At 46.9% G+C, this 273,700-nt stretch overlaps 19 protein-coding genes, 1 long non-coding RNA gene and 1 other non-coding gene across 41 annotated transcripts in view; 10 read left to right on the forward strand and 11 right to left on the reverse strand.

The window, feature by feature from the left end:
• Positions 1-2,166, forward strand: part of TOR4A (torsin family 4 member A) — a 7,503-nt gene extending 5,337 nt beyond the window's left edge. For both annotated transcript variants that reach the window (XM_087914678.1, XM_087914677.1), the window contains one exon: positions 340-2,166. In XM_087914678.1, the coding sequence (XP_087770804.1) occupies positions 369-1,589 (1,221 nt within the window). In that variant the 5' untranslated portion in view covers positions 340-368 and the 3' untranslated portion in view covers positions 1,590-2,166. The remainder of the gene's footprint in view (positions 1-339) is intronic.
• A 10,181-nt stretch (positions 2,167-12,347) lies between these two features.
• LOC113443947 (discoidin domain-containing receptor 2-like) lies at positions 12,348-42,285 on the forward strand. 2 transcript variants are annotated; one of them, XM_087914667.1, is made up of 23 exons: positions 12,514-12,762; positions 16,769-16,913; positions 18,704-18,806; positions 19,615-19,843; positions 20,664-20,811; positions 21,141-21,246; positions 22,144-22,330; positions 22,507-22,753; positions 23,740-23,844; positions 23,975-24,135; positions 24,247-24,442; positions 25,875-26,119; positions 26,296-26,417; positions 26,874-27,071; positions 27,374-27,608; positions 29,295-29,444; positions 37,914-37,996; positions 38,856-38,964; positions 39,080-39,205; positions 39,351-39,455; positions 40,306-40,365; positions 41,086-41,209; positions 41,404-42,285. In XM_087914667.1, the coding sequence occupies exons 2-23, from the start codon at positions 16,847-16,849 to the stop codon at positions 41,499-41,501; spliced, it is 3,204 nt and encodes a 1,067-aa protein (XP_087770793.1). In that variant the 5' UTR covers positions 12,514-12,762; positions 16,769-16,846; the 3' UTR covers positions 41,502-42,285. The 2 variants fall into 2 exon arrangements, with proteins under 2 accessions (XP_026568257.1, XP_087770793.1); XM_026712472.2 differs by lacking the exons at positions 37,914-37,996; positions 38,856-38,964; positions 39,080-39,205; ... (2 more) ...; positions 41,086-41,209; positions 41,404-42,285 and adding an exon at positions 30,228-31,568 and having other exon boundaries at positions 12,348-12,762.
• Positions 42,286-42,457: 172 nt separating this feature from the next.
• On the reverse strand, positions 42,458-56,094 carry ENTPD8 (ectonucleoside triphosphate diphosphohydrolase 8). Of its 5 annotated transcripts, none has more exons than XM_087914672.1 (11): positions 55,940-56,094; positions 55,658-55,707; positions 48,646-48,773; positions 47,917-47,980; positions 47,136-47,286; positions 46,760-46,919; positions 45,652-45,882; positions 45,046-45,312; positions 44,694-44,804; positions 43,814-43,951; positions 42,458-42,940 (listed from the first exon to the last, which is right to left on the reverse strand). In XM_087914672.1, the coding sequence occupies exons 1-11, from the start codon at positions 55,984-55,986 to the stop codon at positions 42,758-42,760; spliced, it is 1,530 nt and encodes a 509-aa protein (XP_087770798.1). In that variant the 5' UTR covers positions 55,987-56,094; the 3' UTR covers positions 42,458-42,757. The 5 variants fall into 5 exon arrangements, with proteins under 5 accessions (XP_087770798.1, XP_087770797.1, XP_087770800.1 ...); XM_087914671.1 differs by having other exon boundaries at positions 47,917-48,034; positions 55,940-56,093; XM_087914674.1 differs by having other exon boundaries at positions 47,917-48,012; positions 55,897-56,056.
• A 3,281-nt stretch (positions 56,095-59,375) lies between these two features.
• On the forward strand, positions 59,376-67,920 carry LOC148124540 (uncharacterized). Its single transcript, XR_015739774.1, has 3 exons — positions 59,376-59,782; positions 59,879-60,026; positions 67,818-67,920. It is a non-coding gene; the product is annotated as an uncharacterized LOC148124540 (long non-coding RNA).
• On the reverse strand, positions 67,782-93,740 carry NSMF (NMDA receptor synaptonuclear signaling and neuronal migration factor). 2 transcript variants are annotated; one of them, XM_087914675.1, is made up of 15 exons: positions 93,454-93,740; positions 85,760-85,821; positions 84,512-85,090; positions 81,386-81,461; positions 78,382-78,450; positions 74,793-74,845; positions 74,034-74,123; positions 73,449-73,570; positions 73,220-73,303; positions 72,296-72,329; positions 70,981-71,051; positions 70,158-70,237; positions 69,966-70,068; positions 69,168-69,243; positions 67,782-68,331 (listed from the first exon to the last, which is right to left on the reverse strand). In XM_087914675.1, the coding sequence occupies exons 1-15, from the start codon at positions 93,522-93,524 to the stop codon at positions 68,234-68,236; spliced, it is 1,668 nt and encodes a 555-aa protein (XP_087770801.1). In that variant the 5' UTR covers positions 93,525-93,740; the 3' UTR covers positions 67,782-68,233. The 2 variants fall into 2 exon arrangements, with proteins under 2 accessions (XP_087770801.1, XP_087770802.1); XM_087914676.1 differs by lacking the exon at positions 78,382-78,450.
• A 6,441-nt stretch (positions 93,741-100,181) lies between these two features.
• PNPLA7 (patatin like domain 7, lysophospholipase) lies at positions 100,182-148,505 on the reverse strand. 5 transcript variants are annotated; one of them, XM_087914662.1, is made up of 35 exons: positions 148,358-148,505; positions 145,048-145,122; positions 144,445-144,532; positions 143,855-143,937; positions 141,560-141,648; positions 140,655-140,795; positions 140,338-140,497; positions 139,474-139,554; positions 136,447-136,575; positions 135,847-135,927; positions 134,933-135,077; positions 134,373-134,456; positions 133,764-133,849; positions 131,821-131,979; positions 131,121-131,198; positions 130,746-130,951; positions 129,309-129,440; positions 128,675-128,798; positions 124,699-124,812; positions 122,817-122,877; positions 122,038-122,187; positions 119,224-119,287; positions 118,304-118,472; positions 117,521-117,703; positions 117,312-117,430; positions 113,966-114,122; positions 111,435-111,551; positions 110,403-110,472; positions 107,841-107,957; positions 105,207-105,355; positions 104,810-104,962; positions 103,701-103,811; positions 102,970-103,054; positions 102,170-102,273; positions 100,182-101,093 (listed from the first exon to the last, which is right to left on the reverse strand). In XM_087914662.1, the coding sequence occupies exons 1-35, from the start codon at positions 148,391-148,393 to the stop codon at positions 101,025-101,027; spliced, it is 3,969 nt and encodes a 1,322-aa protein (XP_087770788.1). In that variant the 5' UTR covers positions 148,394-148,505; the 3' UTR covers positions 100,182-101,024. The 5 variants fall into 5 exon arrangements, with proteins under 5 accessions (XP_087770788.1, XP_087770789.1, XP_087770791.1 ...); XM_087914663.1 differs by having other exon boundaries at positions 100,182-101,090; positions 148,358-148,495; XM_087914665.1 differs by lacking the exon at positions 134,373-134,456 and having other exon boundaries at positions 100,182-101,090; positions 148,358-148,495.
• Positions 148,506-150,016: 1,511 nt separating this feature from the next.
• On the forward strand, positions 150,017-150,881 carry MRPL41 (mitochondrial ribosomal protein L41). Its single transcript, XM_026712570.2, has one exon. The coding sequence runs from the start codon at positions 150,096-150,098 to the stop codon at positions 150,501-150,503; it is 408 nt and encodes a 135-aa protein (XP_026568355.1). The 5' UTR covers positions 150,017-150,095; the 3' UTR covers positions 150,504-150,881.
• Positions 150,882-151,565: 684 nt separating this feature from the next.
• DPH7 (diphthamide biosynthesis 7) lies at positions 151,566-159,533 on the reverse strand. Of its 2 annotated transcripts, none has more exons than XM_087914449.1 (10): positions 159,346-159,533; positions 158,335-158,497; positions 157,525-157,664; positions 156,954-157,041; positions 156,350-156,441; positions 155,021-155,187; positions 154,730-154,802; positions 154,109-154,174; positions 153,615-153,787; positions 151,566-153,143 (listed from the first exon to the last, which is right to left on the reverse strand). In XM_087914449.1, exons 2-10 carry the CDS (start codon positions 158,473-158,475, stop codon positions 152,707-152,709), a joined length of 1,377 nt encoding a protein of 458 aa, XP_087770575.1. In that variant the 5' UTR covers positions 158,476-158,497; positions 159,346-159,533; the 3' UTR covers positions 151,566-152,706. The 2 variants fall into 2 exon arrangements, with proteins under 2 accessions (XP_087770575.1, XP_087770576.1); XM_087914450.1 differs by having other exon boundaries at positions 158,335-158,492; positions 159,346-159,488.
• Positions 159,534-160,833: 1,300 nt separating this feature from the next.
• ZMYND19 (zinc finger MYND-type containing 19) lies at positions 160,834-166,908 on the reverse strand. The gene is made up of 6 exons (XM_026712515.2): positions 166,650-166,908; positions 164,860-164,919; positions 164,040-164,146; positions 163,729-163,869; positions 162,258-162,438; positions 160,834-161,700 (listed from the first exon to the last, which is right to left on the reverse strand). The coding sequence occupies exons 1-6, from the start codon at positions 166,698-166,700 to the stop codon at positions 161,557-161,559; spliced, it is 684 nt and encodes a 227-aa protein (XP_026568300.1). The 5' UTR covers positions 166,701-166,908; the 3' UTR covers positions 160,834-161,556.
• Positions 166,909-168,038: 1,130 nt separating this feature from the next.
• On the forward strand, positions 168,039-173,251 carry STPG3 (sperm-tail PG-rich repeat containing 3). Its single transcript, XM_087914458.1, has 8 exons — positions 168,039-168,161; positions 168,423-168,559; positions 169,520-169,587; positions 169,785-169,922; positions 171,132-171,220; positions 171,369-171,480; positions 171,823-171,948; positions 172,583-173,251. Exons 2-8 carry the CDS (start codon positions 168,465-168,467, stop codon positions 172,714-172,716), a joined length of 762 nt encoding a protein of 253 aa, XP_087770584.1. The 5' UTR covers positions 168,039-168,161; positions 168,423-168,464; the 3' UTR covers positions 172,717-173,251.
• Positions 173,252-173,667: 416 nt separating this feature from the next.
• RPL12 (ribosomal protein L12) lies at positions 173,668-178,555 on the reverse strand. The gene is made up of 7 exons (XM_026712223.2): positions 178,425-178,555; positions 177,735-177,808; positions 177,257-177,355; positions 176,120-176,201; positions 175,119-175,205; positions 174,249-174,361; positions 173,668-173,857 (listed from the first exon to the last, which is right to left on the reverse strand). Exons 1-7 carry the CDS (start codon positions 178,459-178,461, stop codon positions 173,852-173,854), a joined length of 498 nt encoding a protein of 165 aa, XP_026568008.1. The 5' UTR covers positions 178,462-178,555; the 3' UTR covers positions 173,668-173,851.
• On the reverse strand, positions 175,327-175,458 carry LOC113444062 (small nucleolar RNA SNORA65). Its single transcript, XR_003375182.1, has one exon. It is a non-coding gene; the product is annotated as a small nucleolar RNA SNORA65 (small nucleolar RNA).
• Positions 178,556-178,683: 128 nt separating the features above from the next.
• LRSAM1 (leucine rich repeat and sterile alpha motif containing 1) lies at positions 178,684-200,293 on the forward strand. Of its 4 annotated transcripts, none has more exons than XM_087914455.1 (26): positions 178,684-178,919; positions 179,143-179,330; positions 180,204-180,343; positions 180,887-180,943; positions 181,302-181,346; positions 181,458-181,535; positions 182,488-182,556; positions 182,744-182,828; positions 183,900-184,021; positions 184,488-184,578; positions 185,025-185,155; positions 185,783-185,812; positions 186,503-186,625; positions 186,804-186,943; positions 187,983-188,027; positions 188,358-188,428; positions 189,340-189,439; positions 190,184-190,271; positions 192,156-192,230; positions 193,150-193,230; positions 195,125-195,220; positions 195,974-196,072; positions 196,261-196,392; positions 196,992-197,073; positions 197,561-197,694; positions 197,886-200,293. In XM_087914455.1, the coding sequence occupies exons 3-26, from the start codon at positions 180,254-180,256 to the stop codon at positions 198,009-198,011; spliced, it is 2,190 nt and encodes a 729-aa protein (XP_087770581.1). In that variant the 5' UTR covers positions 178,684-178,919; positions 179,143-179,330; positions 180,204-180,253; the 3' UTR covers positions 198,012-200,293. The 4 variants fall into 4 exon arrangements, with proteins under 4 accessions (XP_087770581.1, XP_026567999.2, XP_087770582.1 ...); XM_087914456.1 differs by having other exon boundaries at positions 178,694-178,919; positions 180,119-180,343; XM_026712214.2 differs by lacking the exon at positions 179,143-179,330 and having other exon boundaries at positions 178,690-178,919.
• A 1,361-nt stretch (positions 200,294-201,654) lies between these two features.
• On the forward strand, positions 201,655-204,066 carry LOC148124541 (uncharacterized). The gene has a single exon (XM_087914459.1). The coding sequence runs from the start codon at positions 202,033-202,035 to the stop codon at positions 202,645-202,647; it is 615 nt and encodes a 204-aa protein (XP_087770585.1). The 5' UTR covers positions 201,655-202,032; the 3' UTR covers positions 202,648-204,066.
• Positions 204,067-204,251: 185 nt separating this feature from the next.
• FKBP15 (FKBP prolyl isomerase family member 15) lies at positions 204,252-231,278 on the reverse strand. 3 transcript variants are annotated; one of them, XM_087914454.1, is made up of 29 exons: positions 231,168-231,278; positions 225,275-225,385; positions 223,988-224,072; positions 223,675-223,744; positions 222,799-222,873; positions 222,457-222,555; positions 221,704-221,853; positions 221,549-221,617; positions 220,384-220,527; positions 219,709-219,851; positions 219,331-219,379; positions 218,093-218,212; positions 217,907-218,000; positions 217,269-217,372; positions 216,737-216,830; positions 216,174-216,280; positions 215,529-215,636; positions 214,708-214,802; positions 214,043-214,145; positions 212,354-212,525; positions 211,947-212,083; positions 210,978-211,133; positions 210,323-210,475; positions 209,257-209,349; positions 208,398-208,508; positions 207,717-207,824; positions 206,461-207,029; positions 206,008-206,104; positions 204,252-205,747 (listed from the first exon to the last, which is right to left on the reverse strand). In XM_087914454.1, the coding sequence occupies exons 1-29, from the start codon at positions 231,217-231,219 to the stop codon at positions 205,670-205,672; spliced, it is 3,546 nt and encodes a 1,181-aa protein (XP_087770580.1). In that variant the 5' UTR covers positions 231,220-231,278; the 3' UTR covers positions 204,252-205,669. The 3 variants fall into 3 exon arrangements, with proteins under 3 accessions (XP_087770580.1, XP_087770579.1, XP_087770578.1); XM_087914453.1 differs by having other exon boundaries at positions 204,926-205,747; positions 216,174-216,283; XM_087914452.1 differs by having other exon boundaries at positions 204,926-205,747; positions 216,174-216,286.
• A 57-nt stretch (positions 231,279-231,335) lies between these two features.
• SLC31A1 (solute carrier family 31 member 1) lies at positions 231,336-247,224 on the forward strand. 3 transcript variants are annotated; one of them, XM_087914460.1, is made up of 6 exons: positions 231,336-231,650; positions 234,474-234,636; positions 242,239-242,412; positions 243,533-243,605; positions 244,071-244,239; positions 244,946-247,224. In XM_087914460.1, exons 3-6 carry the CDS (start codon positions 242,275-242,277, stop codon positions 245,145-245,147), a joined length of 582 nt encoding a protein of 193 aa, XP_087770586.1. In that variant the 5' UTR covers positions 231,336-231,650; positions 234,474-234,636; positions 242,239-242,274; the 3' UTR covers positions 245,148-247,224. The 3 variants fall into 3 exon arrangements, with proteins under 3 accessions (XP_087770586.1, XP_087770588.1, XP_087770587.1); XM_087914462.1 differs by having other exon boundaries at positions 231,520-231,650; positions 242,239-242,408; positions 243,532-243,605; XM_087914461.1 differs by having other exon boundaries at positions 231,623-231,806.
• Positions 246,319-249,722, reverse strand: CDC26 (cell division cycle 26). Its single transcript, XM_026712224.2, has 2 exons — positions 249,530-249,722; positions 246,319-248,409 (listed from the first exon to the last, which is right to left on the reverse strand). Exons 1-2 carry the CDS (start codon positions 249,608-249,610, stop codon positions 248,233-248,235), a joined length of 258 nt encoding a protein of 85 aa, XP_026568009.1. The 5' UTR covers positions 249,611-249,722; the 3' UTR covers positions 246,319-248,232.
• Positions 249,723-249,749: 27 nt separating this feature from the next.
• On the forward strand, positions 249,750-257,868 carry PRPF4 (pre-mRNA splicing tri-snRNP complex factor PRPF4). The gene is made up of 14 exons (XM_026712215.2): positions 249,750-249,925; positions 250,762-250,939; positions 251,226-251,412; positions 251,491-251,578; positions 251,902-251,981; positions 252,172-252,265; positions 252,790-252,884; positions 253,660-253,718; positions 253,863-253,986; positions 254,161-254,250; positions 255,004-255,126; positions 255,606-255,713; positions 256,543-256,661; positions 257,218-257,868. The coding sequence occupies exons 1-14, from the start codon at positions 249,902-249,904 to the stop codon at positions 257,409-257,411; spliced, it is 1,563 nt and encodes a 520-aa protein (XP_026568000.1). The 5' UTR covers positions 249,750-249,901; the 3' UTR covers positions 257,412-257,868.
• Positions 257,869-258,885: 1,017 nt separating this feature from the next.
• On the reverse strand, positions 258,886-259,707 carry RNF183 (ring finger protein 183). Its single transcript, XM_026712217.2, has one exon. It carries the CDS (start codon positions 259,582-259,584, stop codon positions 258,997-258,999), a length of 588 nt encoding a protein of 195 aa, XP_026568002.1. The 5' UTR covers positions 259,585-259,707; the 3' UTR covers positions 258,886-258,996.
• Positions 259,708-262,245: 2,538 nt separating this feature from the next.
• Positions 262,246-267,129, reverse strand: LOC113444045 (uncharacterized). The gene is made up of 3 exons (XM_087914464.1): positions 267,046-267,129; positions 264,676-264,744; positions 262,246-264,001 (listed from the first exon to the last, which is right to left on the reverse strand). Exons 2-3 carry the CDS (start codon positions 264,695-264,697, stop codon positions 263,112-263,114), a joined length of 912 nt encoding a protein of 303 aa, XP_087770590.1. The 5' UTR covers positions 264,698-264,744; positions 267,046-267,129; the 3' UTR covers positions 262,246-263,111.
• The window catches only part of SLC2A6 (solute carrier family 2 member 6), a 13,023-nt gene continuing 6,395 nt past the window's right edge, over positions 267,073-273,700 (forward strand). The window contains exons 1-3 of one of the 2 annotated variants that reach the window (XM_087914463.1): positions 267,073-267,227; positions 272,346-272,508; positions 273,454-273,660. In XM_087914463.1, the coding sequence (XP_087770589.1) occupies positions 267,205-267,227; positions 272,346-272,508; positions 273,454-273,660 (393 nt within the window). In that variant the 5' untranslated portion in view covers positions 267,073-267,204. Of the gene's footprint in view, positions 267,228-270,636; positions 270,864-272,345; positions 272,509-273,453; positions 273,661-273,700 lie in introns of those variants that run through there. The other variant, XM_026712607.2, reaches the window with a different exon arrangement.

Below are 273,700 nucleotides of genomic sequence, written 5' to 3' on the forward strand. Positions count from 1 at the left end.
ACTGCCATCTGTCAGAAATGGGGTAGGGTCTCCTTCTTGGGTTGGACTAGATGACCTACAAGGTCCCTTCCAACTCTGATTGTTATCTGTTATCTGTTGCTGAAGTCGTATTTTCTACCGTCGAGTTTGGAGCGGTTCACCTTGAGTTTGCATCAGTTGTTTGACCCTGTATTATTGCAGTTGAGGCTGAAGAAGTCGTTGACGGGCAAGGCGTCATAGCGGGCAATTTTGTGAACTGTTCTTAGGTTAACTTTACTTCATTCTATTTTGTCTTGTTTAAAGTCAAATAGACATTTTATTTTATTTTCCTTATATGTCCTTTGCTCTCTCTCTCTCCAGAAACGTCTCACCAGCAGGAAGAGGTCAAGATGGAAAGCCGAAAGAGTCCCGTCAAAAACCCGCAGAAACTTTCTTGGCTTTCTTCTCCGGTACGAGCTGTGGTTCGTCTTCGGAGGACAGCCCACGCCTTTAAAAAAGGCTATTTGCCCGGGGACAAACTTCTCCAGAGACAGATCTCCTTGGGGAAAGGCAAATTAACAAGCCTCTCCAACCAAGCCTCTTTGAACAGTTCCCAGTATTTCACGTTTGATCCCGCTGACCCGCTCCTGGTGACCAAACCCAAACGGCGTAAGAAGAAATCGAGGAACCCCCGGGTGCTGTATCCCGAAAGCTCCAAGAAATACCTGCCCGCCGAACACGGGAGCAAAGCCAAGAGGTTCCTCCTCTTGTTTGTGGCCATCATTTGCTTCCAGATCCTCAACGCCATTGAGAACCTGGATGATAACCTCCTGAAGTACGACCTGGATGGCTTGGAGAAGACCATGGCTCGGGAGGTTTTCGGGCAGCCCTTGGTCATTGAAAGGGTCATGGGGTTGTTGAAGGATTACCTGGCCACCCACGTCCATAACAAACCTTTGGTTGTCTCTTTCAACGGTCCGAGCGGTGTTGGGAAGAGCCACCTTGGTTGGCTTCTGGCGAAGCACTTCCGCTCGGTGGTGGGAGCCCATTCAGTGCTCCATTATTTCACGGCGCACCACTGCCCCGTCAAAACCTCCATCCACACCTGCCAGTCGGAGTTATCGGACACCATCAGAGACATGGTGGCTCAAGCCGAAGTGGAAGAGTTCATCCCCATGTTTATTCTGGATGAGGTGGAATTCATGCCCCAAACTCTGTTGGAGACCTTGGGCAGGTTCTTTCAGAAGAACCAAACCAACGAATACCTCAATGCCGTCTACATTCTCATCAGCAACCTGGGAGGAGAGGAAATCACCCACCATTTCCTCCAGAACGTGTCCAACGACTCGTCGCGGCCTCAGAAGGACCTGGAAGAGCTTCAGTCCGCTCTTCGGCCCATCCTGAGCCACGTCCACCCTTTCTGGGCAGGGGTGGAGATTGTCCCCTTCGGGTTGTTGGAGAAAGACCACATCTTGAACTGCTTCTACGAGGAGATGATGAGCGAAGGGATTTACCCAAACGCCAGCCACATCCAACGCTTGGCTGGCCAGCTCAGCTATTACAAAAAGGCAGGGAAGGAATTTGGAAGAACTGGCTGCAAACCGGTAGTAGCCAAAGTCAATCTCCTCTAAGGACGGGGGCAGGCAGTCCTTGACTTACGACTTAGTGGCCATTTGAGGTTAGAACGGCGCTGAAAAAAGCGACTTGTGACCCTCTGGGTCACATGACTGTGGTGGTGTCTCTGCGGTCACGTGATCAAAATTCAGACTCATATTTTGTGATGGGCGCGGCGTCCCCGGGGTTGCGTCATCCCCTTTGTCAACCTTCTGACAAGACAACTGTTTTCTTAAAGAGTTTGATATCTAGTTGGGGATAATTGGACATTGGGACCAAGTTGGAGGCATTAAAGGGACCTTTTCTACTTTTGTGTCAACGCCCCGGGTCCCCACAGGTATCAAGGAACACCCCACGTGAGGTTTTTGTGCTGTGCTCACCACCCTCCGTAGTGTCTTTCTATCCGCGGCTGTCAAGCCAGCATAGCGCACCGTCATGCAATATGTGAGGACGCTTTCTGCTGTGGATGTGGGCGTGGTTAAATCGGGATGGGTGGGGCTTCGAGAGTGAGGGAAATAAATCCTCAATCAAACCCTGTCGTTTGTACAAGCCACATTGCCGAGAGCCACAATAAACAGAATGTGATACACGTCAGAGGTTGTCTATTCTTTCTGGAATAGACGCCTCTCCAGGTGTGACCAGTGAACATGGTGGCCATCCTTCCCTGGCACATTCTCCTGCCCTTTCTTTGGCCTTTGGGGGTTTGTTTACCAACTGGGAGACTCCAGTTTGGTATTCCAGCAGAGAAGAGCAACCAGGGTGATCAGGGGACTGGAGGCTAAAACATACGAAGAACGGTTGCAGGAATTTGGGGTCTGTGTAGTTTAATGAAAAGAAGGACCAGGGGGGGACATGATAGCAGCCTTCCAGTATCTGAGGGGCTGCCCCAAAGAAGAGGGAGTCAAGCTCTTCTCCAAAGCACCTTCAGGAGGCAGGACAAGAAGCCACGGGTGGAAACTAACCAAGGAGTAGAAGCAACTTAGAAATCAGGAGAAATGTCCTGAGAGGGAGAAGGATTAATCAGGGGAATGTCTTGCCTTCAGAAGTTGTGGCTGCTCCGTCACTGGAGTCTTTTAAGAAGGGACTGGGCATCCGTTTGTCTGAAATGGGGTAGAATTTCCTGCTTGAGAAGGGTTGGACTAGAAGACCTCCAAGGTCCCTTCCAATTCTGTTATTCTGTTATTTTCTGTTACCTGGGATGAGGTGAGTGAAAAGCTAAGACTCATAGCACCTGTTGGTATTAATCACCCCTGGGAAATCACCCATCTTTTCCCTTGGGAAAAAAAAACTGGCATTCAAAGAAAGGAAAATGAGATTCAGGTGGAGAAGGCAACCAAACCCCGCTAAATTAAATGTCTCCTTTGAAAGTTGAGTTGATGTGAGGAGGCGGGGATCCTAAGGAAGCCCTCCGGCTTCTAGAAGTCATCCCTAGCGCTCCTCTCCCTCTTACCCTCCCGGCCAAGCTTTGCGTTGTCAGCAGGAACATCTGGCTCCTGTTCCAGGCCTGTGTCTCTCTGGAAAGAGAGTGGTTGGGCTTTGCATATGCAAAGAAAGAAGGAAAGAAAGACAGAAGGAAGGAAAGGAAAGTGGAAGGAAGGAAGAAAAGGAAGGAAGGAAGGAAGGAAGGAAGGAAGGAAGGAAGGAAGGAAGGAAGGAAGAAAGAAAGAAAGAAAGAAAGAAAGAAAGAAAGAAAGAAAGAAAGAAAGAAAGGGAGGGGGAGGAGGAAAAGGATGGAAGAAAGGAAGAAAAAGAAAGAAAGAAGGAAGGAAGAGAAAGAAAGAAAGAGAAAGAAAAGAAAGAAAGAAAGAAAGAAAGAAAGAAAGAAAGAAAGAAAGAGAGAGGGAGGAGGGGGAGGAAAAATGGAAGAAAGAAAGAAGGAAAGAAAGAAAGAAGGAAGGAAAGAAAAGTGGAAGGAAGGAAGGAAGAAACAAAAAGAAAGAAAGAAAGAAAGAAAGAAAGAAAGAAAGAAAGAAAGAAAGGAAGAAAGAAAGGAAGGAAGGAAGGAAGGAAGGAAGGAAGGAAGGAAGGAAGGAGGGGAGGGAGGAAGGAAGGAAAGGGAAGGAAGGAAAAATGGAAGAAAGAAAGAAAAAGAAAGGGAAGGAGGGAAAGAGGGATGGAAGAGAGGAAGGAAGGAAAGAAAGAAAGAAAAAGAAATCTTTATCAGGGACATCTTAAAGGCTTCTACAGAGATTGTCCAAGAGGGGGAAAAGTTATGTTGGGTTTCCCAACACCCCCCCAGAATACACCTCTTTCTTTAAACCCAGGCAGTCCAATCCTGCACTCGGGAGGAAAGAAGAAAAAAAAAAATAACCATCTTTTCCCAGATTCCATCTTCATCCCTTCCAAGTCCGTGATAAACTACAGAGCAGTGCAGAATTACATCACCCCCTAGTTCCTCCACCCTAATGAATAATTTCAGGAATGTTTAAAAATTTCCTTTCCCCACTGAGAGTCTCACTGACCCCAAAGTAGCCATTCCCTATAACTCTGAATATTGCATTTGATTTGATTTCTTTTTTATTTTTCCCTCCTTTGGCGAAAACATTCACGCCTTCCTTACGGGCCGTTCTTGGGGGATAAACAACAGTTTGAGAGTGGGTGGATGATTTTAATTGGAAAAACAGAACTGGGGGGGGGTGGGGAAAGGTTTGTCAGGTGCCTTCAAGGCTGTCTGTGATTATGATGATTATTTTCCAATTGCAAAGGACTTCAAAAATTCAAAAAAGATGTGGAGACTCTAGAAAAAGAGTCCGGAGAAGAGCAACAAAGATGATTAAAAGTCCGAAAGCTAAACTCTTATGAGGAACGATTGAAGAACTGGGTATGTCTACTCTAATGAAGAGAAGGACTAGGGTTGACTTTTGGTAGCAGTCTTCCAATATTTGAGGGCTGGCACAGAAAAGGGTGGGTTAATTTACTCTCCAATTTACACGCCAGTAGTTTTTAAGGAGTAGTTTTCAAGAAGAGACTAGACAGCCATTTCTACAGAATGGTATACTGTAGGCTCTCCTGTGGGTCAGGGGGTTGGGCTAGAAGATCTCCAAGACCCCTTCCAGCCCAAGTCATTAGCCTTTCTTCCAAACCATCATCGTTCTTCTCCGTATCTTGGGGACCTCCTAGCTTTGGAGAAAGTCGTCACATCGGACGTCGCCACCACGATGCGTATGACGCTGCCTGCTCCTTCCCTTTGGTAGAGCCCACCTCAATTTGCTTCCTTGCTTCTCCCAAACGTTCATCTGAAGAGAAGAAAGGCTGATGTTATGATGGGTGTAGACAGGTGAGCGATGTATGCAGTCACCTGTGAGTCAGAACGCCTCCCTCCTCAACCAACATTAATGGGCACAAAAGGTATTTATAGCTTGCAAAGTGAAATAAATTGATCGCCACACCTTCCAAGAAGGATGAAACCGTGGCCAGCAGCTCTGTCTTCATAACTCTACCTTCCCCGTCGCAAAAAAACCACAGAAAGGGGTGAGATTTGCTGCCTGTCAAGATCAGCTCCTGGGTTTCTTCTGGGACAAACGTCTCCTCCTATCGAAGATGTCCAGCTTGGTACAAACTGCACCTGTTTTTGGAGGCTCGTCAGCAAGGCGTCCCTTGAGGAAGTCTTCTGCACCCACCTCCGAAAGGTATTCGACATACCCAACGTGGAAAGGCAGGAAGCCAAGCCGGATCCTGTATCCCCCACTGGTGAGGAAGTGTCAACAGCGGAAGAAATCTGATGCCACCAAGAAATGGCTTTTCTTCTTGACAGGAGTGGTTCTTCTGCAGATCTTGATGGAGGAACCTGAAGAAGGCCTGGAAGGCTGTGGAGAGGACCGGTGGCTTGCTGAATCACCCTGTTTCAAGAGCTTCAGGCCTTCCCACAATTCCTCAAGTGACGAAGAAGCACCGGTTGAAGAAACTCCACGTTGGCCTTCGGAGAAGACCCGTTTTTGCAAGATACCACCAACAGAATTTCTCCAACCATGACAAAAAGGTCCAAAGACAATCCATCACCCATCAAAATGCTTTGGCGCTGGTCAAGAAAGAGGAGAAGGTTGCTCAAAGACCTGGGAGAAATATTTGGTAAAGTTTCAAGACGAAAAGGAATCGTTTTTCTGTCTGAAACAGAGGTGGTCTCCAAGATCTAAAGGAGCACATCCAACAGATACTAAGTCACAGAGTCCTGTATTATCCTGCCATTTTGAGATCTGGATCTTAATGGTTCTGCTTGGTGCTGCTGACTTGTTTCTACCCTGTGGTACCCCAGTAGTGGACGACATCTCTTTCCCAGGTTCCTGAAATTGTGTTTCTATGTTTCATGTTGTCCTTTTGGCCATGTTTGAGACGTTACTGCTGGCGCTCGTCAGTCTTTGGATCCATCATCAGCATCTTGGGGAATTGAATGTCTGAACTGGGTTGGGTTTCAGGGAGCATCCACAGGCCTGGCTCTGAACCAGGACTTAGCTGTGCCTGCTAAGAATGAAAAGCATTTGGTTATAAATCAGCTTTCTTTCTTTCTTCCTTCCTTCCTTCCTTCCTTCCTTCCTTCCTTCCTTCCTTCCTTCCTTTCTTTCTTTCTTCCTTCCTTCCTTCCTTCCTTCCTTCCTTCCTTCCTTCCTTCCTTCCTTTCTTTCTTTCCCCCTCTCTCTTTCTCCCTCTCCCTCTCCTTTCCCATTTACTCTTAGAATGTCTGTCTGTCTGTCTTTATCTATTTTTCTTTCTTTATCTCTCCCTCCCTCCCTCTCCCTCTTTTCCATTCACTCTCAGTGTCTTTCCTTCCTTCCTTCCTTCCTTCCTTCCTTCCTTCCTTCTTCCTTCCTTCCTTCCTTCCTTCCTTTCTTTCTTCCCCCTTTCTTCCTCTCCCTCTCCTTTCCCATTCACTCTCAGAATCTTTCTTTGTCCCGCTCCCTCCCTCCCTCCCTCCCTCTTCTCTCTCTCTCTCTCTCTCCTTTCTTGCTTTCTTTTCTGTAGCTTGAGCAACCCATATCATTATGTTTGGCTTTCAAAACAGGGCACGATAAATCCCAGCAAAGTTCAGCCAAGTTCTGTTCCAGATTTGTATTTGTCAATATTGACCCTGGGTGGCTTTGGAAGATTTCAGACTGGCATTTTCCCAGCCCTCTTTGAAAATGGCAAGAATCTGCCTCCCCGTTTTGCCTGCTAGCAGATGTTCCGGTCGTTAGGCCGGAGCCCGTGAAAAACAGAGCTTGCCTTTTAGTGCTCCCGGCTAATTAAGCCAGTGGAAGATTTGTAGAGAATCCGAAGAATGTAGCAAGGGAATTTGAAGGATAAAACTTTGGACAGAACCTGTCATTCATCCTTTGTTCTGATGCGGGTAACATCGGAGTATTTTGTTAATGGGTTGGGGCTCGGTGTGCGATCCAAGCGATGTCCTCGCTGAACCAATCCATCAGAACGGACTTGGAAGGGACCTTGGAGGTCTTCTAGTCCAACCCCTGCTCAAGCAGGAGACACTCCACCATTCTCTTCCCAGCCTCTTCTTAAAAACCTCCAGTGATGGATGCATCCACATCTTCTGAAGGCAAGCTGTTTCATTGGTTGATTGTTCTCCCTCTTTACGAAGTTTCTGCTTAATTTCAGATTCTCACCGTGATTCGTTTCCATTCATGGTTTCCATTCAGGACTGAAAATTAATGGGATGGCTAGAGACCATCCCAAGACCACATGCGCCTGTCCCCCAGAGTATCACGCATGGATCTAGTTCTTATGTCCTGCACCTTTGAAGCAGTTGACATCTATGGGTCCTTCAATCTCTCTTCTGTAGCAGGATGTCTGGAGTATGGAGGGACATGAAAACAGTGGGCCTTTAGTTCAGCCTCCCTTGGTTAATTTTCTTTCAAGCGTTTTGATTTTTCAACCGTTGCTTCTTGCAGTCTCCTAATCACCAGGGGGATTTTTCAACGTTTCTGCTTTCTTAGAAGAAAACGGACAAGATACCCAACTATTGACCCAAGCAAATAAATACTTTCTTTTTTTCTATATTACTTGCTTCCTGAGTTACTGAATGTCTCTCTTGAGCTTATTTTCCTTCCCTTTCAGTGGTTTTTCTTTTTTTTTTAAAAGCCATATTCTAATTTATTGGGAGAGTAATCCTCCAGTTTCCCAGCCGGCGAGGTCAAAATTTGAAATGAAGTCTAAGGGTGGCCAAGATTGAGTTGTGGGCTGAATTAATGCCAAGCTTGTGGGTTGCTGACCTCTTGATCTCCATTGCTGTCTTGGCTCATTTTCGACCCTTTCCATTTTGGCCGGCATCTGATGCTGGTTACTAAAATAACCACCTCCTCCATGGGTTGGACTGACCCCAAAAGCCAGTCCACGAAACAAAACCAATAAGCAAAGGCAAGGTTGACGCGACCACATTGTTATACTTATACACGACTTCTACCCTAACCCTAGAGAATACAGTAACTATTTTTTTGGCTATCGTATTAACTGGGATAAACTTTGACATGGTGGAAAAGATGGTGGCAAGGGAACAACCCAACGGAAGTGATCTGAAGGACCATTTTTTCCTACTTGACCCACCAGAGCAGTGAATGTTAAGGGACTTCTCTCCGAAGAAGGTCCATCTAGTGAGACCAAGAAGAAGGATCTTCTCCATGGTGGTTCCCACCCTGTGGAAGATCATCTTTGAAGAGATAAGAATGGCCCCAACTTTGATTGTCTTTTTTTTAAAAAAAAAAACCTAAAAACGTGGTTTTTCCAATGGACTTGGGGACCCCAGAGCAATGCATGGGGTCCATCAAATGGTTGATTCGATTGTTATCAGCAAAGGGGTGGGGTGTTTATTGAGATATATATATATTATATTGGCATTTTAGCACTTTAATCTGCCCCAGAGTGAGTTGGATGGCCATATCAATTTTCTAAAGGGATAAAAGTGCAATGTGGACAAGCACATTGGGACGAAACGTTGCAAGTACACACTCTATTTTCATCCGGGCCGTGCTAAAATGAGCACGAGTGTGTTGCCTCGTAACACCCGGGGCACATGGCTCAACTTCTCACAAACTTGCAGCCCTGCCAGGGGTGAAAATTAGGCGAGATCTTTGCACGCAAGCCTTCTTCTTCGTTCCCAGGTGTTCCCTCTAAATAGCTAGAGCTATTTCTGCCTCCCACTTCACCGCATAATAATCCTAATTGGAGGCCCGCCGATAAAATTCTCCCCCTTAATGCCCACAGAACAAACACTGCGAGCTCCATAACTCCTAGACGGTCTGCCTCACACTCGTAAGGGCACGGGAGATAAGAGATTTGCATGGGAGAGAAGTACAGTCTGTGGGTTTGGCCCGTTCAACACAGGGTATTTTTTCTTTCTTTCTTAGCTTGTCTGTGGTTTCTAAGGTCAAGGACTAGTTCGAGGGACACCATAAACGCCAGAGTCAGCAAAATCCTCCCCTTCTGCTACCCCTCCTAAGAATGTTCTTGGTTAATGGAGTAAGAGTTGTGCCCTTAGCTGAAGATCTCTGCTGTTGGCCTCCTTGCCTTGTTTCTTGAAGTTTTTTAGGAGAACTGGCATCTTCAGCTTAGCTGCTAGCCAGATTGTAGATTAGAAAGAAAGAAAGAAAAACAGGAGGAGGAGTAAGAGAAGGTCAGTGGAATGCAATCAAATTGTCATCTCCAAGGCTTTGGAGAGTGTGAAGATAACCCTCTGGATGCAGACGGTTCATCTTTGTTTTCCCTTGCTTGTTCAAAGGAAGGGAATTTAAAAACAAAACAAAACCACTCTACAATCCCATCCAGCTTTGAAGGAATAAATAAGAGTTTTGCGAAGGGAAAGCAAAATTTTTATCAGCGACTTCGTTCCCACTCATGGTGTCCTTTCGTTGACCCACTCATAACTCATTCCCTGAAGATCTCATGGCTGGGATTCTTCTTGTATTTCTTCCGTTCGGCGAACAATCGTTGCAGGGTGGATGAGCCTTGGGGGTCCTCCAGGCACAGGGGAGGAGATTCCCCCCCCCCTCCTCAATCTCCCTGAATGTGGAAGATAGGCATTGTGGTCTGAAAGAATCACTCAAACCCCATGAGAGTTTGGGGATGGGATCGTTGGCTAACAAAGGAAATGAGTGGTAGGTGGTCCACAGAGAAATCTCCCCCCCCCCAAAGCAATTAATCCAGGCTGGGCGGGAACACAAGGCTACGCTGCCCACACGGCCCGCGGGAACACAAGGCTTGCGTCGCTTGCATTGCAAACAACATGAGGTAGTGAGGGGAGGGGGGAAAGGGTGGAGGGGGGGAACTTGCCCCACACACCCCACACACCTGGCCTAGCCACTGGGCTGCTTCTGTCTGCTTCTTTCTTCTTCTGCTTTTGGCTGCACACAAGGAAAGCAGCAAAAGTCTTTCTTTCTCTCCCCTCAAACTCCGCCAGAAATGAGTCTTTGAGACCCTGCAAGGCCTCATGCTCCAAGAGGCTGTGCCAGAGAAGACTCATTTCTGGCAGAGTTTGGGGGAGAGAAAGAAAGACTTCTGCTGCTTCTGCTGCTTTCCTTGCATGAAGCCAAAAGTCTCTCTCTCTCTCTCTCTTTCTCTCTCTCCCCCCGCCCCCGAGAACGGAGCTGGAGATGGTATCCTGCAATCCCAAATAAAGAATGATCGATCGGTAGGAAATCGGGGTGGGGAATTTTCCTGCAGACATTTGGGGGGATTTTCCCAGGATCTCTGACCCGCGGGATTTAAAATAATGAGTGGTGGTCCCTGAGGTCCAAATGGTTGGCGACCCCTGGACTACAGGACCTCCAAACTCCCTTCCAACTCTTGTTGTTCTGATTTTTCTGATGCCATTAGCAGCGGCTTCCCCTAATTTCGCTCCCTAAAACACCGTGGGAAACCCAGAAGGAACACACTCAGCAAATGACTCAGAATCAGTTCACTAGTTCTCACTGATGTGTGGGCAGCCAACCAAGCCAGCCAAGCCAACATATTTTGCTCATGTCATTATTTCAGCCCTGGGGGGGTTGGTTGTGGGGGGGAGGAGAAATTGCTTTTGAAATAAAATAGCACACGTGCTAAACTTTTGGGGAGGGTTAAAAATAACGCTGGGTGGGTGGGATTCCATGACACATGTTGTGCATTGACCATACACGATTGATTGATCGATTGACTGTGTGACGGTGATCCATGGGAATGCCGCGACAGTCGTAAGTGTGAAAAACGGTCCTGCAAGTAAGTCATTTTTTTCCCCAGCCCCGTTTAACTTTGAACAGTTACTAAATGAAACGTTTAGAGCGCTGCCTCTCTGATTCTCTTCTGCAGAGACGCAACAATTCCTTCCGTTCAAAGCAACCTTGTCCCTCTGTTTTGTTTTGTCTGGTCTGTTCAACTGTTCAAAAGAACCATACCCTTAATTTGTATTATAGTTCATAAATAATTGCTGGTTTAATCTGTACTGAGATGCATTTTCATGTTCCTTTTGAACAGTTTATAGCCTCTAGTTGTGTGTTCTGGTCACAGTTTCTATCCCATCTAGTACCAGTTGTAGCTACAATGCCCTCCTTGCCCTCATACGTTAGAATCTGAAGCTCTTGATGTAAGTTGCTCGTACTATGAACGTTGGCATACATCATTTGAGTATTGAGTATAGGGTCTTCTTCTTGAGCAAGGGTTGGACTAGAAGACCTCCAAGGTCCCTTCCAACTCAGTTATTAGGGGGTCCTTGGTGCTCTCTGAGCTGGGTTGTTTTCTTGCAGACGTTTCATGACCCAACTAGGTGATATCATCAGTGCTAGTGCATCATTAGCTATTACTGATCCTTGGTGGGATGGAAACGGGCTACTCAATTGACTACTAAGCAGTCATTGACTACTTCAGCTTCAACCACAACAACACACGACCACACAATAGATACAAAGTCAAAGTAAACCGCTCCAAACTCGATTGCAGGAAATACAACTTCAGCAACAGAGAGGTCAAAGCCCGGAACTCACTTCCTGACTCCGTTGTTACATCTTCAAACCCCCAAAACCTTAGACCGTCTACTACAGACCTCGCCCCGTACCTAACAGGTTTTTAAGGGGTGTGTCTAAGAGCACCAACGTGTCTACTGTCCCGCTCTTTCCTTTTTATTCTCGTCCATTTCATGTATTCATAACCATGTTTATACGTGTATGTATGTTATCTAATACATGCTCGACAAAGAAAGAGAAAGGAAGAAAGGAAGAAAAAGAAAGAAAGAAAAAGAAGAAAGAAGGAAGAAGAGGAAGAAAAAAGAAAGAAAGAAAGAAAGAAAGAAAGAAAGAAAGAAAGAAAGAAAGAAAGAAAGAAAGAAAGAAAGAAAGAAAGAAAGCTGATTTATAACCAAATGCTTTTCATTCTTAGCAGGCACAGCTAAGTCCTGGTTCAGAGCCAGGCCTGTGGATGCTCTCCCCAAAGATGGATGCACCTTTTGCACCTTTTGATGGGTCACCTCGCCTGCCCCAGAGGGGCGGTTGCCCCGCACGTCCCTGCCCCAAACTTCTAGGAACCGCTCTGCCTTCTAGCAGGAGGCGAAAAGTTCAGTCTCCTTGCAAGAGAGCTGCACTCGCTGTGTGGCGCCTGTGGTGCCGCTTCCCATTTCTGTAGGGTCAGCAGGCTGGGAAGTGGGCGGGGGGGAAGGGTGCAAAGGGGGGTGGGATTGCATCTCTCTCTCCCCGCCCCCGCCCCCACGGGCCTGGCTGGGCCGGCCGGCCTCTCCTCTCGGCTCCCCTTGTTTTCTTGGCATTGTGGATGTGCATGCAAAGTTTGGAGACCGTCCAGGCAAGTGGGCTGAACAAGAGTGGAAACAGCTTGAAGGAGGAGGGGATGAGAGAGAGAGGGAGAGAGGGAGAGAGAGGAAGGCAGCCTCTGGCTTTGCACACCAACACACACACACACACACACACACACACACACACTCATGCACATCTGCTCTTTCCCGTAGCCTCCGTCAAGGGTTGCCATAGAAACCGGAGTGACATAGAAGAAGGAGAAAAAGAAGGAGAAAGAGTCTCCGGGGCCCAAGGCGGAGGGACAGAGCAGCCAGGAGGAAGAACTTTCAGCCCCGCTGGCGGAGTTGCTCAGGCCCGGAGGACGGGATGGTGGGAAGGGGAGCCCGGCTGGATCCGTGGCGCTCAAGCGCCTAGGCTCCCTCTCTCCCTCTCTCTCTCTCTCTCCACCCCCCCGCACCATGGCGGGGGTGGCAGGACGGCTAAGGCAGCCCGGGAGGTAAGGCCTGTTGTGCGGGGTGTGTGAGTTTGCCTCCTCTTTCTTTCTTTCTTTCTTTCTTTCTTTCTTTTTCTTTCTTTCTTTCTTTCTTTTTTCTTTCTTTCTTTCTTTCTTTCCTTCCTTTCTTTCTTTTCTTTCTTTCTTTCTTTCTTTCTTTCTTTCTTTCTTTCTTTCTTTCTTTCTTTCTTTCTTTCCTTCCTTTCTTTCTTTCTTTCTTTCTTTCTTTCTTTCTTTCTTTCTTTCTTTCTTTCTTTCTCTTTCCTTTCTTTTCTTTCCTTTCTTTCTTTCTTTCTTTCTTTCTTTCTTTCTTTCTTTCCTTTCTTTCTTCCTTCCTTCCTTCCCTTCCTTTCTATTCCTTTCCTTTCTTCCTTTCTTTTTCTGCCATTCTTCCTTCCTACCTTTTTTCTTTTCTTTCCTTTCCTTTTTTCTCTTTTCTTTCCTTTCTTCCCTCCTTCCCTCCCTCTTTCTCTGTCTTATTTTCCTTCTCTTCCTCCTCCCTCCCTCCCTCCGTCTCTTCTCTTCTCTCTCCCCTCCCCTCTTTCTCTTCACTCTCCAACTCCCTAGCAGACTTTTCCCTTGGCTTTGTCGAATTCAACAACTCACTCCTCTTCCGGGGACTTGAGGCCTGCCCACCCCCTCCCTCCCCTCCAAAGGGAAGGGAAGGCAAAGCTAGAAAAGGGGGGGGGGATGGTGGCAACCATGTTTTTGACATCTTTGCCATGAGGCATCCTAGGGGAAGGCAGAGGGCACGGCCCAGGGAAGCCGGAAGGGTACACAGTCGCCTCTCTTTTGTTTTCTGGCTTAGAGGAAGGAAGAGCGGCTGTCTTCCTCTTGGCCCCGTTCTCTCCTGGAAGAGGAACAGAGTATCTGGCGTTTTGTTTTGTTTTAAGTTTGAAAGACCAAACAGTGCCCTTCCTTTGGCAGTAGGCAGAAATGCCTGACAATTCATAGAAAGATGGAAAGATGAAGAGAGAGAGAGACAGAGAGAGGGAGAGACAGAGATAGAGAGACAGAGAGAGACAGAGAAAGACAGAGGTGCAGAATGCATAGAAATGATACATGGATGGATAGATAGATAGTTTGTTGTTGTTAGTTGCAAAGTCATGAAGTCCAACCCATCAGGACCCCACGGACAACATTCCTCCAGGCTTTCCTGTCCTCTACCATCTTCTGGAGTCCATTGAAGCTCACGCCGACTGCATCAGTGACTCCATCCAGCCACCTCCTTCTCTGCCATCTCCTCCTCCTCCTCCTCCTCCTCCTCCTCCTCCTCCTCCTCCTCCTTCTTCTTCTTCCCTCCATCATTCGCAGCATTAGGCTCTTCTCCAGCGAGTCCTTCCTTCTCATGTGTTGGCCAAAGTCTTTGAGTTTCCTCTTCAGGACCTGGCCTTCTAAAGAGCACCCAGGGTGGATCTCCTCTAGGACCGACCGGTTGGATGGCCTTGCAGTCCAAGGACTCTTCTCCAGCTCCAGAGTTCAAAGGCCTCCATCCTTTGGCGCTCAGCCTTCCTTATGGTCCCACTTTCCCAGCCACGCATTGCCACTGGGAAAACCACAGCCTTGACTATATGCCCTTTTGTTGGCAGGGGGACGTCTCTGCTTTTTAGTATCCTGTCTACATTTGCCATAGCTTTCCTCCTCAGGCAGATCGATAGATATAGGCAGACAGACAGATTCTCACATATATGAGAGAATGAGGCCAGAGTACAATACCTCATGAAATTGAAAAAAGGCTGAAAAACCGACAAGAAAGAGAAAGAAACGCACCAACTTTCCCCAATTACATGATTCCTCCACCTTCGCACCGCCACATAAATCGGGCTACAGCTCCCTTGTTGCCTTCTAGCTGAGGGCAATCACAACTGCACACCTCTGTCTGGGATCCTGGGTCATGAGAGCCCGCGGAGGCTGTGTCGCATTTGACTGAGACCTGCAGGTTGCGTGATGACATCGCACCATTCAAGGAAGGCTCACCAGGGTTGGGACATTGATGCCTTGGTTCGTGAGGCCCAGATAAAGCGATCGTCATCATCATTATCACACACAAACAAAACCCATTTTGCTTCCTTGACCCAGTAAGGGGTCACCCAAGGTCAAAGGATGAGAAGCTTTCATGATTTTAGGCACAGAAGGGGAACATATATGTCCCCCTATATATATAGAGAGAGAGTGCAGCCATAGAAGAACAACCAAGGTGATGAGGAGACTGGAAGCTAAACAACGGTGGCAGGAACTGGATAGGCCCAGTTTAATTAAAAGAAGGACTTGCGTTGTGGGGACACGATAGCAGTCTTCCAATTATCTATGGGACTTCCCCAAAGGAGAGGGAGTCAAACTATTTTCCCTGAGGGCAGGACAAGAAGCAATGGGTGAAAACTAAGGACGGAGAGAAGCAACCCAGAACTAAGGATAAACTCCTTGACAGTGAGAACAATTCATCAGTGGAACGACTGGCCTCCAGGAGCTGTGGATACTCCAACACTGGAGGATTTTAAGAAGAGATTGGACCGCCATTTGTCCAGAATGGTTGGACTAGAAGACCTTCAGGGCCCCTTCCAACTCGGCTGAGCCAGTGGAAGGTTCCTCCAGGGGAGAAGCGGATCTTTTAGAAGAGAAAGAAGCCAGGCCAATCCACGTCAAACCAAACCTCCAAACCCTTTCCTCAAAGTTTGGGGGAGAGAAGCCCAGATGGGTGATGGATCTCGTTAGCCCACCAAGGCCTGAAAGAGGGAAGCAGAAGGCAGGCAGATGGTGGGACTTTGCTTCCTTCCAAAGAGACTCCTCGGAGCAGGACTTGAGCTGGTTGTGGGGAGGGGGGGGACGGGGGAGGCAGGAAGGCGCAGAGATGCAAGCGAGACGGGGCGCGTGTGCAAAGCAGGCGAGGGAACATTGTGGCCCGCGAGGCAGATCAGAGCTGGAGACCTGTGCCAGGGAAGAGAGAGAGGGGGGAACCTCGAAAGCAGAGGGACAGGAGAAGGTGAGGTGAACAGGTGGGCCTCTCTCTCCCCTCGCAAAGGAAGAGGGTTGCGGATTTTCTCCAGCTCAGAGCACATTTGTGTGTGTGGGTATGTGTGTGTGACCTTGGCCAAACCCTCCTAGCTTTGCCTTTCTTGCTATCATCGCCCGTTCTTCTGTAATATAGTTTGTAAAATATACAGTTCTCGCAGCTGTTAGCAATTAGCAGCAGAAAACCGCCCCTGGGCCCCCAGCGGCAAAGGAGAAATTTTAACGCTTTTCTGCTTGGCTATCAGAAAAGCCAGAGAGGACATTGGACTCTTCTCGTTTGCACCTTGCAAGCTCGGTTGGGACGGAAGTTTGGAGCAAAGGCCTTGCGCGCCCAGAGGACAACCTAAGAGCCAAGGAATGCCATTGTGTTTAGAAGCGGCACCAAGACACGGAAAGTTAATTTCCTTCAGGATATGATTTGCAGGAGGGGCCGAGTGGGTGTCTTTCTTTACAGCTTTCCTTCTTCCTTCTCGGTGATCAAAGAATGCCGTTGGGCAGTTTATCTAAAGTTTATTGAAGCGTGCGGAAAGATCACGTGTTTCTGTGTAAAAGAAAGCAGTTAAGGTGGATCGTCATTCGTGCTCCTTCAAAAGGCAACTGGACTTCCTTCGATTTTTTTCCTTGAAGATGTTTCTCTTCTCCTCCAAGAAGCTTTTTCGGTTCTGATTCAAGAGCTGTACTGACTCTACGGAAGAAGAACAATTGGTAGTTCAGATTCATACAGAGGGCCTAGGCTTACAATCAATCTTTATACCCATTTGAACTGCCTATGAGTCCATTTGCACCCTCAAGAGGCCTAAGTCCAGCCCACCGTGAATTCCTTATCTACCGCCCACTTGCTTTAACAGTTAGTAGTTGAGATTCATGCAGAGAGCCTAAGCTTACAATAAATCTTTATACCCTTTTGAACTGCCTGGATCTCCTGGTTCTCCTGGCGCTTGATGGCTGATCTAGAACCTGACCATCTAGTTCTAATGAAGTTTCTTCTCTCTTCCCTCAGAGTCATGAATGGCAGTGACTGAGGACCCGTCAAACTGACCAACGGAGGGTACTCGTTCCAAGGTTACCTTCACTAAGGATGTTCTGCTTAGCTCTTCTGCTCTTGGCTGGATTTTCAACCTGTTCAGGATCTGAAGTCAATCCAGGTATGAACCACGTAACTAAACGGGAATTGTCCCTTGCTTCCCCAGCCTTAAATATTTCCCGTTCCGTTTCCATCCAGTCCAGTGACACTTTTAGTAAAGGTAATAGTTCCGTTCACACATCCATGCTAGTTGTTTCTGGCTCTAGGGGGTGGCGCTCACCTCCATTACAGTGCTGTCTGAAGACGTCTCCGTGGTCATGTGGCCGGCATGACTAAATGCCTTCGAAGACGCACAAAATGCTGTTCCCTTCCCACCAAAGAGGTCCCTATTTTTCTACTCGCATTTTTTTATGTGCTTTCGAACCGCTAGGTTGGCAGAAAGTGGCACAAGGAACGGGGAGCTCGCTCCATGACGCGGCGCTAGGGATTCGAACCGCCGAACTGCCGACCTTTTCTGATCGACAAGCTCAGCGTCTTAGCCCCTAAGCCACCACGTCCCTCAGTCACACTTTTAGGTCTCCACAAAAATGGGCATATCTTTTATGGGCCGTTATTTCAAGATGTCATTTCTGCAAACTGGATGATGCAAGGCTAAGGCGCTCATCCCATTAAATTTAGGAAATGTAGAAGAGACAGTAGAATTCCGGGATTAATACCCAGCCAATCGTCATGTGTGTTTATTGAATCTGATTTCTTGTCTCCAGATGGGAATAGATAAATATTTTTTTTCCTTCCTTCTGGTCAGGGAATGTAAATAGAGAAAAAGAATAACAACAGCCATACTTCGTTGCCCATTAAAAGCCAAGATAGAAAATAGCTCCTAAAGAATTCTTCAATTCTTAAAGAATCCAAATAGGTTAATTTCAAGAGATGTTATTTCTTAGTAGGTAATCTAGGAGAGTCAGTTAATTTCATGAGATGTTATTTCTTAGTTAATTCAAGAAGTAATTAATTTCAAGAGAGGTTATTTCTTAGTAGGTAATGCAGGAGAGTCAGTTTCACCAAAGCTTATCCGGTCCGTTTCAAACACCAAGAGAAAGCTTCTAGATTTATCTTCCTCTGCTTTTTCTAGATAATGCATATTATCCCCAAATAGCCTCCTGCTTCTTGGCAAGACAGGATTACATATTGATATATTGTACTTGGCCAAAACCCCAATCCTGGAATGTCCTGAAATGACATTAAAAGGATGTGTGAGAACTTGTGTTATCTGAGGCAGTCCTCGTGCGATAAGACGGGATTAGCATACGTCCTGACGGAATATCCAACTACGTTGTTAGTTTGATCCCGTAAGGAAATATCTTTTCAAAACACTGTAGTCCTTCAGTACATTTTTATTTACAAAAAAAAAAAAAGTTTTGTTAGTATTAGCGTTGGATAACACATTTGAACAACCTAACTCCCACATTAATATAGGTAAGTCCTTGACTTACAACAGTTCATTTAGTGACCGTTCCCCCCCCCCGCAATGACCTATGACCGTTTTTCATACTTACGACCATTGCAGTCATGGGATCAGGGGCGGTGTCAAGATTGGAATTAGCCTGGAATCCTCAATGTTGCCACAAATGGTTTCAATCTGACCTCTCCTGAATTCAGTTAACTCTTATATAGCGCCAATTTAGTCCTGACCGTGAGTTGACTAGACTTAGATATCAGCTTAACTGGAATTTAATCTGTGGACCTGATTCTCTGTGCCTGAAACTCCAGCCTCTCAAACAAGCTTAAAAAAAAATAAGCAGTGAGCCTCAAGCGTGAAGTATCTTTCGTGGGGCTTTGATGAAGGGGGTCTCTGCTTTTTGTTTTTCACTGCAAACCTTGTGCCCTTCCCCGCCCCCTCCCCTTTCTCAGCAATATGCCGGTATCCTTTGGGGATGTATGAAGGGACCATCCGAGACGAGGACATTACTGCTTCCAGCCAGTGGTATGATTCAACTGGACCACAGTATGCCCGGTGAGTGGAATTTATTCCAAAGTTGGCCGCACGAATCAGATGAGCCAAAAAAAAGGATGGAAATATAGGAGAGAATAGGGCAGGGATGGATGTTGCGGTTCGCCGGCAGCCTGTGCAGCTGGCAGCGGAATCGGACAGTGGGGAAGAACGGGGACCAGTCTGGGAATCTGGGGAGGACTCAAACGGGGGTCCTGCGTCCAATGCAGAGATGGGGCCAGGACCATCTGGAAATGGGGTGCTGACTCCGGAGCCTCCAAAATTTGACAGCAGCGATGAACAAGGGGAGCCTGTTCCCAGTGCTCATGTGCGCAGAGCTGCCAGAAGGCAAGAGCAGCTGAAACAAGCGACTCGGGAGTAAGGCTGGGAGGTGTTGCCCCTCCCCTAAAGGTAAAAAAGAAATGCAAAGGTAGAGAAACCTTTGCAGGAAGCAACGTTGTTGGCTCTGTTCGCATTAAACCATGAAGCTCTTTGTGGACTTCGTACTTCGGTTGGTTTTTGACAGTTAATTTGGCACTTTAGTTGTTGGCAGCAATTCAAAAGAGAGAAAGGTGAGTGCTTATCTTGAGGGACTGTTTGAAACTCATTACCGGCTGGGAATGAACATAATTCCCGGTGTTGAAATAAAACAAGAGTTGTTTGAACTAAGGATGTGATTAATTATGGTCTCAGGAAGCCTCGGCCAGAACAATGGATGGGCGGGGCCAGCTGATCGTTGGAACTACCGGTCCATTAGAACCGGTCCAACCCGGCAGCATCCCACCGCCGCTACTGTTCCACCTCCATCTCTTTCTGCCCCGCGCATGTTCAGGTTGCTGAGAGAAGAAGGCGATGGAGCATGGTGTCCAGCTGGACTCCTGCAACCGGAAGACGTGCAGTTTCTTCAGATCGACCTCCACAAACTCTACTTCATCACCCTGGTGGGGACACAAGGGCGCCACGCCCGGGCCACCGGGAAGGAGTTCGCCCGGGCCTATCGGATCAATTACAGTCGTAACGGCGAGCGGTGGATCTCTTGGAAAGATCGTCAGAACAGGCAGGTAAGTGAGCTACGGAGCAGCTGCGAAGAGAAATTGAGCCCTGAAGATACGTTTTACTGAAAGCTGTTAGACCTCATTTAAAAAATAAAAAAAGAGGGCGTGTGTGGAATAAATCTTAATTTATTACTCATCCAGATGAGTTCCATGCTTGCTTAGCTCCTGCCTACAAATTCTTTTCTGCTTTCCTTTTATGTTATTCTCTACAGTTTGTAAAGGTGCAGACCTAGTAGTTGTTATGAATGTCTGTTGCATAAGGGATAGGAAAACAGAAGCAAGGATAAGTTAATTCATTTGAGGGAAGGAATGAGTAAAAAAAATGTCCTGCCATTGCTCTGAGCAACAGTGTGGTTTGTTTAATTTTCAAAGAATGTTCTAAGTGTTTCTAAGCCTATTTTCTGGGATAGTGAAGTGGCCGTTTCAAGGGGATTAATGGACAAACCAATATTGCAAGAATTCAACCGTGTCAGCTTGTAAAACCAGGGTTTTACGGCTTAGTTCATTGCGTAATTGGCATCAGGAACTGACAAAATCATGGGAGGGTCATAGGAAGGTCATCGATCTTCTAAGGTAGACTCCAAAAGAATCTCTTGCATCTTAAAATGTGCTTAAGGACCTCCCTCCCCAAATCATTCATGATCAAGTTCTCAGGTGGCTCAATCCATGCTTGAGGTCTTCACAGTAGCCTTCTCCAACCTTCCCAGATGTTTCCAGCTAGGCTGCCCCAACCAGGTAGACTCAAAGCTACCCATATGGGCTTCTCCTTCTCAAGACTCACAATTCTCCAAGTCCAGTGCCACTAAGATGGCCAAATCCCTTCCAGGTGATCCAAGGCAACACAGACACCTATGAGGTTGTGTTGAAAGACCTCCGCCCACCTGTCATCGCTCGCTACATCCGTGTGATTCCAGTGACCGAGCAGCCCATGACTGTCTGCATGAGAGTAGAACTCTATGGTTGTGTCTGGTCTGGTAAGGACTTATACGTTGGTGGAGATTCTCAATTACCCAGGTCCTGGTTGTCCCAAAAGTGCTTTCCCCAAAAGGCCAGTAAATAGTAGGGTGCCATTTCTCGATGGAAGTTAACAGACTTCAGCGGATTCTGTAAATCTGCTGCTCTGTAACTATTGTTTCCTCAACGGAGGTCTAGACTGACAAACTGTCAAGCTCCATTGAAGTTTGAAAGTCTCAGATGAGATTTGGGGGGACAGAATGGGAGGAAAGGAAAGAGGATTTCTGTGAAAACACGTAGGTGATAGGATTGTGTCTTTCTTCTGATGCTCAACCGCCTCCTTTCCTAGATGGCCTGGAGTCCTACAGCATGCCCGAAGGAGAAACCATGGTGGCCCCTGGCAATCCTATCGTTTACCTAAATGACTCAATCTACGACGGTCACCAGGAACGGAAGTAAGAGGGAGCCGAGTGCAACATCTTCCTTGCCTCACCATTTATTACTCCCATGAAGGGTTGCAAGACAGTTCTCCAGTGTCCATTTCCAACAGCTATCTTGGTTTGTTTGTAGGGAAAACAAACCAATCTCTCGCGACAGATGCTTTTGTGAACCCACGAAACTGCCGCTTTAAGGGACGCTAATGTCCTTTTCCATCCACTTAGTTTTAAGTAAGATCATGAAGCCACCTTACAGGACGACCTCAAGGCCCATTCTTAACAACGGAGGAGAATATTTGTCGCTCGGGGTCGAATTATGGAGTCCCTTGGTGTTCTCTGAGCTTGGTGGTTCTCACTGTCAGTTCATTTCTCCTTAGTTCTTGATTGGATCTCTCCATGATGGGTTCCCATCCATGGCTTCTTGTCCTGCCTTCAGGTGCTTTGAAGAATAAGTTGACTGCACTCCTCTTGGTGGCAGTCCTAGATCCGAATGGGGACGAAAAGGGAATGGGACTACATTTTACAAGTAGATTAGTATGGGTTATCCATTTCTGAGTTCATGGCGGTGGCCTAGAGGTGGAGCTCTCACCTCACAATCAGGAGACTGTGAGTTTGATCCTAGGTAAAGGCAGATATTTCTCTCTCTGGGCACGACAAGAATATATCTGCTGAAAAATAAAAGTCCGCATTGGTGACGGGAAGAGCATCCGGCCAGTAAACACTCCGCTCCATTCAGCTGCCCAGACTGAAGGGATTATGGGGTCATTAAAAGAAGATGCTAGTCCATTTCTGAGCTCATAGCTACCTTTTAGGGTAGGACTATCACGAGAAGGGTATGGAGAAAACCATAAAGTCCCCACCTAGCATATCTATTCACCTAGATAGTCTTCTGACTGAGATATCCTCTGGTGGCAGGCTCCTCCATGGTGGGCTGGGCCAGCTTACGGACGGCGTTCTGGGACTGGATGATTTCACCAAGAGCCACCAATACCGTGTGTGGCCTGGCTATGATTACATCGGCTGGAGGAACGACAGCTTCCGGAACGGTGCTGTGGAGATGGAATTCCAGTTTGATCACCAGAGGAACTTCACCTCCATGAAGGTAGAATCTTCTCCACCGGTGAACCTTTTGCAAAGCCAGGTTGAGTAAACGGCCTGCCCAGGTTAACCCTCAGCCTGTCGATATTACAGAAGGACGTTACCACTTCCTGCAACGGAAAGCCAACCTGGTTATCTGACGGCTGCCATTTTTCTTTCCCCGCCGCTGCACAATTGCAGGTTCACTGCAACAACATGTTTTCCAAAGGGGTGAAGATCTTCGAGAGGGTGGAATGCCTCTTCAAACCACAGTTGATCGCCGACTGGGACCAGCAACCGGTGGGCTTGGACACCGTTTTGGATGACAAGAATCCCAGCGCACGGTTCGTGACCGTCCCCTTCAACCACCATATTGGCAAAGCCATTCTTTGCCGTTTCTACTTCGCCGATACCTGGATGATGATCAGTGAGGTCTCTTTTCAGTCAGGTGAGCACCCAATTGGTCAACCAATATCCTTGATTTGCAGGGTGGCACAATGACTCAGCGGTTAAGACGCTGGGGTTGTCGCTGGAAAGCCGGCTGGCAGCCCAGGTTTGAGACCCAAGTACCATACGATGGATTGAGTTCCTGTTCCTTGCTCCAGCTCCTGCCAGCCTAGCAGTTCGAAAGCATGCAAATGCAAATAGATAAATAGGTACCACTTTGGCGGGAAGGGAACAGCACTCTGTGAGAAGTTCCTTCTATTTTCACCCGTGACGGCCTCCTGCAACCCTCTGCTTGTGAAAACGGAACTTGAGGAGGAGGTGCGTGTCCCTCCTGAGCTCCATGTTCGCAGGCAGAGGCACCGCAGGCTGGTCCTTTGCTGTTTCCAGGGTGGGCCCACAGGCCAGATCGAAGCACCCCGTGAGTTTGACACCCCTGCTCTCGTCTTTCAAGAGTTAGTTTTAGATCCCCTCGCTTCATAATTTTCCATTTTTCTCTTGGTGAAAACCATGCATGTGAGACAATGTGTCCCTGTGTCTACACGCCACATTATTTTTTTTCAATGCACCCAGTTCCTCCAAAGTGTTATCTGCCTACTTTTGCATGTTATGGAAAATAAATTTCTATAATTTGTTTTATCCACCTTCAGGTTGACTGTCAGTTGTCCCAATTTGCTAATAATTGGATTATTTATTATTTATTTTATGTTCCTTCCTGGAGCTCATAACCTCCATGCATCCAGTTCTCCCAAGCCTTCCCCTCCACAGAGTGATTTTTTTTAAAAAAAATTGACTGGTATATATATATATTTGTTGAGCTATCTAGAACTTTCTCAAGCTGTGGAGAAAGAGAAGTTCCCAGTGTGGTTCCCTATTGTTTACAAGATCTCTCAAATGATTTCTGTAGGCTCCCTGGCGAAATACACAGATTCCTCAAGCTAGAACTGTTATATTGAGATAATGCCTGTTCCCCCTCTTTCAATTCTTTAGTCAACATGGACACTCCTAATCCAATCCTGATTACTTCCACATGGAGTCCCACCACAGGGTTATATACCTCATCAGAGGGACCAAATACTACCCAGGGGACTTTGGGTAAGAAGCCAGAGAGGCCAATGATCTCCTCTGAGGAGAGGGAGTGGTGGATGGGGAAACCTCCAGAGCTATTTTCCACCCTTGTGTTCCAGATTGATTTGGACTGATCAATTGTGAACGTTCTTTGCAGGGAACACCGTCCTAGCTTCCGTCAGTCCCAGGGTCGAGCAGAAAGCAGAGGCCTCCAACTCTTCTCGTCTGATCAGCTGTCTTGTGGCCATCATTCTTCTCCTTTTGGTGGTTATCATCGCCATCCTGTGGAGACAGTACGCTCAGAAGCATCTGGAGACGGTACCATGCACCCTTCGTTGAGCTACCTAGAACTTTCTCAAGCGGCGGAGAAAGAACAGTTCCCGGTGTGGTTCTCTGTTGTTTACAAGATCTCTCAAATGATTTCCGTAGGCTCCCCGGCGAATCCTGGAAGAAGATGCCACGGTGCGTCTCTCCTTCTACAGCTCCAGAATCGTCAATAGTCAGACTCAGATCCACCAGACCAATCCCACCTATGAGAGAGTCTTCCCTTTGGATCTGGAATACCACCAGCCTCTCACTCTCCTCCAGAAATTGCCAGAGTTATCTCAGAGCGCCGAAGACTCGGGTAGGGAAGCTTCTACCCTGTGGTTGTCTTCACACAACACATCCCACTTGAGTTGAGGTTTACGTGAAGAGTGTCTCCATGGCTTGGTGATGATTGTGGGTTCCAGAGCGTGGTTCTACTTGCTTGGGCCCTCGGCATCCATCACAAGAGTGAACTAAGAGTGGATGGGATGAGGAAAATACTCACTCCCTGCAAGATCTTGTTCTAATTGAAAGCTGCGCCATGGAGAATGGTTTTTCCTACAAGCTTTTCCTTGAGTAATTTGCACAGGGTGAGGCCACAGTCACCACTAATGAATAGGTCCAGAGAGGGTAATGGATGGGATCCCTCTTCCCCACACTTCCTTCTCCTCCTTTTTTTTCTCTTCTTTTCCAGTCACTGCTGTTTTTCTTTTCCAATTCTCTCCTTTCTTTTTTCTGCTTTCGAAGCCGCATGGTTTCCCTTTGCTTAGTTGGTTACCTGATCAATTTGCAACCTGGGTGATCAGATGAGGTTGTTCTCTGGGTGGGTTTTGCAGTGGAGTGAATCTAGATACATCCTTTTTTTTTTTTTTTTCTTTTGTTTCCTCAAAGATTAGTCCCACCAGACAGAACAGGGGTCCCCAAACTTGGCAACTTTAAGACTTGTGGACTTCAACTCCCAGCATAGCTGGCTGGAGAATTCTGCGAGTTGAAGTCCACGAGTCTTAAAGTTGCCAAGTTTAGAGACCTCTGAAATAGACCAAACCACAAAATCAATCCCTCAGGAAGACTGGAATTACTTTTATTGGCATGGGCTGTAATAAAGAGAATCTTGCAATTCCTATAAAACAACTATTAGCCAGTTTTCCTAGGTAATGGAGTTTGCAAATCTCTGGCGGTCATCATCTTCCTTGATAGATTAGAAGCTTTCATTCCCAGGAAGTTGTGGTTTTTTGGTTTTGCTGAAATCTGCCTGCTACAAAACTGAAATCAACCAACCAACCGGCTGACTCGTGCCATTTGTCGACAATGGTATAGGGTCTCCTGATTGGGCAAGAGTTGGACTAGATGTTCTCCAGGGTACCTCCCAACCTATTATTCTATGTTCTATGCCGGTTTATTCCCTACTAAAGGAAAGGGAATGGCTTTATCAACTCCAAACATTTATCTATTGTTGATAAAAGCCTGAGCTACTCTGAATGGCCAGGAAGGATCAACAGGAAACAGATCTGCAGTCAAAACTTCTAAATAAGATCGTTTTATAGCAGACTCGGAAAGTTTCATCTTTCAAACGTCCAGAAAGTTTTGAGATTTTTGAGAAAACGACAACATCAGATTAGAAGTGCCTTCAGAATCTTTTTTTCTAAACTCTCTTTGCTTTGCCCAACAGTAGAGGATGAACATCCCAAATGCAGCGTATGGGATTCTGAGCTTGATGCTGGTCCAAACCCATGTCTCCCTTGGTCTTTCAGCCTGCAGTGGTGATTATGCAGAACCCGACCTCACCAAGTGCACCCCTCACCAGGGATTCCAGAATAACGTTCCTCATTATGCCGAGACGGACATAGTCAACTTGCAAGGGGTGACAGGAAACAATACATACGCCGTGCCAGCCATCACCGTTGATTCGTTGACCAAGAAGGACATCTCCATTGCCGAATTTCCCCGGCACCAGCTGCAGCTCAAGGAGAAGTTGGGAGAAGGACAATTTGGGGAGGTGAGTACATCAAGAAGGACACAGTAGGGAAATCATATTTCCCAGTCAGAGATCGGTAGCCTAAGGAGATGTAGACCCTTCATTGGTTGCCCACTATTGGGTTAGGTTGAACTCTGCAGATATTTTGTAGCTGAGCCTAATTGTTGCTTTCATGGGTTGGTCCTTCACGTGGACAGGTCCACCTTTGTGAAGCTGTTGGTCTTCTGGAATTCTTGGGCCGCGCTTCTCCAGAAAGTTCCAGCCGGGCAATTTTGGTGGCTGTGAAGATGTTGAGAGCTGATGTCACCAAGACAGCCAGGTGAGTTTCGGTGACATCATCAGTAAAGGTGAACCTGCTTACTCTATCAAAAGTTCTCAAAGATCTGAGGAGGTGTCATTTTAGTCTTTTGAGCATTGTTGTCTATCATCCTAGGACGTGTAAGGATGGTCCTAAGTCTTAAGAAGGAAGGTTCTGGTTTAATCCTAAAATAAACTTCCTCTGCAGTTGGACAAAGAAACCAACAATCAACAGGAGTGACAGCTCCTCTTCACTGGAGCCCTGTTTGTGATTGCATTAATTGTGATAGTTTGATTAGACTAATTAATTACCTGCATGAAACAGGAGGGCTGAAGTCCCATAACATGTGGCATCAATCTTTGACCGTTGATCGGAAATATGCTTCTTTCCCCATAAAGTTGGAAGCAATAATGATGTCTATTAGCTTTTCTCCACAGAACGTTTGGCCACCTACCCTTCTTCTTCTACCCTTCCTAGGAACGATTTCCTAAAAGAGATCAAGATCATGTCCCGGTTGAATGACCCAAACATCATCCGTCTGTTGGGTGTGTGCGTGAAGGACGATCCTCTCTGCATGATCACCGAATACATGGAAAACGGGGACCTTCACCAGTTCCTCCTGCAAAGGCAGAGTAGAAGCACCTTCACACGTTCCAGCAACGTTCCTTGTGTCAGGTAATGGAGGGGAAAGGAAGGAGTTGGCTAGAATTGAAAACCATAAGGGTGGAATAAATAAGTAAATGCATGAATAGGCATTAAAAGGCGTGCTGTCTATTGTACCCTTCTGAAAGATCGATTGGGCTTCACAGCAAATTGCAGTTGACTTGTAGACTTCCTTTATTCACTGCCACCAAAATTTCCAAGGCCCATTAAGGACTTCAGAGTTGGTTTCTATTGGAAGAATCTATAGCATTGATGACAGTGAGAGCTTTGAGATTCCTTGCTTGATTCTTGGCGTTGGACTCTTCTCTCCTCAGCAATCTCCACCTCTTGCTCATGGCAACTCAGATTGCTTCTGGCATGAAATACTTGGCGTCCCTCAACTTTGTCCACCGGGATTTGGCCACACGCAATTGCTTGGTTGGAAATAACTACACCATCAAGATTGCCGATTTTGGCATGAGCAGGAATCTGTACAGTGGTGATTATTACCGGATACAGGGCAGGGCTGTGTTACCAATCCGTTGGATGGCCTGGGAGAGTATTCTGTTGGTAAGAAGATGGAATAGTAGACCAACTAAAATTGTGTTCTTCTCCTTCTCCTTTCTTTTCCTTCTTCATCAGTCACTGTCATCTCATCTCAATCTCCTTCTCTACCTTCTTCTTCCCCTTCTCCTTCTTCTCCTTCTCCTCATCCTTCTCTTTCTCAGTTTTCTTCTCAATCATCTCCATCAATCATCATCATTCTGATTCTATCGCCTTCTCTTTCTTCTTCCCATCCTCCTTCTCCTCCTTCTCATTTTTCTTCTCAAATCATCCATCAATCCTCCTTCTTCTGTCTCTAGCTCCTCTCCTCCTTCCCCTCCTCCTTCTTCCCCTACTCATCTTTCTCATTCTTTTCCTTCTCTTTCTTGCTTTTTCTTCTCCATCAAACATCATCATCCTGTCTCCATCACTTTCTCCTCCTTTCTCCTTCTCCTCTTTTCTTTTCCTCTTCCATCATCATCACCACCAACAACCATCTCCTCCTTCTTCCTTTTTCCTTCATCATTGTCATCTCTTCTACTCTCTTTTCTTTGTTTAGAAAATTGGCAGCAATACTTTACTTTGAAAATTCTAATATCCAAAGAAGTCGGTATTAAGAAGTTCTAATTCACCTCCTAGATGATCCAGAAACAAAGATCGAGAGGGAACTAATAGTCCTACCTGCTTAAAAATGTTTCAGGGTTTTAGTGAGTGCTCTCCAGAATCTGGGAAATGTAACTGCCCCAAAATATCCTCAAGAGATTAGTAACCCACCTTCCTTGAGTGATAATTTCCAGGATTTTTCAACAAAGGGAGAATTACTGATCAATCTGAACGTGCATTAAATGGGCCGATTAATACCCAACTGATGCAAAATCAACAGGCAGAAGAACAAACATTATTTCCTTTCTTGTCACTGTGATGGGATCTCCAGGGCAAACAGTCTTTTCTGCATGTATGAACACCACTTCTTAGAATTCCTAGCAAGAATCACGTTGAATTAGATACCTGAAGTCCGTGTTCTGATCTAGACCCCTTTTATTGAGGTTAAAGTGAATTCCGCTCCAGCAAAGTCCCGGCAAACGGACTTTCATGAGATTTCACAACTACAGACCTTTATCAGGCTTGGAGAGCTGCCAGGCTGATATCTTCTAAATGCCACTCTGTAGCAGACAATATTTGGCAAGGAGCCATGAACAGATCTTCACCCTAATTAAATGAACTAATTGTCTCCTGCAAACCCCACTCCCCTTTTGTTCCTCTTTATTCCCTCTGGGAGGGGCCATTCACCATCCACCTGAGCCTTTACTCCCAAGTTGACCCTTGTTCTTTAACTGTTCCCTTCATCTGGCAGCTCTGTGCATGCTCACACTGGGAACAGGCTCCAGCAGTTCTTCTTCCCCACTGATCTCTGACTCCGATGGCAGCTGATAACTGTCGGACGGCCCTGGCCCCATCTCTGCCTCCGATGCAGGGCCCTCGCCAGAGCCTCCCCCAGACTCCAGGACTGGCCCAGGTTCCTCCCCAACCTCCTCACTGTCTGAATCTTCCGCCAGTTCTGCTGGTGGGCCACAATAATCCATCTCACTGGAGAACATTCAGGGTGGTGAAGATTAGTAGAGGATTTAGCAGCTCCTCAAACAGGAACGGACATGATCCTGAACTGGGAGAGACCTTCAGTCACCTGCAGCTGTATTTTCTTTCTTTCTTTAGGGCAAGTTCACCACCGCCAGTGACGTGTGGGCCTTTGGCGTGACGTTATGGGAGATGTACACCTTATGCAAAGAGCAGCCGTACAGTTGGCTTTCTGATGAACAGGTCATTGAGAACACGGGGGAATTCTTCCGAGATCAAGGCCGACAGGTAAGATACCTCAAATCAATGAATTATGTTGGCTCCTCTTCCTGGTTTGTGAAAAGGACAAAGAGTTAACTGTTGCATTCTCTCACCTCCTAACCAGACCTATGCCCTATGTCCTCACGGCAATTTCCAAGCTTTTTTGTGTGTGTGAGCCCTGGTGGTGCAGTGGTTAGAATGCCGTATCGCAGGCAAACTCTGACCACAGCCTGGAGTTCAATTCTGACCCGTTCAAGGTTGACTCAGCCTTCCAAGCTTCCAAGTTTGGTAAAATGAGTCTGTAAACTGCACAGAATGCTGTAAAACACTATGGAATAGTATATAGGTCCAAGGGCTATTGCTATTTTTGCTATTATTGCTATTTGCTATTTCCGTTAATGCATGCACTGTATATCCCTTGTCCCATGGGATTGTTGAAGATTTGTTGAGAGATTTTTGGGGTGGGGGTGGGGGAAACTTGATCATTGGCATTAGATTCTGAAGTTTTTGAGGTCTGTTAAAATGGTTAAGAATGGCCTTTCATGAAAGAAATTAAAAGTTGGCAGTGAGAATAATTAATTGGTAGAATGACTTCTCTCTGTGGGCGTGCCATCCTTGGAAGTTTTCAAGAATAGACTGGATGGTTATATGTCCAGAATGTTATAGGCTCTCCTGCTGAAACAAGTGGTTAGACAAGAAGACCTCCGAGGTATCTTTCAACCTTATATTTCTATGTTCGGTGAAAAATAATTGGGCATCAAATGACTCCCAGATCCCACGGTGACATCCTTGTGCTCTTCCGCTCCACAGGCCTACTTGTCCCAGCCACATCTGTGTTCAAACCCTGTGTTTTCCTTGATGATGAAATGCTGGAGCCGAGATATCAAAGATCGCCCCACCTTTGAAGCAATCCACCTGTTTCTCATCGAACAAATGGATGGAAGTATTGGACCTATATGAGAACATGAAACTGTTGAAAGACCACGGTCATTGGGCCAAAGGTGCTCAGGTGTCTGTCTGACTCCCTCTTTCCTGTGGACAAGACCAGGTGAAGTCAGGTGCACCACCAAAGTAACCGTTGAAGGTGTTATTCCCGAGATCTCTTCAAGAGGTGGCAATGATGGGGCCTCTTTATCGTGTGGCTGGTGGCCATCATGAGAAGAAGCAGGACCCAAAGTTGAGGGGACTCCATCGCCTCGGTGAGAGGAATCCATGTTCTGTATTGTCCTCTCCGTGGAGGCATCTTGATAGCTGCTGCTTTTCTCAGCCACCATTCAGAGTTCCAGAGGGCTGAGAAACTAACATCTCATGGAATATTTTTGTCTTCTTTCCTTGAAATTTGGAGAGGATCTTTTGTCTTTTCATTTTGTCCCTCCTTCCTAGCTCTCAGCAGAATTCACTGTCTCCAAAATGAAAGATAATGTTCCACCTTTTTGGAAGATCGGCTTCTTGGGATATCTGTCCACCTTTCCTGAAGACCACGTTTGGTGCATCCTGTGGGACCTCCAGCTCCTCCTTTTCTGTCGTACCTGTCCTTTCTATCTTTCAATCAAACTTGGGGAGCTGATGGACACTTGTGACTGCCGATTCTCCAAAAGGAGAGACACGTCAAGTTTCCCACACTGGATTTAACTACCTTGATGAAGAGCAAAACAAAAACGAATGTCAAGGTTGATAGGAAGGCCTTCTAGATATCAACAAATGGGAAGGATTTACTTTGGGGGAATGGCATTATCGTAGGAAGGATTAAACGACACTGTGACTGATATCAAGATGAAATGGATCTTTGGCAGCCCAAAAGGACTGATTTTCAAATCGTGCTGTATTTAAAGTTGTCAAGATGCCAAAGAAGTCATAGCCCACCTTAGAACATCTCAATTTCATTTTTCATCCAGCCTTTCTTTCCTTCTTTATTTTAAACCCCTTAAACACCTGCTGCTTTAATTTCTAGGTTTTAAAAAAGTTTGAAAATTAGCCAACTGGGTTTCTAGCCCATGAGGATTTAAGCCCTAAAATTTGGAGTTTTGTGGGTAGGATCTTGAGAAAGACTAGGAGAAGACAGATTTGGCTGAAGAAAAAGACAACTCCTCATGCCCTGATTGTTTCCTTCTGCATCTCCCCTGAAAGGGTCCAAATTTGTAAAACAGAAAATCACAATTGGCCCAATTTGGGAGTGGCGTCCATCATGCAAACTGACCACTTTTTAACCAACCTGTGATTTCAAATGAATGTGCAGCAAGTTTGATCATTGTTACAACCCGATTTGTTTTTTTTTTTAAATATGGTGCTTAAGGTTATTGTTAATTGCACAAAATAATATGTGAGGAATCAGATGCAAAGCAGTTTGGTAAATATCTCCATTTTTCCCATGCCAGGAAAACTCTTGGCTGGAGACAGATCAAAAGTTATTTTTGAAAAGGCAACTGGACTGATATTGGAAGAGGAGGAGGAAGAAGAAGAAGAAGGAAGAGGTCTTTGCTGGAGACCTTTTGTAAACATTCTCTTCCAGAATTACAATTTTCAGTTCAGGGAAGGAAAATGATGCTTTGAACAGTTTAACCGTCAACGCTTTTTCATCCTGGCTGACCTGGAAAAAGGTAAACATGGTTGGGAAACCACCTGGTGTACTTGGAATGAAACAAACTACCTGGATATGAAACAAATAGCAAACTTGACTTAAAATATTTACTGAAGTGCCAAGCCTTATTCAAATAGTTAGGTGGTTCCACTTCTCTCTCTCTCTCTCTCTCTCTCTTTTTTTTTTTCTTAAATTAATATCAAGGAAATGCAAATCAGTTTGAGGGCCTTGATACCGGAGAAGACGACTTTAATCTTCTCTCTCCCGTAGCTCCAGCAGCCTCTTCTTGCACCCCATTTTTTCCCAAATGGTAGGTCTGGCCTGCAGGTATCGTGGACTGGCACCTGTCAGTGAAGAAGCCACACAGCAACTTCCTCCTTGCGCCATAGAAGGAAGGAACATCTCCATGGCATCCACTGTGTCGACCAAGAAGAACGTCTGGTCTTGCTGTATTTTGCTAGGGATTGAAAGAAATGGAGCTCAGAAACAGTGGCCTTTATACAGAGACCACCACTTCTTCTTTGTGAGGGTGGGTGTTGGTGACAACACCAACTCATATGATATATTCAGGGAGCCGGGAATTTGGAGATAACTGGAATTCAGAGCAGTGGGGGGGATTCAAGATTTTTTTTTACTACCAGTTTGGTGGATGTGGATTGGTGGGCGTGGCAGGGAAGGATACTGTAAAATCTCCATTCCCTCCCCATCCTGCTAACCTGCTTCCCAGCTCCGTTCTCCTGTGCAGGGCAACCAAAGAAGACCCAGCTGATCAGCTGGGGCTCGGGCGGAGAAGAGATGAGGTTGGCGGGGCCAGTCAGGGGTGGGATTGGCCAGTTCTCCTAATAACTACTCAAAATGTCTGCTACCGGGTTTCCAGAACGGGTCAGAACCGGCTGAAGACCACCTCTGATTCAGAGACTCCAGAAAGGGATGCCCAAGCTAGTTGAGAATTTCAGATGGGCTCACTAGAGGCCGATCCTTGATACCTTCAAGCTACCTATGGAAACGGGGTCACCAGAGCACAATTGTAGGGTCCTCCTACCAAGCTCTGCCTGAATGAACCCTTCAAACCATCTGTCCAAACTCATGCACTGGCCATCAAGAGTTGGTTCCAGCAAGAAGGGAGGGCTTCCTTCCCCATATATACATACATACATACACACACATACACACACACACAAAAAGATACAGGATCAAACCAGCCTTTAAAAAAATTGGCCACTTCTAAAACCTTTGTGGTGCATCTCTTCACAACAACCAATCAATCAAAATGTCTAAAAAATAATAATAATTAAAAGCAATAATGATGCCCCCATTTCTCCTTTGGCTATTTCCTCTTCCTTTTGAGAGCGGGAGATTGTCTTTCCATGTTACTTGAAGTTTGAAACTGTGGATAGATGCACAGCATATAGGATTTCCTGAAAAAAAAATATATTAGTAAAGGGGTTCCCACTCCGCCCTTCCTTTCCTATTCTAGTTTTGCTAACCCTCCTTTTTTTAAAAATCTATTTTGGCTCTTTAGCCTTGTATATTTTGTATTTAGAAATGGCATTCAGATGTGTACATAGTATAATATATGAATTTAACCAGGAATTCCTCTGTAACCACACTGTTGCTTTATTCTGATGACCATTTTTATACGTTGACAAATGACCAATAAAGTCGGTTGGGTTTTCTCACCCCTGCCTCTTCCTTCTATCTTTTTTCTGTTTTTGCGCACAATTCCTTTAGTTACCTCAGCGTTGGAGTCAATGCTCACCAATATATCCATTTTTTTTCATCAGTGTGTGTGTATAAATGTTCACTAGAATGATTGGGAGGGGCATGGCCTGGTGAATTGCACTGACTTTCCAATAGATTTGCAAATTGTAATGTGTGAACCGGTTAAATTAACGGATTTGACATGCGTCCACACCTGCACAGACCCCCCCTCTCCCTGCAAACACAGGAGAGCACGAATTCAAGTCCCGCTTTAGCTTTGAAACCCAGCTGGGTGACTTTGGACCTGTCCCGCTCTCTTTGGCCCACCGCACAGGGTGGTTGTTGTGGAGAAAGAGGCTGAGGAAAGCATGTTGGATAGGTTCCCTGCTTTGAGTTATTTGTAAAAAATAATAATAATAATAAAGGTGAGATAGAAATAAAAATAACGACAGTAGCTGAGGGTGGGGCTTATTGAACTTAATGAAGTTTATTTGGGAGTTTAACTCCGCGCACCCAAGTTTACCCAAACTGGCTGCAAAACCTCATGATGGTCACTAGATGGTGACAGAGGTTTCTGTCTCTCTCTGATGCCACCTAGTGCCTATCGGGATAATAGGAGTCCATGATAGATTATCTTATCAAGATATTTATTTTTATTTGTTTGTTTGTCAAACATGGACAAGATAGCAGGTGTAAGTATGAACATAAACATGAACGAAGGAACTAGATACAACTAAATGGGAACAGCAAGACAGGGCACGCTGGTGCGCTTATGCACGCCCCTCTTAGGAATGGGGTGAGGTCCACGGTAGACAGTTTAAGGTTGAAGCTATGAGGGTTTAAGGATGTAACAATGGAGTCAGGTAGGGCGTTCCAGGCGTTGACCACTCTGTTGCTCTCGTTGTATTTCCTGCCATCGAGTTTGAAGCTTGTTTGTATCAGTTGTTTGCCCGTGTATTATTGTGGTTGAAGCCGAAGAAGTCGTTGACCGGTAAGACATTGCAGCAGACCATTTTTTATATTATGCTTAGATTAGACGCATAAGGTGGCGCATAATAATAATATGATTATTGTCTTGGAGGACTCTCCTTCCTCCACCAACTGCACTTCTTTCCGTGAACAAAAAAGATACTCAACTTCCTGGTTTACGTCATTCTAAAAGCCAAACCCAGCAGAACAAAGAGTGGATATCAACTCTCCCAACAGGCATTGTTTGTCAGATCATCAGCTCTTAGAAACCAGGACAGATGGCTTATCAACAGCTACTAAGAGACTGGAACAGAGGTATACTAGCCCTTGAGAAGGGCAATCTTGACGCTGCCTTGGACATCTTTCGTAGCATCAAGAATCCTCCTTCCAAAATAGATTTCAACATTGGCTGTCTGTATCTCCAGCAAGGAAATCTGGATCATGCTCTGGAGGTAAGAGAAGCAACCTTCTCAACCAATCACACTATTAAAAAAGAGGTGGAGACTCTAGAAAAAGTGCAGAGAAGAACAACCAGGATGATGAGGGGACGGGAGGCTAAAACATACAATGAACAGTTGCAGGAACTGGGCCAGGCTAGTCTAGGGAAGAGAAGGATCAGGGGAGACAGGAGAGCAGCCTTCCAATATTTGAGGGGCTGCCCCAGAGAGGAGGAGGGGGCCAAACTATTTTCCAAAGCACCCGAAGGCCAGACAAGGAATAATGGATGGAAAATGATTCAAGGAGAAATTCAACCTGGAAATAAGGAGAAACTTTCTGAGAGTGAGAACAATCAACCCATGGAACAGAAGTTGCCTTCAGAAGTTGTGGGAGCTTCATCACTTGAGACTTTCAAGAAATGACTGGACTGCCATCTATCAGAAATGGTGTAGGGTCTCCCGCTTGGGTGTGGGGTTGGACTAGATGACCTACAAGGTCCCTTTCTTTTTCTTTGAAGACGTTTCGCTTCTCATCCATGAAGCTTCTTCAGGGACAACCTTGTCTTGGGTGACTGAGAATTTCCATAGACATCTGTGGATTTCAGCTTAACTTAAATCTACCTAGGAAACCATCATGGTTTATGCACTGCCAAGTTTTGTGAGCCAGCCATTTGTGGTCTGTTCAACAGACCACAGCTCATTTCTCTTGAAGCACAAATCCAGAAGAAATGCTGGATCTGCAAAGCAGATATATATATCTGCACAACTTTTAAAGCACAACTATAATGACGTGGGAAAATACCTGAACAAAGCTGAATACCATACATGTAAGTACCCGCGAACACTTAAGAAAACAAATATAGATATATATTTGTTTTCTTACGTTTTCGCGGGTACTTACATGTATGGTATTCAGCTTTGTTTGGGTATTTTCCCACGTCATTATAGTTGTGCTTTGAAAGTTACTGTAAAAGTCTGACTCAAAGACGGACACAATACAGAAGCCTGATGATGGCAGATGAGATTCTGCCGAAATGTTGCTACAACTTTAAAAACACTTGCAAATCCAATAGATCTTTGGATGAAATCACAAGTGAGAGAAGAAAGAATTCGCATTGCAGTCCTTCAAATCAAGCTCTCCATATCAAGGAAACATCATCATTGGCCAACTCTCCTTTTAAAATATAATTTTAAAAGCATAGACAAAAGGGACACAAAAAGTCCCTTTTTCTTATGACAAAGTTAATCGACTTTGCACTTATAATGTTTGCAAAAAAAGGAGAAAGTTTCATCCCAAATATCTAAGTGCTGGCAACTATCTGAGGCTAAAGCCTAAATAAACTCTGATTTATAAAATGCAGTGGTTACTCCCACACAGTCTATTCCAAATTACCTAATTTTATTCAGGCATGCATTCCCAAAGGAACCCCAAAAGTGAACATTTAGATATTCCATTATTGCTCTGGCAGCGATTTCGTGAATAAAGTCCAAACAACTTCGTTCAAAGCCACAATGTCATTTGCTTGGCTTGAGCTGTTTTGCTTCGTGACCTCTTGGATGATGATGGCTTGTGGTGATGGGTCATCCAGTTAATTGTGGCTTGCTCAACAGTTGGATTTTGCAAGGCTTCAGTTACGATTTACAAGCCAGGAAGACAAGCTGTGTCGCTTACAATTTAAGCACCACACACACACACACACACACACATATATTCTGACAGTTAGAACAACTAATCAGTGGAACAATTTGCCTCCAGAAGTTGTAAATGCTCCAACGCTGGGAGTTTTTAAAGAAGAGATTGGATAATCGTTTGTCTGAAATGCTATAGGGTTTCCTGTCTAAGTAGCGGGTTGGACTAGAAGACCTCCAAGGTCCCTTCCAACTCTGTTATTCTATTCTATTCTATTCTAGTCTATTCTAGTCTAGTCTATTCTCCCCCGCTTGCCTTCTGGGATTGTTTAAAAACTCCTTTATCCTTTAATTGCTGAATTGTTGGTGGAGATATTTTCAAAAACCTGTTTTTTTAAATGTTCGCTTCGGCTAATAAAGACATTTCTTTCATATCAATTTTAGGTCGCCTCTCCCCAAGCAATTTCAAAACTTAATTTTATTTCTGAATTCCCCGGTGCAGTGTAAAATAGCTGTGTGTGTGTGTGTGTCAACGACTTTGTACCACCGATTCCTAAAGAAAACAGGATCTCTGTTTATTTCAAATATAAACCCAGCGGAGGAATGCAGAAAAGAGAGACAGCGTGGAAATTAAACCCTCCCCCTGCTGAGCCAGTGTCCCTTCTCCCAAAAAGGCACTTTGTCCATGCTCAGGAATGCCCCCCTTTCCAGCAGAGAGTTTCTCAAACAAGCTCCACCGAAAAGACTTCTTGCAAAGACCAGCATCCCTCGGTGCTCGTGGGCCTCCCCACTCGTAGGAAAGATTTGGCGCCGTGCTGTGTGCTTCTTTTGAAAGAGTTGAGGGAGTCCTTCCCAGAAATGCAATCTAAACAGTCCGCCTCCAGTTAAACCCCAAGCCATCTTCCCTCTCCATTTCAGACATCTCAGCAGCCTCTGATTCATGGCTTCCCAATGCAACCAACGTCAGGCTCACCGAAGTGGCCGGCTCACTTTAAAAAAAAAATAAAATAGAATTATAAGGTTGGATTAGAAGGCTGGCAGTCTCCTAGTCCAACTTCTGCTCAAGGAAGAAGATCCTATTATACCATCTTGGTCAAGGGTTGTCCAATCTATCCTCCAGGGGAAGAGGAAAAATTTCTTGGCCTTCATCCTGTTGACTAGCTATTCTATTTTTACTTTTAGGCTTTTAATCAAGCACTTTCCAAAGACAATTGCTTAGCCGTGGGCTTCTTCCAAAGAAGTTATGTTCATTTTCAGCTGGGCAGGTAAGGAATTGTCGCCTCCCGTGTTGCATTCACGTAACAATACCCCAATCAAGGAACTGCCAAAGAAACTAATGATAAAGAAGAACTCCCAAGACCCCTGACAGGGCACGCCGCTAGAATATAAACAGAGAACAAAGCCCATTCCCTACTAGCACTGATGATGTTACCCAGATGGGTCATGAAAGGTCTGCAAGGAAACAACCAAGCTCAGAGAGCAACAAGCCAACCCTAAGCTACAAATATTCTCCTTTATTGGTATAAAAATACAAATTATCCACTCTAACTAAAAAAATGGGGACGGGGGAGTAGGATGAACAGGGGGGGAGATGGGATCTGTAGTTGTTCTATTCTATTCTATTCTGTTCCATTTCCTATTCTATTCTATTCTATTCTATTCTATTCTATTCTATTCTATTCTATTCTATTCTATTCTATTCTATTCCAATTTCTTTTCTATTCCAGTTTATCTCCTCTTCTACTTTACTCTACTTTTCTATATTCTCTTCTCTTCTACTGTACCCTACTCTACCCTACCCTAATTTATTCATTCTAGTTCTAATCAATCCAGCTCTGTTAATCTGTTAATTCTATTTCTAATTCTAATGCATATGATTCCCACCCGGAGTCGCCTTATCGGGGAGAGGCCCAGCATATCAATTTAATTCATAAATAAGCCCCATTGCTTCTGTCTTCTAAAGGTTTGGTTGGAAGCTGCTGTTGGATTAAAAGCTTCCTTGTGACATTTGATAACAGCAAAGTCTACGGATACTCCACTCTCCATAAATAATAATTGCAACTTTTTCCTTATCTTCATTTCCTTCCCCCCAACCACCCTTTCTCTCCTCTCTTCTGACCCCAGGCACGAGGAAGCTTTGAACGATGGGAAGCTAGCTATGGCCTTTCTCCGGAACAATTTCTGCATCAATTACAAACAGCTCGGTTTGGCCTTTGTCCTTTGCGCCTCAGAGGTGAGGGATGAGAAACCAAATGGAGTGACCTTGGAGTAAAACGGGGGCTGTATCCTAATGAAAAAAAAAACCAAAACAAAACAGAGTTTGTGACTTAATTTCTGTATGGCCACAGGTGCTGCACAATATGGCGGCCACCCACTGCCAGCTTGGACGTTGGCACGAAGCGCGAGAAACTCTCGAAGAAGCAGCCAGACAAACGCCCCAAAGACAAATGGTGGTTGCTTTGAAACAAATAGAGGTAAGTCGTCTCATTTAAATGGGGGAGTGGGGTTGATTTCAACCAGACAAATTCCTCCCCCAAAAACTGAGATTTCATTCCATCTTAAACGTAACTCTGTTCTTCTCCCATTTTGAGCTGAGATTTTGCCTCTGTCTCATGTCAGGAGCATCTCTTTCTGGAACCCCAGACCGTCCCACCGGGGACATTTTTTAGGCCTCCCTTGCAAGCTGAAGAGTTGAAAGAGAAGGACTATCTCGGTCAATCCAAGGTGATTATAAAAGTTGAGTTTATTTCACTTGTCTTAGAGCTAACCCTTCCAAACCACGTCCAGATGTTCTATCTATCTCAGCATCCGATTAGAGCAACCTTGGGCACTTGCAGATGGGTGAGCTTCACCTCCTACCATTCCCCAGTCAGCCATGGGAGTTGACGTCAACACATCTTCCACAATCTTCCACCATCATGGCTTACTGGGAAATTCTAGAAGTTCACACATCTTCAACCACCTTCACTCATCTTCAACCATCATGGCTCACGGGGAAATCCTGAGAATTGAAGTCCACACATCTTCAACTAGCCAGGTTTGAGAAACACTGGACCAAACTAGAACCAAGTTTGGGTCCAGAAGCTAAGTATCTTTTCTTTTATGTATACTGATACTGAGAGTATTTGCACCAAGACAAATTCCTTGTGCATCCAGCGACACTTGGCCAATAAAGAATTCTGTTCTATTCGACTAGATGAGAAGCCACCAAGAAATCTTAAGGTTTGGTGGGAGTTGAAAACATTTGGTCCTGCCAAGCTAGATTTTTTTTTAAAAAAGAAATATTCCCACATCCCAATCCAGATGTCCACAGTGGATGCAAAGAGTGGTTATCTTAATGTGAGAATTAAGCAATGAAAATCAGGACGGAGAAGATGTCCCTTTTCCTGTTGGTTCTTGAGATCTTGGGTGTGGCCAAGAGAGCTTTGAAGAAGTCTTTTGGTGCTCCCCAGGCTCAAGAAATGAGCCAGAACCCAAGGAGAAGCAAACCCCTTGGGAGGAGAGATCCTAAACAGTCACCCTATTTGACCTTTTAGCTATTTGCATTCATCTCTGAATTTCTTTGCTTGCACAGGTCATTTCTTCCGCTCTTGAAGAGGACTTGAACATCAACACTTCCCAACTGAACCTTCAGGTGTGTAGGACAACATGGGGAAGAATGAGGTTGGGTGGTTCATCAAGCAACAGGTGGCCAACTTTTAAGTTCTGCCAAGGCTCCTTTGCTCCTGAGACCAGCAGACGGAGAAGAGCTGAAACATCTCAAGATCTTCTGCCCAGACAGGGTTGCCATTCTTCCTGCAAATTAGCATTTTGCTGTACAGATTGCTAATCCTTTTTGAGCTGAGCTTTTATTTATTGGTACCTTTCTGTTCTTTTGACAATGGCTGCATACAATGGTAATCTGGCTGCTTCGTTTAACTTGTTTTTCCCCCGTCATGCTGGTTTTCTACATGTAGGGAGTTCTATAAAAACTGTGCCAACTCAAAAAGCTCAAACGGCCCAAAAGGAGCTGCTGATCCAGTTCTACAGAGGAATTACGGAGTCTGTCATCTGCACCTCTATCACTGTCTGGTTTGGTTCTTCAACCCAACAAGACAGACACAGACTCCAGAGGGTAATTAGGACTGCAGAAGAAATAACTGCTACCAACCTGCCTTCCACGGAGGACCTGTATTCTACAGGAGTCAAAAAGAGGGCTCTGAAAATATCCACAGACCCTTCACAGCATTCATCTATTGCTCAAGTTTTTCTCCCTGCTAGGCTAGCTTTCTACATGCAGGGAGCTCTTTAAAGAAAAGAAGTAAGATAGCATTCACCGATCTCTTCCTTTTACCATTCCACTCGCACGTTCAAGGGTGAAGAGAAAGAAGTGGATAGACCCATACTCTACCGCATGGTAGGGCAATATTCTTACACCTCTGATGCACCAGAAGACCTGAATTTTAAAGAGGGGGAAGTCCTTGAGATCCTGTCTGAAGGTAGGAAATGGGACGTGAATCCCATCAGGGTGTTCAGCTTCCTCTTTCCCTAGCTTGGGAATTCAGGTGGTCCTTGACTGACAGCCCTTTGTTTTAGAATGGCATTGAAAGAAAAGGGAGTTGAGGGGTGCGGTGGCCTAGAGGTGGCGCTCTCGCCTCACAATCCTCACCGGGAATCTGCTGTGTTTCCACAGTGAACGAGGAATGGCTGGAAGGCCGATGCAACGGAAAGACGGGTATTTTCCCTAAACGCTTCGCGGAGCCTGAATGTCCTGTGGCCACCCGACTTTAGAGGAGGAAGAAAAAGAGTCTCATTTGCTGACAGCCCCCCCCCGCCAGCCTCAGTTTCCCTGCTGTTGAGAAGATATGACGTTGTGGGGTCCTGGGTGCTCTCTGAGCTTGCTTGTTTCATGACCCAACTAGGTAACATCAGCAGTGCCGGAGGTGGACAGTGGGTTTTCTGTCATGCCCCTGTCAGAGTCTGAATCTGAGGAGGAAGACAAACAGCTGACACAGGGAGTGGGAGTGTGGCTCCGTTGGCTGTGGAGGAAACTTGGGGAAGGGCAAAGTCCAGCTGGGCAGAGCAGGGGAGAAGTAGAACAAGGGGGAGGGAATTCAGAGGAAGACCCAGGTCCACCCCCTCTTCATCCGAGGGCACGCAAGGAGGAACAGAATAGGGAGCAACATGGGATGTGTGGCTTACGAGGGAGGAAAGGGCCCTGATTCCCTTTATTAGCTGCAGCTGGGAACACAGCATATAAAAGAGGAAGCTGCGCACTGCAAGTTGTTGGGAGCAAATCGTGAATTATCTGGTACCATTGTGGCTTATCTGTGTTCCTGGCGTCTTCCCAACTGTGTTCGCTTTCAAGTCTGAAATTCCTTCTCCTGAACCTGTCAAGTTAGTTACTTCAACTTGGTTTGTTTTGGATTTTCAGTTACAGTTTGTATGTATTTTGTTTGGGACTGAATTTTCTACAGTGAAAAAAAAGGCTGTTCCTGGAAGAGTTTTTCTCCAGCCAGAAGGTAACCTTGACGTTGGGGGCAAAGTTGGAGGTATTAAAGGGACTCTTATTGATCATCTGACTATGTTGCCTTTGCGCCACGCCCCTTTGGGTCATCGCGTTTTCTGTCTTTTTGGTGCGCACAAACTGCCCTTCGTCATGGGTACCTCTTGACTTACGAGCACATTTGAGATCCTACTTTCCCTCGCTAAGCAAAGCGGTTGTGAAGAGATTCACACACACCACCCCCAGCCTTGCCAATCTGGTGGCTGACAGGTTTAATAAATAAGAAACGCAAAGGTGGAAGGACCTCTGGACCAACAGCCAACGTCCCAAGGCTGAAAGGCGGACGGGGTCAGGGGTTGAGCTGGGGCCCTCCATGAGAGGAGAACATCTCCTGCCTCGTGCCAAAAGGGGCAGAGACCAATGAGGTAGGACGTGTGCATGGCCTTGGACCTCTTTTCCTTGGCTGGAGAAGACTCGGGACCTCTCCAAGGAGCAAAGGGACGGTGGGTGGAGGTGACAAAAAGCCCTCTTGGAGTGTGTCTCACAGCAGAGCGTGCAAAACGAGGGCGAGGAGGCAGAGGGCCAGGGTGGCCACCAGGAAGAAGACGCTAGCGATCCAGAAGGCTTCCTCGTGGCCCTTGAGCAGTTGAGGGGCCTCCGCCGGGATCATGTTGGTGAGGTTTAGCATGTAGCCCAGGGTCCAACCGATGTCAGAATCGGCAGCCTGTGGGGAAAGAGAGACATTTTGAGAATAGGTGAGAGAAATAGAAATCACAGAATAACAGAGTTGGAAGGGGACTTTGGAGGTCTTCTAGTCCAACCCCCTGCCCCGGCAGGAAACCTTACGCCATTCTGGACAAATGGCTGTCTAGTTTCTTCTGCAAAACCTCCAATGTTGGAGCATTCACAACTTCTTGGAGGAAAGTGGTTCCACTGATTAATTGTTCTCACTGTCAGGAAATGTCTTAGTTCTAGGTTGGATCTCTCCTTGATGAGTTTCCATCCGTTGCTTCTTGTCTTGCCTTCAGGTGCTGGAGAATAGCTTGACTCCCTCTAATTTGGGGCAGCCCCTGAGATATAGGAACCCTGCGATCCTGTCTCCCCTAGTCCTTCTTTTCACCAGACTAGACCTACCCAGTTCCAGCAACCATTCTTCGTACGTTTCATCCTCCAGTCCCCTAATCATCTTGGTTGCTCTTCTCTGCACTCTTTCTAGAGCAGAGGGCTCTAAACTTGGCAACTCCAAGACTTATGGACCTTTGCTCTAGAGTCTCAACCTCTTTTTTACATCATGGCTGAGGAGAAGTCCTCCCCTCCTCCCCTTGGGCATCTTGTTCCCTTCCTCGCCGTCTTCGTCAATTTTAATTGTTCCTATTTCATGTCTTCACGTTTCTTAGGGGTTTTTAAGATGGAAAGCCACCTGGAGTGACTTCCAGGTGAGGCGGGCACCGTATATTTCGATACATGAATAGGTGGGTTTTACCAATGGGCGAAATGGATCCCGGGGTCAAGACCAGACCAGAGACTTTGCCTAGTGAATGCAATGAACGAAAATGAATTCATGTGGGTCAATGCCCCACCCCCGAGACCATCTCACCTGCATTTGGAAGGCGATGTTCTGCCAGGTGTCGTTTCGGAAGCCGTAACCATCCAATAAAAGGGTCAAGATGTAGTTGGCACTGGCACAGTAATTCTTCAGGTGGAAGGGTTTTTCTTGAGGGTAACTGGTGTTCAGCTGGGAGAAGCAGAGAGCAGCACAAAGGGAATCTCAGTGGGTATTGTCAGCCTCACAAGTCCGAACAATCCAAGGAAGGAAGGAAGGAAGGAAGGAAGGAAGGAAGGAAGGAAGGAAGGAAGGAAGGAAGGAAGGAAGGAAGGAAGGAAGGAAGGAAGGAAGGAAGGAAGGAAGGAAGGAAGGAGAATTGAGGTGGAAAGGACCTTGAGAAGGAAGGAAGGAAAGAAGAAAGGGAGGGAATACATATATATATATATATATTCACACATACATGCACACATATTAGAGAGAGGGGAGGAGAGGGAGAGATGGGCAGACAGACAAGTTGAGTGGGTAAATGGATAAATTGAGTAGATAGATAGACAGATGACAAACAGACAAAGTGGATGGATGAATGGATGGATTTGAGAAGACAGAAAGATATCTATCTAAGATAGATAGGACAGATGATAGATAAATGGTAAATACAGAGAGAGATTAGATAGATAGATAGATAGATAGATAGATAGATAGATAGATAGATAGATATAGAAAAAGAGAGATGAATGGATGGAAGGACAGAGAGATGATAGATAAATGATAAATATACAGAGAGATGATAGAGAAAGATTCATAGAAGATAGATAGATAGATAGAAAAAGAGAGAGTAGTGAATAGATAGATAGATAGATAGATAGATAGATAGATAGATAGATAGATAGATAGATAGATAGGAAGGATAGATAGATAATAAAATATTTACATCTTCCCATGTTCTGGCACAGAAAACCTGGATGGCTCTCTCTACAGTGGCCAGTGGACTAGTGACAGTCAGGTTCAGAAATCGGAAAGTGTAGTAATACGCTGAAAAGGCCTGGAAGATTTTAAAACAACATGTAAACATCCCAATGGGAATTTCTCACCATGTCTGCAACAGGGTGGAGATCGTAAAATGAGGCAAAACTCCACCAATGCCTCGCTTACCCACCTCCATTTTGCCCTCCCTTGCAGTCGTGAAGTCGAGGGCTATCCCTAATCACGGGGATAAATGCCCCCTAAAACTGAATTCCCCCCCCCCCCAGGAATTCAGAATGCGTTAGCAAAAACCGTCCTACCAGAAACTTCCCGTTGACTCTGGGCTGGTAGATTCCTTCAAAGCCGCAGGATGAGGGATCTCGGCAGCCGGAGAAGTTGAAGATGGCTTTGAATTTCTCCCGGCAAAGGCTAAAATTCCCTTTGCCCACCAGAGTGACGTTGGACGGAGAGGTGGTGGCGGGCAGAGGCTTGACGCACGGGTTGCCAGAGAGGGAGGCCGCCTGTACCTCCTCTTTGTAGCCTTTCGGGTAGCAGGGGTGAGCCACCTCAACGCTGGGGCTTCCACTCTAAAAGCAACATTCATAAATGGTCGGGCACGGAAGACGAGATCCATAACAGTAGAAGGTCCCACTAAACCTTGCGAGCAAGGAGGAGACAGCAAGGAGCCTGGGCGTGGCTTAGCTCGACTGTCATGTACTAAAACTGTTTGGTGCTGTTGTGAAACTGAAACTCCTCAGCTTGTGTTTTGCCCATGGAACTTACTTCCTAGGGCAGCAAAATGTGGAAATAATGGAGAGACTAGGGCAGGGACCAACTAATCGCCAGAACTACCGGTTTGTCCAAACCGGTCTGAACCGTCAGAATCCCACCCCTGCTTCCAAGCCACCCTCGGGGGGATTACTTACAAGAATCAACCGGATCACCCGTTGGAAAGCTTGGTTTTGGCCGTAGCAGAGGTAGCTGTGGCTATAGATGTTGTAGTCAAAGCCGTAGAGGCGAAACTGGACGGCTTCGGAGGGATCCGCGATCAGACCAGCGGGGATGAAACTGATCTGGGTGGAGGCTCCGCCGAGGTCCAGAGCTCCCAGGATATTGGCTGAGGGAGGACGGATCCAGCCTCGCTCTTTGGCAGAGTACTGCAGGGAGAAGATTAGAATGGGATAATAGAGTTGGGAGGGACCTTGTAGGTCATCTAGTCCAACCCTCCCCCTCTTAGGAGACCCTGAGCCATTTCTGACAGATGGCAGCCCAGTCTTGAAAGCTGCCAGGGTTGAAGCTCCCACAACTTCTGAATAACAGAATAATAAGAGAAGAACAGAGTTGGAAGGGACCTTATAGGTCATTTAGTCCAACCCCACACCCAAGCTGGAGACCCTACATCATTTCTGACAGATGGCAGTCCAGTCTCTTCTTGGAAGCCTCCAGGGATGAAGCTCCCTCAACATCTAAACATCTAGCTGTTCCATGGCTTGATTGTTCTCGCTGACAGAAAATTCCTCCTTATTTCTAGGTTGAATCTCTCCTTGATCGGTTTCCATCCATTGTTCCTTGTCTGGCCTTCAGGCCTGAGATTAGGGTGAGGTTCATGGTGGAAGTCAAGGTTTAAGAATCAAGTCAACGTAGGCGGTGTCTCAATTGTCTTGGTGCGGGACAGGGACAATCTCACCTCTCTTCAGCTGGGCCAGGAAGCTATGAAGAGGAGATAGCTAACCAATTGCTGCCTCTTTAAGATAACCAGGGTGAAGAGCAATTTCAAGATCTAAAGCCCATCTCATCCCAAAGACTCCCAGAGCTGGAAGGAACCTTGGAGGTCTTCTAGTCTAACCCCTCTGCCCAAAACAGGAGACTGGACAAACGGTTGTCCACTCTTTTCTTAGAAACCCCTAACTTCTGGAGGCAAGTTGTTCCACTGGCTTATTGTTCTGACCATCGCGAAATTTCTCCTTAGTTCTAGGTTGCTTCTCTCCTTGGGTATTTTGACTTTGGCTTCAATGACCCGGAATCCAGCCCTACCTGGGTGAAAGAATTCAGCAGGTAGTTGATGGTGATCCAGCCAAAGGCCCCTTCTTCCTTCCCGCTGATAATTCGAGCGCCTTGGAAACTCACGGGGTATTTCCGGATCGTTTGGGAGACGGCCTCCAAGATCTGCGTGGCTGCCATCTCGTTCTGCATCCTGTCGAATCATTCACACAGAAAAGGCGTGAGTTTTTGCCTTCATGAGGGCTAGAAACGACTTGCTTCCAGCCATCATTGGGACCAGGAAGTCATTAGGGTGCAAACCCAGCCAGTTCTGCTCGCCTGAATAAACCACGATTAAACAAAGCTGACCATGTTTGTGTCCTTCATTTATTTTTTATTTATAATTAACATTTATTGGTTGCCTGTGTACCTGAGCAGCCTCATGCCTGCCGTGGCTCCCAAATAGACTGGAGATTCTTGCTGTCTGTGTGGGGGGATAACTCCCATGGCTGCGTTCAGACAATCCTGCAGAGAAGCCCCAGCCTTTGAAGGGTTCTTGGCATAGCTGGAAATTCCTGGCCCTGCAATGATGAAAAACAAGGTGAGAAAAATTCAGTTTCTGGTGTTCCAGACCTTGAGCAGTTCTCATCCAACTGTCAGGAAATTTCTCCCTAGTTCTAGGTTGCTTCTCTTAGTTTCCGTCCATTGTTTCTTGTCTTAACTTTGGTCCTTTAAAGGTAGCACAGTGCCCTGGGAGCAAGGCCGTCTTAGGGACATTATGGGAGTGAAATCAGTAGCTCCAGCCTGCTTGGTCTCTAAAGTGGCTTGCTTTTTTTGCAGACATTTCATTAGCAAACTAGGTAATTTCATCCATGCCAGAAGGGAGGAGGAGGAGGAGGAGGAGGAGGATTGTAGAGTCCTTGGTGCTCTCTGAGCTTGGTTGTTTTCTTGCAGACGTTTCATTACCCAGCTAGGTAATATCATCAGTGCTCGATAGGAGGAGGAGGAAGTAATCATCCTTGGTGCTCTCTAAGTTTGCTTGGTTATTTTGCAGACATTTCATTACCCAACTAGGTAACATCATCAGTGCTACTCTGATGATACTGCCTAGTTTGGTAATGTATATGCTTTGCTATTGAATACTCTGTCTCGCCATCCACAGACACCATCATATGTCTCAGAATAATAATAATAATAATAAACCAACTGACCTTTGACATGGCAGGAGAACATCTGGCTAACCATGCCCGTATTGTTTTCCTTCTCCTCTGGCCACTGGTACACAAAGAGGGACGTGTGAGACGAACCTGCATCAAACACCAAGCCATACTGGAAAAGATTCATTCAGAAATAAAATAGCCAGATATGAGAACGTCCTGTCATGTTCTCTGCAAATAACAGCCAAAGCTAAGGTTTTTTCTGAACTTGGAAATTTGCTCTAGCTATTATTACAGAGGTCTAGGTTGTAGTTGTACAATATACTTTAGAACAGAAAAATGAAGGTATAACGTGGTTATGGAAAAGCCATTTCTGGCGTTCAGTGAATTAATTCATTAGTGGATTTAAACGAAAAGGAACTAACTTTTGTTCAGTTCCACATTGCAGTGAAAAAGGAGAGATTACATCCCGCAGGAAGCTTTTTTTTTTAAAAAAAAAAAATGCAATTCAAACTTATAGCCTGAATGTGCTTCATTGGAGTATCTGATTTATGGCACACTCAGGACGGAGCAGGGAAACAGGGTCACAGGGGACTGTAAATTATGTATGCCAGAGTTCGCTTCCTCCAGGTTAATGCTGGACATGTTGCTCCTAATAAATTTTTGGTTTCTTTTAAAGCTTGACTGGAGTCTCATGATTAAATTAGGGCAATTGCCGGAATCCTGACACCCTGATTTGCCACTTTCACCACATTGTCCCCATATTGCTTTGCACACGCTCACCTTGTCCTTAGAAGGTTGTGTAGTGTTGTGGATTCTCACCAAGCTAAGGATCAGGGCAGTGAGAGAAAAAATGCCCAAAAGAATCAGACTTCCACGGAGAGACCTGCTGTTCCACTTGGAGCCCATTTCTGAGAAGACAAAAAGCGGCAAGGTGTTGGGAGTTCCCAATTCAAACAGTCATGAAGATCATCATCTAGTCAGGTTCCTTCTGATCTTGGAAATTAGGTGGGTGATGGGTGTTGAGGTAATTCCCCGTTAGGAGAATGAGTGCACACAGGGAGACGTAGTGAGAGTAATCTTGAATAGCACACACACAGCACACAGTTACACTGTATAGTAAAATGTAGGTTTTACTTCCAGTAAACGGTTAAGCAAAGTCCAACAAACAGTCCAAGTCATACACGGTTATAGCAGTCAGTTTTCAGTCCAGGGATAATCCAAATAACAAAGTCCAGTATCATACACAGTTCAGTAACAGACTTACAGCAATCCAAGAAGAACGACAATCAGCAACAGTCAATAGGAAAAAAAAAACGCAAACCAACCAACATCAAACATCAGAACATCTAACAACAACAGAACAAACAACCCAGGTTTCTGGCTCCGTGTTATGGCCGTTTGAGGAACCACACCCAATTACAATTTCAGCATTCTCTTAAAGAGATAGTATTAAATGTCCATCCTGATTTATATATTTCCAACCCAACTGTTAGGTGACTTACATTCCTAACAATGGGTCACGTTGGTGATGGTATGGATCCTGGAGAACATCTTCCAGAAATCCAGATATAATCATCATCTTCCTCCTCCTCTTCCTCCTCCCTCCTCCTCTTTCTGAGATCTCCTGCCTGGCATTTGGACATCCTACTTCATGGGCCACAGGTCTGTGTTGCCAGGTTCTCCGACTCAAATCCAGGAAGGGAGAAGGAAGGAGGGACGTTCCCTTCCCGGTCTCGGTTTTGGATTTGATGGCAATTGCATTTCAAATCAATTGAGGTGGCCGTGGCTTCCTTCTAACCACATATTTCTTTTTGTCGTAGGCACGCCAACTAGAAACACAGTTTTGACCACCTGCGAGGCTGCAAGCAGCATCTTTGTAGGTCATCAACTTGCAGGGGGGACGACCTGCAAAGCTCCTTCCTTTCTTCCCAGCTTCCGAGAACAATGCAAGACTTTCAGAGAGCCGGGATGCCTGGAGAGCTTAGCTCAAGGAAGGATTAACCTCTTGCTCTCAGCACCTGCGTTCATTTCCTGGGGTGGAAAAATCCGATTTGGGCTGCAAATTTGCAGCACGGAGAACACTGCACAATTAGGCTGAGTGTAGTGATCGTTGCTTCAAGGAAATGTATGTGTGGGTTTTTTTTTTAACGTCTATGATCTGCTTTTGAGGTTTGGGGCTCAGGCGAAACTCATCTGATAAAGCCTGTGAATTAGAACAAGTTCCGGTCTGGTTGCAAAACAGTTTGTAAAAATAAATAAATAGATTCTTCTGGAGAGAACTGCATCCCCTCCCACTTGTGTTGAGTCCCATTCTGTGTGATTTTAAAGCTAAGGTGTCATCTTTAACTGAGAAAGTTCTATGTATTCTTCTGTATAAGGGAAGAAGGAGGAGGAGGAGGAGGAGGAAGAGGGGGAAGAAGGGGGATGAAGAGGAAGAAAAAGAAGAAGACAAAGAAAAAAGAAGAAAGGTTATGGATACTTAGATGTTGGGCTGACTAGCAACCAAGATATAATCTATTTCATTTGCATCAAGTTGGACGGAAAGAAAAAAGTCAGAGAAAGTCACCAAGGACATTAGCTTCCCCTTTTGATCTCGTCTGTTGTTTAGACAGCGTGCGTCTATCTCTATATATAGAAACAGGGATAATCCAATGAGTTGATTGAATTGGTGGCCTTCAGCCAAGGAACCAACCTTGTACCAACAGAGTTTCCACATTCCAAAGAGCTGTAAAAAGATGGGCAAGGGGGCACCCAAGCCCGCTGACGACAGCCACACCTACCCCGCACAAACTGCGGCGATGAGTCACGATCGTGGGGCCAACAAGCAAGGTCACTCCGGAATATGCCGCCTCCAAGGCCCGGGGCTAACCTTTAAATCATGCAAGGTGCATGGATGCAAAAACCCCATACTTGGCCTTGAAATCACTTTTCCCCCCCTTTCCCAAATCTGACTTGGAGGGCGGAAGGTGGGGAGTTTACCTCCATGGATGTGCTGTTAACCCTCTTGTCTAAGTTGTGGAGCCCCTGTGACAATTGTGTGAGAATGTGTGCGCCTTTGAGTCAACGTGGACTCCAGGTGACTGCCTCATCTAATCCCTGAAGTTTTCTTGACAATATAATTTGGGCCTGTTTTGCTCTTTTTTCACAGAATTACACAGTTGGAAAGGATCTCAGAGGTCTTCTTGTCTAACTCCCAGCCCAAGATCCTTTAGCATTCTGGACAAATGGTTGTCCAAGCTCTTCTTAAAATCCTCCAGTGATGGATCCACCCACAACTTCTAGAGGGAAGCTGTTCCACTGGTTGATTGTTCTCACTGTCAGGAAATCTATCCTTAGTTCTAGGTTGCTTCTCTCCTTGACAAGTTTCCATCTGTTACTTTTCGTCCTGCCCTCTGGTGCTTTGGAGAATAGCTTGACTGCCTTCTTCTTCATGGCAGCCCCTCAAATATTGGAAGACTAATCCCTACTCTTTTAAGGCTGAGACAGAGAGGGACTGGCCCAAAGGCTTTGTGTCCAAGGTCGGACCAGGACTCATAATCTCTTCGTTCCTAAACTGGGGCTTTTCACTGCTACGTCAAATTGTGTCTCTGGGACTGTTTTACAACATATAAGAACAGGGAGATAGTTTCTATTTTCATTTTTCTTTTTCTTTTTGACTCCTGACCACCACTGAAAAGATTGGACACAAGTTTGTGCAGAATGGGACAGGCTTTCCTGCTTGAGTGGGGCAGGTTGGACTAGAAGACCTCCCAGAACCCTTCCAGCTGTAGAATTCATTGTTCTAAACACCTTGGGGAAGTCAACATTTGCAGCGGGTCAGAATCTCAGGGCAGCAAACCAGAAAAACCACCCCTTTTAAATACCTTAAGCGCCACTTGAGGTCTGCAGTTTTTTTTTTTCCAAACCCATCAAGAGATGATTATCAGTGTAGCTTTCAAAAGCTTAGACTCCACTCTCTTTTGTTTCACCTGGAACAAAGGGATCTTTAAAAAAAAAAAATCCAGGAAACAAATTGGTACAATAGCCCACACAAAGAGACCGAGAAATTTTGTGGGCAGCTTAAGCCCAGAGCCTAAAATTACTTAATGACACCCTTGGAAAGCATATTTTTAATTCTGCCCTCTCACTTGAGAAGCTAAATTAACCTTATACACCACTCCTTCTTTGAAAGTGGTTTCTAAAGGCCGGAAGTATTGAGGGGAGGAATACTATTATTAAGAAACAAGGCTTTTTATGTAGCAGGTTGATTTGGACGGGCTTGAAAGGATGCCTGTATCTTGATTTCAAAATTCCTTGCACAACAAAAGGAATGTTGTACCAAAGAAAAGGAAGACATGCCGACAACATGTTGGGATACCAACATTTTATTTTTCGGATTGCCATCTCTCTTGATGGGTAAAGATTTCAGCATCCAACTTTCCGCAGACATAATAATTCAATCGTAACATTTCCTGGGTTGCAAGATCACCGCAGATGGGGACTGCCGCCAAGAAATCAAAAGACGTTTGCTCCTGGGGAGGAAAGCTGTGTGGCAAATCTAGACAACATACCAAAAAGCAGAGACATCCCGCTGCCAACAAAAGGGCATATAGTCAAGGCTGTGGTTTTCCCAGTGGCAATGCGTGGCTGGGAAAGTTGGACCCTAAGGAAGGCTGAGCGCCAAAGAATGGAGGCCTTTGAACTCTGCGGCCGGAGGAGAAGGCTCCTGCGAGGCCCTTGGACAGCAAGGCCATCCAACCGGTCGGTCCTAGAGGAGATCCACCCTGGCTGCTCTTTAGAAGGCCAGATCCTGAAGAGGAAACTCAAAGACTTTGGCCACCTCATGAGAAGGAAGAAAGGACTTGCTGGAGAAGAGCGGACTGATGGAATGTCCAACATTTCCATCGCTAAGTGGGACAAAATGAGTTTTGCCCCCATTTCCCCCTGCTTTCTTGTCCCAGCTAAGTGAATCCCTGAATTTGTTAAGCTAATAATGTGGTTGTTAAACGATTCTGGCTTCCCTCTTGACATTTGGCTTGTCGGAAGGTTCGCAAAAGGGGATCGTGGTGACTCACAGCAACCGTCATAAATATGAGTCAGTTGTCAAGCACTCAAATGTTGATCACGCGATCATGAGGATTCTGCAATGGTCGTAAAATGTGAAAATAAGTACACTTTTCCCCAGTGCCGTCATAACTTTGAACAGTCACTAAATGAATGCTGTAAACTGAGGGCTGCCATCTGAGGTTGGTTGCGTTGGACAATGGTCAAGAACTAATGATGTTTCAACAGCTACTTGCCTTCCGGCTTTGTGTGCAAAATAGTTAATGTTTCAACTTGAATATATATATATATATATTTATTCAAAGTTTTATATCCTGTGCACAGAAATAGTTTTCAGCATTTTAATCCTTATTTCCTGCACTTTTAACAAGCTTCCCACAGCTTGCACCGGTGACGTAAAACAGGCACTTGATTTTTAAATCCCCTTATCTGCTCGGCACTCATTATTTTTTTTAATTGGCTCGTGTTTCTTTTCTCACCATTTAATAATTAACCTCTCACCCAAAGTGAGTCCTTTCTTCATTCCTAAATGGTATGAGATAGTTGAAGAAAAGTTTTTTAAAAAAAAGATCTTGGAGATGAACTTAGCTGAGGGACGGGCAGGATCTTCACCATTTCAAGACTCACCGCTGGTGACTTTCTACCGCTGTACCAGAGAGAGTATCTTAACTTACTGGCCCTGTGTAAGGTTTGCCACTTGCAGAGGGGCAGATAGGAAAGCACTCCAGAGGGTTAACGTCGTTGTTTAGAGGATCGTGAGCTGCCCTCTCCCCTTTTTGGAAGAGCTTTATAGCTCCTGTTGCCTTAAGAAAGGTCAAAACATCCTCAAAGATCCATCTCATCCTGGGAACCCCTGTTTTTGAACTATTACCATCAGGCAGCCGGTACAGAATAATAAAAGCAAGGACAAATAGGCTGAAAAACAGCTTCTATCCCAGGGCAGTAACTCTATTGAATTCCACTATATAGTGCAATATTAATGCAATATTCGGGGTTTTCAATTCAATTGCATAAAATGTGAAGGATGTGTGTTTGTGTTTTATTTTTATAGTTATAATGCACACTGAAGATGGCATTAAATTTCATTGTACGAGGTGCAATGACAATAAACTAAACTAAACTAAACCATAAGATGATCAGAATTGCTAACAGATCAAAGGAATCCAGTAATAGGGCCGGAAGGGGGAAAAAAGCATAAGAGATCGATACCTTTTATATAATCTACTTTTGCTTTCAAGTTAAGGCTGTTTGTTTAAACCGAATGGGAAAATCTGAGGGTGAACAGAACTTTGTCACCAACGTTAGTTAATTTTTAATATGTCATTTTTGAAGGCAACTTCAAGCAGGCCAGAGCAATAAAGATTCCGTCTTCAATTTAATCCATAATATCTCCACCAAAACAAAGACTGTGTCAACTGACAACCCAAGAGAAGTTGGAAGGGACCTTGGGCATCTTCTAGTCCAACCCCTGGTTAAGCAGAAGACCCTATAGTACCACTGCAGATAAATGAATGTCCATGGTCTTTTTAAAAGCCTCCAGTGTTGGAGCATTCACAATTTCTGGAGGCAAGTGGTTCCACTGGTTAATTGTTCTTATTGTCAGGAAATTTCTCCTTAATTCTAGGTTGCTTCTCTCCTTGGTTAATTTCCATCCATTGCTTCTTGTCCTTCCCTCTGGGGCTTTGGAGAATAGCTTGATACCCTCATCTTTGTAGGAGCCTCCTAGATATTGGAAGACAGCTATCATGTCTCGCCTAGTCCTTCTTTTCACTAGACTAGACATCCCCAGTTCCTGCAACCGTTCTTCATATGTTTTAGCCTCAAGTCCCCTGATTACATTTGTTGCTCTTCTCTGTACTTTTTTTAGAGTCTCAACATCTTTTTTTTTAATAATATAGCGACCAAAACTGAATATAACATTCCAAGTGTGGTCCAACCAGATCTAGCAGATTGGGCTGCAGATCCCATCACCCTAAGGCGATCCAGAAGATTCCCTGGTCTATAGGATCGCCTCCCTTCACAGACCAGAAAGGGCCCAACCCTGTTAGATTGTGATAAACCCCTCGCCACGTTCCATGCCTTGGGGTGCCGAAGGTGTTAATGGCCATAGTTGGCCAAGTATCTTGGCTCTCTCTATTTAAGGTGGACGTTTTTTATGGGTTTTTAATAATTGTTTTAAAATGCTTTCGGTGTCTTAATTGTAATATTTATTTTGAATTGTAAGCCATGTGGAGTCCTTGAATGAGACAGGCGGAAGTAAAAAAAATCGAATAGATAAATAAATAAATAAAGGAAGAGTTGTCATCTCCCTGTGGTCCTTATCACTCAAATACATCATGCGGCGTTCTAACTTTCTATTCACAAGCCTAAGGCGGAGGTTTGGGGGAAGAGGTACTTCTGTAAAATATAAAATGTTGCAAATAGTAGAGGAGGAGGAGGAGGAGGAGGAGGAGGAGGAAGAAGAAGAAGAAGAAGAAGAAGAAGAAGAAGAAGAAGAAGAAGAAGAAGAAGAAGAAGAAGAAGAAGAAGAAGAAGAAGAAGAAGAAGAAGAAGAAGAAGAAGAAGAAGAAGAAGAAGAAGAACTAGGAAGAGGAAGGAGGAGGAGGAGGACGACAACAACATGTACCTAAAGAGTACTAGAATATCTAAAAGAAAGGAAAAACCAGAAGAAACAGAAGAAGAAAGACAAGCTCCAGGTGTACCCCATTTTTCCCCCAAAAGAAGGAGAAGAAGACTTGTCCTCACTTACCTCCAGGAGGCAGAAGGTAGGTCTTCTCAGGAACCGGGGCAGGATAGCACCTGGAAGAAGGGAGCAGCGAGATTACACTCTGGCTGATTCTGTGCAAAGCTTGCTTGTGGACGGAGATTAAGGCGGCTGGGTCAACCCCTCGTGTTCCCCCTCCCTCCCTCCCTTCCTAGCCTCAGAGCTTAGGCAACACCCCTCCCCATACACACACACACACACACACACACACTCCACACACGCACCTACACAACACTGGAGCACATCCTGCTCACGGGTTTTGTTTACCAGTTGGCAAGGGCTGTCGCGTTCCCTTTTTTTCCAGCAAAGCGCATCGGATTGCAACAGTTTCTCCACCGAAATGCTTGCTTGCCGAGTTCTCCAGCAGTCCAGGTGGACGTGCACCTGTCATAGCAGGAGGGGGGAGATTTGAGAGAGTGGAAACAGCCCAGTCCTGCCATTTGAGGCCCCCCCAGAGCCATGGCTTCCTGGCTGAACATAGGTTGTGGACCAAAAAAAAGAAAAGAAAAAGAAAGTTAAAAATTCATCTTCGATCTGGCTTGGGGGAAAATGAGAAATCCACTACAAAGCTCTGGAGAGTTTGTTGGTCTGTAAACAACAGCAGGCTCTGGAGATTTCAGCCTGCGTCAACTTTATTTCAAGTTCAGGAGCATGGTGGAAAAGGTGTCTTTTTTTAAAAAAAAATCCAACTTGGGAGCTGATGCCTAGAGAAGGCATTGGGAAGCTGCTACTTCAGATGAGAGAAAGATAGGTGGTTAGGTAGACAGACCGACAGGATAATAGAATAGATAGTAGGTAGATTGATGAGAGAGAGGGTGGATATGATAGAATGGATGGATAAATCAATAATAGATGGATAGGTAGGTAGGTAGGTAGAGGATGTTTGATAGTAGATAGGTAGGTAGATAGGTAGAGAGAGAGAGATAGGTATAGATAGATAGATAGATAGATAGATAGATAGATAGATAGATAGATAGATAGACAGATAGATAGATAGATGATAGATAGATAGATAGATACAGATAAGGTAATGATAGCTAGGTAGGTGGATGGATGGATAGAGATAGATATAGATAATTAAACAGATAAGAATAGAATAGAGTTGGAAGGGACCTTGGAGGATGGATGGATGGATAGATAGAGAGAGAGAGAAAGACAGACGGATGGTCAGTTTATAGATGATAAAATAGATAACCTTAATTCCTTAACAGGTTAACAGACTTTGAAGTGACTCTGTAGGTCATCTAGTCCAACCTCCCACCCAAGCAGGAGACCCTATACCAATTCTATACACCATACAGTAGATAGGTAGGTAGGTTGATGATAAATTGATGACAGATGAGAGAGACAGAAGGTTAGAGATTCCTCTAGTTTAAGAGTCCTGAGTTGGGGGTTTTCTTCCACCCCATTTCAATTACGTGACCAACATTTCGGATCCTTAGCAGAACGGGAACTCATTGCAATGTTCAAAACCAACCCACAAAGGCAGTCAAGCACATATACGCAGCCATATAGAAGCCGGAGTGGGGGAAGAATACACTCTCTCTGTCTTCGACATTGGGTCATTTTCTGTTTCCGCCATGCAGGAGGCACAGCATGAGCTAAAGAGCAGGGCACACTTTACAGTAAAGCGAACTCCTGTGCTCAGAAGCGGCGCTTCCCGTATGACATGTTTCAAAACAGTCCAGATGAAATGCAGACCTGCGTGATCGAAGGTTTCCCTCCTTTCTAGGATGTGTGCCATTTGGATTTTTTTATTTTTCTTAGTATACTATACCTAAGAGACCTTGTGGACAGGGGGTTGGACTAGAAGACCTCTAAGGTCCCTTTCCTGGGATTCTATGACAGAGAGAATAACCTTTCAGTCCAAAACGACCTTCCCCAAAAACTCCTTTTCTTTACAACTTTTTTCCTTCCGGCCCTGGTTCCAGAACACCCCTGACTTAATTCTTCAGATTCAAGAAGAAATCCATGCTTGTTCCACCTTTTGCCTAAAATTCACAGAAGCTGAACTTTGCCCTGAGGGGGAGAACCATTCAGGGCAGGCATAAAAATGTCAAATCTCAAGCGTGCCTTATCTTTGATTTCTTATACGGCCAGCAGTTGCTCCAACCTTAAAATTAGGAACTGGGTTATACCAATCTTTCTTGGAGCTTGGAAGGATGAATCTCACTTGAGCAAGTTACCTGAATTATCCAGGTGGGAAGGGTAAGGCTAAGTCAAATCCATTTTACTAGTGACTTAATCCAGTTCTTGGAGATGCCTTTTTGGATCTGCTTATAATAAAACTAGCTCGATACCCATGCTTCGCTACGAAACAATGTGGTCGGGTTTAGTTTTTGGGCAGGAAAATAATTGCGGGGGGGAATTCTGCCTCTGCCTATCAGCATCCATCGGTATTCATCTGACTAGCGTCCTGTCAGTGTGTGTGAGAGAGTTGAGGGCTGTTTGGAAAGTGAAAGAGCAGTTGCTGTGTGAGCAAGGAGACAGCAAGGAGCCTGGGCATGGCTTAGCTCAACTGTTCTGTACTAAAGCTGCTGGGTGCTGTGAAACTAAAACTGAAACTCAGGTTCTCTCTCTCCTAGGTCAGTTTCGATTCATTGCTTCTTGTCCTGCCTCTCAGGGGCTTTGGAGAATAGCTTGACCCCCCCCTCCTCCTCCTCCTCTCTGTGGCAGCCCCTGAGATATTGGAAGACTGCTATCAAGTTCACCCCAGTTCTTCTCTTCCTTAGGCTAGACATAAGGGGTCCCTTCAATCGTTCAACCTATGGTTTAGCCTTCCGGCCCTTTTATCGTCTTTGTTGGTGACTTCCGATCTTATGGAGATGTGAGTTTAATCCTTTAATAACACCCAAGGGATCTTCAAAGGGTGCTTGCTGAGGACCTGTTTTACAGGACATTGTTGAATTTGGCCAAGGAAAGAGAATAAACCAGGAAAGTTAATGAACTTTCGACTGTGCTTGATTACACAAAGCCCTACTTGCAGATGGAGGATCCACGCCTGTTAAGAAGGTGCTGCATCTGTTGTAAGCGTGGGGTCCTTGGTGGCCTCAGAGCTTGGTGGTTTTCCTACAGACGTTTCTTCACCCAGCTAGGTAACATCATCTGTGCTAGAAGGGGCAGGACTTTCTGGAGAGGAGGAGGAAGAGGAGGAAGAGGATATGGGGTCCTTAATGCTCTCTGTGTTTGGTGGTTTTCTTGCAGACATTTCATTATCCAACGAGGTAACATCACCAGTGCTAGTGAGCGTGGGATTTGCTTGCTGCTTATAAAAGCGGAGATTTGCACCTGGCAAACCATCAGGCAGAAAACAACACCCTAACCAAAGAACTACAAAGGAAGAAGAAGAAGAAGAAAAAGAAACCCACTCCAATCACCCAAACAGGAAGCAAACCCACACACCTGCTAAGACTGATGATGTTACGTAGCTGGGGAATGAAACATCTGCGGGGAAGATTGCATGCAAGCAAAACGACATTTGGTTGGGTGGTTTGCGTGGGTGGGTGGAAATAATTCCTAAATGCCGTTTTTTAATTTCTTGCCTAGATGGCCACGGACTCTTATAAGCCTCCATCATCGCGCTGATTCCCATGGCCACCCCGAGCCAGGAATGTTGGCTTGAGGAGCTGGAAGCTTTCAAAAAGAGGTTGGACTGCCATCTGTCAGAAACGGTGTCAGTAGGGCCTCCTGCTTGGGCCAGGGTGGGGTTGGACTAAATGACCTACAAGGTCCCTTCCAACTCTGATGAATCTACAACCTGTAACTCTGCAACCGGGTGGACAGACACACAGACGCACCAAGGCATTTTCTCCCGAAAGGCAAAACTTCGTCAGACAGAGTGCTTTTCATGCCACGTCATCCTGCCAACGGCGCTTGTGGGATTCTTTTTAAAACTTGGCACCTGGGGACTCCTGTCGCTTCAGTGAATTCACATAAAAGGTGTCAAGAATCGCCCGATAAGAGGGCGGGGAAGAAAAAACGGCTTCTGTCTGACTCTTCCTGATAAGGCGATAAGAGGGTGGAGATGGAATAAAAAGAAAGAAAGTTATGCCTGATTCTTCCCGATAGCCAAAAGGAGGTGGAGAACGAAACCACTGCTGCCTTTTCCTGGTACTCTTCTGTCCGCTTGGTGCATTTTTATTATTTTATTTTTATTTTTGCAAGCTTCCTCGTTGTCGTTTCAGAAAGCATGTTTGACTCTTGCAGGAAATGGATCCTTATTTCCAACCTCTTTGACTGAACAATGCTTCATGGAGTGACCGTTCAAAATTGACGATGGCTTTCACACTTAATGACCGTTGCAACATGCACACACGGTTGGTTACGTGACCAAAACTCAGAGGCTTGGCAACAGGTTCGTATTTACGACGGTTGCAAGGGTGGCGCAATTCGTAGCTCAGGGCTGAACTGTGGCGTCCTTGGTGCTCTCTGAGCTTGGTGGTTTTCTCACAGATGTTTCATGACCCAACTAGGAACATCATCAATGGTAGAAGGGAGTGCGGTTTGCTCCCTGTTTATATACAGTACATGCAAACCCCACTTGCTTTTAGCACTGATGATGTTACCTAGTTGGGTCATGAAATGTCTCCAAGAAAACTACCAAGATCAGAGAGCATCAAGGGCCCCACAGTCTTTTTCCTCCACCTCCTCCTCCTCCTCCTCTGCCTCCTCCTCCTCCTCCTTTTTTTTTACAACTCCCCTCCCTTCTTGCACTGATGATGTTACCTAGTTGGGTCATGAAATGTCTCCAAGAAAACTACTAAGATCAGAGAGCACCAAGGGCCCCACAGTCTTTTTCTTCCTCCTCCTCCTCCTCCTCCTCCTCCTCCTCCTCCTCCTCCTCCTCCTCCTCCTCCTCCTCTTCCTCCTCCTCCTCCTCCTCTCCATAAATCTTTCTATCATATAATCAGGGGAGACAAACATTTCTCTACAAATGCGGGCCAACCTAGAGATAACAAGGAAATAGAAGATGCTACTTTACTCCAAATTGTCAAAAGGAAAAGTTCTTTATGGTTCTCCTTCCTATGGAAAAGGGACGACTGATGGATGCAAAATGCAGCATTTCTCCCTATTTGATGAGACATCTCCAGAGATTCTCCATCCTCCACCCGGCCACGGCTGTCCCAAAAATGCTTTTCCAAAAGGCAACTGGACTTTATCTGTTTGTTTGTTTTTCCCCTTGAAAACGTTTCGCTTCTCATCCAAGAAATTCAGTTCTTCAGTTCTTGGATGAGAAGCAAAAAGTTTTCAAAGAAAAACAACAACAACCACCCCAAAAATGTCCAGTTGCCTTTTGGAAAAATCAGATTTGGGACATTTGGTGAGATGTTCTGGCTGCCCCACCTGCCCATACTTAACAATCCCTGAGAAAAACAACACATGTAAAATTTCCAGGGGAAAAAAAAAAAAAAACAGGATAGGAGACAAGGAAGGAATTCAGAGAGAAGAGAAAAACACCATGTGGTAAAGTTTCCAGGAAATATATATATATATATATATCAGGATCAGAGACAAGGAAAGAGTTCGGAGAGAGAGAAAGAACAAGGCTATCATCATCGTCAAGGTTTATTTTTTATTAAACCACGTCTTAAAAGCTAGAAACTTCCACTTGGGCTCCAGGAAACCCCCTCAGAGAAGCAAGCCAGCTTGAACAGGCCCCAAAACGTTCGCCTGGCCGTGAACCGAGAGAGAGAGAGAGAGTCACTCTTCGTTAAGGACACTAAAGGAAGAAGGTTGAGCAAGATTAAGAACCAGGATGCTGGATCTTACCAAGGATTGAGACGTCGAGGGCTCCTTAAATAAGACCTACGCGAAGTCATGAAACGCCAGGCACGGGGCCAGCGCCCCTTGGTGCTGTTCAGCCAAATATTCCTTCAGCTCGTAGACTTCCTAACGTATCCAAGGTCAGTGGCCACGCTTTGAAGAAGGGGATTGAGGGCGGGGAAGATCACACGCCAGGCTAGGCTTGTACCAGAGAAGAGGTGAGAGCTGCCTCTCCGGTGGGCAGCCGGTCTCTTCAGAAGCCGAAATGGCAACCCACGGCATTGGTTCCTTTGCATGTCCATCTTTGCTGGGACACCTTTCCCACCGCAGGTGACTTCAGAACATGCCAGGTGTGGTATCCGAGACCCCTATCCATGCTGTTCCAAAACCTTCTCAAAACTGGCCTGGTTGAATACGAGAAAGTCTTTTTTCTTTTTTTTTTTCTTTTGTTAAATCTGTACAGTCTTTTATTTCCCAATTAAAATTACAGCTTAGTTGACTTCTCTCCTTCTTCCCGAAGGCAAAGAACGCGCGGCTCTTTCCCTACTCTGCACCTTTGCATCCTCACAACAACCCTGTGAGGTAGGTAGGTAGGCTGAGGGAGGGGTGACTGACCCCCGTGGTCACCCCGTGATTTTCATGGCTGTGTGAGGATTCAAACCTGGAGTTTTCTGTGAATAAGCAGCACGCCGTTTCCTCTAGAAGAGGGACAATGCTCCTCTCGGAGTATCATTAACCCAATCCTGGCTATGACATGCTTGTTTTCCACACCAATGTCTTCCTTGAACCCATGTCCTTCATCACAATTCAACCCTGATCATACAGAGTTAAATCCAGCTTTTCCATTATCCAGACACTGGAGATATCACAAAGCCATTCAGTTGACTTTGTGGTTCTTGTGGGAAAATATAGAGAGACATCAGCTTTCTCCACCTGGCACCATCTTGGTGGATGATGACTACAAACCCCAGATTCATTCCTTTGGGCTGGGAATCATAGGTGTTTAGTCCTAACACCTCTAGGTAGACTGGGAAAATGTTACATTACTTCAACGGCATACGCTTACTCCATTATCCATATGGATAAAAGGTTAAGGTTCACAACCATCTATTTTCAACCTTCTACCATTTCATTTAAAGAGTAAAACAGATTAGGAGACCAAAATTTAATTCTGCTTCTGCCCTAACTTCAAATTTCTGCCCAAACTGCACATTACAATGATACCCAGTCTATATTGTAGTCCGCATCTCAGAAAGGGTTGCCTCAGAATCAAAACGGTAAGGCACCAAACCCTTGTTGCCAAATGAACTTGCCCCAAATGCCTGTGGAGAAATAGAACACTGACCTCATAGTTCCCCAACGTTTATTGCTATAGACTAGGATTCGTCAGCTCCTGTGATGCCTTCATACAAGACTGCAATACCAGCAGTCCACCACGAGAAGTTTTGGTGTAGGTAGGACATCTGATCTCTTCCTATCCTCCATTATGGTTTGCACCTAATGTAGTGACCCCAACACAACGTTAGAAGGTTCAACACTCAACGTAGAGCAAGCGTACGAATGGGTGGGATTTAGCAAGGAGTCTCTCTTAACACTAAGAGACAGGTGGTGCCTGTAATTCCAGGTGGCACCATACATTTGGTGCGTTAATTTATCCCACAATTGTACGTTACGTAGTGCAAGGAAGAACCGCAGTCCTGAAGTGTCAAGGTTGGCTTTGGAATTCCTGGTCTCTAGTAACGCGGCAATCAACTTTGCCTTGCAGGAGATGATCAAGCAGAACTAAAGAGATGGAGTCAAATGAATCATCAGTTTAGACTTATTATGTTGCCACAAAGCGGTCCAGCTCCTTGTGGATTCCATTGACCCTCACCTAGCACCAATTTAGTGCTGAATTTCAGTTGACTAGATTCGTGTCCGGCCCCAAGAATCAGAATCCTGTGTTAGGATGCAGCATAGAAGATTTATTCAAGTCAGTACACAAGAATATAGCCAGGTAAAGTTCAACGCTAAATTGGTGCCTGATAAGGGTCAACAGAATTCAAGAGGGGTTGGATGGTTTGTTGCAACGTTAATGATTCTAAGCTGATGACATGTTTAACTCTGCCCTCCTAGCTCTGCCTCCCCTTCTCTGACAGCCCAGGATTTAGAGAGCTAATGAGATTCTGCGCCAGGAAAGTCCAGTTGTCTAACTGAGCTGAAGAAGCTTTTTACTAGAAGATCTTTGCTCAGGACCAGAAGTGGAGAGCAATGGCTTCATTCCCACCTCAGTTGGTGGATTGCTTCTAAGGCAACTATGTCAGATAAAACCCGACCTCCCCAAGCGGTGGAAGAGGCTGGGACCAAGTCGTTGAAGTTCTCCCTGGAGATCAGAAGAGCCGTCTGACCTTTGCTCATGGAGATGGTGAACTCCAAGGGTCGAAAGCACACAGGACTTCGGTGGCCGCACCAAGTTCACGCAATGGCTTTAGCAGAGCAACCAGGTTTGCAGGGGATCTGGGACCTGCTGGGAAGAGGGTGTCCTCAATTCCTAACCTTGGAATTTCCTGGGAAATCTCTCGTCCAAGTAGGACCTTTTTTGAGATCAAAAAAGGTTGCCTAGGTGCTACCACTTGGAAGCCGGCCTCGGCGTGAAGAGAAGCCAAAGACATCCCTGCTCAGGAGTGCCTTCTGCGCTGTCAGACCCTGGACAGGATAGTGATGATGTCACCACACACCTGGAGATAAAGCATGCCCTTAAACAACCCTACCTAGAAGAAGACATGTTTGAAAGCAACCCTGCCCATTTTCGTAGCTTTCTCTAGCTGAAAGTAAGAGGATTTAAGCAAAGACCTGATTATCCAAAAAAGGGGTTCTAATCCACACTTGATAGAATTTTGCTTCTATTTCACACCACTAAAATCCTATTCTGAATATACGAAGCAAATTGGTTCCCCTTTATCAAGAAGGAAACCTCACACACCCACACCGTTGCTTTCTATAAAAGCCCTTAGATTTCACCATCAGGCCACGCCTGAATTTTTTAAAAAAATTATATATATATTAATGATCAATTCGAATATACCAGAAAGGTTTTACGCATCAGGCAGAGGGGAAAAGACTTAAAAAGAGAATCCGTTCTGTGGTAGGTATTCCTCAGCCCACACAAGGCTTAATGGCCTTGGAACCAAGGAAATAAAAATATATATTCTGCCCAGATACAATTTATCTTCCTATTTCAAGCAAAGGTTTTACTCAGCAAACTAACACGAAACAAGGAAGGCATGGCACATCTTTTTCTATTGACTTATTACTTTCACATCCGGGTTGTTAGCCCATGTTGGACAGGAGGGATCAAAGAAGGATGCCACACCCTTGGCATAAATCCGCTACGCTCTCAAATTTTTCCTCGGCGTCACCAAACCCCGCCAGGATCGCAAGCCGATCTTGAAATCCCTTCCGCCAAGATAGACTCGGCTTAATCAATCAGAATTAGAGCTGGAAGGGACCACCAAAGTCTTCTAGCCCAACCCCCTCCCCTGCTTAAGCAGGAAACCTGCCTAAACCATTTCAGACAGGCATTTCAGTCTCTTCCTTAAAAGGCTCTATGACGGAGCGCCCACAACTTCTAGTGGCAAGCTGTTCCACTGGTTAATTGTCCTCACTGTTTAGGAAGCTTCCCCTTCATGCCAGATCGCTTCTCTCTTTGGTCCTTCTCTTCTCCTCCAAAGCACCAGAGGGCAGGATAAGAAGCAAATGAGTTACAAGGAGAGAGAGAGAGAGAGAAAAATAAGGAGAAATTTTCTGATCGTGAGAATAATTAATCAAGGGAATAGCTTGCTCCATTGTTGGGAGGTCTGCAAAAATAGACTGGAAAGCCATTGGACTGAGATGGGTTCAAATCAATCTTGAGCAAAGGGGTTAGACTAGAAGACCTCCAAGGTCCCGTATAGCCTTAGGAGTCTATGTCCTTTTAAGCAATGTAGACCACGCTCTTCTCTTTCGGACGAGGACAAAAAGAAAAACTGAAATAAGCTTTTGCGGGTAGACGTGCACACCGGTGTAAATCATTAGGTTACATCAATCCTTAAATTACTTGTTCCTGCCAAACTTCCACCAAAGGTGTCAAGGCAGAGACAGCAAAGACAGCAAAGGAGAATCTAGGGAGAGAAACTCTCTCCCTCGATCTGTTTCTGTTCCTCCTGGGAAGACGGAGGAACATAAAAATAAATATCCAAGGAGGTTTCACCCCAAAGACGAGACTCAAGAGGCTCTGAATTAGTTTTGGCTTCAAACGTTAAGGAGAAGTTTGCTAGCAGCAGTTCCTGAGTGGGGATAAAAGGGGAAGATCAGACAGCCTTTTTTTTCCCGTTTCCCAAGGCTGATGATTTAAAGGTGGGAAAAAAGGCAATTCTGCTTTATTTCCTTTTTTTTCCTGGTTTAGGTTCCTAGGAGAATCGATGATGGGTAGGATTGTCCAAAAAAGGCTGCAAAAAGGCCCCGTAAATAATCGATTTTAAAATTTGGGGAGGGGGGAAGATATTGATGGAAGGTTCCTGGGGTGATGGGATATCAATAGGCTCAGTAGGGGTGGGGGAAGAGATTGATAGACTTGTCGGAGGTGTAGGAAGTCCTCGACTTACTTGAGTGACTATCCAGTTACACCAGCACGGGAAAAAATATTGCCATATTGCCCACAGGAGCAGGTGCGTACATACTGGGTTTCCTCTAAAAACATAAAACCCAACCAGAAAATAAACCCTAGCATGATTTTTCAGGATGCTCATAATATAAGCCCTACCCTAAAAATAAGCCCCAGTTAAGATTGTCAGTCAAACGGATGCATTTAATGCCATATTTCCCCAAAAATAAGACCTAACTGGAAAATAAGCCCTAATGTGTATTTTGGAGCAAAAAATTAATATAAGACCTGGTCTTACGCTTGGGGAAACACGGTCTATAGGGAGCATGTGTGTACATTAACAAATGCATGCAAAACTAAACAAAATATAAATAAATAAAAATAAATTAGGACGCGATTCTTCACGGATCAATTGCCACGGTGGTTTTGCACCGCAGAGGGGAAAAAGTGTGATAGGCACACAAAGAGAGAGGCACACCTGTGGACAGAACAAAGCACAACCCTTAACAAGAAAAAGGTCAAGAAGTCACATCTTTCAACGCATTTTTCCCCCTCTCCTGATTTCAAAGTTAACAAAACCAGCCCGGTCACAGAAAGCTAGGGATAATTGCTAAATTGTCCAAGAGAGAATAGTTGGTTGTTAAAAGGAATCTCACGCCCACAAAACCGGTAGCACAATATTTTGAATTCTACCCTTGCCCCCCATTCCTGCTCTGTCCTATGTAACAAAGCCAAATTGTTCCTTTCTTAGGAATTCCCAACCACATTTCTTCCCGAAGTGAAATCTGCATTGTTTAAATATACGGTCACCCACACAGAACAAAGAAAACTAGGATGAAGTTTTGGCCCGGGAATTTTTTTTTCCCCCTCTGGGACAAAGCAGAAAGAGAGAGTGGAATAGATCCCTGGGCCTTGAAAGATTCAATGCTACAGAAAACCGAGTTTGTCTTCCAACTCCACCCGCTGAAATCAAAATGCTACAGTAGATATTCTCACCAGCTCATCAAGACAGCCCACTGGTCCAAAAACTAACCACCTGCCCAAAATATGAACTGCAGTGAGTGGATCTTTTAAACATGGCTATTGATTTCTAATCTGCAAACTATTTATATTTATATCTATTTATATATTTATCTATCTATCTATATATAAACTGGCTGAGATTTCCCCCCCTCAGCCCTATTAGCAGATAACAGCTGGCAAAACTCCATTTTTGCCAAACTATATTAAGGATGCTGCTCCTTAAATTGAAAAAAATAAAAATAAAAAATAACATTGAGGTCTGTCCTGAAGGTACTTTCTACAGTTGAAGTGTCCCTCCAAGAGTTTTGCTGGAATCCAAGTTAAGGATTTTGCAGATTTGCAGCTAGATGCAGAAAGAACCTGGACAGTGGTTATCTCTAGCTACCGATATATATATATATATATATATATATATATATATATATATATATATATATATATATATATATATATATATATATATAATATATATATATATATATATATATCTATAATTTTGTTAAATATATTCTCAAGCAGACTCAAAAAAAATATCTCATCTACCAGATATTCGGTGTGCGTAGTACTGCAACAGTTGATTAAATATTTCCTCTGTTTGTAAGAAAAAAGAAAGAAAGAAAATTGCACTTCTGTAGATGTGTATGGATGTATGTGTGTGTGTGTGTGTGTATGTGTGTGTGTGTGAGACAGAGAGTTCACATGTGTTCTTAAAATGGATGAGATTTTTTTTTTTTTAAGATCCGGCTTTCTTCAAACTCATCGAAGGGTTTGATGGATCATCTCCAGGCGCTCAGGAGAGAACCGAGAAGGTCCTGGCCCTCCATGACAGCGAAGTAGAGTTAAACAAGATGATTGGTTGAGTCTCTGTAGGAAACCTGAGCTTCAAATGTCTTGTGAGAAGAACCTGTCATGGCGTTGGGCGTCTTGCAATCTAAAACCACCCTCGGTCCCTGAAGATCTGCCACCTTGGCCCCATCCGTGGTGCTCCATCCATCGTGTGCCTCAAGATGCCGGCGGACCTCTTGAAGGCCCTAATGGCCTCTCACGGCGCCTCTCTGGGCCTCCTGGCAACCGTGAAAAAGATCTCCCGCTCTGCGACGCCCGCCTGCTCGGGATACCCGTGGAAATTCCTCCTGGCCCCGTCCTGGCGGCGCTCATAAAATGTCATCGTAATCGAGCAGCTTGGAATGCTGGCGGGTTTTCCAGACTCGGTAGAGACGGAAGTCAAAATAAGTCTCAATCATTTCCTTTCCTGCAAGGGCAAAGTAGGGGAAGTCAAGTCAGATGCCTGGAATCTAGACTTAGAACTTCGTTAGAAGAAGACACCAACATTGTCTTCCTGGGATGGGCCACCTGAAGATCCCTGAATGTCTGTCTGTCATCTACCCATCCATCCATCTATCATCTCTCTCTATCATCCATCAATCATCTCATCTTTCCATCCATCCATCATCTATCTCTATCATCTATCAATCATCTATCAATCTATCTATCTATTTATCCATCCATCAGCCATCATTTCTCTATCTCTATTAGCTATCAATCATCTATCCATCCATCATCTATCATCTCTCAACCATCTATCATCTATCTATCCATCCATCATTTCTCTATCTCTATTATCTATCAATCATCTGTTTATCTATCTATCCATCCATCCATCATCTCTCTATCTCTATCATCATTTATCTACTGATCACCCATCTATTATCTATCTATCTATCTATCTATCTATCTATCTATCTATCTATCTATCAGGATCATTTGATCCTTGGCAACCAGCTTGTGTTGATGATGGTGGCAGCATCACAGGCTCAACCAGCTTCCAACAAGCAAAGTCAATGATTCGCTTAATGACCATGTGTTTCACTTCACAATGGCCACGGTTCACTTAATGATGGTGGCAAAAAATTCAAAAGGGCTGTAAATCGGGCATGATTACCTTAGCAACCCTCTTGCTTGGCAATAAAAATTCTGATTTCAATAGGGCTTATACACGGAGGGCTACCTGTGCTAATTCTACCTGTGCCAATCAAATGTGGTGTATTTTCACAGACCTGGGAAAGGTGGACCAGGCTTCACATTTACCTTGAGCTGAAAGTTCAAGAGGAGATTCAAAGGTCACGGAACAAGGGCTCATAAGATTCTTCAGGTTTTGGAATAGCTGGAAAGCAAAGAAGTCCAAGGTGATTTGAAATGCCTCCTTAGATGTGGGACAAATCATTGGTTCCCTTTTCCACGACTACGGGGTTTGGCAGTTCATTCCAACATAATCACTGGGGCAACTAAACCATAAACCCTGAAACCTCTGGAGATGAACCTAAGTCACTTAGCTTTCGTTAAACAAGACATACCCAATTCCTGCAACAGCTCTTCATACATTTTAGCCTCCAGGGGACTAAAACCTATGAAGAACAGTTGCAGGAACTGGGTATGTCTCATTTAATGAAGAAAAAAAGGGACCAGAGATGACTGAATAGCACTGTTGCAATATTTGAGGGGCTGCCATGAAGAAGGTGTGGGGCTGGATCAACCTGTTCTTCAAAACAACCAAAGGCAGGAGATGGAAGAAGAGACAGATGGAAACCAATCATGGAGAGAATCATCCTAGAATTAAGGAGAAATTTTCTGATAGTTAGAATGATTAATCAGTTGCCTCCAGAAGTTGTGGATGCTCCAAGGTTTTTAAGAAGAGATTGGATAACCAGTTGTCCAGCATTGTATAGGGTTTCCTGTCTGAGCAGGGGGTTGGACTAGAAGACCTCCAAGGTCCCTTCCAACTCCGTTTCTCTGTTAACATAGCCATAAAAGAGGTTTTCAGAAAGAGCGGTCATCCAGGAGTCGAGGTGTTCTTTCACTCGCTCACCAACTACTCACAGGACTCACCTTCTCACCGTTGTGGTTCCCTAAGACGTAACATCCCATGATGTGGATGACATTTGGAACCGGGTTCAGCTTGCTCATCAGATGGCTCAACCGCTTCCAGAAGCTGCAGAACGAGACGGAAGAACGTTTGAGAGAGGGAGGCATTTCCCAAAGACCTCCAGCTGCAAATTCCTCGCGAGGTTCTGGACTCACTAGATCATGTCTTCCTCCTTCTCCACTTTGGCAAAGGTGGCGACCTTATTCTTCAAGAGGTATAAGTGGCCCGGACCTCCCTGCAAGAAGAGAAGAAAAGAAGAGAGGAGGTTCTTCCAGAATCGGCCTGGAGAACCTCAACCACCTTCTCAAATTTCTGTGTCCCAAGGTCATGGGATCACAGCCTTCCGACAAGCAAAAACAATGAGGAAGCCAGACTCACTTAACAACTGGGTGACTGACCTATCGACTGCAGTGATTCCCTTAACCAATGTGGCCAGGAGGCGCATAAAACAGGACAAAGATCACTTCGCAAATGTCTCACTTAACAAGGATGTTGGGCTCGATTGCAGACATAAGCTGAGGGCCACCTGTGACGTATTAATCGGTATTGAACTAGAGGAGATAATATGTGTCTCACCAAAAAGAGGGAGGGGGAGAAACACCCTACCGAACCGGCAAATCCCAACTCTGGCTGGCCCTGCCCACCCCACCCCGCCTCTCCCAAGAGTCCCCACACGGCCCATTTTGGATCCCAGGTACACGCAGGGCCCGCGGGGTGGTCCTAAGGGCCTCCAGAGCCCAGGGAGGCTGTTTTCGCTCGGAGAAAGCCTCCGGAGTCTGGGAAGGGCGAAAATGTTCATCGTCCCCTCTGCTGTGGTGCAGGAGGCCAACTAGGCCACGCCCACCCTGGCCGTGCCTACCCAGAAATGAGGCAGAGAAACGGGTGGCTAAATTTTTTTTGAAGCCAACCCCTGCCTGGAAGGTGGCGATGGACTCTCGGGGAGGGCCGGCAGGGTTCAAGGCACGCTCATTCACTCACCTGGCAAAAAATCATCATTTTCCAAATTTTGCAGCCCTTCCGATAGATGTTCAGTTTTTTTTCGATTTCCTCTGTGGACAAAGGAAGGAAGGGTCAGATGAAAGGTTGACATGAGGAGGAGATGATGGCTTTGGGGGCAAAGGTGCACCATGAGGGATAGAAGCAGTCCTCGTTTTACAACAGTTCGGTTATGACTGTTTGAAGGTAGAACAGCCTTGAAAAAAGGGGACTGGTGGCCCTTTTTTCACACTTGCGACAATCCCACGGTCTCATGATCCAAACTCAGACCCTTGGCAACTGACCCATATGTATGAGGATTGTCCCAGAAATGTCAGGCTCAATCGGGAGGGTAAGGCGAGGAACAGCTGTATTTGTTAAGTCTGGAAGGTCAGGAGAAAGGAGGAGGAGAAGATGGTCTCCAATTCTGGCCAGACCCACCGTGAGGATGAGTAGATTTGTTATCGTTATTTTGACACCCAGGAGCAGGGAAAAGGCCCTGTGGGGGCCTTTCTCTCTCAAGCAACGTTTCCCAACCTTGGCAACTTTGGAGATGTCCAGACTTCAACTCCCAGAATTCCCCCAGTCAGCTGTGCTCCATCCATCAAGACCACGAGTTATGGGAGAAGTTGGGAAGTCGAGGTATCCTGTCTACCTATTTTCTCCAACAGGCATCTCCTGGCTACTGAAGGTTTGCCTCCTCCTGGGATACTAAAGGATTGCTCACTTTGGGAGAGGTTGAAGGAAACCCTTTGAGGGAGGAAAAATGAAGGTGGGACAGGGATTCCCTCAACTTTAAGAATGAAAGAAGTATACGGCACCTCTTTATCTGTTGAAGTGGCTATTAAGACTTCCTACATCCTAAAGGATCTACTAGGATCACCCTTTTCATATATCCAGATTTCCCACCCTATAACACAGACCAGCTGGATCTTTGGCCAAGCTTAACAGTGGTGAGGTTCAAATTTTTTTTACTATTGGTTCTGTGGGCGTGGCTTGGTGGGCCTGGCAGGGGGAAGGATACTGCAAAAATCCCATTCCCTCCCGCCCCACTAACCTGCTTTCCAGCTCCGTTCTCCTGTGCAGGGCAACCAAAGAAGACCCAGTCCATCAGCTGGGACTCAATGGGAGGCAGAGAAGAGATGGGGTTGGCGGGGCCAGTCAGAGGTGGGATTGGCCGGTTCTCCGAACTACTCAAAATTTCTGCTACCGGTTCCGTAGAACCGGTGCAAACCGGCTGAATCCCACCTCTGCCAAGCTACCAGACACACATATAACACAACTTTCAAACCATAACTTTGTTTGATTTGTGACGTACCCAGAATGTCATCAAAGGTGGCGTGTTCATGATCCTGAAAACAAACAAAGAGGCAAAGGATCAAGGGAGGCAGCCACGGCAGGTCCAGGAAGGACCAGCAGAGAGGAGAGAATGGGGCGGAGAGAAGGGTAGTGGGATTCAAGTGAAGATCTATAGTTAAGAGGGGAGAGAGAAGATCTGGAAAGGTAGGGAGGCAGAAATGACAGGAAAGAGGTAGAAGGAAAATAGGAAGAAGACCTAAGAGGTCTAAGAGAGCGGTACAGGTAGCTGAGTACGAAGTTGGATGAAGATAGAGGATACGTGGATTGAGCGAAAAAGATTTGTAGATTGACGGACAGATAGAGACAGAGGGATAAGATTAGACAGATGATAGATAGATAGATAGATAGATAGATAGATAGATAGATAGATAGATAGATAGATAGATAGATGGATGGATGGATGGATGGATGGATGGATGGATGGATGGATGGATGGATGGATAGATAGATAGATAGATAGATAGATAGATAGATAGATAGATAGATAGATAGATAGATAGATAGATAGATAGGCAGGCAGGAAGGCAGGTAGGTAGATAAATAGGTAGATAGGTAGATAGACGGATGGACAAATAATGATAGATAGATGATAGATGAAAGAGATAGATAGATAGATAGATAGATAGATAGATAGATAGATAGATAGATAGGAGATAGGGGATGAAAGGAAGAGTGGATAACAGAGAAGGGAGAGGGAGGGAGAGATGGACAGAAATGGGAAATGGAAGGCTGGAGAGATGGAGAGAATGAGAGATGAGGGAGGGGGATGTGTGGATGGACAGATGGAGGGGGATAGATGGATGGGTGGATAAGGAGGAAGAGGAGGAGGAGGAGAGACACAGGCAGGCAGGACATTCCCCCGCAGCTCCAGTCCAAGACTTACGTAGAGAATGGGGATGATCGATGGGTCATCGCGACGGATAATCGTTGGAACATACTCCGCTTTGGGCACTTTGGAGGAAATGAGCTAGAAGGAGAGAGGATTGTAAGTGGCAGGAGTTTTCCTTCCAACTATGAAAGTTGGGAGCAGGATGAGCAAGAGGCAGGCAGGACCGGTTTTCCCCATCCCGGAGGGCCCCTCGAATTGCTTGAAGACCTCGAGGACGGCCTACCATGATTTTGGGGGGAACGAAGTCCTCCCCACTGCAGGCAGCCGCTTCCAGTTCTTTCTCCATCTCCCAGTTCAAGTCAAACCCTTTGTCAATGGCACAGCAGGAATCCTGAAATTCATGGCCTGTGAGTGAGAGAAGAGTTAGGGTTTTGAGGTCCACCTCTGTCGATGCAAAAAACTCCCATGTGCTTCCAAGGATGATGATGATGGAGCCTACGTGGACCATGGCCTCCTTTCAGGACAGGTCCAAGATGAAGTATAAGGAGATCCTGCCATCACAAGTCCACAAAAACCCTGCATTCAGTCTGTCCCCCGTGACTCTTGAGTAGCTCCAGGCTAGGAACAAGAGTGGAGTGGAAGGAACTGAAACACTCCAGCTATTGTTCAACTACGACTACACACCGTTGTAGGTTGCAAGAGTCAGTTGGGAGTCTTCCAAGGTCTGCATGATTCATCTATGAGGTCAAGACCTTTGCTGTCTCTGCCCTCACTGCTCAAACTTGCTCAGATTGGCATTCTGACGTTCTCTCCCTCACCCCTCAACCTACTTCCCATGGAATTGGGTGTTCAAGGAAAAGGAACGTACTTTCTCGGGAGTCACTGAGGTTTTCAGGCTTAACGGGAGTTGGATCGCTCCAGGACCGGCTGAAACTTCTCTCACGCCTCTCGGCAAAAGCTGGAAGGAAAAGAGAAGGAGGAGAAGGAGGAGGAGGAAGAGAAGAAGAAGAGGAGGAGGAGGAAAGAAGGAGAAGAAGATAGACAATGAGGAAAGAGAAGAAGGAAAAGGAGAAGATAGACAATGAGGAGGAAGAGACAGACAATGAGGAAAAGAGAAGGAAAAGGAGAAGGAGGAAGAGGAGGAGGAGGAGGAAGAGAAGAAGAAGAGGAGGAGGAGGAAAGAAGGAGAAGAAGATAGACAATGAGGAAAGAGAAGAAGGAAAAGGAGAAGATAGACAATGAGGAGGAAGAGATAGACAATGAGGAAAAGAGAAGGAAAAGGAGGAAGAGGAGGAGGAGGAGAAGGAAAGTAATTATGACAAAATATTGCTAAAAATCACACCCATCCTTGGCTCACCACCTTTTGCTATAAGCGCCGTGGGTGCCACAAAAACATTTCCTGTTCCCCGCTTTCCCTCCACAAAAAAATTTCCTTTCTCCAACCCAGGATCATTCCTAACGTTTTGCACAAACATGTCCTATCCTTGGGGGGGGGCTTTAGGATAGCTTGTCTGAGACCCCTGGGGGTCAGAAGGTCCAACCCTGGTCGAGGAAGGAGAGATCTTGGGAACTGGGAGAAGGCGGCACGACGTAGTCACTCCCGATCCCACTCCATCTGCTCACTTACTTTGCGCCTTCATGCGGCGGCTCCCAACCATACGGAGGTGTTTCCGGAAGTTTCTGAAAGAAGGGGGGAAAAAAAAAACACATGGAAGGCCATCAGCCTTGAGGGCAAAGAGGAAGAAAGCCGTTTCTCCAGGGTGATCTCTGGCAAACCACCCGGAGTAAATTATGACGGTATCTTTCACCGTAGTTCACAGTTTAAGGTCGTTTTTCATTACGTCAAGGCATTTCTAAAGTCTTCCGTGGAGTTAGAATGGGAAAGATGAAATAGGCCGCCACTTAAACGAGACCGTTGGCTGCTGATATAAATGCTTGGATGAGTTCTCTTTTTGTATTTTTTTTCTCCTCACAAAGAAGCCTCTATTTGAGGGTTTTTGTTTTTTTTATCCTGCTTTGGGCATCACCATCCTTACACGCTGAACGTGGAGCCAGAGAAAAGGCAGGCGGATGAGCATTTCTGATTAAAATGACATCTGGACAACCAAATGAGCGCGAAGTAAATCAATGTCACCAAGTGTGCTTGCTGAGATAGGAGGTACTCTGAAATTTTGCAATGCCATCCCCTAAAATGGTTAAAAGAATGGGGGTTACACCCACACACCCTTGCGCAAAATGTATTATTTGATTTGATTTAGGATGGGGTAAAAATGAACAAAACATTCGCTATTTCCGTCTCTCTCTCCTCTGTCTCTGTCTCATCTATCTATCTATCTATCTATCTATCTATCTATCTATCTATCTATCTATCTATCCATCCATCCATCCATCCATCTCTCCATCTATCTCTAACTCTCCATCTATCCTTCCATCTATTTATCTTTATCATCTCTCTCTCTCCATCTCTCTATCTCTCTATCTATCTATCTATCTATCTATCTATCTATCTATCTATCTATCTATCTATCTATCTATCTGTCCATCCATCTACCTTCACACTACCTTTGCAAACACAGGCAATGCATTTAGTTAATAAATCCATTTAAGCAAGTTGGAGTAATATCCATATTCTTGGATCTGTAATCCTGAACTTCGGACTAACTATTCCCCAGGATCCTGGACCACTACTTTTCAAACTTGCATCCTTTTATTGATTCCAGTAATCAAGGAGGGAAGCAACCTAAAACTTAGGAGAAACTTCCTAACAGTGAGAACAATTAACCAGTGGAACAGCTTGCCACTAGAAGTTGTGGAGGTTTTTAAGAAGACACTGGACAGCCATTTGTCTGAAGCAGTGTAGGGTCTCTTGCTTAAGGAGTAGGCTGGACTAGAAGACCTCCAAAGTCCCTTCCAACTCTGTTATCCTTTTATCCCAATTAATCTGAATTAGGAATCACTCAATCAATTGCTAATCTTGGATCAGGAGCAACCATGAACAGCTCTGGAATGGCAATTCTCTGCATCCATCCTACCAAGATTAGAGCAGTCCAGTTTTCCTGTCTCCTTCATCTTCTTTTGCAAAGAACAGATTCGTTTTGAAATCTCTTTCCACGAACGTCACAAATATTCTGACATTTAGGGATACTCTGGAGTGTTTCAGGAGTGATTCTGGTGCTTTACTGCCTTGCGTCCCTTATAAAGAATCATTTTGCCTTTTCCTCAAATGTGAAAGAGTCTCTAAAGGCATGATTTATTTCTATTTGTTGTGGTTTTTAACATGACTCAAAAGGACAAGTTGAAGCCTGAAAAAAAAAATATATATTAAGGGCCACCGGGTTTGCTTCCCATCAGATTAATCCACTTTCACGGAGGGGCTCGGTTTGCATCGGAATCCTGCCTTCCTGAGGACTAGCAACGTGAGTGGCTTTGAGCACGGCTTCAAGAAGAAAAGCAAAACGGTGTTACAAGCTGCCCTGGCAGCCTCAAGCAAACAGCCTTGTCGTCTATCGAAGCCCAAGCCCTTATATTTCCTTTTATAAGGAAATAATCTCTCACCACCTATAAATTTTACCCCAAATAATCTCCCACCCACCCAATTCCATAAATTAGTGAGATGCTCAGGGTTGCAAAAGCCTCTTTAGAGAAAAGGAGAAGGCAGAAGGTTTGGGTTAGCTTTTCCCCCCTCCAGCGGTCGTTCTTCTCAAACATGCGAGTTGGATTCAGAGCCAGGAAAATAAGCAGAGGCGCGAGAGGCAAGAGGAGGAATTCAGGTAGTCCTGGACTTACGACCTGCAAGGGAGCCCCACATTCCTGCCGCTAAGCAAAACGCTTGCTTAAGTGAGGTTTTTGCCCTGGTTTGCGACCCTTCTTTTGCCACCGTGGTTGGTAAGTGATTCACACGCAGGGATGGGATTCTGCCGGTTCGAACCGGTTTGGGAGAACCGGTAGTTCCGGGGATCGTTTGGCCCCGCCCACCTACTCCTCCCTGTATTTTATTTCCTTGTTTGTGAGCGCAGCGCAGCTGTTTCAGAGCTAAAAGTGAAAGAGCTAAAAATGGTCATTTTTCAAATGCTGTGTCAACTAAAAAAGATACTCCTTTGGTCTTTTTAGCTGCCAGGAAAAGGGGTAAAACAGTGCATTCCTTAAGTGCCTAGATAATCACCCTGGCAGCCCAAAGTTGTCGGAGTGCAAGGATATTACTGGAGAGCATGATTGATGACTCTTGGCTATGGATGTGTCCCGTTGGAGAATACACATCCGGGGGTGGGGCCTAGACCAGGGTCAAGGGGGAAATGAATGATGTATTTTAGCATCGGCTGCCTCCAGATAACGCCAACATGGCCACGCCTAATAAATCAATGTTCTTTTCTCTGAGATGCGGCTAGTGATTTGAACGGGGGTGGATTTGTTGGAGTCCTGACACGCTGCACCCACCGAACCAGTTGTTACACCGGCTGAATCCCACCACTGCTCACCAGGGTTCTTAAAGGGAATCCAGCTTTCCCTCTTTCTGACCCTTCTCGTCAGAAGGTCACAAAAGGGGACTACGTGTGACTCCGGGATGCTGAGACTGTCGTAAGTATGAATCAGCTGCCAAGTTTGATCACAGGACTGTGGGGGAGGGGAGGGCACAGCAACGGTCGTAAGTGTGAAAAGCTGCCCTAAGTCGCTCTTTTTTTCGGTGCCGTTGTTGAAACTTTGACCGGTCACTCAATGAACACGTTGTAAGTCGAGGACTATCTGTATAAGGTAGCACCGCAGTGCAGATTCTTGCCAAGGGAGGAAGCAGAGACGGCCCAACTGTTTCAAGCCCCCAGAGGTCCCGCGTTCCAACCCTAAGCTGCAAATATTCTCCTTTTATCGGAACAGATGAATGTTCTTCACTGCCCCTTTTGCACTTTTGCACGTGGGTTTTGTGACGAGGTCTTAACGCGCCCCTTTTTTAAAAAAAATTGCCCTGAGTTTGATTTTTTTGGGGAAAAAAAACACTTCCCCTTACGAAGAAAACAAACCATTCTCTGCGAAGCAGCCCAGCAAAGAGGGACGTGGGAAATCTTGAAAGCATTTTGTTCCTTTCATCCAGGAAAAAGTAAAAACAAAAAAAAACAAAAGAAAGGAATCGCAGCACCCGTGACAGCTGGCGCATACAACCAGGCAAAAATTTGAACCCGTGCAAGGGAGAGAGAGAGAGAGAGAGAAACAATCCGCCTCCGTACCTCTGAATCAAAGTGGCCGAATCGTTCTCCCGTTTGCGACGTTTCCTCTCGGCGTAGCCCCTGAACGCCCTGGGGAACCAGGTTTAAGGCGTTAAAAAGCGAGCCAACAGCAGCTTCCAATGGGAGTGATGGGACATGGAACGGACAGGGGGAGGACAAGGGTGGGGAGGGAGGGGTGAGGAGATGGACACTTGTACCGAATCTCGGAATCGGGGAGGAGGAGACGCAAAGGACCCAAAACGGAGAGCCACGTCACAAGATGGCAAAGGGGACCACAACATGTGGAGTCAATCCTACACTGGAGCAACACTTTTGGAAGTGGAATGTCCTGGCCTCCTCCTCCTCCTCCTCCTCCTCCTCCTCCTCCTCCTCCTCCTCCTCCTCCTCCTTAGGGCTGGGAACTGGCCCAAGGCCTCCCGGAAGGCTTCGTGTCTAAGGTAGGACTAGAATTCAGCGTCTCCAACCTCTATAATCCCGTGGCTTTAACCACTGCACCACAATTGACCTGCCGGGTCCTTCTTCCTAGGACTGAGAGAGAGAGAAAGAGGGACTGGCCCAAAAGTCACGGGGATGATTTTGTGGCTAAGGCATAACTAGAACTCACGACCTCCAGCTTCGACCTCCGTTCCTTTGGGAACCAGCCCAAGGAGAGGACTTCCAAAAGGCAGACTTATAAAACTTGCTACTCCCCCACCAGCTGAAATGGCTTTTCAAAAGGCTTGAAGAAATGGAAGGAAGACCCAACTTTCAGGAATTTCTGACTAGGGAGGCAAGAGATTATTTTCAGGATCAGAGATCTCCCAAGTTTCTCAGGAGATCATCCTGGAGAATAACAGAAAAGGGGCCAAGCTTTCCAACAGGAATTGAATCTTGGATTTAATATCCAAAGGGATTTTATTTTTTGATACGATTCAGAGAGACTTTCTATCCTTCGTGGGATTTAAATGGAGAACGATAGAAGTGAGGTCCTTGATGCTCTCTGAGCTTGGTTGTTCTCTTGCGGACATCTCACGACCCAACTAGGGAACATCATCAGTGCTAGTTGGTGTAACTTGCTCCCTGTTTATATGCAGTAGCTCTGAGCTGGGTTATCTGCTTGCCGATGTTTTATGACCCATCAGGACAATAATCATCACTGTCTGTCAGGATGCTGCAAGGCCCCAAACTATGAATAAAATACAGCACGTATTCTAAGGTCCCCAAGCAGATGCCAAATTCTGTTTTTTCGCTTTCAGGGTGAGAGGGTTATTCCCTCAATTATTCCAAACTCCACTGTTTCAGGACACCAGAATTCAAACGCGTTCCACATTTCCACAAAGACAAAATACTTTCCCTCTGACTGCACGGTTTTCTTTCAGCCACTCTGATGTTTACATCTGCATTTTGCACATCCGTACTAGTCATTTCTGGCTCTAGGGGGAGCTGCTCATCTCCGTTTCAAAGCCAAAGAGCCAGCGCTCTCCAAAGACGTCTCCGTGGTTAAGTGGCCGGCAGGACTAAACACCTTCGAAGGAAGGCGCACGGAGGAACGCTGTTCCCTTCCCACCAAAGGGGTCCCTGTTTTTCTACTTGCATTTTTAACGTGTTTTCGAACCGCTAGATTGGCAGAAACTGCCGGGACAAGGAACGGGAGCTCACTCCGTGATGCGGCGCTAGGGATTCGAATCGCTGAACTGCTGACCTTTCTGAACGACAAGCTCAGCATCTTAGCCACTGAGCCACCGCGCTCCCTTTTATCTGCATCTTACAACTCCTCAAAGGATCTCCTCGTATGAAAATACATCACGGATGGACAAAAGACCACATGAGACAGCGGGGAAGGATTAGACACAACGATCAATGCAAAGGCTTCACTGAGGGTGCTTTTTTAAAAAAAAAAACGCTTTGAATTCCAGTCGCCCAACTTGGCCAGAAAACAAAACAAAAAATGGAAGTTGCGAAGCAGCAGACAGGAGAAATGAAGTTGTGGATCACAACATCTTCACCTTTCCGAACAAAAATGGTTGCAGGAGAAAGGCTCAACTCTAGGTCTTTTTTTTTTTTGGAGGGGTTTATCGACACCGGCACAACATACCAGAAGAAATGTAGAAGTTTTGACCCAAGGATGCCCATACAAGCAAGTGATAAAAGAATACACAAGATTTATGGAGGCGTGGAGGCAATTATACTTACGAAATGCTGGCAGCCCCCCAAAAGAATCCAGAAGCAGAAAAAGAAGAACAGCGAGAAGAAATGTTAGTGGCAAATCCCCCTTTTCATCGTTAATCATCCTTCATTGTGCAAATGGTTCACAAATGCACACATTTCTCAGCATATGACCGCAATGGAGCCCAAACCTTTCTGCTGCTAAGTGAAGACAATTGCTAAGGGAGTTTTACCCCATTTTACTGCCTTTATTGACACTGTTGTTAAGTGAATCCAAGCCATTTTTAAGACAGCAACATGACGGTTCGGTGAATTTGGCTTTCTCGTGGGTTTGGCTCATCCCAAGGTCACAAAAGGCGATTGCAGGCACCCCGGACGATGCGATCATCATAACTACGAGCCAGTGACCAAGCGGCCAAATTCTGATCGGGTGACCATGGGGAGGTTTGTGCCAAGATGAGCAGCAAAAACAAATCGAATGAACCAAATTGAAAGTGCAACGCGGTTGCCAAGTGTCCAGATTGTGGTGATGTGATTGTGGGGGTTTTGCGACGATCACGACTTTAACGAGATCATAGGTCACTTTTTCAGAGGATGCACTGCTTTCAAATTGCCCTTAAAGAAGCGATCATAAACAGAGGACCTTCTGTTCTATCGCATGAATTTAGCATTAAATAAAGAAAAGGGCAGAGGAGTTGCTGGCGGAGGGATTGGAAAGAGCGTGCCAATTTTTATTTATTCTTTGCTCCTCCAACGCTGGGTTGAAATCCTGATTCACACACGGCTTCCACTCCCAATGCTTGCTGTCCCCCCATCCTCCCCCTGTATGGTCACCCCAGTTTTCTTTGTCTGAACTTACGCTTGCATAGTGGTAGTCGCCGTTTGGAAAGTGAAAAGATTCTCTTTGGGTAGCCAGGTCCTGATAGGAACCTCATCTGAAATAAAAGAGGAAGAGGAGAAACGGTTGGTGATGATGGCTAAGCACAACGATCTGTAAAGAAGCAGAACGACTGGGGTGAAAGAAAGCATCAAGATAGCACCAAGAGGGGTTGGGGCTTTGGGAGTCATCCCAAAACATCTGGAGCACCACTTGAATCTCATTGGCATTGACAGACTGGCCGTCAAGTCAATTGCAGAAGGCAGCTTGACTTGAAACAGCTTACATCCTGCAATGGGATCTTAACGCCCACAAACAAGAACATCTCCCTATGTCAGGCTCTGGGGAAGAGCTCAAAAGGTGGACACAGATGTCCAATCCAGTCTGGCTTACTGTGTGACAAACTATCATAATAATAATAATACACAGTGGCATTGACAAAATCCTGATCGGTCAATTGCAGAAGGCAGCTTGACCTAGAATAGCTTATATCCTGCAACCGGAGCTTGAACGCCGTCAAACATCCACCTCTGCCTATCCCAGGTTCTTGGGAAGGGCTCGAGAGGTGGACAAAAATGTCCAATCCAGTCTAAACATCTGGCTGACTGTGCAATGAACCATGATAATAATACTTGGATGCCGTGGCATTGACAAAATCCCCATCAGTCAATTGCAAAAAGGCAGCTTGGCCTGGAACAGCTTACATCCTGCAACCAGACCTTTGAACACCATCATACCTCCACATCTGCCTATGTCAGGTCCTGGGGAAGTAGGTGCCGAATCTAGTTTAAACATCTGGCTGACTCTACAATGAACCACCACCACCATCATAATACTTGAACAGCATTGTCGTTGAAAAATCCCCATTGGTCAATTGCAGAAGGCAGCTTGACTTTGAATGGCTGACCTCCTGCTACGATATCTTGACGACCATCAAACAACGGCATCTACCTGTCCCAGATCTTAGGGGAAGGCCTCAATAGGTTGACAAAAATACCAAGTCGAGTCTAAACATCTGGCTGGCTGTGTGACGAACCATCATAGCAACTCAGTGATGCAACCATGAGAGAAAAGGGGAGGTGACCCACAAACATAGAACTTATTGCACGGGATAAAAATGACTCCAAAACATAAAACACTCAGTCTGTTTATTTCCTTTGCAATAATAACTCCAATCCGAGAGAGGTTTCTTGATCTTATCTTGAATTTCATATTGCAAAAGGTTCGGAGGGCCTCTCACCTTCAAATTATGCAGGGAAGGAAAGCAAAGAAGACAGTTCATTCATTGACCGACCAGCCCTCGAGCTATATTGGCCTGACTTGCAACCTTGCCAAGATAACCTTATCTAGCTCCGTGTCTCTCAAGCTTTATGGATTTATTTATCATGTTTAGAAACCTACAAGACGGGTGACGGGCTTCAACTCCCAGAATTCCCCAGCCACGTGTCTTAAAAACTGCCAAGTTTGAGAAATGCCGAGCTAACCTATAAAGGATTGGGGGATGGGGAGAAATAACTACAAATTAGAATTGTTAACAAAAAGAAATTAATCATCGCATTGCTAAAAAGGTTTAAGGGGATGGAAATGGCAGTACAGCCTATGCAATATTTGAATCTATCTATATAAAAGCGAAATACCACTCACTCATCATCACAAAATCTCCAGAACCATAAATTTTACAAACTTGAAATTTGGCACCTATGTTCCTCTTGGCTTCTAGGGGCTCACTAAGAAAGGATTTTTCGAAATGATCATCAGAGCATTAGTATTTCCTATATTATTATTATTATTAACACGCTCTGATGCTAAGGAGTTCGACTCCCCCTCCCCACTTGGAAAATAATCTCTTCCAAATGCAAAACACAAGCAGAGGAGAGGAGTTTCTATTTTAATTTCACAGCACCAAGCAGCTTTAGTCCAGAACAGTTGAGCTAAGCCACGCCCAGGCTCCTTGCTGTCTCCTTCTACCTCGCACAGCAAATACTGCTGCTGTTTCCAAACAGCCCTCAACTCTCTCACACCCTGACAGGATGCTAGCCAGATGAATACCGATGGGTGCTGGTAGACAGAGGCAGAATTCCCACCCCCCTTATTTTCCTCCCCAAAAACTAAGCCGGACCACATAGTTTTGTAGCGAAGCACGGGTATCCAGCTAGTAACATCATAAAAACCAGAATTGCCAACGTTTAGCTAGGAGATGACCCCAAATCTAAAAATCATAGTTTGCCATTTGATTGGGATTAGGCATAGGTAGAGAAAAATACCATTTTTCTGACCCTATTTTTAACCTTGGTGTAAAAGCGACAATAACATCTGGAATAAACAAAACAGAAACTACCAAAGGATTTACTTCCAGCCAAGAGAAACTACCCTATATGGAACTCACTGCAGGTAGACCTCGATTTGCAACAGTTCATTTAGTGACCAAAGTTGCAATGGCACTGAAAAAAAAAACGACTTGTGAACGTTTTTAACACTTAAGGACCATTGCAGCTTCTCCCACGGGTCACACAATCAAAATTTTGACGTTTGGCCATGGACACGTGTTTATGATGGTTCCAGTGTCCCCAGGATCACATGGTCACTTTTTGGGACCTTCTGATAAGTAAAGTCAATATAGATTCACTGAATGACTGGGTTACTGATATATCAACTCGCAATGATCCCCTTAACCCAAGGGTCAGCAACCTGTGGCTCTATAGCTGCATGCGGCTCTTTCAATCCCTCTGCTGTGGCTCCCTGTCACCAGGAGGCGCCACAATTGATAGGGCTTTCGGTTGGGACAGGTAGAGGAGAAAGGACAGCGCTCTAGGAGGAGACTCTGTGCTGGGAGAACCGGACTTCCAGTTGGCTCCAGAATTGAGTGGTGGGCATCTGGTTAGGACCTTTGTGGCTCTTTGAGTGTTTAAGGTTGCCAACCCCTGCGTTACTCGCAATGGCACGCAGGGGCATGGAATGAGCCCAAACTCACTTACGAAGCGAGTCTCGCTTAGCAACGTTAAATGCTGGGCTCACCACCTGCGGTTGTAAAGTCCAGGACTACCTGTGCCACACCTTTGCAGCAAGAGGCGTCCAAGATTAAGCCAACGTAACTGGATTGCACCTTACCGGAAACACGGTCGATGCTATACATTCGTTCCAGCTTCTTCCGGCGCCAACCGGTCTCACCAGCCTCGTTCTGATGGTGTTGTTGGTGTTGTGGGTGTTGTTGCTGATGATGATGGTGATGGTGGTGGTGATGGTGTTGGTGGTGTTGGTGGTGATGTTCTTCATCAAACGGATGCTGAGACGACACCGCGAGCTGGGCGCAACTGGGAGACTCTTTCGAGCCTTGCTGGTGACTTGGCCAACTGTCCTTGCATTGCCGGTTGATGTTGTGAGAACTCCCGGCATTGTGGAGAGGCTGACCTAAGGACCGTTCCCCGTCCATCTCTTCTTCTTCCGTCCCTTTCAGGACTACCAGCTCCATGCTCTCGCTCTGGTGCTGCGAGAGCATGGGCCTCTCGCTGGAGATGGTATAGACTCGGGGTTTGGGGCCCTCGCCAGCCAGCTTCTCCCCAGCTTCCTCGGGGAAGGTGGGCTGGAACTTCCTGTCAGAAATGACAGACAGACGTCGCTTGTTCTGAACACCCACGTGGATCTCTGGGGAGTCTTCTTGACCGACGTATGACTCTGCCAACAGGTGATCTGAAAGCAGGAGGAGAAACACAAGATGTGAAGGACTTTCTCCCTATCTGGGTGAGGAACATCCTTGGTTGACCCAACCCAACTTGGGTTGAGTCTTCTTGGCGACCTATGACTTTGCTAACAAACAATCTAAAAGCAGGATGAGAAACACAAGATTTCTCCCTATCCGGGTGCTGCAACCGTCACAAATGTGAGTCAGTTGACAAACCAAGTGACCACGGGAATGCCACGATGGTCCTAAGCGTGAAAAAAATTGGTCCTAAGTTGCTTTTCGCAGTGCCGTTGTTACTTCGAACGGTCAGTAAATGAACTTGTAAGTCGAGGACTACCTGTGTGGAGCCATATCCTTGATTAGCTGTAGTTTTAAGGCTGGCCCTGAATTTATTTTGCTTCATTCTTGCTTCCGTTAGCTAACGAAGCCCCAACTGAGAAATCCCGCAGGCGTCGGTATTAATTTAAATCGTTTGGCTCCAATTTCAGAGCCGTTTCTAACGTTCCTTCAAGGCTTCAACGTGGCTCTTTTTCGCCCTTGGTACGTGTTGCCTTTAGAAAGAGGCTTGTGGGAGGGATGCAATTTAAAATGAGGGCGAATTAAAATTAATCTCCAGGTGCAAGCGAAGGCGTGGCATAAAATCAATGCCGTACGAATCTTGGGGGACGTATCCCTACCTGCACCATTCTTGCCTTCTGGATGGTTTTGAGACAGATAATCGCCAAAAGCCCTCGCCGCTCTTCGGTCGAATCCAGCAGGGGGGAAAATGCAAACAGCAAAAGACCCAAAGGGAAAAGAGAAGCAGAGGAAAAAAAAAATTAATAATCTTGGCAGCAAAATTCATGACACTGCTACCTGCCAATCCCGTTGCCTTCCCCTCCACCCCCAAAATGGAAATTTTAATAACAGACATTGCAAAGAGATGCAAAGTGGCCAAATAAAATAAAAATTGCTTGCATTTTTCCTCCCCCTCCTTATAACATTCTCTCTCCCTCTGTCTCTCCGGTACGTTGCTAATGCTGCCGTTGGCCTTACACCAGCAGAAAAATTGACAAGTGATATATCCTGCTGAGAAATTAAAGATATTTTCCTGTAGGGAAGGAATGGGGGGGAAGAGAGAAGTAATTCTAATTGGAAAAACCAAGGAGGACCACAGGTTTCTTCCCAGCCGTCTGTTCCCACACTTGGGCGTATCTTTTGATAAAAGTTCGTGCCATCAAATTAGGCTCAGCTTTTAGGGACCACGTAGATGGACCTTGTCTAGGAATGGATTCATAGGTAAGAATGAAATGGTGTGGGATCTGATAGACCCTCCTTTTGATCCTTAGCAGAGGGAAGGGAAGGGAAGGGAAGGAAGAGGAAGAAAAGTAAAAGGAAAGAGGAAAAAAGAAAGGGAAGGGAAGGAAAAGAAAGGAAAGGAAAGGATGAAAGAGGAAGGGAAGGAGGAGGGGAGAAGAAAGGGAGAAGAAGGGGAGAGGAGGGAAGGGAGAGAGGGGAAGGAAGGAAGGGAAGAGAAGAAGGAAGAAGGAAGAAGAAGAAGCAAGGGAAGGAAAAAGGGAAGGGAAGAAGGAAGGAAGGAAGGAAGGAAGGAAGGAAGATAGATTACTAAGACACATGTGAGCACTGTGGACATTGGTATCAAGAAGTTGAAGCCCAACTACTATCATCCTTGGCCCCAAACATGGCATGGATGCTGGAAGTGGTTATCTACAGTTATGTTGACCAATTTTCCAACTTGCCACTCGTTGACACCAAGGACAATGTGATAAGCAGGAACTACACAAGAAGGATTTTTACAGCATCCTTGCTGATCCTGAAAACTTGGTTTTCGGTTCAGTTCCAAGCAGCATTTAACTTCTTCCATAGTCCTGACTGATGTGGTTTAGATTCTGGTCCCTGAGTGGGCAAGATAACCCAACTGGACCGATCCGAGCCATTTTTCCCCCCCACTCTAGCAAAATCAGAGACACAGATATACACCTCATTCAACCATATGATCCTGAACCCCAGGAGGGTCTCCGCCTTTTGGATCACAGGGCAGCCCCTTCAAAAGTCCACCGAGCCCAAATCCACCAACTCTCTGTCCCTTTGGGAGAAGAAACAAACCTCCTGTCTCTAAACTCTTGTTGCAAGTTTGGTTGTTTACAAAGAGACGAAACGAGGAGAAGAAGAAGAAGAATTCACAGAAGGTAATTAGCCGTCAAGGGAAGTAATTGTTCAGGGGCACTGGGAATCAAATTAAGAGCTTGAGGAACCCCAAGAGATGCCAAATTGAGCTGCTGGGAATCTCCTACTCTAGGGTCTACATAGAGATGGTTGGATCTCAGTCTACATAGAGATGGTTGGATCTCAGTCTACATAGAGATGGTTGGATCTCGGTCTACATAGAGATGGTTGGATCTCGGTCTACATAGAAATGGTTGGATCTCAGTCTACATGGAGATGGTTGGATCTCCAGTTCTGCTTTTTAATCCTAAAGAAAGAGAATAACAGACTAAAAGACCTTGGAGGGACCTTGGAGGTCTTCTTGTCCAACCCCACTGCTCAAGCAGGGAAACCCTACACCAATTCAAGCAAATGGTTGTCCAGTGTCTTCTTAAAAATCACCAGTGACGGAGCACCCATAATTTTTGGAGGCAAAAGTTCCACCGATTAATTATTCTCACAGACAGGAAATTTCTCAAGTCCTTCTTTTCTCTAGGCAGGCGAAACTCAAATCTTGCAGCCATTCTTCATATGTTTTAGTCTCCAGGCCTTTGAATCATCTTCGTTGCTCTATCTCTTGTCGAAAGTCTCAACATCTTTTTTGCGATGTGGTGACCCAAAACTGGATGCAGTATTCCTGGGGTTACCTCATTCGGGGTTTATAAAGCACTATCATCATCATCATCAACAAAGAGAAAGAACTGGAGAAGATCACAAGATACGAAGACAGGAGATTTGCTCGAAAAGGATGACATGAATTTGTAATTAAAGTAATAATGATTTGATAATAATATAACATGCATAGTTGACCTATACAATATGAATTTTAATTTAAATCTAGAAGGGAAAGACTGTTGATTTGGGGCACAAAAGATAGGCACCAACCGACAGACTGTACAATGGGAGGATGGTTTTATTTGATATTTTATGTTTTTATCTCCCGATATTTGTTGTCAAAAATAAATAAAAAATTTAAAAAAGAGAAAGAATGTGGAGATTCTGTTCCTGACTGTGGTCGTAAGTGGAGGATTACATGCGTTCCCAAGTGAATGGTGGTAGAGACAAGGAAACCTAAAATCCAGCTAGAAAGAAGGAAGGGGGTTAAGCACAGGCCGTCCTCGGTTTACAACAGTTCATTTAGTGACCCGTTCACAGTTACAATGTCACAGAAATAAGTGACTTATGACTATTTGTTCCCCACTTATGACTGTTGCAGCCTCCCGCTGGTCACCTGATCCAAATTCGGATGCTTGGCAACTGTCTCATATTTATGTCGGTGGCAGCGTCCTGGGATCACCCTTTGGCGACCTTTCATCCAGCGAAGTCAAAGGGGAAGGCCAGATTTGCTTAATGACCACATGACTGGCTTTAACAGCTGCACAACTCATTTAACCACGGTGGCCGGAAAGGTCATTGAAACGGGGGCCAAATTCACCATCATGGTCCATCACTCTGCATATGCTGCCTGCATATGTAGCTTGCACGAAAGAATTTGCCATTGGAGAACTGGGAAGTTTGACTATAGAATGACAAAGTTGGAAGGGGCCTCGGAGGTCTTCTAGTCCAACCCTCGGCTTAAGCAGGAGACTTGATACCATTCCAGACAGGTGGCTGTCCAGTCTCTTCTTGAAAGCCTCCAGTGACAGAACAGCCGCAACTTCTTCTTTTTTTAAAAAAAATAAACTTTATTAAAGATTAAAAAAGAAAAATATATACAATGTTTAGTACAAGACATTTCGTTACAAGCAAAATCGATGTGTAAAACACAATATAAATATACATAAAACATGTAAGTTTTATAGGCGGTGAGTCGCAACTTCTGCAGGGAAACCTTTGCACTGATTAATTGTCTTCGGTGTCAGGAAATTCCTTCTTAGTTCTAGGTTGTTTCTCTCCTTGATGAGTTTCCACCCGTTGCTTCTTGTCCTGCCTCTCAGGGGCTTTGGAGAAGAGCTTGACCCCTCCTCTTCTTTGGGGAAGCCCCCCAAATATTGGAACATTGCTATCATGTCACCCCTAGTCCTTCTTTTCAACTAGACGTATCCAATTCCTCACTCCCGGTCCTTTTTTTTTTATTAAACTAGCCAAACCCAATTCCTGCAATATGTTTTATCCTCCAATCCTTTAATCCTTTTTTTTTTTTCCCTTCGTTGCTCTTCTCTGCACTCTTTCTGGAGTCTCAACAATTTTCACATTTTCAAAGGTGTTTTTTTCTTCCTTCTTTTTTTTAATGCACTGAATGCAAACGGAAGGAAGAAGAAGAATCTATTTTGAGACTGATAGAAAACAGCCACGCACACTTTTCTAGATCCTGGGGTTTTGTAACCAGGAGCAGATCCCAAGAGAGGCTATTTCCCAGCAAACTTTTATTGTTAGTGGCAGGACTAGAATTTTCTTTTCGGCCGATCAGGTTTCTGAATTTCTTTCTACCGGTAAGAGATCTCAAAGTGGCCCCCAGTTCTAGCAGCTCCATGTTTTTGACCTTGATCAGAGCTGGAAGACCGAGAGAAGGACAATCCCTCTGCAAAAAGTATCTGCAGGAACAAAACAGAGGGAGTTGGATCTTAAAACCTATCCGGTCATGGGGTAGTGGTGGAAAGGGCCAAATACTGTAAAAATCAGGAAAGCGAAGAGATTTTTAAGGCACAGAATGTAGCTTGGATGACCTTGGGCCGGCATTTCCTTCCCAGTCCGGCCAACGGGGTTTTCTTTTGTCGCGGGGAGGGCGGGAAGGAGGAAAAAAAAAACCAAAGCAAAAAGGAGGCAGGAATATTTGGTGCACCATCTGGAGTTGTCCGAAATAAAGACAGGATGGAAGTCAAACCGGATCAATAACTTTCTTTCGATGGGCAGTTGTGGGACAAAACGACGGGGAGGGGAAACATTGAAATCATTATTTCCACGGTTTTGTTCTTGCAATTAGAAAGAGCATCTCTGTTTTTCGGCAGGCGCCTCGTTGGCTGTCAGCCCTGAACGAGCCATCAACACTTCAATGGCATCAAGACTTACGGGCCCAGCTGCAGCCAGAGAGAAGGATCCTTATTATGAAGGCGAAAAAAAAGAGAGTTTTGTTCTCCAAATTATAGGAAATTAAGGGTGATTTCAGGCTCAGCCTCCTTCTTATCCTGGAAAATCGGTGGATCGGGGAAAAGGGAAGCTTTCTGGATTTTATCTCCTGCCGATGTTCTTTTTCTAACCGCTTCTGAAATTGAAGACAAGCGTCTGGAGAGAGGAATCACAGAAGAACACGGGTGGTGGGAGAGACAGGAAGATGCCTGTCCCAGGATCATATTTCAGGGTCCAATCTGGGCCAGTCACAGAGACCGGAGGTTTTGTCTTCCAAGCTCTCAGGCTCGTTCTGGTCTAGAGTTCGTCTTCAGAGGACTTCTCTCTGTCTGTCTTTCTATTATCCATCTATCTTGACATCTACCTGGATTTCAGTCCTGACTGGCTCAAGGTTGACTCAGCCTTCCGTTCTTTTAAGGTCACTAAAATGAGGACCCAGATTGTTGAAGGCAAGATGATGACTCTGTCAACCACTTAGAGAAGGCTATAAAGCCCCGTGAAGCGGTATGTGAGTCTAAGGGCTGTTTCTGTCCCATCCATCTATCCATCCATATCTATCTACCTACCTACCTGTCTATCTCATCTACCTACTACCCACATATCTCTGTCTGTCTGTCTATCCATCCATCCATCCTTCAAGATCCCTTCTAACTCTTCCTTTCTTCTTTCTTTCTTTCTTTCTTTCTGTCTATCTATCTATCTATCTATCTATCTATCTATCTATCTATCTATCTATCTATCTATCTATCTAATGAAGGTAAATATACACACCTAGACACTGGGATTTGAACATAGAGCTTTTTAATGTCCGAACACTTGCTAAAGGAATGGTTTCAAATTGAGGACTCCCTGAGGTTCTTTATATTGTTTCTGAGAAAAACAAAGAGCTCTACCACACACACACGCACACGCACATAAACACACACCCGCTGTCACATCCACTTCTGAGAATTCAACAAGCGTCACCCACACTGTTTGAAAATCCACCTTCTGGACAATGAGGACTAGTCACTTGGTGCATGCTGAAACCCTGTTTCTTAAGAGCATCAGATACCAAATTCTGTGCTTGAGAAATTGACGCTCTCAATTCCGTTTGCGAAGGATTGAAAAGTAGGAATCGGACTCAAACCACAGCTAAACACCGGCAGGTGCTCCTTAAATTCCTGAAGCTATCCAAAGATTGCAAGTTAATTCTATAGGGGATTAAACTCAAGGCCTCCAGGACAGAAAACATTTTCTCTGCCAATGAGCTACCCAAGTTTTCTCCACGGTCACACGAAAGAAAAGGCAAGGCAATTTGCACGCTCACCGAGCATGAAAGCTGCTGGAAAGAACACCCAGGGGAATAACTTTCCAATTTTCCCACGCTTGGCAGTATTCAGCTGCTCCAATAATTCACTCCTCAACCTCTTCTTGGACGCTGCCCCATCTGGCCTGGCCAGCTAAGCAGGATCCTCCCTGGCTAATAAGCGATCCATTCTCGCTGAGGACCAGAGGATTTGGGGCCTCGGCACCATTAAAGCCAGGAAGGTGACACGGACCGAAGTCCGCATAGCACAAGGCAGGTTTAAGGGCAACACGAACGCCATGCTTGGACAGAGCCGTCAGAACTGCGCAGGCAGGCAGTGCTGCAGCTCCGTGCTGCATCCACCAAGTTGGAAGTTCGCAAGGTGTAAACTGGGGGCTCCGTGGAGCTTTGCCACAAATGTTCCAAACAGGGCCAGGCAGCTTGCCAAGTGCTTCGCCCCTCACGTCAGCTGCTATTTCGACCCAATGCAAAGCGACAGCTGGGCTGAAACTATAGAGCAGCGGCAGTTTCTGGCTGGCAGGTATAGAAAAGTTTGGGTTTTTTTTTTTTTTTAAAGTCTATCTTTCTTCCTTAAGATGTCTCTTAAGATATCATGCTCATGCGACTGACATGTGCACTAGTAATCAAATTCCTTCCTTCCTTTCCCTTCCTCCTTTCCTTCCTCTTTCCTTCCCTCCTTCTCTTCTCTTCTTCCTCTCCCCTCCTCCCTCCCCTCCCTCCCCTTTCCTTCCTTTCCTCTTTCTTTCTTCCTTTCTTTTCATTCCCCTTTCATCTGTCCTTCCTTTCCCTTCCCTTTCATCTTTTCCCTTTCCTTCCCCTTTCATCTGTCTTTCCTTTCTTTTCCTTCCTTTCCTTTCCTCTTTCTTCCTTTCCTTCCCCTTTCATCTTTCCTTTCCCCTTTCATCTATCTTTCCTTTCTTTTCCTTCCCTTCCTTTCCTTTCTCTCTCTCTCCCTCTCCCTCTCTCCAATCGCGGCTGGATCCTGAATCCAGGACTTCGCATTCAACGGCACAGAGTTTTAGCAGCCTGGGAAGACTCCAGGATTGGGCAGAAACCCGCAAACCTCGGCAGAAACTCACAACAGAAGGGCATCCGCCTTCCTAAAACTGAGCCCGGGGTGCAGCTCGGCCCGGGGCTTGTTAGAAGGAGCGGCGGGTCCCCCTCTGGCAGAGGTCGGGCAGGGGGATAGAACCGCCCGGGTTAGTGTGTGAGCGCTACAACGGGTTGGCGGCGCCGGCACAAATCCGCACGCAGCGCTTGAGCGTTTTAACTTGAGCCGGAGATGCTGCTTTTCGGCTGAGGTTGGGTTGCTTCCACGGGAGAAGAACCGCCTCCGACGGCCGCCTCTCCCCCTTCCTCTCCCCAGCTGCGGATTGCCAGCTCGACCCGAACGCAAAAGCACAAAGCGCTGCACGTCGCGCCTTCGCACGTCCTCTCCTCCTACCCCCGTAGCAACCGCCGCCGCGGTCCCTTTGCTCGCTCCTCCTGCCCGGCTTCTCCTTTGCAGGCTGCCGACCCCCCCGCCGCCTCTTCCCCCTCTTCCGAAGCCCCCGCCCCAATTTCCCGGCTCCGGCTTTCGCGTGTGCTCCCCCTTCGCCCTTCCCACAGCTGCTGCGCCCCCGCCGGCTTTTTACGCGCAGCCTTTTTTACGCGCGGCTTGTCTTGGCGACCCCTACCCGCCTTCCTTGGCTTGGGGAGGGGGGGCACACACACGCCCACGCGCTCCCCGCACCCCGAGCTCTCCCCCATCCCCACCCCCGCTTCCCTGGCGGGGCAGAGCCCGTCGTTCACCTGACTTTGGCCGCCACCGATGCCACGGCCTCGTTGCGGAACGAGCGGCGCTTGGAGACGGCGGTGCCCATGGTCTCCCTGGCTCATCGCCGCCACGCCGCTCAGCCGCCACCGCCCATGCTGGTGGGTTGCAGTCGCTTCTGCCGCTGCCGCTGCTGCCAACGCCGGCCGAGCCCGATGCCCAGCTTCGGGTCCTCCCCCTCCCCTCCTGCCGGGCGGATCTGCCGAGGAAGGAGGTGGAGCTGCCCCCACCGGCCGCCCCTCGGCGCGCACGGCGGCTGCTCATTGACTGCGGCTCCTCCGCCACCGGCGAGAAGCTGGGGAGGGGAGGGGGGGAGAGGCGGAGCTCAGGAAGGGCGGGCGCCGGCATGCCTATATTTGGGGAAGACCGGCCCCCCCCTCCAGTCCCGGGCGGGCAGGACAGGAGCGCAGCTCGGATGGAGCAAGCCGGCGGAGCGATGCTTCCCTTTCTCCGTGCGCGCCCGGCGACCTTGGAGGGAGCAAGCCGGCGAGCGATCCGTTGCAAAGTTGCCTGGCGCCGTTAAGGGTGGGCGAGGGAGACCCCCCCGCCCCCCCCACTTCTCCCAAATCCCGGACAGCGCAGCTTGGCCAGCAGTCGGACAGCGGCCGAGCAAGGGGTTGAAAGGTTGGAGGGAGCCCTCCGTGCTGGATGGGAGGAGAAGGGCCACCTAAAGAAAGTGGCCACCGGCCACCGGCTTCTCTCCGTCTCCCGCTCAGTCGGACTGGCCCTCTCTGGCCTTGGAAGGGTGTTTTTAGAATGGGGACAAGTCGGTCTCAAAGGCGGGACAGCTCAAAGTCTCCAATTTTGGGGGCTCCTTTAATAGGGAGGCTGGAGAACGGATTGTCCCCCACTCTCTGGGACATTCTGTCCTTCGGTGCCTGTAATTCAGCCCCTGTCCTGAATTGGGAATTCATATTGTGGTTCTAACACTATCACAAGGTTGCTATGTATCGCTACCCACGCACAACTTTGAGCAAAAAATGCTGGACCGCTCAGCCCACAACCAACTAGGAAAAGGATAACACTTGTTCGTTGTGAAGTCCCGAAGTCTGACCCATCGCGACCCCTTGGACAATGTTCCTCCAGGCCTTCCTGTCCTCCACCATCTTCTGGAGTCCACTGAAGCTCACGCCAACTGCTTCAGGGACTCCATCCAGCGCCCTCCTTCTCTGCCGTCCCCTTCTTCTTCTTCTGCCCTCAACCGTTCCCAGCATTTAGCTCTTCTCCAGTAAGTCCTTCCTTCCTTCTCATGAGGTGGCCAAAGTCTTTGAGTTTCCTCTTCAGGATCTGGCCTTCTAAAGAGCAGCCAGGGTGGATCTCCTCTAGGACCGACCGGTTGGATGGCCTTGCTGTCCAAGGGACTTGCAGGAGGGATAACACTACCCTTTATCAAAATGATCTCAGAGAAACGACTAACAGATTGTATACAGCCATACAGTAGTATACAAACCGACTACAGCTCTTCCCAAAACACTTTTAGTAAACCAAAATACCCTGTAGCCCAAGTAGGAAAAAACAACAACAACAGGAGACAACATACAATGTAAGGATTGTCACAGCCAATGTGTAGATAGGAGATTAGCTGAGGCCATCCATGATTACCAACTTAGCGGTCAGAAGACATAACAAGAAGTCCTTAATTTCACACCATGGGGACAGACTCAACCACAGTTGTCAACTGGGAATCTATGAGCATCCGATATCAAAGCCAAATCCAGAAACCGTAGAGAGTTTCTGGAAGCTTGGCATTTGGACAAAGCAGCCATCAACGGACACATAGAGATAAAGCACCTTTCCACACCGTTCGAAAGAGATAATTTTTTTAAAAAAACAAGAAGAAGCTAAGACAGGGACAAAATAGAATCCAAACATATTCTCTCCAAGCAGCCAACAACCGGATAAGCAAGGATTAATTCCAGACAAAAAGATCAAGCAGAAAACAATGCATGAAGGAACGACTGAGAAAACCACCAGCAGCAGCCTGAATGATCCATGGATTAAGAAGCCAGGATATATTCTAAGCATTAGTTTATTTTATTTATATTTTATTCCAAAGCAGAAGGAAGGAAGCTGTGTAGTCCCTTCTTTGTGCTTTTTTCCCCAAGGAGCCTGTGAGAAGCATTCATTGGGGAAAATTGCACCGAGGGGAAAAGGTGGGAGGAGAGGATTATTGGAATAATTATAATTGCTGGAGCAGGAAGATATTGCCAAGACAGAGGGGGGGCAGGGCAGGATCCAGAATCCTGTCTTTGGTGCGTGGACTCACAAACAGCAAGCAAGGGCAATTAACTTTTTTTATTTTTTTTAAAAAAAATCTAGATAGACCCTTTTTAAGAAACAGGCACTTGAGGGAAACTTGGAAGTTTTCAGCCCTCAGCTTAAGGAAGACCTTGTCACGCCCGTTTTACAGAATTGGAAACTGAGGCCGTGGGGTCCAGACAGGGCAAAAGAGGGCTTGAATCCAGATAGACGGATAGATACTCACTGCTGGTTTGTATTCGAAAGCTTGCTCCTTCTCTAGCCGTCTTTAAACATCTCTTCGATGCGTCACCAAATTCCCTATAAGAAACAGTTTTGTGTTACATTTTGTTCTCGTTGAGCTATTGCTGAAGGCAAAAAATATTATCAGTCTGATGGGTTCTTGATCAGACAGCAGACTCTATTACTGGGTTTTTCTCCTCCCGCCTCCCAGGTACAAGAATCTTGCCATCCATTTTCCGAGTCCACATTTCCAATATAATATTTCATTTCCAATATTTTGCCCTGGGTTCTCTTTTTTCTGCTTCTATGGAGTCTGCTGTCTAGGGGAGGATGGCCAAAATAATCGTTATACTGTGTGTCTTTGAATCAGCACCAACTCCTGAGATGGCCTCGATTTTCAGAAGCGGTTTGACATTATTATCTGCTTCCTGGGGCTGAGAGAGAGAAAGAGAGAGAGAGAGAGAGAGAGAGAGAGAGAGAGAGATTGGCCCAAGGTCACCTTGTTGGCTTCATGTCAAAGGCAGAACTAGACCTTACCATCTCCAAGTGTTTGGCTCAACATCACCCAGCCAGCTTTCATGTCAAAAGCAGGCCTAGAACTCACGGTCTCCTGGGGATTGGCTTAAAGTCAGTCAACCATTTTTCATGTCAAAGGCAGGACTAGAACTCACAGTTTCCGGGTGATTGGCCCAAAGTCACCCAGCCAACTTTCATGTCTAAGGTGGGACTAGAATTCAGCCTCCTGGTTTCGAGCCCGATGCCTTAACTGTCACCCCAACTGGCTCTTCCCAGCTCTCCACTAAGAATTATAATTAGAAGAACTTTATTGTGATTGTACAAGTACAACGAAACTGTGGATGCACCCCCAGCAACTGTTTGCAATACAATAAAACCCAAGCACTCAAAAATGAAGATAAGAAAAATAGACTGCCCACGTCTCCATTTGCAATTCGAGAGTACAATATCTATGAAAAGACCTATGGACCAACATTTATTGCAACAATCCAGGAAGAGAAGAGGAGGGGTGCGTGAGATGAGAGAGAAAGTACTTTTTACCCAACTACAAACCAGGAAACGCAGCAAAACCGAGTTCCTGGGAAGATGGATGAGGCGGTTGGAGCTATTTTATAACTCTCTGGCCTTAAAGGAGAAACTACGCTGCGCCGATGCGTTTGCTTCTTCAGTTAAGTGAAGCCTCCAGGTTCAGGAGCAGTCTACCTCTGCCTTCCAAAGCAACAGATCTGTGGGGGTGGGGGAGAGAGGTGGGGTGGGGGGGGTGGCCCAGCAGGAAACCTTTCCACAAAACATTGGGTCGTCTGCTGTTAGCGCACAGGATGCTAGCTTAAAACCATCCCCTAATTTAGCCTTCCTATTTTTAGCAGTTCTCCCTTGCGTTTCATTTACCAAAATTCGGAGGCGAGTCCAGATGTGTTGAGTAGCCAAAATAGCACAAAATGCCCCCCAAGAGAGTGCGGGGGAAAAAAAAGAGAGATTGACTTGGCGTTGTTTGTCAAAACCTGTTATCCTTCGGCGGGGCTAAAAATAGAGCGGCCAAAATGGAACGGTTTTCGTGGGCTCGAAATGCCGACGGTTTAATAGTGGGAGAAAGAAAAAGAAATTGAGCAGGAAGAGGATTTGAAAAGAGCATCAGGGAAAAAAAAAATAGCCTGAATTGAACAAGTAGCTTGCAAACAGCTTGGTGTGCTGCGCTTTCCTCTTGGGTTTTTTTTTTGCCATTATCGGCAAGGATTTCATTCGATCTAAGAACTCAAGACGCAGCTTTTTGCTGGGATCTTAACGGTTGATTCCTGTACTTAATCATGTTCCTTTGCCGGTTCCTTCTAGCTGATCCAGGAGCATCCTAATTCTCTTGGTTGTTTATGAAAAAAACAACCCATCAAAGGCAGCAGCGGAAAACAGTTGCAGTGGTTATTTAAGGACTAAAGGTTATTTAAATGGTTGTTTAAGGACTAAAGGTTCCCGGGGCCTTGGTGTTCTCCGAGAGCTTCTTCGTTGTTTTGGTTGAGTGCACTTCATTGCCGTTGTAACTTTGAACGGTCGGTAAATGAAAAAGTTGAGGGCTAGGAGGATGAAAAAAAAAAACTAAAAGCATTTCACGTATTATGGTTCCTGTGGACTAGAAACACAGCCCAAGATTTTAACCTTGGTTTCTCGGTCTGATCCACAACCTTTTGGCCTTAAAAAGACTCCATTGCTCAGAAGTCGTGGGTGCTTCATTCCCTGAAAGCTTTCCGGTAGAAGACACCGGTACTGCCATCTGTCAGAAATGGTGTAGGGTCTCCTACTTGGGTGGAGAGGGGTTGGACTAGATGACCTACAAGGTCCCTTCCAACTCTGATTATCTGTACATTTCTGCAGAACGACCAACGCGTCCTCAGTTTGAATGGCGGTTAGAAAAGGGGTTTGGGGGGTTTTTTTTGCTGTATTTTCCACATATATATATATATATTCCCAGCCTTCTTTGCACATGGGGCTATTCTCAAGTCTCAAACTGATCCATCTGTTTCTCGGAGGAAGAAGAAGAAAAAATAGTAATAATAATGTCACATTTGAATTGCATCTCTAGGAACGGGTTGCCTACATAAGTGCTGGGCGATTGGGGTTTTTTTTTTATTCCCGACACTCTCGCTTGTGCAAACATCCACCACATGGTGTTTTCCAGCCTGTGGATGACGTCAAAAAAGGCAGAAAATGGAGAATGTGTTCGTGGCCATCAACGGGCGGTCAAGAAGGCCGGAAGAGATGGACCCCTCCTTCCAGTTCACCACAGAGAACTCCATCCCACTTTCAACGAAGAAGCTGTAGAGCTTTCCCCACCCCCCAGGAGGCAACTGGACTTTCTGCATTTTTCTTTCGAAGACGTTTCGCTTCTCATCCGAGGAGCTTCTTCAGCTCTGACTGTGGATGGTGGGGAAGGGAAGGATTGATACTCCTTGCAGACGGCTGGTCATTTGCACCCTTTTAGAGGGTCACTGAGATTACTTGGACCCCCGAGGATACAGATAAACCTCCAAGTGGCCTCAACGGCCCTCTAAAAGGATGCAAATGACCAGCCGTCTGCAAGGAGTATCAATCCTTCCCTTCCCCGCCATCCACAGTCAGAGCTGAAGAAGCTCCTTGGTTGAGAAGCAAAACATCTTCAAAGAAGAAAAGCCAGAAAGTCCAGGGGAAAAAAAAGCATTTTGGGGACAACCATGACCTCCACTTAAAAGTGACCGTTCAAAAGAAAAGATGATCAAGCAACATATAGATCTGGAAGCAGAAATATTTTTGTTGGGTATATTGCCGGAGGGCTATGATCAAGGGACTATAGGTTTAGTTTGGCATGTATTGTATTTGCACAGTATTGGAAAAATGAGAACACCCCATCAGAGGAGGAGGATGTAATTCGGAAAATATTGGACGGAAAATATTGAAAGATGGACAGACTGACGTTAAAAATAAAAGATGAAGACGACACAAGAATACCACTTAACATGGAACAGATTTTATGAGTGGCTAGAGATAAGAGGTAGAAATTAGATGAAGATTATTGCTATTCATGAATTAAATATAAAGATGGTTTATAATTATAAATATGCCAGTGTAACCAACAGAATGACAAGTAAGCTAAGATAAAAAAAAATATAGTTAAAACTATTGTTACACTATTGTTATTGCTTATTAGGATATATGTTAATATCCCTGTCTGTTCTTCCTTTTGCCTTTCTGTAAATGATAAGCCCTGACAATACACTGTATTCAAAATGTTTATGAATTTAAAATATATATATATATATATATACAAAAAAAGTTACAGTGGCACTGGGAAAAAAGCGACTTAGGAGCGGGCTCACACGATCAAAATTCAGAACGCTTGGCAACTGGCATGTACTTGTGATGGTTGCAATGTCCCAGAGTTCACCAGATCCCCTTCTGCGACTGTCTGCCCCCCAAAAATCAACGCGGCGGAGGGAGGGAAACTCACAGTGAGTCCCTTCATGATGATGGTGAGGCAAAAACAGGCAAAACACACACACTTAAGAACCGTCTCGCTTAGCAACAGCAATTTTGGGCTGGATTGCAGCCGTAAGCCGAGGACATCCTGTATCACCATTAGGACCACCCACCATCCCAAAATACCATCCCTTCGTCTGGATTTATTTGCAAAACGCAAATCAAATGCCCCCAAACTGGTGCCTTTGAGCCACGGTGCACACCAGGATGTGGTTTCCAGCTTTTTATTATTTTTATTATTCTCTTTTAAGAACCCCTGAGGAGAGAAAGGGCAAAAAAAAAAGAGAGATTTGGCAGTATAACAACCCAGGAACGGCAAGCGTGGGCTGAAAGGGACGCCGGTATAAATAAGTTGGAGGATTTTTCCGCCAAAGTTTTTAGCAAGGTTAAAAAAAAAAACCACCCCAGCTTCTTGCAGGAACCTGAGAAAACTCGTTCTGCCGCCGCAGAAGCAGCGTTGCTTGAACGGATGTTGGTGTGAAAGTCACTGCAGTTGTCATCACGACTCTTGTTTCCTTTCCACCCGCCACCCCCCCACCAGGCAGATGGCTTCCATCTCAGACATTCGGCCCCGAGCAAAACACGTCCCCTACGCTAGATGCCAATTCCTGGGGTGGGTGGGGGACTTTCGGTTCCCCTTGGAGACAGAGCACCAAACTCGCTGAGATCCAGTGCGCTGAAGGCGGCCAGGAGTCCGCCCTCCGCTCCGCTATTTGTCCTTTCACCCCGGATTTGGGCAATGGGGCTCCTTTCCCTTCTTCCTGCCCTCTCGGTTTGTCCAAACAGCCCCAAAGTTTCTGCAGGTGCCGAGAGTTTGCAAAGAGGCGGATGGCACGCGCCCCCCCACCTCCCCGCTCCCCGTTTGTCCATCAGCGGATGCCAATCACTTTTTTGGGGGGGGTGTTGGGGACACCTTGGTTTTTTAGACCGAGAAATGGAGTAGGGAAGGGAGAGGCGCCCACGGCTTCTCCACACGAAGGAAGTTGGCAATGAGGGGGAGGAGGAGGAGAAAGCCAGGTGAGCCAAGGTGGGTTTTTTAGAGTCGGTCTTGTTATGCTGCGAGTTGGCTGTCTTCGGAGTCGCCGCGGATAGGTTTTCGCTGGCGGATTTCTGGATCCTGCTGGAGATAAAAAGAGGAAAAAAAATTGATTTGATTTGGCTCGAGATGGAGACGTACTGAGATGTCACGGTTTGGTCTCTCTGACCCTTTCAAATCTGGTGGTTGACTAAGGCCATGTTGATTGATTGATTTGTATCCGGCCTTTATTATTTTTATTATTTATTATTTATTTTATTATTTGTTTTATTATTTATTTTATTGTTTTATTATTTATTTTATTACTTATTTTATTGTTTATTTATTTTATTATTTATTTTATTATTATGTGTTTTGTTATTTATTTTTATCATTTTTTATTATTTATTTTTAACCTTTTTTTGTTATTTTTATTTTGAGTTATTACTCAAGGCAGTGGGCCAACACACCTTCCTCCGACTGTTTTTTTCCCACAACAACAACCCCATGAGGTGGGTTGGGCTAAGAGAGGGAGACTGGCCCAAAGTCAACAAGTTGGCTTTTGTGCCTAAGGCGGGACTCGAACTTCCGATCTCTTGGCGATTGGCTCAAAGTCATCAGCCAACTTTTGTGACTAAGGCGGGACTAGAACTCACCACCTCCTGGGGATTGGGTCAAAGCCACTCAATTGACTTTCTTGGCTAAGGCGGGACTCGAACTCATAATCTCCTGCTTTCTAGCCTGGTGCTTTAACCACTAGGCCAAACTAAAATCAGCTCCGGCCATGTGATGTGTCGATTTACAATCATACCAAATGAAACTTTGATTTGGGGTTTTACTGATTGATTTGTTGTTAAAAAAGTAAAAGTAAAAAGTTGAAGTTGGATGTTACTGCCATACTAAGAGGAGTCCAGAAGTCAATGCCGTTTTTTTTCTTTTTTCCCTTCTTTTCTACACTTCTCCCTTCCCCTATTTTTCCTACCATTTGTTTTTGGACTTTTGTATTTTATATTATAAACTAATAAAAACTGTAAACAAGAAAAAAAGAAAGGACTAGGGCTGTTTGGCCTGCAAAAATCAAACCCTTCTTAAATCAAACCCGATAACTTCCACAGCTGGGGGGGGGGAGAGAGAAGGGGGGGCTGACAGGGGGACCCCGAAAGTTACAGGGTTATTCTTACAGAGTCAAAATATTCTTCCGTTTGGCTGCTCAGGAAATTGACGTAGTCATCTTTCTGGATGTCGAAAATCTCCTCTTCGTATTCGGTCTGGTAGTCGGATTCGTCTGAACATGAGAGAAGTCGGAGAGGGTTTGTTTTAAGCCAGGGTCACGGTGGGAAGAAGAATGCTAAGCCGATGTCAGGGTTCCGGAAATTGCCCTAATTAAATCATGGGCCTCGAGACAAACTTCCAAAGATTTATTAGGAGCAACACACCAGCATTAACCTAAATGTAGCCAACTCTGGCATACGTAATTTACAGTCACCTGTGACCCTGTTTGCTCCCTGGGTGTGTCATAAATCAGATTCTCCAATGAAGCACCTTCACAGGTTGAGTGTCATCTATCATGTTCTCCAATGAAGGAGTTTCCTGGGCAGAAGATCCGGTAGCCTAGCTACAATCGTTGTAAGATAAGCGTAGAATATACTTCTGTTTTTAAACTGCTGTACTGCTCCTTCAGATTTCCTCCCCCTTACTTATGGCAACTCGAAAACAGGCATAGGAGTGCTTTACGAGTTGACAGCTGATATCCTCACACTGGAGTGCCTGTAGCAACTCAACAGTCCACTGCTTCTTCTAGCAAACGAAATAGGTACAACTATGCAAAATAAGAACACCTGGACCAGCTATGGTGCTGCCTAGTTTGGGTAGTGAAATGTCTGCAAGAAAACCGGAGCACCCCAAGGACCCCTCAATTCCATCCCCAAGCTACAAATATTCTCCTTTATTGATAATGGCTTGTCTCACTCCCTTGGCTCACCATCCACTATCATGGCCTTCACCGGTTCTATTCGGGAGACGATTTCAGCCAAATCCGTGAAAGAGGTTGTCGGGCATGTCATGTACTGAAAGGGGAGGAAAAGAAAGAAAGAAAGAGAGAGAGAATGAGCACTGCTGGGTATCTCAGTCATGGTCAGGCTCAAGAACCAACAAAGACATGTGGAGTTACCCCTGAGTAGTAGCTTTGCTGTCATTCGCCCACAGACAGAATCTTGCCAGACTAAAGCAATAAACTATGGATATCCTCTGCGAATGGTTACTAGGGAGGGACCGACTTCTAGTACTGATGATGTTACCTAGTTGGGTAATGAAATGTCTGCAAGAAAACTACAAAGCTCAGAGAGCACCAAGGACCCTACAGTCCTCCTCCTCCTCCTCCTTCCCCTTCTCCTCCTGCCCTCAAGCCGCACTCCCTTCTAGCCCTGATGACGTTACCTAGTTGGGTCATGAAACGTCTGCAAGAAAACCACCCAGCTCAGAGAGCACCAAGGACCCCCCACACTTCAACCCTGAGCTCCGAATAGTCTCTTCTATTAGTGCCCCTGCCAAAATCTCAAAAAAGGGACTAAGCAGACCATGGGTGAAAACAGGTCCTGAAGACAGGCCCTGAAGACAGGCGGTGCCCCAGCCTATCTCCTCCTCTCAAAGGGGGGGGTGGTGGTGGCTGTTGGCTGAGCTGGCTTCTCCCCACTCCCACGAGGGGACACTCACACATGATGGCTTAGACTGGCAACGCTCCTGCCGGTCCTTCAGCATTTTCTCGAGGACTCCGCTCCTGCACCAAACATTGAAAACCGTCTTCCCGTGCTGGTAGCCGACTTCCTGAAGGGGGAGGAAAGGAAAATGCCTGGGGGAGAGAAAACGTGGGAGTGGCCTGCTGCTGGGGGGTGGGGTGGGGTGGGGGTTGGAAATCCACTGCTGAAAGCCATAGAAATGGGAGGTGGGGGTGAGCCAGGCCGACCAACTGAAAGTGTTCAAAAATAGAGGGGACAATCATTGGACGGGGGATGGTATAAGATCTCCTGGCTTAAGAAGCGGGCAGGATTAGAACCCCTCCCTTCAACCTATGAGTCTCTCTTCTCTCTGCCATCCATCTGTTCATCACTACTCAAAATGAGAGAGACAGAACAGAGAGAATGACCCATCTATCCATCCATCCATCCATCTATCTATCTATCTATCTATCTATCTATCTATCTATCTATCTATCTATCTATCTATCGCTACTCAAAATGAGAGAGAAAAAGATTTATCTATCTACCTATCTCTATCCATGGCTATCCATGTCTGTCTGTCTGTCTATCTATCTATCTGTCTATCTATCTATCTGTCTATCTATCATCTATCTATCTATCTATCTCCATCCATCCATCCATCCATCCATTGCTACTCAAAATGAGAGAAAAGAGAAAGATCTACCTATCTCTATCCATCTCTATCCATGTCTGCCTGCCTGCCTGCCTATCTATCGCTACTCAAAATGAGAGAGAAAAAACAGAAAGATCTAGCTTGCTATCTACCCATGTCTATCAATGGGTACCCATCCATCCATCCATCCATCCATCCATCCATCCATCCATCCATCCCAAACTGGATCCTTGATTCCCAGCAACCCCCGTCAAAGGACTCCATTACCCCAACCTACACCCAAATAATCCCCTTTAGGGTAATCGGTCGCTTCCAGCGCTTGTCTTGTGTCGAAACAGCAGCAGTTTTGAACCCGGGGCTGCTCCTTTTGAATACCGCCTCCCTTCCCAGCCGCATATCTCCCCTTCCGCGACTTCCTTCCTTCTGCTGCCCCTCCCTGCCCTACAACGCACGCAGATTTCATCGAATTTCCCAAATTCCAGCGTCCCGTAGTGATCGATGGGTGGCCGGATATATTCGCAATAGTCGCTGTTCTTGACCATCTCCAACTGCCGGACGCAACAGACATAGGCCAGCCGAGTCTGGATCTCGGCCATGTTCAGCACCTGTCCAAAAGAGAGAGAGAGAGAGAGAGAGAGAGAGAGAGACGGATGGATGGACAGAGGCAGACGGAGAGAGAGAGAGAGAGACAGAGAAAAAGAGAGAGAGAGAGAAGAGAGAGAAAGGGACAGACAGAGAGAGATGGACAGAAAGAGAGAGAGAGAGAGAAGTCAAACCTGCCTTCGCGCAGCCTCCCTTCAAAAACCACAGCGGCTAGTCCTCGACTTACAACCAGTTTAACCACCTCACCTTCACTTTCTCCACTAATGGGTTCCACCGTTTCCACAGCAACCACCAGCCGGAAAGTGCGTCTCCGTAATTGGTGAGGTCCGTCTCGTCTCTGCTGCCCACGTCGATGGCGATGACGACCTTGGCTCCCATGGATCGGGCAACGTCCGCTGTCAGGAGAAAGCAGGAGAACGGAGTTGGAAGGGGAACCCAGAGGTCTTCTAGTCCAACACACACACACACACACACACACACACACACACGGACAGCCAGGTCACCCTACACCAGACAGGTGGCTGCCCAGTCTCTTCTTGAAAGCCTCCAGTGATGGAGCATCCATACCCTCTGCAGGCAAGTCATTCCACTGACTCATTGGCCTATCTTGTCAGGAAATTTCTTATTTCTAGGTTGGATCTCTCTTGAATAAATTTCCTATTCGCCTTGACAGGTTTTTATTTTTGTTTTTGGTACATTTTGGAGCATCCCTTCGTTTTCAAAAATAACAGAATTACAAGAGTTGGAAGGGACCTTGGGTTAAGAAATAATTACTTAAAATTGACAAATGTCATAGTTGGATAATATTCTTAGGATGAATTGGAGCAATAGGAATGATGCTTAGAATTAATTAACTAGAATTAAGACAATAATGTTTAGATTGAATGAGAAAGACCTAGAGGAAGATAGAGACGAGGAATTAGGCATTTTTTGCTGATGTAGGTTTAAAACAATATAAAAGAGGATTGCTTAAAATTGACAAAGGTCGTAGAGATGGATAATATTCTTGGGTTGAATTGGAACAATAGGAACGATACCCAAAACCAACTCTCTTCACACACAATAGAGATGTATATTTAAGAGGGGGAGGAAGAGTATTTAAAAAATGTATTTAATGAAAGGAAAAAAAAAAAAAAACAGCACGATTCAGGTGATCGATGAGGCCTCCGTGTTCCTGCTGTTCTCCATTGAAAACCCAGCCCTGAATAGGATGTCTCTTGAAGGAAGAAAAGGCTTTTGTAGGGAAGGAGTGACTCAACGTTCTCCCCTCAGGGAGGCCAGGGCGACGGAGAAGACAAGGGAAGCGAGAAAAGGATGAGAGGCCACCACAAAGTGCCATTTTAGTTTCCCGCCTGGTTGACGGAAGCGAGAGATTTTTGCAGCTCGGCCTCTTTTTTTTTTTGGTCAAAGCCGCTCTTCCACACGACGCCTGTCTCAAAGCAGCACAATTGAACTCGGTGCTGGGCGCCCCGACCGAGACTTTTTGTCGCCGTCGTCGGTTCCTCTTTCAATAACACACAGTGGACATCACGACCCAAAACTGACAAAAGGCCCAGTTCGAAGCCGTTTCCAACCGCGCGAAGGAGGACGGGACGTCCTTGGAGGAAGGACGCTCAATCTTGGCCTGGTCTATTTGGCAGTGAGAAGCGAGCAAGGAAAGCGGCCTTCAAAAAACGCAGCAGAAAGTTGGGACGGAACATAAAAGGGAGCTGGAAGGCACCCTGGAGGTCTGCTAGACCAACCCCCAACCCCCTGCTCTGGCAGGAGACCCTATCCTGTTCCAGACAAATGGCTGCCTCACCTAGGAAGGAGGATCCATAACTTCTGGAGACAAGCGGTTCCACTGATCAATAGTTCCGGGGAATTTCTAGGCTGCATCTCCCCCTGATGGGTTTCTACCTGTTAACTTCTCGTCCTGCTTTCAGGTGCTTTGGAGAAGAGCTTGACTCCCTCTTCTCTGGGACAGCTCCTCAAAGATTGGAAGACTGCTGTCATGTCACCCCGCAAGTCCTTCTCTCCGTTAGACTAGACCAGGAGTCGGCAGCCTTCAACACTCAAAGAGCCATTTGGACCCGTTTCCCACAGGGGAAAAAAAACACTGGGAGCCAAAACACCTTGGTGGGCGTGGCCAACTCAACATCATTCCCACCCAGTCACATGACCCCCCTGCCACACCTACCCAGGTTTTGTGACTCCCAGTGTTTTCTGTGGAAAATGGGTCTCTGTCTCTCTCTCTTTCGCTCTCCCTCCCTCGCATTTCTTTCTCTTTCTTTCCTTCCTTCCTTCCTTCCTTCCTTCCTTCCTTCCTTCCTTCCTTCCTTCCTTCCTTCCTTCCTTCCTTTCTTTCTGTGTGCACAAGCAGGGATATCCTCCCCAAGGGGCGGAGAGCAGGGCACGCGGCCAGGTCAGCAAGGAGCTGCAGGAGAGGGGTCAAAGAGTCGCATGTGGCTCTGGAGCTGCAGGTTGCCGACACCTGGACTAGAGATACTACCTAGTTCCTTCAACCATTCATTGTATGTTTGAGCCATTCAGCCTTCTAATCATCTCTGTGGCTCTTCTCTGCACTCTTTCCAGAGTCTCGACAACTTCTGTTGGTGGTGACCAAAACTAGGCATGGTATTCCAAGCGTGGCCTCATCCAACCCGCAAAAAGCAGTACAAATCCTTCACGGGATGTCGACGTTATCCCTGCGGTTGATGCAACCTAGAACTGCAGTGGCCTTTTTTGGGCAGCTGCTTAAGATCTTAAAGCGGTTGTCCACTACGCCTCCACCTATTCCGCGCAATTGGGTTCTTCCTGGACGAGAAAGGCCACCAATGCTGCGGACATTCATGGCCGGACAAGAATCTCATGCCAAAGGAACAGGAATCTCGGGAGTACCTGGGAGGTTATTGATGTAGCCACCATCCATTAGCAGATGTCCGTCTTTTGGATCGCAGAGAGGGGGCAAGTAACCGGAGAGAGACATGCTGGCCCTGATGTATCGCCACAGACAACCTTTGGGGGGGGGGGAGGGAAGAAGAATAGATCTGGAATAACAAATCTGTTGTAACTTCCCAGCTACTCTCATTCCCAACGTGGTGTCAGGGTTCCAATGGGTGCCCTAATTAATTCATGAGCCTCGAGCCAAGTTTCAAAATAAATCCAATTATTTATTAGGAGCAACATGTCTGCCCGTTTCCCAAGTGCAGTCAGCTCTGGCCCACGTAATTTACCTATGGCCCCGTTGCCCCTCCTCCTCCCACTTTCTCAGGCAGGGCTCTCCAGCTTGGTCTAGTAACCTGGGATACAATCTGGAGAAAGGCATGTGTGGAATGGGCTTCTGGTCATAGCAACCGAGCTTCTCCATCAGTTCTCCCTCCCCCACCCCCTTCCTGCCTATGGCAACTCAAAAGCAGGCCAGGAACGCTTTACGAGTTGACACATGGACCTCGTTTGGCCCAACCCCTCCACCTGTCATAATTCTTATGGGTTATTCATGGTACTTACAACCACAACTGAGCCTACAGTTCATGTTGCTAAGGGAGACATTCACTAAGTGAGTTTCCCCCCTCCCGTTTTACGAGTCTCCCTGCCATGGTTGTTAAGTGGATCACTGCAGTTCTGAAATCAGTGACTGATCAGTGGGTAAATGAATCTGGCTTTCCCTTGGACTCTGCTGGTCAGAAGATCGCAAAAGGGGAATCGCGTGACCTCGCGGACGCCACAACCGCCACAAACATGAGTCACTTACTGTCTGAATTGTGGTCACGTGACAATGGGGATGCTGCAATGGTTGTTAAGTGGGAAGAACGGTCCAGGAAACTGTTGTAAGTCAAGGACCCCCTGTATTTCACTGCAAATGATCTCACCGGGTTGGCCAACAATGACCTTGGCCAACTTTTGACAAGGGCAAAACAAATCAGTACCTTGGGTTGAGCTTCTCCACACACCCCGAGCCCCCTGCCCAGAATGAGATCCCTCTCAGATTCCTGGTCTGTCTCCCCGCAACCTACCTTGGGAGGGTAGGGGGAGACTAGGAATCCGAGAGGGATCTCATTCTGGGCAGGGGGATTCTGCCAGAACCCAACTCGGTCTTCTTGCCAAACTTTTTCGTGGCACGGGAGAGAGTCTTGCCGCTGTCTTAAATTGGTGCCATTCGTTCTCGTCGGCCCTGTAATGGGGGAGATTTATCACTATTACAAGCCCGATTGTTTTTAATCAGCAGAAAAGGGTTGGATCTGCTCCCTGGGGCTTGGAAGCTGGGAGAAGAAAAAACGCAAGGCCTCGCCTTCCCTAAGTCACGGCAGGGTTGGAGTTCGCGTTGTTTCCGGGGTTCGGGGTTTTGCGTTTCTTTTGGAGCCCCGAGAAAGGAAGCAAACTGATCCTCAGAAGGGCGAAGAATCCACCCGTGGAGATGGGAAAGGCGTGATTGGCATGATTTCTCAAGGGGATCGTGTTGCAAACCGGGGAGGATTCGAAACGAAGGCTGCCCAGCCAATACGCTGTCAAGTCAGGGCTTTCTTGGCTGACGGTAACTAAAGTCACCGAAAAAGCCCTTGAATTAGCTAATTACAATTCAGGGCCATTTAGCACTTGGAGGGCAGCATCAGGCCTTGGCGGGGGCAGAAGGGGGCTTAGCGCAGTTTATTCCCTTCTCTTCAGCTCGGTTCCTTCCAAGAGTCACTTAGAGAAAATAAGAAAGAGAAGTTTATACTTATTTTTAGAACCTGTGATGTCAGGGGAGGAAACGTGTGTTATTATTATTATTATTATTATTTTAATCTACAGCTAGTCCTTTGGCTTACAACGGTTCATTTAGTGACCAGTGAAAGTTACGGCGGCCCTGGGGAAAAAAAAAAGGAATATGGCTGTTTTTCCACAAGGATGATGTTTGCAGCGTCCATCCCCCCCCGCCCAATCGCGTGATCCAAATTCAGATGCTTAGCAGAGGGTTCGTATTTACGACGGTCGCAATGTCCTGGGGTGTCAACTCATAAAATATTTCTCTGGGTTTTTTTAGAGCTGCCAATAGAAAGGGAGGAGACAGCAGCTTACAAACCGAAACTGCATTCCATAAATGTTTTCAAAGATAGTAACTAGGTGACCGAAGTTTCTGCCGGGCAAAATTCTACCTGGAGAATACGATTGATGACTCTGGGCTATGGAGGTGTCTCATTGGAGAATATGAATTACGATACACCCAGGGGGTGGGGGGAAGACCGGGGTTAAAGGTGACAATGAATGATGTGTCTCAGAATCAGCTACACCCAGGCAGAGCCGGACATGTTAACTCCCAATAAACCCCTTTTAAGTTTTGGAAGTTTTGGCCCGAGACTCAGGATGTACTTGGGGGCGACTGCCGGAATCCTGACAATGTGATTCCCCTTTGGCGACCCAGGGTCTGTATAAAGGGCCTGCCAGCCCCCCTTGCCCCGGTTGCCCCCTCCCGCCAAGGCCTACCATCCGTGTGGACCCTCATAGCCGAGGCACTGATGTCGGTGGTGATGATGAAGAAAGGAATCCAGAGATCCTGCCACACAGAAAGAGCTCGTTAGAGAGAAAGGGATCAACGAGAACCAACTGGTGACCCAGTTCCCTGCACAGATGTAGACCCTGGATTAACACCGTCCTTTAGCAAGGGGTCCGTTTACTCATCTCGCTCCGTTGCGTCGAAGGGAGGAGAAACGGAAAGAAGGCAGGTGCTGCCCCAGTGCTGTCGCGCCACTAAAGAGACCGACTGTCGCATTTCTCGTCTCTTCTACATCATTGAATTACAAGCCTAACTTGCAATCCCCTCATTCACGGGATTTTTACACACTTTTTTTTTTTCCCCATCGCTCTCTGGGGCCGCACAGTTGCTAAACATAATCACTGGGTTCTCCTCCCCCTTGTTAACACCTCCACTTGACAAGGTTGTTGGGGAGGATAATGGAGGATCAAATTCCATGTTTGTCCCACGGGACTCTTGGCCTGACCAAGGGCTAAATTTGTTGCACCACCGCTGACCCAAAAGAAAACTGATAACTTTGAAGGTGGATGCATTTTTTAAAAAGAAAGGGCTCTGGGAGTAACAGCCAGATGTTGCCCATTGCATCTGGAAGGTGGCAAAAAAAACCCTGAGCTTAAATGATAACACACCAGCCACCTTAAAGCTTTTCCCTTTGCCCATTACACAACTGTCAGAAACTCTGCGCTCTTCCTGTGTTGTGATGCATGCAAGCCAGGGGCACAATGCCACCGGTTCGTACCGGTTTGAACGAACTGGTAGTTCCAACGATCACTTGGCCCTGCCCTATCCTGTCCTCCATTTCCTGCGTTGTAGCTCATCTCACCTGTGCGGCACTGCTGATTTCCCTCGCGGTCCTACTTACCGTTGCTGACTCGGAAGGTAAAACCACCGAGCTTCTAAATGCTCCGTCGTCCGCGCAAGCGCCGAAGCAGTTGTTAAACCGGCAGCATCCCGCCACTGGGCGCAAAAGTCAGCACACCTACCTCGATCTGCTTATCTCTGAAGATGTCGCAGATGCCGTTGTTAAACGAGGCCCCGGAGAACATGGACGTGATGGGGTAGGTCAAGTCAAGAACCGTTTTGAACACCGAATTCATATTCTGCAAAAGGAGCAAGGTGGATGATCCAGAGGCATCGGGGGAGGGGGGGGGAAGAGAGGGGGAAAGGGAAAACGGGACGGGATGTTGAAGCTTTCGTCAAAACTAGATTAATCAACTGAAGACGGAACGATTATAGTAAAAAAAATTAAAAATGATAACCAAAAATTCAGACGCTTGGCAACTCCTGGTGTGTGTGTGTGTGTGTTTGTGTGTGTGTGTGTGTGTGACACATTATCCCCTTTTGCAACCCCTTCTGACAAGCCAGATCCACAAACACGACATTGGCAGGGATCCCCTTAACCACCGGCGCAAGGAACGTTGTCAAACTCACTTCACAGCTTCCTCGCTTAGCAGCAGGAAATTTGGGGTATCGCCGTAAGTCGAGGACTGCCTGTACATCACGTTATAGGATACGGGGATGCATTATACAAAGGCAATCAAGAAGATTAAAAACAGTGATACAAACTAAGGGCGACACAAGAAGAAGAAGAAGAAGAAGAAAAAAGAACGGGCCCAAACAAAACAGTAAAATGCTTTTCACGGTATTTCGATTTCTGGACTATACTCTTAAAAGCTTTCTTTCCTGCGACCTGGTTGCCATTGATTTATGGCCTCCTGCCAAAGAAAGGAGGAGGTCTGCCTGTCTGTGTGTGTGTGTGTCTGTGTATGTCTGTGTGTCTGTGTGTGTGTGTGTGTGTGTGTATACACACGTATGCATGTTCTAAAAATACCAAAACCTTGTTTCTGGGGCCCCCAGAGCCATCTCTGGCCTTCTTTTAGCAAGAGATGACAGGTGGAAACGACACTTTGGCAGGGCTGGTAGAGACGAGGAAGAGGAAGAGGTAGAGGTGATGCAACGTCCAGAATCCCTCTTCTCCTCTCCTCCCCTGCCTCCTTTTTTTCTTCCTCCTCTCCTCGTCTTCCTCCTCCTCTTCTCTTTTCTCCTTTCCCCTCTTCCCCTTCTTTTCCCTTTCTTTTTTCTCTTTCCTCCTTTCCTCTTTTCCCCTTCTCCTTTTTTCCTCCTCCTCTCCTTCTCTTCTCTTTTTTTCTTCCTCTCCTTTCTCTTTTCACTTTTCACCTTTCCCCTCTTCCCCTTCTCCTTTTTTCCTCCTCCTCTCCTTCTCTTCTCTTCTTTTTTTCTTCCTCTCCTTTCTCTTTTCACTTTTCACCTTTCCCCTCTTCCCCTTCTCCTTTTTTCCTCCTCCTCTCCTTCACTTTTCTCCTTTCCTCTCTTCCCCTGTCTCCTTTTTTCCCTTCCTCCTCTCTTCCTCCTCCACCTCTCCTCTGCTTTTCACTACCTTCTCCTCGCTCCTCGTCTCTTCCCCTTGGGCACCTTTCTCTTCTCTTCCTCCTTTTGTCTCCCCAATAAACTTGGGGACTGGCTGTCTTTGGAACCAGGGATCTGTCACGTCCCTTGTGTGCTCAACAAACATTTCTGCCACCCCGAGGATGTTTGGCACTCAGCAACACACCTGTTTCCTGCTTTGGCTGGCCGCCCCCCGAGCTGAATTATTGTGGGTCACGAGAGGAGAGGAGAGGAGAAGAGGGACAGGCTCCAGCCTCGCATTGAGGGCCTTGGCCTCTCCCTTCCCCCCAATCATAAAAATAAAAAAAAGGGGAAGAAAGGTTATCCTCAACTTACAGCCGTTCTTTGACCGTCATCGCAGTGTCCCAGGGGGTGTGTGTGTGTGTCATTGTGATCATCTTTGGTGACTTTCCAACAAGAAAACTCAACGGGGGAAGCCTGACTTGCTTAACAACCACGTTGTACTGATTTAACAACGGCAGGAATCCCCTTAAACATTAACATTGGGTGGGGGGCAAAACTCACTTAACAACGGTCTCACTTAGTAATGTGAATTTGGGGCTCCGCTGTGGCCCTTAACAGCAAACACAACAAAATCACCCAACGCCAGCCGTTACCTCAGTTCCTTCTATAGAAGGGCAGCATGTGGAAGGAGAGAAAGAGAAAGAGAAAACGGAGAGGAAAACAAGTCAGAGGAGAGAAGGAGGCGCTATAGGTGGAGCAAAGGTCCTGGGTGGCTCCAGCAACAGACGTGAAACCAGGAAACGGGGAGTTCTAGCTTTGCTTTCGGCATGAAAGCCGCCTGGGTGACTTTCAGCCAATCACCAGGAGACGGCGAGTTCTAGTCCCACCTTAGACAGGAAAACCAGTTGGGTGACTTTGGGCCAGTCCCTCCCTCTCATCCCAGTCTACCTCATAGGATCGTTGCTGTGGGGAAAATAGGAAGAGGGAGGGGTTATTATGTATGTTTACCCCCTCTGAACTTGCTTGCTTTCTTGCAGACCTTTCATGACCCAACTAGGTAACGTCATCAGTGCTAGAAGGCAGCGGGGTTTTGCTCTTATTTTGACACCTGACTGGCTTGACCGGGCAATGAGATGTCTCTTACCATGGCCCACTGCCGAGCTTTGATCCGCATCTGGGTATAGCTCCGCTCTTCCGCGTACAGGGCACCCATGAAGGAACCGATGGACGTGCCACCAATCATGTCAATAGGAATCCCAGCCTCGTTCAGCGCTCTGATCACCCCGACTTGGGAGCAGCCTCTGGACAGGCAGGAGCGGCAGAGTTGGGGAAAAGAAAGCGGGGTGGTGTTGTGGGTTTTTTTTTAAAAAAAAATCAAATTTCAAACATTTAATTTCTTGCAGAGTACATTTTAAGAGAGACGCCCGGTTGCTAGCAGAGGAAAGCAACGACAGTCAAAAGAAGCTGGGAAAAGTTTCTGGGATCGGTTTCAGCTGGCAGAAAATTGGCCTTTCCAATTCCAAGCTCTGAACTCCTGAATAGATGGGACACCAGCAAGCCGTCCCTAGCTTGGAGAGAAGGAAGGAAGGAAGGAAGGAAGGAAGGAAGGAAGGAAGGAAGGAAGGAAGGAAGGAAGGAAGGAAGGAAGGAAGGAAGGAAGGAAGGAAAAGAGAGAAGGAAAAAAGATGAGAAAGGGAAGGAAGGAGGGAGTGGAAGGAGATAGAAAAAGGAAGGATCAAGAGAGAAAAACATGGAAGAGAAACAATCTGAAGACGGACAGAAGGAAGGAAGGAAGGAAGGAAGGAAGGAAGGAAGGAAGGAAGGAAGGAGAGGAAAAAAGATGAGAAAGAGAGAAGGAGGGAGGGAGAGAGGGAGGGAGAAGTAAGAGGAATGAGGGAGAGAGAGAGAGAGAGGAAGGAAGGCTTTTGCTATCCTCCTGGCTCTCATATTGTCAAAAGCGAACGAAACAAAACCAAAAAAGATCATTTGTGTACCAGGAAATCGAAAGTCTGCGCCTGGGTGAACAGATGAGGAAAGACACTTCACAACCTGAGCTACCTAGCAAACTCTCCTGCCTGGGAAGCACAAAGGAGGGTTAAAATCGCATCAGAATTCCCAAAATGCAGGAAGAATTTTCTCTCTTTGCTTCGTAGGAATGAAACAAAGAAAGGCAGGGGGGTTTTTTGGTTTTTTTTTGGAAGCTGCAAAGCAGTTAAGCCCAGATTTAATTGCCTTAGAACTGGAGGAGGTGCCTTTGCTAAAATCCGGCTTCTCTTGAGATTCGGGCGTGACCGGAAGGACACGGTCAGCAGAAAAATGGGATTATCTATCGCTCCAGCCAAATCAAGAGGGATGGTGGTGGAGAAAAATGACTTTATTCGGAACCGGGAATTCAGATCCATTTCAGGCGCTTGGCAGCCAGGCTTAATTTGCCACAGGTTCCCCTGCTCCTCCGAACACGGTTGGCCAAGATGTTTTTGGTGGTCTCGGCAATTTCTGGCAAAGTCACCCGCTGGGCAGGATGCATTCAGACTCATGGATGGCGCGATTGGCAGCTGCCATCCAAACGGGTTGCAAGGTCAGGTCCTTGACTTAATGACCGTCGTGACTTCGCAGGGGTCAGGAGGCGGCACTGCAAGGCTGATTCCGCTGACTGCCAGGGGTTCGATCCTGACTGGATCACGGTTAACTCAGCCTTCCGCCCTTAAAAGGTGGGTAAAATGAGGACCCAGATTGTTGTGGGGGGGCAAGAGGCTGACTCTGCCAAACGCTTAGAGAGGGCTGTGAAGCGGTATATAAGTCCAAGGGCTATGCACGTTGCTTGGAAGCAGGCAAGCAACCGAAGGAAGGGCTTTGCAGAACAAAAACCTAACTTAACCTCTGATGGGATTTGTGTTTCTTAAGACCTTCAGCTAGGTCTGTGTGTGGGGGGGTGTTCACCCCCCTCTCTCGCCCCCCCCCCTTCTCCCCACCAATGCCTGCTCCTCCACTGGGATCAAGCGAAGGTTAACAAAAGGAAGAGAGGCACAAAACCGCTCTCAACGCTGGAACAACGTGTGGGCGATTTTACTTATGGCAGTTCTCCCAAAATACGAGAACAATCAAAACGAGGGAATTTGCAGCCAGGAACTAATTACCCCCGTGAAAGTACAGGAGACAAGAAAATTCCAAGGTTCATTTGGTGGTACGCAGCAGGCATCAAACCCGCCCCGCCCCGCCCTGACACGGGAGGGGCGAGCGAACGAGACAAAAGGAGGGTGACATTTCCAAGAGCTGGTTGCAAAGCCCCAAACTCTTAAATGATCTCCAACCTGAATAGTTTCACTTGAGGATGCGAGAGGCAGGAAGGGACGGGAAGTTGCCTTTCGGGGCTGCGGGGTTATACTGAACTGGGGAAACCGGAGAAAGCGGGCAGGTAGGGAAAGGAAAATACACGGATCCTGAAGTCCACCTTGGTGGGATCTTGGCTGAAGGGTGAAAATAAAAAATAAAGCTGCTTTGAAAGAATCTGTTCTCGGAGGTCTGGTGCAAGAAATGCCAGCTTAGGTTTGTGCAACGGGCTGAATTCTAACCCCATGGACAAAACGCAAAGGCATCGCGAGTGGTGCACAGAGGGGGGGTATGCCAACTGTTTTTAAGTGGGTTGCACAGGGATAGCCATAAGGCCCCCTAATGTAACACACACACACACACACACACACACACACACACACACACGCACGCACACCCTGCTTGGTTCAGGAATTCAGTGAAAGCAGACCTGGCTCTCCCCTAAAGAAGACAGGACTTTCCTTCTGGAGTCAACCTTTTTGACCTCTCAGGAAGATTTTCCTAACAACCACTCTCTGCTTTCCAAATCCATGTTTGTAGTTGGGGGTGGGGGGACTTAGATGAAAAGTGGGAGGTGCAACCATTTGAAAAAATGGGGAGAAGAGGAGGGGGGATAGGATAGATAGATAGATAGATAGATAGATAGATAGATAGATAGATAGATAGAAGATAGATTTATAGATATAAAATATAGTCAATAGATGATATAGACACTAGATAGATAGATAACATAAATATATGATAAAGTAAATAGATAGTAGATTTATAGATTATAAAATTTAGTTGATAGATGATAAAGTAGATGGATGATAGATAGATAGATAGATAGGAAGAAAGATAAGGAAGGAAGACAAGGGGAAAGAGAAAGAGGAGAAGGAAAGGGTGAAAGAGAAGGAGAAGAAGGTAGACAAAGATAAAGAGAAGGAGAAAGAGAAGGAGATCAAGAGAGGGAGAAGATAAAGGAAGAAAAGAAAGAGAAGGACAAGATAGTCAAGGAGGAGAAGATGGAGAAGGGGAAGAAGGGGAAAGAGGCGAAGAAGGAGAGGAGAAAGAGTAGGAGATGATAGATAAGAAGAGCAAGAAAGAGAAGACAGTCAAGGAGCAGGAGAAGAAGATAACAGAGAAGGAGAAGGCCTTTCAAAGCACCCAGACACTCTTACCGTGCGCCCCCTCCTCCAAGGACCAAAGCCACGGCATTCCCAGTCAAGACGCGGGCTAGCCGGGAAAAGTCGGAGTGCCTGTCGGCTGGTTTCTGGAAGACGCGTTCATACATTTCTTTCTGCGGGCGAGAAGCCAGGGATCAGTACAAACCAGGCTTTCAGGCTTGGCTCCCAACCGCCAGACCCATCACGGGAAGAAGCCTCTTTACCAGCTTGGGCAGGCTCCTCCGGGAGAAGACTCGGCGGGGGCATCGGAGGTGAAGGTGGGCCGAGCACCAGCTCCGCATGTTGAGCCACTCCACAGTCCTGCAAGGAAGAGGCCCGTCTTCGCGGTGCAACAAGATCAGTTGCTTCTGAGCTCGGACCGCCGTGTTCTCCAGCATCCGTTCCAACTGGTAGAGAAAGATTATTTTGGGGTGGGGTGTGTGTGTGTGTGTGTGTGTCAATTAATCATTATGGGTGAACTTGGGGTGGGGTCGGGAGAGAGAGGGGCTCTTTTCCCAAAGGGCAAAGAGGTCATGGACCTTAAAATGTTCGTGTCGGGATTCCAGCAATCGCCCTAATTAAATCATGATTCTCGAGCCAAACTTCAACAGGATTTATTGGGAATTAAACGGTCTGGCACTTCCTGGGTGTAGCCGACTCTGAGACACATTATTCATTGTCACCCTTGACCCTGGTTTCCCTCCCCCCCACCCCCTGGGTGTCTCGTAATTCATATTCTCCAATGGGACACGTCCATAGCCAAGAGTCATCAATCATGTTCTCCAGTTAGAATTTGGCATGACAGAAACTTCAGTCGCATAGTTACTATCTTTCAGAAACTATTTATGGGATGCGCTTTGGATTTCCAAGCAGCCGCGCTGCTCTTTCAAACCCCTTTCCCCGCTTCCCTTTCTGTTGGCAACTCTAAAACGGCCATAGAAATATTTTAGGAGTTGACATCATCCTTTTTTTCAGGGGGTGGGGGAACTCGTTCCGGCACTTCTCACCTCTCCAACAGTTGGCTCCTGCTCCCCCAGGCCCACGATCAGGATGCAGTCGGCCTGCCGGATACAACGCTGAGTCCAGGGCGTCAGGCTGCTGTCTGACTGATAGAGCACAATGCGATGGACATCTTCCTGCTGGCCCAGCCAGCTGGACAACCGATACTCGTGGATGCTAAGGGAGGAGAAGGGCAGAGGAGGGAGGGAGAAGGCTGTGAATTTCTTTGAAGCTGGCCACGCTGTACCGGTTACAACCTGCTGGGCAGGTGAGAAGCCCAGAAGAATCTTCCTAGCGTCCTCGGCTTCGGCAATTTAAGGGACTGGCGTGGGGTTAGAGTTTAAGGATGGCCACTCAGCTCTCCCTTCCGTGTCTGCCAAGCTTCTACCTGGTGAGGCCGGAGGAGGAGGAAGAGGAGGAGGAGGAGGAGGAGATGTGGGAGTCAGAGTCACCATGAGGACAACCTGAGATTTCAGAGCGGGAAGAGGGAGTGGAGCTGGCAGAGAGACAGACAGAGGTGGAGCCTGGGCCATCTGTCAACCCTCAAACGGAGAGTCAACAGCCCCCACGGCTGGAGGTGGCCGATGAGGAAGAAGAGGAACAGCCGGGTCCAGTGCCTGCGTGGATGCACAGAAGGCAGAGGAGAGGAGAGCAGTGGAAATCTATGGGCCGGTCCTTGAAACGGAAGAGCCACTGCTGCCAACAAAGCTCTTTATGACTTGCAACTGTCATAAATGTGAGTTGGTGTCCGAACGTAAATTTACGGGACCGCAGGGAGGTTGCAACGGTCCTTCAGTGTGAAAAACGGTCCTGGCTCTCTTTTTTCCGGTGCCGCCGTGACTTCGGTCGCTAAGTGAACTGTTGACAGCTGAGGACAAACGTTGGTACGGCTGGCTGGCATGGTTCAGGGGGCGGTGGCAGCCCTTACCTGTCCAGCGCTGCGGAGCCGAGCTGTTGCTTGATGTTGTCGCTGGTCAGCAATAGGGTGGGGCCTGGGAGGAAGAGAATAAAGCCCCTTACAAAGCGGGTCCCCAGTTGCCCCCTTAAAGGTTTTTAATCCAGCGGTCGTCAATTTGATTTTTCCGTTACTGTTTTTCTCCTTCTCGGTCTTTTTTCTCTCTCTTTCCCTCTCTGTGTTTTTCTCTCTCTCCTAATCCTTCTTTCTCACTCTTTTTTCTCTCTCTTTCCCTCTTCTACTTCCTCTCTCTTCTCTCTCTCCCTCCCAGTCTTTCTGTCTCACAATCTTTCTCCGTCTCTCTCTGTTGTGGTGACGGCTAGCAGGGTTTCTCAAAGAAAAACAGGTTGCAGGAGGGAGAAAAGGAACACACAATTATCGCTCAAAGCTGCAAAATAATCCCTTTCCATTTCTCCTCAGCGGGAGTTTCAGCGAGCTTCTCTTATTCCGTCACGATCTGAAATTCTGTCTTTGTTCTGTTTATATTCCGATTTCTCTTCTCCCCCTCCTTAACATCTGTTTCTTCCCTCTTTTCTTCCTACGCAAATCGTGCCCTTCTGGCTAGACTAAATCAGAGCAGGCCAAAGAATTTTTGAGATCGCTCGAGAGAGAGAAGCCAAACAGATCATAGTTTGGCCAAGTTTTAAAATGGGAGCAGATACAGAATCGGAGAGTGTGCTGGGTTTTGTTTTGGTTTTTTTCATTGTTGGGGCTTTTTATCTGCAAGGATAAAAAAAATATCCTTTTTCACGAACTTACCTATTCTCACAATCTGGAATCCACCCTGTGAAATGAAGATACAGATACTCCTTGACTTACCACTGGAATTGGGAGCCGAATTTCCAGGGCTAAACCACGGTGGCTGTGAGGTGAATCATGCATGATTCTACGACCTGTCCAGTTGTTAAGTGAGTTGCTTCAGTTGCTAAGTGAATCATGCTATCATTAAACAAACCCACTTTCCCCCCTTAACCTGGCTTGTCGGATGTTCGTTGCAAAGGCCTTAAAGGGTGATCACGTGACTCCCGGGATGGGGCAACAGCCGTAAATAGTTTGATCTTATTTTGATTTGTTAAAAATGACTTTTGCCAACCAAGCATCTCGCCACGAGGCTGGCAGGTTGCCAAGGGCCCCAAATTGCAACCACACGATGGTGGGGAATGCTATGATGGCCGTCCAGGCGAGGTCACTTTTTCAGGGGCTTTGTAGGTTCGAAGAGTCGCTGATTGAATAGTTGTAAGTCAAGGACTACCTGTACTCAAGCCTTATTCAAATGTAGGGCTCGATTCATTAATTTTGTATAAATTCACCAGTTGCGGCTCAGCATTGTTGGAAGAGAGAGAGAGAGAGAGAGAAAGAAGGAAGGAAGGAAGGAAGGAAGGAAGGAAGGAAGGAAGGAAGGAAGGAAGGAAGGAAGGAAGGAAGGAAAGAAAGAAAGAAAGAAAGAAAGAAAGAAAGAAAGAAAGAAAGAGAGAGAAAAGAGAGAGAAAGAGAGAAAAGAGAAGAAACAAAGAGAGAAGAGAGAGAGACAGTAAAACAAAGACAGAGAGAGACAAAGAAAGCAGGAAAGAGAGAAGGAGAAAGAAGAGAAACAGAGGAGAGAAAGAGAGAAAGAAAGAAAGAAAGAAAGAAAGAAAGAAAGAAAGAAAGAAAAGAGCGTGAGAGAGAATGACAGTAAAACAAAGACACAGAGAGACAAAGAAAGAGTGAGAAATTGAGAAGGAGAAAGAAAAGAAGGAAAAGAGAAAAAGAAAGAGAGAGAGAAAGGGAGAGAGAGAGAAATCCTGATTTGTTTGCTGTCACCCTGCCCAACCACCTCGGTCTAAAACGCTTCACCCGCAAAACCATTTCCTGCCATGCCCACTTTGAGAGCCACGACCTGCTCCAGTGAGATGATTTATGACGCCCAAACTGGCAGTCATAGAAAGTTTGGAGAAAGTTTGATGGCACCCCCGGCTTTTAATTTCATTACCTTAATTGTTTAAATGCCTTTGTGGCAGGCAGGACAAGAGACCCGTGTGTGTGTGTGTGTGTGTGTGTGTGTGTGTGTGTGTGATAAACTCTGCCCCGTTATGCAGATTTATGTAGGTCATTTATTTAGATCCGTTAGCTGGCTTTGGCTGGCCCTCGGCCGTTTCCCTCTCCGCAGTGCCGCTGCTTTAGCGGGTTGCCACGGCCAAGAGCCATGGCCACGCCGATAGATTCCCCCCCACACTGCCAGCCCCCAGCTGGTTTTTGCAACCTTTTTTGTCTGACAGCCTTTTTAAAAAAATTTTTTAAGAAGACAGAAAATAAAAAGCCACCGCACAGCCGGCTACCTGTCGTCTCCCCTCCCCTCTCTCACTCCCCTCCCCTCCATCCACATTTCTGGGTGAGTCATCATGCCAGCCCTTAAGGGAAAGTTGCGTGTGCGGCTCGCATCACACACCTGCCCGTCCCTTGGCCGGCGCCTGGTTCTAGCTCCGTCTCAGGCCACGAAGAAGAGAATAACGGCGGCGTGGGAAAGGGACCTTGGAGGCCTTCTATCCGGTCCCATCCCCTTCTCAGGCAGGAAACCCTGCAACCGTTTCCCACAAAAGCGCTGCCCAATCCCTTGTTTCACTAAACCGACGAAACAACTTGTCTCTAAAAGTTCTGGATGCTCCAACACAGGAGGGTTTCCAGCACCCACAATTTCTAGAGGCAAGTTGTTCCGCTGGTCCCAAATTTGAGGGGCTTCTCCTGGACGTCCGGGTCCCTTTCCATCATCTCAGGTTGAGGAGCCACCAGAGCCCCGGGAGGTCTTACCGATGGCGCAGAGGGCATGTTTGAGTTCCAGGGTGAAGGTCGAGAGAGGCACGTCTTCCGAGACAGGCATGATGGCCACCGTGGCGAGATTGCTGGCTGGGTTGCCGGCGTCCCACTTGCTGCTGGCGGTGTGTAGGCCCAACTGGTGCCCTGGCGGAAAAGGAAAGCCGTCGGAGAAGACCGTAGGCTGCTGCTTGCCCCGCGTCCTAATCTGAGGGCAAGGGAAGAAGCGGGCAGAACCTCATCGCAAAACTAGCGCTAGCGTGAAACTCGAGAAGATGGGCCCAAGAAGTGGGAAATGAGGAGATTCGGGCAGTTTAGACGAGCGTCCAAGATTGACTGCAAGCTTGAGGTCTCTACAAGAATCTGACCAACTAACGGACAAGGGAAGCGAGCGGGAGATAAGGAAGGCCTTCAAGGAGGGCTGGACTTCGATCACTTGTGGGCACGCAGGGATTCATGACTGATGACGCATTTCACCCCTCCCTCCGGCTCACCTCCTACAGGGTTAACAATAGGACCTGTTGTTAACACGGCATATATATATTTTTTTTAGCATTTTAATGATACGTGGGTTGACGAGGCAGGACAAGGAGGAAAGAGATTTCCCTCAAAAAGCTTTTCGATATTCCTGAATTTACAATCTGAAATGGCAGTTTAGCCAAAAAAAAAAAACGAGGGAGTCCGTGCGCAAACCCTTCCCCCCCCCGCCCCCGCCATTCCCACACCCGCTACACCCCAAGGAGCAAGCGAAAGAGCCGAAGCATTCGGTGTCCTACCCCCTTGCTGTAGATTCCCAAGGATCTTCTCACCCAGTAAATGGATAAGTCGCGTCACGACCTGTAAGGATGCGGGTGGAGGAAAAATAAATAAAAACAGAGAAGCAAATCACGACCACGGATCGCAGCCTTGAGAGCACCGGAAGAAACTTCCCGTTGGAGGGCTGCCAAAATGGAGAGGACCTCTTATGGAAAAAATATCCCATCACTTTTAAAGGTAGAGGTAAAGGTTCCCCGTGTTTTTTGGGGGGAAATTGGACATTTTACTGTATTCTTAAACTAAGAAACAAAAGTTAGCTTTTTTTAGAAGCCTGGGAAAAAAAGTCAGAAGTCATTCTTGGTACATATTTGCGCTTTCAACGGAGGAGAATATTTGTGGCTTAGGGAAGAAATGAAGGGACCAGGCTTGGCTGCTTTCTTGCAGAGACGTTTCACCACCCAGCTGGTAACACCATCAGTGCTAGGAAGGGGTGGGGGGGGTTGCTCTGTCTCCCCTCTAGCACTAACGATGCTACCTAGTTTGGGTCACGCAACCAAACTCAAGAGACCGCCAAGGACCTCCCGTGTTCGTTTTTTTTTGCTTTCTTTATATTGTTTTCACACTTCTACCCCTGTTCTCTTTCTTCCTCTTCATCGCTCCTTCGGGGTTGTGAGCTGATGCGGGTTTCTTTGGAAAATGCAATAAATATTATCGCAAAGAAGGAATGCCCGGTGTCTTGAAGTCAGATGTTCGTCAGGACTCTGGCGTGAACTTCTGAAAGTCCAGGAAGATCAGGGAAGGAGGAGTGGGGTGGGAGAGAGAGAGAGAGAGAAAGACGGGGGGGTGCTTTGCAGCCTGTCTTCACGTGACCGTGATGGGCTTGAAAACAAACGTGGAGCCCCGGCACAGCAAGCTGCCTTCTGCCACTGGGTGAGTCACTCTGCAGCTGCTATGGCAACCTAGCAGGAACATCAATTTTGGGTTGGAACAATGCGTCTGGCACGCATTCTCCTTTGGAGTTTAAACGCTGCTCCGCTTAAGGAAAAGAGGCATAGTGTCTCACCCTCTCTTCTTCCATGGAAAGAGAGCGGTGGAGGGGGGACGGACGAAAACTTCCATTTCTCGACGCCTAAGATGTCAGTAAACTCGTGTTTTCTTTTTAAAGGAAAGGAGGAAGGGGGAAAAGTTAAAAAAAAAAAAAAAAGCTGCAACCAGACAACCACGCTTTCTCTCCAGCAATTTGGCACTTCTTTCAAATCTTGGCAGCCCACCGGGGAAAGGGAAAGGAGTCCCGGCCGCTCGGTGGCATCAGGAGCGATCCGTCTTCGCCGTGCAGAGGACAAATGTGCTTTGTAGTCTAACGGGAGGAAAGGAATTGTGCCCGACATCTGCTTGTGCTGTGGCGGAGTGGTGCCATGTGCCTAGAGGTGGAGCTCTCGCCTCCTAATCGGGAGGCTGTGAGTTCGATCCTAGGTGGAGGCAGATCTTTCTCTCTCTCTCTGGGCACGAGGAGAATTTCTCTGCTGGATAGAACTCTGCACCGGTGACAAGGAAGGGCATCCGGCCAGTAAACACTCAGCTCCATTCAGTGGCCCAGATTCCACCCCGCAAGGGATTATGGAGTCGTTAAATAACAGATAAATAAATAACAGATAATCAGAGTTGGAAGGGACCTATAGTAGTAGTAAGTACAGGTAGTATAATCTCCGCTGGGCTCTTTTGACTGGTGCTGCAATGTGAGCAACCCCAGGTCAGGTCCTCTTTTAAGGGAACACCCAGAAACTTAAAACTGGCCACTTGCTCCACTCGGTCTCCGTAGATAACGAAGGGCTGGGTTTTTTTGTGGGGTTTTTTGGTAATTCTTCATCTGAGTTGAGAGGACAGGCAGGTTTTCCTTCCTACCTGGGGGAACTTGCGTTTGATGGAGATCAGCGCTCCCTCTGGAAGTTTGGCCAGCTCCGAATCCCGAACGGCGTGTACGGTAGTCGCCCTGGGTTGGTGAGTTAGTGCTTCAACCTGGCAGGAAGAGACAAAAAAAAAATATTTGTTATTCAAATTGTGTCAGAAACCACTGGCTCGTTGCCGAGAAGGCCCTGGTTATCGTTCACAAACCACGCTAGAATCTGGATATTCTTCTTCTTCTTCTTCTTTCACAATAGATTTTTAAAGAAGAGACTTGTCTCAAATGGGACAGGGTCTCTTTCTTGAGCAAAGGGTTGGTCTGGAAGACCTCTGAGGCCCCGTTCCAGTTCTATTCGGATCTGATCAAACTTCTTCAGCCTGCAGGGGAGCCTGACAGTTTCCGGCAAGGGCAGAACAAAAAGAGAAGGGAACATTTGTAGCTCCGGGTTGAATTGTGAGGTCCCTGAGCTCTTTAGCAAGCACAGAAGGAGCCCCGCTCCCCAAATGCGGGAAAGCACAATGGCAGCTGAGCCGCGATTTGTCACCTTCTGCCCGGTGGGGGAGGCTGACATTTCTTGGGCTTTGAACTCTGGCTTCCTGCTGCTTTTGCAGCCGCAATAAACCCCAGCTGAGCGGGAGAAGAAAGATCCAAGTCAGACGAGGCTTAGCAACCAATGGACTCATAGACAGGCTCACAGGGCTGGAAGGGACCCTGGAGGTCTTCTAGTCCAACCCCCTGCTCAGCCTGGAAGCCCTACACCACTTGAGACAAATGGCTGTCCAATCTTTTCTTAAAAACCTCCAGTGTTGGAGCATTCGCATCTTCTGGTGGCAAGTTGTTCCACTGACGAATTGTTCCCAGGGTCAGGAATTTTCTCCTTCGTCCTAAGTGGCTTCTCTCCTTGATTAGTTTCCATCTGTTGCTTCTTGTCCTTCCCTCGAGTTCTTTGGAGAATAGGCTGACCCCCTCTTCTTTGGGACAGCCCCTCCAATATTAGAAGACTATCACGTCACCCCCAATTTTTCTTTTCATTAAACGAGACCTACTCCGTTCCTGCAACCGCTCTTTGTATATTTTAGCTTTTGGTTCCCTCACCAGGTTTGATTACTCTTCTCTAGAGTCTCAACAACTTTTTTAATATCGTGATGACCAAAACTGGAGGTTATTCTTGTTTGGCAAGTGAAGGAGAACGGCACCTGTTATTTTAGCTGATTGCTTTTCGCACTGAAGGCACAATGGGGCCCCACAACGGTAGCCAAACAGGTATCGCTATCCAAACTCTCTGGAAACGGGAGGGGACGCACGCTTTAGAAAGGAGAACAGCCAAGGAGGACGAAACCCTAGAGATCCTGCAAAAACAGAACGTCTCCTTCGAAAAAAACCCACTTAGGGCCACTCCCGCCTGCCAAGGATCTTGGTCCCGCTGAAGGAAAGCCAACGTTTAGTGCTGCACCGCTGAGGCCGCCAAGACACTTCGCGTTTGAGCAAAGAATCGGAGTGCTCTCTCTCTCTCTCTCTCTCTTGATGAGTAGACAAAAAGTCTGTTCACCATGCCAGAAAGAGGAGACGGACGGCACTGAAATGTGTCTCCGAAAGAGCCTGTCGTCTCTGGGATGCTGCAAAGGGGAAGGAGAACCTCAGTGTGCATCTAGAGAGGATGAACTTCTCCGTAGGGCTCAAAGTCTGGCTTTGCCTACTTCTGTCTTTTTTTTGTTTTTTTCCCCATAAGGAATAAAGTAGTGAGTCGTAAGGCAGCGGACACTAGTTCTAGCTTGACATAAAATCTCGGGAGTACCAAATTCAAAGCAGCCACGGGCCAAGGTACCACGACAGACTGGGATGGTATAAGGTCTACTGCCTTGAACAGGGGTTGGACTAGAAGACCTCCACACCTTGCCAGCCCGAGGCTTCGCCGTCCTATGAAATCTCCCTCCGTTTTGGAAGAAACTGTTCGGGATTCAAAGCCCGGTTCCACAGCAGAAGAAAATATCCGAAAAGAGCCCCGAGAGAGAGAGAGGGGGGGGGGAGGGAGATTTCTCCAGGAAGATCGATCCCATCAAAGCCTTCCTCCGTTAAAGAGGAAGCTAATTGGCCCTCCTCTGTTCAAGGCAAGGGATCTTCTTCGGATTTCAACGCAGCGTTTAATCAACCGCTCCGTGGGAAATTGCTCCTCGCCTCTCAGACAAAATTACGGATTAATCGAGCCATTATTATTTTTTTTCCCTCCCATGTCAAGATAACAATCCTTGTTCGCTCCCAAGAAGGAGGGCGCTTAAACCCCTTACACACCCTTGCAGGCATTGGTGCTTTTTGCAAAAGGCTGGGAAATCCATGGAAGGAAAGGCAGGTTGATTAAGCAAGGCAGGAGCACATTTTAATTAGTCGAGATCGATTGTTATTGACGGCCGGATTTTTTGCGGCGGAAGGTTTGGGCACTTATTCAAGATTAGATTCTCTGGAGTCTTTATGGTGCAACAGGCTGCTTATGGACATCAATGACCATCAATCTGTCCAAAGGCCTTTAGAATAGCGGAGGCTCTGTGCGTTTCAATAAAAACCATAAAAATAAGCTTCGTTGAGGGGCCGGGGCTCAAAGTCAGTACCTAGGGCTTTACTTTAACCTTGATTTTTTTTTTTTTTTTTAGCTGATGCCGTTTTGAAAGCCAAGGGTTATAAAAAGCCGCCGTGGAGCCCAATGTCACTGGCTGCTTCACGATGTCGGCTTATCGGTCCTTTAATCAATCATAATTTGCAACCATAAGAGAGCCACTTTGGTCTAGTGGTTAGGCACCAAGCAGGAGACCATGAGTTCAAGTCCTGAGTTAGCCATGAAGCCCAGCTGGGTGATTTGGGGCCAATCACAAGGAGACTGGGAGTTAGTGGTAAAAACTGGCTGGGTGACTTTCTGCTGATCCCCAGGTTATGGGGAGTTCTAGTCCTGCCTTAGGCATGAAAGCTGGCTGGGTGACCTTGGGCCAGTCCCTGTTTCTCAGCCCAGCCCACCTCACAGAGGTGTATTTTTTTTGGGGGGGTTGGGGAAACAGGAGGAGGAAGGGGTGCTAGATAATGTTCTCCATTATCTAACTAATCTATCTAAATAATTCTCCATGGAATTATTTGAGCATTAACAACTGAGCCAGAGGACAAAACCCGTTCCACCAATTTCTCACTGAGCGATGTAAACTCGGGGCGTACGTCGAGGCCCCCCCCTCTGCATCTGCAAAGGCCTCTCGACACTCGACTTCACGAGCTTGAGCCCCCATCTTGTCTCTCTGCCGGAGGAAAGCCAGGAATCCTTTCGGATCCCAGCCCACGGAGACCGAAGCGGCTTTGCTCCTTAGTCCTTCCCGCTAATATTGATGAGCAGAATTAACTGGAGAGTTTAGAAGGGGCTGTTTTACCCCAGTCTCCTGGAGTGCATAATGGGACTTGATGCCTCACCAGCTGGCTTGGAGCGGCTCTTGCTAATTTAATTTCTAGATTCGCGGTGATCTATCACCGGGGCGGCCTGGCGCTACAGAAATCGCTTCGGGGGTGCTGCAGAGTTCGCTTCAAGAGGAGCTGTGTCCGTGACTCCCATCCTGGGAATCGTCTTTCACAGGCCACGTTATTAGCCCTTGGCTTGCAACTGTTCCGTTTAGGGACTGAAGTTAAGGCGGCCCTGGGAAAAAAATATAGGGAATCGCGACCGGTTTTTTTCCGCACTCAGTTACAGAATGGTTGTGAAATCTCATGAAAGATGTCCAGGACTTTGCTGGAGAGGAATTCCCTAAATAAAAGGGGTTTTATTGGGATGATCCTGGGAAGCCTCGGTCAGAACAGCACCTCAAGAGATACAGGTAATCCTCAACTTACGACCACCATTGAGCCCCAAATGTAGGCGGTCAAGCGAGGAATTTGTCAAACGAGTTTCGTCCCAGTTTACAACTTTCCCCGCCGGGTTTGCAAAAACAAGCCTCCTCCTCCTCTCCTTACCACGCCAATCAGGTCCCCCCGGCCATATTCGCCTGTCAGGTGTTTCTTCCCGTCGTCCTGCCTGATGACCGAGCGGAGACGTCCATTCAGGACAATGTAGGTGCAGTCCGAATGATCCCCCTGCCTAGGAAGGAGAACGGGGTTAGAGGAAAGCAAGGTGGGTTGTGAGAAGGAAAGGATTGGCCACGGAGAAAGGAAGGTGTAGCTGCCAGGTCAGGAGGCTTCACCAAGTCCCAAGAAAGAAGGGAAGTGTGTGGGAAAAGTGCCCAAGAAAGTGAACCACAAAAGTGCGAAAATGTCCAGTTATGTGTGGGAAAGCAACCCTCTGAATTTTATTTGCTCTGTGTGCACTGGTCGTTACAACCATTGGTTTAGTGACTTTTCTAAGTCACTGAAAAAAAAATATATAGCAATAGCCCTTAAGACTTATATCCCGCTTCACGCTGCTCTACAGCCTTCTCTAAGCGGTTTATAGACTCAGCAAATTTGGCCCCGACAATCCAAGTCCCCCTTTCAGCGACCTCAATAGGCAGCGCCTCATTATGGCTTGTTCATTTGCCGGCCCCTATTGCGGTCGTTAATTCGAGGCCTATCCTTTCTCCTTTGGCCCTGGGTCCGATTCCCGAGCTCCTACCTGTAAACGGCGCGCCCAGCTTCTACCTCCATCCAGTCCAGGGCGAAGTCGATTTGCCTCACGAAGGACGACATGCGCTTCACCACCATGTGAGCCACTCCCAGGACCACTGTGGGCTGCTCACGCATGATCCTGGAAAGAGACACACACACGTAAGGGAAGGTTCACTATGGGGGTGGGGGGGGGTGAACCCCCCCCCCCAAAAGGGCTGGTTGGGTGCTAAGCGGTTAAAAATATGCTTCCCCGCAAGGCCTCCCACGCCCCTATGATATTGGTAGTCCTCGGCTTACAGCTATGGGTTTAGTTACCATTCAAAGCAACAGTGGCACTAAAAAAAGGACCCTTACAATCCTTCCTTGCACTTATGACCAACACAGCATCCCTGCAGATATGTGATCAAAATTCGGACACTTATTTAGCAACTGGCATGTATGTAATGTGTGTGTCTCTGTGTCTGTCTTTCTGTCTATCCTCCATCCATGTATCTATCTATATCTTGTATCTATCATTTACTATCTCTTATTCTCATTCTCTTTCTCATCTATCATCTCAATGGCATATATCTATGATCTGTCTGTCTATCTGTCTGCCTGTCGAAAGTTGGTGTTTTTATTTCTCTTTCTTGTGGGTTTTCAGCCTTTTTTCAATTTCATGGAGTATTGTACTTTGGTTTCATTCTCTCATATACGTGAGAATCTGTGACAATTGAGCCAGGACTAACTACCATCATTGTCTCCTGCGCAGGCTGGTATGTGCCAACCAAACCAGCTGTGCAGGGATGCCCCAGCCTTTGCCAACGGCCTGCCTCTACCGCCGCAGGATTAAGTATGGAACAGCTGCCAGATAATTACACCCTTTGACTTGACACCCAGCTGTGATGCGTTAAATACAGGGTCCCTGCCTTCTAGCTAAGGGCAGGGTAGGAGGGCTCTTGGATCCAGCTTTAATTAAACTATCATTGGGATGCGTGGAGAAGAAAGGAAGGCAGGGCAAAGAAGTCAACTCAGGACTTTGCTTGCTCCTTACTTAACAGGAGAGAGAGAGAGAGAGAGAGAGAGAGAGAGAGAGAGAGAGAGAGAGAGAGAGAGATGAGGGATGGATGGATAGATGGACAGGTAGGTAGGTAGATAGGTAGGCCGATAGGCAGGCAGGCAGGCAGATTCTCACATATATGAGAGAATGAAACCAAAGTACAATACTCCATAAAATTGAAAAAAGGCTGAAAACTCACAAGAAAGAGCTTTGCTGGCTGAGGAACTCTGGGAGTTGAAGTCAACAAGTTGCCAAGGTTGGAGATCTTTGGACTAGAAGATGATCTACAAGGTCCCTTCCAACTTTGTTAATCTAATCTAATCTAATCTAATCTAATCTAATCTAACCTAATCTAACCTAATCTAAAGAGGATGGCCTGTAGAAGGAAGAAGGAAAGGGACTCACTCATAAAACTGGGACTTGGAGATCGCCAAGAAGGTGCAATCGCGATTGGCCTTAATGGTGAAGATCAGCGGTTCTCCCGTGAGGACGGCGAGCTGCCCCACCAGCTCTCCTGGGTGGGTGACAAAGAGGCAGGTCTCTTCCTCCGAATCGATCTTCCGCTGGTAGACATGCAGGACCCCCGAGATCACGAACCGGATGCTGACATCCTACGAGAGAGCAAGTCGAACACGGCCGTCGTACGCAAGGAAGGCCGAACCTTCCCGTTTGGCGGCGTGGAAGGATGTGAACATTTCCCAGTTCCGTGTGTCAAAACAAGCTTAAGTTGTATAAGCTCTCATTAGTGCTCCCACCTCACCTGTGTGTTCGGCTGCTCACCTGGTCACCTTGCCGTGACACCATCGTCCCTGCGGTGACCTGATGGAGGGTCACTTTCCCATTTAAGAGAGAGAGATCCTAAGCGAGCGGACAAGAAAAAAAAGATAGAATAAGAAAAATGCTTCCCTCCTATGTTAGCGCTGCAAATGAAAATAGATTTCACGAACGTCCATGCAGAAGTCCCAAAGTTCTCTCTAACTGCCAACGTGCGTGCCAATGTGGAGTGAGATCACTTGCACAGAGGTGACCACTACTTGCTACTTGGAAAGTAGGAGAAACTGAAGAAGTCACTTTAAAAAAAAAAATGAAATTCTACAGCCGAAGGAAAGTGCTGATTAAAAGCAAAAGCCTTTAAAAAGTTGGCCAGTAAGATTTTCCCACCCTACTTAGATGTTCTACTTTGTACATTAAAACTCCTAAAAAAAAAAAAACAGTTGAAATGGGGAAGAAAATTTTTCTACAGCCATTTTTCTACTTCCCCTTGAAGTTCCCTCGTTGACCCTTCTGTTTCAGAGCTAAAGGGGCAAGAGGATGTGTAGCCCAGGGAAAGGGAGATTGCTTTAAAACTTTTTTTTAAAAAAAATGACTTTTAAAGCAGGCAAGGTTTCTTAAGCTAGAAAGTGGGCCATTTGCACTGCCGATGGTGCTCCCAAAGGCGGGATTCCCACCCAAATCCCCCCATTCTGCTAAGACCGCTCACATCCAGCTTCATCAAGGTCAGCAGATCTTTCTTGGCTGCTTCTAAGATGGTGTTGACCTGCTTGGTGGCACCGAATTCCTGGACAGGCGCGTCGTCCTGTGTGTAATGGAAGATGGCCGAGGGCATCTCGGTCACCGTCACGGTTTTCTTCGAGGTGGGCTAGGGGGAGCGGGGGAGTAGAAAAGACAAGGGGTCACTTTTCACACTGTGGATTAAGAACGTAAGTGCAAATCATCAGCTTACATTGAGGTATCTTTATTCCCTGACAAGTCTTTCGGCTTGTTAGAACAGAATAGGATGGAATAGAATTAGAATTAGAATAGAATCATGAAATAAAGAATAGAATAGAATACAGTAGAGTAGAGTAGAATAGGAACAGGAATAGGAAAGAAATTGAAATAGAATAGAATAGAATAGAATAGAATAGAATTGAAGAATAGAAGAAATTGGAATGGAATGGAATAGAATAGAATAGAATAGAATCAGGAAAGAATAGAATAGAATAGAATAGAATAGAATAGAATAGAATAGAATAGAATAGAATAGAATAGAATAGAATAGAATAGAATAGAATAGAATCAGGAAAGAATAGAATAGAATGGAATAGAATAGAATAGAATAGAATAGAACAGAACAGAACAGAACAGAACAGAACAGAACAGAATAGAATAATTCTGTACACTGCGCCACTCGACTTCAGTCACTAAACGAATGGTTGTGATTCAGGACTAGCCGTATCTTCTCTCTAGGCATCTAACCAGCACAAAATCTCCTCCTTTCTACTCTGAGTCCAGCCAGCAACTAGGTCGGCCACCAAGAAAATGTTCAACCCTTCTTTGCCTTCGGCCTCAGCCAAGAGAGAAGGAAATGAAACTTGCTTTAAGCGTCAGTAAACCAGGGGTGGAAGCAAGCCAATTAAATATGTTAGAGTCGAGACAGTCAACAGCCCTGCAGGGAGACAGATATTCCTATCGGTGAGGCCAAACATCGCCGAGGTCACACGGTTTTAGTTTTTTCCCACCACTGGCGTCAGCATCACACAGCACACAGCAAAAATGGATTTTTCAAACAAGAAAAAAAAAATGCGGTTAATGTGGTTACCTAACCTGACATCTCCAAATGGGGTAAATTAAAAAACGCCCCCATGCGTGGAAAGGAGAGAGGAAAAACAGCTCAGCACAGAGCCAGGGGTGCAGCCGAAAGATGGCAGGAAAATAATAGAAGAAAAAGGCCCAACGAGGCAACGTAAACGAGGCTTCCAAGGTTGGGATGCTACTGTACCGTGGAACGCTTGTGGGAAAAAGTCGGCAATGTGGCATTCAAATCAACAACCGACCAACCAACGAGCCGGTGTGGCATTTCAGGCTTTTAAAAGCCACGTTTGTGCTCAGTTGGAGGGGCGGAAGAGAAGATTTGGAGCTCGGGGTTGAACTGTGGGGCTCTTGGTGCTCTCTGAGCTGGGTTGGTTTCTTGCGGAATGTTTCGTGACCCAACTAGGTAACATCATCAGTGCTAGAAGGGAATGGAGGGAGGAGGAGGAAGAAGAGGAGGGTGGGGCCCTTGTGCTCTCTGAGCTTGGTTGTTTTCCTGCAGACCTTTCGTTACTCAACTAGGGAACGTCATCCGTGCTGGAAGGGAGTAGGGTTTGCGGAGAGGAGGAGGAGGAGGAGGAGGAGGAGGAGGAGGAGGAGGAGGAGGAGGAGGAGGAGGAGGAGGAGGAGGAGGAGGAGGAAGAAGAGGAGGAGGAGGAGGAGGAGGAGGAGGAAAAAGACTGTGGGGCTCTTGGTGCTCTCTGAGCTTGGCTGTTTTCTCGCAGACGTCTCATGACCCAACCAGGTAGCATCATCAGTGCAAGGACCCGCAAAGTTCAACCCTGAGCTATGAACATTCTCTTCTACGGGTAGTTAAACGCAGAAGGAACCAGGGAGGCTCCGAAGAGGTACCTTGTACGCAGTTGTGTCAGAGGAAGAAGCCTCGATTTCAATCCGGTGTCTGTCGCTGAGAGCTTCCAAGTCTGGCTTAGCTCCACCTGAGTTACGTACGGATGAAGGACAGAGAAGGGCTTACTTCGCACTCTACGCTTCAGCCTTTCCATCCACCCTCTTTTAACCAAATAATAATAATAATTTAGGAAGTGACCCAGGAGAGCGTTTAAAGGCAGTTCTCGATGTATAGCCATTCATTGAGGGAGCATTTGAAAAAAGCCACTTTTGACCGTTTTCCACAGGGCTATTGCAGACTCCCTGCGGTCACGGGATCAAAATTCAGAGGCTTGGCAACTGGCATGTACTTATGATGGTTGCAGTGTCAACAGGCAGGGGGATCATGTGATGCTTTTGCAACTTTCTGCCAAGCCAGGTCAACGGGGAAGCCAGGTTCACCTAACAACCGTGTTACTAAAGGAACCACCACAGTGGTTCACTTAACAACGGTGGCAAGAGAAGGCCGTTAAACAGGGCAGAACTCACTTCACCACCAGCAAATTTGGCGGGCTCAGTAAGCCGAGAACTCCCTGCGCAGCTCAAGGTACCTCCCGGTTCTCTCTCGCTCACCTGCAGCATCGGTGTATCCAAAAGGGGTGTTCAGAGAGACGCTTCTCCGGAGCAGCGGCTCTGGGCCAGGAGGTTTCCCAGAATCTACAATTGGGAAGGTCTCCGTTGAGTTTCCCAGCGAAGGAGTCGGCTGGCAAAGGTCACTCACTCGCGTGAAAGACATTGCTCAGGAGGGCCAAGCCATATTGGGGTGGGAGAGAGAGAGAGGGAGGAAGGGAGGGAAAGGAAGGAAGGAAGGAAGGAAGGAAGGGAGGGAGGGAGGGAGGGAGGGAGGGAGGGAGGGAGGGAGGGAGGAAGGAAGGAAGGAAGGAAGGAAGGAAGGAAGGAAGGAAGGAAGGAAGGAAGGAAGGAAGGAAGGAAGGAAACAGCCCTCATGGCAAGTAGCCACAGATCAATTCATCTCTGCCAAAACTCTTTCTGTCCCCAGCCAAGACCTTCACCCAGTCCGAAGACTCTGCTCAGGTGGGTTGGCCCCCCTCCTTGTGCCAAACAGAAGCCCAAGGAACCTCCTGGCAGGTGTGGCCTCTCCAGAGTTGCCCCGTGGGAGGGCAGAGACTCACCTGTGGTCTCCAGGGAGGCGTGTCTCTCCAGCCTCTCAGCCCGCTCCTCCTCCGACAGGTTGGACAGCTGCCGTCTCACCACCCGGCTGGCGTTGCCCCCGGAGGTGACGCTGGCAATCGAGACCAGCGGGATGGCCTGGCTCTCCTGGGAGGGCGGAAGAGGCACGGCAAGGATTTGGGTCAGGGAGCCAGAGAGCCCAAAGCTGCTCTCAGCGCCCCACAACTAGCCGAACTTCTAATCTAACCCCCCACAAGGTGTGTTCAGACCTGAGCCCACATACACTAAGACAAGAGCAGGAATCTTCCTTCCTTTCTTTCTTTCTTCCTTCTTTCCTCCTCCTTTCTTTCCTTCCTTTTCTTTCTCTTCCTTCTTTCTTCCTTCTTTCTTTCCCTCCTTTCTCTTCCTTCCTTCCTTCCTTTCTTACTCTTCCTTCTTTCCTTCCCTTCCTCTCTTCCTTCAACTTCCTTCCTTCCTTTTCTTTTCCTTCCTTCTTCCTTCTTTCTTTCCTTCCTCTTCCTTCCTTCCTTTTCGTTCCTTCCTTCGTTCCTTTCCATCTACCTATATCTAACATCCATCCTATCTATCCATTCAATGTATCTATTGTCATCCCGCTCCCATTCCCTCCATCTAACTATTCCACCTAATATAACTATCCACTCAACGTATCCATCTATTCATCGTTCATCCATCACTTCTTTCTCTCTCTCCCTCCCTCCCTCCCACATTAAATTTACTGGCCACAGAGAGCTACCTGGAAGGGCCTTAGAAGCCGTCAAACTCAGGCCATCCGTTTCCACAGCCCTTTTAGGCCAGCATCCCCTTGGGGAGAGGGCAGGATGGGCTAGAAGACCTCCAAGGTCCCTTCCAGCCCTGGGATCCCATGTGCCCCAAAGGCAGCAGCAGTTTCACTTACGGAACTGAAGAGTTCGGTGGTCAGTCCCAGGTAGTTGTGCAAAGCCAGGAAAGTGACCCTCTGCAGCCTCACCATGATGATCTAGAGAGAGAGAGAGAGAGAGAGAGAGAGAGGGATGGTTTTAGCTTCATTGCTCTTGTTTCCTTTTGGAGAAGCACTGTATGAGTTCGGGACTGTGTGACTGAAGCACCACTCAGAAGCACCATTTTGTCCTTGGTGGGGGCCCCGTGGAGGTTTGTCTGTGACCTTGGGGGTCACCTGTGTAGTGCAAATGGTGTGTGTGGAGCCTTCTACAAACACAGTCCTTTCCGCAGTTCCAAGAAGGCTCCACATCCATTTGCCACCATTCAGGTGATCCTGAGGACACAGATAAACCTCCAGGTGGCCTCAAGGACCCTCTAAAAGGATGCAAATAACTAGTTTTCTGCAAGGAAGATAAATCCTTCCATCGCCCACCATCCAGTCAGAGTTGAAGAAGCTTCTCGGATGAGAAGCGAAACGTCTTCAAAGAAAAAACAGGAAGTCCTTTTGATGGACGACTGAGAATCTCCCTAGACTCTGGTACCAACATGCTCCAGAGGAGAATCAGCCCAGCCTCACCTGCACGACTCTGACGAGAGTCTCGGGGTATTTCTGGAAGATGTCCTGAAATGCGTTGGCTGGGAGGCGCAGAATGGTTGACTGCATCGCGGCTCGAGCAGAAACGGTTTTGTACGGAGCAGGATGACCCTGGGGAGGGGGGAGAGAAGAGGCTCAGCTGTCAGGATTCCGGCAGTCACCCCAATGAAATCATGAATCTCGAGCCAAACTTCCAAAACTTCATCATTCATTGCTACCCTTGACCCTGGTTTGCCCCCCCCACCGCATCCCCTGGGTGTATCATAATTCCTATTCTCCAATGGGACACCTCCATAGTCCAGAGTCATCAATCATGCTCCCCAGTTAAAATTGCATGGCACAAACTTCAGTCGCCTAGTTACCATCTCTGAAAAACGATGAAAAATGTCAACGTTTTGATGGACGAACCCAACCCAAAGCAAGCGCGGTTGAGGCGTTCCAATCCCTGAACGCATAACGTTATTGAGGACATGCTTTCAGCACTGATGAGGACAAAGCCCAGATCTAGCTAATTCCCGCACAAATCGACGTAATTGAAATTTAGGATTCTCCCTCCCCCTCTTGGAGCAAGTCACATTGTTCAGGGATTGGAACGCCTCAACCGCGCTTGCTTTGGGTTGGGTTCGTCCATCAAAACGTTGACATTTTTCATCGTTTTTCAGAGATGGTAACTAGGCGACTGAAGTTTGTGCCACGCACAAAGTTTATGTTTGTTATGAGAAAAACCCATTGGCTTTGGCAAACATCTGCCAAAGTGTCCTTGGCTCTCACAGCTCGTCTTCCGGATGCCTGGAGCTCACCTTCCTTCCCTCCCTCCTTCGTTGGCAAGCTGAGAAGCGACAATGGTTGCAACAACAAAAGCGCGGTTCTAATGTTACCGGAGTACTACTCATTCGACAACTGGCTTGCTTAACTACAAGCAATGGGGACGCTGGATTCAATTAAGAACTGCGTTTCTAACTTTAGAACTGCAGTGATTCATTTAACAATAGTGGCAAGAAAAGGTCATTAAAGGGCGTGTGACTAACTGGATTTGTTTAACCATGGAAATGTCGGTCTTGGATTACGGTTGTAGGTCAAGGAGTGCCTTACAGCCACTGCTCAAATTCCAGGCACCTGGCTTTCCGGCCAAAAGACAAGATTTATTTCTACAACCCGCTAAAATGGATAGGTTTTCTGCCAATGGGAGAAGAGAGGTGACCAGGGACGGAAGGAATTAATGGGAAAATCCCCCAATGCAGGCTGGTAATTTGGGAAATTTTAAAAGCACAGGCTGAAGCTTTGGGTCTCAGGGGGGGAAAAGGGAGAGGAAAACATGAGACAATTGTCACTGCTTGCGGAGAAAGTTTTCCTGTGTTATTTATGGCAGAGATTTTTCCATAATTGAATGTTGAAGGTGACCAAGAAGTGTTTTTTAATCCTGCAGAGAGAAGGCTATTGTCTTTATCCTTGAGCTGTCATCTTTCCTGCCCAGGAGAAATGATTCCTTATTGTATTATGGCTGGGCTGATGTATTGCGCTAATCACAGCTTATGTGATCAAATGTATTCAATTTATTACAATTGGCTGGCTTTCCTCATTAAGCAAAGCTGTAAACATGATGGACAGGCTACAATAGTTTGCACGGCGTGTCCAAAATAGAACAAACCACACAATAGCTGGCTTGGTATAGTGGTTAAAGCCCCAGGCTAGAAAAGGGGATGACGGTTAGTTCAAGTCCTGCCTTAGCCATTGAAGTGGGTGACTTTGGGGCCAATCACCAGGTAACAGAGAGTTCTAGTCCTGCCTTAGGCATGAAAGACTGGGTGACATTGAGCCAAGATAAAAATTATGCTTGCAGTTCGCTCCCTAGATTGGAACATTTAAGCTCCACCACCGCAGATTTTGCATGGTTGAGTTGTGACTATTTTCTGTTCTTTCCTTCTGCCAGGGCACATCCCAGTCCAAAAAAGTTGCTCCCCCCTCCACCATATATTTGTTCTTCCCAGCCTGGGGGGGGGGAAATAATACAGATCCCCCACTGTTTTCTGGGCAGCCTAATTGCTCGATCCCCAACCGGCTGATCCATTCTTAATTACAGGAGATAAAAAGGATAATTGAGGAAGCGTTGGCTGGACATGAGCTGGCAAAGTCTCGAACACAAGTCCTGGCAGGGAAAGAAAAGAGCTCTCTGGTGGGTGGGATTTTTCTTGAAGGTTCTGGAAGGCTTTTGAATTCAGACCCGCTGGGTTGCTGGAGTAATCGGGTTTTGGGAACATTTCCCGATGGAGAGAGCAAAAAATGGCTGTATGTGAACAGCCCAGAGAAGTGTACGGTGAAGAATAAAGTTACACTTTAACGTATTCCTTGACTTACGCCCTCAATTGAACCCAAAATTTCTGTTGCTAAGCGAGACAGTTGTTGAGTGAGCGCTGTTTTACGACCTTCCTTGGCCACGTCGTTCAACGAACCAAGCGCAGTTCTGCTAGCAACCCAGTTGTTAAGCGGATCCGGCTTTCTGTTGACTTTGCTCGTCAGGAAGGTTCGCGGAAGGGGATTGCTGCGACCGTCATAAATGCGAGCCGGTTGCCAGCAAGCACCTGAATTTGAATCACGTCTCCATGGGGACGCTGCGATGGTCGTTAAGTGTGAAAAAAAAAAGGTCACCAATCCCCCCCTTTTTTTTTCTCCCCGATGCCATCGTGACTTTGAACAGGCTGCTAAACAAACCGTTGTAAGTCAAGGACAACCTGGGGTGCCGCAATATGTTTTGTGTCTTTTTCTCCTCCAGAAACCGAAGCGAGACTTGAACTCAGGATCCCTAGCCCTCGAAGGGAGCTTTCAGGCTCTCATTTTTTTGCCAAGGCAAAAGCTAGGAACCGAATTGGCTGCATCAACCCTCCGATTAAGCCAGACTCTCTGACTGGACCCCTTCCCCGTCAACCCTTCCGGGAAGCCCTGCCCACTTATTCAAACCAAAGCAGAGGGATGGAGCGCCACATGGAAAGCCAAATGGGCTGCGGGCCTCACCGTGATGACGTCCAGAATGCTGAGAAGGCTGTGTACGCTGTCCCCGGGCAAAACTTCCTTCACCACCATCTCTGTGCCATCCTGGGGAAAAGTTGAACAAAGAAAAGTGTCACGGTAATGAATATTTAACAGCTGGCCAGCTGCTGTAAGAAGAGGCGGGACCCAGCGGGCATAACAACTGGTTCGTGTGCACGTAGTCTACTGGCTCCGGCAAGCGTTTACCTTCTGCAGCTGACGAGCGGCACTCAGCTGTGCCGCGCAAAGCAGCTGAGGAGGAAAACGCAGCCACTAAAGGGCAGCCTAGTGTCCAGGCAGGCGGGAGGCCAGCGAACCAGTTCAGAGTCAGCTGCTCTTCTGAGTTACCGGTTCTATAGAACAGGACCGAACCGGTAGGATCCCACCCCTGGCTGTAAGGCTGCTGTAAATGCTGAGGCAATGAGCAATGGGGTTGAGTCAGCAAGGATATTGCCACTTTAAGACTGAGGTGGGGCCCACAGAGTTGTGGCCTCTTTAAGAAGCTGTCTATATATAGGCGGCCATGAGAGGGCGTTTTTCTCTTCTCCTTGTGTTCTGTCTCTATTGTGGTTCTCCGTGCAGAGTAAAGAAGATCGATTGCCTGCCAAGTATTTTCCTACCACGTCTATGTATGTATATAAGCTGTCTTGTATATAAGCCACTGTGTCCTGCATTTTGCTCCTGGGTTGCCTCAGGAGCAAAGGCTGCAAACACTCTGACAAAAACGCATCTGCAAGAAAACAACTGAGCTCAGAGAGCACCAGGGGCCCCTCCATTTCAACCCTGAGCTCCCGACCTTCCCTTCTCAACGCCTGTTCTTCTTAAATCTCCCCCAAGAACAGTCCTTACGCTCTCCTGGATGCAGACTTCCAACTTCCCGTCCTGCACGACGTAGATGCTGTTGTCCAGCTGCCCCGGCCGGAAGATATATTCCCCTTCATGCAACTGCACGAAAACCATGTGCTTGCACAGCTCCAGGAAAAGGGGCTTCTCGAAGTGACCGAGGACCCTGGGGAAACAGATGATGGGTCAGCCTGAGAAGCCATTTTTCTTTCGGAGCTTCGAGGCGGCCACATTTGTAAAACCAGGCGGAGCCCGAAACAAGAGGCTGAACCGTGACTTTGATTCCACCGTGTCGGGCAAACTCGCCGAGTCGACGAACCTACCGGACGTTTTTAAGCATGTAAAGGACTTCGGAAGGCAGGTGGGAGCTCTTGACGTCAAATTCGGTTAAATCAGCCTCCAGCAGGGAAGGAGGTGGGTCCTTGGGCTGCAGGATGGGAGATTCCTTCTTGAAGCGTAGAATCCTGCAAGGAAAACCAAAGAAACCCGCTTTGTTGCCTCTAGGAAGGAACCAGCTAGGTGTCACACAATCTCCTTTTGCAACCTTCCGACAAGCAAAGTCAACGGGGAAGCCAGATTCACTTAACAACAGCGGCAAGAAAAGTCGTCAAAAGGGGACCAACTCCCTTAACCCATATCTTACTCAACAACATACATTTGGGACTCTGTGGTTGTAAGTTGAGGATCTGTTTATTGACTCGTATGAGGATTTCTTAAGGCAAATCTCTGGCGCCAATTCCTTCTTCCCTGGGTTGAGTGCCCCTCGCCAAGGAAATAGGAATCAATGTTTACCTATAGGAAGGATTTGGGGCAAAGCGAATAGCCCTCCCATTTCAGTCCCTTGAGTCATCACATAACCATGGTTAACTTCATTGTGGTTTAGTCTAGTGTTATGATGGAATAGAGTCAAGGTTCCCAGCAGGGAGAGAGAAGTGGGGGTATTCTTTTATGGAAAGCAAGCAACCATTGAGATATTTTGATCAAGAAGACCAGGATGCTCATAATATAAGCCCTACCCTGAAAATAAGCCCCAGTTAAGACTGTCAGCCAGACAGATGCATTTGGAACTGTATTTCCCTGAAAATAAGCCCTAACTGGAAAAGAATGCGTCTTTTGGAACAAAAATTAATATAAGACCCAGTCTTATTTTGGGGGAAACATGGTAAAGTCTCTACTTTATGGATGCTACATTTTATCCAAAATCCCAAGATTGTTCTTTGAGCCTTACCTCTTTGCCAAGGACAAAACCTTGGCCCTCTTTCGCATGCGCTGACGGGGCACTGTGTTGCCGACCAGAGTGTTTGGCAGAGTTGTCACCTGCAAGGAAGACAAAGCATTCAGGGAAAAATGTGCCAGGCCTGAGGTTTGCCCAGGGAGTGACACCCGTGCAACCATGAACAAGGAACCTCAACTGCCCTAACAAAAGATGCCGCACACAATCGCAGGGAATGAAACGGACATGAAAGCTGAAATTCCAAAGGCCGCCTGTTTTTGAAAAGCGCGGCCATCCCCTGCAAACCTCTTGCTGAGCTTTCAAATTTGTCTGCAAAGGGAGCAGATCCCTGAGCAACCATTCAAGTAATCTTCAACTTATAACCACTCACTTAATGACCAAGGTGTTAATTTAATCACTGCTGGAAAAAAAAATGTTTGTAAAATCAGGTCAGTCATGTGACACATCTGATTTTACAGTCACAAATCCATCACAATCAGTTATCAAGGACCACCTGTTAAACCTTCTTTCTTTCTTCTTTTCTTTCTTCCTTTCTTTCTTCTTTCTCTCTCTCCCTTCCTTCCTTCTTCCTTTCTGTCTTTCCCTTTCTTTCCTTTTTTCTTTCTTTCTTCTTTCTCTCTCTCTTCCTTCCTTCTTCCTTTCTCTGTCTTTCTTTTTTCTTTCTCTCTTCTCTCCTTCCTTCTTCCTTTCTCTGTCTTCCTCTCTGCATCTCTTTCCCTTTCCTTTCCTTTGCTTTCTTTCTATCTTTCTTTTTTTCTTTCTCTTTTTCATTCTTTTTCTTTTTTATCTGCCAAGTTTTGCACCTATTTCCCAAGTTCCCTTTTAAGTGGGGAATAGAGGAAAGAGGAAGAGGAAGAAAATAATTGAAGAAAGGAAGAGCTTCTATATTGGCTAAGACGTTGGTGGATATCGGCTAACGAATTAAGGGTACAGCCACGCGACATGAATTCCATAATTGGATTGCATTTCTTTATTGCAGCATAATATCATCCTTAGTCCACATGAACCAATTAAGGGAGAGGGAGTTAATTAATCAGTTAATTAAAGCAAGGGAGGTTTAGGAGCTTCTGAAGAAACCTTCCCTTGGGCTAGTTCCTTCCTTCCTTCCTTTCTCTCTCTCTTTCTCTCTATCTCCCTTTTCTTCCTCTCTTATCTTTCTTTCCCTCTGTTGTCTGTCTGTCTTTCTTTCTTTCTTTCTCTTTCTTTTCTTTCCTTCCTTCTTTCTTTCTCTTTCTCATCTTTCTTTCCCTCTCTTGTCTTTCTTTCCCTCTCTTGTCTTCCTTCTTTCTTTCTTTCTTTCTTTTCTTTTCTTTTCTTTCTTTCTTTCCTTTGGAAAACAACTTGACCTCCTCCTCCTCGCTGTGGCAGCCCTTCAAATATTGGAACACTGCTATCCTGTCTCTCCTGGTCCTTCTCTTCTCTAGATTGGCCAGGCCCAGTTCCGGCAACCGTTCGTTGCATGTTTTAACCTCCAGTCCCCTAATCCTCTTTGTTACTCTTCTCTGCCCTTTTTCTAGAGCCTCCGCAGCTTTTCCCAAAAGAGCTGAAATCCTGAACGGGCCAAAAACCTGATTGTTGTTGTGTGTTTTTTTTTCCTTTGGAAGGATTTTGAGAAAAACACCCTCTAGGCCCATCCGTTCCTTGCAAAGCTATTAATAGACCCAGCAGAGAGTAGAAAGGCTGATTAGTCACCGAGAGGACGCCTACGCCCCCATTTTCTCACATGTTACCTCCAGGATAAACTAAGAAGAAAGGCTGAACTCTAGCCAAGGTAAGGGTTGGGCTACCATTAGTTGAACGAGTCATCCTGGCCCTTGTGCGCTCAATGCTACACCAGTTCTGACAGGTTATAGGACTTACTGACATGGCTCATCCCATCACCAAGCCCAGAAGACGAGGGTATAAAAGGACAGGAAACTCTATTTCCTTCCAGCACTGATGTCATTACCTAGTTTGATAATGAGACGTCTGCAAGAAAACAACCCAGCTCAAAAGAACACCAGGGACCACATAGTCCTAATCCTCCTTCTCCTCCTCCTCCTCACACCCCACTCCCTTCTGGCACTGATGATGCCACCTAGTAAGGTAAAGAAACGTCTGCAAGAAAACCACCAAGCTCAGAGAACAGTTTAAATTTGCACCCCACAGATTAAGTCTGAGTTATACACATTCTCTTGTCTCTGAAGCCCAGGGGAGTTTTAGAGCAATCACGGATCCAACCACCGATGATCATGTCTGAACTCAGACTGAGCTCATCGCTGGCCTTCACTCAGCTCCGGGACCCCTTACCTTCCGCATGATCTTACGGCCGTAGAACATCACTTTGTCTCTCTTGCGAAACCTGTACTGGGGCACGTGTGCCTGAGATTGTTCTGAAAAGCAAAGGAAGATTCATCATCTTGAGGTCCACTTTCCCAAAGTCTACAAACAGTCTAACTGGCAATAGTATCAAAGGTACCGAAAGAGAAGCGTAGGTTAATTTATTTTACCTAGGCTTCTCATTTAGGTCAATTTTATTTGTTTGTTTGTATCTTGCCTTTATTATTTTTCACAAATGACTTAAGGTGGCAAGCATATACAACACACTTCCCTCCTTCTATTTTCCCCACAGTCACTTTGTCAGGGGTCACCCAGCTGTCTTTCATGCCTAAGGCGGGACTAGAACTCACCACCTCCTACTTTCTACCCTGGTATCTTTAACCACCAAACCAAACTGGCTCTCGATTCGTGGAGACCCATTTATTATTTCCAACAGGCTGGGAAATCTCGCGCAACCATCTCTTCAACCTCCCAGCGGCTCCACCGTGCAGGAAGAAAACCCTTTCCGTTCACCTCCGTGATCCAGACACGGCGGGTTGGTGCTAAGCGATCAGACTTACTCGATTCCTTCACCTTCTTGTACACAAAATACACAACGATCCCAATCAGAGCCAAGGCCACCGCTGCGCCAATGGCTATCCCGGTTAACTGCGGGCAGAAGTGAGAGAGAAAACGTTCACCTTCAACCATAGGGAAACATGGAGGTCTTTGGCGCTCTCACAGATTAACAGAGTTGGAAGGGAGGCCGCGATATCCTCTTGATATGCATTGAGTCAAATAGATTTAAACTGAAATATTCACACTGCCTAATCGCTCTTCACATCCATGCGTTCGTAAATCACATTTATATGTGATCTCATGCTGTTTTGGAGGCCACCATATTCTTTTACAGATGGGGCAAATCTTGGGGACTTGGTGACTAGTCAGGACTCACCAGAATGGGCAGATTCCTGGGCCACATTAATAAACTGCAATTTTCAGGTCTAATTAGGACGTGACTAACCAAACATCATCACTTTAACATCTATAACAGCCATGATAATCTTCTAATTTTGGTTAGAAGGGAAGGAAACACGGACAGGGAAGTTGGGTGTGATATAAAACCAGGTGGAAGAGGCATGTGAAATGAAAACGCTTCTGTCTAAATGTTCCCAAAACGTTACCATAGTTGTCTGAATCCTCTCTTCTACAAACTGAAGGACTCGGGTTCGTAGGTCGGCGCTTGTTAAGAAGCTGTCCTAAAGGATAAAAACACCAAAGGTATAAACTAGGTTGAAAGGGAACCAACGTTTTCTCCCCAGAGGCTTTAGAGAAGACTTAGCACGTTTGAAAACTGACTTAAGCTCAAAAATGAAAACAAACGAACGATTCTTCTAAAGCGCATTTCTGAGAGCTGTTTTTCCAGTCAATTATTTTAATCTCTGCTTCAAACTCTCTGCTGAGGGTTTCATCTTCACACCAAAATAAAAAAATCTCCCAAACTTCCAAAAGAGCAGTTTCTCTTTATAAATCATCGGGGTTTTATTTCTTTTTATTTTCGTTTATTTCCTCCAAGTGGAATTTGGACCGTTTCGGATAAATTGTACCTGGGTGACAATGGATCTGTGCCAAGACTGCCCTACGCAGAAGCAAGAGGGGAAATCAGTCTTCAAAAATACCCAACTTGGCATCCTGAAAAACTCTAGTTCCTTTATTTGAAAGATCCCAAAAAACATCACCCTCATTTCAGAACCACCCAAGGGTTTGGCAGCAACTTAGCAAGACAAACACACACCCTTAACTTTCAAGGGTTGTGTAGGAGGACAAAGAGCTGACTGGACAAGCAATGCCATCTAATGGTGGCGAACAAAAGAAAAATAATGCAACGAAGGTTCTGTTTTTAAGGTCCAAGTGGTTGAACAAGGGCAAAATCGGTCAAACAAAGCTTTCTTTCTGTTTACAAACTGATACACAAGACAAGCGCATTACTCTCTCCAAAGAGAAACTCAGGAAGCACACACACACACTGACACACATTTCAGGTTTATTGTCTCTCTCACACTCACACACACACGGAATCATAGTTCTGAGGCATGATTCAATTTAAACTGTTATCATTTCAGGGTTGAATAAGACTTTCACAATTCAAACAAGGGCGTCGGCCAGAAAGAGCTTCCACGCTAAATCAAACCGCCAGAAGACAGATAACAGAAGGAGAAAATAAAATAAAGTATGACCACAATTGTGCCCAGCATTTCTGCTTGAGTTTTACCCCCATTTTACGGCCTTTCTCACCAAAGTTGTTAAGTGAATCAGGCTTCCCTCTTGACTTTTTTGCTTATCAAAAGGTCCCCCAAAACAGATCAGGGAACACCGCAACTGTCATAAACGTGAGTCAGTTGCCAAGCATCTGAATTTTAGATCATATGACCACGGGGAATGCCGCAACGGTCGTTAAGTGTGAAAAACGACCCTGTCACGTTTTTCAATGCCGTTGTAACTTTGAGCAGTCCATAAATGAAGTGTCGGCTGTCTGTAGAGCCAGGGTTAACGGAACCAGGGTCCCAACAGGGGAGAGGGATGCAAATAATAGCCATTATATCCTATTTAGGCTGAAATGTGGAGCAGGAGAGAAGCTAGCCGGCAGAGCCAAAGAATTCGCAGGCAAAAGTGGGCTTTGAATTAATGGAAATAAATTTAAAAGCATACAAGTTACTTTTGGAAGTTCAGCCGGGGAATAAAGAACAGCAAGGAAGTATCCACCAAAGAATATTGTAACGAAAATGCTTTTTTGTTCTTGTTTTCCACCCCCTAAAAGATACAAGTTAGAATCTGAGCAAATATGCAAGCCAGAATGGTTAGACACAAGGTTTCTGTCTGAAATACAGTACATATTTATTCCATGTGGAAACAAAAGACATAATAAATTGGCAAAACAGAAGGAAAAGTATTTGCTTGCGGGTGTGTGCGTAATAATTGACCCACCAGTGGAAGAAACGGGAATGCTTTTCGTACAAATAAGGACGGAGTTGTACAGTTAGTCCTCGACTTACAACAGCTTGTTTAGTGGCCTGTCGACGTTACAGTGACTTACGACCATTTTTCACACTTAACGACTGTTGTGGGGTCCCTGCAACTAAGATGCTTGGCAACTGGTTCATATTTATGATGGCCGCTTCACAAATGTGGCAAGAAAAATCGTAAAATGGGGCAGAACAAATTTCTGACTTAGCGGCATAATTTTGGGGCTCCAATTGTGGTCGTAAGTCAAGCACTAACCGATATTATTTTTCCCTCCGTGACAAATAAATGCAGTCAAATGCAAGTTAAAATGGGGAGGATGGGAATGTGCGAAGGGAGACTCTGACATTAACCATGTTTGTTGGAACCAGGATTGAATGGTTCAACAGCGCATAACCAACATGACTGAAACTGACTGGACGCCACTCCGGCTGGGAATCTTAGGAGTTGTAGTTCCATCGTTTCCCCCCATTTTATTTACAGTTCCAGACCACACAACTTCAACAACAACAACAACAAAAAAGGTCACTTTTAAAAGACCAATACAGCCATGAAAATACAGGTTGGGGTAAAAAAAAACCCACCAAATATAAAATCATTCATAATCCGAGAGTTATAACCAGGATAGAAACGTGTGAAGGGTGACTCTGGCATTAAACCCTGTTTGCTGGAACCGGGATGGATTGATTTAATCCCAGTTGCCCCTTTCTCACCCTGCCTGGCACGTCCAACAAGACTGAAATTACAAAATACGGAAGAGGAGAGTTGGAAGGGACCCCGGAGGTCTTCTAGTCCAGCCCACTCCTCTCCAGCCCAGAGCTGGGAACGTTGGGAGTTGTAGTTGCCCTATAACTTTTGGAAGCGCTCCCCCTCCCCAACCGAGTCTTCTCTGTTGGGAGGAACCTGCTGCGCACCCAGTCTGCAGCCCAGCTGAGGATGCTGGGCGTTGTAGTCCCATTGGGTGTTTTTTTCCCCCCATTTCCCACCACCCACAACTTCCAAACTTCAAAAGAGCAAGGGCACATCTGAAACCATTCATAATCCGAGGGAGATAACCAGGATGGAAACGTGTGAAGAGGGTACCCCGACATTAAACCATGTTGGCCGGAATTGGGATGGATGGTTTTTACCCCAATTTTCCCCCTGGCCCAAACTGTCTGGCGTTTCCCCCCAACAAGACTGGAACGACAGAAGAACAAAAGTCCGACGAAAGCAGGGACCCTATAGAGGTCTTCTAGTCCAACCCCGCCCCCCTGCTCAGGCAGGGGGACCCTATCTCCCATTCTGAGCACAAAGACCCTCCACCTCAGGGCTGGGGACGCTGGGAGTTGTAGTCCCAGCCCTTTGGAAGAACTCCCCCCTCAACCCAGCCTTCCTGGTGGACCCCATTATACCCCCCTCTCTCCCCCCGGCTGGGGGTGCTGGGAGTTGTAGTCCAGGCGTCCCAGGGCTTGTGGGGAGAGGCGACCCTACCTGGGGCTCGGAGGGCGAGGCTGCCGTGGCCTCCATGGCCGGGACGGAGGGAGGGGGGGGCAGCGGCGGCGGCCGCAGCGGCGCTTCTAACGGCTGCCCGGCGGAGGGCGCCGCCAGAGGTCAGGGGTCATTCTTGGGGGCGGGCGGGAGGGCGGGGCGAGGACTTCCCACCCCACCCCACCCCGCCCAATAGCGTCACTTCCGGCCGTTACGGATGCCCGCGGGGGGGGGGAGGAAGGAGCCAGGTTTTAGCCAGGTGTGGCTGCGCCACTCCCATCCTCCCCGGCCGGGATGGGTGCGGTAGTCCAAGCCCGGAGGAGAAACGGAATGGCAGAGGAAGGCGAATCCCGCCCTGGAGGAGGCTCTCGGGGGACACGGCAGAAAGTGGAGGGCCGGGAGGTCACTCCAAGACTCCTCCAGCCACCTTCCCAAACTCTGGAAGAAGAGAGCGGAGCGTACAACACTCAAACAGTACAATGTAGGAGAGAGTAGAATACAATCACTGTCCAATCCAGTGCATAAGGCAACACAATAGAATACAGCACGTAACAATAAAATGCAACCCAATACATAAAACAATAAAACACAAAAGAGAATACAACACAACACATAACAATAGAAAGCAACCCAATACATATTAGAATACAATACAATACATAATAGAATACAATACAAAAGATAATAGAATACAACACATGACAATAGAATGCAACCCAATATATAATAGAATAGAATAGAAGACAAAAGAATAGAATAAAAGAGAAGAGAATACAATACAATACAATAGTACAACCCAATACATAATAGAATACAATATAGGACATAAGAGTATAGAATACAATACATAAGAGAATAGAATACAATATATAAGAGTACAAAATACATAACACAATACAATACGATCCATAATATAGAATAGAATAATTATACATAAGAGAATAGAATACATAGAATACAAAATACATAACAGAATACAATAAATACATGAGAATACAATATGTAATAAAGAAAATAGAAATAATAATAATAATAGAAATAGCTTAACAGAGTTGGAAGGGACCTTGGAGGTCTTCTAGTCCAACCCCCTGCTCAGGCAGGAAACTCGGTGCCATTGGGGACCAATGGTTGTCCAATTTCTTCTTGAAAACGTCCAGTGTTGAAATTTTCAGTTTCCAAAGCTGGTCGACCTCGCAGGGTTGTTGTGCTGCCCCACCCACTGTGGAATATTTTAAGTACGATTAGGATTGTCCCACCCAGAAGCAGCCCGGTTGTTGAAGTCCCTCTGGAGGGCACCATATGAAGGTGGCTGAGGACTATGAAGGGGCTATAAGAAACAATAAAGGAGGAATAGAAATATAATTGATAATAAAAAGTCGGATTATAAATTCACAAATAAAATCTCCTTTCTCAGCAGCTGCGTCTCTCTTCACTTTTTCGTAGTTCTACAGTCACGGGCTCCTCCTCCCCCCCTCCCGCCGAGCAGGAGGAATCCCGAGTCAAACTCCAATCAGGAGACACATTCCCCCCCAGTGGGCGTGGCCACTGGCCCAATCCCGTCTCCTTGCATCCGATTGGTTAAAATGTCTCCCTATCCGACGGGGACGTGAGCACGGCCGAGGCGAATTGGTAGAGCGCCTAGACGGTCCAATAGCCAGCGGCGATGTTGCAGAGGTGGACGATCTAATCGGAAGCGGCGATGTTGCAGCGGTGGGAGCCCGAGCGCCCGTCCTAGTTCGCCATGGGTCTCCTGGGCGAGGTGACGCGGGGCCTGTTCCGCGGCGCTGACCGAATGTCGGCCTGGACGAGCAAGCGGGGCCCGCGGACCTTCTTCAAGAGCCGCGGCTGCAAAGTCTTCGGCTGCATCACGTCGAGCCGCAAGTTCCTCCTGGTGAAGGACCAGGTGCCGGTGCTGATGGTGCCGGACCTGAGGGGCTTCAGGTTGAAGGCGTACGTCTCCTACCGGGCGCCCGCCGGCAGCGAGCCGCCCCTGACCGCCCGCGCTCTCTTCCAGCGGACCGCCGCGCCTCTCATCGAGAAGGACGTCAAGGAAGGCGTCTTCGACCCCGACGCCCTGGAGAAGTACGGCTTCGAGAGCAGCCAGGAGGGGAAGCTTTTCAGGCTCTTCCCCAAAAACTTCGTGCGCTAGCGGGTGGAAGAAAGGAAGGAAAGAAAAAGGAAGGAAAAGAAAAGAGACCCCCAAAAAAAAAGTGGAGACAAATTGTCCCCCAGGACTGCAACTTTATTGAAGCCCTTTTAAATACAGGATCGAAAGCAGAGGAAAAAAGATAATTTCCTGGAAAAAGGGAGAAAAAAGGACAATTTCTTGGAAAAAGGGGGAAAAAAACGATTTCCTGGAAGAAGAGAGAAAAGACACCATTTCCGCGAAGAAAAGGGGGGAAAGACTATTTCTTGGAAGAGGAGAAAAGACACAATATCTCAAAAGAAAAGATAGTTTCTCAGAAGGGGGCTTTTGGACCAGATAATTTGGGGTAGAGGGTTACGAATAAAGAGAATGTGACACCTCCCTGGTTGAGAAGTGTTGATGTTTCTGCTTTGAAAGTTGTGTCCAAAAAAGTCTTCAATATATGTGTTTCTCTGGGGAGAAAACCGCCTGGGAAGGGCTTGCAAGGATGAGGATTCTGGCGGTGGGGTTTTAATGGCATGTGGGCACTGAATTTGGTGGGGATGAAGGGCTGCTGTTTTCTGTGCTGCTTAGATTTAAATTGAAAATGAAATCCTTTTCACACACACACAGAAAAGAAAATAGCATACATTTATTAGAGCTCTCGTATGTTCAGGGAGTGAACCACCATTTTTAAACCTGTTTCTTAGCTATGATTTCTTCAGCTGGTTATGTTGTTTAAACTAGCAAACCCTTGCGCAGACACACACTAGCAGTCGCAATTCTAGAAGTACTTATTGGAAATTATTCTTGCCAATATTTGCCTCCAGTTTTATAATACTTAGTCCACCTGTAAGATATTCTTACCTGTTGACTGTATGGCTACTGTATTACTTCCTTCTCTGAGCAAAATACATCTTGCTTTTGAAACAGACTTAAGCATGACGGAGTACGTTCCTTTCTATATAAAACAGCCGTTCTCTACGCAGACAAATTTGGCCCAGTCCAAAGTACTTTTTGACACAGGCTTTGATCCTTGTGATCCTTGATACTTGTCTTAATAACTTAAATGAAAAGGACAGTGGATCTTACAAGACAAGATTTTATTGTAAAAAAGATCAAAAATATATTTTAGCTGAAAGGTGCTCTTTACAATGCCAATGAGCATGTTTGTATGAAAATGCCACAATCTGTAATACCTCAGATTATAAATACGCCCTTTCGTGAGGCCAATCTACACCACAAAAGAGCTTGTGCTTGGATTTCAAGAGAATATCTTTGCAACGATCATTGGTTGCCGTTTTTAATTTCGGCCTCTTTCCCAAGCTTGAATAGAACTTCAGGTTCCCTATATATTTGGGGAGGAAATGTGAGCCAAATGGCGCTCCCATGTTAAAGCTGGTGTTTGAGAATGTTGCAAGAATAAAATCTTAGAGGAAAAGTGGAATTGACAGGAAATTATGGAACCGGAACAATCTTATTTCTGCAGTATAAAAAACAAAGCTGTTGGAAAGAACCAAGTAAGCAACACAAGAGCCTTCAAATCTCACAGCTACTGGAGGCTCCCAGCAGTAATATAAAAACATATTGATAGAAGAGAATGTCGATAGCTTGGAATTGAACTGCGGGGTCCTTGGTGCTCTTTTGAGCTTGACGGTTTTCTTGGCAGATGTTTCATGACCAAACTAGGTAATGAAGTACCAAACGAGCTCCCTGTTTATATTCAGTAGCTTACCTTGCAACTACAGTAGCACCCGGCATCCAATATCTAAATAAGCAGGAATTAACAGCAGACGGACAAGGATACCCTACTCAACAACTTCCAAGGAGAAAACCCACACCTCCACTGAGACCGAAAGGAGAAGCTACTGTAGGTAAACTGAAGCAAACACCACCCTTAGCATTGGTGATGTTACCTAGTCAGAGTCACGAAACATCTGCAAGAAAACGTGGCTCAGAGTACCAAGGAATTCTACAGTCCTCTACACAGCAGTCTGCACTCCCTTCTAGCTCCGATGATGTTGCCTAGTTTGGTAATGAAATGTCTGCAAGTAAACGACAAAAGGTCAGAGAGCCTCCCAAGAGTCTCGCAGTTCAACTCTTGAGCTTCTCCTATCCAAAGTCGTTTCCAGCATGCTTCCTGCCCACACACCCCACACACCCCCATGGATAGAAAGAAAAAGGGCAGAATATACTGGAGGCCTCCTTCCACACCCCAACAGTGGGTTTAAGCCAGAGGGACACTCTGGCTGACCTCCCATTTCCAAACGTGTAGAATGTTGTCATAAAAGGAGCATGTCGCTAAGAGGCTGGTCTCCCTTTGGCCACTGGCTGCTTGGACATCCCCGTTTGCTTTGGTATCCGGAGTTCTTCCATCACCTGAGGGCTCCTGTGGGGCTAAGGTACCTTCTGCTGGCGATGGAGACACGGGAGGTTGATCATCTTCCTCCTCGAGCAGCACATCGAAGGTGGCCGTGGGGGATTCGTAAATGATCTTGAGGTTCTGCCCTTTGAGGTCCCCTCGGCTGGCTCTTTGGTCCTCCTGAATGGTCACCATAGCCATAGACGCCTCCAAAGAGTCGCTCAGGGGAAGCCTGGACCAATCGGCTCCATAAGCCAAAGAATTGTGCAAGGTGTAAGATGACAGGATCGTGCAGTTCTCTTCTAAGAGCAGGAACAGAAAAGAGAAGGGCTGTTGGACCTGGACATAATTACATTCTTTATTCAGGCAATGAGGCGAGGGAAAGTTATGTTTTATTTTTTGGTATCCCATCTTTATTAACGTTTTACAAACAACGCAAGGCAGCAAACGTAACCAACACACTTTCCTCCTCTTTCCCTAAGAATGCTTCTGTGAGATGTGTTGGGGTGAGAAAGGAGGGACTGGCCCAAAATCACCCAGCCAGCTTTCATGCCTAAGGCAGGACAAGAACTCACATTCTCCTAGCGATTGGCCCAAAGTCACCCAGCCATCTTTCATGTCTAAAGTGTAAAATGAGGGCCAACTCAGTCAATGATCCACTTAGCCGCAGAAATGTTGCGCTCGGTTGCGGTCCTATGCCAAGGCGCATCTGGAAACTACTACAGCCGAAGTCAGCAGTGACGTGGGTGGCTTCCTCCAATCAAAACACTCACCTAAGTCCTTGGGACAGTGGAGGATTGCAAAGCCATTGTGCATACAGGCCGCAAGCAGCAACTGCTCCTGAGACGGGTGCCATTTTAAGCGCCAGACGCCGCCTTGCACGTGGGTGTCCGCCAGGGGCTGCTTCATCTTTCGGGTGTCCCAGAGAAGGACGTGTTCGTCGTAGCTGCAGAAACACAAGTCGAGAACTTTTTCTCCTCCTGTCAGCCTGGGAAGCCATTTTTCTTTTGGAGCTTCTAGGCTGCCACATTCCGTCCCTGGGAATTTGGGAGTAGGGAAGATTAGACACAACAATCCGGATTTTGACTGTGTGACCATGGGGATGTTGCAACGGATTGTAACTGTGAAGACTTTTTTTTTTTTTTAGTGCCATTGTAACTTTGAAAGGCCACTGGACGAACTGTTGTAAGTCGAGGACAGCCTGTACGACCGTGTGAAATTTACAAGATGCTCCTAAAAGTTGACTTCATATCCTTTGGAGACTCACCTTCCCGTAGCTAGCAGATTTTCCCGCAACGGGTGACTCTGAATACTGCAGACCCCCATAGAATGCCTGAAATGAAAGCCACATCAAAAGAAGGCTGTTCAACCCACCTACCCACCCCCACAGCTTTCCTGTCACAAGATGGGAGCCATGGATTCTTTTCAGAGATGAAGGAATGAATTCTTGATTGGCCAAGTGTGATTGGACACACGAGGAATTTGTCTTGGTGCAAATGCTCTCAGTGTCCATAAAAGAAAAGATACATTTGTCAAGAGTCAGGAATCATCGGGTACAACACTTAATGATAGTCATAGGGTACCAATAAGCAATCGAATCATACTAGGAAACAGTCAATATAAATCGTAAGGATACAAGCGTCAGAGTTACAGTTCATACAGTCATAGGTGGGAGGAGATGGGTGAAAGGAAGGATGGGAGGATTAAAAGTGATAGTAATGCAGACTTTGTAATAGTTGAACAGCGTTGAGGGGATTATTTGTTTAGCAGAGTGATGGCGTTAGGGAAAAAACTGTCCTTGTGTCTAGTTGTTCTGGTGTGCAGTGTTCTGCATAGTGTCGTTTTGAGGGAAGGAGTTGAAAGAGTTTAGTTAGATTGTACGACTTACCGCTCACTGGTGAAGAGAGGAGCTCTTGAGCTGCTCCGAGTATCCCAGCCCTGTAGTTTACAATCGTCTCCACCTAGATCCAGGAAGGGAAGACCAAGAAAAGGAGTGGCTGATATGTTTCTATGGTCTTTAGAACGACAAAAGCAGATTATTATTTCAAAGCTTCAAAGCCAATCTTGACCCTGGTTGGATTCACACATTGCCACAGCGTTTGGCCAACCCTGGTTCGCATTCAACCTATTCCTGGCCTCCCGGAGACTCTTGCAAACTACCATCCGAGCAAATGCGCACCTGAGTACACAACACGAGTGTTCCAGTAGTCGAACGCAGCCACCCAGGCTTCAAAGTCGTGTCCTTTCCACTGGTCCAAAACGTGCACCGAGGTACCGGATTCGTCCACTGACAGCAAGCTGACCCTCCCTTTGGAATCGCTGCTGACCAGTCGCAGGGGGTGACCGCTGCAGAAATGGTGTGAAATAGTTTTTGTTTTTTGTTTCAAAAGGGCAACTTTTAAAAACCTTTTAAAAACAAGTGCTGAACCACCTGCCGTGTCTACTACCATACAGCACTGAACGGAAGCCAGGATGCAAAGTTTAAAACTCAGCGTGAGTTGTGCTGCGATGCTTGTTAAGGGACGGAGAACATCAGAAGGTCCATGTTGGACAGGAATGAACACCAGAAGTCTTCTCAGAAACTGAAGAGGGATGGAAGGTGTTGTGGTTCGCTGGCAGTCTGTGCAGACAGCAACGGAATCGGACAGTGGGGAAGAACGGGGACCAGTCCAGGAATCTGGGGAGGACTCGGATGAGGGTCCTGCGTCCGAAGTAGAGATGGGGCCAGGACCATCTGGGAGTGGGGTGCTGCCTCCGGAGCCTGGCAGCAGCGAGGCAGAGGAACAGAGGGAGCCTGTTCCCAGTGCGTGTGTGCACAGAGCTGCTAGAAGGCGAGAGCAGCTGAGACAAAAGGGGCGACTCAGAAGTAAGGCTGGGAGGTGGTTGCTCCTCCCATAAGGGATAAAGGACAGGCCAAGAGGACAAAACCTTTGCAGGAAGCAAGGTTGTTCCTTCAGTTCAGATTCATTCTTGAAGCTCTTTGTACTTTGTTTTTTTTTTTTTTCTGGTTCATTTGACGCTTCTGTTATTGGCAGCATTTCACAGGAAAGAAAGGTGGGTGCTTATCTCAAGGGACTGTTTGAGAATTCATTACGGCCAGGAATGAAAACAATTCCCAGCGTTGCAATAAAACAAGATTTGTTTTTAAAATAAGCGTGTGCGTAATTAGTCTCCGAAGCCTTGGTCAGAACAGAAGGGCCTATTTGCCAGAGCCTGTTACCTGCATAGGTAGGCTGGCTGGGCAATGCTGGGCGATGAAGTCCAGGCATCTTAGAATCACAGGGCTGTGGGAGACCCTGGAGGCCTTCCTAGTCCAACCCTTCTGCCTAAGACAAGGGTCCTTGTTCTATTCAGGACATACGGTTGCCCGATCTCTTCTTGAAAACCTCCAGTGATGGAGCATCTACCAATTCAAGAAGCAAGTTGTTCCACTGATTCATCGCCCCGTCAACTCATCTCAAATTTGCCAAGGTTGGGCAAGCCCGTGCTAGGCCCTCCAACCACTTACCACTGCTCTCGCCCTGTGGACCAGTCCAGCGACAAAGCAAGGCAATCATCTCCCAGGTCAACACTGCAGAGAGGATGAAGCCTGCAACTCTTCTACTGGAAAGAAAAGGAGACTGGTCAGAACGTTCAACGTGGAAACTGGTCTCAGGCACCAGTTATGAAACCTAGCAAGATCTAATGCGTAGATGCTAAGTTTCTTGGGTCAAGAAAACACGGATGTCCCGTTTCAAGTGGCTGCCAGGAGAAGGGAACAATTAAGGAACAAAGGACAACTGGGGAGGAAGGGCACAGGTGGACGGTGAATGGCCCCTCCCAGAGGGAATAAAGAGGAGGGAAAAGGGAGTGGGGTTTGCAGGGGACAATTAATTCGTTTAATTAGGGTGAAGATCTGTCTCTGACTTCTTGCCGAGTAATTGCTGCTACGGTGTGGCGTTTGGAAGCTATCAGCCTGGCAACTCTCCAAGCCTGATAAAGGTCTGTGGTTGTGAAATCTCATGAAAGACTGTCGGCCGGGACTTTGCTGGAGAGGAATTCCCTTCCACCTAAATAAAAGGGGTTTTATCGGGACGAGGAGTCGGCTTAATGAGCGTGGGAAGAACACCTACCTCGCTCCCCATCAAGTGGGCCAGCTTCACAGCTCCCTGGGCATTGGCGATGCCTAAAACAGGCCGCCCTGCGATGGGAACATGGCACCTGGAAATAGAAGAGATAGCAAAGCAGAACTAGAACTCACAAATCTCCTGGTGGTTGGCTCAGAGTCACCTAGCTGGCTTTCAAGCCTACGATGGGTCTAGAACTCACTGCCCCCTGGTGATTGGCCCAATGACACCCAGTTGGCTTTCATATTTAAGCAGGACTAGAATTCCCAGTCTTCTGCTTTCTAGCCTGATGCCTTAACCACTTGGCTCTTATGCCGAAGGCACCCAAACCCCTCCCAATCATGAAAGATGTGGACCGTGCTGGATAGAGGGCATCATAGCCTTGATGGTCACCCTGTGAAGTCCACCACGGAGGTGGAGGCCTTCAACTCACGCCTGACACCCCCTCTACCTGAAAGCCCCAACTTTCTCCCCTATGGGCAAATCTTTCCTGCAAAGGAAATGACCCTTCCTCGGCTAATCTAATTTCTCGGAGGAGTAAAAACATGCAAACGAAACGGAGAAGCGTCCATCCAACCATTTAAGGTCCAATATAGCCCCCGTTTCCAGCCTTTGGATCTCCGTCAGCGGTGTGAACATTTGATCTTCAAAGGAATAGAGGTAGAGACGTCCTAGGCGCACAGGGGATTCGCTGTCCTTGCTACGACTTTGGCCAGGCTGTTTAGGAAGTAGAAGAAGAAGAAAAAGGCCCAAACTCAACCAACCCATTGTATATACAGACGACTAGTTATCTTGGTGAAAATCAGAGCTACTCTCTGAAGAATCTAGCCTGTTCCAATAGAAGATAATATTTGTGGCATAGAGTTGAACAGTGGGGTCCTTGGTGCTCTGTGAGCATGGGTTTTCTTCCAGACATTTCACTGCCTATTGAGGTCACTTCATCAGTGTGAAGGAGTGTAAGGTTTGCTCCCTGTTTATGGTCAGGAGGTGGCTTCTGCAACCAGTATCCATTATCCAGATAAGCGGGGTGTGATGACCCAGGGCATGGCACAAAAATAACAAAGTCACCAAAGTAGATAAATTCCCTTTAATTCCTCCAACTTGGCCCCCAATGTCCAATTATCCTCAGCGGGAGATCAAACTCTTCCAAAAACCATCTACAAAGGGAAGAAATGCAGTCCAAACCCCAAATACCACACACTCAAACACTGATGAGGTTACCTAGTTGGGTCATTAAATGTCCACAAGACAACAACGAAGCCCAGAGAGTACCAAGGCTCCCTGTCATTTCAACCCTGAGCTACAAATATCCCCCATTTATTAAGACTCTAACCGCAAAACAATTTCACGAGTTTTCTCTGGCTTCTCGAAAAAGTCTACAGCTCACCTCACTCTCCGGTTTCTTCAACTGGTAGGTGCCACATGCCAGGATGTTGTGCCAGCTTTCTACCGGGCACCATTCGACCGTGTCCGCACTATATTCGGTATCAACCACCTGCAACGTTTGTGCTCTGCATTTGAAAGCCATGTCAGCGTGCCTTCATCCTGTGCTGGAGAAGGAAGAGAAGGGGAAAAAAGGAGAGTTTATTATCCCTGCTGTTCTATGGAATTTATCCAGCCGTCAATTTCATTTGGACGGATTGCGAGGTTATCATTTAAAAAAACAACCCCTAAATAATCACACAGTCATAATAATGATGTCCTTGATCCAAATATTATCCAATAAATGCACCCCAAGATCGGTCGTCCCGTACTCCCATTTTTAAGGGGTGCCCCCCTCCCCAAAGGCTCCCTGCCATAGTCTCCTCTGCAGAGAGCCCCCTTTCCAAACCACCCCTCCCCAAAGGACACCCCCCCCACCAAGCAACCTTTCTCCAAAGGGCCCCTCCCCGTGCGCCCCTCGCCAAGGGTCCCTCCCCAACGACCCTCTCCCCCAAGGGTCCCTTCCTGAGGGGACCCTCTCCAAAGTGCCCCCCTCCCCAAAGGACCCAGCGCCCTTTCCCAAAAGGGTCCCTCTCCAAAGTGCCCCCCTCCCCAAAGGACCCAGTCCCAGCGCCCTTTCCCAAACGGGTCCCTCTCCAAAGCACCCCTCCCCGTGCGCCCCTCGCCAAGGGTCCCTCCCCAACGACCCTCTCCCCCAAGGGTCCCTTCCTGAGGGGACCCTCTCCAAAGTGCCCCCCTCCCCAAAGGACCCAGCGCCCTTTCCCAAAAGGGTCCCTCTCCAAAGTGCCCCCTCCCCAAAGGACCCAGTCCAGCGTCCTTTCCCAAACGGGTCCCTCTCCAAAGCACCCCCTCCCCGTGCGCCCCTCGCCAAGGGTCCCCTCTCCAGCCAACCCCCAAAAAGGGACCCTCTCCAAGCGCGGCGTCCGGGAAGCGAGGCCGGCCACGCAGCACCTACCGGGCCGCCCTTCCTGTCCCGGGAGGGGGGCGGGCAGGGAAAAGGAGAGGCGCGGCGAGAGGCGAGGCCAGGCGGGCCTCTTCCTCTCTCTCTCTCTCCGCCTTTCCCGCCCGGCAGTCCCGCTGCGCTTCCCCTGCCCCCCCGCCAAAAGCAGGTGTCCCGGCAGGTGTGCGGCCTGGCCACGCCCCTCCAGGCCTGGGAGGGAGTAGCCACGCCCCCTGGAAGGTTTCCCCCTCCCCACCAGGTGGAGGCGAGCCAGCTGGCTTAACCAACCTTGCGCCCGCCAGTTGGTTTCGGAGGACTACAAATCCCAGCGGCCCCCGCCCGCCTCCCAGAGCTTGCCGGGAGTTGTAGTTCTTCCCTACCTGGCTCCTTTTACCTTTTTTTTATTTTTTATTTTAAAAGGAAGTCTTTCTTTTTAGGGAGAAATGCAAAATAAACAGGGGAGATTGCCTTGTCTCCAGGCTTTGGCATCCTCCAGCTGTTTCCGTGCAAAATTTGGGGTTCATGCAAGCTTTTTTGGGGGGGGGGGAATATTGAACCCCTGCACACCTGGAAGAAGCTGCCTTGTCTTGCAGGGCGGGAAGAGGTTACCATGGGATGGTGGGAAAAGAGCCTTTTTTCCCCCCCTGGACAGAAAAGTGACAGGAGCCTTTGGATTGCAGAATAAAAACAAAACATCTTTGGAGTTTGGAGTCATTATATTAGTTTTGATGGGCTCCAAACAGGTAGCCCCCCACTTAAAGGAGTTCATTTAGCAACCGTCCAAAGTCGTAACGGCACTGGGGGGGGGGGAGTTGACTTATGACCATTTTTCCACCCTTACAACTGTTGCGGCCTACCCACGGCCACCTGATCAAAATCCAGACGTTTGGCAACTCCTATTTATGACGGTTGCAGTGATCCCCTTTTCGCAACCTTCTAACAGAAGCAGAATCCACGGGGAAGCCAGGTTCGCTTAACAACTGGGTGACTAACTTAACCACTGCACTGATTCACTTAACAAGCGTGGCAAGAAAGGTCTTACAATGGAGCTCAACTCCCTTAACAACTCTCTCACTTAGCAACAGAATCACAGAGTTGGAAGAGACCTTTGGAGGTCTTCTAGTCCAATCCTCTGCTGTGGCAGAAAACCCTATACCATTTGAGACAAAATAGTTGTCCGATCTCTTCTAAAAACCTCCAGTGTTGGAGCATTCACAACTTCTGGTGGCAAGTTGTTCCACTGATTAATTGTTCTCACTGTCAGGAAATTCCTCCTGAGTTCTGGGTTGCTTCTCTCCTTGGTTATATTGGGTCAATTTGTGGTTGTGAACTCCTCTAACATTAGCAGAAGCTGACAAACCCCAAATCAGGTCAGTATTCAATATTGTGGGGAAATACGTTTTTTTTTTCCCTTTTTTAAAGGAGGTAACAAGGAACAGGCCACGTTAAGGAGAAAGCAAGTCCTTAAAAAAGTTTTTTTTTAAAGAAAAGAAAAGTCGGCGATCCATTCCAATCCTTTTACTTGAAAACACAACTTCCATGCAGAGTTGTTCAGGTTATAACTGCTGATGTCTGTGCTAGATCCCCGGGGCCCTTTTCTTCTTCTTTTTATTTAAAATCCCAGGGAGCAAAAAAAAAAAGCTTTTTCGCTACGAGACAGTTATTTTGTTCAACCAACAATGTGTTCTCACCCCAACGTTACAGTTAAATGAGTCCTAGATAAAGAGCACTGCTAACCCCCCCTCCCCCCCCTGGGGAAAAAAACCAAAAAGAACGATCCAAAACAACCCTGCCCCGCCCCAAATCCCCGCAAACCCCGCCCCCCAAATCCCCTGGAAACGAAACAGAAAGCTGTACACAACTTTACAAACATATTAACATATAAATAACAAGAAGCTTTCCAGGTAGGGGAGCTTCTACAGTAGTCTCTCTCTCTCTCTCTCTCCGTTTTTTGTTCTCCCCGCTTGAGGCTTTTTTTTTAACACTAAGAGGGGAAAAGGCCGGTTCCCTCTCCTCAAGCATCACAGGGGTTCTTTTTGTCTCGTCTCGTCTTTTTTTTTCTTCTTCTTCTTTTTCTCTCTTCCTTTCTTTTTCTCCTTGTTGTCAGTGCCTCTGGCTTCAAGTGAGCAGTCTGTGCAAAGAGTGGTGCTGCCTTCCCGCCGTCGCCCTCTTGAGGGTAGGGGGGTGGGGGCGGGGAAAGGAGCCCTTGACGGCGAAGGTTTCCGGTCACCGCTCTGGTCCCAGTTCTTGCTGGACGGGTCGCTTCTTCTCCCGGCAGTGCTTCTTGTGAGCGGGCCAGTCTTTCTGCTGGCACTGCGAACCGCAGTACCGCGCCACCTGGCATCGGCCACAGATGTTAAACTCGCGTAACTGGAGGGACGGGCAAAGGAGAGAAAGGAAAGGAAAATCAGTCGACGTTTCCGGGATCCTACGGAGAGACCCCAAACCCCAATGCAGCCGTGCTCCAAGAAGCGGGAGTGTCAGGATTCCGGACGTCGCCCCCAATTAAATCACGAGTCTTGAGCCAAACTTCAAAAGGATTTATTGGGAATTAACATGTCCGGCACTGCCTGGGTGTAGCTGAGTATGAGACACATCATTCACTGTTACCCTTGACCCTGGTTTCCCCCCCCACCCGCCATCCCCTGGGTGTATCCTAATTCGTATTCTCCAATGGGACACGTCCATAGCCCAGAGTCATCGATCATGCTCTCCAGTTAGAATTTTGCATGGCAGAAACTTCAGTCACCTAGTTACTATCTTGGAAGAACTATTTATGGGATGTGCTTTCGATTTCCAAGCTGCTGCACGGCTCCCCCACCTCCCTTTCTGTTGGCAGTGAATTCTAATCCCAGCGCGGGCATCAAAACTCCCTGGGTGATTTCGGTCCAATCACCAGGAGACCCTGTATGTGGCTTGGCACGTACCTGTTTCTCAATCATTGTGCAGGGGGGGTAGTGACATTCGTAGTATGTGCACGAGCTTTCCTCCTCTTCCACCACGTCTCCGTTAGCGTTGTAGTAGCGTGTGACGTTCAACACAGGGAACTGCTCCTCGATGGGATCAGTGGGAAGCTGTTGTATCGCCAGCCAGTATAAGCTTTGTTCCCTTCAACAACAACAGCAGCAACAACATTAGTTAGGCATTTCTTCTGCAGGATGAGATAGCAAAACTCAGCCTTTCACACAATCCCAAAAAGGGCTGAGGATTTAGACACTGGGGCAGCCAACCCTTCTAAAAGACTCATTCAGCAAATCTTATTTCACTGCCCCAAATGGAGTTCTACTAATCTTTATTTCTATGATAGGCTTGCACCCTTTACATGATTCATTTATATCCATGTAACCAGGAAGATCTGTTGCGGTTTTTTCTTTTCTTTTTTTAAATGGACTCCAATTGAAAAGCAATGGAGGAAACGATCGGGTTTTCTGATTATTATATTTGTAATGATAATGTTTATCTTCCCATCAGTGTTTTGCTTTTAAGTAAGGAGCAAAATGTAGGGTCCCAAGCAAGCTCAGAGAACACCAAAGATCCCCCCATTTCAATCCTGAGTTATATTATTTTCTAAGAAGCAAAATATTTGATTCAAAACCGCAAGACAACCTATGCACACTCCTCTTGTTATTTTGAACTATTATTGAAGAACACGGCTCCACGATTGTGGATGCTTCAGATTTAATCCCCGTCTATTTTGTCAATCCATCCATGGAGTTTATTTCAATTGATACCAGCTTTTTTACCCATAAAACATGCAAAGCAATCAACAATTAAAAACAGGCTTGAATTCCCAAAGATTTTTTTTTAATCTCGGGGCACTCTTGATGAAGCTCACTGAAGAAAGTCAAAAAGGTTTTGATTCCACCTTGTGCCGAGGCAAAGTGCCCCAAAACTGGTTTTCTACACTTGTATAACGTGGAAATAACCTTGACGAAGGATTGAAAGAGCCACCAATGGAAGAGAAGCAACTTAGTGGGATAATGCACCAGAAGGTTTCATTTTCTTGATTCAGTTTTGGTATAAGTCAACCCAAAGAGATACCGTGGCAGGCTTTCAAGACTCTGTTATTATATCCTACAACAATAAATTAGCCCAAGTCCTCATTGTGTCCATTTCTTGAGGTTGCTCACTTCAAAGAGCTCCTTTTTACTTTTTAGATTGTCTCTATAATTGCTCCCCCCTCCCCCGACCTGCACTTTTAAAACAGAAACATTTACAGGAGTTACAGAGAGGAATTTTCTTCCTCAAGAGAGGTTTACTTTTCCCCAGATATAAGTGACTTAAAAGAGCAAAGAGGAAAGGAAAGGGAAAAGGGAAGGGAAGGGAATCCCAGGCACTCTTAAACTTCAAATTCTGTTACTTTTTCCTCTCTCTGCATTTCCTTGAAGAGAATTTTACCTTTGCTTGCTAGAGATTTCTTCGGCTTTGGGTCTCCAGCCCCACGGCACCAATCGCAAGTTGTCCAAACGGTTATCCACTGTCACTGCATTCAAATGCACCACCTGGAAACCTGGGGCAATGCCTCCCCGATGTCTCTCCCTGCAAAGAAGTAGCAGAAGCCTACAGTTAGGGGGAGGGGTGGTGGTCGGTTGAGCATCACCAAGGCTTCATAGAGCGGTATCAATACTTCGCATGATCTCGATTCTACCCCTCTGAATGCATAACCCGCGTGAGTTGTCGCTGTCTCTCCTTTGCACGACGACACTTACCACAGCAACTCATGCAGCAGACGTCCGAATCCCCTCCCTCGGTTCTTGTCAAACGCAAAAGCAAAGATTCTAGCACCATTTCCATCAGCGTCGACTTCCATCCGAGCCTGCATAGAGAAAAGAATCTATTCTGTAGTGTATTTTTTCCCCCTCTGAACCATCCGAATGTCCAACAACTTTCCAAGAACACCAACAATACTAACATGTTAATACTAATACTTCCCACCAAAGATGGCCCCTATTTTAATGCTTGCATTTTTTTTTTACGTGCTTTCAAACTGCGAGGTTGGCAGAAGCTGGGACAAGGAACGGGAGCTCGTGATGCGGTGCTAGGGATTTGAACCGCCAAACTGCCCACCTTTCTGATTGACAAGCTCAGCATCTTAGCCCCTGAGCCACCGCGCTCCCTTTTAGTAAAACCTGCTGCAAAAGTCAGGGAGCATGATTTTTAATTGAAATTAAAAACAGCTTTTAATGGAAGCCTTACAAAAAAAAGAGCCTAAAGACCCCAATCCGTGTTGATTGTTCTTTGAAAGCACCATGGAAGGTCAGGGGCTGCAACTCAAGGCCACATCACAATACAATCAACGTTTTCTTTAAAAGCACAGGTGGGCACAGAACCCCTCCGGTTCTCATCATAATGTCAAGCCACTGAACATCAACAATGGCCTGTGCACAAAAGCTTGCAATATTGGAACTGAAATTGGAAATCTCAAGTGCTTTAGATATGAGGCTGGGGGAGGAGAGAGAAGGTCATCCAACTTGTCAGATTGACTAAGAAAAAAACTGGAGAATTAACACAGAGGGTGTTAGACCTTACCTCAAAAGAGTAGCTCTCTACGAGAGGAATGTCTTGCTCATCTATCAGTGTGTATTTTGTCTGCAATTAGAAAACAAATCCAAATGAAAGATTCTGCAAGAAGTTGCCGTAAATTAACAGGGCCTTCGCATTTAGATGACCACACGCTAAACAATTTGAAACAACACTCTCTGTGGTGGACAAAGGAAAACAACCGCGCACACAAATCTAATAAATAAATAAAACTTCTTCTAACATTTCAGTGAGCAAATCACCAGAAATGTGTTTCAAGCAAGAAACTTTTTTTTTTAAGGGAGTCTCTACCCAATTAGATCCTCCACAAATTGAAATCCGCTAGATGCAGCAAGATGTTTTTCTTGAAGCAGCATTTCCAGCCATATATTCGGAGGATATGGAGGCGTCTTCCCCACTTTCTTTTTTCAGTCAGCAGCTACAGGCTGTCAAGGAAAAAAGTCTCTCCAAAGACAGCTCTTTTGTGAGATTACCCACACAGCTTCTTGGCCATATGAAAAATGCGTTGGTTAATCCCTCCCTCTCCATACAACTTTTCCCTATGCTAATACAAAGCACGGCATCAAATATACCGGAGCACATCTTTGGGGCCATCCTGGCTGCTGCTATTATTATTATTATTTAAGATTTAATATTCAATTCACTGGTTAAGAACTTAACAATTATTATCGTTGTTGTGGTGGTTGGTCCCACACTCAGCCAGATGTTCAGACTGGATTTGGCGTTTTTGCCTACTTATCGAGTCCTTTCTAAGGCCCTGGGATAGGCAGATGTGCATATTATGATTAAACCTGCCGCCTATCTCGGCGTGGGGCTAGTAGAGGAGGTTTAGCACCACCAAAAAGGAAGTTTCAACAAAGCAAAAGGAAAACAGTAGAATAAAATGAACGAAGATAACGCTTGCATGGGAACTGTCAACAATTCATAAAGACTATCCCAGACACAACAAGGTCATTTGAAACACACGATGATTAGGTGCTCCTCCAATGCAGCACCAGGTCTTAGGAGAAGTCCGTCTTCCCAATGCAGGTGGGAAGAGTTGAGCAAGCCAACCCCCCTCCCCAGCAGCAAAAGCTTTGCCCCCCACAACAACTACCCAAATTAAACCCTAGAAGACCCACCCCATGCAAACCTTCCCCAGGGACCAACCCTTTGGTGCATTTTGGCCCCAGGGTGTCACCCTTTCGCGGGCATATAAACCCCCCCAAGGGCGCCTCTAATGAGAAAACAATTAGAGGAATGGAGGAAGGCGGCTCCTTTTGGGCAGGGTCTCCAGGCCAGGCGTAGGATGCCCCCCACCCTAAGAATATCCTGACTTCCCACCCTCCCAGGAGGGAATGATGGGAGCTGGAGTCCTACCCACAGCCTCGAAGGTGAAAATCAAGGCTGGAGGAAGGCAGCTTCTTTGGGGCAGGGTCTCCAGGCCAGGCATAGGATGTGGCCCCCTCCCCATCCCCCTCCCCTGACTTCCCATCCTCCCAAGAAGAGAATGATGGGAGTTGGAGTTCCCACCCACCTACAAGAGGTCTGGCTAGACAGGGAGACCCTTCTTCTCCCTTTCCTTCTCCTAGGGAGCAGGGGAGGGAGGGCAACCGCCCCACCCCGAAGAAGAGGGAACCCCCCCTCCCCCAAGGTGGGCGGTGACGTCACAGAGGGCCCCCGGTGTGACGTCAGGGACGCGTCGCGCGCGCGCAAAGGGGGCCCTGGGTGGGGAGCCCAGCGGGGGGGGGGCGGCCCTCAGGCCCGTGGGGGAGGGAGGGGGGGGGGTAGGCCCGCACCTTGCCCGCCACACGGCCGAGCCTCACGATGCCCAGCTTGAAGTCGGTCATGGCCCCGGCCTGGGCGAGGAGAGAAGAGGGAAGGGGGTGGAAAGAGGGGAGAAGAAAGGAGGAGGAGAGAGGAGGAGGAGGAGGAGGAGGGGAGGCCGCGCTGGACGGAGACGCCGACGAGGCCACGCGCCGCCGCCGCCGCCGCCGCCGCCGCCTCGCGCACACCCGGAGCGAGAGGAGGAGGAGGAGGAGGAGAAGGAGGGGCGGGCGAGGGGGCGGGGCCACACGCCCCGCCGCGCCGCCGGCCCCCTTCGGCCGGCCGCCGCCCAATCAGCGCGCGAGCCGCGCCGACGCGTCATCGGCTCCGCGACGCCCGGAGGGGAAGGGGCCCGGCCGGCCTCCCGCGCGACGGCGCGACGGCTCGCCACGTGACCCCCCTGGCTGCCGGCGGCCCCGGCTGATGACCTCACGGATGTCTGCCTATCTCTCTTTCTCACTCTCTTTCTCCCTCCCCCGCCTCCCTCGGCCACGCCTCCCGCCCCACCCAAGGCGGCTTCTTCCTTTTTTTCCCCTCCTCCTGCTTCGTCGGGTGGTTAGACTTCCCGCGGCGGCCCGGCCGGCGCATGCGCGCGGCGCTGGGCCCGCCTTTTAAAGGAAACGTCCCATCTCCGAGGGGTGTGTGTGTGTGATCCTTTTAAGTAGGTAAACACACGCGTGTGTGTGTGTGTTAGTGTATGTGCAGGTATGCACAGATAGGAATTATTAAGAAGTCTCTATTAAATATGTCTACTATATATGCTTTATATGCTATATATATGATCACATGCCTGCAAATGTGCAATAAACCTAATTTTGAATTTATTTCTGGGCATTGCCATCAAAATGGGTGGCAGCATGTCCATTGCCAAAGCCAGGAAGCTGTTATAGGAAGTGCCGGCCACCAGCTTTTTTTTCTGGACCTGGTTGTTAAATGAATCCCTGCAGTCATTAACGGAATCATGCAGTCATTAAGGAAATCCAGCTCCCCTCCCCTGCTGTCCCGTAGACTTTGCATGTTGAAGCTGGCTGGGAAGGTCACGAAAGATGATTACGTGACCCTAAAAGCCGACATAAACACATCCTGGTTTGCCAAATGCCCGGGAGTTGATTTCATGGGATGCTGCCGTGGTCATAAAGGTGAGGACCAGTCCTAAGGTGACTTCAGTGCCATTGTAACTTCGAGCGGTCACTAAACGAATGCAACGGTACCCATGTTCAGCTTTGGAAGATGGTTCGTGCATCCTATAGGATCTTGCTTTGGTTTTCCCCACAGAAATCAAACTTGTCTGGGATTCATTCAATCCCAGATTAAGCCCAAAAGCTTGCTGGACCCACAAAAACCAAGCCATCTCATTTTAGCTTGCATTGCATCTCAGAAGCCTGATGATGGCCGATGAGATTCTGCCAAAACGTTGCTACAACTTTAAAAGCACAACTACAATGACGTGGGGAAATACCGGAACAAAGCTGAATACCATACATGTAAGTACCCGCGAAAACTTGCCCTTACCCCCTTCCTAGCGGTTGTAACCACCCCCAGGTGTACATTTAATAAGAGACACTATATAGACCACACAGCTTGTTATATGGGGGGGGGACTTTCCCCCAAACTATCCTCCATGAACCAGCCTGAAAGAAACCACCTCGCCACGGCCAACTGACCGGTGACCAATGGCCACTCTCCAGGCAAACGGAACCTCAGATGCGAGAGAACCCACTGATGTCACATATCTGCAATTCCAGGTGACCCCCGTATGGTGCAGTCTGCCTCCCTGAGCCTTAGAAATGGAATCGCAGAAGAAACATATCAAGTTTATGGCTCAGAAATACTTGGACAGCGGCCAGAAGAAGACACCTCAAAGGACAACTGTTTATAAAAGGCAGGTACATTCTTTCTCGCCAAATACACTTACATATATGTGTGTGTGTGTGTGTGTGTGTGTGTGTGTGTGTGTATGTGCTCAAAATTGAGGAGTCCACTCAAGGCAAAAGGAAGGACCTTAAAAATTTATTTCTTGAAAGGATTTACTTATGAAATTTATTTGCTGCTCATCTCATATCCAACAACTCTGGGCAGCTTACAGCATGAATTAAATCAGCATAAATTAATTATTCGAGGGATGGGTTAAGTCTTCACACTGGAAAGTCCTTGGAAGGAAATCATCGTGTACAAACTGAATAAATAAATCATGGACAGACTTCCTGTACAATTTTTCTAGAGAGGAACATCTAAACTGGTAGAGTTGGTTAGGTCCGCTGGCTGGTTTTCCATACACAAACCACTTGATCTGTAAGAGGGGTAGGTAGCATGAGTGTCCTTCATCCTTTTAAATTTTTATTTATCCTTTCAAGTCACTCTTGGCAAGTCCATATAGCTTTCTTCCTTTCGGGAAACGAGAGTCTTACTTCGTGTCTCAGTATGGTATAGTAAGATACTACAATATTTTATGATACTTTTATATCTAAATGCTGTGCAGGATAGCTTATTTTTTTAATGCAATAAAGCCAAAGAAGACTAAGGAAGAACCTCAGTAGGTTTCCTTCTTGATTCAGATTTTTGTTAAATTTTAATTAGGTTCAACAAAAGCTGAACCATTGCTCATTCTTGCTTTGGGGAGAGTCCTTCCCAGGGTGAGGGGCCAATACATGAATGAATCTAAATAAATAAGTATAAGTTAATAGAATAAAATTAGTGCAGGGTTTTTCTGGGTGATGCATTGATTTTTCACCCCACTGATCCTTGTAATTATCTTAACTTTGGGTGGGTGGGGATTGAGGAAGACTATGATTAGCCAATTGCAGAGGAATGCATGGAGTAAATTCTGGTGTTTTGTTTCCAGGGGTCATCAAGGCAGAGAAACGAGTCGGACTCCTTTATTCCCGGACATTTATGGTGGGAAGAAAAATAGTAAGTGCAATCCTTCAGGACGATGCTCCGGGTTCCTTTTTATAGTCCTTATTGAAGAAACTGCACATCAGTCTGGTGACTTCACACACGTAGCAGTAATCATGAGGCACATTGAAGCTGTTTTCTAATTCAAGATGGTCTGAAAGCCACCCCACTTAATTAAAGACTGCTTTTTAGCTTTCTGCTTCTTTGTTTAGACGAAAAGTCCCAAGGTCGGTTGCAGTTTGTACTGAACACGGACAGTCCTGGTCCAGCAGCTTACTCGCCTCCCTCCATGGCCTACAGAGAAACCATCGCCCCGTCCTATACGTTTGGGTGGAAGACCCCTCCTCGAGGTATTGGGGAAGGGACACAGGGACCACGCACTTGAGCGTTGACCTTGGAGCCATTGCTAAGCCCACCTGGCAGGTAAAGAACCACCTGCCTTAAGATGAAGGTCTGTCTGAGGAAGGAGAAAGGGTAGAGTTTGCAATTTCAAACTGTATTCTTTCTCTGTCGCCCCTCTCATTCGGCGAGAGGTTCAACATTAGGTTGTGGGAGAAGAGCAAGCAGAGATGGGGGCGGAGTTAAACGCGTTATCGGCCTAGAATCCTTACGTTGCCACAAATAGTCCAGCTCCTCTTGAATTCTGGTGACCCTTACCTGGGTGCAAATTTAGCGTTGGAACTTTTTAAGACTCGACCAGATTCCTCTGTATAGGTATGAATGTATCTTCTAATGTTGCAACTTAACGGACATGTCACACAGTAGATAAATGAGCTGATTGGATACATTTCTTCTATGGGAGATTTGCAAGATCCTGCACCCCATCAAGGGAAAACAACGGAATGGGTGTTCTTGTTTTGTCGTCAAATGTCTTCCTTTATAGACGTGGTGGAATAAAATGGGAGAATATGGGTTGGACTCTTATTTCAGGAGAAAGCATAGGTGGCCCTTGAGTTACAACCATTCATTTAGTGACCGATCTCACAACAGCACTGGAAAAAAGTGACTTATGACAGCGGCCTCCCCAAGATCACCTGATCCAATTTCAGACGTTTGGGAACGTACTCAAATTTATGACCATCGTCGTGTCTTGGGGAATCAGGAGATCCCCTTTGCGACTGGCGAACAGGAAAGCCAGGTCGACTTCAAGACGGTGTTACTCATTTAATAACTGCGGAGTTTTGTTTAATAGCTGTGGCAAGAAATGTCGTAAAATAGAGCCAAGCTCTCTTTTAAGAATTGTCTCACATAGCAATGGAAATTTTGAGTTCAGTTAGGGTCGTAATTTGAGGAAAGCATTAAATTGGCCCGTTAAATGTTTTTTTTAAGAGACGATCCTGGTAACAAAAAGAAACCTAGGTTGAATCTTTGCTGAAAATTGGTCTTTGCAGGAAACGTCAGAGGTAAAACAGTCCAAACAGCTGTTCCAACATGTCACCTGATTGGTCTCTTCCTGTCAATCAAGGGCGAGATTGAATTATGAGAAATCTCAAGGGAGATTTTTGAAAATTGAGATTTTTCTTAAGCCCCGCATCGTGACGGTGTTATTTTTCTACTAGAAGGCGGAGGCCGTCGTGCGTGGCAAAAGTCTTGGTTCATGAGCAGAAACCCCTTCTGGAGGAAAGTGGATTTCAGCACCGAAACCAACGTACGTTGTCGCTCACAATGCGGGATCTCCTGGAAGCTCCTTCAGATGTGATGATGCCTAGAGGTCCACCATGGGCAGACATCAATAAACCTGCAGTTCAGTGGATCTGCTCCAGTTCCTCTCTCTATTTTTTATTTCCTCCCCCCAGTGGCCTTCTCCTTCCCAATATGGTCAACTCTTAGGAACCAATCTTGGCAACCGGTCAAACACTCCAAACTTCACCTTCGGCCAGAGAGGAGAGTACGCTTTGATTAACAAAGGTGAGGTGGTCCCAACATAACTTCTCCGGGGACAGGAAGGCTTTCTTGTTCTTGGTAAGCCACCAAGGAACCAGAGGTTGAGGAACATCTGGAAAACAACTCAACGGCCCTTCGGCTGACCTTGGAGCTAAGCAGGGGCAGGCTTGTTTTGGATTTGGGAGATGGGTTAGGGAGTCCCAGGTTGTAGAACATCCCCAAAGTAAATATTTGCGTGTGCTCGAATGCAAGTCATTTTCTTTCCCTTGGACAGCGGGCAATGAAACACCCGCAAGCTTGGAGAACACAAAAGGTTCAACCCTGAGCTACAAATATTCTAAGGATTACCACCATTTTCTCTTGCAGGCGCCATCGATGAACCAGGACCCAATCGATATAACATTGACCGTGCCTACACATTTGTGCTTCACCGTTCACCGTCCATAATCATCAACCCTGCCCCTCTCGCTCTGTACAGGTGGATTGAAAAAGGTGAGGAACCTCAAGAGAATCAGGCTGTCTTTTATAGTCTTAAGTCATCCAGTTGTATCAAGTGGTTTTCACTTTGAAAGTGTTTTTTTTTTTTAAGAAAAACAAGGTTTTCCTTCCTGTCCTCTCTCAACAAAGGAAGAGCTATAGACACCACCTATCCCCAATTTATAATATACTCCTTTTGGCTGTTTCAAGATTTCACACACCTGATTCAGGTGACCTTGAGGTCACAGGTAAAACCCCAAATAGCCACCATGGTTCTCAGTGTGTTTAAGACTAATTGACTGCAAAGAAAACACAATATTTTCATTCTCCACCCCCCCTGACAGAACCTCCAAAAATCAGTCCAGTTGCCTTTTCAAAAATAAAAATAAAAAAACCCTTGATAAGAGGATCAGAAGAAATCCATTCCTTCAGATTGTACGAAGTTAACCGTTTCTAGTTTCCCCAAGGGGAACGTCGTAAAAACAGTATGGCAGAGGGGTTTAAAGCAAGCCTTAAACAAACTACGATCTTCACAGCTCCAGACCATGGTCCCTTCTAACCTTGGGGTACGATTTTCATTCTTCTTAGCGAAATCCAGATATATGCCAGGAGACACCAAATGATCTCCGGCCATCTTTTTTCTTGGCAGTGGAGACTCCAGGCCCAGGGGCTTACAATGTAGACAAAGGGTACAACGCTCGTCTGCCCAGGTGCCCAAGCTTCTACATCCAAGGTGTGAGACGACCCAAGAAGCACGAAACAGGCCCCTTTTCGACGCTGTGAAGCTAGCGACAACAAAACTGGGCTCGTTCTGGCTCCATTTCTGCTCCTTGTAACATCTGTGGGCTGCTTGCGGTTAATACATGCTTGCAAAAAAAGGTTTGAAAAAGACACTATCTCCTGTTTATAAGCCTTCTAGGCTGGGTTGTATTAGTAAGGGAGGAGAGAAATAAAGAATATCCATCTAGGAAAACTACAAGGACAAAACCCAGTAGCCCATTGGAAATGTTTGTGGAATGGAAAAGAGTCATTTTTTTTTAAAGGTTGCCAATTTTACTCTTACAAACTTTCAAAAACAAAAGACAAAACTGCCAAATTGCATTTCTTGACCTTACCTTCATTAAAAAGAAAGTCCAGGTCAATGGAGAAGCAAAGCCTTTTTGTTTGTACACAAGCATTGTAACTACATCACATTTGTACAGTGTGTAGGTGGTGTTGCCGCTAGAAAATAGGAACAATGACTTTTGGCTATTTTTTTTTAGTTACATACTGAAAAATAAAACCTTTGGCTGTAAAACTCAGCTGAACAAATTTTGAGAAGAGTTAAAAATTAAATCCCTGACAACATTTCTGTGTTCATACAGTCCTCAATTTACAACAATTGCACCCAAAATTCATCCTGAGGATAAATTTGTTAAAAGTGAATTTTGCCCTATTTAATGACCTTTCTTGCCACAGCTGTTAAGCGAATCACTGCAGTTAAGTTAGTAACCCAGTTGTCAGTGAATGTGGCCTCCCCACTTATTGTCAAAAGAGGATCACAGGATGCAATTGTTGTGAGTTAGGTGCTAAGCATCCAAATTTTAATCATCTGACTATAGAGATGTTGCAATGGTTGTTAAGTGTGAAAAACCATCATAAGTCCCTTTTTTCTAGTGCTACCATAACTTTGAACGGCCACAGAGGCAAATCTGGTGTAATTGGTTTTAAAATAGAGTTGAGAAAGAGCTGCAGTTAACTTGGTACAATTTTTATTATTTTTGAAATGCGTACACAACATTTTCAACATTCTAAGGGGCTGTGATGGAATCATGCCCAAAGAAGCCAAACTGGAGAGTTGGTGAAGATAATAGGATTCTATCTTTCATGGTGGCAGCCAAACTACTTTTGTCACAGGATAGTTCAGGTAGCAGACTTATTAGCTCTGTTGGAGAAGGAAAATAAAAAGGCAGATTAGTTACAGATTGACTTTCTCTCCTGCAACAACCCTGGACCAGGGAACTGAATCACCCTGTCAGTTTTATTGGCCAGGTGTTAATACTTATCTATTTATTAGATTTGTTTTTATCCCATTATTTTTTTTATAGGTAACTCAAAGCAGCAAAAATACACAATATTCTTCCCTCCTCCAATTTCCTCCACAACAACCACCCTAAGATGTGGAGGGGAAATGGCCCAATGTCACCTAGTCGGCTTTCACGGCTAAGGCAGGACTACAACTTACTGTCTCCTGGTTTCTAAGCCAGGATATTAATCACAACCCCCAAAGGTTGCGGATTAAATGAGCATCTGTTTTTAAAAAGGCAAATACTCACCGCTGGGCATTCAATTGCCCCACTATTGATGTCATCAATGATATCATGGGGGTGTCTCCCATCCACACTGCAGCCAACCGACTGAGCAGTTCCCAGGATCTCCTTAATGGTTCCTGCAAGAACCAAGAACGTCTGAATTCACATTAAGTGTCCACCTGCTGCGTGTGCAAACTGACTTCCCTACCCCCAAAATGTAGAATGGCCAAAAGTCACTGTAGATCTAAGTGCACAAGAATCCTGCTCCTCTGATCAGGATGTGAATTCATAATTCCTCGTATCTCCCAGTCATCCATCGAATACGGGGGAGGTTTATTATAATCTTGTTTGGAAATCAACTGCGGCTCCTTCGGGAGAGGGCCAAGCCCTTGTTTCAAGGCCCCCCAATGAAAAGTTGAGTTTGAACCCAAGGGGCAGAGGAGGAGAAAGTCCAAATCTAGCTCACAGGTCTATTAAAATTTCAATTTAAAAGTCGGCTGCCGGTTAATTTTGCCAAACTGAAGTATCATACAGAGATATTTCTCTTTATTGTCCTCTTCTTTTGAGCTACAAGCCTGGCCCTTTCAACACACATTCCTTTTAGGACCTGGATTCTTCAACCTAAGATGACTTTTAAGTCCAGCTTGGATTCTGGGGTATTGGCCACTTGTCGAGTAGTAGACTGGCTCTACTTCTAATAAGTAGGGAACCATTAACCAGAGGAACGGCTTCCTTCCAGAAGTTATGGGGGCTCCAACACTGGAGGTTTCTAAGAGGAGACTGGACTAGAAGACCTCAAAGATCCTTTCTTGCTCTAGCCTACTCTACATTCCCAATTGTCAGCTGCCGAGAACAAAACTCTTCCTCTTCGTTGAATAAGTGATCCCATCTTACCGGAGAGTTCTCGGGCCAAGGATCGATGCCTCATCTGCCGGGCAATGTTGACGATCTCATCGAAGCTGACACTTCCGCTGTGCTTAACTGTTAGGGGGGAGGGGGAAAAAACACAACAAAGAAGGAGCCCAGTTGGGGTTTTTTGTGTTTGTGTGCCAGGAGAGTCGATCGCATCGCTCAGAAAACTTTTGCACGCCCGCCGTTCTGCTTCTGTTCCCAGTCTTCGGCACAGAGTTACCCACGGAGAGAATAGCTCTGTTTCCTTGAAAGGGTTTTTTCCTCTCAGCTCACCACTGGAATGCGCAAGCCACGCCTGAAAATAGGCAAGCGCAGTGGCGGGTGGCTGGCGCCAAGAACATTGCTGCGGTGTCCTCCACACCCCCCACCCCCCCGAAAAACCTGGGCACAATTAAAAGGCCCGTGAACGCAGGTAGTCTTCGCCTCACGACTCGGCGATTGTTTCTGTGGCTAAAGCAAAGACAGTTGGGCTTTGCCCAGTTTTACGACCTTTGTTAAATGAATCACTGCCGCTGTTAAATTGGCAGCACGGCCATTAAGGGAATCTGGCTTCCCCAGTGGATTTGTATTTGTTGCAAAAGTGGGTCATGTGACCCCCAGGGAAACTGCAACCGTCATATAAATGAGTCAGTTGCTAAGCGCCTGAATTTTGATCACGCAACCATCGGGGAGGCTGCAAAGCTGTTGGTTAGGACACTTTTTTCGGTACCGTCGTAACGTTGGACTGTCACTAAAGGAACTGCTTTAAGGCGAGGATTTCCTGTATTACTGGAGCCGACAGCCATGAAAAGTTAATTTCAAACGGCGGACTTCCAAGTTAGCTTGCATCCCAGCCTGACTATACACCTATTTGGCTGATTTCATCCCGTCGTTACGAGGCTACCCTTGTGTCTTTCCACAAGTTGGGTGGTGTCTGCAGCTGAGCAGTCAATGAAGATCAGGACATGCGCATTTTTCTTATATAAAACCAAGGAGTCACTCACTGTTCTTCTGCTTCTTGCGATCGCGAGGCGGCTCCTTCAGCGCTTTGATGATCAGGGCAGAGGCTGATGGGACCACCTCAATCTACAGGGGGCAAACAGCCAAACTGTGAGGCCAGGAGGTGGTCAGCTTTTGGCTCTAAACAATCCAATCCACCCCATTATAGACTCACAAAGTTGGCTCAGATGTCGGGGGAACTCAACCCAGTGTGATTTACTCAACAAAACGTGTAGGTGTCCCAATCTTGGTATGCCGAGCCTCTGGCTTGGCACACTTGTGAAATGCCTGAACCCATTCACAAGGTGACAGTAAGGTGACAGGCCTGTTACAAGGATGCTGTAACAATAAGCCGTGTGTGTGTGTGTGTGTGTGTGTGTGTAAACCTTAAATTCTATACCTGCACTCAACTCGTTTTTGCTCTGCATGTAATCACATGTCTCAGAATCAGCTTGCTGTCAGGATTCCGGCAGTTCCGGGGGTGCTGCCTTTGGAGGTTTGTGGAGTCTGGCAGCAGTGATGAAGAGGGCCCCGGGTTGCCCGTGCCAAAAGGGCTGCTCAAAGGAAAGAGCAGCTGAAGCAGCACAGGCGACTCAGGAGTAAGGCTGCAAGGTGATGGCCCCGTTCCTTGAAGGGATAAAAGCTAGCCTTTGGGGTTGGCTTCTTTGCAGGAAGCAAAGTTCTATCTACTCATAGTCCTCATTGACGCCCTACTTACTCCGGTTTGTTTTTGGAAACTTCTGGCTTTGGATATTTCTATGCAAATTACTCTTTGTGTTCTTGGAAGCCTTTCGCAACCTTGAAAGGGCTTGCTTTTATCTGGGACAATTAGTTTTAATGACTCTTTGCTGTGAACTAACAGAATTCACAGAAACGCATTAAAAAGGTTTGCTTTTATATATATGATTGATTTGTGTCAGAACAGCCCAGGATTCCCCCATGGGCTTGTATTCTACTCAAGGTCCGATCTTAAGTGACCTCCCACAGAACAAATTGGAGTGGTACTCATTTTATCGACCTCGGAAGGATGATAGGCTGAGTCAACCCTGCCGGGATTACAGCTCATGGCAGCAGCTCGGCCAATCCTTTTGAGACTTGGCAGAGTTTAACCACAGAGCCATCCCTTATGGCGTTGCCTGTACCTGTGCTTGCCTGTTCTGAATCGTCAGCTTCACGGTGATCCTCAGTCCTTTCCAGTCACCGGTGGCCTTGGCAATGTCATCTCCCACCTTCTTTGGGGACTGAAAAAGGCAGAAGCAGGATTTTTCAGTAGTTTTTCATTTTTCAGTTTCGGTATTGGCCATAGATTCTGGCCCTGAAATGGGACACATGTTTGACTAATCGAACCGGTAACCCGGTCACTTAAATTTAGCTTCCACAAGTCAATGGGGACAAATACTTAATTTCGTTGTACAATAAAGTAAACTAATTAGTCCAGAGGACATGAATTCAGCACAAGCCTAGGTGTGATTCTAATGGCCAACACCCAAGGTTGAGCAAAGACAATTTTGTAGACTTGAAAAAAACACTTTTTGCTTGCTTTAAAAAAAAAAATGTACTCAGGTTAAAATTCCCAGAGTCGAAAACTCTAATTCAAGAAAATGTAAAATCAAGGCATACCAAACCCAAAGGTCCAATTTTGGGAGCCAGGGCAGAAGTGGCCCCCACTTCACCTCCGGTGCATCTCAGGAACACTGCAAGAAAAATAAAGACAATATAACAACGGCAACTGTTAAAATGAATCCTAAACACTCCTGAGGTTTATCACAATTGCACGGAGATCCCCAGGCAAAAGCAGGCTGCCTTTCCCACGTGTTAAGTTATTTTACAATTCAGAGGCTTTCAAGAAGAGATTGGACTGTCAGAAATGAAATATGTGCAAAGCTAGAAAACGGGGGAAATAAAAACGATGCAGTGTAAGGCAGAATTAATGATCTTATTAAAACTTCCTTTTTACGACCCTGTAAATCCCTTTTATTTATTAAATTTATATGCCTCTCCTCATTTTTTTCATCGTTAATTTCTGCAAAGTTAATGAAATGCTTAACACACACACACCCCATTAAGCGAGGGATAATTGGGTTCAATAGGAAAGGGGTCAAGACAATAGGAAGCACTGAAAAATCAGGCAAAATACTGAATAATATACTGAATACGGTATATTATCTGATTACTACAAAATACTGAATAATCAGGCAAAATACTGAACAAATATACAGGATAGACACGCAAGGAAGCGCTTTCACACGACCCGCAGGGAACGGTTCCAAATGCAGCCTAAGAGAAGAACCAGGCAGGCTCCATACCCACCGACTTTGATCTCGTTGGGGTCGAACTTGGGCGGCATGGTGGCTCCGGTAACGTCCCGCCAACGTCGGACTCAGATGGCGCCGGATTCAACAAAACGACCAACCGGCTGCGGAACGAAAATTAAAAAGGCCTCGGATGGCCGCGGCCTCGAGATATATAAGCCACACAAGATCTCGCGAGATCGACCCAACGGCCGTATCGACCACGTGGGGGGGGGCGGTGAAACGCGACTCCTCCGTCCGGAAAGCGGCGTCCGCCCGACTTCTCGCGAGACTTTCCGTCTCTGCGCCGCCATGGCTGCTAAGGGCACCGCTGCCCGGCGAAGAAGAAGCGAAGCCTTTTTGATTTGAAGGAGCCGTTTCTCAGAAGGGCGCGGAGCCGGGAGCAACGCGGCGGCTTCCCCGGGATAAACCGCATGGAGGGAGCGGGGAAAAGAGAAACGAAGGCGGGGTGGGCTCTGAAACGACTCTTTTGTGTCACGGATGAGCAGAGTCGGTAAGTACGGGCCGCGAGGAAGGACAAACTCAGCCAAGTGGGCGGGGCTCGACTCTTCCCTTCCCACTCAAGCCCTGGGCGTGGATCCAAGGAAGGGGGCGTGGCCGCTCCTTAGCTGTGCCCCTCCCCTCCTGCTTCTGGGCGTGGCTAAGCCAGCTGGTCTTGCATTTCCTGCCTTTTTATATTTAGCCATTTATTTATTTCTCCCTTTCCCCACAATCAGATCAGTGTAATTGCTTTGGCTTCTGATTACCATCCACCCAGGCCCTCCTTTCTTGCCCCTACCCTGGTCCTTTCACCAGCCGCCTCCTTGCTGGCATGACAGGCAAGAAATCCAGCTTCACCTTTTGAGTGTCTGCCTTGGATCCCTTGGAAGTACATTCAGCCCGATGCCATGGGGCTTCCTGGCGGGTAAGAAAAGGGGGGCGGGGGGGGAAGCAGCAGCTTAATTTAGGATCCAGGATATGTGGGTCTGTCTAGGTTGGACTAGATGACCTACAAGGTCCCTTCCAACTCTGATTATCTGTTAAATGACTGTTAAATGCAAGCAAAAAAGCTGGCTAAGCTCTCATCCCAATGAGCTGGGTGGCTCGAAAGGAAATGAATAGAATTTATTTTATTTATAAATAGAACAGTGTTACCATTGGGATGGAAGGATTAATTTATGATAGGAAAAATCAGGGGGGATTTCTTCCCCAAGGGCCTTTTCTGACAAATATTAATAATCATTCTTTTCAAAAATTACGTGCTGCCCAGCCCAGTTATTCTCATCAGTATAAAAACATTTTGGTAAAGACAAAAGCCTTGTTTACAAATGCCAGACATGTCTTTAATTGCCAAGGTCCAGCCAATGTCATTGTTCCAGTGGATTTTATTGTTTGCGTGTCTCGAAGGCACAGTTATTTATTACTTCATTACCCAACTAGGTAACATCATCAGTGCACCAATGAGAGGAGTCATATTTGGGGTTTCTGAGAGGATACCCCTATCTTAACGATTGACCTTCATTTCTGTTGACAATCAACTAGTCTTTGCCCTTCCTTACTTTCCGGAGGTTTTGTCCTATCTCTCACTTTCCCCGCTCATTGAGTTTGAAGGCTGGGGCTGATGGGGATTTGTGTCCAAGAGCAACTGCAGGGAAGCTAGGAAAAGCCAATGGGTGTCAAAGATAGGTTGTCAAGATGGTATTCATTTTCTAGGGTGAGGTAGGCAGAACCTGCCGAGCAGGCCAATCTACGGATGACTTGATCTGGGATACAACTTTCTGCTATTCCTGCTGCTCAGGTTCTGATTACCATCCTGTCGTAGCCGCCTTTCCTGCTGAACTGAAATAAATGGAGACCGGAGGCAGGATGATGCTTTTCTTTCGGAAAAGGAAGGCGAGCAGCGAAGCCCGGAAACGTCTGGAATACCAAATGTGTCTTGTAAGTCATGGGAAGACAACCAGGTCCTGAATATCTGGCCCCAAGCCCTTAATCAGGAACCTGGCTTGAGTTGCGAGATGGGTTGAAGTTTCTCAGAAGCTTCCTGATGGACCAAACTGGAAGAGACCTTCTCTGGTCTTGGTCCTTTGATAGAGCCCTTGGGAATGAGCCCTTGGGAATGACCACTGGTCTCTCTAAATTACAACATCTCCCCGTCCTTCTGTTTGCAAATCATCTTCATATCTCATCATGGCTTCGTAGAAGTTAACAGTCCATGTCTTCAAAGACACCAAGGATCTGCTAACTGGGTTGGTGGGTTTGTTTCCTAGAGATCCCTGAGGAAACCACTGAAGAACAAAAATTCAGTTCTCCACACTTGGGGAAACTCAGTAGGGGCCACCAGTATTGCTCAGTTCCACCTCCTTCCTAGCTGCCTCTTTCACTTTAGTTCAGTAGAACCTGAAGACTTGAAGGAACTGAAATGATTCCCACCCATCCTCTGATTTTGCAGTCGGTAAAACTCTTCTGTCCATTTTTCAACAGGCCAAAGAAGCCGGAGCAGACGATATCCTTGATATCTCCAAATGTGAACTTTCTGAGGTAAATTCTCTCCATTTCTGGTTCCTGGTGGGTTAGTTGCCCAAATGATGGCAACTCTTACGATGGGAACTTTGTAGTCAAAAACCTGAAGTACATTCCTTCGCAATTCTGGATGCAGAATTGGCAGTTTCATCAAAGGAAATGTCACACCGGATAGATTTTGAACCTAGGCAAAATCTGTTTTAAATTAGGCCTCATCTTCTAATGCCTCTTGTCTGAACTGGCCCAGAACTTTTTTTGAATGCTCCCTTAATGGTTCTGATTGCTTTTGTCTCACCAAAAAAATTTTCTTTCTTTCTTTCTTTCTTTCTTTCTTTCTTTCTTTCTTTCTTTCTTTCTTTCTTTCTTTCTTTTTTAGCTTCCCTACAGTGCCTTCACAACCTGCAGAGTTTTGCAGAAGAAGGTAAGAAAGAAGATGGAACATTATTTCGTATTTCAAACTCTTCTGTCAAATTCTTTCATTTGTACTTTCAGAATAAGCCAGTTTTCACTCCTCTCTCCTTTCCTCTTTCAGGTGCTGATCGTTCACACGAATTTTTTGACGTCCCTGGTGCCCAAATCCTGCAGCCTCTCCAATCTTGTAACAGTAAAGGTGATTCGCAGTTCTTTTCATCAACGGTTGGCGGAAGCTTGTTAAGAACCAGAATCAAAAGAAGAAGCAACGAAATGTAGTTTATTTTTGTTTTATTTATTTAGCTTAGTTCATCAAGCATGTATGGGAAAGCAAGTATAAGCATGGACATAACATATCAACGTATAAGTATAAGCAGGTATAAATATATACACAATACATGAGTACAAATAAATGGGAACAGTAGGTCAGGGATGGTAGGCACGCTGGTGCGCTTATGCACGCCCCCTTACAGACCTCTTAGGTATGGAGTGAGGTCCACAGTAGACAGTTTAAGGTTAAAGTTTTGGGGGGTTGAAGATGTAACTACGGAGTCACAGAGTGAGTTCCAGGCGTTGATCGTATTTCCTGCAATTGAGTTTGGAGCGGTTTACTTTGAGTTTGTATCTACTGTGTGCTCGTGTATTGTTGTGGTTGAAGCTGAAGTAGTCATTGACAGGTAGGACGTTGCAGCAGACCATTTTGAGGTCCAATATTTCGAGCCTGGTAGCATCAGGTGTTCTATTGTGAGCAGAGGCGTGGAGGACTCTTCTCGTGAAATACCTCTGGAGTCACTCAATCGTATTAATGTCCGTTATATAGTGTGGATTCCAGGAAGATGAGCTGTATTCAAGTATTGGTCTGGCGAAGGTCTTGTATGCCCTGGTTTGCAGTTCAATGTTACCAGAGAAGAAACTTGGCAAAATTAGGTTGAATTTTTGAATGAGTTGTGTTTTAGCAAACTTTTCAGGGGGCGGCCTGGAGCTATTGTTGTATTCTTCCATTCCTTATTTCTGGATTATCCCGTCACCTTTTGTGGTTCACCCTGGAGGCTAAGCTGAAGGTTATTGGAGCGAACAACCTCTTTGAGAAGCACACACTTCTCTACACTTGGGAGTGGATTGTTACGGATTTCTTTATTCTTCTCTTCCAGGTTTTAGATCTCCATGACAACCAACTGACTTCCCTTCCCGCCGATATCGGCCAGTTGATTTCTCTTCAGGTAAAAAAATAATTCTGGATGCTCGGGAATCTCTTGGCAGTTTCAGGAGCCAACAGTTTTTTTGCTTTTCCTCTCTCCCTTTTGATTTGATTTGACGTTTTGCCCACTTGATCACACGGGGCTGGACTTGACACGCCAGCTTCAAGAGACGTGCCTGTTTATCCCTTTGTCTCCTGTCGCTTGGTAGGTTTTGAACGTGGAAAAGAACGTTTTAAAAACTCTTCCGGACTCCATCGGGGACCTCGCTCAGCTTCAAACACTGAATTTGAAAGGTATGGCAAAACAGCGCCTGTGCGTCTCTGGAAAGAACGGCGGCTCTGGTTTTTAACTTACGTTTTGGCAGGCAGGGGGTGCAAAAGGTGCCGGAAGCAGTGGATTAAACTGAAAGTTTGCTGATAATAGCTCGGTTTCCCACTTTAAAATTTTTAGAAGAGGACGCGGAAACCTTGAGTTTTGCATCCAAGGCGGTGGTGATATTCTAATTTCTTTTATTACCGGTTCTGTGGGCATGGCTGTCAGGGCTACTCAAAATTTCCGCTACCGGTTCTTCAGAACTGGGCTGAATAACCACCTCTGATCCAAGGGATATAATCACCAAGTTTCCGTACAAAAGCCAACCATAATTTAGCCTAGCAGGGATAATTTTTGCTTCGGAGTCTTAATAAGGAATTCCAAAATTGATTTTTTGTTTGTTTGTTTCCCGAACGAAGGCAGATATACGTGTCCCAGGATCCAATCTTGGTCGGCCACCGGGACTTTTGTTTTAAATGTTGGTTGGTTGCTTGAAATCAGACCTAACCACAGCAGATTAAAAAACAAGATCATTTTGAAAGCTGATAATTCTGTGGTGGTTTCCATTAGCCCTCAGGAAGTTCAGATTGCACATTCATGATCAACCAGTGCAAAGTACACTTCATGTAAAACTTTAGCCTGTGGGCCTCCAGAGGGCAGCTTAGCCTAACCAAAGCCCTGTATCTGAGTGCATGAATATTGCAAGCAGATAACAGATAATAGAATAACAGAGTTGAAAGGGACCTTGGAGGTCTTCTAGTCCAACCTCCTTCTCAGGCAGGAAGCCCTATCCAATCTCTTCTTGAAAACTTCCAGTGTTGGAGAATTCACAATGTCTGGAGACAAAATTGTTCTGCTGATTGATTGTTTAGATGTGAAGCATTCAGACTCCAAACGCAGGTCATCTTTGACCCGGCCACTATTCTGTTTAACAACGGTTTGATGTTGCAACGGTCGAATTAGAGCAGAGTCTTTGCGCAACATTCTATTACATTACAAACTTCTTCTTTTTTTTTTCCTCCCACTTTTCATTTTCCTGGTTTTCTTTGCAGGGAACAAGATCAAGAAATTGCCCTCCACTTTGGAAGGCCTGCGGAGTTTGCGAACGTTGGACGTCAGTGAAAATTCGGTGCAGGAGTTGCCGCAGGCGCTGGCTCACCTCCGAACCTTGGAGGTAGCGTTACAGATAGAGGCGCTTGGCTTAACTTCGGGCTGTCACTCAGGCCAGCCTTCTTGCCCTTCCTTAAATCTGGCAATAGTCCGGAGAAAAGGCAGGAGAATAAGTCAGGAATTGTGGAGCAATTGTGGATCTATCTATCTATCTATCTATCTATCTATCTATCTATCTATCTATCTATCTATCTATCTATCATTTATAAGCCCATATAAATAGAAGAACACTGACACAACATCTCCTAAACTCCACTGAAGATGTGACCCAGCCTGGTAACAAAACATTCGGAAACCAACCCACAAGTTCGGAGAATGAACTTCCCCTACTCCTACTCCTACTCTTCCTCTTCCTCCTCCTCCTCCTCCTCCTCCTGAGCTACAGATATTTGCCCCCCATTGCAACAGGCTAGTCCCAGCTTCCTGCGGATTAAAGGCAGCTGCAGGGTGTGTGTGTTCCTCTCTTGCAGACCTTGTCCCTGGACGCTACAGCAATGCTCTACCCCCCAAGTGAGGTCTGCAGCGCAGGCACCGAGGCCATCCAGAGGTTCCTCTGTGAAAGTGAGCATTTCAGTCATAACTCAAGGACGGTCTGTACACAGATAGTCCTCAAAGTGCAACCGTTCATTTAGGGGCCGTTCAACGTTACAACCGCCCTGGGAAAAGTGGCTCATGACCGTCACTTTTCATACTTCATGGAGCCCCCTTATGGTCACGTGGTCAAAATTTGCACACTTGGCCACTGACTCGTATTTGTGACGGTTGCAGTACCTCAGGGGTTACACGATCCCCTTTTGTGGGGAAAGCCAGACGACCACATTAATAATGGAACAATGGCGGCGGTTCACTTAACAACAGTGGCAAGGAAGGTCATAAAACCGGGGGTGGGGCAGGGAGAAACTCACAGAATAACTCTTGCTTGGGAACGAAACTTTTGAGGCTCAACTGTGGACGTAAACCGAGGACTGCCCGCATTATGATATTGTGATGTGTGGCTTTCCTTCCAGAAGTGGGCATGGAATACAAACCTCCTTCTCAGTATTTACTCCCTGTGTTGGAAAGCGACGGCGGAGAGATATCTGCGGACGGTATTCGAAGGACACCTGGGAAATACCTGGAGGAGGAAGCAGAGTGGCAGGTGAGTGTTAACTCTCCCCAAATATACAAGAATCCCATTTTAGGAGGTTTTTTTTCCCCTAAACTCTCAGGAACCAGTTTTGTGGGTGTATCCCCCATAGAGTTGATGTAGAACTTCCACTTTTAGAGGGATGTTTGATGGTGTCTAAGCTCCAGCTGCAGAATGTAAGCTATTCCAGGTCTAGCTGCCTTCTGCAATTGACCATCTGGGATTTTGTCAATGCCACGGCGTCCAATGTCATTATTATGGTTCGTTGTACAGTCAGCCAGACGTTTAGACCAGGGTTGGCTTTCTGATTGAGCTTGTCTTCTGATGGCATTCAAGGTACCCTCCCAGGATGTAAGGCTGTTCCAAGCTGAGCTTCCCTTTTGCAATTGACCAATAGGATGTTTGTCAATGCCGGACGTCAGTTGCAAAATTATTATTTATGAAACTTGCATGCCTGCCTCCAGTCTCCCAGTGGCTTTTGCTGGCTCACAGCAATCAAAAGAAGTAATCAGAAGAGGTGAATAGCCAAGTCTTCCCAGACCTTCTGGAAAAAAAAAAAAAGGCAAAATCGCATCATGTTTGTGTTCAGCAGCTTGTTAAAATCAACCTTGCTGACTTCTCCTTTCACTTTCATTGCAGAACAGGTTTCTAGACTACGAGAAGCGAAAGGTAAGGATGCCCGTGATCTCCCTTCCTTGTCCTCGTTGCGGGATTTGTCAATCCTGTTCCATTCATCTGCAGTTGGGAGGGGATAGAGGATGAAAGAACGATCTCCGTAGAAAATCAGTCTGGGTTTGGCTCCTTGACCTAAAATGGCCGCTCTCTTCCTTTTCCTTTTTCTTATGTACAAGGCCTCTGTGAAAATGGATCTCTCTCTCTCTTCTTCCTCTCTCTCTCCCCCCTTCCCCTCCCTCCCTCTTGTCTAACTATCCATCCAACCTTCTCATCCATCTCTGTCTGCCCATCCATCGTCGGTCCATTCATCCATCCAAGTTATCTGTCTGTCTGCATCCATCTGTGCATCATTTCTAACTATCCACCCTTCTATGTCTTCTGCGTAGCTATCCATCCATATTGTGTATGTCTGTCTGCCTTTATTTCTCTTTCCTTTCTCTTTCCTTTCTTTTTCCTTTCTCCTTTCCTTTTCCTTTCCTTCTCTTGAAAGACTAGTGGTCCTTTTCCTTCCCCTTTTGTTTTGCTTACGATGACTTGCTGGTTTGAAAGGCCCTGGGTCAAAGGACAGGCACAGACAATCGTCTCCTCCATCTGTAGTTTGAAAGAGCAAAAGCCCGAGCTGGATACGGCGAGGTCGAGGATATGTATGAAATCCGTTGACTGACGTCTCTGTTTGCCTGTTAGGAGCAGAAGATGCAGGAGAAACTGGCCTTTGAGCGTGGGCTGGACCTGGAGCAGAGAGAACAGGTCCAATTGATGCATCAAAGTCACGTCCAGAAAGGAGAATTTCTCCAAAGCATGAAAGAGGTAAGGCAACCTCCAGTTTTTCCTCCTCCCCATTGCAACCATATACCTTCATCTTCTCCACCGTATCTGACGTTAGAGGATTTGGCGTTGATTTGGGGTGAATCAGGCTGGGCTCTTTTCCTTTTGCCACGCGGCTCCGGCACTGGGCCCCGGGCGTAGCTTTCCCTTTGATCTTCAGGAGCAGATGAAACTGGACGAAGGCCTCACCCGCCACCAGCGACGCCTGGGAGCCGAGCGCCTGAAGTTGCTGGAGCAGCTGAAACAGATGGAACAAGGGGTGGCCGGCAGGATCCAGAAACTGCTGAAAGATAATCAAAGGTAGGAGCTCAGAACAGGGACACACACACACACACACACACACTTCTGCCTGGGCATCGGCTGGTACCTGATAACCGTAGAATCAATTCCACATCCTGGGCTGCTGCAGCAGGTGAGAGGCGGGTTCAGGGTGTCCTTAACTTACTAGCAGTAGCAACAATACTTATATACCGCTTCACAGTGCTTTGCAGCCCTCTCTTAAGCGGTTTACAGCGTCAGCACCTTGGCCCTCCAACATTTTACCCACCTCGGAAGGCTGAGTCAACCTTGAACCGGTCAGGATCGAACTCCAGGCTGCGGGCAGAGTTTGCCCGCGATGCTGCATACTAACCGCTGCTCCTGATGCGGCAGCCTATCGGTTACAGCAACAAGCGCTTAGACTTACACACTGCTTTGTAGTGCTTCGCAGCCCTCTCTAAGCAGTTTACAGAGTCAGCCTCTTGCCCCCCCCTCCCCAAACTAGCTGGGTCTTTATTTGACCGACTTCGGAAGGACGGAAGGCTGAGTCAACCTCGACCCGGTCAGGATCGAACTGCAGGCGGTCAGCAGAATTCACCCGCAACCCTGCATTCTAAGCACTGCGCCACCACGGCTCTTGCGACTTACAACTGACAGTTCAGGCCAGAACTTCTTTGGCTTAAGTGAGCTGCCCCCAATTTTGTGCTGTGGACATTAAGTGAATCCAGCTTCACCCATTGTTTGGCTTGCTGGAAACGTTGGTCCTGTGACCCCCCAGGACATTGCACCCGTCGTAAATACATTCTGGTTGCAAATGCCCAAAATTTTGATCAAGTGACCCCAGGATCCTACACCATTGGTCGAGTTGTAAGTTTATGGTTTTTTTCCAGTGCCGTTGTAACTTTGACTGGTTGCTAAATGAACTGTTGTAACTCAAGGACTAGCTTGTACATCCAAGATCCAGACTTGCCCCACGAAAGGGACAAGGGGAGGTGTCCCCAGTGGTGGAGCTGATTGGCTTACAAATGCTGAATGGTGACTCTTGTTAGCTGACCTTCCTTATTTCTTAAAATCTTTCCAGGCAGAAACAGAGTTCCGAGATCTTAAAATCCCTGGAGAATGACAGGTGAGTTCCCTGCTTTTCTTGATCGATTGGAGGGAAAATCTCGTCTCTGCGCCCTTTTGTTGGCAGGGGGATGTCTCTGCTTTTTAGTGGCCAATTCTCACCCCCAAAATCTCCAGAAAAAAGTCCTCCAATGTGGAGCAGAAAGATGGCTACATCAGTGGGAGAGGGGTAGAAATCTGAACGCTGGGTGGGTGCGGCGGGGAGGTGCTGAGAATTATAGCCCAACTGAACCTCGCGGTGTGGAGAGGGAGGAAGACAATGGAATCGAACTCTTGAAAAATGTTGAGGTGAACCGTTGGGGCACCTGTCACTCTCTCACATCGCTCTTAGGATCCGGATGGAGCAGTTGATGGCCATCACTCAAGAAGAAACGGAACAACTGAGGAGGAAAGAAGTAGCCGGTGAGTACAGTGCTACCCCGGTACTCAACTGCTGTGAAACTCATCGAAGTTGGTAGTCGACACATTTTGAAAAGCGAAAACTTTGTCCCCGGTATTCGTTGTTTGTTTGATACGCAGTGAAGAAGCTTGAACTTGTTGATGTCGGCTGCCTTGTGACTCAGTACATTGGTTCCTTATGGGAAAAATTAGTTCGGTACTCATCGTAGCGGGTGGCTCAGGGGCTAAGACGCTGAGTTTTGTCGATCAGAAAAATCGTCGGTGCAGTGGTTTGAATCCCTAGCACCGCATCACGGAGGGAGCTCCCGTTGCTTGTCGTAGCTTCCGCAGTTCGAAAGCGTGAAGAAACGCAAGTAGGAAAATAGGGACCCCTTTGGTGGGAAGGGAACAGCGTTCCTCCGTGTGCCTTCGAAGGCGTTTAGTCATGCCGGCCACATGACCCACGGAGACGCCTTCGGGCTCTTTGGCTTTGTAACGGAGGTGAGCAGCGCCCCCTAGAGCCAGAAATGACTAGTACAGATGTGCAAGGAAGGGAACCTTTATCTTTACATCGTTTTGGGCATTGATCGTGTGTCATTAACACTGTATGGCCATCGATGGGGTGCAGGTGCTTATCCTGTCATCTCCTCCTTGCTCTGCCATCTTGGAGGGTCGGGAACTCAGCCCTTTTCAAGGGAATCCCTGTTGGAGGTGTGCAATCTGTTTTATTTTAATTTTCTTTCCCCGTTATTTAATCTGTGTCGCCTCTGTAGAGCTCACAACCATTAAAAACCGGGGTGCGGGGTGTGGAATACAAATAGAAGCAACCTCCATGCTAAAAACCCCTTTTTGAAAATCTCTTTTTGAGTTTTTATGCCATTGGAGATATGGATGAAGGTTTTTAATTCTTCTTCCCCCCAATTTCCCTCTCCCAGCGGCCATGAAACAGATGTTGTCTGAGACCTACAAGAACAAACTACTCCAGGGAGCCTACGAGTCTCGTCGCCAGGACCTTGTCAATCAGACGTGCTGCAGGTACCGGAGAAGACAAGGATTGGGAGGGTGGGAATATTATTTTCACGGGAAAACGACTGTAGGCATCGATCTCTTCGCAAGAACGCGGCAGGTTAGGCGAGCGGAGGAGGAACGACGGGTCCATCTTTACATAGCCTCAGTTGGAACCGGATTCTTTCTCATTTTAATTGAACTCGCGGTCACAAGACTAGGGAAATCACCCCCCATTGAATCGAACCTCGGCTGGTTCTCCAGAACTTGGTGAGACCTGCTAGGTCAAAGGGTTGAGAACTTCCAGAAAAAGAGATGGAGGCCCTTCCTAGAAGTCTGCTGTCCCATGTGGTCCAGCTGGTGAAGGATCCCGGCAATATGATCCTACTCCTCGTGGGAGCGCCCAACTTTCTCCGTTTCTGATGCCACACCGGGAAGAGAACACTGCCTACTGGGTCTGCTGGTGTCCCTGGATATCATCCTCTGGCCCGCTCTGACCTCGCTGAAAAATCCAAAATATTTAAAAACAATTTGAAGGAGCCATAATTGGTAGCGTTGGTGTATGTTAAACCATAAATCCAAGTTTATAGGCCATTCTTGCTGGTTTCTCCTAAGACTTGAGGCTCAAAGCAAGAGAATCCACACAATGCCTTAGTGAAATGGGCCTCCTCATCCTACAAATCAGTGTCCCTACTGTGACATACCGTGAGTTACAGTCCGTGCCTCCTTTCCCTGATGTGCAACTAGAGTCATCCAAGACCTCTTCTCTTGCAGCCTTGCCAAGATGGATGAGAAGTTCCAGCAGATCCTGGCTTGGCAGCAGCTGGATCAGAACAAAGCCATCAGCCAGATCCTTCAGGAGGTATTATGGGGTGGTGGTGGGTAGTGGAAGGGTATTCGCTCACGGGAGAAGGAACTAAGCAGGTCTTTGACTAGGAGAACGTAGAGAATTGGAAGCCACCGTATTCGTTGACCAAGCATTTGATTTCTCTAGATCTGGTTCACCCGCCTAAGAGATAGGCAGATGGATGTTCTTGACATGCGTAGGACTACAATTCCTATCAGCACAGCCAATGGACAGATGATAGGGACCGTAGTCAAAGTCTTAGAAAACTAGAAGATTCCTCTAGTGGACTACAGCATCCATCATCCGCACAATGTTAGATGCTCTTCAGACGTTCAGATGTTCTCAGCGATGCACAGAAGCCCCCTTCATCCTTTTAAGAGACCTTAACGGGGATTTATTTGAACCACAGCTCAATTGAAGCCACACACTAAGAGCCAGAACTAAGCAAGCTAGGTTTGGGGTTGTGTTGTCATGCGAACATAGCTTTGAATCGAGCCTCTAATGAAGAGAGAGATTCGATTCTGTTAGTTCCACTTGAGAAGGGTTCAGAATCGTTTCCGCAAAGGCTCACAAGGCAAAGTCTAGAGATGTGGGCTCTTGCTCTGTTGTTTGTCTATCCCCCCCCCACACACACACAAAAAGACTCAAAAACAATTTATTTCTGGCTGAAGAGGGCAAATCGTCACATTTTGCCTCCCGGTGCCTTGTTCTAAGGCTTCCCACCTGGTTTGGCCTTTCTTAGAAACTCGATCCCGGACCTTGGTCTCATCCCACGAAGCAATCGTTCTGCTCTCGTGGTTTCACAACAACATTCCAAGCTTTTGGAGGCCGTTGTCACATTAACTGACCTTTTTGGGGATTCACGTGGACTTAACACACTTGTGTCCTTTCTGCAAAAGTCTTCGCTTTAGGAATATCCTGATAACAGGGCCCTGCCTTTTTCTATCTGTTCAGTGGCAATTCTTTAAATTTTCTAACAAAAACCATAGCTTTTCCAAATCTCTCTCTCTTTTTATCTCTATTGGCTGTCTATCTAGATCTATCGATCTATCTGCCTGCCTGTCTCTGTCTGTCTGTTTTTCTATCTCTATTTAATTATTTTATTTATTTTATTTTGTCAAGCGATTATAATAGGTATAAGTATAAACATAGTTATGAATACATGAAATGGATACATATAAGAAAAATCTATCTTTATCTCTATCGACTATCTAGATCTATCTATATCATCTATCTTCCATATTTATTTATATCTATTTCTACTGTCTTTCTCTCGTCTGTCTATATTTATCTAATTCATTCTATCTATAATCTAATTCTGTCTGTCTCTCGACTGCCTAGCTAGCTAGCTATATCCATCCATCTATCCATCTACCTACCCACCTAATCTACAGGATATTATTGTCTGTCTGTCTACCTAATCTATTTTATTATCTACCTACCTATTTACCTACCTATTTACCTACCTGGCTCCCTGAAATTTTTAGAGTAGCTAAATCAACGTTTTGATATATATATCTCAGCCTGCACTGTTGAAGAGGGTAATCCATTGCTTAAAGCCAGGTGTCCTTTTTGCAGGTGGGTAGGGATAGAGATCCCAAACTCAGGTCTGCCAGGCAAGTACAGCCCTAGATTTCGTAGGCTGCTCTCTTTATGCAGAGTTCTCACTCTAGGGAGGAAGGATTTTGTAGCTTAGTGGGTAGATCACCCTTGCTGGCAAGAAATTCCATCCCGGGAAGTTTCGTTGGCATGTTTCTGACTTCGTGGCGGAGAAAGACCCATTAGGAGGGAGGGCAGAGAGACCGTTGGGAGGGAGGGCTGTATCGCTGAGATGGATAGGCCGATGGTCTCGGGCAGTTTAAGACCGCTACAGGTGCTCACCCGATCCCCATCTTTTAGAGCGAGATGCAGAAGGCGGCCTTCGAAGCCCTCCAGGTGAAGCGAGACCTCATGCACTGCCAGATCAGGAACCAGGTGAGCGCCAAATTTTTAAGGCTTGGGGGGGAAAGGCAGGGGACAGCGGGAGGAAGCGTCCCTCTTCCCTTCCTGAACAAGCCTTAGACTTCTGGGTATCCATCCTTGTGGGGAAGAGGAGAAATTTGGGGCTGGGGACGAGACGTATTCCACCCCCCACCCCCCGGGTGTCAGGCTAGCATGCCTCCCACTCCGGGACGGCCTTGTTTGCCTTTCCACCCTGCCAAGGGTCCATCCAAACAGCCTCATCTCCATGGTTTTCTGTTCTTCATGCGTCCGTCGTCGTTTCTGTTGCTTGTCCATTTTGATATTCCACCCTTCAACGCGCACGCCCTGCTGAACGAAGGCCGAATCCCTGCCGGAGGGGAGTGGTTGCCGGGGGCCCTGGGACGGTGTAGAGTTTGCCAATTTCTCCAAACCCTGTTCCCTTGACTGCACCTTCCCCCCCACCCCCGCCCCGCATCTCTAAGTGGGTTATCCAGGCCTTTTTAGTCTACTAACCGGTGATGGTTCGGGGAGGGAAAGCGGGGGGTGGGGGCTTTGTGGACTTTCCTGTCCTCGGGGGGCTTTTGCTGCGGTGCTGTGAGCTCTGGGTCCTGCAGAACCACCTCCTGAGTCTGCCAAGTAAAAGGCTACGGGAGCTTCAGCGCCTCCAGAAACAAGCTGGCATGCCCAAGTCGGTGACGTTCGCGAGGTTAGCAAAGTCAGTTGCAGCGCTGCACGCGTCCCTGTCCGGGGCCTCGAGGAGCTCCCGAGTAGTTAACTCACACCCAACTCTGTTTGGCTGAAGGTGGCGTACCTGCACACACCCTCTAGTCCTTCGTGAGATGTAGCCTCCCAAAAGGTGGTTAGGGGAGAACACGCACACGCACACACACACACCCAACCTCCCGCTTCCCTTGTTTCATCTTCTCCCTAGATTAAGTTAATAGAGAGAGAGTTACTGGAGCTCACCCAGTTGGAGTTAAAGAAGCAGCAGCTGGACACAGAGGCTCTGCAGGTAGGTCACCCCAACTCCTTTGGAGACCCTCGTCCCCTCCTGCTTGGCTCCCTCCTCCTCCTCCTCTTCCTCTTCCTGCCTGACCTCTGGTTTAGCAACTGGGAGAAGTGGATCAGTCCCCGTTTTCGCCGCTTGCTCAATGGCCTCTCCAGCCGACGCTGCCAGGATACGCTGAGATCACTTCGGGGGGTGGTGGGGTGGAGATTTTGGAGGGGTGGGCAGGGTGGCCATCTGGTGGCAGCAGGAATGAGGGTGGAAGAAGGGGCTACAGGCAGTCCTTGACTTACGGCCACGACGGAACCCTTCCAATTGCCGTTGGCTTCAGCAGAGACGAAATGAGTTTTTGACACCCTCACTTTACGGGATTTCTTCCCCAGTCGTTCAGCAAATCGCTGAAGTCTCTTTAAATTAGAATTAGAATAGAATAGAATAGAATAGAATAGAATAGAATAGAATAGAATAGAATAGAACACTTCATTGGCCGAGTGTGATTGGACACACAAGGAATTTGTTGGTGTAAATACTCTCGGTATACATAAAAAACTAGGAACACGGTCGTTCAGCGAATCTGGTTGTAAGTCAAGGACTACCTGTAGAAACTGGCTGAGCATTTCATTTTTATTTTTTATATTTTTTTGTGGGGGTAGGGCCTATGATTTTCTTTTCTGGCTAGTTTTGCTTCGATGTGCTTATTCCACCCGCCGAGCCTTTCTTTTTTCTTTTTAACCAACTGATCACCATTCCGACCGACCCATTCCATCTCTCCCGCTGCATGGATTCTGTTACGGGGCGATCAAACTAGAGTTGCCCGTGTCTTTCCCAAAACAAAATTTTAATTTGTGGGGGGGTTGTTTTTTCCCCCCAAAAGGATCCATTTCTAGTCCTTATGAATATAGAATGCATCCCATGAAATTCTCTTTTAAACCGGAAGCAGGAAGGGACCCTTTAAGAAGCGAACAAATCGGCACAATAAAGATAGATTTCATATTATTTTTTTAAAAAAATTGTTTCTTATATCCCTGCCAGTTGGCATTTTGACACCTAGAATATGGGTAACCCTCAACTCAACAACCATAACTGGTGGGAGTTCACGTTACGAAGTGAGAAATTCGTTTTTGGCCCTGGGTTTTTTTCACAACTTTCCTTGCCACATTGGTTAAGCCTTTGTGAGTTTGCTTGCTAGCAAATTTAATGAGTTTGCTTGCTAGCAAATTTAATGAGTTTGCTTGCAAGCAAATTTTATGTGACAGACTGAGCTAGCCGATGGCAGATAGATAGATCTCTGAATGAATCTGTGGTTCTATGAGCAACTCAATCTGCCTGTCCGCTTTGCCTGATTTTGGGTAAAAGTTGCTCTGTTTTTATAAAAAAAATTCAATATTTATATAAATATTTATAACATTTACAAACAAGCCATGCCCAGCCAGTCACATGACCACCAAGCCACACCTACAGAACCAGTTGGTGGTCCCTGGGATCTAAAATTTTGAGTTTGGTGGTCCCTGAGGTCGAAAAGGTTGGCGACCCCTGGGTTAAGGGGACCACCGCCGTTAAGTTAGCCACATGGTTGTTAAGTGAGCCTGACTCCCCCCCCCTCGACCTGGCTTGTCAGCAGGTCGCAGAAAGTCAAGCAAATGAACCGCGAGGAGGCCCGGCTGGATGATGGGGAGTCTCAGGATGATTGACAGCAGAGAACCGCATCCTCTTGCCAGGCCCGAGTCTTGCTGAATTTGAACTTACCAGGGAAAGTGCAATGGGTTTTTTTAGAAATTGGGGAGGAAGGAGATGTAGAGAGACCCCTGTTCTAATCCAGCCAGCGCGATTCTAGGCCGCTCAGGGAAGGGAGTTGTGCCTCTCCTTGGAAAACACACCCACCGCCACGTTTGTGTTGCAGGAAGCAATCGGGGAGCAACGGCAAACGCTGAGTTTCCTGCTGCAGCAGCTGCTGAAGGAGAAAAGGGAGCGCGAAGAGGAGCTGCAGGCCATCTTGGTAAAGGGTCCGGGGGCAGCAGCGGTACCTATTTACAGGAGCTCGCCCCATTCAGGGGCTCTCGGGTCTCAAACCCGGACCGTCGGTTTTCCAGCTGACCACTTTAACCTCTGAGCCGTCCCGTCCTCCCTCCGTTAGACGTGGTTAAGGAAGAATGAGCTCACCTGGCCATGTTTTCCTTCTCTGATCTACTCAGGAAGGAACGGCCAGATTTAGTGGGAATTTTTTCTCTGCAGGCAACTGGGCTTGGAGAAGACAGCCCCTAGCTCGCTGGGGGTGGTTCTCCAATTCGATTCCCAGGTTTCTGCTAATAAGACTGGAGAACTTCAAGAAAGGAGAATATTTGTAGCTCAGGACTGAAATGAGGGGTCCTCAGGGCTGTCTGTGCTCGGTTGTTGTCTCACAGGCGTTTCATCACCCATCAGGGTAACATCATCACTGCTAATGATCTTTATTAGCACTAATGATGTTACCTACTTTTTCTTCCTCCTCCTCTTCCTCCTCCTTTTTCTTCTACCTTCTTTCTTCTTTCCTCCTCCTCCTCCTCCTCCTCCTCTTCCCCCCTGCAAATTCCATTCCCTTCTATCACTGATATCGTTAGTTTGGGTAATGAAACATCTGGAAGAAAACAACCAAGCTCAGAGACCATTTCCCCCCTTTCCACATCTGCCAGATTCTCGGGCATGTTAGCTAAGGCTGAATTGTCTCTTTATGTCCTTCCTTCCTTTCTTTCTTTCTTCCTCTTTTTTCCAGAAAGAACTGGAGGCCAAGAGCGAGACGAAGCAGGAGAACTACTGGCTCATCCAGTACCAGCGGCTGCTGAACCAGAAACCGCTCTCTCTCCGGTTGCAGGTGATTGACCAACCGCCAGAGAAAAAATCTCAATTATTTCTTCTCTTCCTTCCTCCTTCCCTTCTCGGACAATCTCCTTTGGGTCCTACGTGCCTTGCCTCGATTTCCCCTCCCCGCCCCCCTCCCCAAACGAAGCAGGCCAGTGACTCAAGTCCTTCCTTCTCTCTCTCTCGCTTTTCTCTCGGCAGGAAGAAGGTCTGGAGAAGCAGCTGGTGAAACTCTTGACGGAGCTCTCGGCCGAGCAGTACCTCCCCGTCTTCGCCCATCATCGGATATCGCTCGGCGTGCTCAGCAGGATGGTCCCTGGCGACCTAGCCCAGGTCAGAAACAGGTCCTTGCCTGGCGGGGAATTCTCCATCATCCATCCAGGCCGTGGTTGTCTTTTATGCCCAAAGTGCTGGGTTGTTTTTATTTTGTTATTGTTGTTTTTTGAAGAGGCAACTGGACTTTCTTTGTTTTTCTTGGAAGACGTTTCGCTTCTCGTCCAGGAAGCTTCTTCAGCTCTGGCATGAGGGTGAGGGAATGTAACTTCCCTTCTTCCTCACACCCTTAGTATTATTACTGGTCGTCCTTGACGTACAACAGCTCATTGAGTGACCGTTCAAAAGAGGGGGGATGGTTAGCCATACCCCCATGAAACTTTTAAAAGGATAATGCTGAAAACAAAAGAAGGGCTGTTCCAGAGAGAGAGAGAGAAGCAACTTGGAACTAAGGAGGAATTTTTGTCAGTGAGGAGAATTAACCCGTGGAATAAGTTGTAGGTGATCCACCACCGGAAGCGTTCAAAAATAGATTGCACAGCCGTTGGACCAGGATGGTGTATAGTTCCTGCCTTGAGCAGAGGGGCTAGACTAGGAGACCTCCAAGGCCCCTTCCATCCCTGTGGTTTTAGGTTCCAACCACTCTTGCTTTCTTGCAGATCGGAATAACTGAATCTGGCTTGCAACACGCCATCGTCCAGAAAGCTCGGGAGATACAAGCTGTCGCAGAAACAATACCAGGTTACCTTCTCGGGATGTCCTATCTGTCCCCGGCTGAGGGTTGGCGGGTGGGTGGGATGGAGGAATGGGGGCATCCCTTGGGGGAAGCCTCCATATTCCATGGGGTTGCCTTTGCTCTTGTCTGTACACGTCGGGTCTTTTGAACCAAAAGTCCAACCCATTTGGGAACGTGGGAAGCCGTCTCAAGGTAGCCTGCGCTGAAACGGCGGGGAGAACACAGAGAGGGGGCTACCCAGCCATTTTAGGAGGGCAGCTTAGATGGAGGGTGGGAGAAAAATTCCCAAGGAACTTCTTGCCTAGTGAAGAACACAATAGGGTCTTCCATGAGGGCACCAAGATTTGAATTCGACAAGAGAGTCCGCTTTCTTCGGAGCGTGCAACGGAGATTCCCTGAGGAGCGTCTCCACCTTCTCCCAGTCCCGCCCGGTCACCCATTTTCTTCCTCGAGCCCCTCCTCACCCTCTGCCTGCCTTCCATCTGGTTGCAGAACTGCTGAAGCCAGCCGACAAAACAGGGCCGTCCGCTCCGGAGTTTAGAGAAGAGTCCGCCAGCCCCGAAGTCCCATCGGCTCCGCCAACAGAAGAACGCCACTGCGAGTGTGTCGTCTGCATGGAGCTACAGGTAAGCCCCTCCCCGGGAGTCCTTGTGGAGTGGGAGGCGGGGCGGGCAGGGGTGAGGATTCCACCAGTGTTACCACTAGCTTGGTGTGGGGGTTTTGCAAAATCCCAGGCACGGAAGGTGGAAGCTTCCAAGTTAAAAGATAGCTTCCAAGGCTGACACCCAGCCTGGCTTGGCCTCTTTCTCCTTCCCAGGCCCAAGTCGTGTTTCTGAACTGCGGTCACGTCTGCTGTTGCCACAGCTGCTCCGAAGCCTTGCGCACCTGTCCGCTGTGCCGACAAGACATCGTGCAACGGATCCGGCTTTTCCACAGCGGCTAGCTTACTCAGGGATGGGGAAAAAAGGGAAAGGGTTGGGTTTTTTTTTTTTATCCTTTCCTGGAGGAGAAACCAAGAGGGGAAAAGAAAAAAGAAAAAGAAACCCTGGAATTTCAGCCTTCCTCATTTCCGTTTTTTTGCACGTCTTGTTTGGTCCACGGCTGTATTCTCGGAATGGCTGCCTTGTGTTTCCGAGCAATCCCCTCTCCGGTAATGCCGCACGCCAGACGATGGGGTAGGAAGGAAGTGCGCGCCGCGCCTTTTGCACTAAATAATGTACGCCGGTGTTTTTTTTCCGCTCGCTGTTGTCCGCGGTGCAGGAGGAGCGCGATTCGTTCGAAGCGTCCAGGCCATTGGGAAGTAACTGAAGGGATGCCCAAAAGGCAAGCGGGATTTTCTTGGTTTGCTTCTTCGAAAGCGTTTCGCTTCTCCTCGTAAGAAGCTTCTTCCAGAGTCTTGGATGAGAAGCGACATGTTTTCAAGGAAAGGGATTTTAAAAAGCCAAGAAAAATCCAGTTGTCTTTTGGGTCAACCATGACTTTGGACGATGGAGAAATCTCTGCAGAGTTGGCGTTTAACCCCTTGAAGGAATTTAAGGCAGGGAGGGTGACAGGATCATCCCAACAACTACCCTGTTTCCCCCAAAATATGACCTACCCTGAAAGTAAGTCCTAGCTTGGTTTTTACACACGTGCCCAAAATAAGCCCTAATTAAGATCCTGCCCACTCCAGAGTATACGGGTAAAAATTAAGATAGGGTGGGGGTGTGAGGATGATGAAAGGGCCTTATTTTTGGGGAAGCATCGTATCAGTGGGCAAAAATGTCAGAGGAGAATCAAAAGGGCCCTTTATACAGGGAACCTCAAACAAGCTGCTAGTCCTCACTGAAATGATTTCAAACCTCCCTGGCCAGGGGTTTGCCAATATCTTCCTGGTCACACTGGGCAACTGAAAGGAGGAGCGGTTAGCAAAATATCGGAGGGGAAGGGAAGGAAAAGGTTTCTTCTCAGCTCTTCCCCAACGAGCGGAGGGATCTCGCCAGCCAAAGATGGCAGCCTGGCAGGGACCGCTCCCTTAAGAGACGAAAGCCGAACCCAGGTGGCCTGAAGGCAGGCTGGGTTCCTGGAAAGGGGTGCCCAATTGGGTGAGAGGCTGCTCTGCTTGGCAAGCATGCAATTCAACGCTCGGTTAATTAGTCAGGAAGTGGACTTGGAAGTCCTGGCCAGCCTGCTCTTCCCCAGAAAGTGGGCCGATGAGGTTCCCGTGAGGACTGGAAGCTTTGTTCTCTACCTGAGAAATCTGCACTTTTCTTTGGACTGAACCACTCACCATTCTGGGGATGCTTGGAAGAGCCGTTAGTGTTTGTGTGTGTGTGGGGGGGGAAATGTTCTCTGCTTGCCTCTCCTCCCTCCCCCATCTTTCTGGGGCCGCACCAGTTGGGAGAGTCCAGATAGGACAGAGGTCTCCAAACTTAGCAACTTTTCAAGACTAAGTTGAAGTCCACAAGTATTAAAGTTGCCAGGTATGGGGAGCCCTGAGATAGGACCTTCCTGGTTGGGTCTGCTTGTCTTGAATCTTTAGCCTTGAGGAGGATGGGAGTTGAGGGGTCTTCTTTTCTATAACTGGAAAGAAAGGGGGAGGAAAAAGTGCTCGTAGAGCAGAGAGGTCCAACTTTTGAGGCTTAAAACATCTGAAAGCCAGCGTGGGGCATTCTAGGAGTTGGAAGTCCCCCAAGTCTCAAAAGTGACCAAGGTTGGATACCCTGGGCTGTAGAGTCTGGAGGGCGAGGGGATTGGGAACCAGACTCCCACCCTTAGCCCTGACTGCTGCATCAGTCTTCCTAGGAAAAGGAATGGCAGAGGGGCATCTGAGGTCACGAGTACACAAGGACAGTGCTTCAGTGTTGGGAAGGGGAGGAGGTGTATACAAAACTTTTTGGACTCTTATCCCCAAGTCAAGACCACATGTGGTCTTGACTGCAAGTCAGACAAGTTCTGATGATGCTCTCACCCATGTTCCCCGTGGAGAATCTCTGGCCTTTGCTGTTCCAGACAGAAGCCTTCTCTAGCTGTGTTTCTCCCCCATCACCTCGTTTTTGGGGTGTCTTGGGTTGTGTGTGAAAAGCCGTGAAGGAGGGAGAGGACCATCAAAGCCCGTCACCCAGCGGGAGTTCTTTCCAAAGATCGCCCTACGTCCTGCATGTTTGTCTGGTGCCTCCATCGATCTGTTTGCAATGTCATGTTTTCTGTGTACTTCAACCAAGAAATAAAATTCCTGAGCTTCAAGTCGTGGTTGTCCTTCACTGTCCTCCAAGACTGTTGCTTCCTTAAACCCTCTTAGTCTTACAGCAGGACTCCAAAATGTTGTTCCCCCTGTCACGTCAATGAAGACTCAATCATCCAGGGCCGAAAGTATTGGAAAAGGTTACATCGTTTGCAACTGGACCAAACCGTATTAAAACGGAGATGTTTCGTTACTCATCCTTCATTCTGATGACTTCCTGGCTCCCCAAATGTTCATTTTGACTAGGTTACTAGGACGAGTAACGAAACGTCTCCGTGTTAATACAGTTTGGTCCGGTTGCAAAGAATTTAACCTTTACAGATGTTTTAACCTTTTCAGATTTTATTATTCACACACCCATCCTTGAAAGCAGTAAAATCAAGTTCGGGACATCTGCAGCGTAAGGTGAAAGATTCTTTTGAGGGCACAGAAGAAATAACTTAAAAAAAACAGCTTTGCATTTTATAAAACGGTAAACATGGCCAAAATTTGGTTAGGACAACTGTCCTACACAGTGGACTTTCAGCCAGCTGGAATGTGACATCTGGCTGAACCCAAATAAGTCTGAGCCGACGGCCCAACTCATACTCCCCTTGGCCCAGCCAATGGTGTGAGTTGTAGACCAGAAAAGTGGCAAGTCCCGCACTCTAGGTTAAAAGACGCATCCAATGACTTGGCAGCATCTCAACAACTTGAGCAGGGCCAGTTAGAACAAAAATGGATGCTTTTTATATATTATTTAGCACGTGATGAGAAGTAAACGTATTGACGTGGTCCACATTAATTATATAGAAAACATCTACAGGGGTAATAAGGCAGTGGCCTCCCAACGGGATGTCCAGTTCAGCTCTCCAGATGTTGCTTCGTGCAGATCTTCTGGGGAGCCAGAGGACAAACCTCGTGGGGCAGTCTTGCACGTTGTACGTTTCACAGTCGGCACGTCAGCACCACAGTCGCAACAAGGGGAAACCCATCCTCGCCGATACAAGGCAGAGGCCCTTCTTCCAGCGTCATAGCTAATTCTGTTCGGTTTCGCCCAAACGGAGTAAGAGTGGGGGGGAAAAAACACGCTCCCACATCCCTTTTTTCAGCACTGTTGTACATGAGTCACCAAACCATCTCTTTTAAGTCAAGGACTCCCTGTGCTTTCGAGGCTCTGCAAGATCAAGACGGGGAGGACAAGTTTGTCGAAGGAGCTACGAATGAGGAAGTCCACCCGTGTCCTTAAATCACTGTGAATACTGGAAATTACTCCAGGAATCGCTTTTGTGGGGAGTTATTTTCACCTGGCACGGTCACTGCCAGTAAACTCCCACAAACATTGAGTTAACAAGTCATTGATTAAAGATTAAAGTTCAGAGGAGGCGAGGGTGTGGAGCGAGACCGGTTTTTATTTGCTGGTCGCTGGTTCTCAACTCCTTTGTTGACTGGAAATCTCAACCCACTTTCAGCTGATTATCCGGAAGAGTTAAGAGCGTCCTGGCATCTTGGACTTGAGCACGGTCAAGGCAGGTTGAGTGCTTCAAAGAAACACTACGAAGGTGACCAGCAAGGATCTTCAGAAAGATCCTTGTCTTGAGTTGAGGGCTGTAGGAGAAACCCAACTGTCTTGAGTTGAGGGCTGTAGGAGAAACCCAACTCCCTTGTGTTGGAGCTGTAGGAGAAACTCAAGTGCCTTGAGTTGGGGGCTGTAGGAGAAACCCAAGATTCCTAGAGTTTGATCTCAAGTCCTGAAGAAGACATGGCCCTCCTGTCCTCTGCCGATGGCTGCGGAAAAGAATGCAACATCTGCTATGAGTTCTACCAAGAGGATTCCACCAGGCGGGTACCGAAGCTTCTCTGGTGTTCTCACACCGTCTGCCTCGCCTGTCTCAGGAAACTGGTTTGCCAAAGCAGAGTGGTCTCCTTCGTGGTCTGCCCTTTCTGCCGGATGGTGACCCTCGTGCCCCAAGGAGGCCTCCAGGCCTTGAGAAACAACGAAGACCTCCTACGAGAGATAGGAGCACCAGGAGCGGAGGCGTCCCAGGCCACCTCTGATGATGGCTTGGAAGAAGACAAAGATTCCACAAGAGTTTCCAACTGGTCCTTTGGCAATGTGGCCCTCTCTGTGGAGTATACCTACAGTCCCACTTCGCCCATCTTCACCCTCAGCAGCATCGTTCCGGTGTTTTCCACGGGGTTCCATGCAGGGATGTTGAGCGGGCTCCGTCAGCAGGAGATGCAAAATGCTGTGGTGGTGGAGATCCCTCCAAGGACCTCCTCAGCTCCTGCATCTGTGGAGAACCTGCGCATTTGCTTTGCGTTGACTCTGATCCTTCTTGTGGTCTCCATCTTCTTCACGCTAGTCTTTTCTTGAGCAGGGAACGCTTGATGCACCACCGTGCCCCAAGAAGGGCTTTGGGCCTTGAGGGACAATGAAATTCTACAAGAAATAGGGCCACCAAAAGGAGAGGCATCCTAGTCTGATCTCAGCCAGAAGGAAGAGAGAAGGTTCTATGGGCAAGATGTAGCAGCTGCCGCAAGGACCCACATCGTGTTCCTAGGTTTAATTTCCTCTCTTGCTTGACCATTTAGAAGGAGAGCTCAGGACTCCAGCGGTGATGAGGTCGCCTCTGTCAATCTATTGCTCTCTTTCTGGCTGCTGTTGTGACTTCGCACAATTGTCTCCTTGGCAAGCAGAAATGACAGTTGTTCCTAATGGTGATGATCTACAATTCTTAGGAGCCCCAGCGAGGCATAACCAAGGGTGAAGGATGCTGGAAGATGTGGATTAGCATCAGCTAGCGGGCTCTGGTTTTTATAGGGTATACAATGGGTGGGTGGGTGAATGGGAGGGAGGATCAGTGGGTGGAAGGATAAATGGATGGGTGAATTAGTAGATGGATGGATAGATGAACTGGGGGATGGATGAATGGATGGGTAAATTGATGGATGGATCAATAAATTGTGGGATGGATGGATAAATGGATGGGTGAATTAGTAGATGGATGGATCAATAAATTGATGGATGGATGAATGGATGGGTAAATTGATGGATGGATCAATAAATTGTGGGATGGATGGATAAATGGATGGGTGAATTAGGAGATGGATGGATCAATAAATTGGTGGATGGATGGATGGATGAATTGGTGGATGGATCAATAAATCAGTGGATGATTTCCAAGGCTACTTTCATCCTGAGCCATCTCAACCATTGGGGACAATTAACTGACACATTTTGTGGCCTTTGGCTAACAATTCTGTCATCGTTTCTGCTATCACGTTATGTCATAGAAAACTTGTTGAAAGTTGCAATAAAAGGTTCCTTTTTAAAAAAAAAAAAACTAAGAGATCTAGCTCTTTGAAGAACCTCCAATAACTAGAGGACTAGAACTCCCAGTTTCCCAGTTTCTAGCTAGCCTGGCGCCATCAACAGACGGTACTTAAGACCAGTAGCAAAGCCGTCTCTTTTGTGAGATAGAAAATCTACTAAGAGGAATCGTAACAGAATTAAAACAAACCAACAAAAAAAATGCACACACGTGTACCCCAGTTTTAAAACCCTCTGCCTACACGCCCTCCAGCCCCCCCCTCCCCCAGGCTACCCCCCCCCTGCTCCAATGAAGCTTTGGAAAGTCAATACAAAAATTAAGTGTGACTACGGGGCGCAACCAGATCCGTCCTCTCTTAGAAGGAAGAGTCGGGAAGAGCGGCAAGTTCATTTCCTTTAATTGCACTTTTATTTGTGGTTCCTCCCACCCCTTGCACCCCCCCCCCCAAAGAAAGACACAAAGTTGGCAATTGTGGTCCGACAGAAGGCCCAGGCGATTTAGTGCCACGTTTTGCATCCCAAGAGGAAAATCCTAAACCGACGTTAACGAAGTTGTAAAGACGACAGCGGATGATGCAAAAGAAGAAAAAAAGACGGAGATTTCGGGGAAGGGAGGAGGGCAGAGAAGTGGAGTCTTTTTGGGTGGGTGGGTGGGGGGAAGTTATCCCCAAAGACACCCACCCCCAATTGGGGTTTCCTCGTACGTGCTGCGTTTATCAGAAACTGTGAACCTTTTCAAGGAATTCCCCTCTTCCCTTCTTCTTAAAACAGGAGCCTTCAAACTTGACCGCTTTAAGGCTTGCGGACTTCAACTCCCAGAATTCCTCCCTCTCCAGTCATGTCAGCTCGGGAATTCTGGGAGTTGGAGTCCACAAGTCTTAAAACTTGCCAAGTTGGAAGACCTTTGCTCCAAAACGAGACTCGGCTATTGCTAGAATGAAGGCTCCGTTAACCTGGTTTGCCTCCCAACACAAACACCCAACCCCTAAAATGCAAAAGGCTTATGGGGATACCCCGCCCCCTTTTTTGGGGAAAACATTTAGGGTGCCTGTCAATCACAGAATCTGACCTCTTCAGCCTATTAGAATCGGAGCAGATGCTTCTGCTCCAGGTAGACCCTTCCCCTTAAATGCTGGATAGTCTTTTCACTTGTTGGAGGGCGTGGAATCTTCTTCTCAAGTGACGACACCCCAGCAGAGTTAGCAAGGATGAGTGTCTCCTTTTGTGTGGGAATTAGGACAAGGTGTCTCTCCCTCCCTCCTTTTCCTTTATCTCTCATTCCCCTTTTTCCTTTCTCTTTCATCTCTCATTCCTCTCTTTCCTTTTTCATCTCTCATTCCTCTCTTTCCTTTCTCTTTCATCTCTCATTCCTCTCTTTCCTTTCTTTCATCTCTCATTCCTCTCTTTCCTTTCTCTTTCATCTCTCATTCCTCTTTCCTTTCTCTTTCATCTCTCATTCCTCTTTCCTTTCTTTCATCTCTCATTCCTCTTTTTCCTTTCTTTCATCTCTCATTCCTCTTTCCTTTCTTTCATCTCTCATTCTCTTTCCTTTCTTTCATCTCTCATTCCTCTTTCCTTCCTTTCTTTCATCTCTCATTCCTTTCTCTTTCATCTCTCATTCCTCTCTCTCTCTCTCTGAAAAGGGGCTCCTTGCTAGCCATTTCAAACCTTCCCCCAGCTACCAATTGTTCTGCTTGATATGCAGAGGGATCAGTAGGCAGGGAATCCTCAAAAGCACCAGTGGGGAAGATGTGGGGTGGGCAGGAAGAAGAGAAGAAGGGGGAAAAAAAAACTCCTTGGGATTCTCGCATTTGCATCCCAGAAGGAACCCGGAGCGGCACGAAGTCCTTTTCAGCCCTTCTTGTGTCCCTCCAGGAAGACTTTCTCGCTTGCAAAACATAAAAAGGCAGGATTTCAGAGCTGAATGCGGAAAAGTGGGCTTGCTTTGTGCTTCAGTGCAGGGAGAGAAACTGCTGGGACAACCCCAGTTCTCAAGGCTCCATCACCCCCTCTGTGCAAAACCACCAGGCAAAAATACTTCTACTTCCGAACTTTCCTCCGTGGTTCATCCCAGCCAGTCCAGGTCATTGTCGTCTTCGTCATCAGCGAAGAGCGGAGTCGGGGGAGGACGCCCCTTAAAGCTCTGGAGGACCAAGGAAGACAAGGGCGAGGTTGGAACTACTTCCCAGAGGGGCCCACAACCCCACAAACCAGCGTACAGGCAACTCTTGGCTTAAAAAAGCTAACATTTAGTGGCTTTTCCGAGTTACGACAGCGCTGGGGGAAAAAAAAGTGAACTTATGGCCGTTTTTTCACATTGACGGCCACGGCAGACTCTCCCAAAATTTGGACGCTGTCATGCCCCTGTCGGAGTGTCGTCCCCCCCCCCCCCGCAGGCCTCACCAGTTCATCATCATCCTCTTCCTCTTCCAATGGACCTGCTGATGAAGGCAGCTTACAGTTGGTTGCTTTCAACGAATTGGCTTCCTCCTCAGGAGCGCTGCCAAGAAATGAATGAACCAACAAACTTGACACCTACCCCGCCAGAGCTGCGTGTAATTGTGCGGCTGAAAAGTGCTGGCGTCCCAGTATCCCTTTTAGAAAATCCTGACAGAGGCTTATTAAGCTCAAAGAACGAAGCAAAGCCTCCCTCTCTTCCCACAGCAAGAAACAAAAACCCTAACAAGGGATGGAGAGGTTCTCGCTTTGAAGAGCCACCCAACGTTGCCTCCTCTGGCTCCCAGGTTGGAGATCTCGGGGTGCCTCCTACAGCCAACCCTCAACTGACTTGGGATGATGTGAGGACTTAGCTGAAATAGAGAAGAGGCGGGAAGCTCCTCTTCGATTGGTACTGACCTGGAATTCTCTTTTGGAGGGGTGGATGCTGGTGGTGGCATCTCCCTAGCTTGGACTTTCTCCTCGGTTGCACCGGATGGAAGGCTCAAGGAGGTTGGATCCCGGTCAGGAACATCTGGGCAAGTGTCCTCTTCTCTTTCTGGCTCCGGTGTAGGCACAGCTTCCTCAACGGCTGGCTTCAAGGGAACAGGACCTGCGGCTGTGTCCTCTTCACCACCAACAACCTCTACAGCAGGAGCTTCTGTTGGTCCAGAAGACACAACCTCCTCCTCCTTCTCCACCTCTGGAGATTTGGGGACTGGATCGGAGGGTGCCGGGGTCAACTCAGCAGGGGTGCCCGGATGCTGGGCCTCCTGTTCCGGCTTGCTTTGGCTTCCTTCTGAGGAGAGGACAGAACTGTTGGGGTCTTCTTCCACGTGGTCTGAAGGTACCGGAGATGCCACTGCTGGCGTCTCATCAGGACTGGCTGGCTGATCTCGGGCGAGGACCACCGGGCTGCCTCTCTGCTGCGGTCCCTGCTCTTCGTGACTGCGCTCTTCAGACCTTTCCAGCAGCTGCAGAGTTATCGTCTGGCGACGGGGAGAAAGGAAGGGAAAAGGGGAGTCTCCACCTCGAGCGCCTCAATTACCCCGTTTCCTCCAAAAATACGACCTACCCTGAAAGTAAGTCCTACCTTGATTTTTTTAACATGTGTACCCAATATAAGCCCTACCCCCCTCCCCAAAATAAGCCCTAATTAAGATCCCATCCACTCAAGAGTGGATGGGTAAAAATTAATCTAGGGTGAGGAGGGGTGGACATTTATAGCCAGGCCTCGCACACCGCGACACCTGCCTCACCAGCCCATTTCTTCTGTAGCCCTGAAGGCCTCTGGAGCTAAGAACAAAGCTCTGGATCGATCCAAAGCTCCATTATTGGCCGCAGAGGCCTTCAGGAAAGCCTTGCCAGCCGCCGAAGAAATTCCTGAAGGACTCTGACAGCGAAAAGGAGGTCAGGAGCGATGTACGCAAGTGAGGTTATTCAGTGGATGACATCCCCCCAAAATAAAACCTGGTATATAAAACCATATATATATGCAGGTCTTGGCATGTTCGGGTCTTTTCCCATGTAAGATTGAGAGATACTATATACTTCATATATTTATGAATGACAGGGTCTTATTTTCAGAGAAACACGGTAGAAAACTGCAGAATGAGACCCGCAGTAAGAGAAGAAGAACGAGCGGATCAGCTGAACGACTTGGACCTGAAAGCTACCTTGATAGTGCTCATGACGACACCGAGAACGATCCTTCCAGTGTAGGACTCCTCAATCTCAAACTGACCTCGGAGGGAGTGGAAGACTCCGTTCATGATCTTTTTCACCTGGCAACGGAAAAAGGATTGAGACGTGTTACCCGAGAAAGCATCCCGCAAAGACCACCAACCAACCAACCGAGTATTGTGGCCCGTCAGACTCAGGCGATGAGGAGGCTGGGGAGGAACTTGGGCCAGTCCTGGAGTCTGGGGAAGGCTGTGATGGATGCTCTGGGTCGGAAGCAGAGATGGGGCCAGGGCCACCTGACATTTCCCAGCTGCCTTTGAACTTGGAGATAAGTGGGGAGGAGGAACGGCTGGAGCCTGTTCCAGATGCGCGTAGGTGCAGAGCTGTCAGGAGGGGAGAACAACTAAGGAACAGGGGCCAACTCGGAAAGAAAGGCACATGTGGACACTGAATGGCTACTCCCCGGGGAATAAATAGAAACAAAAGGGGAGTGGTGGTTGCAGGAGGCAATAGTTCATATTTCCTATGGAAGTTTTGCTTATCAGCTAAGTGCCACGTCCAGTGAGTGGTGTCACACACACACCCAGTCGGCCACACACACCCAGGACATTTTTTTGGTCTTTTTTTAAAAAGATCCTATTTAATAAGATATTTCCCTGGAGGGAGGGATGTACCTCTTCGCCTGAAGTTGTCGGTGAGGTCCTATGGATGCTCTTCGTCAGCTCTCGGATCCGGCCTTCGTAATGGGCAGTGAGATCTCCCAGTTGGGACTGCAAGGCTGCACACTGGCGTGGCGTTTAGAGAAAAGAGACATGTCGACATGACAGAGGCAGGATTCCCACCTCCAGCCTCGCAGATTTTTTTTTAAAAAAAAACAAATTATTTTTATTTCCAAAGTTAAAACGCAAAAGGAAAAGAAGGAACAAACTCACCACCACCCAACACGACTAATAATAAAACCAAGCAACACAAATCACAAACTAAATAACACAAATAATACAACTAAAAAAAAAAAGTATACAAAAGAAATATCAACTATATCATTCACACTGGCTTTTAACATAAAAAGCCCATCCTGGCTGAATGCTGAAAAACACACCCCAAATATTTGTTGCGTTCCCCTCTGCTTACATAACTACTCTTTTAAAGAGGCAATTGGACTTCCTTGTTTTTCCTTGAAAACGTTTCACTTCTCATATCCAAGAAGCTTCTTCAGCTCTGATAGGATAGTTAGGGAGAGAATTCCTTGCCTACCGCAGCTAACCTTGCAAAGTTTATAAGCGGGGTGACCAGAATATACAAATACAAATCTAGTAGGGAATGACGGCCAGAAATTCTTTTTTATTTTTTTTGTTACTGTGGCTGACATTCAACCCCTGAAAACTTGGACCGGCGATTCAAAGAGACAAGGTTAAGTTTAAGGATCACATTCCTGCGCTGACCTTTTTAAAACTGCCGCTCGTTGTAAAAATAATCCCCAAGCGGTGACTTGACGCTTAATTTCTGTGTTTTGGGATAAAGGGTGAATCTCACCTTCCTTTTAACGGCCTCCAGTTCTTCTATTTGATCCTGCGATTGGGTGGAGTTTTGGACCTCTGAGATCCTGCCGGCCTTGAGCAGGGAAATCTAGAAAGCAGAGACACAGGTTGACATTCAGACATGCGGAACCAGGTGGCTTCAGCGGGCAGAGAGGAAGGAGGAGGAGTGGTGCGGTGGCCCAGAGGTGGAACTCTTGCCTCACAATCCAGAGGCTGTGAGTTCCCTGGTCAAGGCAGATATTTCTCTCTCTTCGGGCACACTGAGAATTGTATCTGCGGAACAAAACTCTGCAGAGGCGACAGGAAAGGCATCCGGCCAGTAAAACACACTGCTAGTTCCGGTCAGTTGCCAGACTCCATGATTATGGGGGTCATTAAATGAAGATGAGGAGGAGGGAAGGTGGCATATGCTGGCAATCTTTGACTTACGACCACAACTGGGACCCCCCCCCAAAAGGAGATATCACTTTTTTTCCAGTGCCACTGTAACTTCAAACAGTTGCTAAAAAGGCTGTAAGTTGAGGCCGACCCGTATTAGGACTTTAGTTTTAAAAAGCAAAAACAACATTAATTCCATAGATGTAAACTCTTTGACTATATTTGGGAACAGGCTATTTTGCAGTCAAATTACACCGGGAAGGTAGCTGGGTTACCCCTGCGGCCCCCCAAGTTGGATTTATCTCAGTCCTGCTCTGCTTTTTCTATTGCTTTGGATTTGGATCAGAACCCAGCTATAAAGAAATAGGGGCTAGATTTGGAGCAGGGAGGTAGATATTGAGCAAGGCAATAAGAAACAGACAGGTAGAGCCGTCCTGAGCAATGGGGTTTGGGGAAGTGGGGGGTGAAAAGAGAGACAGGCGGGCTACTGTTAGGCACTAAAAGTTTGTGTCTATACACAAGAATCAACTAGTCAACTCACAGTCAGCCCTAAACTGGATCTAGATAAAGAGAATTCAAGAGAGGTTGGACTTGGATCCTTTGTGGGAACGCAACGACTCCAGGATGCTTCCTCTCTTGCCTCCACCACCCGCTCTGCCTGTCCTTCCCTTACTGCTACCCACCTTCTCTTCCAGCTGGGAGATCACCTGCTGCTGGGCGTCCCGTTGCTCACACACTTCCTGGAACTGGCGGGCATGTTGCTCCTTGGCTGAGCTCAGCAGACGCTCGCACCTGGCTTCCCACTGGGACTCCAGCTCGGTCTGCAGAAGGGAGAGCTTCCCCAGGACAGTAGACAGGATTGACTTCCAGTCTAACACACTGGTTCTCCTGCCCTTCCTGCTCCCAAAACCCCATTAAAGGCCGTTGTAGTGACTTGAATTCCTTGCAAGATGGCGCCTCCCCAAAGGAGGCTGAGTGGTTAGGGGACTTTCCCAGCACTATGGACGAGGTTTGGAGCGAAGGCCTATTTAGCCGCAGAGGTTTTAGAAAATTAACAAAAACTGGAAGCCCAGATAAGCAGGGATTGACACCCGACAAATAACAAGCTGAAAGCAAGATCCTAGTCAAGGAACTAATAAGGAGTCAATCAAGAAGAAAACAATAGCCGCATCAAGGAAGCAACCCACACAACCCTTAACACTGGAAGAGCAAACCACTCTATATAAACAGGGAACAGACACTGCACTTCCTCGTACTGATGGCACTGCCTAGTTGGGTCATGAAGCGTCTGCAAGCAGCCAACCAAGTTCAGGGGGCAAATTCACGCCTGCTTCTCACCTGCTCCGAAGCAACGTTGTTGGTCGATGCCCGTGACTTTTTCAGAAGCAGACGAAGCTGGTCCATCTCTTCCTGGTAAGACTTGCGAATCTCATCCGCCTCTTCTTCGGCCTGTTTTCTCTCAAGGAGAGATTTCTTCTTTCTTTCAGAAAGGTTCTGAAGGAGAGGAAGAAGGCAGAGCAGCCATGGGTTGAGGGGAAGAGACTGAACAAGGTGGGAGGGCAAAGGGATGGACTGCTCCTTCGAATTCCCCACTGGCCAACACAGATCCCTACTGACTGGGAAGGTGCACTATTACTACATTTGTAGATGATACAACAGTGGTGGGACTCAGGGAGGGATGAGTCTGCCTACCACGATGAAGTGGACCACTTGCTTTCGTGGTGTGGAGACCATAACTTGGTCCTCAACACCAATAAGACCAAGGAGCTTATAGTGGATTATAGAAGGAACAGATCAGACATCCGGCCCTTGCTTCTCAAGGGAGACCGAGTGGAGCAAGTGGCCAGTTTTAAGTTTCTGGGTGTTACCCTAAAAGAGGACCTGACCTGGGGGTGCCCACATTGCAGCCCTGGTCAAAAGGGCCCAGAAGAGATGATACTACCTGAGACTTCTCAGGAAACAACAACTCATCCTGGGCTCCCCCCCTTTTTTTTTAAAATTATTACCATCTGGCAGCCGGTATAGGATAATAAAAACAAGGACAAATAGGGTGAAAAACAGCTTCTATCCCAGGGCAGGAGCTCTACTGAATTCTGCTGTATAGTGCAAGATTAATGCAATATCAGGGGTTCTCAACTCAATTGCATAGAATGCGAAGGATGTCTGTTTGTGTTTATTTTGGTGGTCATGACATGCACTGAAGATGGTGTTTGGTTTCGTGGTACGAGGTGCAATGACCATAAAGTAAACCAAACGGGCCCGATCTAGAATGCCCACGAGATCTCTAGATCTTTCAGAAGTCCTCACTTTCTCCAGGTTCTCTTTCTCCACCCGGAGGTCAGCCAACTCTTCCTCCAAGGCGGCCAGCTTCCCATCCAGCTGCTTGCGGCTCTGCTTCTCCGCCTGGAATTTATTCTTGGCCTTTTCAGACGACTCCTGAAGTTCTACGAGAGTTGAGGGGAGAGAAACAAAGCACAGAGGTGGCAGCGCACACAGCTTTGAGGCACCCCTAATGAGGTCTAAAGGGGTGTTTTGGGCTGCAAGGGAGAAAGGCTGGGTTGATCTAGAGGTTGGGTTTGATTCTATCTTCTGCAGAAGGTGGAGGGCACTGAAGCCCCCATCCCAGGAGGCCTTTACCAGTCTGGGAAAGGTACTCTACTGTGCTGGGGAGACGTCTCTTCTTCCACTTCAGCGTCTTCCTCACCTTCCCTTACCTGCCAGCTGGGCCTGCAACTGGTTAAGCTGGGCAGCGTGCCTCTCGGATTCCTTCAAGGCAGCATTCAGTTGGGAGCGAAGGTCCATCTCCTTCTTCTGGTGGCTGGTCAGCTCCAGTTGAAGCCGGGAGACCTGAGCTGTAGCCGCTGCCAGTTCCTCAGCAACCTTAACCTGTGACGTGAAAAGAGGATCCGTAAGGAGAAAAGCAGAGGGAGAAGTCGTGGAAGAGTTTTCTCCAGAAGGAGAAGGAGGAGGAGGAGGAGGAGGAGGAGGAGGAGGGGGGGGGAATTAAAGCTCAGGTAATAGTTGAGATATTCCTGCAGAGGCTGAGATTATGCAGGAAAACGCCAGGTGTGAAGAATCAGGGCTAGGCATTAACTTCAAGTTTACTTGATTTATTCTTCGTGCCTAAATCCAAGCATCTACTAGATTTTCAGCCAGCATTGAATTGGTGCTAGGTAAGTTAATGGAATTCAAGAAGGGTTGCACTTAAACCGCTTGTGGGAGCGTAATGATTCCAGGCTGATTTCTCTCTTGACTCCGCCTGCCTCCGGGTTCTGCCTGTCCTCCTCCTTCAAAAAAAACCCACTACTACAAAGGATGCTGTGCTTTTTCTTGATTATCCGTTGCTATTTCGAAACTGTAGGTCTCACCATAACTGAGCAAAAAATCAACTGAACGGTCAAACTTTTTCCTGCACTCCAGGGAGGAAAATCCATGCTTTAAAACAGCCTTGCTTCGAAAGGCTGAAATAGTAATTACACCCAACAATAAGCATGAAACTGGGTTGTTTCTGAATGAACATTTATGTGAATTTAGGGAAAACTCATAATGTTCGTCCCCTTATGTTGAAAATATTAAATACTGTAGATATATGGCCTGGTCTTAAAATGTTTACAAACTTTCCAAACATTTCAATTTTTGGGGGGTTTCCTTATATTTTATCTTTTGTTGAGATTTAATAAAGTCTTATTAAAAAACAAAAATAAAAACCAAGTTAAAAACAGGAGAAAAAAGAAAAGCTTTCAATTATTTTCAGTGTTATATATCAAGCTGAACAATCCTTGCACACTCAAGTTTACTGAATTTATCAAATTCAATTACCAAAATCCTCGCACGCCCAGAATAAACTGTGCCGACTTGAACTAACTTCCAAATACATGTGCAATTTGTACCACCATCTACAGGACTCTACGGGATGCAATTTAGAGTGTGTAAACTTAGCACAAGAGCTTTTACTTTTTTCTCTGAATCATGAATGATTTATATACAGCGCACAGACTTAACCAAGTTTTTTTAAAAAAATTAAATATATCGAAAACATGCTAGATTACTAATGCAGACCACTGAAACCTCTGGGAAACCCATTATTTGCTGAGTTCAGGATATTCGGACAGAAAAGGTGAGCGGTAAAACACAGTTTGAAGAGAGGGAAACTGGCTTTTTCCTGCTCAAAGTTGAAAAAGGGGAACTTCTGGAGCAGGGGAAATTCCAGGTTACCGAGAGAATAGAACCTCACCTGGTCCCACCACCCCCGATCCGGTGGCATCAGGTACTAGAGGAAAAAAGAAGCAGTGACAGGAGAAGGAAAATTAACTCCACCAGAATCGAAAGCCAGAAAGGAGACGACAGAAAGATGGTTAGCCAAAATAAGTTATCTTGGCCTCCTTTCCTCTTGGTGCTCTTACCTTTTCTTGCTCGGCGTGCAAGACCCTGGCTTGAGAATGTTCGGTGTTCATTTGCAGAGAACTGTTCCTTTGCTCCATCAACAGATTGCTTTGTTCCACGTATCTGGGAGAAAGAGAACAAGAAATCCAGAATAGGGTCTTGTGGGAAGGGTCCCACCCAACAGAGCAGTTTTCATGTGAAGTCCAATCTATAATAATAATAACCAGTTCGGTTTAGGGGTACAACAGGCTCTCAAAACGCTTTTCCTACACCCTAACCAAGAGAATCACATCAATGGAATCCTTGAAGCGTCTATTTCTTGATCTGGCTTATCTCAAAAGAACAGACATCAAAAGACTTTCCCGGGTTCTTTCTGTCTCGATAAAATTGAGGGGAGATCGCTTTGAGTTTCTTCCTCACGCTCTAATCTCTGGGCTGTGCAAGTCTTCTCCAAACTCAACAGCCTCTTCCTTCCTTGACCCCTTGCGTATTTTCCCCAAGGTCCTGTGAGCCTAAACCTCACCACTGTCCTGCACAGGGGATCGTGGGGTTGGTTCTCCAAGGGTCAACAGTGGCCGTGTTTTAACAGGATGAGCTGCCAGAACCATAAATCAAAGGCAGCCTTCACCCAAGAGGCAAGGAGACATGGAGGGAAATGCCTCTCCTCACTTGGGAGAGTCCTCACCTCTGATTTCGCTGAATCAGTTCACTGATCTTCTCGTTCTGTTCCTCGATGCGACTGCTCTTCTCAAAAACCTCTTGCTTCAGCCTCTCGTTTTCCTGCAGAGAGAACCCCCCCCGCAAAAGATGGGTTAAGGGTTCCAGGTGGCTCTGTAAGACAAGTCCCATCACCTCAACCAAAGAGGGTGGAAGCTGTATCTAATAACGAGAGATTCTCAGAGGGACACCACTGCACGTGCCGCCATTGGAGGTGTCTTCCCCTTAAGTAGGACGTAGGCTTAGCTCTCTACTTCAGCGAAGGGACAGGTGTTCTAGGATCAACTAAGGTTGGGCAAAATGTGCCTTTCCTGGAATGGATCATTCCAATCACCTTAAATGGAAGAAGATTGGCTGTTGACAGAGATTCTCAGTCATCCATCCAGGTCATGGTTGACCCTCAAGTGGCAACTGGACCTTCTGGTTTTTTCTTCGAAGACGTTTCACTTCTCATCCAAGAAGCTTCTTCGGCTCTGACTTCCATTCCCCACCATCCATAGTCAGAGCCGAAAAAGCGTCATGGACGAGAAGCGAAACGTCTTCCAAGAAAGTCCAGCTGCCTCCTGAAAAAAAAAAAAAGAACTTTGGAGACAAGAAGTTTGGGTTGTTGCTGTTTTGGCAATGAAGAACAAACAATCTATGATGGAGGTCAACCTGTCTGTACACACACACGCATATTTAAATGTATCCTGGGGAAACTTAGGATCCATATCTCACTCTAAAGAGAGACAGAGTGAGGAGTTGATCTTAAGTTTCTCCAGGATACGTCTGAACATGTCTTCACTTTACCTGGATTATACGCTGGATGTTGGCCATAATCATGGCTGTCTCCATTGTAACAGAGGAGATACCTGGTAACAAGCTTTGGGTAGAATTCTGTTTCTGCAGCTCCTCCATCTGTGAGATAAAGAGAAGGTCCTGGATCACACCTTGGCTAAGGTATCTCATTTAATCCCCGGTCGCTATGATGCATTCAAGGGAGCCTCCGTGGTTTAAACCACGATGGGATTCCCCCATGGTGTTATAGTGGAATGTAATCCATGATCCCAGCCACTCACCCACGCAGAACTCATTCCAAAGGAGATGTGAGAAGAAGCAAGTTAAGCATTGATCAGAAAAAGACAGCCAATTCCAATAGAAGAGACACTATTGGTAGCAGCTTAGCATTGAACTGTCGGAATCCTAAGTGCAAGATCTCATGACGTTGACTAGTTGGGTAATGAAAAGTTGGCAAGCAAGCCACCAAGCTCAGAGAGCACCAAGGACTCCACAGTTCAACTTGAGATAGCCAAGTTGCCTACTAGCTAGGGGGTTTGTGAGTTCCCAGAACATTTGGCCAGCTGAACTGGGAAGAAACTTCTAAGGCCGATCGGCACGATTTGTAGACAAGCAAATCCTTTTACGCAAGCTTTCACCTCATCACTTTGACGTTACCTTAGCAGCTAGCTGGTCTATTTTGTCAGCCACTCTGCCCACAGAAAGGCGGATTTCGGTGTTCTGTTGCCTTGCTTCCGTCATTAAGAAAGTACCAATATCACCGGCTGCTGCTTTGGAAGGGAACAGTAAACACGAATTTTCGGAGAGCAATCGAAAGTATCAGGAACAGAGTAGTAAACAGAAAGAGAATCCATCAATAAAAATGTTGGCAATTGCAGAACAAAAATGAGATATTAGGTCTATGGATTGGGCTTCTTCTAAAGCTGTTTCTTTCCAACTTGAATGACCGGTAATATGGAACTTGCATAAGGAAAGAGGAAGAGAGGAAGTTTTCCAGAACCTAAAGTCTATGGGCCCTCATTCCTGCCAACATCTGGGGGGTCTTAATTAGGGCTTATATTGGGTGCAAATCAAGCTAGGACTTACTTTCAGGGTAGGTCATATTTTTGGGGAAACTCGGTAGAAACCGCTCGTATCTCTCTTGGGGCAAAGCTGTTCAGCCTAATCCTGGTTTGGCATGCTATGTGCAGCCACCAAGAGACCTGTAAGCCCCGGCCTACCTTGGAAAGGAGCAGGGAAGATGGGCCCCATAGGTTGAAGCTGGGAAGCTGACGCAGGTCCTTGTGGGTAGGCGTAGTTCATCCCTGTGTACGCCTAAAAGGGTGAAGATAAGACAGAAATATCTTTTTAAGCCCTAAAAGCTTTCAATTCCAGGCTGGAAACCTTTAGCTCAAGGAAGAAGGATTTTAAGAGCTTTGAGGATCGCTACAGGAGGTTCTTGAGTTACGGCTGGTTGCTTAGCGACTGTTCAAAGCTACTTACCCACCTGGTTCCAGAGTTCCAACAGCTACCACACCCCAATACGGTCACGGGTGCTTGGCAAGATTTTCAACCCTTTTCTCCTGCTTTTTCAGAAAGGGGAGCGGGGGGGGTCCCAGGTCCAGGCAGAAAGAGCCATTCTCTTATCTGTGCAAGATCTAGCTGCCCTTCCTGGGATCAAGCTTCGAAACGGCTGCCACAGCAGCAAAGGCTAAATGTATAGAGATGGGCAGGCCTCTTTTCGAAAAAGAAGACCCGTCAACACCCCCATACCTGAAGGCTCTGAGAAGACCCAGGAAGAGCTGGGTGAGGATGCAAGGCCGTAGGCATCACAGCAGCCGAGGACACCTGGAGTCCAGGAGCGGATACCTGGGGCCCTGGGAAAAGAAAACGGGAGGTTGTGAATGGTCATTCAATGGAGAAAGGTACAGTCAGTGCAAGACTAGATAAGCATAGGTCTGCAGAAACCAAAAGAAACGAGAAACAATTCTTCTGAAGGTGATTTCTGGATCAGTTCTAGAACCCAAGTCTGATCTTGGTGCATCCAAAACATAAGCCAATGCAGAAATCAGGAAAAAAAACCTAGAAATAATTATTCTTAAGGTGGTTTTGTGGTGGGTTCTTGAACTCCAGATACGCAGGAACAGTAGCCAACTGCAGCGCTGAGCAATTCTAAAGAATGCCCAGACAAGGGGGAGAATTTTTACACTCTTCAACCAAGTTTCTAGTCCCTCTGGTCCCACTGGAATTATGAGGAGCCTGTGGACATCACACACGTTATAACATAATGTCAAAGCCGCAGGGGGGTGTCCAGGGGAAGGCATTTATTTTCCCCCACACACATACTATTTTACCCTAAGAAACGTAGGTTGAAAATGAAATGCAGACTGAGAGTAAATGGATTTACGTGCCTTGGGCTGTTATCTGAGGAAGAGCGGCTGGGGAGGATGGTTTCAGCGGAGAAGATGTGACGGGATGAGCAGCTTCTCGCAAAGTGTTGGGGTCCTGAAACGTTGATGGAGCAACGTTGATCTTTGGGAGCAGTATTGGGATTTCCCCCCCCGCCCCCAATTCCGAAGGCCCACCCAGCCACCCACCTCGATCTCCGAATCACTTGAGTCCAGCTGGGCCGGAGCCGAACCGGAAAGGAAAGGCAGCATAGGCTGGCCCATCTTCGCCATTCGTGAAATCAGCTTCGCTTTTGCCATGTCGGGGTTCTTGACACAGGACAGAGAGAAAGAGAGAGAGGGAGGGAGGGAAGAGAGAGAGGGAGATAGAGAAAAACAACGCACAAAACAAAGGAAACGTTGAGAGAAAATATCCCAATTTCCCGAGCTCAGCCTGTAAAAACCAGTCCCATCTTTTAACAAGCAGCATTGAGTCTCTCGGTTCGTTCAAAATGGATTCCTTCCAGGGACTCAGAATGAGTTCACACTGACAGAAAGCGGAAGTCAGAAAATATTCAATTTAAGGGGAAGAGAGTTTAGATCAGAGGTGGCATTCAGCCGGTTTGGACCGGTTCTGGCGTACCGGTAGCGAAAATGTTGACTGGTTCAGAGAACCGGCAAACACACTTCTGGCTGGGCCCTGCCCTAGATTTCCTTGTTTTTTTTACCTCAGCTGATTCACTTAGCAGAGCGGATTACCGCGCCTCACCTGAGCTTAAAAGCTCTCCAGGCAGGTCACCTGTCAACTCATAAAACATTCCTATGTCTGTTTTAGTAGCTGCCATAAAAAAGGGGGGGAGAGGAGGAAGGAAATCTGGAAAAGCAGTGCAGGGAAACGGAAGTACATTCCAACTCTTGATCTTTAAAAGGTTGTAATTAAAACACCAGAGCTTTTGCCTGCGAATGTATTTAATTGGAGAATGTGATCGATGACACCCAGCCCATGGAGGTGCTCAATTGGAGAATCTGATTTATGACACACCCAGCGGGGAGAGGGGAAACAAGCTCTTCACGGGGTGATGTAGGCCAGAGTTGGCTTCATCGAGGGCAGTGCCAGAATGTCGCCTCTAATGAATCCTTGGAAGTTTTTTGAAGTTTGGCTCGAGAATCATGATTTAATTAGGGCGATTGCTGGAATCCTTACATCACCAGGTTGACAGAGCTCCGTGTCTGTGCTGCGCCCATGTGAAGCTCAGCTGATCTGCGCTGTCGCCGCACCTCAGCTGAGCTTAAAAACACTCCAGGCAGCTATCCAGCCTTGACATGTACATGAACATAGAACCGGTAGGGAAAAATTTTGGAAATGCTCCGCTGGTTTAGCTCAAACCCTGAAATTTTTTTTAAAAAAATGGAGAAAGCAAGCCGAGCTGGGTGAACCAAAGACTTACCGCGAGTTGTTCACTGAGAGAGTTGGATTTGGCCCGCACAGCTGGCTCCCTGCAGCATAAAAGGGACAATCTTAGAACCGCTGAGGTGGGTAGAAGGTCTCTTCTCAGAATTTAAAAGCCTGTAGCATGGTTTTCTCAACCTCAGTTACTTTCAGGTGGGTGGACTTCAACCCCAGAATTCCCCAGTCAGGATAGCGGAGTTAAAAGTCCACCTGTCTTTAACGCCGCCAAGGTGGAGAAGCGCTGCCCTACAGCCTCTGAATTAAATGCGAACAGCAACTAGCCTTCCTCGTTCTTTCTCAAACGGTAGACACTGCCCAGCAAAGACATTAACGTGCAGGAGAGGACTGAAAAATTAAAATCAAACTGATAACTCACCCAGGCTTTGGGGGTAGCGTGCTAGGAGGCAACCCTGCAGGGTCGGCGCTGAGATGTTCGGTGTTTGGTCCTGGAGAGGGCGCAAGAGAGTCCCTGGGGACTCCATGTTGCTCATTTGAAGCAGCCTCCTTGGCCAATCTGACCTAAGAAAGATGGGGGCGTGGGACAGCGTAACAGAGTTGGAAGGGACCTCGGAGGTCTTCTAGTCCAACCCCCTATCTAGGCAGGAAACCCTACACCACTTCAAACAAATGGTTATCCAACATCTTCTTAAAAACTTCCAGGGTTTGGAGCATTTACAACTTCTAGAGGCAAGTAGTTCCACTGATTAATTGTTCTGTCAGGAAATTTCTCCTTAGTTCTAAGTTGCTTCTCTCCTCGATCAGTTTCCACTCGCTGCTTCTTGTCCTGCCTCTCAGGGGCTTTGGAGAATAGCTTGACTCCCTCTTCTCTGGGGCAGCCCCTGAGAGGTTATAACACTGCTATCATGTCTCCTCTAGTCCTTCTTTTCACTCGACTGGACATACCTAATTCCCGCAACCGTTGTTGTTTTTTCATATGTCTTAGCCTCCAGTCCCCTAATCATCTTTGTCGCTCTTTTCTGCACCCTTTTCTAGACAAGACAGAGCTACACAGGGCACAGCTGGCACCCCCAAACGAAAGAGAACGGCTTACCCTCTTGACTTCTACCTCGAAGGCCAGCGTGGAGTCTGGAGGTACCCGATTCGCCACTCCCTGAGACCCATAAGCCAGGGCTGGAGGGATAACCAGGAAACGCTTGCTTCCTTTCTTCAAACCAAGCATCCCTTCTTCCCAGCCCTTCGGGGAAAAAAAACAACAACAGAAAGTCATGTAAAGAACAGCTGAGATTTAACTCACTCTCTTAAGGCTGAGAGGGAAAAAAAGAGTTTTAAATTACATGGAAGGGCTTCCTCCTGCCCTTCTCCAAAGTCATTTCCCTAAAGGAGACTCTATCGTAGGCTCAGCCTAGGAGAGGTTTTTTTTCAACCTGTATTATCTACTTTGGGTTGGGGTGTTTTTAGTTCAATGCAGCCAGTTGAGTTTTGTCTCTGGATCCCAAGTCTGAAAAAGTTTGAAAACTCCCGAATTAGGTTATAGAGTGAATGGCGACTTATCAGCTACCGTTTCCTTCCTTCAGTTTAGCACACAGTTTCTCAGTCCTGATTCACTTTTAAGATGGGTCAACTTTAACCGTCAACATGGCGGCTGGAGAATTCTGGGAGTTGAAGTGCATCCCTTGTAGACTTGCCAAAGTTGAGAAACACGGATTTAGCAAATGCCGACAGAAGGAAATATTTGTAGCTCGGGGGTTGGACTGTGGTTGAATATTGGTGCCGAGTTTGGTAGGGGATGGTGTTTTTGCAGGCATTTCATTACCCAGCTAGGTAACGTTACCAGTGCTAGAAGGGAGTAGGATACAGGGATGAGTTTCCTTGCAGACATTTCATTACCAAACTAGGCAACATCATCCCTACTGGAAGTGAGTGGAGTATGTGAAGAGGAGGAGAAGGGGGAAGAATGTGTGGTCCTTGATACCCTCTGAGCTTGTTTCTTGCAGACATTTTATTACCGTACTAGGTAGTGTCATCAATGCTAGCTGATTTAGCAATTACCTGAAAGTATTCAATTATTTTTTCCTGAGGAGATCAACCCCCACCCTCCCAATTCGAGAGGACCATCCTCTCTCTGACCACAAACCCGAAGATCTGAGCCAACTTTTCCCTTTCAGCAAAACCTGCTAAGCAACCCAGCTGAGATGGAAAAGCCGGACATTTAAAAACCCAAACGCCCCAAAGAAACAGGACTGCGTCGCTCACACCTTGATGATTTTGCCGGAGCCCAGCTTCAGGCGGAGGAGTTTCTCTTTGTTCACGTTGGAGTCGAACACCTGTAAGGATAAAATGCAAACGAGACGTGGGAAAGGGGGATCACGAAGCTCCCCCGCAAGGTCGCTGCTCTTCTCCCGGGTTTTACCTGGCCCAGGGCAGAGTTCTGGAAGAGCCAGCCGGTGAAGGCAACTTCGAGCGCGTCGCCCACTTCCACAGCCGGGCCGTCTCCAAGGATGAGGTCCTGGCACGTCACTGAATCAGGCGAAGGGCTGCTGTTATACTTGGCGAGGCAGAGCTGTAGGCGAAAAGGACCCAGCTCTGAGTCACTCCGGGCAACTGGCATTGGACTTAAGAGCATTGCAGCACCCAGGAAGGGAGGGAGGGAGATGGGAATGAGAGGAAGGAAGGAAGGAAGGAAGGAAGGGAGGGAGGGAGGGAGAAAAGGAGGGAGGGAGATGGGAATGAGAGCAAGAAGGGATGGATGGATGGAAGGAAGGAAGAAGATGGGAGGGAGGGAAGAAGGACGGAGGAAGGGAGATGTGAATGAGAGGAAGGAAGGAAGGGAGGGAGGGAGGGAGGGAGATGGGGATGAGAGCAAGAATGGATGGATGGATGGATGGAAGGAAGGAAGGAAGGAAGGAAGGAAGGAAGATAGATGGGAGGGAGGGAAGAAGGAGGGAGGAAGGGAGATGGGAATGAGAGGAAGGAAGGAAGGAAGGAAGGAAGGAAGGAAGGAAGGAAGGAAGGAAGGAAGGAAGGAAGGAAGGAGGGAGAGAGGTAGCAGATGGGGAGGAAGGGAAGGAAGGGAAGGATAGATGAAGAAGGACAGGGCAGCCCCTCAAAACAGCCCTCTCCTTTTGCCCAGGGCTAGGACCATCTTTGGGCACAGGGTGGGCACCTGCTTGCTGAACTCCACTGCTGCTTTCTCAGATTCAAACATGAGGGACCAGTTTTGCCTCTGATCATCGTAAAACGTTCCGTAGTTGTTGGGTTGGATCTAGATAAACAATAAAAAGCACACGCGTCAGTTCTGGTTGGTAGATAACACATCAAGTGGAAAACTGCAGGAACCTCATTTCAACGGCTACGCCGGCAGGCTTAACGCATACAAACGGGGCCAGAATCTTCGCCGCCAATTCACTCGATCCCTTAAATCTTTGCTGTTAATCAGCCCAGGACTTCAGACATGCTTCCAGATCGGTGTCAAAGTTTCTCCCGACGTTTAACCACCAAGGCTTACCGTGAATACAAAGCCCGGGTGGATTCTTGCACTGGTGATCTGCTGTTGCTGGTTGATATAAAGCAGAATCCTGTACTGGATTCCATACGCCGCGGAAAAGAGGAAGGAGAGGGAGGAAAAAAAAAACAAGGGATGTTCAGAGACTGGAGCAGACGCAGCAGCTACATTCATATGGAAAAGACCGTATTTAATTCAGGTTTTAAAGTGTAACGTAAAACCTATCACTTAAAGTTGAAAGCCTGGCTCTGGCTTATTGCCCGACATGAATCCGGCCGACCGCGACTGACTCAATAAACCAGGATTAAGCTTCGGTCAGTAGCTTTCACACGGAGCTGCAGGCAGAGTCAAATAAAAAGATATAGGAGCAATTACCTGTCGAGGTAGAATGTTTGAAGGGCACAGGAGCAGTTCTCACCTTGAGTCTGATTATGAGCCATTAACTACGGTCAGGTTTCAACAGGCTTATGGTTCAACCAAGGGGGAGGGAGGGAAGGAGGGAGAGGGGAAGGGAAGGGAAAGGAAGGAAGGGACAGAAGGAAGGATGGAAGGAAGGAGATGGGACGGAGATGGGGAGGGAAGGAGGGAAGGAAGGAAGGAAGGAAGGAAGGAAGGAAGGAAGGAAGGAAGGAAGGAAGGAAGGAAGGAAGTTGGGAATGAGAGGAAGGAAGGAAGGAAGGAAGGAAGGAAGGAAGGAAGGAAGGAAGGAAGGAAGGAAGGAAGGAAGGAAGGAAGGAAGGAAGGAAGGAAGGAAGGAAGGAAGGAAGGAAGGAAGGAAGGAAGCAGATGGGACGGAGATGGGGAGGAAAGGAAGGGAGGGAGGGAGATGGAACGGACGCAAAGCAGGACGCAAAGGCAAGCATTAATCCCACCTCTTACCTCCTGGGTGGTGTGGCATCCCACTACGGCTGCTCCATATTTTCCTTGTTTCACGTAGGTCCCGTTTGTGCTGGAAGGAGACAGGAAGAGCCTCTCAGCTTCTGGTATTTTTACATATAAACTTCTAGTTATCACTAGATGACCTCCGAGGCCCCTTCCAGCCCTACTGTTGTATCCTAGACTCTCTATAGCCCGAGGCTGCATGATGGACGTTGCACGGCGTCCTCTGAACCCTCCTCCCCCAGCACAGAAAACCCATAAGGCAAACATTCCCTTACAAGGAAGGAGCACTTCCAGTCAAGGCAAGACTTACAACCGATAGGCGTGAACGGCGGTGGCTACGAAGACGGAGGGTGCTCCCGCAGGTGGAGGAGGCTTCTGCGTGGGAGGGCCAGCACCTGAGGCAGCACACAAAGGAAAGAACTTGGTTACGTCGTCAAAAAAAGAAGGTTCTTTCTGCGCCAACTCAGGAAGCTCCAAGGAGCTGCTGATCCAGTTCTACAGAGGAAGGATTGACTCTTGTCAGCTGCACCTCTATAACAGTTTGGTTTGGCTCTGCAACCCAACAGGACAGACACAGACTCCAGAGAGTAATCAGGGTTGCAAAAAAAAAAAAAACAATTGCTACCAATCTGCCTTCCATGGAGGACCTGTATAATACTGCACGAGTCAAAAAGAGGGCTGTGAAAATATCTACAGACCCCTCACATCCTGGACACAAACTGTTTCAACTCCAACCCGCTATAGAGCCCTGCACACCAGAACAACTAGACACAAGGACAGTTTTTTCCCAAATGCCATCACTCTGCTAAACAAATAATTCCTTCAACACTGTCCAACTATTTACAAAGTCTGCACTACTATCACTATTAATCCTCCCATCCTTCCTTTCACCCATTCCCTCCCACCTATGACTGTAACTTTGACGCTTGTATCCTTACGATTTATATTGACTGTTTCCTAGTATGATTTGATTGCTTATTGTACCCTATGACTATCATTAAGTGTTGCACCTTATGATTCTTGACTCTTGATGAATGTATCTTTTCTTTTATGTGCACTGAGAGCATTTGAACCAAGACAAATTCCTTGTGTGTCCAATCACACTTGGCCAATAAAGAATGAATTTATTCTTTCTTTCTTTCTTTCTTTCTTTCTTTCTTTCTTTCTTTCTTTCTTTCTTTCTTTCTTTCTTTCTTTCTTTCTTTCCTTTCTTTCTTTCTTTCATATCTATCTATCTATCTATCTATCTATCTATCTATCTATCTATCTATCTATCTATCTATCTACACATGTTTCAGAGAGTGCAAAACCCAGCTCTGACCATGGAGTAAGGAAAGCTCCCTAACCGTCTTACTTACCGTCTGAAATTCTGGGCCGTACATCCGAGGGCTACCTATATTCAACAGAGCCCCCCCCCACTTTAATTGATTTAGGGGGTCACGGACCCACAAAGGTGAAGGGCTTCTTCCCCAGCATTTTCAGATCTTTAATCCCAGCCAGATTCATCCGGGGATGGGATGCCATTTCATTCCCCTCTGGAAAAAGAGGCATTGTCATTGCGAGTAAGCATTCTGGATTTTGGCCAACAATTGCTTACCTGGGGCAGGTAGATTTTTCTTAGGCTGCTTGGGTGCTGTATACTGGAAAAATTCGTTCCCAGTTCCAGAGGATGTCTGGTCCATGCCGAAGAGAGAGGCCAGCCTGGCCCTGCGGAAAGAAGAGGGTGGGGAGAAATCCCCAGTTAGATAAAGGTGAGAACTGATAAAGGAGAATATTAGTAGCTCGAAGATTCTTGTGCTCTCTGAAGCTTAGATGTTTCTGGCAGACGTTTCATGACCCAGCTAGGTAACATCATCAGTGCTATGGGGCTGCTGCTGATGCCTAATTCAGGTCATGAAACATCTGTAAGAAAAGAATCAAGCTCAGAGCTACTGCATAGAATGGAAGTTAGAAACAGGGAAACGAAATAAAGAAAACATGTTAAAAGAGATAAATAAATACTATGACTGGTATGTTGAATATCACTTGCTTGGACCACGCCCACTGGGAGGTGAAGGAAAACAATGAGGACCGGCGCCATACTGAGTCACCCTATACCCAAAGCATTAAAGAATTCCACTCTGTCCCTTTGCTCCTCCTTTATACCTTATGGGAGGGCCAAGCACCTCCAAACTTTACTCCCGAGTCACCCCTTTTGTCTTAACTGCTCTCGCCTTCTGGCAGCTCTGCGCAAGCGCGCACTGGCAACAGGCTCCCGCTGTTCCTCTGCCTCGCTGCTGTCAGATTCCGGAGGCTCCAGAGTCAGCTAAACGGCCCTGGCCCCATATCTGTATCAGATGCAGATGACCCTCGTCCGAGCCTTCCCTAGACTCCCAGACCGGCCCATGTTCCTCCCCACTGTCCGACTCCGCTGCGGTCTCCGTAGGCTGCCGACGGACCACAGCACCCACCCAAGAAAGCCAAGCCGAACCAACCAACCCGTAGGAAGCTTGCCAAAAATACTCAGTCCGCCATGAGTCTGCCATTTCCCCCTTCAGTTCTATCCGGTTGTGTCTCCCTCCGTCAACCTCTGTCTACTCACAACCTTCACGACTGTTTTACTGAAAGAGAGTCACATTTTCCCCCCTGCTCCTCCTTCTCCAATCTTGAAGCATCAGCAGCCAGGCAGGGGGCTGGAAAGCTAACAATGCAAGCTCGGGTTTCCAAAACAACAAAAAAAATATTTTTGAATTTGCACAAGATCAGGTCTGTGGAATTGCCGAGCAACCTTGGAAAGGTAAGAGGGAGTACCTTCCTACCTCAACTTAAGGAGGCTGGCAAAAGTCAGTACAGGGACGAACATTTGAGCATGGTAGACCAGGTCGAGTTCCCCAAATTGCCAGGGGATTCCTTAGAAGCCTGGCACTCTGGCAAATCAGCCACCCATGGACATGCAAACATTAACAACACCTCGAGATTGTGCAAAAGGGACAATCCACCAGGCCAAAAGAGAAGCGGGAAAAAAAAACCACTCCAGCACTCCGCACCAGCAATCAGCACCCGGGTCAGCGTAGATTAACTCCAAGGTTAACTTCAGCCAAGAAATAAGCAAACAGCCCAACCAAAGAATCTCTCAGACTGCCCAGCCACCCACCCAGACAGGGAAAGACACTAGAATATAAACTGAGAACAAAACGACATGGATAATGTTACCTAGTTGGGTAATGAAACGTCTACAAGAAAGCAACCAAGTTCAGAGACCCCCAAGGACTCCATAATCATCCTCCTCCTTCTCCTCCTCCTCCTCTTCTCCACAAACCCGACTCCATTTAGCCCTGAAGCTGTTACCTAGTTGGGTCATGGAAACGTCTGCAAGAAAACAAGCCGGCTCAGAGAGCACCAAAGACCCTCATTTCAACCCTGAGCTATGGATATTCCCCTCTATTGGTCAGTACACGAATGCTTGAAAGATCTGTTCTGGTTACACCCTCTTGTAAGTCCCCGAGACCAATTCTGGGCACCCCGCTTTTAAGAGGAGTTCAAATCCAGAGGGAACTGATTCACAAAGTCCAACGGTGAATGGACTTTTGTGGAACGAGACCAGAGGAAGAGGCTGCCTATGGCCAGGTGAATTTAAAAAAGAAAAAGAGATGGTACTTAAAATTGCACTGCATGCTAAGACACATTTTAAACAATAATAACAATAAGCACTTTGTTAATCCATAAAAGCCGCAGGGCTTTTTATCCATGGAGATACAGGACAGTCGTTTCCAATTAAAGTTTAAGGCTTTCGACTCAAGGAAACACCATCTATTATCTCCTTCCTCTTCTGGAGCATGAAATTAAGGGAAGTGAGACAAGCGTCCCGTGATTGCGGGCCCGAAAAAGCTGGCCCATCACATGGCTCTCATTGGTTTAGCCGGCTCTGGATGGGAGGACAGAGGGGGAGAGAAAAAGGAAGCCAAGCTGAATCAAAAGGAACGAGCTTTGCAGCTATCCTGGATACCTTGTCCAAGCGTTTATTAACGTTACGATTCTGCAGACTTTTTCTAGGCTACGATTCGCAGAATTCCAGGGCAGCCAAGTCTTCCAATACATTCGCTGAGAGAGGAATTCCAGGCCTCTCTTCTCTCCTGTCAGCCCCATTCTTCCTCATCTAAAAGGATATTTTATGTATATCTATCTATCTGTCTTCCGTCTATCGTATCCGTCTATCCGTCCGTCGTCCGTCCGTCGTCCATCCATCCATCCATCCATCCATCCATCCATCCATCCATCCATCCATCCATCTATCTATCTATCTATCTATCTATCTATCTATCTATCTATCTAGGATATTTGACACCAAAGTTGAAGAGGAGAGAGAAGGCGGAGAGGGAGAAAGAGAGAGAGGAGGAGAGAGGGAGAAAGAGAGGAAGAGGGAAAGAGAGGGAGGGAAGGAGGGAGGGAGGGAGAAAGCGAGAGGGAGGGAGGGGGGAAGAGAAAGAGAGGGAGGGAAAGGGAGAAAGAGAGAGGGAGGGAGAGAACAAAAGGTGGCAAACACTAATTTTCCCCAAATTGAAAAGTGCAAGAAGTCCACACAACAAAGCCCAAAGCAACTCTGGGACTTGTAGTCCCAGCTTATCTCAAAAGCGAGGCTGGGCACCCCGATTCTGAACTACCTTCACGTCTGTCTATCTTTCTGTGTTGGAAACCACCCAATGGTTGCAAAATCCTTATTTTTCCTTTTGCAAATCCAAGCTCCGCTGATTACAGCAGTGCAACTGTGGAGTTTCCCTGTTATGACATTTCCTCCTGACCTTCCCATCCTGGGTTTTTTCGGCACCAGTATTGTAGAGTTAGTTATAAACTTTTCCAAGTTTATATCTCTTGCCAATGACACGGGAATTAAATTAAGGATTGGGTTAAGGTCCCTTCCAACTCTGTTATTCTATTTATTGGACCTGGACTGGAAGGAAATGTTTTTCCACGTGATGCTTTTCAGTAAAACAGAGAAGGTACTGTATAGAAGAGGTCATCACCCTTCGTCATATGCGCACCACATATTTCCAAGCAAGCTTAAGGACAAACGCCACTCAGTTCTGACATGTTTGGCTGCAAGCAAAACCAGATCCTTGTTTTTTTACCTTAAGCCTGTATAAGCAAACTACGATCCTGTTCCTCCCCCTCAACCAATTTGGGGTGGAAAGCATGGAATGACATGCAGAGAAGGGTGATTTGTGCAGCTAAGTTTTAATGCTTTCTCCGATGCCTTTCATTGCTTTGGCTTAATATTTTATTCTTTATCCGTGCTCCGCATGCTGCTTAACCTGGAATAATGTGAGTTATGCAGGTAAATATGACAGGCAGGGATATCTCCAACCCACTGCCTCATAGTTCCAAAGTGAGCGGAGTCACAAACACGAATCTAATCAATACAAGCTTCTTTCCGGCCAAGCCTTTGACCTGGACAATCTCCTTTAATTGCACAATCTTGCAAGCCGGCTTGCTTAACTAAGCACATTCTTGCAACATTCAGAGACAAGATAATTAATTTCCCCACCAGCCTCTTTAGTGGAACAGACCACACAATTACCAAGAAGGATCTCTGACACTTATTATGCCTGTTTACATCATTAATTTGGGGAAATAGATGGGTCATCCATGATGCAGGAAAAAAAATTGTCCTCTGTAAAAATGATACAACCGACACAAGAAACACCATTAAGGTTTATTTAACCAATTACCGCCTCGGTTTTGTAAACAAGAACCTAGGATTTGTTGTTTACTAAAACAACTCTCTACAACCTGGCACCCTCGAGATGTCCAGAATACAACTGTCAGGCCTCACACAACACATTAAACCATTAAATGCCGTCCTGGGCTGTGGTTTTACTGAGTTACAAATGGTTGCCTTCACAAGCCACGCCTAGCAATAATCTATGATTGACCAGCCATAATGGGTATCAGTGACCAAATCAGTTCTGTCAAGGTTACACCTTAGTGCAATGTGTGAACTCTCTGCCTGAGAACCCTTGCTGATTATTTTCTGTTTTAAATTTATTTGCCACCCGTCTCGCTCCGAAAAGTGGGTGGCTTCGCCATGCCTGAACTTATCATTGTAACAAACGCAGAAAGCAGCGGGATCAAAAATCATAAAGAGAAGCCCTTGTCAAAGTCCAGTTCAGTTTCTCCCATGGAAACAGAATCTGTATGCCCCACCCCGGCTGCTTCTATGGTGACAATAATCTTGCAAGGTAAGGCAACTTGAGATAGAACATAGGGAGATGGGTGGTTAAGAAATATTAGATAGATAGATAGATAGATAGATAGATAGATAGATAGATAGATAGATAGGATTAGATATAGAATTACATATAGAACGATATAGATAGAATTAGAGATAAGACATAGAGATAGAGATAGATAAGATAGATAGAATTACAGATAGAATTAGAAAGATAAATAGAATTACATATAGAATGATATACAATTAGAGATAGAGGTAGATAGGATTGATGGATAGATGGATAGATAGATAGATAGATAGATAGATAGAGAATTAGATTTAGATAGAAAATATGATAGATAGGCAGATATTAGATAGATTGGATATAAAAATAAATGTCTCTGTTCACGCCACACTCTTTAGCCAGATTACTAAGTCTGCTCAATACAAGCTATTCAAAGTGGCTGGGTCCTCACAACTCACCAAGCCACAAACACAAACCAGGGTTAATTGCAAACCATAATGCCAACCACATTACACAAACAAGGCTAACCTGCCCTGGATAAATATATGGGGAGACCGCAGCTTGTTGTGTCCCTAAGGGAAGAGGATAGTTTTTCACTCAAAGGACTCTGTCCTCTTGCCGGAACGCAACAACCTTCTTCCAATTGCGTTAAATGTCTTCTGGGGGATCCCAGCAAGACATGATATGGGTCCTGAATACAACTCAGGTTTCCTCAAAAAGCCGTTCTGCACGCGCTTAGGAGCATCCTTTGAGCCCAGGAGGGTTCCCTGGGGTTTCCCATATTATTGGGGGGGGGTTTTTCCAAATTGCCCTCTGCACATGCACAGAGGCAATCTGTGGACTCAGAAACCCAGCTCTGATGTTAGACACACACACACATACAGAATTTTAAATGCCCCCTGCACATGCTCAGAGGCACTCTCTGGGCTCAGAACCCCAACTCTTTTTAGAGAACTCCCCCCCCCAATTTTTTAAAAAATGCCCCCTGCACATGCTCAGAGGCGCTCTCTGGGCTCAGAAACACAACTCTTTTAGACAAGTCCCCCCAATTTTTAAAAATGCCCTCTGCACATGCTCAGAGGCTCTCTCTGGGCTCAGAATCCCAAATTGTTAGACACCCCCCGAAATTTTTAAATGCCCTCTGCACATGCTTAGAGGTACTGAGGATAAGCCCTAAGAGGGGTGCTCCAAGTTCCCCCCAGGTATGACAAGCGAACGGAAGTTCCTAATTCCTCTTCCGGTCCCGCCCACAGCCCCCACCCACCTCCCGTGCTCTCACCCCCGTCGGAGACACGAAGTCGGCATCTTCCTCCTCGGCGCCCCCGTACATATTTTTCTTTTTTCACCGCTCCCGCCGGTCCGCCTAGCCCGGCTTCCGCGCTTGGCGGCAAGTGTCGTAAAAAAAAAGGCGCCTGTGGCCGGGCTGAGCCAAGTCCGGCCCACTCCAGGAAGCGGCGGCTCGGAGGGCACGTGACCGGCGTACGGCTCCCGGGAGGCCCAAAATTCTCCCCGTTCCCCTCCCCGCACCTTCCCGCTCTGCAAAAGAGCGCTCGCCCGGAAAAAGGAGGCGGGGCCGGAGGGGGAAAAAAAAAAGGAAGAGGGGGAACGGCTCTAAAGCCAATCGGGGCGCGGCCGCACCAACGTGACGCGCCCGCCGGCCAATCCGCGCGCGGCGGAGGGGGGGAGGCGGCTCTCCGGCTGAAGAAGAAAGGGAGACACGTCTGAAGGAGGTCAAAGCGGAGGCGGCCGGCCGGCGAACGAGTGAGTGACCCCCGCGGGAGCTCGGGGCTGGTTTTGTGCAGAAGGGGAGCAGGGACAGAAGCTGTCTCGCTGCAAAAATGCCCCCCCCATACAATTAGTAATAGCCTGGGAGCCCCGGACTACAAAGCCCATGAGTTCCCGCCGCGCCCTTGGAAAGTATGGGTTTTGTGGTCCTTTGTAGAACACCCCCACCCACCCCCATCCCGACAGGATAGGATGGAAACCTGCGCCCTGCAGCTAGCTAGCTAGCTTATTTTATTTTATTTCATTATTTATTTGGGAAGTTGTCTTTGCCACCGTTTTTCTTCCTTCCTTCCTTTGCTTTCTTCCTTTCCTTCCCCTCTTTCTTTCTCTCTTCCTTTGCTTTTCTTTCTTTTTCTCTTTCTTCCTTCCTTCGTTCCTTCACTTTCTTCCTTTCCTTCCCTGCTTTCTTTCTCTCTTCCTTTTCTTTTTTTTCTTTCTCTCTTCCTTCCTTCCTTTGCTTTCTTCCTTTCCTTTCTTCCTTTCCTTCTCTTCCCCTCTTTCTCTCTTTGCTTTTCTTTCTTTTTCCCTTCCTTCCTTCCTTCCTTCGCTTTCTTCCTTTCCTTCCCCTCTTTCTTTCTCTCTTCCTTTGCTTTTCTTTCTTCCTCCCTCCCTTCCTTTGCTTTCTTTCCTTCGTTCCTTCCTTCCTTCGATTTCTTCCTTTCCTTCCCCTCTTTCTCTCTTTGCTTTTCTTTCTTTTTCTCTTCCTTCCTTCCTTCCTTCCTCCCTGTTTTATATGCAATGTACTGTAACCTCGGTCTCTTCCAGCGCCAAAAGGGAAAACGATCAAAGGGGAGAAATGGAAGGAAGCACAGATTGGAGGAGGGGGCTTTCAGGGGTTGGGGGTGTGGATAACCTAGATGGCTTGAGAGAAGGGGGGACAGCAGGATGGGAAAGAGAAGTAAATTTAGTTGGGGGTCTGGATCCTCTTGATAGATACCGGTGGGTGGGTAGGATGGATGGATAGAATTTGAGGTCGAATTAGAAATAGAATAGAGAATAGAATATGAAATAATAGAATAGAGAATAGAATAGAATATAGAATAGAATAGGAAAGAATAGAACAAGGAATAGAATAAGAATAGAATAGAATAGAATAGAATAGAATAGAATAGAATAGAATAGAATAGAATAGAATAGAATAGAATAGAATTATAGATAGATAGATTCCCAGAGCCAAATTGCCAAACTCCTGGGATTTCTGTTGATCTTTTTTTTGCTCTCCTTCCTGGCTGAGATGCTTCCCAATCTCCAGAAATCAATCCACGGATCTTTTGCCCCCCGCCTTGTTCAATCAAGGAGTGGCGCTGGGATGTTTTTCCTTTGAGAACTGCTGGAGATTTTTCTGGAGAGGATGCCAAGCCAAGTTAAGCAAACATTCCACGCATCCCTGCTTAGCCTCTTCCTCCCTTCCAAGATGGTCATGTCCAGCTGGCTGCTGAGAGAGTTTTAGCCTTTTGTGGGGGTTTTTTTTTGTAGGCTCCGGCTGCAGTTTGTGAAATTGGGCTGTAGCTGGAGACTCACACCCCGGGTGGGTGGGTGGGTGGATGTCTTTTTTTCCCGGGCATTTAGCCAGCTTCTTGACTAGCTTAAGAGGCCTTTGGGCACAAAACTGGCTTGGGAGTTCTCTTGGCATTGAGCAGTTCTTTTCCTTCTTTCTCTCTCTCTCTCTCTCTCCCTTCCTTCCCTTTCTTTCCTTTTTTCTTCCCTTGTTTCCTTTCCTTTCTCTTTTCTTGAAGTCTTTTTCTCCTCTGTGAATGTAATTATTCTTAAGGGTAATAAAAACAATCTCCTTCTAACACCGGTTTAAAAAACTATTCTAATCCCCTCCTCCCCCTTATCAGAGAGGGAGGAAACCAGAGCCTTGTTCAAAGGGCAGGTGGATTTAGAATAGAATTAGAATTAGAATTAGAATAGAATAGAATAGAATAGAATAGAATAGAATAGAATAGAATAGAATAGAATAGAATAGAATAGAATAGAATACGTTATTGGCCAAGTGTGATTGGACACACAAGGAATTTGTCTTTGGTGTAAATACGAAATGGTGTAAAAACGAAAAGGCTTGTCTCAGTTCAGATATTTCCTGCCCATCGCACAAGCAGTGTGGTTTTCACCCTTTGGTGCAACCCTTGCACACCTTTGAAACCCAAGTTTTTTAGGGAAGCGTTCAGAGGCTGACCAACCCCAGGAAGCTTGTTTCGAAGGTTGGACATTCTTGACTTCATAGTAAGCCATGAAATTTTAGTGAATGAACTGTTGTAAATCAAGCTTCGCTCCCAGAACTTGGCAGAAGCCCCGTGGTAGCAAAAAAAGAGAGGGTGGGAAAAAACTAGAGGTAGTCCTTGACTTACAACCATTGGTTTAGTGACTGTTCAATGTTACAAGAGCACTGAACAATTGTGACTTATGGACCATCTTTTCACGCTTACGACCCTTGCAGCATCCTTGTGGCCACACGACCAAAATTCAGCCATGGCTTGGCAACTGACTCGTACTTAACGATGGTTGCAGTGTATGGGCTGGCCATTTTGGCCTGTTGCTTTAGCTGCTGCGTCAAAACCCTGGCATCGAGGTTGTCCCTGTTGTTCTTTTTTGCCTTTCTTGGGTTATTGACCCACTCCAATCTCTCTGATCTTAGGCTGTGTGTGTTCGCTCAAACTGAAATCCCCAAAGTGCCCTCCCTCCATTGCAGCCGTCTCTTGTTTCAAAAGCTTTCAGAGTGGCATTTCTGCTGAGTAAATAATCTGTGTTTGTTTTCTGTTTTTCTCCCCTCTCCTCCTTCCCTTTCCTGATGGGCAGTGAGCAAACACCAATATTTTGTGTGGAGGATTTGGAAAAAAAGCTGAGTGGGTGTTACTGGAATTGCCCCGAACAGGAACCAGGAAGAAATTCTCTATTATTTATTTGCAAGTGACTCGCTGCGTTGCTGGAAGCACCGTCTTTCCATTCCTTCATCTCAAAGGTAAACGAAAATGTAAAATGTACCTGCCTCTGTGCTGTCAGGTTCCTGAAGACGAGACCTGCCTGCTAAACTTCAGCAGGACTCTGTGTGTCTTCAGCTCCCAGAATTCTACCTGTTGGGTGGGGAATTCTGGGAATTGAAGTTCCACCTCTTAAGGTCAAGGTTGAGAGACACTATATGTGGGATAAATGGGAACATGGTTATATAGCAAAAAATACTCTAAGTAAGGGAATAGAACGGAAAAGGAGCCTAAACCTAGGATTATCAGAAGCTAGGATTTAAACAAAGGGAGTGTCAAAATAAATAAAAATAGTTTGTTATATGTTTGTTTGTTTTAAAAGCCAGGGTTGTTTTATTGAAGGTAGAAGAAGCTTAGCTCTAAACAAGATATGACTTTATTGCATTAAACTCTATTTAAACGTTTGTTGGGCTTTCTGAAGTAGTGTTAAAAGGGTGGGTTTTTTTTTCCAGATGTCTCATCTGCTGGGTAGTTTTGTGACATGGCATTAAGATTGTGGAGGGTGCGGGGAGTGTTAACATTGCTGGTATGTGAAACTCTGCGGGAAATATTTCTGCACCACCTTGAATCAAAGGCTATCAGATGCTGGCAATGCCAAAGTTCACTGTCGGAGCGTCCTCGGATAACTTCCGGACCAATTTCAGATGACCTCGGTTGGGTGTTCCTTCCACCTGCCAAGCCAAGGTTATCTTGTGACCGATGGATCAAGTGGCTTTACCGAACAAGCAACTAGAATAATGCCGGGATTATTTTGGAAGAGAATTCTAGTTTGAGATGCAGAGCTGTACCTGGATCAGCTATTTTTTTTTATCCTGGGCAACTACACACACACACACACACACACACACACACACAGTATTTCCAAGTAGCCTGACCTCTCTGTGATGGCACCAAAGAAATAGAGGGACTTTAAAACCAGTGCAATTTCTCCATTAATGATTACTTCTGGCGGTACACAACGGAGGCTGCCAACTCCCAGACCTGGAAGCGTGATAGACAGAGTATTGATCTAGCAAAACAGGGCAGGAGAGGGTTTATCTATCTACCATATCTATCTACCTCTAACGTTCTCTCTCATTTTCTCTCTATCTTACCTACTTACCTATCTATATAAGTATTATCACTATCTCTATGGATAGATCTATCTCTATATTTCTATAGAATATAGAGTATATAGATATACTAGCTGTCTCTAGCTATCTCTACCTCTATCATCTATCTATCTCTGTATATCTACATATATCTATCTCTCTTATCTATATATTATCTATATTTCTGTATCATCTCTCCCTTCCCCTTCCTCTCCCTCCCTATATATATATTATCTAGCTATCATCTAGCTCTATACCTATATCGCTAACTTACCTACTTAGCTATCTATATAAATATCTAGCTATCTCTATATTTCTATATCATCTCTCTCTCTCTCTCTCTTTTTGCAACTAGAGTTTGCCAAAGAAACAAATAGTCTTCAACTTATGACCACAGTTGAGCCAAACATTTCTGTTGTTAAGTGAGACAGTTGATCAATGAGTTGTGCCCCATTTTACGACTTTCCTTACTGTAGTGGTTAAGTGAGTCGGGCTTCCGTGTTGACCTTATCAGAAGGTGACCAAAGATGACCCCAAGACAAGGCAACTGTCATAAGTACAAGTGAGTTGCCAAGCGTCTGGATTTTGATCCCGTGACCATGGGGGTTTGCTCCAAGGGCCACGTGTGAAAAACAGGTCCTAAGTTGAGGACTGCCTATATTACCTGTTGGATGACCATTAAATATTCTCATTTCTTTCCCAGATCTTCTCATTCTTGGGTGGGATTTGGGTTGAAAAGGGAATGAATGTGTCAGAAACTGTTAGGAAAGACATACAGTTTGTACCCTAGGATTGAAAGAATACACACCTTGCTGGTGTGACGGGCAGGGGTGTGAAACTCTTTCACAAAAGCACTCAAGGTTATAATTGTCATAATTAGCTTTCGTAATCAAGATTTCTCTCGCGTAATCAAGATTTAACTCTCTCCTTTGTTTTTCTTTCTACATCTCCCAGCTCTTGTCTCAGCCTGGTAACTTCTGAATGCAGAGGGTTTCTAGTCACTCCCGAAACACAATATAGGCATAAAAAGTCATGCGCATATATTCCATTTTTAGGGAGTGGCTAGAGGTCTTGCAGAGAAAAGGGGCAAAATAACACACAAACTCAGTGGAGTTTCAGGAAGGGAATCAAGGGAGAAGCAAGATAAATTCAAAGGAACAAAGAGATCAAAGCTATGTGCGTAAAGTTACAAGCGGGTGCAGCCTCTTCCAGGAGCGAGTACTCCTCAACAGCTACAAACTCAGAGCAAAAATATCCAAGGTGCTAAGCAAGTCCCACCTGATTTTATACTCTATTTGACCACAGTCATGTTCTGACCCAAACCCTTTTCCAATAAAAAAATAACACGAACCAAGGGGAACATGGTAACGATTCTTACAAATCCCCAGTTAAAAGGCTGCTGCAAACTAATTAACTTTGATAAGCACGAGCTTCGCCAAAAGTGCGAGACTGCCGACAATAACAGATAAATATTTCACAGCACAAGAGTCTTCAAATAGCAATTTAAGATACTGCAATGTCCACAAGGCTGAGTTTCAAAACGTCTTTGCTTCCTGCAAAGAACGTCCGATTCACAGCTGGCTTTTATCTCCTTGAAGGACGGGCCATTACCTTGCAGCCTTACTCCCAAGTCGCCCTTGCTGCTGCAGCTGTTCTTTCCTGCAAGCAGCCCTGCGTGCATGCGCGCACTTGGCACAGGCTCCAAAAGAACCTCCTCATTGCTGCTGCCAGCCCCCAGAATCTCCGAAGGCAGCAGTCCACTCCCTGATGGTCCTGGCCCCTCATCTGAGTCCTCGCTCTCCTCAGCCGTCCGTACCTGCTGCCGCCTAACCACAAGTCATTAAACGAATCACTGCCATTGTTAAGTGAATCTCCCATGGACTTTCTTTGTCAGATTCCAGCTGGGAACCCCACAAATAGCAATTGCATGATTCTGAAATGTGGCAAAACCGTCATAAAAATGCACAGCTGGTTGCCAAGTCCCTGAATTTTGGTTGTGTGATGCTGGGTGGGTCAGAAGTGCAAGGACTGGTCATAAGTCCCTCTTTTTGGTGCTGATGTGGCTTCGAACGGTGGCTAAATTGGAACAATTGTACGTTGAAAAAGTACGCCGTTGGAAACCATTCTGCTTGGCAGAGGCTGCTAGGAAATTGAATAAATGGATTTTGATTTCATGAGGTCTGGAGGTTTGGTTGCAAGTGGCATGCCAGCGTTAATGAAATAGCCTTGGGTTTCCTCTTTTAGAGTTCAGACAGTACTGCGAAATAAATATAATTCCCCCTGCCCCCCCGAAAGTATTAAGAGAAATATGCAAGGTGCTGTTTGAGGTTCAGTTGTAGAACTGTGTTTATTTTGATTTACTTCTTTGCATCCTGCTTTTATTATTTCTATAAATAAGTCCAGGCAGCAAATCCGTCTATCCCACCAGCCTCTTGTTATCTTCTTCTCAAAAGCATCGGAGATTCATAATTAAGCTCGGCTGCTATTTCGTCCTTTGTTTAAAATTTCTTGTCTGAAAGACGAGACCCTCCTATTGTTAGTGGCATTTGCAGGTGACAACCAGGAGTGTAAATTCACCTGAAACAGGTGTAACTTGGCCAGGAAAAGCTTTCTCAAATTTGTAATCTCCTTAACGTGCCTGGTTTGGACTAACAAAGTTTTTTTTTTCCTTAAGGCCAACTTCGCGGTGGGAAATTACACGCGGGTGGTGTTCCGTTTCTGTCCCTTTTATCAGTAAATTGGCCGCGATCCAGGGACCTCGTTCAACTGGCCCCAAAACTTTCTGCACACCCAGTCAGATTTTTGCTTTGTTGGTGTGCCATGAGTACAAACAGGCCTTTTGAAGTTCCCTTTAAGTTTCTAGACAGTTTGGGTGTACAGGAAAGAAAGCAACGTACATATCCTGAATAAAATAAGCAATATATATATATATATATATATATATATTTGCTTGTTTGTGTGTGTGTGTGTATGTGGATTCATCCATATATATATGGATTCGGTTTCTACAGATATTCAAGAATTGGAACAGATTCCCTGCACTGGAGGAGCGGGGGAAAACCAATCAATTTCAGTGTGTTTATTTTTAATAAAAAAAAATATGGTCTCAGTATTAGAACACCGATCATAAAGAGGCTGTTTCAAAAAAACTGGCTAGCTATGTTGAAATGAGCAAGTAGGAGTCGAAATATAGATATAGAGAAAGTAGAGGATAGATAGGTAGGTAGGTAGGTAGTTAAGATAGATAGATTAGATGGATTAGATTGAGTGAGTGAGTGAGTGAGTTGGAAGGGACCTTGTAGATCATCTAGTCCAACCGCCTGCCCAAGCATTTGTGACACCATTACACTTGGGAACAGAGTTTCTCTTGCTAAGCAGGATGCTTTTTTAGTGAGTTGCACCCGATTTGACAACCTTTTTGGGGGGGATGGGGGTGGTTGTAAGTGAATTGCTGCAGTCTTTAAGTGAATCGTGTGGTCTTTAAGGGAATCTGGCCTTCCCTCTTTGCCTTTGCTTGTTGGATGCTGGCTGGGAAGGTCTCAAAAGTGGATCACGCCACTCGGGGAATCATAAGTCCAGGCCGATTGTCAACCGCCAAACTTTGATCACGTATCCGTGCGGGAGTCTTTCTTCCGTGCCGTTGTAACTTTGAACGACGGTCATTAAGTCAAGGATTTGCCTGTGCAGGAGGGATCAGCTTATCTAGAAGATCTGCTTAGGATTTGGTTTATCATCCAAACCAATATTGGAATGTTTTCCCTCTCAGCCCTGAAGACATTCATTAACAACACCTAGCTTGTTTTATCAGGTGCCAAAAGGCAATTGCTAAGAACAAGAAAAATCAGTTTTGGAGGAATTAATAAAATCTGACCGATAGCAGAGATACCCATCCTTGCCGTGTGGTTAGACCGAGAGATCTTGAAGGGAAGAATGCCCCATGGTCGAAAGGACAGGACTCTTGCATTGCATGCTGGGAAGAAACTTCACCGATAAAGGAGAATATTTGTAGCTGGGGGTTGACATGAGGGGTCCTTGGTGCTCTCTGAGCTGGATGGTTTTTCTTGCAGGCGTTTCATGACCCAACTGGGTAGTGTCATCAGTGTTAGAAGGGACTGGGACTTTCTCTCTGTTTATATACAGAAGCTTTGAGTTTGGTGTTTTTTCTTGCAGGCGTTTCATGACCCAACTAGGTAAGATCACTGCTAGAAAGGAATGTGGTGTGTGGAAAGCAGGAGGAAGAGGAGGAGGAGGAGGAGGAGAACAACTATAGGGTCCTTGGTGCACTCTGAGCTTGGTGGTGGTTTTCTTGCAGGCGTTTCATTATCCAAGCTAGGTAAATCAGCGTGGTTAGTTTTAAAACCGCTTTGGTGTGTTGTGGCTGGGCAGCCTGTGGGGGTCCTTTGACAATAGATTGTGCCAATCCTCCAAAGAGGTAAATCGGCCATCAAGATGAGCATGTTATATAAAACCTGTTGGTTGCGAGATGCTTTTTGAGTACCCATAACAGCAATTACCTCCGTTTTATTTTTTTGTTTCAAAAGAGCAAACTTTGGCTCAAATTGTGTCCAACCTGGCTGTAAACCAGTTTGTTTATTGTTTTAAAAAAGCTCAAATCAATTGCACTGAAAAGGTTACTCTCCCCCCCCCAAAAAATAATAATAATAATAATACACTCGGTTCCAAAGCAAGCCATGTTTTGAATTAGCCCATCGTGGTAGCTAGCGGTGGCTTTTACTTTCATTTCGTTGTTTCTGTTCACATTTGCTCCTGAGTCTTTGTAACTTTATGGAGTCTGGTTGTACCAGGGTTGTCTACCTGTCTGTAACTATGAACAGAGTTGTAACGAAACTCCCATTTGTGTCATTAACGATAACATCAGGTCGTCCTGTCTTTTGAATCCTTTCCAGGTTTCCAAACTTCAAAGTCCAGGAAGCTATAAACGAAGGATCTGCTGGTTAATGTTCACCTTAACCATTAGAGGAAGGAAGGAAGGAAGGGAAGAGAAGGGAAGGCAAGAGAGAGAGAGAGAGAGAGAGAGAGAGAGAGAGAGAGAGAGAGAAAGAAAGAAAGAAAGAAAGAAAGAAAGAAGAAAGAAGAAAGAAGGAAGGAAGGAAGGAAGGAAGGAAGGGAAGGAAGGAAGGAAAAAGAAAGAAGAAGAAGAAAGAAAGAAAGAAAGAAAGAAAGAAAGAAAGAAAGAAAAAGAAAAAGAAAGCAGAAAGAAAGAAGGAAGGAAGGAAGAAAGAAAGGGAGAGAGAAAAAGGAAGGAAGGAAAGAGAGAGGGAGGGAGGTAAGTAAAAGAAAGAGAGGAAGAAAAGAAAGAAAAAGGAAGAAAGAAGGATGGAGGGTAGGTTGGAGGAGCTGGTGGCAAAAATTTCCAAGTTCTGTTCAGTTTCCTGTCACCTCACCCGCTTGCCGTGGGCTAAGCTTTAGCAATTTGCTTTTATTTTATTCTTTCTCCAGTCTGAGGCTGGTGATCACCAGTGATGGGATTAAATAAATTAGATTTTGTCCTTCTGCTTGCTTATCCCTTCCATCTTAATGCGTTTAGAGGCCAAGGAGAACGGCGTTGTTCTGACATCCGTTGCTTGGAGGCACCTGGAGACCTTTCTGCTATACAGACACAGTTTCCCCTAATGTGATTGAAGAGATCTGTTTCCAATAAAATTAGGAGCTGTCGAGGACGACAAGTGGTTTTGCCACGGATTTGGGGCTTTTGAGTTAATTCAGTTTGAAACGGAGCCCGAGCACGACCGAAGCCCGCGGCGTTCTTGCTTTTTCACGCTGTCAACTTCTCCGCAGACTTATCTGCAGGTTCTCAGCAGAAGATTGATTTTTTAAACAGATCCCCGAGTCTTGATTTTTTTTTTTTTTGATCCAATCTAGGTCAGGCATGACTCAATATTTTGGAGGAGAATATCTGTAGCTCAGGGTTGAAATAAATGCGAGATTCTCGGTGCTCTTTTGAGCTCGGCTGTTCTCTTGAAAACGTTTCATTACCCAAACTAGGTAACGTCATCCATGCTGGAAAGGAGTGGGGTGTGTGGAGTGGAGGAGACTGACAAGGTCCCCGTTGCTCTCTGAGCTGGGTTGCTTCCTTGCAGACGTCTCATTACCAAACTAGGTAACATCATCAGTGCTAGAAGGGAGCTGGGCGTGTCAAATCAAATGTTTATTGTCAATGCAGAACATGTGTACAAATTGAAAATGAAAAATTGTGGAGTGGAAGAGGTGGAGAAGAGGAGGAGGTCCTGGGTGCTCTCTGAGCTGGGTTGCTTCCTTGCAGACGTCTCATTACCAAACTAGGTAACATCTTCAGGGCACGGATGGTAATTGAAGCACCTGGAAGAAAACAGCCAGGCTCTACGAGCACCCAGGGCCTCACATTCACCATGGTTGCTTTACATGATTCTTTCATTCCTCATCGTTGCCCTACGGAAAAGCTACCCTGAATTCCTGAATGTTTTTTCTAACCCCGGTCAATGGATTTTGCAGGCATTCGCTGGTTCAACCTCTTCCTCGTGAGCCCGGATGGCGCATCCTGAGCACCACGCCCATATGGGCCACATGGACCACAACGTGAGCGGCTCCGCAAGCCCCACTATGGATCCTCACGCCCACCATCACCCCACCAACGCCCCTGGGCACATGCATGGTGGAATGATGATGGTAAGTATAAGCTTTTGGGCTAAGGGAAGACAATTCATCAGTGGAACGACTTGCCACCAGAAGCTGTGGGTGCTCCAACACTGGAGGTTTTTTTTTTGAGAAGAGATTAGACAACCATTTGTCTGTCTGAAATGCTATAGGGCCGTGATGGTGAACCTGTGGCGTGCAGAGAGCCGTTTGTGTGGGCACACGAGCCTCAGCCAAACTTACCTGCTGTCAGACTTCCAGCAATCCTTCGTTTGAATCATTAACTCCGAGACTGACATATTCTCGAAGTGATTTATTCAAAACAAAAAACAGACTGGTATCCTCGGGTAGAATTTCAGTACTGGGATCCTACCAGCTCATCCCACAAAATTCCACCTACCTCCACCCTCTTTTTCACACCTCATCAATCACATGAACCAATGATCTGCATTCTCATTTCTTTGCTTCGCCACTCTCTGTGACCTTGAACTAATAACTCATTTTTTTCCCCCTAATCACTTCCTCCCTCCAGATCTCTATGGCAACGATGAATCCCAGAGTTGACACCTGCACTGCACATGCCTCCCAGCTGATTTTCCGCCCGCTTGAAGCCTTTTCTGACCACCCAGAGGCTCGAGGGAGGGACGAAAAACGGGCCTTCTGGAAATACGGGCCTTCTGGGTCTGAAACAGGCCCATTTTTCGGCCTGCAAAGGCTACAGAGGCTTCCCTCGAGCCTTTGGAGGCCAAAAAAGGCCTCAAACAGGCCCAAAATCAGCTGGGAGGTGCCTGCATGCAGCAGTGCAGGTAAGAGGGCGGGTTGTGTATTGCGCACCCATGCGTAGGGGGTCAGGGTGCATTGCATTGTGGATGCCGGCACACCACAACAAAACGGTTTGCCATCACTGCTATAGGGCTTCCTGCCTGTGCAGGGCGTTGGACTACAAGACCTCTAAGGTCCCTTCCAACTCTGCTATTCTATATTCCTATTCCTATCCTATTTTAAAGGAATAACTGTAAATTGGGGATTACCCCTATTTTAAAATCGTAGGCTGAGAACTTTTGCCTTGATCTTCATAATAGCATTTTACTCTTTTTTCTCTCTCTCTAATAGCATTTAGACTCTTTTTTTTTCTCTCTCTCTTTCTGGACAGGATATGACTTTTCACTTCAGCTATCAAAACGTCCCTTTGCTGTTTTCTGGGCTCGTCATCAATACACCCGGAGGTGAGTTGTGGGGGGGCAGCAGAGGGACAGCTGGAACGACAATGGAGGGAAACTAATCAAGGAGAGAGAACCAAGCTCAGAACTAAAGAGGAAATTTCTGGACCGTGGGAACAACGGAATCCTTGGAATGACTTGCTTCCATGGTCACCACGCTATAAAAAAGATGTGGAGACTCTGGAAAGAGGGCAGAGAAGAGCAACCAGGAGGATGAGGGGACTGGAGGTTAAAACATACGAAGAAGGGTTGCAGGAACCGGGCCTGGCTAGTCTAGGGAAGAGGAGGACCAGGGGAGACAGGAGAGCATCTTCCAATATTTGAGGGGCTGCCCCAGAGTGGAGGAGGAAGGGGTCAAGCTGTTTTCCAAAGCACCTGTAGGCCAAACTGTACGTACATACATACATACATACATACATACATATATCCATATCCATATATCTAATAAACCTCCTCTCTTTCTCATCTCAGAAATGGCTGGAGCATTTGTGGCTATTTTCTTCCTGGCCATGTTCTATGAGGGCTTGAAGATTGGCCGGGAAAGCCTCCTGCGGAAGTCACAAGTCAGTATCCGTTACAACTCCATGCCTCTCCCGGGACCCAACGGGACCATTTTGATGGAGACGCACAAAACAGTCGGGTGAGCTCACTGCGGCCGTTCAGCTGCAAAGCCAAATTAAAACGAAAGGGGAGCCGGATAGGTGCAGAACCTAAACTCTTGTGGCGTGAGAAACGCAGGAGCTGTGCTTTCTTAGGGAGCCACAAGGAAGCCCTTCTGGGCCTTTCCTCGTTCAAACGGGGGGCCTGTGCAAAACGTTTCCCTTTGATCCGTTTTAAAACTTTTTCCTTGATCTGCTGTCTCAGCAAAAGTTGAGGTTGTGTTATGTTGGCATTCCACAGGCAGCAGGCTAGAAACCAGGAGATAGCGAGTTCTAGTCCCGTCTCGGGCAGAAAAGCCAGCTGGGTGACTTTGGGCCTATCACCGGGGGACGGTAACTTCTAGTCCCGCCTTAGATTTGAAAGCCACCTAGGTGACTTTGGTCCAAGCACCAGGAGACAATGAATTCTAGTTTCCCACCTTACGCATGAAAGCTGGCTAGGTGACATTGGGCTAATCACCAGGAGACGGTGAGTTCTAGTCCCGCCTTAGGCATGAAAACTAACTGGGTGACTTTTAGGCCAGTCTTTCTTTCTCGGCCCAACCCACCTCACAGGGTGGTGGTTGTGAGGAAAATAGGAGGAGGGGGAGGAAGAATTGCACTAGGTACGTCCGCTGCCTCGAGTTACGTCTAAAACCACGAAATGGAAGTGCCCGCGTCTTCATTTTCCTTCTTCTGCTCGGTTAGCCAACAGATGCTGAGCCTCCCTCACCTCTTCCAGACTCTCCTTCACATCCTCCAGGTGGTGGTCAGCTACTTCCTGATGCTCATCTTCATGACCTACAACGCTTATCTCTGCATCGCCGTGGCTGCCGGCGCTGGCGCAGGCTACTTCTTCTTCAGCTGGAAAAAAGCCGTCGTGGTTGACATCACGGAGCATTGCCATTAACGGTTCTCTTTGCTATTCCCAACCTCCCCCTCCTCCCATGCTCCCGTTTCAGCCCCTCCCCCAAAGGACCAGGTTTACTAGAAACATGCAAAGGAAAGCCGTAGGGGGGACACACACCCCTCCAGCTTCCACGGGGCCACCCTTGTGCCTCCGGCTTCACTCTTCCCCCAAAAGCTTTGGGTCTTGGGAGGGAGGTAAGACACCTGAGCCACGGCCAGCTAAGGCAACCTTTTCCGAACAACAGGTGGATGAAACATGGCATTCTTCATCAGGTTTTCTTCCGGACTATGCCCTGACTTAAACGCGGGAGCTGAACCTGGCCACCCCAGGTCTCTTTTTGGACTTTCGCACCGGCCTCTTCTAGGAGGGGCCAGAGAACCTGGTCTTCCTTCACGAGAAGCAGGCACACGCAACCGCCACTCCTCTTCCTCCGAGGCCAGTATGTTGGACCAACAATCCAGCAAGTGCCAATCCTGCCCCGTCCCTCTTTCCTTAAAAAAGTCAGCTCCGCTTTGCGCTCGGGGGCCCAGGGCCCACTGCCCAATGGCGGGGGTGGATTTGGTTCAAATCTAGGGCCTCTCCTGGCATGGCTGTTCTGGGGTGAAAAAGAACCATTTGCTGATTGGCAGGACTCCTTTCTAGCTGTCGACTGTGACACGCTGGGGAAAAATAATGGGGAAAGAAGTATGATTTTTTTTAAAAAAAAAAACATTTTTATTTTAAATAAATCTGCAGTACAAATGTTTTTTAGGTTTTTTTTTTCTGATTTTCAGGCTGGCCTAAATATATATATATATTTTTTAATGTTAAACCTGATCGTCACGCCCTTCTTAAGTGGCTTCAAACACAGCTGGGGTGCACGTTTTAGGCAGGGTGATCTATCTCCCTCCTTCTTTAAGTGGGGACAGGATCTCCTGGGTGGCAAACAGCGGCAAAGGGGGAGGAATCGTTTTTAAATCATGCCTGTACTTTAGGCACATCTGGATGGACCCACAAGGCCCCCCAAATTATCCTGTAAGCATTCACATTGCGGGATGACGGCACTCTTCCCTTCGCAAGGAAGTAAGAGGCGGGGCTGAGGCGGCTGGGCTGTGCAGTTCAGCCTTACCTGGAGGAGCAGGGTAGAATCCGGATTAATGTTTATGCTGAGAAATCAAACCTTTTTTTAAAAAAAACTGACTGCCTGAGGGGAGGGAAAAGTACATACAAGCTGGAGAACTGCAACCACGCGGAAATCAAAGCCTGCAGCGTCACTCCGTCATCTATTAAAAGAGTCTGGCGTTTTGCTTTTTCAACCAAACGATATTGTGCTACCTCCAGGCTGTTTGGCTCTTACTACAATCACTGCACAAAAGAAAAGGGTGGCATTGAATCAGCCATTTTTCCCCCCGGCCCCTCACTGTAAAATCAAGTTTTCAGCCTCTCTCCACTGGTCTCAAAAGGCACAAAGACTGGATCGACGATACGTTTCATCTCGGCTGCGAAGTTGAGTCAGATCCACGGATCCCCCCCCCCATTTCGCGGTGCTCCAACCGTGGCCAACTCCCTCTGTAACTTTAGCCCATCACGTCCGTTGCCTTGCTTCTATCCATCCTGTGTAAACCCAGAGTAGGGACCGTCTCCTCGGTTAATAGGAGGATGTGAACCTCGCCGTATAGAGATTGAGGCCAGCTTTAGCAATTGGGTATTTTCCGTGAAAACTGTGTGTGTGTGTGCAGGGGAAAAATTGCAAGATCGCCTGCCAAGCGTCCTTCCCTAGTGTTTGTGGACAGAAAATCTTGTCTCGTTTACTCACTGGCCATAAACCCAGTATTGTTTTTCCGTAGCTGTGTTATTCTGGTCTTCCTCCGTTTACAGTATATCCATGAAAACAAAGCGAAAAAAAAAAAACGTGCCTTAGCTGTATCGCTTCATCGGGCTGTGTAGTGTATAAGAAGTCTGTTTTAAATCCCTAGCTGATGGAAGTAGATCCATCGGCTATCATTATGTGAACGATTATGCTGTTATTATCTTCTATAGCACAGGGTTTACGCCTACCCTATATGGTTCGTTAAGAATAAAGAGACTCAACCCATCATCTACAATTTGTCTTTCTTTCTCCTCCCACCCCCCCACTTCCCGTTATGGTCCAATGGCAGCACAGTCGGACAGTGGGGAGGAAAATGGGCCAGCCTTGGGGAGGACTCGGATGAGGGTCCTGCATCCGACACAGAGATGAGGCCAGGGCCATCTGGGAGGTTTGCCTGCAGAGGTTATGCTATGTTTTCTTTTCCACTGAGACAAACAATAAGCAAAGGGAACAGAAACCTTTTAATGAGTCTTACAAATCCCCCGTTAAAAGGCTGCTGCAAGCTAATTAACTTGGATAAGCGCAAACCTTGCCAAAACTCTACAAGACCGCCAAGAATCACAGATAAGAAATATTTCACAAAACACGAGAGTCTTCAAATACCAACTTAAGATACTGTAATGTCCACGAGGCTGAGTTTCAAAACGTCTTTGCTTCCTGCAAAGAACGTCCGATTCACAGCTGGCTTTTATCTCCTTGAAGGAGGGGCCATTACCTTGCAGCCTTACTCCGTGCTGTTGTAGCTGCTCTTTCCTACGAGCAACCCTGCGCACGCGCACACTTGGCACAGGCTCCTCGGGAACCTCCTCATCACTGCTGCCAGCCCCCACAATCTCTGAAGGCAGCAGTCTACTCCCTGACGGTCCTGGCCCCCCATCTGAGTCTTCGTTCTCCTCAGCCGTCCACACCTGCTGCCGGCTAACCACAACACGCTAAGACAGCTCTTTCCAGAATCTTAATACTGCTGTTGAAAGATTTAAGGCCCCTGGTTGCAAATGGGAGATTAAATAAAACTATCCAAGGCAGGAAGGGGGTCTGAAGGCGGCCTTCAGGTGGGAAGGGTGGGGGAGAAGAAAGGACACAACTTCATTCTTTAGAGAATACCAAAAGTCTTTTTATCTTCCAGAAGAATAAAATCCTAACGGCTCCCTCTGTCCCCCTCGTAGATCAGCTTGTCATAAATCTTCCATAAGCATGCTTCATGGAAGAGGTTCAACCCCACCGCGCCCCATCGCTCTAGAATTCAAAGTTCCCAAACTGCGACGAACGGTTGCTGGGTTTGGGCTGTGGTTTGTAGCCGATCCGGTCGTGAATCACCTGTTCCCAGCTCTTGTGATCCGGGTTCAGTGCCAGGGCCCCTTCGCCGTCATTGGTTCCCACCATGTCGACTTCTTCACGCTGCTTTTTGTGCATCTGGGAAAAAAATTTAGAAAGCCAAGAACGTATAGATCCTTCAAGAAACGCAACAGCAACTCTTTATGGAATACATTTCAATTCACTGATTAAACCAAACGCTTTGGAAACGGCCCAGAAAGAGGGGGAGGAAAATTCAGGAAAATATACTTATGATTCCCAAGATCAAAACAGACTTGTATTCAGTCATCCCTGGCCAGCAGCTATTCGACCCTTGCTTTAAAACGTTAAAATTTAAGACCACCCTAAAGTCCAATTTCTGGATTATTTGGCAACAATTATGTTTGCCCGAAAGAACTTCTTTCTATTCCACCTTTCCTGAAAGCACCCAGGACAAAAGAGATGCATTTCAGTTCCTGCCCAGCTTATTCAAAAATAAAAAAAACCTGCAAATATATAAAGGGAGGCTAATATTTAAAATACAACATATCCTCGCGGGTACAAAGAGCACATTTGGGCTGTTTTTGTATACTTAGAAGGAGAAGGGTACATCTCTTCGGTTCCTGGCTATAAAGTGATATTTTCTTCGTCATTATAAAAAGTTTTCCAATCTTCTGTCTGCAGGAATATATTCAACCAATAACATTAACCAGTAACATGCTTTATTATTTTTTCCACCTGGATATATATACTGCCCTTCATTTAAATAAACTAAAAACAGTGAGCCCAGTCCTTGAGAATCAGAATAGATATAGACAAACAGACAGACCGATATAGATGATACATAGATATAGATGATATAGATGACAGATATAGATGAGATATAGATGATATAGAGATTGATGATATATAGATGATATAGATGAGATATAGATTGATAGATTATATAGATGAGATATATAGTTAGATGAGATATAGATGTAGGTATAAATAAATGAGATATGATAGATAAAAATGTATCTGGAATGCTAACAACTGCAGATCCTTGGGGAAAGGCTGCCTCTGAGCATGTGCAAAATATTCCTAGGCCATCAGCGCGGTCATTTCTCTATATAAAGCACCCCACCCCCTTCCTTGAAACCACTTTAAAAGCACTTCCCACGGGGAGAGGGTCTCTGAGCATGGGCAGAGTGCTCCCGAGCAGCCTCCGGCTGGGGACTCCCCAGAGGGTCTCCCCTACCTCCAGCTCCTTGCGGGCCCCCTCGAACTCCTCGATGTCGTCCAGCTTCAGCTCCAGCCGGGTCGGCTTTCTCCGCAGCATCCTCCGGCCGGTCCAGCGGCACCTCCAGGTGCGCGTGCGCAACACTCTTTTTCGTTTCAAGTTCTCCCCCCAAAAAAAAATCCTGCCCTCCGGAAACGCGTCATAGAGAGTCCAGGCTCCGCCTAGAGCGGCCGACTCTCCATTTTTTTTTTTTTTACAGAGAGACGCCATTGGCTCAGGCGCTCCCCGCCGGATGGGGGGGGAGAGAGAGAGAGAGAGAGGAGGCTCCAGCAGAAGGGTGTTGCCCCGGAAGTGCTTATTTATCCTTCCGGACCGGCTGTAAGGGGCGCTATGGCTACGCCGAGAGGTTCCACGGTGGGTCAAGGGGGAGCGGGGGTGTTGGAACACGCTGGGGGTGGGTGGGGGGGTCTGTTTGGGAAGGCGGCTGTCCTTCCTCCCAAGAATAAAATGAAAAAATAAAAATAAAATAAAAACAAATCCCCCTTTTTTCCAACCGTTACCTTTCAAACTTTGGACTACAGTGCCCATTGTCCACAGCCAGAGCCATTCATGGCCAGGCTGGATAAAGGGCTGCTGTTTCCAAGGTTGGGGTCATACAACTCTCCCCTCCTCTTATCCTCAGCCGCCTTCATTCATCACTACAAGCAGGAGGCTGCTAAGAATTTATTATTAATATTATCATTATTATGTTATTTATTATTCTTTCAACATGAAACTGTCAACAACATTTAAATATGTATCACAAATACAATTGACTGGCATGGATGGTTGATAAGGGTTGTTGCCAGCATATATTATTATTATTATTATTAAATTCAGTCAACTGAACATTCAAAAATGTATCACAAATATTGACTAGCACGGATGGTTGATTCAGGTTGTCACCACCATATCATCATCATCATTATCATATTTATTATTATATTTATTATTCATTAAACATGAAACTCAAGTCAACTGAACATTCAAAAATGTATCACAAATATCATAACTGACACTGGTTGATACGGGTTGCTGCCAGCATCCTAGGCATCAACCAAATATCTTCTTAATTTTCTTAATCTGCCATCTTCTTAATCTGCCATCAGTATGCCGGGAGGTTGGACTACAACTCCCATCCTACCCTTTGGGCTGAGGATTTGCCCCACGGCAACCACCCTGGATCGTCAACGCCTTGGTTTTCTTTGCAGGGGACCAAAACGAAGGCGTCCGACGATGGAGATGCCCCTCCTGCTAAGAAAGCCCCCATTTTCTATGGGAGCCTGGAGGAGAAAGAGCGCGAACGGATCCTGAAGGGGGAGTCGGGGATGATGGGCAAAGAAGCCGTCAAAGCGGCCATCGAGGCTGGCAACATCAACATCTCCACCGGTAAGAAGGTGACCAGTGACCAGGAAAGCAACAAAGTTTGGGGTTGTTTTTTTTCCTCCTTTGGGTTTAATACAGGAAATATAGAGTGGAGTATGCAGCTTCTCTGGTCTTCATCACCTGTTATCCTGCTCTCCCCCCCATTTCCCATCAAGGACGCACACGTGCCATCCCTGGAGACTTTCAAGAAGAGATTGGACTGCCATTTGTCAGAAACGGTGTAGGGTCTCTTACTTGGGTGGGAACTATAATATATAACAACTATAACTGAATTTCTCCTCCGGGCCAGGGGAAGTTTTTGACTTGGACGACCACATCAGTGAACGCCAAGCGGAAGTCCTGGCCGAATTCGAGCGCCGGAAACGAGCGAGGCAAATCAACGTTTCCACGGATGACTCCGAGGTCAAGGCCTGCTTACGAGCGCTCGGAGAACCCATAACGCTGTTCGGAGAAGGCCCGGCCGAAAGGAGGGAGAGGTGGGAGTCGATACGTTTCAGTTGAACTGACCTTCCTCGTCTTTATTTGAAAATAAATCGACATTTCCTTCTCGCCAGGCTGCGTAATATCCTCTCAGTCGTTGGTCCCGACGCCTTGAAGAAAACCAAGAAGGATGATGAAAAATCCAAGAAGTGCAAAGAAGAGGTGAGTTTGTTCTAGAGCTGCTCTCATGGGGCTAACCGTTTAAATAACTTCTTCGTGTTTTTTGTCTCCTCTCTGTTGAATTTCCATGGTGCCAAACACATGTGTAAAAGAACGCTCACTTTGAGCAGGAGGGATCAAGAGTTTTCAATCCGTGCATAAATCAATAGCAATTAACGGAGTTCAAGTTAAACTCAGTTGTGGAAATGAATGTCTCATGATTTTCCAGTAAGGGTGGAAACACATAGGAATCCTCTCTGGAAAAATACATCACATCGCTTCTGGCTATGTGCCTTCACTTCTTTTTTGCACTTTGTCTCTCTTAGTATCAGCAGACTTGGTACCACGAAGGGCCAACCACCTTGAAGACGGCGAGACTCTGGATTGCAAACTACTCTCTTCCACGGTATGACTATTAGTGCAAGGGAGAGAACAAACCCCACTCCCTCCTAGCCCTGATGGTGTTACCTAGCTAGGTAGCAAAACGTCTGCAAGGAAACAACCCAGCTCAGAGAGCACCAAGGATCCCGCAGTTCAACCCTGAGCTACAGATACCCTCTTTTATGTGTAACACATTTCTCTCGGTCCTTGTGCAGGGCAGTGAAGCGACTAGACGAAGCCCGGTTTTTTAAGGAAGTCCCTGAAGCCACGCGGACATCCCAGAAACAAGAGCTTCACAAATCTTTAAGGGTGAGTAAGGGGTCTCTCTCTACCATGCTGCAGGTCAGAGATTTGCAGCTTAAAACCTCCCCGCAAAAAAGACGAAAGCTTTGCATGACTAGATCTGCTCAGCATACTAAATGTTGCATATTTAGTCAGCGGCTTTTTCTAGCTAGGGGAGAAAAAAAAACATCTACTAGCCTCATTGAGCAAAACTCACGTCACAATTATCTTGCTTAGCAACAGAAATTTTGCTGTTTTCAATTGTGGTTGTATCTACCTGTATAAAAGTTAAAAAAAAATTCTGTCTTCCGAGTCCTTCAATAAATGGTTTTGAGGATGTAACAGGAAACATTCAGGAATGAATGTTTTCTTCTTCCTACTTTTCTTTTTCTATCCTCTCTTTGTCTCTCTCTCTCCTTTTAAATCCTTTTGAAAGGTTATTATTTATGATTTGGCACATGGCATGGCATGCATGCGCCAGCAATATAAATATTTCTTTTGGGAAAAAAAAAATTGGCAGCTTAATTCTTTCGGTATGGTTTCATTTCCAGTCTCTGAATAACTTCTGCAGCCAAATTGGGGATGACCGTCCTCTTTCCTTTTGTCACTTCAGTTCCAACTCCAAATTTTTGGCCACAGCCTGTTGGTAAGAAGGATTTTGTTGTCTTTTTGGGGGGGGTTGGGTCACCTCAGGCAGGAGAGGGCAAAAGAACGGTTGAAGGGGACACCCAGTTTAAAGCAAAAAAACCTGACGTTAATAGAATCGTCCTAAATCTGCAACTGATATGACCCTCTTAATTTAAGATTTCATCCAGATTTTTATTAGGTTCTACGCACCTTCATGACGTGTGGGTGGTATTGCTGTCTAGTTATGGTTCTCCTTTAGTTTAATGGATTTATGAAGGGATGCCGTGGCTAAGATGCTGAGCTTTTCAATCAGAACAGCCAAGCGGTTCGAATCCCTAGCGCCGCGTCACGGAGTGAGCTCCCGTTCCTTGTCCCGGCAGCTTCTGCCAACCTAGCGGTTCAAAAGCGCGTAAACAATGCAAGTAGAAAAACAGGGACCCCTTTGGTGGGAAGATAACAGCGTTCCATGCGCCTTCGAAGGCGTTCAGTCCTGCCAGCCACATGACCACGGAGACGTCTTCGGGCAGCGCTGGCTCTTCTTCGGTTTTGTAACAGACATGAGCAGCGCCCCCTAGAGCCGGAAACGATTAGCACGCATGTGCAAGGAGGGGAACCTTTACCGTTAATCCGTTGATTACTTGCCATGAATAATTGAAGAAGAAAAAATTAGGGCCTCTACTTAAGAAAAAAAAAAGCATTCCCAATGCAAAGAGGCTTTGACTATGTGGAGTGCGAATCCCTGACAGCAGCGAAGGGTCCTCATCTTCTCCTTGTGGTCTCCTTTCGGCCCACAGGAGCGGCCTCTGCAAGATATGGTCCGTGCCAGACTGCAACCTCGTCCTCACTTTGAGAGGTACCGGCGTCTCTTTCCCCTCCCCTCGACCCGCACCCACAAACAAGAGCCTGGTTCAGAACCAGGCAAGCAAATCCTCGGGGGGGGGTGGAGGAGGGAGGGGGGGCACGATTCGAACTCGCCGCGTTCTCACCTCTCCTAAAGGGCACAACACCAACGTCGGCGCCATCGTCTTCCACCCCAAAGCCACCATCTCGTTGGACAAGAAGGACGTCAATCTGGCCTCCTGCGCAGCTGATGGATCTGTCAAGCTCTGGAGCCTGGAAAGGTTTTGTGCCGTTTTTTTTCTCGTTTGCTATGTCCAATAAACCCTCAGCATTTATTGATTTTGATTTTGATTTCTATGGCCGCCCATCTTGGGCAAAACAACCCCAGGCAGCTCACAGTTCTGTTCTGCTTGGTGTCGTTTTAGTTCTAATGGGGCATTCTGGGTTTCTTCCAGCGATGAACCGGTGGCTGATATAGAAGGTCACACGGTGAGAGTGGCCCGAGTCACTTGGCATCCCTCTGGCAGATTTTTGGGCACCACATGGTAAGAAGGCCTCTGCTAAATGGGGGGGGGGTGGGGGTGGGGAGGGTTGAAATTGTCCAGGCACTGCCCAGCTAGCTAAGCTTGCTGGGAGTTGTGGTCCTGGGCATCCAGAGAGCAACCTGTTGAGGAAATAGTTACAATAGTTCTAGAGCGCTTAGCGCTTCACCGTGCTTTACTGGCCTCTCTAAGCAGTTTACAGAGTCAGCCTCTTGTCCCCCCCCAACAATCTGGGTCCTCATTTTACCCACACCGGAAAGACGGAAGGCTGAGTTGACCTGAGCCGGTCAGGATCAAACTTCTGGCTCTGGGAAGAATTTGCCTTCAGAACTGCATTTTAAGCACTGCTCCACCACAGTTCAGATCTAGATGGATGGGGGGTGGAGAGAGGACAGGGAGAGAGAGAGGGAGATGAGATGAGATGAGATGAGATATGAGACGATTGATAGAGATGATAGATAAAAAGAGATGGATGGATGGATGATTGATAGATAGACATGGATAGACATACATACATAGACAGACATGGATAGAGACAGACAGATATGACAGATGATTGATATATAGACATGGATAAAGATAGATATAGATGGATAGAGAGACATGGATAGACATACATACATAGACAGACAGACATAGAGAGGGAGGGAGAGAGAGAGAGACTGATAGCACTGAGACTTCTACACCGTGGAGGAAATACTTGTTGGGCCTCTACAAGACCTGCCAGGTTAACCTTCCTCATTTCTCCCGCTGTAGCTATGACCACTCCTGGCGTTTGTGGGACCTTGAAGCCCAAGAGGAGATTCTCCACCAGGAAGGGCACAGCAAAGGGGTCTACGACATCGCCTTCCATGGCGATGGCTCCTTAGCAGGCACTGGGTAAGCCCTCAACATCTGTACCAAGGCCTTCCTTGGCCAAACGGGGTCCCACGCCAGGTGGGGAAGACTTTCCTCAGGCCGACCTTCATCACTTGGAACCCTCCCACAGGGAGTCCTTGGCGTCCGGCCTCAATGGACCTCAGAATATCCATTGCTAAGCCAGGCGGTTCTTCCGTGAGTCACATGTAACTTTACAACCCTTTCGCCGTGGTGGTTTCGTAAATCACTGCCATCGTTAAGTGAGCCAAGCGGTCGTTGAGCGAACCTGGCCTTTCCCCGTTGACTTGGCTTATTGGAAACTGCCTGGGAAAGTCATAAATGGGGATCACATAACCATGGGGATGCTAAAACAGTCATAAGGGCAAAAAACAGTCATAAGTCACTTTTTTCAGTGCCGTTGTAACTTCTAATAGTAGATAAATGTTTGTAAGTTGAAGGCTAGCTGTATTTGTTTGACATATTTTGGTGTTTTTTTCCAGCGGCCTCGATGCCTTTGGGCGTGTCTGGGACCTACGCACCGGGCGCTGCATCATGTTCTTGGAAGGTCACCTCAAAGAGATTTACGGGGTCAGCTTTTCCCCCAACGGGTAAGAGCTACATCTTGCCCTGACTCCTACGTTCTTAACGTTGGTTCCTTCATCCTTCCACTCCCCTCCCTCCTCGGGTAAGTATAAGCCCCAGGTTCTCTCCTTGTTGTGGCCTGTCCAGCAGCCACATCGGAGGAGGAGAAGGAGGAGGCGTGGGAGTCAGGCTTAGGATCAAGGCAACCTTAGAGCTCCGAGGAGGAAGAGGGAATAGAGCTGGCAGAGAGAGACAGACAAACAGACAGACAGAGGCGGAGCCTGGGCTGTCCATCAGCCCTCAGACGGAGAGGCAACAGCCCCCAGGTCTGGAGGTGGCTGATGAGGAAGAGGAGGAACAGCTGGGTTTAGTGTCTGACACATGGATGCCCAGACGGCTGAGGAGAGTGAATACTGAAATATTGAATAACTACTTTTTAAAAAAACACCATGTGTATTAATACTAGGCTTACATAAGTTTGAGTAATATAACAACTATTATGATCATCATTATCTGTATCCAAATGAATTATATCCAGGGGCCATGCTGTTCATGTATTGATCTTGATGTCTATTTAAAAATAAAAATCTAATAAAACATTTAAAAAGAAAGAGAGCTGAGGAGAGGAGAGGAGAGCAGCGGAAATCTATGGGCCGGTCCTTGGGACAAAAGAGCCACTGCTGCTATCGAAACTCCATCTAGACCGGATAGACTTGTTAGCCTGCAGTGAGAGGGAAACTTTTTGCTCTGGCTCCTAATTAAAGGAATCTTTTGAGTTCAGCTCAGAGGGTTTGTCGTGTTTGGGGAGCCGGGTCAGAACACTCTTCTTCCTCCTCCCCCTCCCCCCATTTGTAGGTACCACATCGCTACTGGCAGCGGAGACAACACCTGCAAAGTTTGGGACCTTCGCCAGAGGAGGTGCATTTACACTATCCCCGCCCATCAGAATCTGATCACCGGAGTAAAATTTGAACGTACGTCTCTCTACCACGGCCCCCCCAAGAGCCTAAAATCTTCACTCTGAAAACCCAAGCGTGGACTTTGGGGAACGGCTGAGGGGGGCCCCACGGATGGGGCTAAGATTTGAGGGCAATGGGGCAGCTCCCCTTGTTCTTTTAAGCCAACTTAGCCTGCCCCTCGGGGGGGTCACCCAGCCAGCTTTGCCCAGTCTTAAGAAAAGCGAATCAGCCTCACATCAAACTTGGTTAACAGTTGGTGAGTGAAACCCTTGGAAATGTAGGTTAAGCTTCAAACTGACAAAAAAAACCCCACAACTTCCCAGCAGAGAGGTGGGGCAGATCCCTTCTAGATACCCACTTCCGTGTCGTGCTTAAAATTTCAACCTAGAAACGAGGAGATGGTGAGTTCTAGTCCCACCTTAGCCATGAAAGCAGCTGGGTGACTTTGGACCGATCACCAGGAGATGCTGAGTCCTTCCTACTTTAACCCTGAAAATTGGCTAGGTGACTTTTGGTCAATAACTAGGAGACAGCGAGTTCTAGTCCCGTCTCTGTACTTCCCTCCTTCCAGCGAATCACGGCAACTTCCTGCTGACCGGGGCCTACGACAACACGGCCAAAGTGTGGACCCACCCGGGCTGGTCTCCCTTGAAGACTTTGGCCGGACACGAAGGCAAAGTCATGGGCTTGGACATCTCCATGGACGGGCAGTTGATCGCCACCTGCTCCTACGACCGGACCTTCAAGCTCTGGATGGCAGAATAAGCAGGGTATTTCCACCCACGCCTGACCCTTTCTCACGTCCCTGGGGCGACCCGGGTTTTAGGGCGGGGAAATCCCACGGCAACCCGGCCTGCAGAGTCCCTCCACTTCCTCCTCCTGGGCCAGCTGCGTTCGAGGAAACTTGCATTTGCATTTATTTACATCCTTCCTTCCTTCCTTCTCTGGTGGGGCTCCGGATTCTCGCCGTGGTGGGGGGAAACCAACACCCCCCCACCACACACACACAGTTTTCAACCCCGGGGGATAAAAGTTGGCTACCCTGCGTTTTGCTGATCTCGGATGGACACGCTTCCGGGGGATCCAGGGGGGTCCCCTCAGATAGGTGGTCTTTGGGCCTCTCTGTTTGGGACCGGGGTCCTTTTCTCTGTTGGGCAGAGATCTTTTTTTTAAAAGAAAAAATAAGTATTAAAGCAAAGTGGCTGCGTCTCTTTCCAAGCCTCCCTTGTCTGCAGTTTTTGTCTTTTGAACTTCGGGCCTGACAGGTAGTCCTCGTGTTAACCAGCCACCCGTTTAATGAGCGTAATGACTTCTTCTAAATTCCCTTCTGGGCAACCAGAGTTGGATTCCTTCCTGCCCTGCTCCCTCCTCCATAAATTTAATTTCAACCCCCACAGTTGTAACTCAGTGGCAGCATTGACGACGGTGGCTGAATTAGCCCACATTTGCATTCACTCCACTGAAATCGAATGCCAAAAAGGCCAGGTTTCCAGAATTATTATTTTTTTTTTAAAAAAAAAAACCTCCCCTAATCTTAGTCAAAACAATTTGACCATGGGGGACGAATGCATTTGCTAGATACACAGGACCTGGTGAACTTCGTAATATTTGGGCAGCGAGAAGAGCATTTAATAAATAAACGATGCAAACCAGCCCAGAGGATGAAGGGGGAAAAAAAATTAAACATTTCTTTAATAGGATCGATTTGATTCTCTTGATTTCTCTCTCTCTCTCTCTCTCTCTCCCACACGTACAGATGTCCACATTTTTGCATTGACAAACGCTGCACCTTAAAGTACAAAGATAAATTTAACTTGACTTTCCGCTAAGTATTGTAACAGAATAATAAAGAATCGGAAGGGGCCTTGGAGGTCATCTAGTCCAACGCCCTGCTCAAGCAGGAAACCCTATATACCATTTCAGACAAGTGAATGTCCAGTGTCTTTTTTTAAAAAAACCCTCCAGTGTTGAAGCACCTACAACTTCTGAAGACCAGTTGGTGCTGGTGGGTTTTTTTTTTCAATCGAGGGTAATAGCAAAACTCTTTTTTTAAGATCTCTGCATTGGTCAGTGTACGATCTCCCATTCTCAAATTCTGTAGTGTGTTCTCTCTGCCGAGGAGAGCTCGCTCTTTTTGACCCAGGCCTTGGACGTAGGCAAACGGTCATCACAGCCATCATCTCTCCTACCTCCTTAATCCCTAAATTCAGACGCTGAGCTCTTCAGCCAGAGGATCGTATCCCCCTTCCCAAAACACGTCGCCGGCTTCCTCCGTTCCCAAGCCCTGCGGGAACCCCCACCACCCAAGACCCTTCGACCAAAATCAACTTCCCCAAGGTCTGCTTCTCCCTCATCCCAAACCTGGGAAATAGTTTTTTGTCCAGAAGACGGAGAAGACGAGCAGCAACGTCACGCTTAAGATAATGACCATCAAGTAGGTGAAGATCCGGAGGTGCGGGTTCCGGATGCATTCACGGAGAAGGGCGCGCCGAGGAACGGTGGGGGTGTTGGCCACGGTGGCCGGTTGGGGGCTCTCGGAGTAAGGCTGGGTGCCTAGTTCGGGGTCCAGGCCCAGGTCCAGGGTGTAGACCCTGGGTTGCCGCAGGAAGTACCTGATCTTGCGCTTCTCCTTAAGGCACAGCTGCCGGCCTTCCAGGATGACGTGCTTGGGTTCCAAGCCCAACTTGTGCAAGAGGGGGACGTTGGTGGGCAGTTCGGTCACCTTCTGGTTGGCCGGCAGCAAGGTCAGGCAGCGGCAAAGAGGGCAAGGCAGCTGGTTCTGGGCGGCAGCGATCAGGCTGAGATGGGCCAGGCACTCGATGCAGAAGGAATGGCCGCAGCGCAGGAGTTTGGGGGTCCGGAAAACATTGTCGAAAGCGTTCCAGCAGACGGGGCATTCCGAAACCGAGCTTGGCTCCTCGTCCACGTTTTTGGCCATGGCTACAGAGGAGGTTCTGTCAGGCGTGAACGACCTGCTCCACGTGCGAAGGGTTCGGTTGGGAGGCTTTATCACTCATTGCTGATTCACGGGAATTCTTTCCAGACTGGCCATTTGCACCTCAACGGCGTCCCAAGAGAAACCAGATTCGTCCTTTTCTCGTGGTCACGTAAAGATTCCAGACTAATTCCCTGCTTGACTCCTTCCCCTGGCTCAGCCGGTCTCTCTCTCTCTCTCTCTCTCTCTCGACAGTCTTGTTGTTTATTAAAAATTACTTAAGAGGCTCGAAAGAGCCAGCAGAAGCGGGGCAGATCACTCTCGTAGCGGTCCTGGGAGGAGGGCAAGGGGGTGGGATTGCTAGGCAGACCAAAGGGCCCCCCCTCCCTTTCTGTAAAGCGCACGAAATCCATCACTGGAGAAAAAAATAAATAAATAAACCAGAAGAGAGAAGTTAGAATAAGAATGAAGGTTGGGCGTGCCTGAAATCTCCCGGGAATGCTTGAATTACTACGGCTATTTATACAGCGCTATTGGGTGACATAATGCGTGACAGAATACAGCAAGCCATTGTCCCTCACCCCACCCCCCGGGGGACGGAGAGTCTATGATATGACCGCAGAGATAAGGGAGGAGGCGGAAATGAGCTTGTGGCCCCCAAGTTTCTAGCCCTCATGACGTAGGCATCAATAGGACGCCCTTGATTTCTCCGGTTTGCTCAGGAACTTCGGCAAAAAAAATTGAGAGCGTCGTCTCTAAATATTTTTTCGCTATTATTTCCTTGTCTTGCCCAAGACAAAGACTTGTTGAATGTCAAGGATTATTTTCTCAGTGCCTGGGATGGCCCCCAAACTGAGGGAGGTCCTAAATCCTCCACCATTAAACATCAGAAATGATTAATTACTTGGAAAGCTGCTTATATATGTGTGTGTGTGACTTGGATGGCCAGCAGGTTTCCAAATCTTTTAAAGGCTTGAGCCCAGAAGCTTTGACAAGCCTCCCCTTGACTATATTTAAACCACAATCTACTGCAATAGGAAATGTTTCTGGATTCCTTCTTGCACCCTTGGTTCTCTTCCTATCCATCATCGACCATCAAAACTGCACCTGTGAAAAGTTTACCCAGATCCCCACAGATTCTTTTTTCAACCCCTCCACCTCTCAATTCAATCAGCGAAACATCTCTTCGAAACAGCCTTCCTCAAATCATGGCTTGCTCCAGATTAAAAACAGCACAGCTGCAGTGGATCCCCAAAGCGCCGACCAGGGACACATCTCCTTCCTGGCTCACCGCACACAAACCCAGCCCCTTCTCCCGCCTGCCCTCTTCTCCCCGAAAAACATTCAGCCCACCTTGCCAACGGCCTCCTCCTCCTCCTCCTCCTCCTCCTTGCCATCTCTTGTCATGGCTAGACGTTGCGGAGAGGCGTCTCCCGGTTGCCCAAAGAAAGAGGCAGGGCCTCCCTCCACCCGTGGAGGAGAGGAAGAAGGATCTTCCATCCCAGCCCTCCCTTTCGGGACAAGATCCTTGTCTGTCGGTGGTTCCCCCAGGGCTTGGGTGGTTTTTCAGCGCTGCGAGGACAGGAGGCAGCTGTTGTTTATTTCCAGCAACCAAGGAGACCAGAAGCTCAAAGACAGCAGGGCTTCTCGGAGGCTGCTATGGAGATGGACACCTTGAGCTCCGCTTGGAGCCGTTGGCGTTTGTCCTCTACAGAGATGAACAGAGGTTTTCTCTCTCTCTCTCTCTCTCTCTCCCCCCACCTCCCCAAACTTGGGGGGGAAGGGAGAAACAGAGGCCACTCTGCAGAAGCCGCCTGCCTTCTCTTCAACCCGACGACATCTCAGCCCACCCATCAACAAGGACAACCTGTTCTGTCGACCTGTAAATTCTGGCTCAGCCAGAACGTGCCTTTCAACCCAAAGAGGGCAGTGGAGTTTCAAATCCTTCCGGCAGCTTCTCTCTTTCGGTAGCCAAGCAAGGGAACCCGGTAGCCCGCATCTCTTCTTCTCACTTTGTAGCTGCCAGACTTTAAGATTCCCCTTGTGGCAGAACCGTAGGCGCCGTGGGCTCTCGGGCTCCAGGTAGCAATCCAAACTTTGGCGGATTTGCCATCTTTTTTGTTTTGCGGTGTTTCTTCGTCTCTTCGGTACCCCGGTTGGTTTCACGGGCAAAGGTCTGTGTAACTAAGAACCATTTTTGAAGGAAGGTTTATTGATCCGAGGAATGCAGCGTTTCTCTCCCCACCCACCCACCCCAAATTTCATTCCCTGTGGAAACGAGAGCAGCTGGACTAGAACTCATCACCTGTCAGCCTTGCCAAGTAGTCCAAGTGAGAAAGACACCAAAAGTACTAGCTTTAACTTTATGGTAAGGTGACATTAACAGACTCTTGCAAGTCTGAAAGTACGTCTTGCCCCAAACTCCCTTTTACAGTCCCAAGAAACTAGGGAGGGGCTCTTTTGAGGTGTTCCCCACCCAGCCCCCTTTTCCTTCTCTGGGCTCAGCTACCTCTTATCTGACCATCGCTTGGCCTGCTGTTCTTTCTCCCGTCTCCAAAGCTCATTCTCACACACCGTTACACCCCCCCATTTCCTCCCAACCTTAACACATGCCAACGAAGGTGTGTTGGTGTTGAAAACAACAAAAGAGAGGCTCAACGTTGTAAAATGCCAGATATGCCTTTATTGGAAGATCTGGGGACACTCGCCTGAAAAATAATCATACACATCGAATAAGAGTCCCAGATATTTCATGTTTTAACGACGTAGCTTTTAAGGTGCAGCAGAGCTTGTGTCCAATCATCACAGTTCACAAGTAGAATTGTTGAGACTTATTCGTGTCTGGATTGCAGCAGTTGGGAAGGCTGGACAATCAGTTCTTTTTTGTCCCCAAACGCACCAAGGATACGATCACTATGTACATTTATACACACACCAGCAAAGACACAAAGGAGGTTTCTTCTACTACAAGTATTTCCATGATGCTCTTCTTTGACGTAATACATCCAGATTGCCCTCTATTCAACTTTCCAGAGATGGAATCACATCTGGAGATACACTCTTCCTACTGTCTAGTTCTGAAAACATCTAGAGCAGCGTTCCTCAGCTTTGGCCATCTTGGGATGGATAGACTTCAGCTCTCAGAATTCCTTGCTGATTGGGGAATTCTTGGAATTGAAGCCGACACTTCCCAAGATGGCCAAGGCTGAGAAACGCTGCTCTAAGGTAATTCTCTTCTGCAGATCCTAATGACAAAGAAACCTTTCTTCCACCTTTCTTTTATGGGGGCTTAATAAAGCTTCAGAAAATAATTTGGCCCGCTGCAAATCTAAATTTCTACTAGTGTATCTAGCCTGAGTTTCCCAACATTGATCTTCACCCTTGCCCCTTCACAAATCATAGCAATTTTCTCACTTCCCGGATAAATTTGATTGACATTCCACCTTCTCAGGGTGGGCCTTTCATTCTACCGGTCCCCGGGTGATTAAAAGATCCTTCTCTGTGGAAGGCATGGCACATATGAGCATCCTTCAGCAAACCAACCCACTTTCCAAATATTGCTCAGATGTGACGAAGAGGAGGAGGAAGTTCTCGTGGTCGATCATCACCTTGCTCAATCTCCTATTGGGATTCAAGCTCAAAATTCTAGAGATCAAGGAAGGGGTCAATCTTTGGAGCAGGGACCCCTCCCGACTCTGCTCCCCGCCATTCCCCACGAGGGCAAATGCCTTCTTGGTGGCTTCCCCTTTTCTATCCAGGATACTTTGCAATGACACCACCAATCCACCAGGGAGACTCTCTTGTCCCCAAAGAACCTTCACGCTACTGATCACCCAGGTCCTGTTTTTAGAAGAACCCATTGGAGGAAGCCAAGGGCTGGTTGGGTCCAGAAACTCAATGTGGATGGATTTTTGCTGAGTCAGTAAGGAGAGCATGATTTTTGTGAAGCAGAGAAGGGTCCGGCTTGTATCTCCAGGGCCGATTCCAACCAGGATCCAAGGCTCCTCCAGGTGAGATTTCCCCAACGGGTTGCACACGTATCGCAGGAATGTTCCCCAGGTTGATTCTGGCTGGTTTGGGAAAAAGAGAGGAAGAGATTGGACATCTTCCTTGGGTAGATGAACGCTGTTGGGACTCAAGGTGTTGGGGTCCCTCAAAGAAAAGTGGACAGTCTTGTGACAAAGTAAGACCATGGAAACAGAGACAAAGACGAATGCCAGAAAGGCTGCCAAGAAGATGGAAGGGATGGAGTCAGATTCCTCAGGCTGCCAAGGTAGACCTTCTGAAGATCCAGGCTCTCCACACTTCTCATCTGTCTGGTCCTCAGTGTGCTTCCTAGCTCCACAACGAAGTTCTGGAAAGTTCCCGTTGTCCGTGTAACTTTCATCCTCCTTTCGTCTTTCCTGCATCTCTCCACCTTCTAGCACAGAGGAAGGAAAACAACGACAATAACAACTATCCTCAGTTTAAAAAGAAAAGCAGGATGAGATTCTTGAAATGGTTGCATTCTGAATTGAGAGGTAGGATCTCACTGCCGATCTCTCCCCTGCCAAATTCTTTCAGAAAACTCCTTGCAAGTCAATAACTAAACAATGGCACAGTGGTTAAGAGTGCAGTATTGCAAGCTACTTCTGCTGCAGCCAGCTGCCCACAATTCGGCAGTTCATATCCCACCAGGCTCAAGGTTGACTCAGCCTTCGGTCCTTCCGAGGTGGGTCAAATGGGGACCCAAATTGTTGGGGGCAAGAGGCTGACTCTGAACCACTTAGAGTGGGCTGTAAAGCACTATGAAGCGGTATATAAGTCTCAGTGCTATTGCTAGACCCTTCAAGGAACGGGCTGTTCTAGAATTGTTCCCCGATAAGCTAGCTTTCTGGTTGCAAGATGTAGTTACATGCTTTATTTGAAAAGTCAAAGTCTGAGCGTGCGCATATCCAGCTGTTCTCAACTGGTGGGAATCCCAAAATAATTCGGTGACAAAAACAGTTCAAGGCCTCTTGAAGCAGGGAATCTTGTAACTGAGCATCAGGATTGGAGAAAAAAAAAACATCTAGCTAAAAACCAAGAAATTGCTAAGTGGCGATGGTTACTTACTGTGCGCCGAGCAATCCGACATTTCCTAAGTCAGCCTCTGTTTATAAAGTTCTGCTGATCATCTGACTCCTATTAAATCAAAGAGGAAAAAAAAAAGCCAAGCAGATTCCAGTAGCAGTTTCTTGCAGCCAAAGAATAAATATTTGAAGCGTAATCTGCTCTTTTTTCCCAACTTTTCAGGAATTAAAGCTCGATTATTTCTCCCAGTTAACTCCTTCCATTCCAGTTCAATGGAAGGAAAACAACGGAAACACAATGAGTTTACACGTAAGGAATTCAGTTGAAGCCCACAAACATTGAACAACACTTTGTTAAAGGATTGTTCATGAAATAAATTCTGAATATTTTTGTGACATTTGTGTATGTGTATTCTGCAAGTACACAATTAGTACCTCAGGAAGAGGACCTGCACTGCACTGCAGCAGCCTTGAGAGTTTCTATTTGATTTTTTTCTTGCAGTAATTGACTTTCTTGATTTCATGACGGATTTTTTTAAAAAAATGCCTACATGAATAAATATTATTTTGTTGGGGGGAGTTATTTCGACATACTCTAATCTCTGTCCCCGAGAACAGGAATACCACCAAATCTCCAAAAACATTATCCTTTAAGAGGCCGAGGGTGAAAAACAGCATGGTCTTCAATTAAAGCCAAAGTAGAAGAACTGGAAAATTTACTCATCTGCTCAACTTTGCTCCAACTCACTTCCTGCTTTTCACTGCTGTTCAAATCTATATTTTAATGTATTGAAGGGGTGGCAGCTATGAGAGTCTAACATTTTGACCTCTGCTTAAGTCAGACAGACTTGTCTGTGTTCATTCTGAACAGGCATGAAGTGATTTTTTTTCATCCACATTGCTTACTAGATACAGAGAGAGAGAGAGAGAGAGAAATTAAATAAACCCTAGACAGAAATCCTGCTTGGTCCCCACTCTCAAAAGGCCTCAAATCCAGACCTCCTTAGCTTCAGTAAACTAGCAACATCCTCCTGGGGGCTGGAAGGAGAGTGAAGTCTTCAGTCAGGTCCTCCTGTGTGGATTAGTTAGGCAGGCAGATATGCTGCCTGTACCATGAAGTCTTCAGTCAGGTCCTCTCATAAAGATTATGAAGAGAGATGAAAGTTACATTACTATGATGGGGCTGTACTGTTCGTTTATGCGTCTCCATGCATATGTGCAGTACATGAATACACACAATCAAACACACTTCATACTTTCTGAGGTAAAAATTTCTGCTTCACTGTGAGGCCTAGGCTCAAGTTCTTTGACAGCAATCTCTCTCTCTCTCTCTCTCTCCCTCCCTCCCTCTCTCTAAAGATATAAACTACTGTGCACTGTGAAGTCTTCACTCAGGTCCTCATATGAAGATGAAATAGATAGGCATAGCTATAAGCCACAGTTCTCTCCATTGTGAAGTCTTCACTCAGGTCCACTTGTTTCTCCCCCTCCCTTTTCTTTCTCTCCACCCCCCTACCCCCACCCCCCATATAAATTTATTCTCTAACATGAAGTTTTCACTCAGGTCTTCACAGATTAAATACACAAGCTATAAACTACACTATTGTACATTAAGTCTTCACTCAGGTTCATTTTTACACACACACACACACACACCAAAACCCCCATACACGTACACATAAAGACATATACACTGTACAAAAATACAAAGAAATACAAACACACAAAAGACAAAGATACAAACACAAAACAGGCATACACACACAGAGAGTCATGTCTTTACTTGGGTCCTCTGTCACTCCCCCCCTTTTACATTTAAAGATAGAGATTATTTATTTTCTAATTAATTTTCTCTCAGTTCTTCCTACATCGATTAGGTAGATATCAATCTAAGTTTCCATCTCCATTTCAAAACAGGCTACTGTGTATCATGAAGTTTTCACGGAGGTCTTTCTCTGTCTCTCTCCCCCCCCATACATAGAAAGTTCTACTGAAGACTAAAGTCTTCACTCAGGTCCTCACAGATTAAATAGGTAGGCATAGCCATGAGCCAGAGTACTGTGTGAAGTCTTCACTCAGGTCCATCTCCCCTTTCATCTTTCTCCCTCCCCCTCTCTCCCCCTTCTCCCCTCACTTCCTCCCCTACATAAGCCAACTAGGTCTTCATATGAGAATCTGAGGAAGAAAATCTGCCTTATCACCGACTGAGCCTTTAAAAAAAAATGAAAAACCCCATTGAAACTGCCTAATTTTCCCCCTAGGTTTTTAACTGCTAAGAATGGGATTTTATTGGGCAGCCTGTCCCTGAATCCTCCCTGGAATAAAGAGGGAGGGAAAACCCATCATAAGCACCAAATAAAATAAACCCATCCGCCCCGGGCTGCCCACATCAATCCTCGAGGGGTGGGACTACCTCAGTCTTCCTTTGTAGCCACTCTCCAGACCGAGGACCATGGAGGAGGAAAGTTAACTCCAGAAAGTTTTTCTTCCAAGTAGCAAGCTGGTTACTGTTGGTTTTCTTAACTTGTCTGAACGTTTGGGCTTGTCTCAACTCCTCCTGGCAAACTTTCCCATGGACCTCTCACCTGTATCTAGGTAAATGTGGTTGTGGTTGTGCAACTAATAAAACATTGTTTTTCCTCTTGTGCCGCAAGTGTAGGAGCTAGTTTTGTCTGTAGAGGTTAAGGCATCAGGCTAGAAATCTGACACGTGGAGTTCTGGTCCTGCCTTAGAGGCATAAAAGTTAGCTGGTGGCTGTGGGGAAATAGTCGCAATGAAAGCCAGTTTGGTTTGGTAATTAATCTACAAGCAAAGGCAGCCGTGAATCCTAGTCCCATCTTAGCCATGAAAGCTGGCTGACTGACTTTGCACCAATCACCAGGAGACTGTGAGTTCTAGTTCCGTCTTCGCCACGAAAGCCAGCTGGTTGAAAAAGCATTGTTTTTGCCACCTTGAGTTGTTTATAAAAATAGAAAGTGGAATGTAAATTCCATTTTTTAAAAAAACCACTCCTGGTTTGGGCTACAGTAACGACTATCATTCAGTGACTTCGTGGAATAGAGCCAGGTACATTGCATGGAAGTGGTTTTCCAGCACGTTTTCTCAACTAGGCTAAATTTCTTAGCTGTCTTTTTAGGTCCAGGTATCAAACCTACTTAGTTTTTCCACTGTCCACCAGGGTAGGTTGCCACTTAAAGTGATAAATACAAGCGCCTATCACTCATGATACCGAGGTTTGGGGGAAAGACAAGGCATTGGTTTTTTTTCTTTTTGCAAAAAGGAAGAAAAAAAATTGGCAACCCCAGCAGGGTATTATTCCACAGCAAGACAGGCCAAGTTTCCTCTAGAATTCCCACACCTTAAACAAGTTTGTAACCCAGGGAAAGTTTGACAAGAGATGGGTCGCCCCACCGAGAAAAGGTAAAAGGAGAAACAAATTCTAACTTGCTCCTGTTACCTGGGATTTGGGTTATTGCAAATAAAGGAGGAGATTTGTAGCTCAGAGTTGACATGAGAGGTCCTTGGTGCTCTCTGAGCTTGTCTGTCTTCTTGCAGGCGTTTCATCACCCAAACTAGGTTACATCATCAGTGTTTCACTACCCAAACTAGGTAGCATCACTGATGATGTTACCTAGTTTAGGTAATGAAGACGTCTAAAAGAAAAAAAAAACGGTTGAAGGTTTTAGAATGCAAGCTGGATTTATACCTGGAAATTCCCAAGGGTGAGCAAAATAAAAGTTGAGGCTCTGAATTTGCTTCCTGGCAGAGAACATGCTCCCTAATTAATTATCCTACATCAAGAAGGATATTTTTCAATTTATGTATTTTTTTTAATGAGCAAAATGAAACGAGAGGATTCCTATATGTTTAATGACTTTAACCTCCTCAGTAATAGCATATTGAACAAACTATATTGTTAAATGTAATACATGAGTTATAAATTAAATTTTAAAAAATGATTCGGTACAGGGTTGAAGAGATTCCGACACCCACCACTGAGAGAGAAGTTTATAGGGTCCACAAAAAGACTTTGAAAATGAGCATGCAACCTTTTTTATCCTTTTTAAAAATTCACTTCTAGAAATCTCCCCCGCTTCAGTCTGTCCAACTAGAAATATTTTGGGGGGAAGGTATCTGTTTGATATCTCTTTCTCCAGAGGTAGCCAAATTTATTTGTGTCAGGTGAGGAGGAAAATCTACCAAGATCAGGAAAGGTTCGAACCAGGGCCAATTTCTCCTCGAGAGGTTTTATTTATAGCCAGCTCGGCTAGAGACTCTTGCTTGGGAAATGTCAGCCTAGAATGATGGGTTTATACTGGAATTTCTGCAATTTCTAGAATGGCTTTAAATATCAGGAGCTTGCGACACATAAACCACAGCAGATGGCTTGGTGACATGTTGGTCATCAGCCCCCAGGGGAGAGGGAGGGAGGGGGGGGAAGTCTGGGGGGGGTGAGGAGAGCTCTGGACCTGAGTGAAGACTTCACAGTACACAATACTGTGGCATATATCTGTGCCTATCTATTTAAGAATGTATGGGAGGACCTGACTGAAGACTTCACTCTGCACAGTAATTTGTATCTTTAAATGGGAGGGAGGGAAGGAGGGAAGAGAAGTGGACCTGAGTGAAGACTTCACAGTGCGGAGAACTGAGGCTTATAGCTATGCCTGTCTGTTTAAGCTGTAAGCGAGGACCAGAGTGAAGACTTCACTCTGCAAGTGGAACTTTGTATGTATGTATGTATGTATGTATGAAGGAGGGAAACACAGACACAAATGGCTGCCCAGCCTCCTCTTAAAGACCCCCAGTGATGGAGCCCCCACAACTTCTGGAGGGGAGCCGTTCCGCCGATTAATTGTCCTCCCTGTCAGGAAATTCCTCCTTAGTTCCGGGTTGCTTCTCTCCTAAATGAGTTTCCACCCGTTGCTTCTTGTCCTGCCTTCTGAAGGGACTTTGGAGAATAACTTGGCCCCCTCCTCTTCGGTGGGGCAGCCCCTCAGATAATGGGAGACTGCTGTGATGTTTTACACACACACACACACACACACACACACACACACACACACACACACACACACACACACACAAGTCCTTCCTTTTCACTAGACCGGACGCACCCAATTCCTGCAATGGTCTGTTTTCACCTCCAGCCCCTCTTGGCTTTGGGGATTTTCCCCCGGTGGGGCAAAGGGGTTGTATACACCCCACATATTCCACAACTGGACTGTCTTGTGTTGAAGAATAACCGCACAACAAGGCCGGGAAGCTTCTCCCCGTTATTTTAGCCGGCCAGGATCAGAAACAGGATGGTGGGGAAATAGGGAGAGACCGAAGAAAGGATGGGAGGACTTAGCAGAGGAAATGGGGTAGACTCTCCCCCTCTCCTTTTCTCTCTCTCCCTCCCTCCTTCCCTCTGTCTTTCCCTCCCTGTCCCTCCCTCCTTCCCTCTTTCTTTCCTTCTCTCCCTCTCCTTCTCTCTCTCCTCCCTCTCCCTCCCTCCCTCCTCTCCTCCCTCCTCTCCCTCCCTCCCTCCCTCCTTCCCTTCTCTCTCACCCTCCCTCTCCCTCCCTCTCTCCCTCCCTCCTGCCCCTCTCCTCCCCCTCCCTTCCCTCTCTCTTTCCTTCCTCCCTCTCCTCTCTCTCCTCTCCTCCCTCCCCTCCCCCTCTCTCTCCTCCCTCTCTCTTTCCCTCCCTCCTTCCTTCTCCCCTTCTCCCTCTCCTCTCCTCTCCCTCCCTCTCTCCCTCCCTCCTCCTCCCTCTCCCTCCTCCCTTCCTCTCTCTTTCCTTCTCTCCCTCTCCCTTCTCTCTCTCCTCCCTCCACCCTCTCTCCCTCTCTCCTCCCTCCCCCCATCTCATGTTCTCTTCCCCCATTTCATCCTCTGTTATCTTGCTCCACAGCCGGTTTCTTCACTCTCTGCCGCTTCCTCTTCTCACGCCTGATTTGCTTTCCCCCAAATTACGCATCTTCGCATCTTCTGTCTCCTTTCCTTTCATTTTCTTTCTTTCTCCCTCGGCTGCCCTGTCGGAGGAGAAACCCCCGCGGTGTGGCGGCTCTCTGACTCCCACCTGTTTATCCCACCCACCCTCTGCGTTTCTCTCCTTCTCTCAGGGGGCAGCCCACCCTTCCAGCCACCCTGGAGGCCACGGAGCCACTGCTGGGCCCGGAGCCCTTGGAGGATTACGGGTCGCTGATAAAGAAGGACCCTCGGCGTGTGGAGAAGGAATATTACAGGTACCGCTTCCATTTCCCTTGCACTCCTGAGAAGGCCCGCCAACGGAGACCCGTTTTTTTCTTTCTTTCTTTTTCTTTTGTTGACATGCTGTCTTCACTTTCGCTCAAGGCGCTAGTCCTCATTGCCGGTAGACAAGAAGCTTGCACCCATTCTTCTCGACCTGGCTGCTCTTCCTCTGTTCTTTTCCACACATCCCTTTCGCGGTTCGATAACCGATAACGTCAAACGGTTGATGCTTTTCTCTAACCCTGCATTAAGAAATCAACGGGATTTGATTCAATTAGGAGGAGAGATCGGCCGAGGATTAGGGGAGCTGTGGGAAGACGAGGATTATGGGAGCTGTTTTGTTTTAAAAAACAACCAAGACAGAAACGCATTGGCATTTTCTATACCTTGGCAGGAAAACGACATCTTCAAAAGTGGCTCTTGGCTCATTCAACTTGTCCGTATTTTCTCAGTTCTGTCTCTTTCTCAACTTCCCTTCTTCTCTCCCGACCACACAATTACTGGCACTTTTGGGGAGGTTGTTCTTTAATGTCCTTTCACTTCGGCTTGCCTGCTGCCTGTCTTGAGCTGGCTTTTTTATTTATTTTTTGCAAAAGGAAAATACATTTGCACGTCCCCTGGAATCCTCCTGTACAGAAGAATATCTGAGGACGCTGCCACAAAGAAGAAGGGGCTGTCGATCTATTCTCCAGCCCAAAGCATCTGAAGGCAGGAAAAGCTGCAGCGGATGGAAACTGATCAAGGAGAGATATAAAACGATTTGAGTTTCCTGATTTGAGTGCAGAGAAGAGCAAAGAAAGCTGATTAAGGGGGACTAAAACCCACCATGTGAAGAACAGTTGCAGGAATGGGTATGTCTAGCCGGAGGATCTTCCAACTTGGCAAGTTTCAAGCCTTGTGGACTTCCAACTCCCAGAATTCCTGAGCTAACCTGACTGGAGGAGGAGGAATTCTGGGAGTTGAAGTCCACAAGGCTTAAAACTTGCCAAATTGGAAGACCCCTGGTCTAGCCTAAGGAAGAGAAGGACTAGGGGTGACTTGATAGCATTCTTCCAGGATTTGAGGGGCTGCCATAAAGAAGAGGCAGTCAAGCTCTTCTCCAAAGCCCCTTCAGAAGTCAGGAGAAGAAGCAACGGATGGAAACTGATCCAGGAGAGAAACAACTTAGAACTAAGGAGGAATTTCCTGACTGTGGGAACAATTTATCAGTGGAACAACTTGTCTCCAGAAGTTGTAAATGCTCCAATACTGGAAGTTCCTAAGAAGAGATTAGATAATCATTTTGTCTGAAGTGGTGTAGGGCTTCCTGCCCGGTCAGGGGGTTGGACTAGAAGACCTCCAAGGTCTCTTCCAACTCTGTTATTCTTCACTCTTGTCTTTAAAAGTCATTTGTTTCGCTCTTGGTTCACCGTTTGCCTTCAGTCATTCTGAGGGGTCCCACTTTGGTTCCTTATTTCTTCTCTCTCTTCCCCAAGGACCCTCGGAAACCAACGTCTCCTCTTTGCCAGCTTCGCCGCCGTGTTGGGGAATTTCAATTTTGGCTTCGCCTTAGTGTACACCTCGCCTGTCATACCAGCTTTGATGAAGTCTCCAGTCCCTCACTTGCAACTAACCGAGGTTACCGCTTCCTGGTTTGGGGTACGTAGGTTAAATGGAGGAATCCGGTGTCTGGATGGAAGTTACGCCTTTTTTTTTTCCTTTCTAGTCCTGAAGTGGTTTTAAAGCGAACTTGAACAAATCCGTGATTTTTTTTTCCCTGGGAGGTTGAAGTAATCACCAAAACAACAGGAACAACAACGTAAAACATGCCCACAGGGTGTTGCAAATGGCTGTTAACGTTCCCAAGCACCCCAAATACCATCGCCATCACGTGGTTGTTTGTGTTTGGCCGGCATTGCAACTCTGAAAACAAGCCGTAAATAGCTCCGATAAGGTCTGTTGCAACTTTGAATGACAAAGAAGGAATTTAGAAAGGAGGAAGGGAAGCCAGCAAGCAACAGCAATAGCGCTTAAGACTTACATACCGCTTCAAGGTGCTTTCACAGCCCTCTCTAAGCGGTTGACAGAGTCAGCCTCTGGCCCCCAACAATCTGGGTCCTCGTTTTACCCACCTCGGAAGGATGGAAGGCTGAGTTCAACCTTGAACTGGTCAGGATTGAACTCCTGGCAGTGGGCAGAGTTTAGTTTGCAATAACCTATTCCAACCACTGCGCCACCAGGGTTATGATCAGTGGTGGTATTCAAATGGTTTTACTACTGGTTCTATGGGCGTGGCTTGGAGGGCGTGGCAGGGGAAGGATATTGCAAAATCCCCATACCTTCCCCACCCCACTAACCTGCTTTCCAGCTCCGTTCTCCTGTTCAGGGCAACCAAAAGAGACCCAGCCGATCAGCTGGGACTCAATGGGAGGCCGAGAAGAGATATGGGGTTGGCGGTGCCAGTCAGAGGCGGGATTGGCCGGTTTTCCAAACTACCCAACGTTTCCACTCCCGGTTCTCCAGAACCGGCTGAGTCCCACCTCTGGTTACGACCGTGCGGTCTTCCCCGTTGACCTCTCGCATTCCTCTCTTTCTGTCTTCTAGTCCATCTTCACCTTAGGAGTCGCCGCAGGCGGGTTGTGCACCATGTACTTCAACGACCGCTTGGGGCGCAAGCTGAGCATCATGTTCTCCTCCATCCCGTCCGTGGCGGGGTACTTCCTGATGGCCAGCGCCCACGAGGTCTGGATGCTCTTGGTCGGGAGGCTTCTGACGGGCTTCGCGGGAGGCGTCACCTCAGCGGCCATCCCGGTGAGTATGGCCTCTCCCCACGAGGCCCTTCCGTGGAAGA

Source organism: Pseudonaja textilis, chromosome 17 (assembly GCF_049901715.1).
Source record: "Pseudonaja textilis isolate UNSWEBS1 chromosome 17, rPseTex1.2, whole genome shotgun sequence".
NCBI lineage: Eukaryota > Metazoa > Chordata > Lepidosauria > Squamata > Elapidae > Pseudonaja > Pseudonaja textilis.

What these genes read in the sequence shown, in the direction of transcription:
- LOC113443947 (XM_087914667.1), top strand. Translation starts at nt 16,847, where the DNA reads ATGTTCTGCTTAGCTCTTCTGCTCTTGGCTGGATTTTCAACCTGTTCA. An exon ending in TACTACCCAGGGGACTTTGG is followed by an intron (nt 23,845 to 23,974) that starts GTAAGAAGCCAG and finishes CGTTCTTTGCAG; the next exon opens with GGAACACCGTCCTAGCTTCC. An exon ending in CTTCCCAACTGAACCTTCAG is followed by an intron (nt 40,366 to 41,085) that starts GTGTGTAGGACA and finishes CGCACGTTCAAG; the next exon opens with GGTGAAGAGAAAGAAGTGGA.
- ENTPD8 (XM_087914671.1), bottom strand. Translation starts at nt 55,986, where the DNA reads ATGCGCTTTGCTGGAAAAAAAGGGAACGCGACAGCCCTTGCCAACTG. An exon ending in CTACCTTCTGCCTCCTGGAG is followed by an intron (nt 48,774 to 55,657) that starts GTAAGTGAGGAC and finishes TTGTCTTCTCAG; the next exon opens with AAATGGGCTCCAAGTGGAAC. An exon ending in GCAGGCATGAGGCTGCTCAG is followed by an intron (nt 46,920 to 47,135) that starts GTACACAGGCAA and finishes ATGATTCGACAG; the next exon opens with GATGCAGAACGAGATGGCAG.
- NSMF (XM_087914675.1), bottom strand. Translation starts at nt 93,524, where the DNA reads ATGGGCACCGCCGTCTCCAAGCGCCGCTCGTTCCGCAACGAGGCCGTG. An exon ending in CACCTTTGATGACATTCTGG is followed by an intron (nt 71,052 to 72,295) that starts GTACGTCACAAA and finishes CTTTGTCCACAG; the next exon opens with AGGAAATCGAAAAAAAACTG. An exon ending in AAATGATGATTTTTTGCCAG is followed by an intron (nt 70,238 to 70,980) that starts GTGAGTGAATGA and finishes CTCTTCTTGCAG; the next exon opens with GGAGGTCCGGGCCACTTATA.
- PNPLA7 (XM_087914662.1), bottom strand. Translation starts at nt 148,393, where the DNA reads ATGGAGGCCACGGCAGCCTCGCCCTCCGAGCCCCAG. An exon ending in TATGAGGGTCCACACGGATG is followed by an intron (nt 107,958 to 110,402) that starts GTAGGCCTTGGC and finishes CCCCCCCCAAAG; the next exon opens with GTTGTCTGTGGCGATACATC. An exon ending in GGAAATTCGATGAAATCTGC is followed by an intron (nt 103,812 to 104,809) that starts GTGCGTTGTAGG and finishes CTCCCCCTTCAG; the next exon opens with GAAGTCGGCTACCAGCACGG.
- MRPL41 (XM_026712570.2), top strand. Translation starts at nt 150,096, where the DNA reads ATGGGTCTCCTGGGCGAGGTGACGCGGGGCCTGTTCCGCGGCGCTGAC.
- DPH7 (XM_087914449.1), bottom strand. Translation starts at nt 158,475, where the DNA reads ATGGCTTTCAAATGCAGAGCACAAACGTTGCAGGTGGTTGATACCGAA. An exon ending in TGAAGAAACCGGAGAGTGAG is followed by an intron (nt 157,665 to 158,334) that starts GTGAGCTGTAGA and finishes CTTCCTAAACAG; the next exon opens with CCTGGCCAAAGTCGTAGCAA. An exon ending in CACTCGTGTTGTGTACTCAG is followed by an intron (nt 154,803 to 155,020) that starts GTGCGCATTTGC and finishes TCCTGGATCTAG; the next exon opens with GTGGAGACGATTGTAAACTA.
- ZMYND19 (XM_026712515.2), bottom strand. Translation starts at nt 166,700, where the DNA reads ATGACCGACTTCAAGCTGGGCATCGTGAGGCTCGGCCGTGTGGCGGGC. An exon ending in TCGGCCGTGTGGCGGGCAAG is followed by an intron (nt 164,920 to 166,649) that starts GTGCGGGCCTAC and finishes TTCTAATTGCAG; the next exon opens with ACAAAATACACACTGATAGA. An exon ending in TAGAGAGCTACTCTTTTGAG is followed by an intron (nt 164,147 to 164,859) that starts GTAAGGTCTAAC and finishes TTCTCTATGCAG; the next exon opens with GCTCGGATGGAAGTCGACGC.
- STPG3 (XM_087914458.1), top strand. Translation starts at nt 168,465, where the DNA reads ATGGAATCGCAGAAGAAACATATCAAGTTTATGGCTCAGAAATACTTG. An exon ending in GTGGAAGACCCCTCCTCGAG is followed by an intron (nt 169,923 to 171,131) that starts GTATTGGGGAAG and finishes TTTTTCTACTAG; the next exon opens with AAGGCGGAGGCCGTCGTGCG. An exon ending in GTACGCTTTGATTAACAAAG is followed by an intron (nt 171,481 to 171,822) that starts GTGAGGTGGTCC and finishes TTTCTCTTGCAG; the next exon opens with GCGCCATCGATGAACCAGGA.
- RPL12 (XM_026712223.2), bottom strand. Translation starts at nt 178,461, where the DNA reads ATGCCGCCCAAGTTCGACCCCAACGAGATCAAAGTCG. An exon ending in AAATTGGACCTTTGGGTTTG is followed by an intron (nt 177,356 to 177,734) that starts GTATGCCTTGAT and finishes TGCCTTTTTCAG; the next exon opens with TCCCCAAAGAAGGTGGGAGA. An exon ending in TCGCAAGAAGCAGAAGAACA is followed by an intron (nt 175,206 to 176,119) that starts GTGAGTGACTCC and finishes CCCCCCTAACAG; the next exon opens with TTAAGCACAGCGGAAGTGTC.
- LRSAM1 (XM_087914455.1), top strand. Translation starts at nt 180,254, where the DNA reads ATGGAGACCGGAGGCAGGATGATGCTTTTCTTTCGGAAAAGGAAGGCG. An exon ending in CCAATCTTGTAACAGTAAAG is followed by an intron (nt 181,536 to 182,487) that starts GTGATTCGCAGT and finishes CTTCTCTTCCAG; the next exon opens with GTTTTAGATCTCCATGACAA. An exon ending in TAGACTACGAGAAGCGAAAG is followed by an intron (nt 185,813 to 186,502) that starts GTAAGGATGCCC and finishes TTTGCCTGTTAG; the next exon opens with GAGCAGAAGATGCAGGAGAA.
- LOC148124541 (XM_087914459.1), top strand. Translation starts at nt 202,033, where the DNA reads ATGGCCCTCCTGTCCTCTGCCGATGGCTGCGGAAAAGAATGCAACATC.
- FKBP15 (XM_087914452.1), bottom strand. Translation starts at nt 231,219, where the DNA reads ATGTACGGGGGCGCCGAGGAGGAAGATGCCGACTTCGTGTCTCCGACG. An exon ending in CTTCGTGTCTCCGACGGGGG is followed by an intron (nt 225,386 to 231,167) that starts TGAGAGCACGGG and finishes CTTCTTTCCGCA; the next exon opens with GGGCCAGGCTGGCCTCTCTC. An exon ending in GATGCCACACCACCCAGGAG is followed by an intron (nt 222,874 to 223,674) that starts GTAAGAGGTGGG and finishes TATGGAATCCAG; the next exon opens with TACAGGATTCTGCTTTATAT.
- SLC31A1 (XM_087914460.1), top strand. Translation starts at nt 242,275, where the DNA reads ATGGCGCATCCTGAGCACCACGCCCATATGGGCCACATGGACCACAAC. An exon ending in TGCATGGTGGAATGATGATG is followed by an intron (nt 242,413 to 243,532) that starts GTAAGTATAAGC and finishes CTTTCTGGACAG; the next exon opens with GATATGACTTTTCACTTCAG. An exon ending in CGTCATCAATACACCCGGAG is followed by an intron (nt 243,606 to 244,070) that starts GTGAGTTGTGGG and finishes TTCTCATCTCAG; the next exon opens with AAATGGCTGGAGCATTTGTG.
- CDC26 (XM_026712224.2), bottom strand. Translation starts at nt 249,610, where the DNA reads ATGCTGCGGAGAAAGCCGACCCGGCTGGAGCTGAAGCTGGACGACATC. An exon ending in GGGCCCGCAAGGAGCTGGAG is followed by an intron (nt 248,410 to 249,529) that starts GTAGGGGAGACC and finishes TTTTTTTCCCAG; the next exon opens with ATGCACAAAAAGCAGCGTGA.
- PRPF4 (XM_026712215.2), top strand. Translation starts at nt 249,902, where the DNA reads ATGGCTACGCCGAGAGGTTCCACG. An exon ending in CCAAGAAGTGCAAAGAAGAG is followed by an intron (nt 251,579 to 251,901) that starts GTGAGTTTGTTC and finishes TGTCTCTCTTAG; the next exon opens with TATCAGCAGACTTGGTACCA. An exon ending in GTCAGCTTTTCCCCCAACGG is followed by an intron (nt 255,714 to 256,542) that starts GTAAGAGCTACA and finishes CCCCATTTGTAG; the next exon opens with GTACCACATCGCTACTGGCA.
- RNF183 (XM_026712217.2), bottom strand. Translation starts at nt 259,584, where the DNA reads ATGGCCAAAAACGTGGACGAGGAGCCAAGCTCGGTTTCGGAATGCCCC.
- LOC113444045 (XM_087914464.1), bottom strand. Translation starts at nt 264,697, where the DNA reads ATGTCGGATTGCTCGGCGCACA. An exon ending in GTCGGATTGCTCGGCGCACA is followed by an intron (nt 264,002 to 264,675) that starts GTAAGTAACCAT and finishes CCTCTGTGCTAG; the next exon opens with AAGGTGGAGAGATGCAGGAA.